Source organism: Xiphophorus hellerii, chromosome 12, assembly GCF_003331165.1.
Source record: "Xiphophorus hellerii strain 12219 chromosome 12, Xiphophorus_hellerii-4.1, whole genome shotgun sequence".
NCBI lineage: Eukaryota > Metazoa > Chordata > Actinopteri > Cyprinodontiformes > Poeciliidae > Xiphophorus > Xiphophorus hellerii.
Genome location: NC_045683.1, coordinates 25367569 through 25616522, shown reverse-complemented (window position 1 = coordinate 25616522; position 248954 = coordinate 25367569). Strand labels below are relative to the sequence as shown.

At 40.6% G+C, this 248954-nt stretch overlaps 5 protein-coding genes and 2 long non-coding RNA genes across 12 annotated transcripts; 5 read left to right on the top strand and 2 right to left on the bottom strand.

Moving 5' to 3' along the window:
- The first annotated feature begins 16833 nt into the window (after nucleotides 1–16833).
- On the top strand, nucleotides 16834–24781 carry lgi3 (leucine-rich repeat LGI family, member 3). The gene is made up of 9 exons (XM_032578350.1): nucleotides 16834–17296; nucleotides 18670–18741; nucleotides 19552–19623; nucleotides 20975–21046; nucleotides 22035–22106; nucleotides 22307–22476; nucleotides 22566–22730; nucleotides 22823–22913; nucleotides 23472–24781. Exons 1-9 carry the CDS (start codon nucleotides 17091–17093, stop codon nucleotides 24199–24201), a joined length of 1650 nt encoding a protein of 549 aa, XP_032434241.1. The 5' UTR covers nucleotides 16834–17090; the 3' UTR covers nucleotides 24202–24781.
- Nucleotides 24782–26631: 1850 nt separating this feature from the next.
- On the top strand, nucleotides 26632–32861 carry chmp7 (charged multivesicular body protein 7). Of its 2 annotated transcripts, none has more exons than XM_032578351.1 (10): nucleotides 26632–27204; nucleotides 27275–27446; nucleotides 27871–28056; nucleotides 28516–28649; nucleotides 29368–29416; nucleotides 29493–29612; nucleotides 29705–29803; nucleotides 29897–29954; nucleotides 30718–30939; nucleotides 31022–32861. In XM_032578351.1, exons 1-10 carry the CDS (start codon nucleotides 26942–26944, stop codon nucleotides 31075–31077), a joined length of 1359 nt encoding a protein of 452 aa, XP_032434242.1. In that variant the 5' UTR covers nucleotides 26632–26941; the 3' UTR covers nucleotides 31078–32861. The 2 variants fall into 2 exon arrangements, with proteins under 2 accessions (XP_032434242.1, XP_032434243.1); XM_032578352.1 differs by having other exon boundaries at nucleotides 26636–27204; nucleotides 30721–30939.
- Nucleotides 32862–33330: 469 nt separating this feature from the next.
- On the bottom strand, nucleotides 33331–42925 carry ccdc92 (coiled-coil domain containing 92). 3 transcript variants are annotated; one of them, XM_032578354.1, is made up of 6 exons: nucleotides 42870–42925; nucleotides 42527–42691; nucleotides 40356–40410; nucleotides 38472–38643; nucleotides 38213–38254; nucleotides 33331–35252 (listed from the first exon to the last, which is right to left on the bottom strand). In XM_032578354.1, exons 4-6 carry the CDS (start codon nucleotides 38605–38607, stop codon nucleotides 34441–34443), a joined length of 990 nt encoding a protein of 329 aa, XP_032434245.1. In that variant the 5' UTR covers nucleotides 38608–38643; nucleotides 40356–40410; nucleotides 42527–42691; nucleotides 42870–42925; the 3' UTR covers nucleotides 33331–34440. The 3 variants fall into 3 exon arrangements, with proteins under 3 accessions (XP_032434245.1, XP_032434244.1, XP_032434246.1); XM_032578353.1 differs by having other exon boundaries at nucleotides 42527–42908; XM_032578355.1 differs by lacking the exon at nucleotides 40356–40410 and having other exon boundaries at nucleotides 42527–42908.
- An 11406-nt stretch (nucleotides 42926–54331) lies between these two features.
- On the top strand, nucleotides 54332–56841 carry LOC116729182 (uncharacterized). Its single transcript, XR_004341100.1, has 2 exons — nucleotides 54332–54577; nucleotides 54794–56841. It is a non-coding gene; the product is annotated as an uncharacterized LOC116729182 (long non-coding RNA).
- A 45440-nt stretch (nucleotides 56842–102281) lies between these two features.
- LOC116729684 (uncharacterized) lies at nucleotides 102282–112813 on the top strand. Its single transcript, XR_004341192.1, has 3 exons — nucleotides 102282–102371; nucleotides 105257–105396; nucleotides 111725–112813. It is a non-coding gene; the product is annotated as an uncharacterized LOC116729684 (long non-coding RNA).
- A 307-nt stretch (nucleotides 112814–113120) lies between these two features.
- Nucleotides 113121–125654, top strand: rflna (refilin A). Its single transcript, XM_032578360.1, has 4 exons — nucleotides 113121–113380; nucleotides 113462–113824; nucleotides 122299–122408; nucleotides 122489–125654. Exons 2-4 carry the CDS (start codon nucleotides 113606–113608, stop codon nucleotides 122820–122822), a joined length of 663 nt encoding a protein of 220 aa, XP_032434251.1. The 5' UTR covers nucleotides 113121–113380; nucleotides 113462–113605; the 3' UTR covers nucleotides 122823–125654.
- A 1674-nt stretch (nucleotides 125655–127328) lies between these two features.
- On the bottom strand, nucleotides 127329–236967 carry ncor2 (nuclear receptor corepressor 2). Of its 3 annotated transcripts, none has more exons than XM_032577653.1 (46): nucleotides 236722–236967; nucleotides 206878–207073; nucleotides 206042–206157; nucleotides 198939–199116; nucleotides 195507–195689; nucleotides 189373–189486; nucleotides 185346–185402; nucleotides 184969–185021; nucleotides 178953–179019; nucleotides 177500–177672; nucleotides 177297–177390; nucleotides 174898–175076; nucleotides 174317–174371; nucleotides 174133–174228; nucleotides 170433–170656; nucleotides 167846–168006; nucleotides 166659–166721; nucleotides 158876–159018; nucleotides 158642–158780; nucleotides 155711–156122; nucleotides 151519–151636; nucleotides 150818–151070; nucleotides 147865–148029; nucleotides 147652–147788; nucleotides 146951–147047; nucleotides 146728–146832; nucleotides 145907–145998; nucleotides 142875–143025; nucleotides 142625–142768; nucleotides 142113–142205; nucleotides 141811–142028; nucleotides 139931–140276; nucleotides 138824–139024; nucleotides 137715–137972; nucleotides 135885–136055; nucleotides 135560–135796; nucleotides 134464–134644; nucleotides 133998–134368; nucleotides 133050–133165; nucleotides 132794–132969; nucleotides 132575–132709; nucleotides 131725–131867; nucleotides 131587–131640; nucleotides 131251–131442; nucleotides 130739–130918; nucleotides 127329–129812 (listed from the first exon to the last, which is right to left on the bottom strand). In XM_032577653.1, exons 2-46 carry the CDS (start codon nucleotides 206980–206982, stop codon nucleotides 129622–129624), a joined length of 7137 nt encoding a protein of 2378 aa, XP_032433544.1. In that variant the 5' UTR covers nucleotides 206983–207073; nucleotides 236722–236967; the 3' UTR covers nucleotides 127329–129621. The 3 variants fall into 3 exon arrangements, with proteins under 3 accessions (XP_032433544.1, XP_032433543.1, XP_032433545.1); XM_032577652.1 differs by having other exon boundaries at nucleotides 146728–146835; nucleotides 236722–236966; XM_032577654.1 differs by having other exon boundaries at nucleotides 135903–136055; nucleotides 146728–146835; nucleotides 236722–236966.
- Nucleotides 236968–248954: the final 11987 nt, after the last annotated feature.

Below are 248954 nucleotides of genomic sequence, written 5' to 3'. Positions count from 1 at the left end.
AATACCAACAAGCATTAAAGCTTTTGAGATGTGTGAATAAAACTAGAGTACTGTGTTACTGCTCTCTAAGATTTGGCAAAAATAGTCATCATCAAATCTGAACTGCAAACTTGAATGCATTTTGTTGGGATATTAAGTGATACGCCGACGTGCATAATTGTAAAGTGAAAAAGAAAAAGGTGCAAATGAACAGAATCAAGTATTTCTGTGGTGCGTCGCTACTAGATTTGCACGTCGGGAGTTTTGACTTTTTCGCTTGAAGACCTTCCATGGATTTTAAATTGAATTTAGGAGTTTGGACTTTGATTAGGCCATTCTGGCACATGAACACCATTTTTAATCTAAACCATTCCTTTATAGTTCTAGAGATTTAAAGGGCTTCATCCTGCTCATCTACATGCTTTGCTTCTGTGTTTAGCGAATAGCTTGCAATGGATTTTATTTAGGTTGCTGCAAGTTAAAAAAAAAAAAAGATCAAACGCTTCAGATTTTTATTTGTAATAAAATATGAAAGTAACTTATTTGACATTAAGTCTCCCAAAAATACGCCGATATTTGTAGTTGTAACATGATCAAAATTAGGGTACGATTTCTTTTGTGCATATACATGAATTTTCATATACAGCCCCAAGATTCAAGTGTAGAAATGATCTCATTGTTTATAGAATAAATAACATCATCTCCTGGAGACGGGCGGTAATAAAGGGCGATCTGTGTGCTGTAGTTGAGGTGACGAAGGAGAGTCCTGCTTAAGAATAGAAGACCTCGCTTTACAGCCCGCTAATGGTGCCATTAGGGGAAGAGTGTTATCACTTTTGACAGATGGCACAGGAAGAGTTTGGTTGTCTGAGTTTTCATTGTCTGTTGCTCCAGTGTGGCAGCAGTTAAATTGCTCAAGCCGAGCCGAGAGTTGGTGATTTACGGAGTCGGTCTGAGGATTGGCTCGGCGTCTAATTGAGAAGCTCCTAATGGCGGCGTCAGGGGGGGAAACATGCTCTTTGTAAATGTGGAATCCACATTAATTTGGGAATACTGGCGTTTCGGCTATCCAAATATTAGCCAAACTCTTGCTGACATATATCAGCTCATCTTGTATCGCGGTTTTCCTTTCAGACGGTAAAACAGAAGTTTATATCGACATCGTTTTTAGGATTGCTCCTCTATTTACTTTTTTTCCCCCCCCAGATGTCTTGTGTTTATGGCTAATCAGTGCAGGAATTCAAAACACACTTAGCTCAGAGACTCCAGTAAACATCGCTGTGCTACGACCATTTGTTTGCTGTTCTGTTGTGCATATTTGCTGCATTAGAGCCGCTTCTCAGCTTCTGGCCAGTTTTACCCGCAGAAGACAACAGACCTTTTGTCTTGCCTTATTAAATATTTAGCAGGAGGCAAAATTATCACTTCTGTCCGTTAGTTAGAAATGGTTTTATGCTAGGCGAGGCGAAGGGAGCCTGTTGTTTCAAGAAACCAAAAACTGTTGCAGAAACCTAATTTCTGCTTTCAAATATAGGTAAACGGTGCTGCGCTAAGGTACTCTTACACTTGGACTTTTGCATATTTTACCTTACCGCCAAATGAATTTAATTGGTTGACTGACCCACACAAAGTAGTGGATAAATGTTGAGTTTAAGAAAAGGGATACATAGATTGTCTTTTATTTTATTTTTTTTTACAATAAGAATATCAAAAGTGTGACTCGTTTTTGAATTCAGCTTCCTTTAGTCAATGGCTCAACCTCGATCACTCGGGAGCCGTCAGTTGAACATCAATTTTTAATTCTTGCCCAGGATTATTGATTGGGTTAGAGCTTGGACTTTGACTACACCAGGGATCCTTAACCTACGTCTCCATAACTATATTTGGGGGTTTTGACCTTTGTAAAAGTTTGATGATTTATTCTCTTGTAAAATCTCTGAAAATAGAAATATCATATCTCTCTTTGAACTGAAAGGGATGCTGATCCCTGGACTAGACCATTCTGACGCCTGAATTGATCTAGACCTTTAAACCGTGCCTGCCTGTCTCTGTCTGGTAGATGGACGAGTCTGGGTTTGGCAGCTGCCGGGAGAACGGTACTTTTGTAATTGCTCTGTCAAGTGTAAAAGTCTGGTTCATTTGGGCTGAACTGTAGCAGCCAGGCTTTCTAGCCTACATCAAAAAACAGCTGGAAGTAAAAACATCATGTAAGCCCTCCTAAACTCTGTGGAAAGCCTTCTCCAAGAAGATGCTGCAACAAGTGAGCTAATACTGTAAGCTTCTGAACATATTTGCAAACAACCAAATATGTTTGGTAATATAGTTATTTTCTAATACTTATATTTATTCCTCGCAATTACATGCAACCGAATATTTTACGAAGCTGATATATCTTTCAGAATTTGTCGCTGACTTTCTGTCTCTCCACGTTGAAGAGAGTTTGTTTCTGTTTGTAAGTGAGCAAACTTAGAGAATCAGGAAAGGATCAGATATTTTCTCCTCCCACTGTATCTGTTTTTGTTCTAGTTCACTTCAAACTGCTTTGTTGCTAAAATGTGCTGCACATATAATCTTGATTGACTGAGAAAGAAAAAATTCAAAGGAAAATTAAACGTTTCCCAAGCAAACTTTAAAGATTCAGTGGATGTGCTTTCTTTAGGGCTAGTTGAGTGATTTTAATTTTTTTTTTTTTTTGTCTTGTTTACAAAAATCAGAGGTGGGTAGAGAACCCCAAAATTGTACTTGAGTAAGAGTAGCACTACTTCAACATATTTTTACTAAAGTAAAAGTAAAAAAGTAGCCATGCAAGAAATTAGTTAAGAGTGAAGTATTTGGTACAAAGTCTACTCAAGTATTGAGAAATGATTTCATATTTAGAAATTACATCATCAGATGGACCAAAACATATCTAAGCTAAGTGGAAATTTTGGTATTTTAAAATGACAATAATTCACATAAGTACCAAAAAATAGCAAAATCAGGCAGAAGAAAATTAGTTTCCTTCACTATATAACTTATAAAACTAACAAAAATTGCAGGTTTGTGTCTTTGTCGGGTGAAAATTTGGTTACATGTTTGTGAAATTGTACTCAAGTAAGAATAGCCATACTTCACAGTAAAATTACTCAAGTACGGCATGATAAAAATACTTCTAAAAGTACATTTAAAAAAACCCCGTTACTCAAGCAAATGTAATTTAGTAAACGTAATTAGTCACTACACAACTCGGACAAAGGTGCTTATTAGAAGGTGAACAGAGAAACCTGATTAATGTCCACCTTGTGTTCTCTGGCAGCAGCAGCAGATGACACGCTCTTTATCTCCGTCTCCTCTCTAAGAGGTGACGTGTCATCAATAATGGACCTCTTCTCGGCTTCATGCATACAGGAGAAAGGCTCCTGAGAGGACGATGCTTGTAGATGCGATTGCACTGTTTTTTGGGTTTTTTTTCTGCTTTCTTAAGCCCACAGGAAGTTAAGAACAGCAAATGTTGTGCAACGCCACACTCTCAACTGAAGTGATCATTTGACATACGCAGGAGAAAGAGAGAAAGACCTTGCAGCGGAGCAGTTCTTAAATTAATGGACGTCATTCTGGCCAGCCTCCATCTTCAAGGTGAAGGATGGCTCTCCACATTGCTTGGCACGGGGGGGAAAAACGCCCCTCGTGCCAAGCACAGGGGAAAAAAAAAAAAGAGCTCAGGCTGTTGAGACATTAAGTGTGTGGCTAACCGCAGCAGACAGTCTTAGCTCCAGCGCGCCACAGATCGGCAATTGCAGATCAGAGACGGAATTTTAATTTTCTGTTTGCTCTCTCCACCCTAGTTAACTATAGTTGGGAGGAAGCACAGCTGTTCTGGCTCTGAATGTGGCTGATGTGGCTGCAACTTTATTTAATACTCTCAAAGATTTTGAAAGTGTTTTTCCCATAAATGCCAAAGTGCTGGTTCCGGACCTCCTCTCGGCCTCTCGAAGCAGCTTTGACAGGCCTGCGGAGACGGTTGGCATCCCGGTGTCAGCTGCGCTCTTTGGTTGTTGATGAGTTTTAGTTGGTTTTTTTTTTTTTTTTTGTCTCCACAGAGGCCCTCTGGACCCTGTTTGTGGGACGGCTGTCGGTATGACAGGTCCCTGGTGCCCGAGTTGCTCCATGGGACAGACATGACAGAAGGGGTGAGCCACGGGGCATGCCCTGTCACTCACTGCTGCCTTTGCTTCCCACCACTAAAAACATAAACAAGCACACTCTTCCAGAAGTAGCTGATTGCCCAAACTGCAGTCTGTTGAAGCTACACCCTGCATTAATCGCAGTGTGACTTTATGCTTTAATCGTGGTAACCATGAAGACAATCGATGCTAACGTTACTACATAGCATAGAGGTAAAATTAAGCAAGATCTCGCGTTCCCGGTTCAGGGAGCAGTTAAAACTATTGCTCATGTGTGCTGCAACAATAAAAACGGGCAACTTACAACTGGGTTTCGTTGCACCTTTAAGTGTTTTCGTTAATACTGAATGATTTCATTGGCGCTTGGCAGGATGTTAGCCCTCTAGAGTTTGTCAGTTTTGACACAAATATGACTTTGCACTTGAGCACGCACTCGGAATTATGTACGAAAAGAGGAAATTCAAAAGGGTTGCTAGCCTCCCGAGGAGTGGATGACCAACAAAGATCACTCCAGGAGAAAAGGTCATAAGGCAACCTGGGGCAGCCTCAACGCAAATAAAGGTTATTGTTTTTGAGTTTGTCATCAGAAGAACGGTGAACAGTGAAAGGACTGCAGGGTAACACCATCAACACTTTACTTAAGAATACAAATTAAAGTCGGGGAGAAGAATCAATGAATGGAGACAATACTACACAACACCACAAAACACTATGCTATACTACTGTACTACTCTATGCTACACTATACCTTACTGCGCTATACTACACTATACTCTGCTATGCTGTACTACTGTACTACTCTAGACTAAACTGCTCTATACTGCACTATTCTATACTACACTATGCTATAGTTTACAATTCTATACTATACCATGCCACACTATGCTATACTGTGCTATACCATACTATTCTGTACTCCACTATCCCATACTTGGCAATGCTGCACCTCAAGAGCCCTCCCACAAAACACTTTTCCTTATAGAAATAGAAAAAAAATGGGTGGCCTGTCAATTACAACATTAATCATAGAAGTGTTTTTAAAATTATTTTTAGCAGTAAAAATTAAATGTTACCCCTCCCAGACCAAAAAGCAGACATCCATATTTGCACTGAACCCCCGACTCCCCCGGACCTGCTTGACTTTGACAGTGTTCAGCAGCAGTTAGAAGAAGACGTTAGAGACTGTGGCAGTTACTGTGCTTCCTAGAAAAATAATAGTCAGGTTTACAAAAGGAGAGAGAGAGTACGGAGCCCTCTAGGGGACATGGGGAAATTTTTTTCTTTTGCGTTCCCTCGCAGTTGATTGATACACGGACAGATGAGATTCCCCGAGTTAACCCAGTGCGGCCCTTTACCATCATTAGCTTGTCGTGTTTTTAATAATAAAACTTGTTTATTATTATTAACTGTTTGGTGCAAAACACTGATTGAAAATCGATTTTTTTTTTTACTGCATGTTTATGTCTGGTAAGGCTAAGATGGAGCGGCACTGAAAGCAGCTCTTTAAACCATTCAGACTACGAACACAACAGAGACACAATCAAAACTGTCAGATGACTTATTACCCGCGATTATAACTCAGAAATAGGCCAAATTAGGATGTATTTTTATTTCTTTCCTACTTACGGAAAGTTTCTGTTTATATCACAGGTTTGTGGCGCCTTTCTATCCTAAAGAAAGATATAAAACTTCAGATATGTCACAAAAAGACGCTAACATTCATGGAAAAACCTCACATAACCTTATATTAAAGCAGAAAGTATGGCGCCCACCGTAAGAAAGGCTTACAGAGAGAAAAAAGACAAGTGTCAATTTATAGCCCAGTTTTTCTCCAAGAAAGGTGGAGAGGTGACTGTGAGATTGTCAACCATTTAGCATAGTTAGCTTAGCTACAGACTGTTTGCCTCCATTTCACTAGCATTTAATGAATGAAGGAAAGAATTTAACAACCTATACTTGTCCCTGTACCTTTTACCACACTTAACAGATGAATCAGTCAGCAACAGCTCTAACCCCGATACTAGCATAACCTCTCCCCCCCGTCCCAGTGAAAAAGGTGAGCAACACTGTGTTCAATGGTTAGCATCATTCCAGTGAATCTATGTGGATTTTTCCTGTCTCTCTACTCTTTTTACAGTTATACAACAAAAACAATTTATTTATTACTCACAGAAATTCAAACAATCTTTATAAAATCTTCCATTAGCACACTTAGCAGTGAGGGAATGAGGTTGATTGACAGCGCTAAGACCCTCCTCCTGGTTCTGATTGGTTGTTTTTGGTCAGAACGGTGCATTACTTTAGACAGCAGTAGCAGCTCAGGGAGGAGGTGGAGGAGATTGATTGTTTTCACAGATTATCTGTCTCATAACAAACTGTCGTGACATGGTGACAGCTTTAATAAATATGGATGTTTTATTAAAGTTATGTACTGCAGCTTGAACAAAATGCAACAACACAGGATTTTTTTGAGAAGTCTGGATTGCTTCATGTATATTTTGCACGTTGTCTGTAACTGTTTCTGTTGGGGAGAGGCATTTCAGTAAGGTAAAAATAAAAAAAATTAAACCACCTATTTGCATACAGTATGTGGACTGTTGCATGTAAAATTAACTAGCAGTGAATATTGTGCTAGTATCAGGATTGGACCAAAAAAGCAAAGCAGTTGCAAGCCTTTAAAATTGTGACGCTTTTGACGGGTCAGATAGACTCAAGAAATTGTAATAGCAGCTGCAAAGGGGGGGCCCAAGATTCCTGGTGGCGCCCCTGGATGGACATATTAAACCTGGGCCAGGAGAAGGGCGGTGAGGGAGATGATGTGTTCACATACACCTCAGAAAGTATGTAGTTGCGCCCCTGGCTATGCCTATGCCTATACTATACTATACTATACTATACTATACTATACTATACTATACTATACTATACTATACTATACTATACTATACTATACTATACTATACTTTATTATACTTACCATAAAGTTGAGAAATGGTCTAGCTTCCTCTGTATGTGACTCTTCAGGTGCGCAAGTTTGCAATATTTAATAGAAGTGTCTTGATTTTCCTAAAGATTATTTACAGTGTCTGAAAGGGCGGGCATGGTTGGCTAAATAAGACGGATGAGGGTGTTTGTTTGCTGGGGAGCCAGCGGAGGGGTGGTGAGGGGTTAGCCGCGGCCGTGCTGTCTGCCTAGCGAGGTGTGTGTTGGCATTCACACAAAAACTGACGCCCGTGGGCATGGCCCCGCCCCTTTCCCACCAGATCGACTTTCTTCAGCAGAGGAATGAGACACGGACACCTCCTCCAGGCTGAGACATGTAATCTGGGCCTGTCAGGGCCTTTATCATGAAGGATCAACTGGTGTGCTGGGCCTTTCTCCACAGTCCCTACAGGCAGTAGGATACCTGCGCACGCATTCCTTCGACTCATCCCAGTCTCCCAGGAGGCGTATCGCTTGTCTTTTTATGGCAGCTCACCTTGTTGGTGGGAGTTGGTGGGGGTTGTGCAGACTGAAAACCATAAGACAGCAACAACATGACTGTTACCGCCTCGCGACTTTCCTTCTCGGGTTGTCTTTGCAAAGACAGTGACAGTATGATATGCTGATTGTGAGCAATTGCTCAATAAGCTGTTCATAGCCCCCCCGAGAGCCCTGCAGCCCAGCTCAGGGAGCCCTTTCCTGGGTTGGCTGTTTCAGCTTTCAGCCCCGGTGCTGTGAGTGCCCATCCGAGAGAGGGCATGAATCTAAAACAGCAATGTCGTTGTGCTCAGGACTCTAATTATATGATTTGTCCCTGAGCCATATGTCTTTGTACTCTCAGTAATTGAATTGAGCCGTGGGATGGGGTTGGCTGGCATGCCTTCTTCTGACTGAGCCGCACTTAAAGAGCGTGGCAAGGAACTAGAGTTTCCTTAAGCATAAAAAACTGAAAGTTACCCTGCTGCCTGACCGTACCTTGCAGATTCTACGCACATCCAGATCAAAGTGACTGCTGAGCTTACTTGCCACCCTAACGTTAGACTTATCAGAGATGATAGATGTGTTGAGACAAACACTTACCTTTATTGAATTCAACGTCACATGTGAGTGCATTCGATGCTCTTGACTCACCAGGTCTGACGTCAACCTGTGCTCAGATTTGGACACCTGGTTTATGAGCTTCTTTCTCGATTTGTGCTCCCGGAGATGCATGAAAATTACGTTTTGGATTTACAGCCTCAGGATCACCTGAGAATCTGAGCTTTATTTTTCTTATTTATTTTACCTCTGTTCAATACTGCAGTGAGGCTACAGATGTAAAATGTTACTGTTTTCAGCTGCGCTGCATCTAGAGTACAGATGTGCCATAATTTGTATGTACATGTCTTTAAAATCAATGCCAAGAATCTTCAGGGAATTTCCCTGAAAAGAGCAGAGGTAAAACTTTTTTTTTTCTCCTTCCGATTCTATTTTCCTGGATCCTGTGCTGCCCGAGGGCTAAACCATGAAAACCAAACACAAACGAAAACAGACTGACAAAGAAGACTTTTGAGGCCACTTGGCTTCTAATCCGAATGGGATGTGGGTTTGAAACTGAAGGGAGTTGCAGTTATATAAAGTTTAAAGGCATCCAAACAGAAACGACTCCCAATTAGGGCGGAGTGGTCTACGAGGAGGTAGGAATCTGTAAGATGAATGCCGTCTTTTTCATACTGCAGAGAATATGGGCACGACGAGAGGCAGACAGGAAATCATGTAATATTTGGCGGTTAATTTTGGCCAAGTTTTACACTGTCATATGTTCCTGCTGATGTCGAGCTTTGTATAGTAACTTGGCTGAACCTTCCACTTTATTTATTTATTTTTTCAAGGAATGCAATGGAAAAATGTACATTTAATGCATAAAAGTATTATGCATTTTCCAGGAACATGGTGCCATTTTATAGCACAATCAAGAAACCATGCTACCTTCAGTTGTTATAAAAATGCTATTTATTTCAAATATGACTTTAAAAACATTTACTTTATAATTTAACACCTTGAAATTGGGTCTCAGGAAGTCATTGCATCACTCCTCTGTTAACCTGTTAATAATGCTTTTACCAGCGATGCGCTGAAAAGTAGCTTGTATAATGAGCTCAGCATGTGCAGTTCCACCAGGTGTTTGCTAATTGCTTCTGGCTAGTCTGAAGGAGCTGATTAGTGGAGTCACAGGGAAGGACTTCTCTGTGAGGCGAAAGCTTGGAAATATGTACGCTGCAGCTCTCGAAGGCGGTGCTAGGTTCACCGAGGCATAATGCACAGCTGAATGGTTGCCTTGGGAGACTAAGACATTTCTCAAACATGCATAAAATAATCAAGACAACATTCCAGGTATGTTTTTGACAAGGGAATAACATTATAACATGATGTAAAGCTATAAAATTTACATTTTTTTATATGATACTTTCCCTTTGGAAGGTACAAATGAAGCCTGATTTCTTAAATGCTGATTATTCCTCATCTATTTAAAAAATTAGGCAACTTAGTGGTAATTTAAGAAAACTTGTAGATTTACACTAGTTGATGAAGACCTTTTGAACCATTTCTAAACAACTACAGATGCCAAGATCATCAGAATGTAAATACATACAAGTTATCGGATGTGTTTGTCAAGGTCTGGAAGAAGATCCAAATATAACCTCAAAACTGACGCCTTCATCTTGTAAGCTTATTTCACTGTCAGTGAAGAAGGAAGATGGCCTCCAAATTCTTCCAACTTGAGCTTCAGTTGAAGCACAAGATGGCTGAAACTTTGAAATAGGATCGATAATGGAAGTGGATAAAACAGGTTGACGTTGGAATTCAAAAATGATCTTCCCAGGACCAAGATCTTCAAAAACATTTCTAGACTTTGCTTAAAAGTTGGATCAATGCAAAGAAATCAACTAGTTCAAATAAACCACCCAGCCTGCCAAGAAGACAGTTATTCATCAGAAGCTTGCTGATGGGTTTGAAAAGCATACGGTGAAAGGGAAACTTGCTAAGGGGATATTTAGCAAAATGTTAATGTGGGTTTATGTTAACATTTGTGTCTGTGCTGATTGCAAAAAGTTCAAAGTGGCGTAAATCTGGTGAACAGATGACTAAGGTTGAGTTTTTCATAATCCCCTTTTCCACCAGAGACAAATAACTTTTCAAGTATAACATCAATAGCCTACCATTGTATTAAAGTGCATACTGAATATATTAAAAAAAAGGACAAATCTGTTACTATTTTGTTCTTTTCCCCTGCTCATTTACAGTGCTCAGCATAAATGAATACACCCCCTTTGAAAAGTAAGATTTTGCTCTAAACAAACATAAGAAAAATTTCCGAATTTTACCAAAAACACTGGAATCAACTTGGATCACAAAATATTCTGTTTTACTCAAATACGATAAAGGAAAAATGAAGGCACCACACAACAAAAACGACCACATTTAGTATTTTATGGCTACTGTGATTTTTAAGGACACCACCAACTCTTCTAGGCATGGAGTGAACAATTTGTCAACATATTGCAACATCCTTTTACATTCTTTGAGAACAACCTCTTCCAATATCCAGGCTTTAAAAAACCTGATAACTGATAATAATGATAATTTGATGACAATTTGACTCACCTGTGCTGGAATTCTTGTTAAGTGGAACTGTTTAGTCTTAAGTTGGGCTTTTCTCCTAAGATTTTAACTCTTGCCGTCATTTCTGCAACATGGGCTTTAATTAATTTATTAGGAAAATGCCTTTTTTGTGTGTGGAGATGAATAAATCTTGTTTGCAATCGATGGCCAACATTTGTGGAAGTATTTTACAGTTTGATGCTCTTTAGAAAATATTGATTCTGAAAGGAAACTAAAGGTTTTCTGCCAAATCTGGTGGCCTGTACTCATTTATGCACACTGTACATTTACTAAATCACATCAGTCACTGCTTCAAAAAAAAAAAAAAAGAAGCTCCAAGACCTTCTGCAAAGACACAGGCCTTCAAACAGGCAGCAGCAAAAAGGTCATGAGTTACTTATGGAGCTGCTGCAGAAGTAAAGGTGGACATAAATATGAGTCTAAATACGCTTTTATGTTCCCTGATAACTGCTTCACATAAATAATAATATGAAGCTGCCATAAAACATTGGCAAAATGTCAAAATCAGGTCGGAACATTCCTCTGATTCATTCTGGCGGGTTAATGTTAGAGAGGACTCAACAACGGGCAGACCGGAGGCAGACCTGGTGCAAAAAAATTTAAACATCCAAAATCAGAGACAAAAATTCAAGCAGTGGTGGCGATCCAACAGAAACAAGAGAGTGGGAACACAGAGGGATGACAACAGGATGAACCAGCAGAAAGAGAGTGAAACAAAAGAGAAAATGTACCAAGGAAAGGAGATCAGCACAACAAGGGCAGTTTTAGCGGAGTGTAACAGAGAGCAGATCTAAGGGTCCATAAATACTGCGCAGGAATAGAGAAATGTGTACTGCACTTTGGTTCTTGTGAAGTATGCAGTGTCCCTGCCTGACAGAACGTCTTGCAGAGTGTGTGTTAGACCTTAATGGAATGAAATGTAGAAGAGAAAGAAAACACACAGAAACCAGAAACAGAGCAAAGCAGAGCACAACTCATCATGAGAATGACTGAAATACAAAGACAAAAAGGAGGCAAAGACACAGAAAACAGGAAGTAGCAGACTTACCAAAATAAAACAGGAAACCTCAAATGAGAAACGCTGAAACTAAAACCTACAACTCTATATGCACATCACATAAATTCAAAGTCCACTATAATGTGACAAGATTTTACAATGTAAAAATAAATGAAAATCTGAAAGGTGTATCTGTAGTCAGTCATCCTAACTACAGTATATACCCTGTTGTTTTAATCACAGTTTGTCTCTTGGGGTATGTCTTCACCAGATTTGCCCATCTTTAAACTGAATAATTTGACCATTCTTGTTTTCGCAAAAAAAGTTCTAACTCAGTAAGATTGGCTAGATTTGTGAACAGAAATGTCTGACCACAGATTCTCAGTTTGATTTAGGTCTCAACCTTTGACCATGAGGTGATCTTTGAAACCTCTTACATGTTTTCTCATAGGATTACATTGTGTTTATCTCTCAGCGACTCGGACCAGTTTCCTTGTGTCTGATGAAGAAAAGTATGATGCTGCCACCACCATGTTTGGATCTGTGCAGCTCCTCCAGAGATACCATAGGCTTCATGGCTGCCTCTCTGATTAATACTCTGCTTGTCCAGCCTACTTTAATATTTTGAATGTTGGAGTTGTTGTGTTGTTTTTCCTAAACCAACTAGTTCTTACTATTATAACTATGCTTTGTTTCATTAATGTGAAGAGTTATCTGCTATGTATAACATAATGTCTACTCGTAACCTCTCATCAGAACCCCACTTAATAATTTGAACAGATTCCATATCGAGGAATTGGGGAAAAAGACAACAAAAAATCTGCACACGAAGGAGCTTTCCGAGACAATGCAATCATTCATATCTTAATGCCGCAAACTATTTATTTCACAACGCAAAGTCAACCCAAAACGGTATTTAACACTAAAGACTGTTATTTAGGAAACATGTCTGCACAGTGAAGATTTTGTGGTCTTATCTCAGCAGCATTTCAGATTCCTTCTGCTTCACACAGGGCAACGCTGTGCTTTCCAGCTGCTGCTTCATGCTCCTCTCTCTGTGCCATGCAATTATACTGGTTCCCACCGGAGGTTTGCTTGGGTGGAGCTTTGCAACGAGTAATCTCAAGCATTAACTGCTTCTCACTGAGCACAAGTCACAGAAATCCACCAATACAGTGAGCACAAAAGAAGCTGGGTACGTGTACGAGCACGCCGCACTGGAGGACAAAGAGAAAATGAACCATTAAAAGACAATGAAAACAGGAAACTGATGCATGAATGAGACACACAGGGATACCACCCACAACACAATAAGCGCATTCTCATTTAAATATGTAAAGGTGTTGATGTGAGAGGAAAAGCTTGTTTGAGGAAGGACAAAACTGTCTAGCAAGTTGGATTGACTGATAGCGAGCATTCTGTCTCTGTTAGTTTTTAGTAAACAAAGCCCAGTTGCTTTGGATCAGATGTTTCAGGACACATGTTGTTCCTATGAGAGCAGCAGAGACAGCACGTTGCAGGGTTCCTTTGCTGCTCACAACAGAGTCGTTGTGCAGGAACACTGGTAATGCCTGGCACCGCTCACTTGCTTTGTACAATAGAGTCGATTTCCTCGCTGACTTTATTTTAGAGACAACAGCGCCCTCTGGTGTCGGCATTCAGAACGCTTTATGCACCTGTCTTCTGTCGCCAGGACTTTTCATGCTTGACACTCGGGTGCTGCGGTAAATGCTGCGTTCCGGTTGTTCTCGGAACTGGGAAAGTCGGACTTCTCGGTCGTGAAGATCAACTGAAGCGCCCTTCAAAGTCGGTTGTCTCGCTGGGAAACTACGAGCGACTCTAACCCAGACACAAGGTGGGCTTCGGGTTTCAATATGGCCGCTACTCGCATCAACAGTAGTGACGTGACAGTGGAAACATTTATTCTACAAGACATTTATAAAAAAGCGCGTCTATAACCAAATGTTACATGTAGCGCCTGCAACTCTAAAGTGAAAAAATAAAATAAAATAAAATAAAAGTAGTGTTTGCTTACGGAAAGTAAGCTAAAAGTTATGTTTGTTTATGGGTGGCGCCATGTTGAAACTCCGACTTCTTAACCAGGATGCTGTTATCTTGCGTCTGACGTCAAACCCAGCTCCGTTCCCACTTACCAAGTAACTGGAAGTATAAGGAGAAAACACTCAGATCTAATGACATCACCAGAGCCGGCCCAAGTCATAGGCAAACTGTGCCTCTTCTTGGGACAACCAGACCAGCGGTGGAACCCAAAAAGTGTTGGAATTCTCCTACAGAGGATGCATTCATATCCACTTTATTAGGTACACCTGATCAAATGCTTGTTCACACAAATAGAGAATTATCCAGTCACATGGCAGCAATTGAAAGCCAGGTGGAGATGAACTGCTGAAGATCAAACTGAGGCTCAAAATGGCAAAGAAAGGGGCCTCATCAAGTATTTCAGGAACTGCTGAACAACTGGACAATGAACAACTGGACAATGAACTGTTTGGAAAAAAAAGAGAGAAAATATCCAGTTTACAGCAGCTGTGTGGATAAAAAAATGCCCTGTCCATGTCAGAGGTCAGATGAGAATGGCTAGATCAACAAAATACAAAAGCTCAAACAACTGCCTGTTACATGACAACCAACGAGTGAAGAAAATTGTGTCAACACATCACATCTTGAAACAGATGGGTAACAGCAGCAGAAGAAGACCACCCGGGGTTCCCCTCCTGTCAGCTAACAACAGGAAACAACTCGCATAAGTAAGACCATGACAGGCTGGAGAAACAGATTATTCTCATTATGAATATGCTGCTGACAAGGTGGACTTTATAAAATGGCTGCTGAGTCTGTGTTTGACACTTGAGGTCAGGTTAATCAAAAACTTTAAAATTACTTGAAATTTTTGAAAAGAAACTTTGAAATCAAAAGAATTTTCATATTACCATATTTAAAAGAATAGGAAATGTTGTTCCAATTATTATAGAAAGTAAAATATTCAGTATTTGATTGTCATAGATAATAATCCAGAACAAATTCTGCTTAGAGTCCCAAACAATTTTGGATTGTTTTTTTTCCCATTCAGTTTTAATAACAATTGAAACCATGCTATGAAAAAGTACTGAGTCCTCTATAAATAATTAATTTCTGTTTTTGTTTTTTTTATTAAGCAGACAAACTTCCTTGAAATCATATTTAACCACAAGTATGTGTAGAATGAGGAGATTGTGGTGCAGTGGAATGGCTCAGATCAAAACAAATTTATGTATGATAAAACTCTAGGTCTAAGAAACTGACAACCTTCGGTACGATTTTGAAACTGAAACCTATGGAAGCACATTGCTGTCACGGAGGGAAAAAAATGTTTCGAGCGCTATCACGTTATAACGTGATAGTTATCTTGTTTAAACATGATAATATGTTGTATAAACATGATAGTTATCTTGTACATGATCATTTCATGTCCAGGAGGTGGCGGTAGTGTGCTTTTCGTGCAGGCATAAAGAAGACTAGTACAATGGCTAACAGGAGTTGGTCAAGTTTTCCTTCATGCTTGGTCTAAAACATGGAGAGGTACTGATGCTGCTTTGCATTGTGGTGGAAACCATTAATAGTATACCCACCATGAGCAGGATCCTAAACAGAATCAGATTGCACAGAAGGAAATGTCTTTCATGCAGTGATAGCAATGTGCTTTTGTAAAAACCAACCTGATATTAATGTTCAGAGATGCTCAGTGCAGAAAAAGGAAGGAGCAATTTACATTAAAGATCAACTATGCCGGGTGAGCTCTGTGGAAGTGAACAAAAAGAAGAAAAAAAATTTGGATCTTGTATTCTAGGGGAGGAACAGGGAAACTGAGGAAAAATTACACAATGCAGTGCATGCTTTGGCTAGGAAAGAAAGCTTGACTACAGCACTTTAGTCAAGCACTTTAGGGAACGCAGCTGTTCTTTTATGAGGATAAAGACAGTCATTTGAGGAAATATTTTCCATTACAGTATTTTTAAATCTTTATGTCTTCTGCTTTTACTAACAGAAGATTGTGTTGAACCTACAAATGCTAGTTCTTGGCTGCATGTTTAGCCCTTCATCATCATGACATTTTAACCTCTACATTAATATGGTGTAGCTAAAACCTCACAACTGATGAAGTAGTAAAAACAAAATACAATGCAACCACAGCATGGCTCACTAATATGAAGTAATGTATCCTAATGAGTTGTTAAAGGAACATGCTGATGTAAGAATGCCGGTCAGAACTGGAGTAGCTGTAAACTGAGGGCTACTCTTCTGAATCAGTTAAAAAAGGTAATGCTACGACCACAAAATCAAGAAAAAAAAGAGTGAAGAAATTTATTGCAATAAAATTTATGTAAAAAAAAAAAAAAATCCACTGTTTTTAAGTCAAAACAGTACAGCTGCAGAGACGAAGACGCGCCTGAAATTTGGCTGCTCTGAAGCAAAATATCATCACCATACTAAAATAATGACCAGTCACTTTTTTTTTCTTTGCCAAAAAGATGATTTACAGAAAAAAAATAAAATACAATAAAATAAAATCACTTTTGGCAAAAATGACTTAGGCCATTATTTTGGGAAGGTAATGATATGAAAAAAAAGAGTGGTCTGACTCTTTTAATTTGTTTCCAAATTTGACCATTTGATGAATGTACACATTAATTATGGACAGTAAAATAACAATACTGTAGAATTTCATGATTTAAAAAAAATATTTATCCAGCTTCCTGTTAAAGGTACCTTAATTGATCATCAAGGTAAGAGCCTGGATCCTTTCAAATGGACCACAGTCAACATTTGAGAAAGTGCCAACACTCCCACACATTGAGCACCTGACATGCCACACATTTATTTCCTCTGCAACCTTAGATTTCAATCAAGATCTGCAGAGAGGTGCAGAATCTCTGGGGTTTGCACCCTCTTTCTGCATCTGTAAAAGTGAATAATTGATTACGTTCAGGTCCTGGTGAGGAGAGAGAGGGCAGCCTGGTTCGTCACCCTGTCAGAGTACACTGTGGCAGTGATGCAGAAGCAGAACCAGGGGAAGCTGCAGCGCACCCACACCCACCGAGGAGATACAGAAGTACCCTTCCTCTTCCTCTCCTCCTCCACCGCCTCCCCCTCTCCCTCTCCGTCTCTCTGCGCTCAGTTTTCACAGAACTGCACACAGACAGACAGGCAGGCAGACAGCTAGGCAGGCGCTGTGTGTGTGTGTGTGTGTCGCCTCTCCACCGACTTCAAGAAGCTCACGCACCCAGCCTCCTTTTCCCAGCGCCGGGATGCTGCCGGAGCTCGGCTCGAGATGGCTGAGGCTGATGTTCGTGTCGGTGGTGTGTCTGTGCCTCTGCCTGCCGGGGGAATCGTACACCAAGAAAGCCCCGAAGGTGCCTCGCTGCCCTGCGACCTGCTCCTGCACCAAAGACAGCGCCTTCTGCGTGGACACCAAGGCCATCCCCAAGAGCTTCCCCCCTGGAATCATCTCTCTGTGAGTCCACAATCCTACCAGAAAAGCATCCCTTGAACGACCAGCCTCGGCAGCATGTAGGCTGGTACAGAGGGCTACATCACTGATGTCACCCACGGTTATGTAATGATGCGTGGACGTCTCGACTGTGTTTTAATGACATTTAAAGTGCACAAAGCTGAGTTTCAAGCTGTAGAGTGTTTGCCAACAAAACTGTGATAATAACAATTGTCATAAAAATGCTTTTTTTTTTTTTAAAAAAAAAAGATGATTTTGTTCCTTTAATGTTCCAAATATAGATGAGGGAGAACGATCCAGAGAGGAATACTAACAATAGATTCCCACGCTCAACTGCAGGAGACTTATTTCCTCTGAGAGATCCAGTCTCAGAGAGCGCACAGAGATGCTTTCAGCGAATTAAAGCGCAAAATGATGAAGACACGGGGTTTTGCTGATAGGGATGTGGGGCATCTTAGCCTCAAACACCTGTGGATTGGATGGATTAGCGCAGACTTAGAATGTCCTGATTTAATAACAGGGGAGAAAGTGGTGATGGGAAAAGTGCGTCCTAGTTTGGAAAAGTTGTTTTGAAATTTACACTGGCAGGTTTTCAAAGTTTAGGCTGTAGGTCAGGGGTCTGTAACCTGCGACTCCGGAGACCTATGAGTGACACCATGGCTCCTAATAACTTTCTCAAAAAAAATGTAACTAATACTTTTAAATATAGATATACTAACAAGTGTTTTGCAGTTTATTTTTCAAGGAATTGAATTAAAATTCCACAAAAGACTGACTTTAAATGTACCAGCAGCACATTTTTAGAATAATTTTTCTCGTCATCTGGTTGGAAACTGTTTGTTTTTTTTCTTCATAATTTTCCACGACTACCAACAGTCTACAAATGCATCCATTTTCTTTTAGCAAAGGTTTTATGTTTTTCTTTATTTCAAAACGTAAAAATATAAACAAAATGGTGTTGTATGGAATAATGACAACTAATTTCCTATATTAAATATTTGCCAAAAGTCAAAATTTGACTTTGTTTGTGTTTTTTAAGTTCAGGTAACATTAGTGGCTCTAAATCAGTTTTATTTAAACAATCAATCAAGTTGACTCCTACAGCACATTCCAGCAACAATTCAGTTCAAAGTGCTTTACATCATGAAAACATAAAAACAGTCACTAATTGTGAAGCCAGTAACAAACATTACATTTTGTGAAGTTATTTAGAGGAACTGGGGGCAAAAATATAGACTCTTGCCTTAGATGGAATGAAAATGACTGGGCTGCCAGTGAGAGGAAGATGTTATATTATATACCTGCTGTGATGTTTTATCATTGCTCACCTAAAACCCATCTGGATGGGATCTGATGACGGTTTCCTGTCTGAACAGGACGATGGTGAACGCGGCCTTCACGACGATCCCAGAGGGAGCTTTCTCGCACCTACACCTGCTGCAGTTCCTGTGAGCCGCAGAACACGACACTGTTAACACAAACAGACACCACACAGTCAGTTTAACGAGGCCTGTTGTTCAAAAGCGCCTCCGTGTCACAGGTATGCATGGAGACAAGACACGATGTTGTTGAGCAGCAACAATGAGGCGACTTGAGCCACTCTACTCCAGATGAATGCTTATTGAAAGCAGTGGTGACATAGCAGTAATAAGGGTAAAGTGGCTCAGTATCAGTGTCTTTGCCAATGACTGACTCCCTTCAGTGCAGCTTTGCCACACAAAGGCAAGGCTTGTCTCCTCAGATGCAGTCAGGAGTGTGTGTTTATATGCGGCGGCATGCAGATCTGTGTGTTTATGGGAGATCCTGAATGTATCAAAACTTTTTCCACTTTGTGTCATTTTACAAGTTTTAAATGGACTCTATTAGGATTTTAAATAATAGACCAGCATGATTTGAAGTTAAGAAGAGTTTTAAGAATGATACATGATTTCCAGCTTTTTTTCAAAAAATTTTCTTTATTTTTTGTTTTTACAAATGAACTTGGAAAAATATCAGCATTATTGTTATTTTTACAAATATTTTTAGTGCAATAGAGACTCAGTTTGGTTTGCAGTCACTCACCATCTAATTTGATTAACCTTAATCTGTTTTCCACTTCACATTTAAACATATTTATACATTCATGCACTACTTTGTGTTGGTCTGTTACGTAAGATAGAATGTTTTGTAGTCAGATTGTGACAATGGTAAAAAGCTCAACGGTTACGAATACGTTTAAAAAGTGCAGCAAATTTTACTGGATGTTCTGCTTTCAACAGGCTCTTGAACTCCAACACCTTCACCATGATTGCCGACGATGCTTTTGCTGGTCTGTCCCACCTGCAGTATTTGTGAGTGTCGCTGAATCCACAGTGTTTTTCATCTTTAGCAAATGTCCAACTATCACTGCCTACTTTTAAATATGAAGCATTAATAGCAATATTACATTTTCTTTATACTTATATATGATAATATCTTTTATATTGACTATTTGGGCAATTTCCCAGGGTGGCATTAGAAATAGGGGCAGTTTACGAAGGTATGACTTCACCATCGGTTGTGGTGGCTTGACATGTTCTTTTTTGAATTGCTTCCAAATATGGAAGCTGGTACTCCATGTTTGCTGCTGAGCATAGACTGACTTATTTTTTATGGAACCACACTATATTCCATCCAGCTCCAAAACACTCAGCTAATTTACTGTATTGTAATTACTTGGGTGCTTGCCCAGAGTGCCATTTATGTGCAAACAACCGAGGATATATTCAGTGAATTCTCCTGGTTGACCTCGGCAACTTGCAGTATCTTGATCAAGCGTTATTACTGGCCGAAGTGGTCAAGCAAAGGCCGGGCATTCCTGAGCTAAAATGCAGAGTAATTTCAGTGTACGCCATTCTTGTGTTGTGTTTTAGTTAACAACTCTGCTCTATATTTAGACCATCTCTATACTGTGAAAGTTACATAAGGTTGCACAGACTGATCTTGTGTTACTGCCGTGGAGTCCCGCAGTGCTTTTATTTTCTGCAGAGTTCATCGCTGTATCTTTGCCACGGACGGTAAATTTAACATCCACAGTCAGATCTGAGCAGAGAAGCTCTGCAGTGCTAAAATACAGAGCCAGAAGTGAAATTAAAAATAAATCCTTCTCTGACAGCTAGCACTTAGCCTCTGCAGTGTAAAAAAAAAAAGAAGCTGAATATGCCATCCTGTGAATTGATGTGCTTTAGAAAGTCATTAGGTGATGGCTTGGAGTGGGCAGGCTGCTGGCTGAGTGGGCTTGACTGCAGACCAGCTTGCAGACCTGATCCTCACTGCGGCCTGCCTGCTAAGGATGCTGATAAAGTCATTGAGTTATTTCCAGACACCTCCAGAGAGTTTGGCCCTTAACTATGTATCGACAAAGCAAAGACAGAACAGGATCAAATGATGCTGACAATCCATTTGCAGAACTTGAATGACTTTGTGTGTCATTTTAGACTTGAAGTGAGATTCTCATCTGTCAAAAGTAGACTCCGTATTAATATTTGACTCTAAATCGGATTTTTAAGCAGAAGGAAACGTAGCTGAAATCTTTTACTTGTTTCTGACAGATTTTTGCTGTACTGAACACAGACATTGACCGAGCCAACAAGGGTGACTTTCTGCAATGCAGACAAGATAACAGAAGGTTATCTTAATGTGATTGATTTGTTCCCATCACAGATTCATTGAGAATAATGACATCCAGGACCTGTCCAAGTATACCTTCAGAGGACTCAAGTCTCTCACTCATCTGTGAGTATTTTAGGGTGTGGAGACGAATCTTTTACTTTGAAATGTCTAAACCTAAGCTATTTGCTTTAGAGATGCACTGATCAAATATTTGTGACCGATTTCTCATCATTGCTTCTTTGAAAGCTTTGAATGTTGCAAAGTTTTGTAATTCAGCTCTATTTAAGTAAGCTTTGCCTTGAACACAGCAGTACATGTGGTACAGTTGACGGTTTATGGATACATTTAAAAGACTGATATCAGAAATTTAACACAAAATGACTAATCATTTTGACCTCAATCTCAAGTTAAAGAACTTAAAACTTTCCATGTGCAAAACAGCCATCAGGCGAAAATCATTACAAGAAATTACTTAGCTAAGGCAATGTGCATAGTATGTAAAATATAAGTTTATTTCCTATAAGTGAGGAAAGCTGCACACCAAAAGAGAGACCGTGAATGGGTTTAGAATGAATATTCAGAAGGAGGGCAGTGAAAAATAATGCTCTTGTTTCATACAAGCACTTTCTGCATTTGCAGTGATATTTGTCTGGGCAGAGGGAGAGAGTGAAACTCTCTCCAGAAAGCATGAGAGTCAGCAACTAGAAAGGAGTTGCTCTGAAATAAGATTTTACTCATCTAATTTAAAGACATGATTTAGAGTTTACATTTGAACCATCTTTAGCATCTTTTGTTAGCATTTAGCAGAAATGCTAAATGTTAGCATGAAGGTTAGCATGATTAGCATTACTAAGAAACATCAGTGTACTTTCCCAACAAAAAATGTAGAACCAACTCATTCGTAGCCAATTCAGCACCTTCCTCCTTCAGTAACAGCATCCACACCTAAGACTATTGTCGTTTGTGCAACATGTTAGCATTTAGCTGAGAATCTTTTCAGATTCCTGTTGCCAGTTGATTTGTTTTTTGCATCTCTGATGTACATCTACGCATTTCGAACTGGACAGATGATCAGTATGGATCCATATTACGGACAACTCTCACTTTGCAGATCCCTCTCAAACAACAACCTGCAGCAGCTGCCCAGAGATCTCTTCAAACATCTAGACATCCTCACAGATTTGTAAGTTTGCAATATTATCCTGAACTCTTTAAGCAGAACAGTCAGTAGCTCAGTTTCTCTGAAGTTTAACATTTTATAGCTAGAGTGTATGAGGAACTGTTGAAGGATGATCACTGAAAAAAGGTTGTTCAGATGATTTGTGTGTGAGATCTAAAAAGATATATAGATATGTTTGTTTTTTTTTCATCTTTATGATTCAGAGACCTGCGTGGGAACTCGTTCCGCTGCGACTGTAAGATCAAGTGGCTGGTCGACTGGATGGAGAAGACCAACACTTCAGTTCCAGCCATCTACTGCGCCAGCCCCTTTGAGTTTCAGGGTCGCAGAATCCGAGATCTCACTCCACGAGATTTCAACTGCATCACAGCAGGTTTTTTTTGTTTTATTTTAGTCAATCTGTCTGCTGAAGGTCATGGTGTAGTTTCATTGGTGTTCTCACTCTGATTTCTCATCCAACAGACTTCGCTGTGTATGAAACCTTCCCTTTCCACTCAGTGTCAGCGGAGTCCTATGAGTTCAATGGAGATCAGTTTGTGGCCTTTGCTCAGCCCGATTCTGGATTCTGTACCCTGTACATATGGGATCATGTGGAGATGATCTTCAGAAGATTTCACAACATCACTTGTAAGTTTCTGGTTGTGATAATAAAAACCGATACATTGCACTCTGTAAATAATGAAAACTTTATTCCTTCGGCTTCCCTCTTTCTCCTGAAGCTCGCTCGGCTGTGTACTGCAAACCTGTTGTGATAAACAACACTCTTTACATGGTTGTGGCTCAACTTTTTGGTGGATCTCACATATACAAGTAAGGCCTGCAGTTCAGCTTCATATTTAGCTAGTGAGTGCAACTGAAAGTAACAGCTCAGTGGCAAATATTTAATGGTTTCCTTCTTTAAAAAATTTAAAATCACGTATACTTTTTTTAATCTACTTTGCACTAGTTTATTCCATTCAATTCCAATAATATAAATTGAAGTTTGTGGTTGTAACATGATTAAATTTGTCGAGAAGTTCAAGTTTAATTCTAACTCTTTGCTAGAAGTCAACTAGTTAATTGCCCTTAGGTTTGTGAGTGTGTGTATTGTTGTTTCTCCTGTTTGTCTCTGTGTTAGTGTGAGTTAGCTTAGCATACACACCTCTCACCCAATGACTGATGGAGATAGATCCCAGGCCAATGACCAGATAGGGATTTCGCAGCTATAGTAAATGGATGGGTTGAGGTCGAATTTGAAGAAAGGTCCTCTTGTAAAAACTGTTAAGTTGATATTTTTGGAAAGACAGTGGAGCAGATATTGTTTTTCCATTAGAGAAAACTGAACTCTGAACTCTGGGAAATCCCCTGACAGCCTCTGTGTGAACGCAGGTGGGAGGAGGGACCGCAGCGCTTTATAAAGATCCAAGACATCGACACCAACCGGGTGAGGAAACCAAACTTTGTGGACACCTTCCTGCTGGACGATGAGTGGTATTTTGTTGTGGCGGACAGCTCCAAGGCAGGCTCCACCAGTATCTATCGCTGGAACAGCAATGGGTTCTACTCCCATCAGTCCCTCCATCCTTGGCACCGGGACACTCACGTGGAGTTCATAGACGTTGGCGGGAAGCCTCACCTTATCCTGTCCAGCGCCTCCCAGCCTCCCGTGGTCTACCAGTGGAACCGGAACCAGAAGCAGTTCGCTTTCCATTCCATAATCACGGAGCTCGCAGACGTGCAGATGGTCAAGCACTTCTGGGTGAGGAAGGTCCTCTACCTCTGCCTCACGCGCTTCATTGGCGACTCCAAGATCCTGCGCTGGGAGGGGCAGCGCTTTGTGGAGATCCAGACTCTGCCCTCTCGGGGGTCGATGGCGGTGTATCCCTTCACGGTGGGGCCTCGCCAGTACCTCATCCTGGGCAGTGACTTCTCCTTCTCCAGAGTGTACCTGTGGGACGACCTCACCCAGCGCTTCCAGCCCTTCCAGGAGCTCAACATGAGGGCCCCGAGGGGCTTCAGCCTGGTGTCCGTCGACAACAAGGACATTCTACTGGCCGCCAGCTTCAAAGGCAACACCCTGGCCTACCAGCACCTGGTGGTGGATCTCAGTGCCAAATGAGCAGCAGGAGGTGTTCACCTACCTTCAGTTTAAAATGTGCCAATAAGACTGCAAAAATGTCGAAGCCATGTAACTGAAAGTGCTGTTTCCTCTGAGGTTTTGAGTAAGTCAACTAATTACATGATTGTTTATGATCTTTTGCACTATTGTTTAAAATCTAATTGAGATATGTCAACATTAGAGTTGTGGAACTGTTGAATCACTGTTCTATTTAAAAGAAATTATGGCTAGGCCATTGTTTTTATTCCTTGTGTTGTATTTAACTAATATCTAAATAACATGCATGTACATTTTCAGAATTGTTTGAAAGACCACACTGGAAGTTGAATTACTGAGAGGAAAACTATGTTTTGTACGGTATAGGGTGAACTGAAAACCCTTTTGCACGACACTGTGTATAAAACAAGCTAACCCTAAAACACTTAAAACACTTTGTTTCATACCCATATGTATATATATATCATCAACATAAATATGTTTCTGACTAAATGCTTGTTCAAATCAAATCAACATTTTGTCACCATTCATTGTAATGCCAATGCAATGTCCACAATAAAATGAGATTGGTGTAAGAATTTTAGCAAAGTGTAAAATCTTAGCAGCCATTCAGCATTTTAACAGTTTGTACTGCTGCCTTCAATGCTGCTGTTCCAAAATTTCATGCAGCGAGTGAGAGGAGCCCATAATGTAGCAGCTATGATTAAGATTTTGTGCAGAGGGTAAGGAGACAGTCTGTACTGTAGCTGGACTTGTTCTGCCATGATCAAGGATTAGTAAGATACAATAATGGCGACACAAATAAAAAAAAAATTAAGTTAAATAAATTTTATGTCTCTCGGTATAATCATAACATAATGTAGAGGTCAAAATATATTTTACATGTAATGGTAGAAAGTATTGTTTCTCCCTTTTCAGTCAGAAACTTCTTAAAATTCACTGTAATACAGACTTTTTACACAAAATCTTTCCTGCCATCACTATCTATGTAACTCTGAAGAATTTGAATTAGTATGAGTTACAACAGCATTTAATTTCCCTTTGGGATACATTTTTGAATTAAAATTATTTTTGAACTTATGAGTGGTATTCTTTTTGGCCCTATTAGTAAGATCAAATATTATCATTTAAATAAATACATAATCTTAGGTCTGTTGCTTATAACGCAACTGATTTCTAGAAAAGAAAGGTCAAATAAATGCATGGCAGTGCCTTTAGTCAGAGGCTTCTTTCAGCCTGCTCTGATACAGACTGCTACAGGAGATCGATCCTGCCCACGGCCATCAATATGCACAACTCATTGAAGAAAATTGTATAAGTTACAAGAACATTCAATTGCCTTCTGGTATTACTTTAGTATTTCTGAATATAACTGTATTTGATTAGTGAATATTTTTTATGGAACAGCAGCAAAAGGAAACAGTGCCATCTTGTGGTAGAATGGGGAAAATACCCAGAAATTGTACTCAAGTTATAAGGTCCCTGATTCAGTATAATATTACTCAAGGAAAAGTAAAAAGTAGCAGTTCAAGAAATTAAGGTTATTTGAGTATTGAGTAATTGATCAGAATATGTATTTTGATATTAAAAAATGTCACCAGGTAGATGAAAAAATGAAAAATATCATCTACCTGATGATATATGTGCAATTTCTGGTATTTAAAAGATTAATGTGCAAAATAAGAAAACATAAATACGATAATTGCCGGATAACAAAGTCAGGCAAGAAACACATATTTTCTTTTTCACTATAAAACATATGAAACAGATATCTGTAGTAGGTGATGTAGACCAGGGTAAAGTACTTCCAATTGAAATTAATATCTTCACTGTATCTTCTTGACCTCCAAACGGCACAATAGGTTCAAAAGATAGAAAACAATATTAGAACAATGAATCTTGGGTGCAAACAAGCTGCTTCATTTTAACATAAACTGATGTGTCTCTATGTCTGGTACGTTTTTGACTAAAAGATGTTTGTTCTTCATTCAGTGAAGTTACTCAGTTGATAAGAGTATCCAGAAATAAAGTAATAGTAGTGATAATTCATAATAACACTACGTAAGAAAAGATTAAACGTATGGTGTAGAAATTCAACTCCGCAACATCTTCCCCAAACAGTTTCTCGAGTGAATGCAACTAGTTACTACGCACCTCTTGTAAACTGTCACAAAAACAATATTATTATGTAACATAGCTCTATATTATTCCTTTGGTGGGGTGGTAGCTCTATGCTTCCACAGTTTTCAGGCCCTCATGTTTTTTTCCGAGAAAAAACACATGAGGACTTCTTGCGTACAAATGTTGCAACTGTGAAGTTCCTGAGCAAAATGCTGGGTGCGCTTTCTTTTCTCTACAGCGCATCTCTGGTGGGCGGTAACCTGGTGTTACCGCCCACCCAGAGCAGAGGGAAAGCCGCCGCTTCCCCGTCTTGGCGTGAATAATAAACACACACAATCATTTTTTTTTTGTTGATATATAAAAGCTAGCTCAGTGTTAGCATGAGTTTACAACACCGTGGCGAAGTGAAAGTCTCTGACAGTTGATTTTGATCACCGGAGCTGTAATTTTCTTCGACAAAAGATGTGTGAACCTACATGCTATCTAGCATTAGCTGCTAATACTAGCCTTCTCTCTCGAGTTCACTGTTGCCAGTGTTAACCCAGCGATCCTCGCAACCAAGTTACCGTGACGAGCTGGTTTAAGTGGCGAACCAGAACCTTTTCAGTGTGGGCTTTATAAAATGTCTGGCACGTCGGAAATGAGCCTGCCACCCGAGTGGAACGACGACGAGCGGATGAACTTTATGTTCTCCGAGTTCAAGGAGAACCGGGACGTGAACACCACGGACTGGGACAGTAAGATGGACTTCTGGACAGCTCTCATCATGCGGAGCTGCAGGCGGCGCGGCTCCGTGATTGTCAACCTACAGGACCTCAACAAAACCTTCCAAAGGAAAGAGAAAACACCGCTGGGCCTTTCGACTGTAATCCAGACCATGGCCAGGTAACCGTGGACGGGTCGGTGCTCGTCAGTATTATTGTCAAGTCATGTTAACTCTCTCTCTCTCTCTCAGGTGTGGGAAGATCCAAAGAGAGTCTGAGTTCGCCGCCAGCGTGGACTGTGGGTGGGTTTCCTGGAGTGTGGGGATGCTGCTGGTGAAGCCACTCAAGTGGACCTTCTCCACGCTTCTGGGCAGCAACAGAGTTCCTCTGGAGGAGTCTTTCGTTGTTATCGAGCAAGTAAAGGTTTGCCATGCTCTTGTTGTTCCCATAGGTTGAATTTCAGCTAGAAGATGCAGTCCTTTGCATAACGCTTTAACTTCTGCTTAATTTGACACATTACAACCACAAACTAGAAAAAAAAGAACTCTGAAAAGTGTGGCATGCATGTGTCCCCATCTCCCATTGGATTTTATTTGGGTTATCAGAGTAAATGTGCTGGATACAAATGCATGACATTTTTTTGTTGTGTGTTGATCTCTTGCATAAATTGCTAATAAAATTGAGTTGTTTTGGGGTTTTTTTTTTTCAAGAAAAGGGTTGGGAATACTTTCATAAGGGCACTGCATCTACTGCACAGTCAGATTTGTTTTAAGACGCAGCTGCGCTGGGTGGTTTCCTATTTCGGCGCGAGACGTGGTGATACAACTTCATTCTTCTTCTTTTTCAGGAGAAAGCCGCGGAACTGCTAAAGGTCTACCGAAGCAGTGACTTTTCAAGCTGCTCCATCATCTCATTTCAAGAGCTGTACACTCTCGCCTCCAACATCTGCGCTGATGAAAGCACCCTGTGCATGGCTCTGCTGCAGCTGCAGAAGGACAAGCTGGTCATAGTTTCCTTGCACGAGGGAGAGAAGGTAAAACAGAAAATAATCACTGTTGGGGCTGCATGATGTTAGGAAAACATGATTCAAGAATGTCACCACAGTGATGTGATTATTATCTTTCTGTTTTAGGTCGATAGCAGAACACAGATGGTCAATATTTCTGTCTGAACAAGGAAGTTTTATTGTAACTCTGCTAAACAAATTAGTTATAGTTTCTTAATGAACTATTTACTTAACTATTTACCCTCAGGAACTCTTTACAACAAGTGGCACCAGATATATGACAAAAATAAACAGTCTGAATGAGTAGCATTCAATTATTAGCTAACACGTACTGCAATCTAGGCAGTGCTTCATAATACGCGGTGACAGAATATTGTTTTTCATATGTTGTGCAGCTCTAATCAAAGGCAACTAAAAAGTTTTAAAATACAACACAAGTACTTTGTACGATTCATGAAGACGTACCTGATTTCTTCTGTTTTCCAGATTGTGAAGTTTTGTCAGCCAGGACAGGATCGTGTGTCTCCGGTTAGTGACGTAGACATCGGGATCTACCAGCTGCAGCGCAGCGAGAAACTTCTGGAAGAGCGTGTGCAGAAACTGAGCCTGGAGGCTGACAGGTTGATCTTAGACATGAACATTCCTGTTAGACGTCTAGTTCTTGTATACGAAGTGCGAATTACTTTAATTCAAGAGAGCCAAATGCAGAGGGTTAGATTTGGATGCTTGTTGTTTAGCATAATCTCACAATGAAAAATACTGAAAAAAACAACCTTTAAATTGCCCTGAGAAAACAAATTGAAGATATGTTTTTGTAATTCAGTAATTAAATAAAATATATTTGCACTTTAATGTGGCTTAAGGATAACATGCACTTTGCTGAGGCTTTTGCAAAGGAAAGTGTCCCACAGCATCGCAGGTCCACTATCAGACTTGACACTGAGCATAATTTGCTTTTCCACATGTTCATCCTTTGTTTTACAAGACTTACCAGAAGTGATTGTTGTGAAAAAGCTCAGTCTTTATTCCTGTACTTTTTTAGTGCCGCAACTAAAGATAATTTCAATAGTTGATTATTTTATTGATGATTCTGATGATTAAGCAATTAATTTTCAGGAAAAAAAATAAAGGTTGCTTTTTGGGGACAGAGGAGTTTTCAATGTTTTCACTGCAGGATTATGCTATCACAATAATAAATTCATAGCTTTGAAGTATTCCTGTGCGTCTTACAGGACGCACCAAACCTGTGCAAAGAGCCGCAGGTTTGGTGCATTAGTAATTTATCTCTACCTTTTTTTTTTTTTTTTACTAAATTGCACTCTTAAAAATGATTTCTAGGTGCAAAGAGGAAGCAAGAATTCTGCTGCGAGACGGGAAGAAAACACAGGTCATTATAAACAGAAACTTTGAGACTCGACCTTCGAAATCACAGCAGCCGTTTAAGTTGAATTTCTGTCTCCAAGGCGCTGAGGTGTTTGAGAGGCCGGAAGAGAGTGGAGAAGAGAGCAGACAGCTTGTTCGCCAAGCTGGAGACCATCAGGGGAATCCTGGAACGAATAGCGCAGTCGCAAACCGATAAGATGGTATGAAGGGCCTTAAATCTTAGACGTCCACATGTCTTCTGTAACGAAGTTTTCCTTCATTGGGTAAAGGGTGTGTTCTGGTGTGTGTGCAGGTTATGCAGGCCTACCAGGCTGGAGTGTCTGCTCTGAGGATGTCGCTTAAAGATGTGACTGTGGAGCGCGCCGAGAGCCTGGTGGATCAGATCCAGGAGGTACGCAGCCGTCGTTAAGACAGGAACTTATATATTTCGATTATTTATTAGATTTTTATCATTTTTTTATGGGCTCCTGTTCCATATTAACAGTTATGCGACACGCAAGATGAGGTGAATCAAACCATTTCCAGTGGTGTAACTGCTGCAGGTAAGTCGTTCTGTTCCTACTTGGTTTAATTTTCTTTTACGTTATTATTTATTTTATTCATTTTTAGCATAATGGGATCATGTCACATGTAAATGTAAACAAATGTTTCTCTCAAAAGTACATTTACTATAACATAAGGAATTAAGCACCAATCAACCACCAATAATGATCCCTGTTACAACACAACAGGGATCATTATTGGTGTTTTTGTGGTATTTTTTAATACATAAAACGGTGTATTAAAAAAGAAAAAATCTTCTTGCTCAGTAAAGTCAAGTGCTTTACTGTGCACTTGACTCAGTAAAGTGTTGTCTCAATGTGTCTCATTTTAGCATATTATATTTTAATATTTTCTTAAAAGTAAAAATGTATAGTCTTTGTAGTTTCTTTAGATGGATTGTTCCATTTGTTTAGTTCTGACTTTGTGTTTTTTTACTTCTGATCCTCCCCAATTATAAATGCCATCTTTATTATACATGTTTTTGTTGTTTATGTGTCGGTAACATACTGTTTGTATTTTTAAGCATAACTTGCAGAACATAGTAGTCCACCAAGTCGTGAAATTCCATGAATTTGAAGAACAATGGATTTGTTGGACCATTGTAGCGTTTTTTTGTGCTTATAATTCTAACGGCTGCTTTTTTGCAAAAAATAAAAATAGAACTTTCTTGTGCTTTGCAGTCATCCCCCCCCCCCCAACACTTCTACACGATAAGTCTAATAACGAGTGATCAGTTTATTGACGTATTATGCATTCTGTCAGTAGATGAAGACATGGACGAGTTGGAGAAGGAGCTGAAAGCGTTGCTGGATGAGTCAGAGCCAGATGTGAACACATCAGGTCTACCTGCAGTCCCAACGAACCGCCTGGGTCCCGCCGGTGAGCAGATCCTCAGTCCTCTGCCTGACGTACCCCGCGGCCACTTGCATGTTACCGCTGACGTGCTAGAGGAGGAACTGAATCGATTAACCTTATCAGAAACAGGTGCGCACCTCCAGATTCCTTCAGTTCTTTCCGTCTTTCAGCCGTTCCAGATGACATGTCGGTCAACTGTCTTTGTTTTCAGGATCTCCACAGAGGAAGGCAACGTCACCAGAGAGGAGAGCAGAGGCCGCTCAGTGATTTTCATCGACATCCAATTCAAAACAAAGCACTTTACTTCTTTCAATAAAGACAAGTACAGAGGAGGCATGCCAATCTGGACTTTCCAACAAATAGTGCCGGTCTACTTTTTAACTTGCTTGCTGTCGTAATTTGAATAACCCTTTGGCTCCAGTGGGAATGCTTTTAAACCGGTTAAGAGAACCGTACAAATGGTTTGTCCTGTGTTTATGGATTCTACGTGGATGCTCGTCATAGACCGTTGTGTAAAGTGTGTGACAGTGGCCTTCTGAGGTGTAAAGACGAAGCTGTGTAATGCCAAATGATTTATCATAACCAAGTTTATTGTTGAGATGTACCTGGAAGGATGGAAAAGAATGCCTAAAGTGAGTTTAACCAAATATGTTTGTCAAAAAATAAAATTTATTTTAATCACTTGTCTTGAGGTTTATTTGCGTTAAATCAATAAAAGATAAAAAGCCCTGTTGGTCTGCACTCATCCTAGCAACACTGACCTATTGGACAACATTGTGAATCCTCTTCTCATTTGATTGTTTCAAAATGTCTGACGATGTCCGACAAAATAGTTTTAAGGTGACTCCTCTGCGCCATGGCAACTTCTGTCCTTTTCAAGTTAAAATCCACTGTCTTGGGTAATTTCTCCTTTTGATTAGTAAGTTTGGTAATCTAATAATCATCTAACTGTAATAGTGTGACAAGATGTCAATTTATATTCTTGCTGAAGCACAAATGGTGGCCCCGAGTTCAAAATGGCAAGTCATCAGATGTGTCACTATCCATGATAAAAAATTAAAAAATACTGAATATTTTTGTGACAGTTCCCCCGTACCTCATCCTAGGGGCACCGCTGTTGACAAACAAACCTGGCCCAGTAAAGTGACCTTTCCTCCAGCTTTTCTGACACTCATTCGAACCAAGTAACCAAACCAAAAGCATGGCAGTAAAACAATCATTTGTATTCTTTAATGACAAGTGATTTTATTGTGAAAAGCAGGCTATTAAGAGATTTAATTACCATTATTGTGGTGGTGTGATAGGTACAGAGTGCATCAGGATTGTTGCTTTTCTTTTTTTGTCTTCTTTTTTCCCGCTGGGTCATTAATAAACAATAAATTAAAAAAACAACTCATTACAAATTGACAGCCTTTTAAAAAGTACAGTTGGTAATATCACAATGTCCAGCAGTGTTTTAAAAATGCCCTTGTACGACAAAAAGCATTAATGAATATTGTTCAAACCTAAACGAAATCCTCCGTCATCTTTCCTCAGACACGCCCGCGCTCTCCTCCTCGCTCACACACGCAGAAACACTCCCTACTTCCATATATATATATATATAAATATCCATATTGCATTAAAATATGTCCAGCGCTGCTTCCTTCTACGAAGCAAAGGAAAAGCTTCGACTCGATAACCGGCACATTTCAGTTACACACATCGCAGCTTCTACCTACGGTCACGTGAGTATACAGATACCAAATAAAAAAAGACATTTACGGAGCAGCAGTGTTATTACGTCACCTCTATCCTACGAAGCTGCTGCTGACGTCTTGCTATATAGACTGCTGCTACCTCCTCTGTACTCCAGATATGTAACGGTGACTTCTAGCCATGACTACGTTTCACAGCTTGAGCACGACTAGGCCGGTTAAGCAGGCACTGACGCAGATATTTGGCTGAGAATTGGTTGTTTGCACCACATAAAACAGATCCGACAGGTCGAAGCAAAAAGGTCAAGATGTGAAAAGTACAAAAAAAAAAAAAAACACAACTCATTGGGAGATTAATAAAACTCATTTGGCGTGCTTTACAGTAGTCCATTTCTACCGTAGAAGAAGAAAACGTAAAGGTCCTCATGGAGTACCACAAAATGACGCTTTTGTTGATACTGCTGCGTTGTGTAAAAAGCAGGCTGCACAGTGGTTCAGGCTCTTCGCTGTTCTTGCAGTGTAAGTAAGTGTGTATACGCTAGGGTCAGATGCATAAATAGTGCAAAAAACCAAACACAATGCATGTACCCTTCTCTACACATTGGATTTGTTTGTATGTCTCAATGTGTGAGAGATATTAAACTAAAACCACAAAAACAGAATTTGAGGTCAAATGAAACAAGCAGGCTCATCTGGAGGAGTTGGAAGACCTTGGTAAGACTTTAATAGAACCATTATTTTTGCTGCTTTAGCTTCTTGCAGAGGACGATATGTAGGCTAGTGTGCTTTAAAGCCCCACATGTGCAATACTGTTTCTATTTTCCTTCCGTCGAGGTCCGTTGCTTTGAACTTAGAAAGTGGAGTTGCATATGTAACGGATTTTAATTCAGGCTTTGTTGTGCTCATGGGCTCACAGCCGAGACTAAACACATTTCCTCCATACTATAAGCCAGAAATGGGGTTAAAGTATGAAGGAAGTGCATGAGTGTAAAATTTCAAAATGATTCAGATGTACTGATAGAAGCACATTCCGCAGTGTCTGATAAAGGTATTCATATGCCTTGAACTTTTTCTCTTTTTTTTTGACATTTTACATTAAAATCCCAAACTTCAGTGTATTTTATTGAATTTTATGCAATAGGTCAACAGAAATTTCTGCCCCATTGTGCGGGGGAAGGAAAATGATAGTCGGTTTCTAAAATGTTACAAACAACAAAAACGTTACATGCATATGTATTCGGCTCTCTATACTCGGACACCTTTAAATCAAATCCAGACCAAGCAGAGTTCCCTGTGTGCAAATTAATCTCATTACAAATATTCAATATTCATTCATTTTGTCGCAGGAAGGCAACAAAACAGACCAAAACCGAACTTTCGACATGCAAAAACACTGATGTATTGTAGAAAACCAGCACAACCTGAACACACCACTTCAAGGGTAAAACATGGTGGTGGCAGTATCATGCTGTGGTGGGTGATAAGGAATTGATCCTGTTAAAGGCTGCAAAGACTTAAAAATGAAGCGTATGGTTGAGCAAAGTATGAGAGCATGTGAATAGTACAAAAAGAAAAAAAACTCATTGGGAGTTTTTTTGGGAATAGTGTGGTTAATACTATTAACCACACTATTCAGATTGTTTATAAAACAATCTGAATATGGCTTTTTAAAACACTTTTAAAAAGACATGTATCATTTTCCTTCCCTTTTTAAAGTTATGCACTGAAGTTAGCGGTGATGACGTGATCAAATCTGAAAAAGTTCAAGCAGTATGAATACCTCTGCAAGGCACTCTTTATAAATCTGGCAAACAGAATGCATAAACACATTTTTGCCTTTGTGGTCACGCTCCTTTTAGTCATAAAACCAGAGTTTTATGCATCTGGCCCTAGATGTGCATCTGTGTTAATGCGCAGGTGCAGCATTGCAGTGTTAAACTGTCCTATCGGCTTCCGAGCGCTTCTGCAGAACCTTGTCCTCGTTGACCTGGTCCACTGCCAGCGTCTCCAGCTCGGCCTGCGGCGGGGCGAGGGGAGGGGTGCCGTGCGGGATGCGGTGCGCCACGCCCACGTGGGCCCTGTGCTGGCGCTCCCGAGCCGGGCTGTGTCGGGGGCTGGCCGCGGCGCCCAGGGGAGGGATGGGGGAGCGGTCGGAGGCGATCGGAGGGATGACTGAGGGGCGCTCACGCACTACCTGCTGCGCGTCGGGAGACTCCCGGGCTGCCTGCAAGAACGGCGTCGGGTCGGGCATGGCGTCGACCGGCTCTCGCAGGACAACCCGCCTGCCGTCCGGGCCCAGGCGGTACACCTCCGTTAGCTCCGGGTGAAGAGGCTGGGAGAGGCTCTTCTTCATCCGGCGACGCGGGGTTTCAGGCTGCCTGTCCTTGGCGGGGGGAGGTGTCGGCTTGTAGGAGCTGATGGGACTGACGTTGGGACTCGCCTCGGAGGAACTTCCGGCCAAAAGCTTCTTCTTAGTGGCGTGAAGCTGCGAGGTGAGGTAAGCGATGGTACTTGCCCTCTGCTCCAGCTCCCCAGACAACACGGCCAGCTTGTGGCTCTTCATCTTAAGCTCCTCCAGGTACTTCTTCTCCCGCTCTTTGATGGTGTTTTCCAGGACCGAAATCATGGCGTTCTTTTGCTCCAGGTCCCGGAGCAGCTCGGTGTTCTCCTCCTCCTTCTTTTTAAGTTGGGCCTCCAGCTCCTCACACCTCCTTTGCAGCTCCCTGCATCGTTCCTCGCTGCTGTCTGCACACACAGTAATGAGCAACATCACAGCTGTTAAATGTGTGATATAAATAAGACATAGACAAGAAGAAGAAGAAAAAAACACACATTCGACTAAACGCTCAGGCATTAAGTTAAGACAGTCTGTCAGCACAGAGAGAGACAGCAGGATCCTTTGGAGAGTCGTTTGCAGTGGTCAGAGAGCTCTGGTCTCACATTACGGCTTTTATTGGCTCTCATCTCCATCACTGCAGCTCCTACCTGACTCTGCAACACCTCACTGCAGCCGACTGTCTGTGCTGTACTGTGTGTGCAGAAAATTACAGTCAACTTCTAATGCAAATTCAGTCATCATTCGCAAATTTTGTGCTTGGCTTATTCCAAGTCTATTTTGCGTAGACTTGGAATTTGTTTTACAAATTATCATAACGTTTCCGCAAAATCTGACCAATCACCTTAAAGTTTTTTTTATTACATTTTTTTTCTGAAAAAAATTATCACTGCAACTCGGTTGAATTTTTACAAATCCCTTCCACCCCCTTCTAACTTAACCCCTTGATTCACAACTTGTAAGATAAAAGCTGTGACGCAAAAGGGCAAACATTCGCCTTTTTTTTGTTTGTTGCAGAAACCATTTTGTATAAGATTTCTTATACTGTGTATACAGTCATGGGTAACGCGTGGGACATGTCTCCCGCTTTTCTTGTATTTGTGCCTCTGCACATATGCAAGAAAAGTCCCCCGCACTTCGTTACCACTGTTCAATCGGTTGTTATGACAATGTGATTTTTGTAACCGTCTGTAAATGCATCGTGAGCATGGCATGATGACACCGGTCACACCTGTGGATCTCATCACCGAGGGAAGATCAACGCTGACCTACACGGTTGGTGTCATCTCCAGCAACTAGCCAGACCCAAAAGGCAAAAAAACTTTCCAGTTTTCATCCAAACAAACCGAGCAAGTTGAGTAATGATGCTGCATGCAGATGCTGCTAGCTAAATGATGATTAATAAAAGCCAGTATGTCATATGAAGCTTGTTTACAAGAATATTAATGTCATTGTTTCCTGTTTTACATCCTTGCTTGTTAGTTAATGCCAGGAATAAACCCAAGCCTCTTTAATTTCTGTTCTCAAGTTGTGCTCATTGTTTCCATATGCTTAAAGGAAATCTTTATTGTCACAATAGAAAGCAAACAGCCAGAGAGGAGACATTAGAGCAGAGGCCAGCAGCAGGACGATGATGCAGGGTTTTCTCAGGTAAGGAGAGATTACTTGATAAAAAAAAAAGAGAAGAAATGGAAGGTATGCGCAACAATTTCAACTTTTTTGTCAGACTATGTTATAGCAAAAATAAAACTTAAAAAAATTGCAACATTGCCCATAACTTTTTGAAAAAGATGCCAAAAATTCAGTGATTTTTAGGGAACAACCACACAAAAAAACATCATAACGTTCTGGAGGGGCTGAAATTACCGTTATTTTATATTCAAATGTTTAGATACTTTCACCTCACTTTTCATTTCCTGATCTGAGTCTCGCATTTAAAAAATTGAGTGGTTGGAAACAAGAGTATCGTATTCCCTTCATGGGGGGCTGGGTGCTTGTCAAGTCCAGTTGGCGCAGCTGCAGTGAGCAGGTTGGACGCTGTGCATTAGTGCTGCAACAGATAATCTCATTTCCTGCACTCCAATCTAAGAGATATCCCATACTAACATGATGGCGAGTCAGACTGGAGGCTTTAGCATTTTGAGCCAACACAGCTCTGTCAAAAAGCCTACATCGTCACACCGTGATCTCCCATGGCACCCTTCATATTAAAGACACCTTCACCAGCAGAGCGTGAATCAGACGAGGATGTGACTTCATCGCATCATGGTTCAGAGGGAAGCGGCAGCTGGGGGAGCTGTAATCAACAGCAGTGAGTCAGACAGACAGAGCAGTGCTTCCTGGGTAAGACTTTGTTACCAGGGAAGAGAGCTGGCAGAGAAAGCTATTTCAGCAGGTGACATTCATTTACAGCTCTCTGTGGTGCAGAGTTTGCTCTGTAGCTGCTGTTGGAAAGTGGAGCACTCCCTTAGATGCCATCACAACATTTTGAAATCGCACGTGAATTTATCTGACTTTTTTTTTTTTTTTACATGAAAGTGACTACTGAATTAATTTGAAATAGAATGTTGTTAATAGCAACTGACATTTTGCTTCAGATTTCACAATCTCCAGGTTTTCAAAAAGCTTTGATCCACTGATGACCATCTTAGCCAGTCACACTTTCTCTTGGACTATAAGCAGGGATAAGAACAACATGCAAACTTTTTCTTTTCTGGTCTTCCTAATATGTATGATTATAAATTGTTCAGAGTTGGAGCAGAGGCAATTAAAATCTCTTTGACATCTTAAATTAGTCATTAGCACAGATGAGTATACAGTAGCTAGCATGACTACACTATTCCTTATAAAATGCTAAGTCCTTAGCTAAATTTGACTCTTCCAATATGTGGAATGTCTGGTTTTGGATGCTGTGCACTTAGAAGGATTTTTGTTTTTACTTGTCTTGTTTTTTACTTTCAGACAAGTTGTGAATGTGTGTAACCGTGGCAATGGGATATTGTTTTTACAACTGGGAGTGGCAGATCAGCATTTTAAATTAGCACCTCAAATAATGCCTGAACTACAACCCCACACCCTAAAGATGCAGAGCAGGACAAAAGAGCAGAGAATTTCAGACACAGATTTGAAAAGGGGAGGCAATAGCAAATGAAGTGGGTTAGGATGGAATTGTCAGTTGATGGATGTTTATTGACAGGAGCTAAAATATAATCCATGATTAAGAATGATTTCATTTCAGCTAGTAAAGACATGCATGCTTTTCTTTACAAAATTAACTAAAATTTTAATAATAAAAAAAAATCCTTCCAGTGTTCTAATTCCATGTTTTGTTTTAGTAATAACTGCATAATGCAGGGCAATAGTAGCTTACCTGATGGATCGGAGCTTCTCACGGTGAGCTCATATGTCAAATCTGTGAAAAAGAAAGATGAGGTTGAGTCATGGAACAAAGTATCTGTCTAACAAATTGCTCCCCACAAACTAAGCTTTGAGGATTGAGAACGTTGTGCTTTGTTTTGGTCATTAAATAATTTTTTGCCGCCATGATAATTCAGCTTTTCTGCATTTGAAATTCTCTGAAATATACTGACTTACCAGAGAACCAAGAAGCTGATAATGCATGCGCTCACCTGTGCATTGCTGCTGTAATCGGCGGATCTCTGCGTGTAGCCCCTTTAGTGTGTTAGCGTGGTCCTGCTGCAGAAAAAGCAGGTTTTTCTGAGCACTGTGCAGCTGATTCTCCAGAGTTACGTTTGCTGAGGCCATGGCGATATCTGTTTGGATCCCCACCACCCCTGGAACCTTAAACCCACAAAGACAGAAAGTGTCAAGCCATCCACCACACCCAATTTTGTCACAGTTCAGCCTACAAACCACGAGGGCGTCAAGAAGCTCCACAGCATTTTTTCCCCCCAGGAGGTACTTCTCCACTTAGTCATCCTTTTGTTTTATGCTAGTAAAACAGTGCGACATCGTGCTACCACAATAAAAATTACATTTATTTTAGAATGTTCATGTACATCTTTATAAAACTGGAAGAAACTAGAATCTGTGCGATATACTTAAAAGTTTTATCCTAATATTTTGAGGCAATATCGTAATTATGATAAAATGACAAGAACTTTCAAAGAAATGTATCATGATAAACGATACGCTAAATGCTCACCCCTAAGAATTTGTCAGATGAGAGCATCTACTGCAGTGAGACTCCATCCAGCAGGCTGAATATCATATCGGCATGCAAAGTGTGAATTTACAACAATATGTTAGCCAACAAATTCTGCATTCCAAGCAGTCTTTTGCGATTTATTTGGATGATGGTCTATTTAAGATCCATTGTGCAGCCCTATTTGGGAGAGTTTTTTTTAACAAACTGAGATTCATGCTCAGCATTAGATGAAATATACCCTCCAGTATCCATACCATGACTACCAAAGACACCGAAGCTTCATACACTGATGCATACGATGCTCCCACTGGGTGCGGCAGGTCGGCTTGAAGAAAAAAAAAAACTCATCTTCTTTCCTTGTCATGCCCCACCCTTCAGGCCACAAAGAGACATAATCACTCAATCTAACAATCTCCACCCTCTGAGAGACACCAACATCAGACTAAGAGATAACAGCACACTGATCCCTGTATGCCCCCCCACACCCTCTCTCTGCATACAGGAAAGAGCTTCAATTCAATATCCCAGAGCTTTTCACTCTTACATGACCATCTCACCAACATGAATAATTCATCCTAAGACACCTGACTGAGCGGGCTCCCTCGACTCAGCGGATGCGCAAATGTTTTCATTTTCATGGGGAAAAGTAAGAGGCGGTGCCAGCACCAAAAACCCAGACTGTTTAGAACAAACACAGCCAGCGGTGTGTCATAAAGGCTGAGGGGATAATCTATTATTGATGAGTAATGTGAAGTCCTTCCGGTAAACCCTGTGCTGCAAGCATATCTCTCATCCCAGCTCTTTCCTAGAATAGCTCAGAAAGCTTTCCGCTCGCAAAGACATGACCTCAGACAACTTCACTATCAACACAGCTCATGCAACATACTGCAGCATGGCGGATATAAAAAGAGGATTAAGATTAACTTAATCCTTTCAATAAAGTTAATCAAACGTCATGTTTGGGTCGCCCTTGATTTTTGTTTTTTATGCACAAATACTCCCATCTGTATTTTTTTCAAACTGAGATGAAGAATGATGAATTATACATGAGCTGCAGCAGCATCAGACATTAGGAAGAAGATACTATCCTAAGCCAACACAAGTCTCCTACTGTAACATTCTCAAATCAAATGCACTGTCTGCACATAAATACAAAGCATAACAAAATCTAAGTGCTGAACATTTAGCGTTAGTTTGGCTTTTACACAGATATTTGCAAAAATATTGAATAAACACTGGCTAAACTTTGAAGCAATACTAGTAAAGGGTGTTGTTTCTTTAGACTTCCCACCGTTACTATGTCTATTTGTGATCATAAATATTTCCAAACAGCTAACGGTTTTACCTGTGAACGGTTTTACTTGTTGTAGACTTCTTTCAGCCAGCTGACCAGCAGCACACTGTAACAAATTCAAGTTCAAAAATACTTTACTGAGCCCAACTAGGGAAATTAAATGTTGTTGTTGTAACTCATATTTATTCAAATTCACTTTTCTCAAAAAATGACTTCCAAAAGCATGAACAATATGCAGGAAAACATTTGCGGTTTTGAAACAGTAACTTTGTAACACCTTGTTTTAATTTAATACCTGCAGCTGGTGCTGCCTGTGTTGATCAATATTTTCCCAAAAAGAGAATATAAATAATAAACGATACATGAATCACAGCAGCATGAAACATTAGGAAGTGGCTAAGCCAATACAAGTTCTTAGTAGCAATTTCTTGTAATCAAGCTCAAGTTTTTGCACAACAATATTCAAAATATATTCTAGCAGATTTCACTGGGAAATATACGGCCTCTCCTGTTCTGTTGTAATGAGCTGTATCTGTAATGAGCTTTGTATTTTTGGAAAACCTACAAAGGTTTCTGCTCAAATCTGGTCCAAGGCATGAGCAAACTATTGCCTTGTTCCCACTGCAAGATTTTTATGCCAATCAGACAGCAAGGTAATAAAAACATGGCGGGGAACCGTCTTTTTGTTTTATTTTCTGTTTAAAAACATTTCAGAAACCATCATGTTGTCCTAGATGGCCATCTTTGTTAGGTCTGAACTCAAGTTTGATCTCGAGGAGTTTTGTCAAACATCTGAATGTTCATGAGTGAAATGTGTTCCTGTGTGGTGTGTCGCTCCTGCCGTGTGGCTGGACATCACACACTGTAGGACCAAACCTGCTATACCACAGATTTTTTTTTTTTTTATAGCCACGTGTGAGGTGTCTTCTGTTTTTAAAATCGGCCAACAATTTTAAGTCTTGCCGTGTGAACCGGTAAGAAAAAGCTCATTACAACTTCCAGGCCAGCAGGGGAACCTCAAGAGTGTTTCACTTCTTACGTAGTACATAGATCTCAACACATCAAATTTATAGAAAATTTAAAATGAAATTTAATACAAATACATTTGCATTATTAAAATTATGTTAACAATCCAATTTTTATTTGGTCAGTGTGTGCATTGGTGTTAAATTTCATATAGAATCAACCTGCAACCTAGTTCTATCTACATTCAACCAATCCATCCATCTGTCCATCTATTCTTCCTTCCTTCCTTCCTGGATTTGGGGTCACAAATCAAATTCTGATTTGGGCCCCATTGAATTTAGGGCCGGCCCTGCTCATGTTCCTAACACCAGAGCATTACAACAGCAACAAAATAATTTTACAAGAGGAGAGAGTGCGTCTCCTAACGATTACTGCTTGTATCTCCATGATGGCACACATATCTGGGAGGAGGTCGGCAGGCATCCCTGATACTTTACATTTCAGCACCTGCATTGCGGACAGCACCCTGAATACAATACCTCCGCTGCTCCTGACAGCGGTAGCCAGGGGATCGTTGCTTCCCTCCAGCAGTGTCGTAAACTTTCAATAAGCAACAGTCAAGCTGTGACATTCACTCTTGTTATCAAATAATGCATCAGAGCTCGACAAAAACCTAGCCGCGCTGCTTCGTAACAATACAAAGATGTCATCACCGCATTTGGTGGGGGTCATCACAAAGGCTGTCCTTGCAGCCAGTGTTGTGTTGTGCTGCGACTCAGGGAGGAGCTGTCCGGTGTAAGGAGCCGCAAACAGGCTAGTTACAAGCCAGAAGCAACAAATCTTCCCTTGCAACAATTGCTGTACTCAAAAACGAAGGTGCCGATCATGAAAAACGCTTACTGGCTTTCTGGATGTTTCTGAAAATGCGACACCACCCACAAAATAGGGCACAACCCATGGTATTTATTGATGCCTTGCACCACTGCGCATGAATGAACTGACTGAGACAAGAATATTTAAAATACTTCAAACACACATTACTGCATAAAACTAAGTCTGAAGCATAAAATGCGCAAAGCGAGCTCACACTGGCAGCATTTTGCAGTTCAGTCGTCACGTTTTAATTACTGCAATAATTTCTCTGTTGGAGCAGGTGAATTAAGCTACTACGCCTTTATTGATGTAGCCTAGCTAGAAAGCTAAGGACGCCGAAACCGGCAGCCCGACGTTAACTGCAAATATGTATGTCGGCTTACCTTTCAGCTGAAAATACGTGGCCGTCAAGAAGCTGCTAAAGCGCAATAAATAGCGGTCGAACGGGCTAGCTGCAGCGGCTAAGCGCACTCCACCTTGCAGGTCATGTTGGTGATGCTGCCAGCGGCTCGCCTCGGTCGGCTGTGTTCCTGTCAGATCTCCCTGAGCTACTAGACAAAATAAAGCGATGCACCATGGGAAGCCGGAGGAAACACTGACAACACGCTCAACATTTACGCTCCATTTATATCTTCCAGTTTGTAATATTCATTACAAATACATTTATGAATTTTCAAAGACGTATATTAGGAAAGGGGACGGGGGCGGAGGACGGCGGTTACTAACCTTAAATATAAACTGCGCAAGTAGCGGATGCCCTTAGTATGCGACCGTTTTGCGTTGATAAGCGTCATCACCATGGCAACGGAATCCGTTCAATGTTCTTTACAGATATATTTACGCCACCTAGCGATGCTGTTGTAACGTTGCAATGCAGTGCGGTACGTTTTTATTGAGATAAACATCCTGCCGGCGTCAGGTGAATACAGAATGGTAAATACTGGTAAAAAGATGTGAAAGGATGTAAGGCTCGTAGACAGCTGGTGGACAGCAGAGGGCGGTATTACTCTTCAAGGAACAGTTTTTATTTTCTTCGCTCCTATTTATCTTTCTCCACATCCACGCTGCATACTCTTCTGAGAGGAACGAAAAGTAGGTGGTTCTAGAGTTCTGAAAATTGCACTATGAACAGCCTTGCTTAAAACAAATTTTAATGTTTAGAAAACAAAACAACAAATCCATCATTTATTTGCCAAAGAACAAGAAAGTGAGATCATGATAGTCATTATTATTCAAAAACATATTCACGTATACTTTATTTATGCTTATTTTGAATCTGATTCCACTTGAAGCTGAGACAAACTGCAAAAAAAAAAAAAAATCCTTATGAATGATTCCACATCTACTATTGGCTGGAATCCAATGGGTTACACAAGTAAAGTGAGTGGTAGATAATTTAGTAAGGGTAAAAGAAAGCTCACATCAAAATACTAGGGATTACATTACACTGCAATGCTAAGAGTCAAAATTTGAGAAATGAATGAATGTGAAAAATGACACAGAGACATACCAAAACTCTGTCTTATCTTTTAAATCATCTCAGCACCTTTCACTCCAAGCTTCACTGAGTTCCTGAGTCTGGGGTATGTAAAGGGGGAAAAACAGAGGCCCTTTCATCGCTGCCCCAGAATATCACTATAAATTATTTCTGGCCATACAAAATCCATGGGAAGTGGCTACTGTGTAAAATGATACAAACCAAAAACAAAAAGATCACATTTCACGTCCAACCTCAGAGTGAACCTCAAATCTCCAAATATAAACAATCTAAGTAAGTGAAATTATTGTCCCCATCCAGAAATGTTATTTTTCTAAACAGACTTTAATCTTTCTGTCTTTGTCCTGTTTGCAGTAGGGATTAAATTCTCCCGATTACTCTACTTTTAGCATTTCTGGCACACTTCCCAGCTTCCACTGAGTTAGGAAGTAAGAAAGTTACCCTCACACAAGAAGAAATCCCCAACAGAAAGTCTTTTCCTCTAAATGATTTTTTTAAATACAGCCAGTTCCCTCCATTTATCACAACATGCAGTGAAATAGCACATTGAGAGGAACCAAACAAATAAAAAATGAGCTCTTGTGAGTCTATGGTTTTATAGCCACTGTTGACCTGTGCCTAAAGGAGATCAGATCAGGTTAAAATGAAGACGAGGAATCTCCAGATTACATCCACCAACCAAAACTTCTCTTCCAGCAGAGGTTTGCTGTAACCTTGGCATTACCAATAAGTATGTCCTAGTTTGAAATTCATCTTTTATGCAGAAACCAAAGAAATAATTCCTCTCAAACACAGGCATGAACTCAGAAATACGTGATGCCATGCAGATGGCGGCGAGGGCTTTGGACATGAGCCTAAAATGTCTCTCTGATGGAAAACCAATAAGAGTGAGCAGTTAGGGTTTCTTTTTATTTTTTGCAACTTCTTGGCAATCGTCACACTCACTGAGATCAAAAGTGAATTTATGTCATTTTTTAAAATGCGTCTCATCGGTATAGTTACTGGATTTCACACAGAACTTTTTACAGAGGCAGAAATGAAATGTGGGCACATCATAACCTGTCCCATAGGGCACTTCTTTTTTTTTTTTAACTCAGTTGATCTGCCAGCACAAACACTTCTCAGGTTGTAACAATTTTACAGTTTTTATACTGAGATTGGCAAAGCCAGTGCCTCAACAACTCTGAATACCCAATTTAATTTTCCAACACCCTTAATTTTATTAGTGTCTGCCTACAGAAATACAGTCATCAATGTATCATTGACAGTAACATAGAGTTCAGGTTTCTGCTGCTGTGAAATGATTGAGGTTGTATGGTATAAACCTGAATATGTAACGTGGCCTTAGTGTGTATCAGTTGTGGATATTGAGATACGTTTAGAATATTGTCCTGCTGTGAAGGTGAGCCTCTCTTTTAGCTTTTTCCATGAAATTTTCAAAATGCGTTTTAAAGTGCATTTATTCTTTAAATGCTTGCCAGCTTCAGCATAGAAAAGCTCCCAGAGTCTCCACGTTGTAAATCCACCTCCAGGCAAAATAGCATCAGAGATGCTCCTGTTGCCAAATTCTGGATACATTTCTCACTTGACACAGCTTAAAAATCTGCAAAAAATTTTCATTAAGCCATTTAATGTACAAAATTATTAAGCAACAGAAGATATCACATAAAATCCAGGCCAATCTTGGAAGAAAACCTGTTGGAGGCTGTGGGAGAGTAAATATCCATTCAGGGGTAAAATGTAATGGTTTAGATCAAAGCATAATCATTTAGTAAAATGGTCCAGTTAAAAACCCACATCTGGCAAGACTTGAAAAGTGTTGTTCACATCCCGTCTTCATCCATTCTGACTGAGCTTGAGGTGTTTATGCCAAAAGAAGGAAAAACAAAAGAACTGGGAAACGTTTCAGTCTCCACAAAGTCAAATCTGACGTAAACTTACCATTCAACACTTTTCAGCTTTAACTGCAGCGAAAGGTACTGTAGTTTATAAAACATGAAGATAAATGTATTCAAGTAAAGATGTTTTATATATATATATATATATATATATATATATATATATATATATATATATATATATATATATAGAGTACATACCAAAAGTTTGGACACACCTTTTAATTCAATGAGTTTCCTTTATTTTCATGACTGTTGACATTGTAGATTCACACTGAAGGCATCAAAACTATGAATAACACATGTGGAAATATGCACTAAACAAAAATGTGTAAAACAACTGAAAATACCCCTTATATTCTAGTTTCTTCAAAGTAACAACCTTTTGCTGTGATTACTGCTTTGCACACACTCTGCATTTTCTTGATGAGCTTCAAGAGGTAGTCACCTGAAATGGTTTTCACTTCATAGGTGCCCTGTCAGGTTAATAAGTGGGATTTCTTGCCTTATAAATAGTCATGAAAATAAAGAAAACCCATTGAATTAGAAAGGTGTGTCCAAACTTTTGGTCTGTACTGTATATATTACTTCATTTAATGCAATGAGTTGTTGACCGGTCATAAAAAAATCCCAATAAAATACACAGAACTATACGACTGTAACAAGATAACATACGGAAACATTTACCTAATGCTTACAAATACTTATTATTATGAATAGCTTTGCAGGATATTGATTGATGGCTTATTAAATTTTAAATAATTAATTCTTACATATAAGCTGCTTCTAGCAGGACTTTAAACCACATAAATCAGGTGAAAAATAAAATGATAAAATTAGTGGGGTGGGGGGAAAGGCACTTCGATTAAATAGCAATACATTTCTCGGACACAACTTCATGCCAGCTATATAAACTATAGGAAATTTACAAGCTGAGAAAGCAAAGGGAGGAAATTAGAGCCAGCATGTTACATGTTGGGATCCTGATGGACAGCCCTGCTGTGGTGTAATTGCATGCCTGCTGCCAAAATGTCTCTGCCTTTATTCTGCTAATGAGGCCAGGCAGCAGGAACACAGGATTTTCTACACAGCTTTTTTGACAGCCCATGGAGAGCAATGGATTTATTACAGCTTAAAATTGACACATTAATTACAAAGTGCTAATGAAGCACTAATATCAGACTTTGATGTGGGTATAACCCAAGGTGCCACCTTCTGCCAAGAATTTTCACCAGCGGGATTAAATGAAATCACGAGGCTTTACAGCACAAAGTCAAAACGGTTTAAGAAAGTTGAAGTCTGTCCCAGGTTTCACCATGGTGGAGACAGGATGCACACTACACCTGGAATTTTCTGAGCAATTAATGCTTATTTACTGTAGATGACGCTCTTCGTGTAATTTAGTGAAAACAGAATCTTCTGGTTAGTGAAAGCTGGAGCCTTACAAATTCAGTATTCGTTTATTCATCAATTTGTGACACCAAATTGTGTCCATTTTATTTTTGATGTGTTTATGTTTTTTGCATTTTTATTTTGCTTCTGTTCGAAATTCAAGACTTTCACAAAGATCTGGAGTTTAAAAAAAAAAAACACACGGTGACGGCGTGACCTCGTGACAAAGGGTCACAAGGTCACGAGAGTAGCTGTAAATAAGTAGGATGTACATATAGAGGCAGATTTTAAGGCAGTTTTCCGTCTGTGCTAAATGACCAGCCGTGGACGGGTTCCACAGAGGATTCTGAAGCACTTTGATCCAGATGGACTTTATTCCTCAGAGGATTATTTTCAAGATGTGAATGTAATGTTGTTCTTTTTACACCAAATTATTTTTGACAATATTAAAAAGAAAAAAAACTTCAATTCAAAATAATAACAATAATAATAATAATAAAAAGATCAACTGGAAAAGTACTATGGATTTTCTAGAATTGTACTAAACTGGTTCAGATATTGTTTGACAGACAAGAATGAGTTTGTGCTATTTAGTTACAGAATTGGTAGAAAATAAAGACAAAGATCACATCTGGTGCTCCTCAATATTTTTTTTCTCGGGCCACATTTATTCAACATGTACATGATCTCTGGAGCTCAGATTATTGAGTACTACAACATATCATACTATATCTGAACCTTTGACATACAACTGTTTAAAAACTGGCACTTAACCAGACCTGAAGAATCAAAAGACTCCCATGCATCCCAAAAAAAATCTAGATGTGATTATAGACATTTTAGCAAAGTCACATGGAAAATCAGCTTATTACACACAAAAAATGCAAGAACTAATAGTTTCCTGTCAAAACAGGACCCAGAAAACGGGCACATTATACCAATGGTGTCTAAAATGAACTAGGTAACTGAAACAGATTAATGCTGCTGCCACAGTCCTGACCAACATTAGGAATATGAATCACATTATGCCAATGCCAATAATGTGATTCATTATCGATATAATGAATCACATTATGTGGTGTGACTCCTTATTTGTAAAATGGATACAATTTAAATTCTAGTAGAGGATCCGCAAGGCATCAAATGATTGTGGGCCTAAATGTATTTTAAAGTTGCTGATCCGGTACGAACAACGTCATAGACCCTTCAATTCATCTGAGACCAACTCGATTAGTCTCCAGAGGACGAGAACCAGGACGAGGCAGGAGTTAGTCTCTATGCTCCACAGCTCTGGAATAAATTCCCTGAAAACTTGAGCTCTGCAGAAGTATTTGTTTCCTTTGAATCCAAACTGTAAACATTACTGCTTTCACAAACATTTCCACAAAGATTAAAAGATAGTGTTATGGGTTCGTTTTTATCATCACTTAGCTATGCATTTCCTTCTATTTTGAATTGATCTCTTCTTTTTTCCTTTTTAAATTTTGCTTAAATTTTACATTTTTTAAAATTGTATTTCTCATTTTTAATGCAATTCTGTATATATGAAAAGTACAATATAGCATAGGTTTGCTTAAATCGATGCAGGAGGAGTTCCGAAGTTCCTATTGTGAAAATAAAAGAAAAAGGGCAATTAGTGGGGATATCGGCCTTCACCTCGCATAATTAATTTAACGTTTCAGAGTGTGAAGCTCTGAGCACGAGGTTCCTGCTGCAGGGGTTAAACTCTAGCTGCCGTTCATGCATCCTCCACATGGATTCCAGCGCCTGCGTGATCTCCTGTAGCCTTGGGCCCACTCCAGTCAAGCTGGCCTACTCATCCTTTAGAGGTGGACTCCAAATAAAACAGCGCAGCTCGGCCAAGCAAAACCCACTACAGAGCTATTTTCCACCGTCTGTGTGGCCAGGCAAAACACGAGGAGACCGTTTCACCCCGCTCCTTCCCCAGATCAAGAAACACTAGATCAGTGAGACTGATGAAAAGGTCCAATCAACACACTGTCAGGGCCTTTCCTGAAGCCTCCCACTTCCTCAGTGGCTGTAGGTGAGGAGTTTTACCCAGTCCTGCTCCTCTCTGAGCGGGATCGCCACTTCAGGGGCTCGGCGCAGACACGGTGTGTCGGAGTGAGCCGCCCGAACTGAAAACATTTGCTTTTCAGCACGTGTATTTCATTTCTTCCCACCGTCTCAGTCGGACACATTTCCTCCATATTGACAACATCCTGTCACATGGTGTCAAGACGTTCCGAGAGACTTGCCAGACGTTCTCCTTCGCTCTGGCGCTGCACTGACCTTTTGCCAATATCGCACAGGGGCCTCCGCTGCTCATCCAGGCTGACTTTTTAAACGAGGACATCTCCCTCCAGGATGGCTGCAGTAGCGGGGTCCTCGGGGCCTCATGGAGGGCCTCTACTTGACTATCTTCTTTCAGAGAGGACTGAAGGAGACGGCGGATGACCCTCGCCCAGCTGCTGGGACTGGAAACCCCAAACCAGCTGGCTACTGTGAGAGTACAGGAAAGCCGTGGATTAAAACACCGGCAGTGCAGAGTTCTCTGTGACTTTCAGGCCACCTATGCTGAAAGAAAAACTCCTCTGCAAAAAAGTAACATAATAATGAACATTATTTAATATAAAGAACATACTGTATTTAAAACCCCTCGGTCACCCATAAACAATACAACCAGAAATATAAATATATCCAGTATAACATAGTGGATTATTATGTGAAAGAAAAAATATAACATGGTTTATTTAAGCTTATGTGGGGCATAACAAGTAGGAAAATTATTCAGATTTACCTCAAAATCACAATTACATTTTTCATTACACTTTATATTAAAACATTGGAGCAGGCTCAGTTCACTAAAATAAAAGCTGCAGTATGTAACTTTTATAAAACAAAATGTTTTTTCTTACATATTTTTGAAACTATCACTATGTTGTGACTGTATGAGTCAGATGGTCTGGGGACAAAAATCAAGCTCCTTTCCCTACAGTCCTGCTGTCATCTGGACAAATACACTGCTCTGTCAGAAACAACTAATCAGAGCCAGGAAGAGGATCTTATCGCTATCAATCATCCTTGTGTATGTGCTGCTCACGCCCTCCCCTTTGCTCTTTGATACCCTCCTAGCTGGTCCACTACAATGGAACTTGTCATGAATGCTCAGGCAAGTTAGCATGGCTGCCGATGACGGTGGATAAATGCTAAGTTATTTCTTCGCCATCAGCACATTGAGCAGTGGCTACATGAGCTGATTGACAGCGCTAAGACCCTCCTCCTGGCTCTGGTTGGTTGTTTTTGACCGGGAGGGATGCATATCTGCAGACGGCAATAGTAGCTCATGGAGGATGTAGAGGAGCTTGATTGTTTGGGGGGGTTTTTTGCCACAAGTTATGTCTCATATTATACTGTCAGGGACATGGTGACTTTTTAACAAATATGTAAAAAAAAAACAACAACATATTTTTGTAAAAATTGCATGCTAAATTAAATACTATTTCTCGAAGGCAAACTTAACAAAAATAGCTTGCTCATCATCTTCTGGACCTACTTTAAAAGTCAGATTTAGACTTGTAAACAGAAAACTTGAGCGCCTTGTTTTAGAGCAAAGCATATTCATGTGTCAAAATGGCCCAGTCAAAGTTCAGACTTAAATCCAATTGAGAATCTGAGGCGAGTTTTGAAAATGTTCACAGTTGCTCAGAATTTAATCTAAATTACCTTGAGCTATTCTGGAAAGAGGAACGGAAAACACCTTCAGCCTGGATGCGCCCAGCCGGTTGAGACACGCCTTTAAAGACTTGAAGCTGTAGTGAACGGCAATACGCAACATATCTCCAGTTGTTTTTAATAGTTCTAAAAGTTGTCCCTACTCCTTGCAATATTCCACAACTGTAGTGTTTATTAATCCCATAAAATCCCGATTAAAATGCATGCTGTTTAATAAATCGTTGACTTGCATTGTGCTTGGGCATGTGGACTCAGACTTTCATTCTTTGCTTAGATTTCAAAACAGCCACACAACCCCAAGACTTAGCAGAGGAGTCTTTTAGAGCACATTCTGCTGTCGAGTGGCAAATGTTATTCAGAGTTTCATTCTGGAAATTCTTTCCATGCTATATTTTCATTCAGGCATGGCGGGTACGGCTCTGCCTTAAAAACCCATGCAAGCCCCACTGCACTGCCCCAGTTTGTGCAATGAAAAGAGTCTTTATGTATCACTGATGCTGACTCATTCTCCAGAATGTCAGCAACACCCAAACAAACAATTTTAAATGTGTGTGCACATTATGCACCACAAAAGTTGCCTTTTTTCTTTCTTTTGTTTTGGTTTTCCATCTTTCTGTCACTCTGGTGGAGCGTGCAGCAGATTCCACAGAGGCAGTAATTTGTTTTGGAGATTCCGTTTAATTTTCCTCACTAATAAACACACCTTGAACATAAATCACTTCTCTGCTTTTCTTCCTGAAGGAACGGAGCTCTTAATGAATCAAGGGCCTGGCAACATCTCTGGGGTTTGATAGCGGTACGGTGAAATGACGCATTGTTCTGACTTGCACCTCGAAATGCCCGACAGTCATTTATTAATCCAAATGCATGAACTTTGAGGTGTTCAGGGGGGACATTAAAGCAGGAGTTGGCACACGGTGCAACCGCAGCAGGGTGCATAATTTGGTTGCAAAGCGAGTCCAGCTACGGAGTGAAATAGTACAAATCGCACCACAAAGTGCAGAACTGTGACTCTCTGTGACCGCACATCTGCTAGCTGAGGTGTTTGATGAGGGAAATTACGCTGACAAACGTGGCATGCATGAAATATACTGCAAACAGTTGATGGGGGAGAAACTGGAGTAGGGGGGGGGGGGCTGTGTAAACTAAACTGGTGTTGGCTCTGCAGTTAGCGTGAGGGTGACAAGCCTTCAGAGGGAATAGTAAGGGGCAAAAATAACAATATATACTGACACAGCTTCCACTGCAAGAACAGAATCTAGAGAAGGAGCATAAGTCTGAGTCGACGTTTAACAACACTACAAAAACTATTCAGATATAATTATTCCTCAGAAATTGGCATGATGAAAGGATATCAAAAGTGACAATGCTTGAGATGTTTTAATCATTTAACATATTTGTTTCTTTTCAAATGCGTATTTTAAAGGGGAAGAATCGTGTATTTTCATGGCACATAGTGCCATTTTAAAGCACAATCAAGCAGCTGTGTTATTGTCAGTTGTTATAAAGATGCGCTATATATCAAATATTATGTAAAAGAAATTTGACTTCATAATTTAACACTTGGAAATTTGGCATCTGTTTCTTTAAGAAAGTCTGGCTATTTCTGACGTTCCACCTCCAGGAAGACATCACATCACGGCTCCTCTATTAACCCTTTAACATTTTAACCAGCATTTCCCTGAGAAGTAGCTCCTAAAATGAGCTCAGCAGTTATGCAGTTCCACCAGGTGTTTGCTAATTACTGCTGGCTAGTCTGAAGGAGCTGAGTGGGGGAGTCAGCTCCCCCACTCAGCTATGGCTATGGGGTATGGCTGCTCTGTGAGGTGGACGCTTGGAATCTGCAGCTCCCAGGAGGAGCTGTGCCTTGAAGGCGGAGCTAGATCCAACCAGACGTTTTGCACAGCTGAATGGTTACCGTGGAGATAAAAAAAAATTCTCTAACATGAATGAAAGAATCAAGGCAACACTCCAGGTATGTTTTTGATGAGGGAATAACATTATAACATGATGTAAAGCTAAAAAAATTAAAAAAAAGTCAACTTTGTGTTTTGCAAAGTTGACACAAAGAAATTAACTTGTTAATTTCTCCTTAACAAGTTAAGGAGAAACTTTAAAGAGAAATTTTGCCATTGGTTGCGGTAATTTTTGCCCTAAATGTTGTTGGAAGTTTTCAGAAAAAAACAATTTATGGCACAGATTTTACACGGAGTTACCCATACTATATCTTTGAATTGCAATCTCCAGATTTTTCAAGACTCAGGATGTCTCGAGCTCAGACACAAACAGTGGAAATTAGTAGAAACAATAAATTATGACTGCTGAAATAAATAACTAACAATATTGTTTTGTGCAAATCTTTGTTCTCTTGTTCTTGTTTATCTTGTCACTTCATTGAATTGTACAAACCACAGGTCAACATCTGATGGTTTTGTGTATATGAATGCATTGACATTGACGAATGAAATTCACAAATTGGTAAGAAAAAAAAATAATTTAAAAAAAAAATAAAATTTGTCCTTTATGGGAATTTAAAAGTTGACTGTAAGGTCGCTCCCTCATCTTCCCTCTCATTTTCCACTCTACCTTTTGTGTGAACCTGCCTCAGTTAACGCATAAAAAAAAAAGGAATTAGCTGAGAAAATGAATCACATGCAGTAGTGAAAGTAACATTTGTTTCTCATTTCATAATATATCTCAAACTAGAAGTTGGGTTGTTTTTGCACACTGCGCCAGAAACGTCTGTGAGCATCTGCTTTGTGGATGTTATGGACCGGAGCTGACAGACTGATTCCTTGTCTTTCCACTCTATATGCCAAATTGTGCAAACCAAAAGCTTGATTCAGCAAACAGATTTTACAGTGTAGCTCTCTTCAAATAAATCTCAGGATAATTTAATTATATGTATCCTTGCCAGTGTCTATCACCACCTATTTGGGACTTGGAGTCAAAAATCTTAGCCTAAAAGTAACATAGGGCATTAAGAATATTTGACCCTTCTTTCTAATGCACTTGTTAGATGAGATGCGTTTATTGTCTTGGATTTCTCTCCTTCTCCCTCCCCGTCCAAATATTTTTTTGATGCCACCAAAAGCATTTGTCAATGTTTGTAAAAGCAGTGGAGCGCTCGTACTCAATGAGCAGGATCTCTATTTTCTCCCTCCGGCCGATACGTCACGCTCAGTCGATCATTTCCCTGCTCCTACTCCTACCAGTAATCACCATGAACTCTGGGAGATTCACTGGTGGTGGTTTAATGTTACGCATGCCTCGCTGGACAGCACGAAGGCACAAGAAGCATAAAGCAAGTAGTAAGCATAAAGACATATAAATGACGTTGCTAATTTAAAACCGCTCCATGATTAACTACTTTGAGAAACAGGAGTTTAGTGTAATTTAGTGTTCTGCGTTCACCTGCTGATGGGCCTGAATTTTCAAACAGAAACAGAATTCATTCAGACTGGGCAGCAAAGGTGTGAAGTGTATAATCTCAGAGTCGTAAAAAGCCCACACAGAAGTTCGATATGCTTCTTAATTCAAACTTGAAGTGGAAGACGTACGGTTTCTAAATGAGAGAAGTAACCGGAGAAAGGCAACCACGGGGCATGATGCCGTCATCGCCGTGCTGGTCTTTTGAAAATGTTCGGTGTTGCTTTTGTGCAGCGGCGTAGGAAGCGGGGGGGACGGGGGGGACATGTCCCCCCCAATATTGAAGCCAGGTGGATATGTCCCCCCCAAAAAATTGTACCGCAAAATATTGGATTTTGACATTTTTTTAACTAGCGTGCTTTTATTTTGAAGGCGCAGCATCGCGTTACGTCACGGTACTCCCCCTCCCCTCTCTGAACTGCTGAGTGAGCACTCAGAAGGGAGGGAAACAGCGACACAGAAGTCAGAAACTTGCGAATGAGGTAAAATGGTCTGTCGGGAATGCTGCTATGAATATTGCTTATTTATAACGTCTTGTTGTCAGTTCACTTTCATATATAGGAACTGAATCTTTTTGGTTTAATCATCTTAGTTTTGGGATGATCACTCATCCAATATTTAACTGCTAACTTTCTCTAGACGTTTGCTACGCTAGCCAAAATGTCTTTTTTTATATATATATATATATCTCATTTCAGTACAATGCCACCACCAACTAAAAGGCTGAAACAGCAGCAGGACTTACTCAGCTTTTTTAAAAAGAGTAACGTCAGTGTGAGTAACAGTCACACAACACAAGGGCAACACCTGTGTTGCCCTTGTGTTGAAATTAGCCCGGTCTGGGCGTGCGTTTTACGAGGATTTTTTATTTTTTGCGTGGTTTTGCTTCGCCGAAATGGACAGATATTATACCTGCCGCGCTCCTGATCGTTAGTTAAAACCACAGGGAGAGTTAATTTTAATTCTTAGCAGCGGCTAACCAACAAATTAACTTCTGCACCTTTATTTCCTCAAATAAACTGCTGGCTCCTCTTTTTAGACTATAAATAGATTAACACAACATTGACAACTCTGTAGTTTTCTCTGTTCTGTACTGCAAACTGGAATTAAAGGCGCCATTTCTACCAAAGGTCTGGACAGACTGGCGACCTGTCTAGGGTGTACCCCACACCAGAACCTCCCGACCCCACTAAGGGACAAGGGTGTACAGAAAATGGAAGGATAGATGGATTTCTACCAAAGGTTTAGAATGCGTTTTTGAACCAGATGCTTCAAAGCGCCCTGTCCATAATTCTTCAACACACTGTCAGCTCCCTGTCAGAAAGACTTTAGTTCAGAGTCCATAAGATAATACTCTGAAAGGATTTTAATGGATTTATTTTATTTGCCTCTGCGATTAACTCTGCGCGTAAAGTCTGTAATGTGACAAATAAAATGTTTTGTTTGATTTAAAATTGGCCATGTTAGGCTCAAGAGCTGTACCTCATTTCTGAAACCATCTCATATGTTTAGGAGCAACAATGCAGGGACAGCACAAAGGAGACAGGAAAAGGAGAGGATAGTGCAACCGGGCTAGAGGCAGGAAGTCAGAGTGAGGGAGAGACAGGAGTGGAGCAACAGGTAAGATAGAGTAACTCATACGAGTAGATACTTCATGAGAGTCCACAAAAAAAGTTGAAAATTTTAATCTTTTGCTTGTAGTAAGTGTAGTTCAGGGGCATTGAGTGACATTGTAACTTTTCCTTCTAGGGAGTTCAGACTAGGGACACACAGCTGAGAGACTCTGAAGTCAGTGGACAGAGAACAGAGCCAAATCAGCCACATCCAAAATTCATAGACCCTCAAGCTCTAGCCAACAGAACTTTACATTTCCAAGGAAAGTGGTACAAGGAATTTCCCTGGCTACATTATGATGCAGTGAAAAATGGCATTTTGTGTTTTTATTGCATGGCAATTTACCAGGACAAACTCACACCATTTGGTGCAAAATCCGAACCCGCCTTTATCACTTCTGGATTTAAAAATTGGAAATTTGTACATAAAGATAAACTTGATTTACTGGACAAGAAGTCAGTTTGCAGGCAATTTGTGGCTGCAAATGAAAGGCGGAAAAAACATTTTGGCTCTTTTGCCTAAGCCAGTGTTTACCATCCTTTTATGTTTCCGGCACATTTTTGGCGAATTATAAATGCATGGCTGTAAAGTGCAATTGTTCAGAAGCACAGAGGTGTTGATCTCTACCTAGGGTTATGTGGCCTATAATCTCTGTGCTAACTGCTTTTCCAACAGTTAAAGCACACTGTAGTCAGTGAGTTAAAAAGCTTGTCTATTAAATGTGTATTTATTGTTGGTAAATATTTCTTCATTTTTGATTTGGTTTAATTAGTCATACAGTTCGACAAACTGAATAAGCATATTTTGATTGATTTTCTTTTCTTCTTTTACTTAATGTTAAAAGTGTGAATAATTTGTTCACTACATTGTCTGTGAGGGCTCTTTCATCTCAGAATTTTGTTTAATCAAAGAGATGGTTCTATGGTCAGTCAACCTATATAAATTCATTTTTGACCATTATTGCAAGTTTGACAAAATAAAACATATCAAACTTTGCACTTGTGTGGCCTACTGAATTGTTTTTAATCCAACTGAAATATTTGATTTTCTAGTGTGTATGCGGACACTAAATATGCCAAGGGCTGAAGCCCTTGAAAGACATCTCCCTTTGCTTAATAAAAGACTCCAGTCATTTTGTTTGGTGATATGCTCACATCTTATGAACAAATGCATTATGTAAATTTTAAATGCATTATTTTTGCAAGACACAATTTATAAAGGAATAAAGTAAAAGATTAAATAGCCTTTTTTTTAAGTAGCGTACTTAAGATATATTTCTGTTGAATATTTACGAATCTCAGATTTCCGACATGTGTCCCCCCCAATTGTAAACTTATTCCTACGCCCCTGCTTTTGTGTGTGACTTTCCCCAAAGGATCAAGCTTTGGTTTCGTCAGACGAAAACACATTCTCTCATTAAGGTTTCAAAGATTTTAGCAAAGCCTAAATGTTTCGCTCGGAAGAAAAGCGTTTTGTCTCGTAAACCTTACTCCGTGGAGAGTAAACACGAATGTCAAGTTAAAATGCAACCAGCATTTTACTGAAATGGCCAGAAATTCCTGCAGCCTTTTCAGTGTTACTCTCAACCTCTTGGCAACCTCATTGACTGTCTTTATTATGCCATACAGTTTACAGTCATGTGAAAAACTTTGAATACTCCAAACATTCAGTGGCCTCAAAAGAAATGCTCACACATCATCGTCTAATCTTTATTTATCCTTGGCGAGGGGAAAAAAACCAGATTTTTTTGTAGATAAACACAAAAACATAACCTGGATTTTTCTTTATTAAGCAAAAGATACCAACAAAATTTTTTATTTTTAACTGACACTTTACTCTTGCTCGGTTGAAACAACTTCAGAAAGTTGCTACTTGTAGCCATGAACCAGTTTCTTGGTCAGTCTGAGGAAAGTTGGTCCCAGTCTCTGACTCGGCCCAGGAATTTCCTTTTTTTGTTTCTTTTTTTTTAATGCTTGTCCATTCGTGGATTTCTTTCTGTCCATTTCTTCTTCAGCTTAATTTTTTTTTTACAGCTGCTCTCACATTTTCATCAAGCTCCCTCTGATATGCTTGAAGAAGGGCCAGCTCTTTGTTGCAGGAAAAAAAAAAATCCCCAAACCATGACGCTTCCACCTCAATGATTCACTGTTGTTATGAAGTTCCTTCCCAGAATGCTGTAGTCGTCTTCTGTTTTTGGCTCCAAATACTTCAGTTTTACACCGATCTGTCAAAAAAAAAAACCATTCAAAACGTCCTGGTCTTTGGGTACATTTTCTGTCTACATTCTTTCTGTCAACCTTTTAGTTGAGCCTGTGATGTCCTGTGGCTTCTCGGAGAAAGAGGAGCAAAAGATAACTAAAAATATATAAATGATTATTGATAGGTAAACAAAGATATTGTTTAAGCGACTGAAAGTAGTTTCACTGTTCTGTATTTGATTCATATGCTTTTAGTCAGGTTGCACTCTGTCATCTCTGCTTCAACAATCATTGTTTGCTTTGCTTGACTTTCTTTAGCACTTTTCTACTTGTAAAATTGGATTGTTTGTTAATTCCTCTCAGATGCAGTTCAGATATTTCCATTTTTTCCCCACACTAAGTCAGTCTCTGAACCAGCGGAGACAGAACGGACACATCTGCAGCAGACATGCAGATGCAGAACTGATGATTACTGCAGGTAAAATCACTTATTACTGTGCTGAAAATGAGCAGCTGCAGCCGGCAGCGGGGACAACAGTATTTTACCAGGACTTGGTTTTTTTTTCTTCTTCTTTTTCTTTTTTTTCCCTGTGACTGGAACGGTCCAAACATTTCTCCAGGTCAGCATATTGATTGTCCTTTATGCAAGAAAAATAAGTGTGACAGTACACAACTGGCACTTTTTGTCTAAGTCTGCAAATTTAACAAGTTTCACTTTTCGGTGTACTGCTTTTTGACCAAAAGAAGAAAAAAAAAGGTGTCTGTCCTAGAGAGTTTCAAACTAAGCCAACCTCTTTAAATGAGGTATTTACCTTTCACTCTAAAAACGGGGGGAAAAAGACTGAAAGAAAAAAGCCCAAACCCGCCTGTTTGCTCTGCAGCTGTTTAGTCAGGTGAATAAGCTCTAATTAGGTCTTTTTCTGCTTAGTCTGTGTGTTATTTGTACTATAATAGAGCTATAAACTTTTTAAAGCTGTAAGAATGTCACACTGCCTGTGCTCCCAACAAGAAAAAGATGTGACTTAAATTGGATGCCAACTAATTTGCAAAGCTGACTGGTGGTCTGACAGATGAAAAGATGCAGAGTCAGAATCTTCACTTGATGGCAAACAATTAAAGCTCCCTAATCAACTGGTTGCCATAAAGACTTTTAATGAACCACTTTACAGTAATCTCGCTTTACAAGTTTGCCTCAATGAGCTGAGATGTCGAGACAGGCCTACCCATCCGGTCACGGGAAAAAAATCCCACAGAAATAAAGGCACGTTTTATGAGAACAAGCTGAGTCCTAACAGGCAAGCGTTTCCCACCCAGCACACGAAGGAAAACTCACAATGAGCATCGCGACAGCTGGTAAAGGTTTTGGAGGCCGGCAGCAACTTATTCATATGTTAAAAGACAGAACATTCGACTGGAGAGCAGAAGGGGGAAATGCTCTCAGTGCAGAGGGCAGACGTGGGGGAGAGACAGTCGGGAAGCCATCTTTTCATACCCGAAGTCCCTGCGGAATAGAGAAGCAGTGCCAACTTGTAAAAAAAAAAAAAAACATTTTATGTGCTGGTGCAAAAGTTGTTAAAAATCCCAACAAATTCCTGCCAATCAAGACTGGGATACGGTCTTACCCTCGCTGAGAGTGATTCAGCCGGGTTTTTGTACTGAAAAGCACCATTAGTTCATTGACAAATCCCTTGCTGAGAGAAAAATGAAGCCAGCACTGAGACGGCCTGAGTCACAGCAAACGGACTGGTTTACGGCCACTCTCTGGCTCCAGGACTGATGTTCAGAGAGATGCTGCGTTCAGAGATGCTGCTGCGGACTGATCCCAGACACGAACACAACCTTCTCTCTCTCTCATTTGATCTTTTCCAGACTCACAGACTTGACAGTAACGCCCGTGCGTTTCTTGTGGGGGTCTGGAAGCCATCAAGAGCAGTTCTGTTTGGGTTACCTTCTGCTTTTCTTGTGATGGTGTACAAAGCCACGGGAAATGAAAAGTTCAATCTAATTCTGTAACAAAACCGCCCTAGGCCCCGCGCAGTCTAAACCAGGACAAAATTGTGCACAGACAGAAAACATGTAATCTTATTTGTCTGTCAAGTCCCTTGCAAAAGTCTTAATGGCTCTTGAATTATTTCACCACAAACTTCAATGTATTTCAATTGGATCTTATGTGACAGACTAATACAAAGGAATGATTAACTGTGAAGTGGAAAAGAAAAATGTTTTTTAAGTTTGTGCTTCTGTAATCAATCCCTTGCACTCTTGATTCCCCTACATAAAATCCACTGCAACCAACTGACCTTATTAAAGACACGTAATTAGATCGAAGTGCCATTTAGGACACAGCTGGACTAACCTAACAGATGTTTCCTACTGGTCACAAATGTCTGCTCAAGAAGATGTCCGACTGGGGTCAGAGTTCAACTTTCTACGGGAACAACAACTCTTAACATCCAACCAGAGCTTCAAAAGTGTTTTATTTTTTCTTTTCAACAAATGATGGACAAGATGTAAATTTGTAGATGCTCAAAAGCCATGGAGCTGAAGTTGCAATGAAAAGTGTTTTTTTTTTTTTTTGTTTGTTTTGCTTTTTTCCATTTTGCATTGATAAAGCCACCACAACATAAAGCTTTTGATCATAATGAAACGGAGGATTTTAAAAAGTACAAGGGCCGTGGATATGTTTGGGAGGTATTGTACTGTTTGCATTGAAACTCTTCTTTTCATCAACTATGATGTGAGATAATTTAGCTAATTTAGCACCAGCCTCCACATTATGCAGAAACAAAGCATTCCAGGGCTTAGCTCCAGCCTTACAGGGGTTTTCTGCTGCGTCTGTCAGGTCGTAATTTCGTTTTACCCGCTTTACTCTGGAAGAACACACTTCTAAGCAAGTCGATTCTTGTTGGTTGAGCAAAAAAACACTTTCCTTTATTTTCAGAATTATTTTTCCTTTGTGCCCTGCCAAGCAGGCCTAATGAGTCACTCAGGAAACAACACCTGCCATTTGGCCGCGGCTTGCTTCCCTTTCATCTGAACGAGTCCCCAAATGGCTGATTCACACAAACGCTTTAATGAACCTTCAAAAGTAATGGCTGGACCTATGAGCAGTTCGACACAAAGAGGCCAATAAAATATCTTGCTGCAGCGTTGGCTTTAATGCAGGCAAGAGAGAGTCCTTGTTCAGACTCAGGCAATAGCGAACACGGACAGCTGTGTGAAATATAAACAGAAATGTAATAATTATATAGATTTTTTTTTACAGCTTTCATGGTATGAATTGTGTGGAGGTTTTTTGTGTGCCAAATGAAAGTTGCTCAGTTGGTCATATGGGAGTTTTATTCTTAAATAGGTGCTTATATATTTTTTTGTTTGTTTTGAGTGTGATTGGGAAGGTGTTGCCTTTACTGCTCTCTGCAGTTTTCTCTCTCCCCCGTATGTTTGTCCAGGTGCACACGAGGTGTACGCGTTAAAGCCACTTTTATGACTGAGCGCTCAACCAGTTTTGGTTCTTGGCACACCAGCGCTGCCGCCTCTGTGCTGAAAAAGGAAAAAGGCAGAAAAGGTTTGGGACAGAAAGCTTAAAAAAAAGGGATCTGAGCAGCGAACTGAGTCAGTGAGAAACTCAAACGATGGTTTTCAGCTCGACCGGAGTAATTCACAACGTCTGAAGTGTTACTAAGTAACTGTGCCATGTGTTGCAATATCGAAACATGAGTTCACTTAGAGCTTATAATTGAATTTGCAGCAGATGCTTTGCTGTTTTAATTTGTGGCTTGAACTATTTGATAACAAGAATAACTAATACTCACTGTATATTTTTGCAACATTACTCAAGCGCAGACTTTACTGTACTTTTGTGGGATCTTAAGGGATGTAACAGCTCGAAGTCTGTCAGAAGAGATGGAGTGCATTTGTGAACAGCTGGTTTTAAGTCTTGACCCAGGTTGAGCTGAACTTTGACTGGGCCATTCTAATTATGACCATACATTGATCTACACCATTTCACCCCCAACAACATGGTGCTTCTACTACCATGTTTCACTGTGGAGAAAAAAAGAAGAATTTATATACTTTTTGCCACACATAGATCTCTGGATGACGGCCAGAAAGTTCAGCTTTGGTTTCATCAGACCAGATCGTCATCTTTCACAGGGCTCCTGTCTCTAAATGGCTCTTGGCAAACTACAAACCGAGCTACATGTGGCTTTCTTTTTGGCACCATGCAGGCTAGATTTGTAAAGTGCAAGACTAACGTCTCAGCAACAGATTCTCTCACGTGGGTTGTAGATATTTGTTGCCCTTGACAAAGTTATGAGCATCCTGTCTGTTTCTCAGAATATTTGTCAGACAATCTTTGCCGTTTAAGGCGAGTAAAGTGTTCAATCCTTGGGATATTGTGTGTTTCTTGGTTGGTTCATTATTGTTCTCTGCCAAACACAGTTATACGGTTTGGGTTTGCTGTTGGATCAAAGTGCAGACAGAAACTTGGAATTATCACTGAACACATCTTTAATAGAAATGAGGAACTTGGAGCTGCAGCAAACAGGCCAAATGATGGAGGGAAATCACAGAGTAGATCACAGAATACCATGGAGAATAATCCAAACGGAAGAGCTTACATAGTGTGGGAGAGGTTGAAGTGACAAAGGAACCAGAAAAGCTGACTATAGGTGAGTAGCTGCAGCTGGGGAAGATTACAGGCAAAGTGAAATTAGGAGATAAAAAGTAGATAAGAAAGCAGGCTGACTGGGGAAGATAAATAGAACAGAGTAATGAGAGTAATGAGCATAAAAGATCTGAAACTAACATAAACTATAACTAGACAGAACAGCAATAAAAGGAACTTAAAGGAACTTAAAATAAGAATATACCAAGACTCAAACAGAGGAAAGAATTGATCTAAGAGGATAAACAGAAATCCTGAAACTTTAGCATTATAGCACTCAATGCTTCATAGAAAAAAAATTGATCAAATTTCTTCCACCTTTTAATCCAGCTGGTTGTACTGTATATTTCATTTTAAGGTGTCTCTGTTAAGCGGGTTGATTGGAAATGCATATCATACTTTTCGGATTTATCGATAACACGCATTGATAATTTTCACTTGTGACGTGACAAAAAAAAAAAAACACAACCTGAAAAGATTTGTGTGTTTGGTCAAAACGCAAGAAATGCTGACAGAAACCATCAGGTCGGTAACTGTCTGCGTGAACGGGTCTGGTGAGAAGGTGAACAGAGGCGGCCTCTGAGGAGCGTAATAAAACCTGACCTGTGGGGCCCGCTGGGGAACGTCTGTGCCAATCCAAACATATTCATTTCTAGAAGTGTGTCAGCAGGTTTGTAGTACACCTTCGCTACGCCGCATTCCTGTTGTAAACGAGCATAAAGCTGAGGATGTCGACTTATCTTATAAATTTTAAGTATAATATTGTCAGCAGGTAATGATTTTATTTTAATTGTTTATATTTCAGTAGAGTTGTAGGTTGGGGATATTCGATCATGCCAACCAAAACACCAACCAGCGGAGCTCCTGTTTTAGCAAAGGTCTACTGGAGAAAGCAGAACATGGTGTCAAGAATAAACATAATTAAACCTGAAACCTCCAGGACTACGAGGACAGGAGGCGAGAAACGAGGGAGAGAAACTTACACCGACTCATAGAGGTCAGAGCAACGTGCAGTAGGTGCACACATCTTTTGCAAGTTTTATTGATTTAATTGCTTTGGTCTGTGGTGACTGGAGTTTAAGAGATGAATCGAAACTGGCCACTAGATGTCTCCTGTCACTGCTGACTTCCACAGAAAGAAATGCTTGATAATTCTGCAAGATTTAAAGTGCCCCAAAGTGCAGTTTGACAGACGAATGAGAGACAGAGATGAATGCAAAACTTAGAAAGGCTTGAGAAGAGGCAAAAAGAAAAAAGAACTTATCCTAAAATTCTGAAGTAAATTCTTTTAAATTTGTGGGGAAAATAAAACTTCTGCTTTTCTTAAATTAGCAAAACAGCCACGGTCTTCGAAAGACTTTCCAAATCTCTTTGTGCAGTTGTTTCCAAACTGCTGTGTGGTTTGAACTGTTATGTGCAGCACCACATTCATCCTTCATCTAATTACATTTTGATAGTCACATAAAATATGAAACATGGCAGAAAAACCAAAGAGGCTACAGCAAATAAAAATGCTTTTTTTCTTCTTTTTTTTTTTTTTTACTATTCTTCTGTGCAGTATTAAGCTGAGAATTTTTTGTCCATATGTTAGTCAAAGGAGTGTTTTTGTATGACTGCATGAGTTTATATTTAAAAAATCATTTGTTGTAGGCGTATGCTGCTGATACTGACAGACGTGACCAAATGTAGGAGAAAAGTACAAAAACAGTTTTGTTTGACAAGTTCAAACAAAACTGAACTTGTCTGACAGACAACTGAACTTGGTAGGTTGGATAGCACTTCTCTATCCAACCCTAACAGGTCTCTTATTGACAGTTTTTAAATCAGGATTGTGCTTCATGTGACTATCTAAATTATGATTTACCCGTCTTTCTCATGTCCTCTTGTCCTGTTCTTTCTTTTAGTGCTGCTCTGCACAGCCACGTCTAGCAAAAAGCCGTCTTTTTCACTGCAGCCAATCCTTCTGCTCATTCCACTGCCAGGTCTTAAACAAAGTTAAGGAAATACCAAAACCTCCGGCTCTGCCAGTCGGGATTCTGTTTCATGCCTATTCAGTTGTTCCTGAATACATTTCTGTGCAAATGTCACTGGCAAATACAAATTCACAGGAGTCGGTTCATATTTTTGATGTCTGACCCACTCAGACACAAGCCAGGTGAGGTGACTTTCAGAAATGAATCCGGGCCGAGATCCACCTCCCCCCTCCTTTTGGACGGAAAACGTCAGGGCGTGGTGTGAGAACCTGTCGCCCTGCCAGCCTGCAGCCGCTTTGCACCGCTCCTGCATCTTAATGGCCTAAATTACAGCTGCGCTCTTCATGCCTGCTTTGGCAGATGAGGGCAGGGTGGCCTCAGACACTTGAAGGAGGCTGATTACTCCCGGCGGCAGTTAAACCACGGCTGCTGGGTAGAGAAACAATCCTTCTACTTTCGGGGGACTGGTTTGTTCATGGATACCAGCACCGCTGTCATCTCTGGAACCAGGCCAAGCATTTAGGGTGTGGACTTGTTTTCATGGCACTAAATAGCTTTATTCTGACAATCTGGCATGTCTACCCTAAACAAAGATGGCGATGAGCTCATGAAATGGCTGGTGAGGGGTGGTGGGGGGGTGCTAGGTTTTTAGTTACCTCCCTTTAGGCAATGAGTAAAGTCTAGATCAGGGTGGCACTGGGTGGTGAGTAGAGGTGGCTTTTGCATTAGTGGTGCTGTGGGCAAACCGCTTGTTCTCCAACACCCCACACAGAAGCCCCACCCTCTACCGACCCACGCATAACCAAACACACACACACACACACACTCCATTGACAAAGTGTGCTTTGAAATAAAAACAGTGGCTCGCATTTATGAGTAACTCACCAGGGACGTTAAGAGACTAGACAGAGAGACAGGCCGACTCACTCAATTAGTGAATCAATCAACCTGGTCATACCTCGGCCTCAGTCGGTGCTTGTCCAGTCTAAGAATTAGTGATTTTGAAACAGAGGTAATTAAAAATACTCCAAATTATTTTAGAAGAGTAATCACCCCCTGTTTAAGTGGATCAGATCCTAACTTCATTATCAGCCATTGTGCAGAGCCAAACAAAGTGCTAAATGCACACACATGGGATTGACATCCACTCCCTATTGACTGAATATGCAAACAAACAATAGAAAACTCATGAACAGCACAACTTGAAAATGACTTTTTTTTTTTTTCAGAGCACTCTTGGTCCCCCACCATGCTGTGCCGCCCTGGGTGAAGAGCCATATGACGCACCAAAAGCCACCAATTTTGTTAATACATTTTGTATATGAGTCAACACATTTGGGTCACATCAAGATCACGAATGTAGTCAAAGGGCTGCCTTGAGACACAATGCATTGACAAAACTACCCATTAAGAACCTGTTAAATTATGAATAAAAAGCCGTCTCTGCATTTGGTGAGTACTTCTTGAAACTAGATATTTAACATCTTTTCATATTGAAGTATTATTGGCAGCATATAGGGAAAAAAATCCCTCTTTGATTTATTTATTTAAGTTTATTTGATCGGGAGAGACACACCTCGACATAGACAAACTGAACAGAACAGCAGCTCCATGTTTGGTCATAGTGCTAATAGCAACAGCTAATTGTCCCTAGACAGGCTTTTAAACTGACTGATAAAACAATATTTAAGCGCACAGATGTTATCTTGTTATGTGTTCCTCTAGAGTCTAGAGGGCCACATAAAAAGCTATGATGGGCCGGATTTGGCCCTCGGGCCTTGAGTTTGACACATCATTTAATGGGTTGGTGGAACAGATTTCTTTTTTACAATTATTTTTAGAGTAAGTGGTACTGCTTCAACTTTTAACAAAACCTCTTCATGAATGGATCAAATCAAAGAAGTGCATATTTCTCATGCCTGGTTGTATTTTACTGACCTCGTTCAGCATCGTCGACCATTCCCCACAAACGGGATGAAAACACTTGGAAAAGACGACACTGCACAAGAGGACGTGGATAAAAAGAGGGTTGAAAAGTTTTTAGGGCCCAGACTACATGTATGTTTAGGCTAAATCTGGACAGGACACATGTATTGCTCTCATATCTCATCATCACCCCAGACTTCTGGTTTAGCATTTATACGAGTTCAGTCTGGTAGACTGGTAACCAAATTCTTTGCCTAAATTAGGTTTTTCATGTCGCGACAGCTACTCCTTCTGTAGTCCTGCAGCAGATGGCTGTCTGCACTGTCCTCACTGAACCACATGCAAGACGCCCAGGAAAATTGGTGGCAGCTGTTCAGGTCCTCACCGATCTGGAGCGGATCTCAAACTGACTGGGGTTTTTTTGCTTTGTTTTTTGGTGATTGAGCAGTTGTTGCTCAATGTGTCTTTAAATACGATCTGTCTCTTTGTCACTGCGTCAGTTTGGAGAGGAATACGGACGACTGGTGTGGCTTAAAGATTGCATGTTGGACCACAAGCAGGCCTTCTTCCTGTCTCTTACAGGATGTTGGGCATCCTGTGTGGAAGCAGCTGAGAAGGGTGCTGGGCTTCAAAGGCAGCGGGAAGTTGCGAGGGGATGGACAGAAGTCAGCAGGACAGGAGGGAGGGGGCTCACCAGACTCTGGAACGAAAGGCCTTCTGACATATCAAACCCTGTAAAACCCATAGATGCTAATAAATCATTTTTCACAGATCTCTGCAGACAGAAGTAAAAAAAAACAAAAAACGTTTGTAATTTCAGAAATTCATTGGACACACACAATGTGCAATTCTTTACTCTTCTGAATGTCGAGTGGGTTCAGTTTCCTCCCTACAGAGCCTTGTTCTGTTCACAAGGGTGGGAGCTGTCTGAGAGACACTTGCAAATCTTGACTTGAGAAGTATGTGCAGTTGGTTGTGGGAGACGTCCCCTGTTCCACTGGCATCTGAGTCACGGCATAGTGAGCAGCAAATGTGTCGAGAGGCATGCATGCAGCACACACGCGCTCGCGCAACTAGCACCCGGACAAAGAAGCCAAACAGATAGAGCCAAATAGACGGAGAGATCAAACAGCTCAAAGTCCAGCATGCGTCTGGGTGAAAGTAAAAGAAAAGTTCAGAGAGGAGAAACCAGGTAATTATCACTTCAGAAGAAGAGACATCTTTGCATGTAGTGCAGGAAAGGCCTTTTCTGTCATCCACATGTGTTTGACATTAGCCACCCTGTTGCCAACGTTGGTGGAGACTTTCAGAGACCACTTTGGGGGCCTTGTTGAAAGAAGCCCGAGGCACAAGAAAGTCTATTTATAGACCCTGGATCACAGCAGGCTGCTGCTTGTTAGTTGGGTTCATTATGAGAGGGATAACATGAGAGGAGGACACGGTGCTCTACAGTAAAACCACCCACACTTTCTGTTCATGTGAAGGGTTCCAGTCTAACATAGATACTCTTATGATCCACTGTTTTTTAAAAAGTAACTGCATGGGACACAGCAACCTGGTTAAAAATGATTTTATTAATTAGGTAGATTTTGTTTTAACATGTTACTCTTGCTTTCTAGCCATAAACAATTGAAGTTACAGTCAATTTTGGTGGTGTAAAGTTTGTTGCTAAGTTTTGCTTGACTCTTGGCGTGTTAGATCACGGTCCTCATGGAGACATTTTTAAATTATCGGTATTGTCTCTGACTAAACTTCTCGATTCCTGCTGTTTGCGATTTTGCCGTACACACGGCAAACTGTGCAGCTGCAATTTGCAATGCAAATATTGCCTGCCTTCTGTCACCACCACGGCTTGCAAAATTGTATTGTAGTTGGTACAAAGAGTTTTGTTCAACTAACAGGTCTTCTTGTGAGAGAAAAACACAGCAGATGTGGTTTTTAGAATAATTTAGAGTTTTGAATCCTGAAAATATGTCCTGAGAGTGGACCTGAACAGAAATATTCTATCCTGGAAACGAGAGCAGCTCATGCTCTTTGGATAACATAGAACATACACTATACCGAGATCTGATGTGATTAAACTTGTGTGAACCCTTGACTGTTTCAGTATTTTTCAACTGTGCTGTTCAACTGCGCGAGAGGTTTCCATAAAAAAAAAAAATCCTGAACAGCTGAAAATGGTCTTGTGTCTGTATGTTCTTTAAGACTTCATGAGTAACATTGAACCAACAATCTGAATTTTTTTTGTTAGTATTTTAGAAGGTTGCTGTGAATAAATCAACTTAATCTTTAAAGTCGCCAAGCTCCAAAAAGCTCAAAAGCAGAGCAAGCTTTAAGTAGCAAAAAAAATATTTATTTGCACGTAATCAACTGGAATTGCAGAGAAATATATTACAAGCTGAATTATCAACAGGTCATATCAAAACAGTGTATACTAGAAAATGTCTTGCATTTCAATTAATTGTTCCTCTTTAAGAATGTAAGACTGTCCTCAAGAAGCTTATTTAGGACAAAATGTCTCACTCTGTCAAGCAAACAGACACTGCAGAATGTGGACTGTGGGTTTCCAAGCAAATACATGATTTAATGTAGTATTATGCTTAGACTCTGAAACTGTAAATACTCCTAAAGTACTTCAATGTCAGTATTTGGGACAAATTATTGTTCAGAAAATCCTCATTTAAAAGTGAAACTCTGTGAACTTCAGAAATATAAAATATTAATTTATCTCCCAGATAACATGAGAAATCACCCAGCAACATTTTGGTATAAAAATACCATCTGTAATTCAATGCCTTTCAGATAATACTTGATAATAGTACTTTACATGTATATTCAAAAAGTTGAGTAAATAAATGACTTGTGTAAGTGACTATAATTTGCATGAATGCATTACAGTACAGATGCATTATCACAGCATACAGAATTTTCTAAATTAACCTGAACTACTGTATATGATCATAGTAATAGCTAAAAGATACATTTCAAACATTTATTGCTCTAACAAAGCTAAACAGGCTACATCAGCCATGACATGTTATCAGCTTACAGCTGCGTCAGCTATAAATTGATATTTAACCCTCCTGTTATGTTCCGGGTCAAATTGACCCGTTTTAAAATTTACAAATTTAAAAAAAAAAATAGAAGCATTTTTTTTGCATGAAACGTTTTCTATTTGTCTTAATAGGTGCACTCTAGACATAAGTTGAAAATTTATTCATTTTACACATTTGTACCAAACCCTAGGTCTACTTTTTACATCGATACTGTTCGGGTCAATTTGACCCGGCAGTCAGGTTAAAGTGCAAAAAAAGATTTTAAAATGTCCAATTCTATATGTTTCCTTGCAGTTATGAACCATATTTCACCACACACACACTCACACACCAACACACGCAACCACACACACACAAGCCCACTTTCTCACTATTCTCTTTACTTCACTAGGAAACTGCGAGAAAGCAGGTGTTCACACAACCTTTGACGGGAATCTTTTCTGTTCCTGTGGACAAACTCCACCCACACTGAGTGGACACTCAGCAGAAGTGGATGAAAACATAAATACTCTCTGCATGACTCATTTATCTTGATTTTAATCAGCGGGTCAATTTGACCCAGAACAGTATGTGTGTCTCAAGTTCAATTATAAAGATCACCCTTTGGTAAAAAAAAAAAGTATAATATAAAATAATTTACCAAAGGTCAACTTCAAGGAAATTATTGTTTTTTTGTGTCTAGGTTTTTTTCAGTGGACATTAAAAATCTAAATTCCATTTTTTATGTCCAAATGAGTAAATGAGCAGGTTGTCGTCATTGATCCTTAATTTCTGAGAAATAATAAAACATCATTGCACAAATATTGATTGAAATGGTTAGTATTGGAGTTAATAATCAGATACAAAAATGTTTTGGAGGAATTTTTTGGTTTCTGACACTATTGCATGATTAAACACTCCCTGGGTCAAATTGACCCACGAACATTTTTGCTGTACCCTAGAAACGAACATAACAGGAGGGTTAAAATAAGCTAAAGAAAAATGTTTTGCGAGGATTAAGGTGCTAAATAGTTTGCCATGAATCGGTCTGCACAATGCCAGATTAAAATATGCAGTAATAACATGTAATACATTCAGATTGAAACATTTACTGCTGTGATGTGGTGCAGCTGAAATATCTGTCTGAACTATAATTTGTCTGTGGCTCCAACATGGAGGAATACTCTCTCCAGCAAAAAACCAAAGAATAACAAAAATGCTCCTGGTGTCAGAATCTCCTCGAAATCTAGATCCTTCCAGGGTGTCAATATGGCTCGCAAAAATGTGCTGAGCTCCTCTCTGGCCAATTAAAGTGGAGGGAGGAGGGTGGATGTGTCTATGTGTGGTTAAACGTTTTCTGTGTGAACACGTTTCCATCTGTGGGAATCTGTATCTGTGTCACAGTGGGGGCTTAGGATGAGTCAGTGAGACCAGAATGTGAAGAAAGGTTGGAGACAAAACAGGAAGAGCTCAGTCAGAGAAGGCTTTCCCCAGGAAGCATTTAAGTCTGTTATATTTTCATTCAGAACTGTAGGATTTATCTGCCTACTCATGTAGCAAAATGAGACCATTTTAAGCCGTTCTATTTGCTATGCTTTGCACAGGTCATCCATCAGTCCGCCTTAGGGTTAGGGTTGGGGTGACTGTGTAATATTTCCTTTGGATTAAGATAAATGCATTTATTTGCATTATGTAAATCACTTCTGAGTCCTATTCCTTAGATCTGGGAGTGGAGATTAATGACCTCAATTTTGTTTCACAGGTTTTACTCAGAGCAGCAGCTGTTCCTGCCCAAGGTTTCTCCAAAACCAGAAATGTACCAAAACAAACAAGGTACAACAAATGAACAAACCCCCACAGACCCCATTAGTGAACACGCCATACCTAGGTACAGCTAAGTTGCCATTACTGAGGAAGTCTCAAAGTAAGCTGTAAGTAGCTGCTTAAATATTTTCAATGACGTGTCAAAACGTGATTGCAATTCATCCAGCCTCTAAGAGAGTGAGAGAGAATCTGACCTTCAGAGGATAACAGAAAGGCTAATAGTGTTACTGCGGAGCTATCATAGAGATCCTGTATTTAAGAATATTGGCAGAATTTTAATTAGAAAATGGCCTTTTCTTGAAAAGCCCTCTATCAAGTCCAGAGGACTCCAAAGTACTTCACCCATTCACACACATATTCACACTCCAGCAGTTTTATAGCTAACTGCAATAATCGCTAACATCAAAAACCGTCTGACATTTCAACTCTGTAAACATTTTGCCCTTTTTCTTACGTAAGTAAAATCCTATTTTACGTTGTGACGTTGCTTCTGCTTCTAAAGATTATTTGAATTGCTAGAGCAACATTTTACATGCTGTTCTTAAAAAACAATCAAGGTCCTCTGCCTCCTCATTATGGACCTGCTCTGCCAGAAACAACCAATCAGAGCCAGGAGGAGAGTCTTGGCGCTGTCAATCATCCTTGTGTACATGCTGATCACACTCTTCCTCTTGCACTCTGCTATGCTATAGTTAGATCTACACAATGGAGTCTGTCATGACTGCTCAGGCTAGCTAGCATGGGCAGCGATGACGGAGGAAAGCAGTTTTCCTGAAATGGTAAGTTGTTTTGTTGTTGCTGAAAGGTTCTATACAAATTAACTTTGATTGATTCTCTGCCATTAGCACATTTTGCAGCACATACACGATGTTGATTGACAACTGCTAAGACCCTCCTCCTGGCTCTGATTGGTTGTTTCTGACCAGGAGGTGCATTTCTTCAGTCAGTAATAGTAGTACAGGAAGGAGGAGCTCGACCTTTTCACAGTTTATCTCTCATATTATAATGTCACAACATGGTGACAGTTTAAACAAATATGTAAAACATATTTTTCTAAAAGTTACATTCTGCAGCTTTAAAATTAAAGAGGAATCTGCTGTGATGCTTCAAAACAGACACGGATCTCAACCAAAAACCACATCAGTACACACCAGTGCCTTGGTAAACTCTACAGCCACAACGCCTCATCACAACGAAAACAGGAAAACGTTGACTTTTTCAGTAAGAGAAAAAACTTGTTTGTGTGTAACTCTAACGCTCACCGATGCGCATAGCATGTCCACCTCATTAAATGTCAAGGAGCTTTCACTCACGCGGAAATACGAGACAAGGTCAGTTTTTGTCTCAAGAGGAAAATAACAGCAACTGCAATCAGGGATGCTGCTGAAAGACACAAAGACGGATTCACGGGGCGAACGGGAACATGTGCTCAACACATGGCGGAGCTTGAACAAAGTGAGAGCCACGGGCTGGAGAGGCCCACTGAGACTTGGCTACAAATAACCACCACACATCACTTGCATACAAGCACACCAGGTTCCTTGTATTCTCGCCCCAACCCTTCGAAGATTCACACTATAATTTTTTACAGGTGCTCCTCGGTGCGCGCCCCTGATTGAGTGCATGTGCCTGATGTGGTGATAAGGTATATCCGGCGCCTGCGTGTGAAAGTGCCTGCAGAACACCCAGAGAGCTCAGAGGACCTATTATAGCTAATTGCCTAAGTAGAGCTCAAACAACAGGAACTGCATAGCTGTCATTCAAAGACAGCAAACACGGAAACGACTCTTTCTGCGCGGCAGCCTCGCTCCGCTCCCTCTTTGCACCTCATCCTTTGTTCCTCTCTGATCGCTCAAATGTTTTAAAGGCTGGCTCTGGATCTCTGGGCTCCTTGTAAGATGACAGAGAGACTGTTGGAGTTGATTTAAGCTGGCCTGAACTCAGACTGCTGAGGCTGCTCTTTTCAGCTCCAGGGTTCCCCCTCCACCCTGTCTCTTGCTGTGGTATTGATGGAATCTTAAAGATGCTTAGAGCCAGATGTCTCAAACACAGAGGGAAACAAAGCAGAGAGGAAAAGGCAGACTGAAGGCCCACACAGGCCCTTTAACATGCTTCAGCTCTCTTCAGGCTCGCAAAGCTGGGAAGCATGTGTCCCTCTTATCAGGGACCTGAAGCTGAGCTCAGGTCCATCCAGGCAAGAAAGAAAATCTGGATGTTGTAGAACCTAAATCTGGCATTTTTCAGTTTGGGATACAGTGATTTAGTTAACGCACACACACACACACACTTTTGCATGGCTATCTTTGTGGGGACTTTCCATTGACTTCCATTCATTTCTACAGCCTAAACCTGACCCTTATCCTAACCAAAACTCAATTCACACCTTAGTCCTAAATCTGACCCCTGACCCTAAAACAGCGTTTCCCCTTGTGGGGAGCGACACAAGGAGCAGTTGGTCCTCACAACATAGTATATGTCAGAAAAATGGTCCCCACAAGGTATTAGAAACAAACGCGCACACACACACACAAAAATCTGTGTTTGTTTTGTTTACTTGGAGGGCTTGCAAAGGCATCCCATAAGGTACCATAAGGCTTTTAATGTTTTCATTGGAGTTTGAATGTAGGAAATCAACTTAAACTAGTTTGTATCTGTGAAGTGAAAGTGAAGTGGGACTTGGTTTTGATCCCCCCCCCCAAAAAAAAAAAAAAATTAACAAAGTGTGGTATGTAATTATTACCCGCCTGTTACTCTGATACCCCTAAATAAAATCCAGAGCAACCAACTCCCTTTACATATCACATAGCTAACAAATGGAGTCCATCTGTGTGTAATAGAACATCACAGGACAAACGCATCATGAAAACAGAGGAACACAGCGGATACGTCAGGAATGAAGTTGAGGAGTTGCTAGGCTGTGAAAAGAATATCCAAAATTAGTATTCAATTTATAATCTGAAAATGGAAAATTAATGGCATTACTGCAAAACTATCGAAAACGTGGCCTTCCTCCTACACTGACAGGACTGGCAAGGGAAGAGTTTGTCTGAGAAGAAGCTGAAAGAAAATCATATTAATCAACTTGCAGTGAAAGGCGACTCTACGAAATACAGACTGAACACACATATACACCAAACAAAACTTTAAAATCCATTTCAGTTTCCATCCACATTAAAAATATGCACTACTTTGTGTTTGTCTGCCACATAAAGTCCTATTATAATACATTTTGCACTTGCAGTTCATTTCAAGTAGAAGTATCATCTTCCTGCTCACCCAAATCTTTCCCAGTATCTGAAAATGTTCAGAACACAATCTGGATATTTTAAGGTTTTAAGGGAGCAAAACCACACAGTACAAGTTAAACACAAGATTTCTCTGTTGTCTTCTGAGACTACACCTTCTGAGTCTCCTGATCTTTTCCTCCCTGCCACAGCTTTGATTGTACAGGAAGTGCAGCTTTCTTCGGATTGGCCTAACATTAAGGTGTTTATTGTCCTAACCTCAAAAGAATCAGCAGTGTAGACACTGAGGAGGACAAAGTCCAGGGCGTCGGACCTAGAGGACATGGGAAGCAAAACAGAACCGGAGTGGATTGTATATTTGTTTAGTGTGGGATGTAAGGCTGCAGAACGAGACGATCAGACGGGCTGAAGGGAAGGAGACTGATTCCAGTGGACCGATGGTCCTCCACTTATGCCTGGGCACCTCATCGTGCTTCTCCCATCACTAGACGTCCTTCCCTAATTTAGGAAGTATCTGGCTGAGGTTTTGCGCAGGCATTCCAATGGCTTTCACACACAATGCAACATAAAATCTGCTCAGTGCTAAATTCTCCGAATTGCTTCGCCATATGTGTAAAATTAGTTGGCACGCAGAATGAAAAGAGCCCGCACATGGCACCTTCCTTGCCTTCGTACTGGAGCAATAAAAAGGAAAGTTAACAGCAAGTAGTGTGTGTTCCTCTTTTGTAAAATATCCTGCAGGGCCGTTAAAGTTCTTCACTTCTCCTCCACGGCAGTGAGAAGGCGAGGGCTGCAGGAATGTGGTCTGTGCACACACAGGCACAGAAAGGAAAACTCAGACGCACACAAAAATATAATAAAAAAGCTCAATATTTTAATTACATTTTTGTGCACAGACAACATATTTGTACATTTATGTTCTCAGAAATGAGAGTGCACCTGCCAAGATACACTGTGCTGCTTTTGACCACAGTTTAGAATAGCAGTGTACATGCAGACTGAGATAGAGTTTATATTATCTCTGTAAAACTTGCACTTTCTTGGGCTTTTTGAGCAATAAATCTAAATTCATAAAATCAAATTTGTAGTGCCATTAATTTTATACTAAACGCTCTTATTTCTTACATCTCGGCTTTCAATAATTATAAATAACCCACAAAAAGAGCCCTGCAAATAAAAACAATGAATTTCACATTTTTGCATGCCAGCGAAAGTGCAATTAAAGGTATGCAATCACAGCTTGCATAAACATCTACATATCATTGTATAATGTTATATTTTGAGTGCATCATATGACTCGGGTTGTGCTGTTTACGCTTGCTTTGTTAAAGTTGCATGAAGTCAGATGTGCTGCATAGAAAGAGCGGATAAGTGGATGATGTTGAATGAGGTGAAGTTGAGGGGAAGTGTGGTGTTGGGTGACGGAGACTCTGCGGACGTCTCACGTTACTCAGAGCGCTTTGATGCAGAGTAATATTTGGTCTGTAAGGAATTTGCTTATTTGTCTTTCGTTACTGTTTTAATCGCTGTGTCTCAGAGGCTTTTTGCAGCATATAACAGGACAGTGTAACGTCCGTCTGCAGGCTTTCTTACAGCAACAGGAGACAGTCAATTGGCCATGGAAACAGAGATTTGGAAACCATAACAACAAACTTGACTGATCGGCCCTTTTTACTGACATGATAAGGCTTATGATAGCATGGTTCCTGTGCGAATAAAGCAAAAACTTGTCAGGATCGCACTTGTCTCAGACAGAACTAGTGTGTGAGGGCTGGTGACGTCGGATCTAGTTTTCTAAGGTGTTCCACAAGGTTCTGTTCTTGAGTCACTAATATATTAAACGCTTATTTCCATTTTTATGCTGATGGCACTTCATGTACTCCATTATATCTACACATAGTCATGCACTTTGTCAGATCTAATAATCTTTTAACAATGTTTAAAGCCTTGAACGTTTAAACGTTATTGAGATAACCACTCTATTGTTTTCCAACTCAAAATGAAAGTCTTTGCGTCTCCCAACTGTAATGTTTGTCGACGACACAATAAAATACACACTTTTCTTTTAACTGTGTATATTTTTGTCTTGTATTTGTTGAGGCCTCTTGGGTAGGACTCCTTTGAATCTCAATGGGTTTTCATCCTGTTAAAATAAAGGGTGAAAAAGGAATATTGAGCATGTGATTGATTTTTTACAAAATGGCCCAATGATAACAAAGACGCATTATTTACCTAATGGTGTTGAACTCTTGAAACTGAAAGGGAAACTCATGGCTTCACTTGCTTTCTTAAAAATACAGCTGATAATTCACTTAAAGGCTCTCATAGAATATTAAAATTTAATTAGAAGATAATTCACCAAATTTACAGAGTGGATCTTTTCATACAAAGTAAATAAATCACCGATGCCACAAAGCAGAACTTTGTGACCTTGTGCATGCACTGCTCAGGATGAAAGTCCATCAGACGTGATGCACACACTCCAAAGACGGGACAAACGTTGATGTTCTGAAATAATAGACCTTCCATTCTCCACATAAAAGTTGTTTTTCAAAACGCCGGCATCCATAGTAGTTTGGAAAGATGCACAGTTGTACAATTGCACATCTGTTTTGCATAAAAGTGACACAGGCAACTCATTCTGAAATCAGCTCAACATAGCCAGAACTGAGCAGGTGAAATCTCATTATCTGAGAAAGATTTTGTGCAACAAAAAAAAAGTAATAAAGGTGTTTTGCATAGGCCACAGACCAATCCTTACTTGTTTTTTAAAAAAAAAGCATAGTAGGGTCCCCTTTAATTAAAATAAATGAAATTCAAAACCACTCTGTAAATAAAAGCGCTGTGCTGAGTCGCTGCAGGTGGAATTAATTGTAATTATTTTGAGACCACATTCAGCCTGAGCCAAGGAATGATCTGTCTCATTAAGCGCATAAAGGCCTCACTTAGTGACCGAGTACAGTAATGACTTGGAAAAAAAAAAAAAAAACTCAACGGGCCGAGCTCCTGTGCTGCTCTCCTGCTTTTCTCTAAAATGAAAGCCATTTGTCTTCCTGAAGAGAACCAGAGTACGATTGACGGAGCCTAGCGTTGGAACAACAGCCGTGCCCAGATTTGTTTCGCAGGCCGCGGCCAAAAAGAGAGTTAGACTTTTAATGGGAAAATTCTCCCTGTTAAATTGAAGTGGATTACAAGTGAAGCCAATGGGATAACGACTCTTTAATATATTTATCGTCCATGTCCAGAATAAGATGGAAAAGGGGAACATAAATAAATGGATTTATGAGGTGAATTAAAAAGTCTCAACAGTGCTCTGCTGTGAACATGTGTTTCGGTCAGCGTCGAAGGAAATAGGGCACATAAATTCCCCCGGGCTGCTGTCCAACTCAGATATAAACCGACGATTCATGCGTTTGCCTCCAAAGTTGCGCTAAACACAAGCAGGGCTACAAAACACGAGTGCAATCGAACTTCAGGAAGAGAAAGCTCGCTGTGTGGCACCGACGGAGACTTGCTGCTCGAAGATTAGAGCCGTGGCCGCTGATGAGGAGCCCAGCAAGGGGAGCCATGCATGACGAATCCTGAAAGCAAAGAAGACGGACAACCAAGAGGATTTAGCTGCTCTGGAGCAAAACAGTCTAAGAGGAAAGGGGTTGGGAGGAAGGGGACTTTAAAATCCACTCACTTCTGTTACATTAATCAGGAAGATCTTGAATTTCAGAACTTGAGCTCAAGCCACGGCCTTTCTGATGAGGTAAGCCAAGGTGAGGCCTTAATTAGACCTGGGACTGACAGTAGAAATGACAGACTTCTCCAGATAAAGGAGCTGACTGTTGTAAACCTTTTACTCCCACTATCTGATCAATCAGTTGATGTTGCTTCATGAGCTTGCGTGAGTTTCCAGCTTTTAACCCAGCTGCCCCACCGCTCTCAAATCTCCGTTGAATTTCGGGCTCCGGATTGGGCTGACGTTTCTCGACGCTTTCATGTCGGAGCTTGGAGACCGGAGTGGAAGTATTAAAGCTATTCAAAACATGACCCCAATTTATTATAAGTCATCTGTTTCCTATAAGAGCGAGGTAATTAATGGCTGTAGCTGGGGGAAATGAGAGGCTGAGCAGATGAGAGGCAGAGAGAAAATGGGAAAGCGGAGAAGCATTAGTGTGGCTTAGTCAATTAGAGGCTGGAAGGGAAGGAATACCTACTGGGACTTGTTTCACATCGGATTACTGCTCAAATCAGATAAGGCAGCTGCCTTCAAAAATCATTTGCACTTTCGCAAAGTTTTGGATTTAGATCAATTTGTGGTATTTGTTTGGTGACGGGGAGCGCGGGACGAACGCAGAAAGAGAGGGTGAGTTCCCTCTGTGTTTACTTCAACCTGGGAAGAAGAGCATATGTCTGTGTGCCTCTTATGATGGTAATTTTCCCCAATCCCTGCGAGATGCATGGAAATGATTAAAGGAAAACTGGCCTCTGAGGTAGCAATCAGCAGGAGGAGGGCTCAGCTTTCTTCGCCTGACATTTTTCTTGCACCTGGTGCATTTTGGGAGCAATTTTAGACAACAAAGATATGCAGCGAGGGATGTGTGCAGTACTCTGTCTGTAGTCGTATATTTTGTACACACACGTTTAAGCCAAAGATGAAGACAAAGAGGAACTACAGTGACTTCGAAGGTACTTCTTGAGTTTCTAATTAGAGATGGAAGATTTCTGAAAAGTGTGGCATGGTCAGATAGGGTTTATAGCAACCACTGCAGCTCTAAATGATTTCATTGTAGCTTTGACTGTATGTTTGCGGTCCATCCATCTTCCTTGCTGTAAAAAAAGCATTCCCACACATGACGCCGCCACCACCATGTTTCACCAGGCAGATAGTGTTTTCAGGGTGACAGCCTATTTCTTTTTTAGTTAATTATTTGTTTGTAAAATAGTAGTTTGCTTTGTTTTCTTTTTTTTTTTCCTGTAAGGTTGTCAATTTACTAAAATATAATTAATCTGATGGACGAAGGTTTTCTGTCAGAGTTTCACCTGCAGGCCAATAACTTCAATTTTGGTCTCATCTTGTTACTAAAGGTTAGTTTAATTGCGACCAAGATGTTTTGTGACTTCTTGGTTTTAGAAAGTTAAATATAAATGCCTGCCACGCTGTTCAGATTTTTAATGGGAAACATTTCTAAAAACAATAAATAGTTTTCCTTCCAATTCGCTGCTTTTTATTACGTTGTGTTACTATTTCACGTAAAAATCTAAGTAGCGAACCGTAAGGTTTGCACTTCTAATCATGAAGAAGCTCAAGGGCTATTGAGACATTTGCAAATCACAAGAGCTGGATGCCGTTCTGCAAGGAAAAGTCTGTCATACCTGGAGATTTTGGTTCGGCGAACCATCCGCCAGTTCTCTGGAGGAAGTCTTTGTTCTCTAACGATTTGTTCACCAGCTACAGTTCAGAGGCGCTCATAATCGGTAGAGTAGAGAGTGTTAGGCAGCAAAAAGAAAAGTATTTAATCTTGGTCCACATTTCCCTCAACAGACCTTTAAAAACCCACAAGCTGCACAACGTTTCACAGCTGCAGCTTTGTCTTTGAACGCTGCCTTCCAGGTACCGCGGCCAGCCTTTGCTTGTGGCGAACAAGGGGGCCGAGATTCCAGATGACGACTGATTTACTGACCGACCGGCCAAACATCCATTTTTACAGCTGGATCGGACAGTGGTGGAAAACTACAATAAATTTGGATGTTTGGTGAAACTGTTTATTAAAGACGTCTGAGGGCGTTCTTGCTAAAATAACATTAAAGTTCTTTTAAGTTTTGATGATTTCTTACATCCCCCAGCAAATGATTTATTATTCCTGATGTCAGACTTAGTAAATTTCCACTGAAGAACTGAAAGTTACTGCTGCTGCCTTGATGCATCATGTGGCAACATATCTGAAAGTCAGTGCACTTATCGAGAGGTATAATTTCACATTTTCAATTTGTCGTCAATTCTTTACTTTCTGGACACTATTTGAAATATAGCTGCGTTTTAAAAAAATTTATCCTCATTTGAAAAACATGCTCTGTAATCTGATAGTCTGGGCATTTTAATGGCAGTTCGCTATGAATGTAAATATTGTGCACTGCAAAAGCATTTAAACCCCTCAAATTTGACACAAACTATGCAGGAGACTTTGCAACTTGTGGAAGACGGTACTCTGGTCAGATCTGCCCAAAAACATAACTCTTATGGCATAGATGCAAAACACTATGTGTGGTGATGGGAAACCAACAACAAAAATCACCCACAGTGAAACATGTTGGTGGAAAAAAAACACAGGATTTGGGAATGTTTACGGGACGTTTTGGCCAGTCTTCCAGAAGCACGTTTGTGAGGTCAAACACGATGTTGGATGAGAAGACCTGGCTCACAGTCTCTGCTGTAATTTATCTCAAAAACTGTTCTGTTTGGATAACAGTCAACCCAACCAAGCTATTTCTCTGCAAAGTCTCTCATCCATGCTTCTTGCACCATTGTGCAGTAATTTTATGTCAAGGTTTGAATGCTGCTGCTCTGTCATGGAAAGCCATTCCACACTGGACAGGAAACAGGAAGTTTTGTTTGAGAGATCTGTGTCCTTTCAGGAAGAAACATTGAAATGTAAGGATTTCTTACAATTTCTGTCAGGAGCGATTAGCCTCACCGAACACAGGACGTCTTATATCCGGGTTGTTGCTTTCAGTGCAACCACAGAAAACTTGAGTGTGACATATCAAATGTTTAAATGCACTTAATATTTCATATGTCAGTTCCAATTCTTTTTTTTAATACTTACAAATATTTTGGACTCATCAAAAATACAAAAACGATCACTTTGTTATCAATTGTCTTCACTAAAAATCAAAAACAGCCATATATAAGTGAAGCTGAAGCTGTCAGGGTTGGGTTCGTTTGTTTATTTTGTCACACACAGATTCAAGGTCACAGTGAGATTAGGTTTCTCTGACATTGTTGATAAGAAATCTGGGAAATGCAAACAGAGTTTCACTCCTACCCTCACCTTTTAGTCACATATACATATAAACCCTCACACAGCAGCAGCAGCACTACCACCACAACCGCCATTATAGGTTTGCACTGTTTCTACAAGTCAGATGAGCTGTGAAATTGTTATGAGGTCTGATTTATCGTCTGTGTAAATGGCGGATTCCCATGTTTGCTCGGAGCTCCCTCACAGGGTCTCTTATCGCAGAACGGAGGCTGTTACTTTCCGCACACATCAGTACCCACCCAAAACACAAAGTCACGCTCATAGCAACCCGCCACGCAACTCCTCTCACACTGATTGTGTAAAGTATTTTCGGTGAGAGCCTTGGGTCTTACAGTCGATGCACATGCAGGATATTTTTTGCACAGGTTCCCTGTCGGGATTTTTGTTTTGAGCCTCTGGCACCAGCGTGTGCCAGTCAGTCTCTGGCTCTTTGGTGTCTGTTGCTTTTGGTTTGGCTGCACCCACTGACAGCCACATGGGTGTGGTAATAAAAGTCCAAAATTCACGGCAGACTGGGCGTTAATTTTAGCTCTCTTGAGTTGGCAACCAGTAGGGAGGCCCAGCAACAAACATATAGAGGGAAATGAATGTTACAAAGCAAGCCAGCAGTTGTCTCCTGTGTGATAGACACTGTGTTTACAATTCCTCACAAAAGCATTTATCCATCTTTAACATGTTCACATTTTGATCCATTTCAACTATTTCATGTAATTGAACAAAACAAAGTGGTCCTTGATTGTGAAGTGGGAAAAGAAAAAGGAGATACAATTTTTGAACGTTTTTTTTACAAATCAAAAGCTAAAAAGTGTTTTCAGACCCCTTTAAAGTGAATCTCCTAAATACATAGCACATTGATTTGCTTTTAAATGTCACCTAATTTGTAAGTAAAGTGCACCTGCAAGTATAAAGTTAGCTTTTCTTCAGATTTTTTGCAACACTGATCTACAAACTCTGGAGAAATCAACCAGGAAAGCTATTAATCATGGCTTCACAGATCTGGCCTTTATGGAGGAAAGCAGAAAGTTTTTAGAAGCTACGTTTACCATTCGCCAAGGAGGCGCTTCAGAAAACGCAACAAAAAGATGCTCTGAGACCATGTAGAGTTGAACTCTACATGCAAAAGATTATGTTGGGTGAAAAGTTAGTTTTCCTCATCCTGAGCACATCCAGGGGGAAACATAGTGGTGGTAGCATCATGCTATGGGGCCTGCTGTTCCTCAGCAGGAACAGGGAACCTGGTCAGAGTTGATCTGAAGATGGATCGAGCTAAAAACAAGTGAATACTGGAAGATGTTTTTTCCAGTGTGACTCAAAATGTGTGGCCAAAGCTACATTATATGCAGTAGGTTTAAATTTAAGTATATGTATGTGTTTGTATGTCCTAGTTAAAGTCCACACTTAAATTCAACCATTTATCTGCGGCAAGACAGATAAAAAATTGGATTTATCTGTCTTGTCTGAGTGTCCATTCGCAGTCAGACATTATGCATCCAATGTGACAGAGCTTGAGATATCTTGTAGAATTTTTTATTTTATTTTTTTAAAGGTTTCCACTTCTAACTGCAGAAAAATGGGGTTTTTTGCAAAATTATTGACTCAGAGGCTGAAAACAAATGCACACACCACATTTCAGATTTTACTTGTTAAAAACGCTGAAAACTGTGCAATATTTTCTTTCCACATCGTGTGTTACTGTAAGTTGTTCGAGCTCATAAAATCTCAAATTCATCAGGAAGAGACATGTTACAACATACTCCAAAAAATTTCCAGCTTTATTTACAGCAAAGTGTAGTTGCGATAAAGTTGCTCCTCAAAGTATTGACTTTATTTTGCGCAGCACTGTGTTATCATCAAAAATGTTGCATCGCATATGGGTCTGATGGTATCACAGCACATACCATCAACAAAATGCTGAAAGTGTTAATTTTACTGCACAAAATGCACAATAGAGATGAATATTAGTCTGTTTGAGTTCAACGTCTGTTGTTTTCTTTTACCAGGGTGGCGTCACGTTTTGGTTTCTGTCTCTGTGTTAGACTGCTGCAGTCAATCTCCTAACTGTGATCTAGAATTGGACAGCCCACTGTCTGTTGACTGCCATGTTGATCCCATTTCGTCTCAATGGGAGTTGCTTTAGCGATTTTAGCGGTGACTAAACGTTCACTGACTTACATTTAGCACCCCTCTTCTGGTATTTTGACACCAGATAACACGGATCGGTCTGAATAAACTTTGTACTCCTTAACATCTTTTGATAATCTGTTGCAGGTTTACAGCTTTCAGCGTATCTGTCCGTCTTCCATTAACACGTCAGTCGTTTGATCAAAGAAACTCGCACTGAAAGTGTAGCAATTTCTTCACGTGTATAAGTGGCAGAGGCTCATTTCTGGTGGCTTATAGGCGCCAGTCCTACAGCCACGTGCAAACCGTTAAGATTTTCTCCCCCTGCAGCAGCCTAGCCCAAGCTCGTGCGGTGAAAAAGCCGAGAGCCAATATTTAATAACAAGTTATGTACCGAGATGGAATAAATACAATTTTGGGATTTAGCGCCAGAAACCATCATGGTCCCAAAATGAAGCATTCCTCTCACTGTTTTGGTTTGTGGGCTGTCAGTGGCGGTGGGGATCGGAGCTCTCTGGTGAAGCCCACTGATTCCCATGATGCATAGCAGCGGTGAGAATGTTTACAAAGCTGGTGTTTCTCTTTCCTTACCCCTTTTCTTTTCAATACCTCTGTGTCACACTCTTTCACTTTCTTCCTATCCTCCACCCCCTCCCTCCCTCCATTTCTCTATCGTTGAGCTGACAGAATGCAAAGTCTCTGCCTCTGACTTTGCGGTTCTGCTCTGAAACCCAACACTGGCACCAGGTGTCACTTTCCACATGGCTCCAATGCCCACCAACATCTCTGAGCCATGCAGTCACGGGGCCGGGGTGAGTCGGGAGGTCAGGGTTTGATGGCAGGGCTGTAGCTGGGGGCCATGAGGTGGACCCCCCCATTCGTGATGCTTACATAACTTAAGAGATTGTAAGTACATACTGGAAGGGGGGGGTTGACGTATCCCAGCAGGGCAGGCGATCAAAAGGCGTCTCAGTCTGTTTGATCAGGGATTGGTCTGTCAGGTGAACCCTATCGTGAACCGACGTGACCTCCTTCGAGCCCCGTTCTCCAACTCCCCACTGCAAGGATTCGATTTCAGAGAAGCCCCTGGTGTCGATTCTTGTTAAACACACAGGGGCCCATTAGAGAAGCAGTGGGGGGGCCCAGTGAGGGAGAGGGGGCAATGGCAGCAACGAAGGACTGCATGAGTGAGAGTAAAACGATGTCAATCAGGGGACGAATTGAGTGTGAAGATGCCATTCAGTCAGCGTGCTGCTCCTTGTTGGCGCTGCAGACCATAAAAAGTGATATTCTGATAGTTAATATGTTGAAGACTGATCTTGCAACAAGATACAGATCCATATAAGGTAATGCCTAATGCCTTCACCTGTTAAAGATATGCCCTTATGATAGAGCCAAGCTGTAGGTGGTTAAATAAGCAGTTCCCCCCAAAACAATTTTATTATAAATTTAATCTTCTTATTACCATCATAGATACAATTCATGACATGATGTTAAAATAACTTCATAAAATACACAAAAAACTGTGAGTACTTCAACAGCGGTTTTCTGTTGTGATTCTAGCCATTTTTACACTGTTTTTTAGTGTAACAAAAAAGTTACTCTACCAGCAGAATTGGCTCAATCGAACATGGAAATGTGAGCTAAACAATCACATTAGTTTCACCAAGCTGAACCAGAAAGGTTTTCGCAACTGTAGCTCAGATAAAAGTTGTTTTGCAGACAGAAAGGTTTGGTTCCAGCTTCCTCCTGTCACATGTTGATGTGCCTACGGGCAAGGTAATTCACCCCAAGTCGCCTATCTATCTCTGGTAGTTCTGCAAACACTGACTTAAGGGGACTAAACATGCACATTGCAGAACATTTTTGTAAAAAAGAAAAAAGAAAACCTCTAACTTCAATGGAAGGAAAGTCAATCGCCTTTGTGACACATTCAATGGAGTTTATTCTTTTGAGAGAAAAAAATTTATGGAAAGCCTTCAGAAGGCCTTCATTGTTCAAAGAGCCTGTTGAAGTCCAGATAGTGACGTTGTTAAAAGAGAGGTGAGGTGGAGTGATATTGGTGAGATTTTAGTCAAATGGCAAAACGTTGAAAGTGGGTGAAGAAAAGTGTCTTTTTATTTAAGAGGTGTGAGTCCTCTTTAATTACTTATTATATGTTCAGTTTATTCAGCAGTGAAAAAATGTAGTAATTATTTTGTGGTTTTTGAAATGTTTTGGGCCTTTGAGTACTTTTGACTTGACAATGTTGGCCCACATAACAAAAAGTTTGAACACCACTGCAGGTAACAGTGAAAGTATGCATCATCACGATCATCCAGTGAACAGACTGCAAGGATTGACATTACTCAACAGGGTTGCACAATTGTTAACACGGCCCAGGGGAAGAATACAAAGAGCGTCAACGGCCTGCTCGGCGTTTACTTCACAAGAATTGTTTTTGTTGGGAACAGTAATGATTAAATGATCCAATGCTACTGCAGCAGTTCATCAAACCCGACAGGTTTTGATGACACATGAGAAGAAAGAGAGGCCTCTTTTTCTTCAAAAGAGAAGAATGACAATGTATTTCAAAAAGAAAGATAGGGATCTGATGTGTTGTCTGCTGAGCTTCCAGTCTGGCGATTACAGAACAGAACAGTCGGTTCAACCAGTAATATGTTTTATCTTGCTTTTCTCAGATCAAAGGAGATATTTTACTTTTTCCTGTGGGTTCAAAAAAGTTATCAAAATAAATTTAATGACTTAAGAACTTTATCTGATCTGAGTTTTTTGTCCTTAATGTGGATCAGAGTGACTTAAGACAAGACATTTGCAGATAAAAGTCTTGTTTCCCAATGTCGAAAAATGTCAAAACGGCAGTTTCATGTTTGTGTACATCTGAGCCACGTATTTTGTGAAACACAGACATCGTTGCGCCATCTCTCTCTGTAACTTGCATGGGCCTCACTGTCTCAAATAACAAACACGGCACCATTCTGTGTTGTTTGTGGGCGGGTTTGCGTCGTTCTGCAGTTAGGCAGAGTTACAGCGCCACCAACTGGCCCAGCTTATCTTCCTGCATCCTGTTGCGTTGATGCGCATTTTTTTCTAAATCGATTACGAAAATGTACCAAGTCTGTCTCTGTGTGGGGAGGGCTTCAGTGTCTCACCTGTTAACGCAGCTGTCCACCATTCCTGTAATCAAGCTCCCCTGCATAAATACTACTTTTCCTCAGTCAGTGTCAGAGTAGCTGATAACTCATGCTCCTCTCATGATTTCTTGTTCTAAAAACTATAGTTTTTAGCAAGTTTTTGGTTTTCGTCTTTTCAGGGAAAACTGCCCCTTTTTCTTGGATGATCACAGATTAAAGACGACTATGATTCTAACAGCGCGGCACATTTATGCGTTGTGTTGAAGTGTTTTTACTGACCGATAGACATTTTTCCCTTTTTAGTCTCAAGCAACTGAAGGCCACAGGCTGTTTTTTTCCCTCAACATAATACCCAGACTTGAATCTGGAGAAATATCATGTCCAATGGTTCATTTGAGGCAAAGTGGCAAGACAACTGCAGCATATGACATGTACTATTAAACCTATGGCTTGGATCCAAATTTTCTGAATAACTATGTTTCAGAAAGGTGATAACAGTTGGGCCCCTCCGGCCCCAGGAGTGACATCCCCCCCCCCCCCCCCACACACTCAGCAGTGCTAGTTGTGTCGGCAAAGTTCACCTCCCCTCAACTCCAAACACAGCAGCCACATCAAAGCAGCCGGGCCGGGCCGCTGCGGCCCCGTGTGCTGGTTTGTTATTCTCCTCCTAAGGTTAATTACAGCTGGGACTCAGGGGCTGCCCGACCATCTGCAGGGAGTTTGAAAGCTGAAGTTTAAAATTCCTGCCAGGCAAAATGAAAAAATAAACAGACCAATCAATCAGCGGGCTGCTAAATTACACATCCCTGTGGTGTGGTTTGCAGAGGCCAAAGGTGAGTTAATGTCTTCCCCAGAAACTAGCAAGGAGAGCCTCCGACGCACCTCCAGCATCCAACCTGTCCACGCTTTTCTTTTTTTTTGTTTAACGCCATAAGGTTATGCAAGGCCAATTTTACTGTATGTGTGATACACCATAAAGTGGGAGAATTTAATTATCACTTGGTGATAGTCCAGAAAATCTGTTTAAGAAAATATACGCCACCACACAGAAATTAATAGTATCGCAACTAATTACATATATGGGTTTTTAAAAAAAAAACAAAAAAAAAGGGGTAACGAAGGTTCGGGCAACGTCTCACCAGGAGACCGGAATTGAGGAGCCCCGCCCCTCGCTCTTCAGACAGAGTTTGGGGAAGAAGACGGCGGTTGTCCTTTCTTTCTCTCACTGACTGTTCGTCATTACAGGTTAGTAGTGTGAAGCTGGTGAGGGCTGCCCCCCCTTTAAAAATGTGGAGTAACAATGTATATTTGGATATGATTTGTAATTTGATTGATAGATGTGCTGAAACATTGAAAATAAATAAAGAAAAAAAGGATTTGTTAGGATCGCAGTTAGCTACATTTTAGCTACAACGGTCGCATAACGGCCGTTCTGAAGATCGCTACATGTATCTTTTTTTAGCTCCGTTCCACTCCCCGATTAAACATTGGTACCCTGAGATACATTGTGTTGTTTTATCTGTTAAAAAGGAGTTATTATTATTATTATTATGATTATTGTTATTATTATTATTATTACTATAGACTTTACTTTTTCTCCCTCGCTATGTAATCAATTAAACTGTAGTTTATTCAGTCGGACAGTAGTTATTGAAAACACATTAGAGCGAGCTTAAGGTTTTGTCCATTATTACATCTCCCTCTTGCAGTATTCAACATAATTAATCCTCTTATTTGAGAAATGGTTTTTTTAATGTATATCGCTGCACTCTGGATTGATTGGTGAGAGTTGATACCTTTTTACACAGGTGAAGGCTGTGTGTGGTTTTTTGTAGCAGAAGAAAGGACACAGGAATGTGATTGTTCTAGGAAATGTTAATAATTTCATAATTTCAATAATTTGTAATAAAGACAGAGTTTGGGGAAGAAGACGGCGGTTGTCCTTTCTTTCTCTCACTGACTGTTCGTCATTACAGGCTCTCCAAGATCAAGGGAAAGCAGAAAGTCTTCAGAAGAAGAAAAAAAAACGGAAAAACAAAACAAAACATCATTTGTTATATTTGTCACTATAAGTAGAGACGAGTAACAAACTGTGGGGGCTCGTCCGGGATCTCCTCATCAAAAATATTGGGAGAAGATCCAGAGATACCAGAACCACGTGACCAAGGTGACACAGCTGAAGGCCAGGAGTCAACCCGTGGGTGTCCAAAGTGGAAGATCAGAGTGGGAAGGCACCGCGATCCTCCACCGGAACTGCACTGTTGATCCTGAGTTCAACGTAAGCTGATCGCCGAGGAGCCACATCGCCGATTCAGAAGACAGCGCACTCGAGCTGCAGCTGAGCCACGTTGCTGATCCAGTGGACAACGTACTCTAGTTGAAGCTGAGCCAAGTTGCTGATCCAGAGGACAACGTACGCTATCTTCAGAGGAGTCAACTCATTGATTTGGAGGACAACGTGTAATTTATCAGAGGACTGAACTGGAGGACCGATCTGTAGTAGAACCAGACACCATGGCAGAGGTTCGCAAAGAGTTAATATGGAACATTAAGAAACAACTTTTCAAACTCCCAAGCAACAGTGTTTATCAGGTGGCAAAAGACATTGCTACTAATAGCCAGTATGGAGGTGAACTGGACCCAAACGATGAAGAAAGCTGCATGGACTTTGCCATCTCCTTTTTGCAGTCTGATGCCTTACTCGAGAGGGAAGACAAAGGTATGGGTTGGTTGCTGGATTTGAATGATTTGATATATAAGCTAACGAATGCTGATGCTACTGATAATTCTGGAGAAAGTGTGTTAGATGATGTTTGTGCACGCATTAAACCTAGTCACACTCAGTCTATAACAATCAAACACTCCACATTACAACCCCATGCTCACTTTAACAGTACAGTCATGCAGTCCCAGCCTGACTCTATTACCCAACCCAACACAAAAATGGGGTCGGTAGAAGGTCTGAGACAGCTGTATGAAGAACTGGGCGAGAAACTCAGGCAGTATGAATCTAGTGTGACCACACCAATTCCAGTTTCTCTCCACCAAGTTGAGTCAGAGTTATATAACAGGCCACAAATGACCCCGGATCAACCTGTGTGTCTGAAGGACCTCTCCTACCTGCAGCGCAAAGATTTCAAAGTACACGGTGGTCAGGTTGGAGATCAGAACTCTGATTTAAGCTACAACAACATCAGTAAACAAATCGATGAGGGAGTAAAAGAGGGTTTCACAGAGACTGAAGTGGTCAGGGGGGTGTTGAGGATTATAAAACCAGGAGCCTTTAAAGACATGCTCGTAAACAAAGACTCAATCACTGTATCTGAGCTCAAAGGCTTCCTCAGGTCCCACCTCGGTGAGAAAGCATCGACTGAGATGTTCCAGGAATTGATGTGTGCCAGGCAATCAGACCAAGAACCACCTCAACAGTTCCTGTACCGCATGATTGGGCTAAAACAGAAACTTCTTTTTCAAACTCGGCACACCAGTACAGACATCACATATGACCCCAAGACCATCCAAAAAGTCTTTCTCCACACCATATACCAGGGTTTAGGAACGAAACATGCATACCTCCGACAGAGACTGAGGCCCCTGATTGCAAACAGCCAAGTTACAGATGAGGAAATCCTCAGCCAAGTCATGAAAATCATGAGTGATGAGAATGAGCACCAACGCAGGCTGGGCCAACTCCCTAGACAAAAGACAACACAAGCACACAGTACCAAAGCTGAAACAGGAGGTGATTACAACAAGTCACAAGATGCAGCAGCAGACAGTAAGAATCTCCAGACAATAGGACAGCTCAGTGCTCAAGTTGAAGCCTTGACTCAGATGGTGGCTTCATTGATGGACCTGCATACAGCTAACCCACAAGTGTCTCTGCCTCTAACTAGGTCAGCCCACATGCAGCCACACCCTCCCTACCAACCATCCTCAAGCAGCTGGCCACAACCTCTGTTGAGGCAACCCGCAGCTCAGATGAGGGGCAGGATGGCTCGTTGCCCTGTGTGTACTGAGCAGAACTCACAGGTGTGTAACCACTGCTTTACATGTGGAGAAGCAGGGCACAGGGCGATTGGGTGCTTGAAGCGAGGCCAGCCACAGGGAAACGGGACTCGGTCTCTGATGAGGGACACCCAGAGACCGGTGAGCAATTCCAGTCCCGAACAGTAGGTCAAGCTTCAAGTCAAATAGCCAGACACCTCCAACGAAGACAACGTCAGGAGCCTCATACACCTCTCAGCCAGAGAACAGTCACCTGTAAAGCACCCCTCGTTGGAAAGAAAAGCCTCCTGAAATGCCTGCTTGGTGGCTACCCAATTACAGCCCTATTTGATTCAGGGTCACAAGTGAGTATAATTGACCAAGAATGGGCTGCCACTCACATCTCAAATTGTACAGTGAGACCCCTTTCTGAGCTATTAGAGGAGGAACTCAGTGTCTATGCAGTTACAGGTCATTCAGTGCCGTACAGCGGATGGGTGGAGCTCACTGTCAACTTAGCAGGAAACGATGACCCCAACCTGACCATACAGGCTCCATTTCTTGTCAGTCAGCTGCCCCTGCCCCAGCCCCTTCTTGGAGCCAATGTACTGGAAGAGATCATTAAAAGGAAGGAGTCCTCGGGTGAGGCGGTTACCACAGTGGTCAGTCTCCTCCGTGATGCATTTGGGATAGAGGAGGAACAGGTGGAGGCCATTGTGAGTTTCATCCAGGTGCCTCCCAGAGCCTATGATGATCCAGTCACAATAAGGGTGGGTAGAGACCACACTATTATCCCCCCTGGGAGAACAGTTCATGTGTGGTGCAGGGTACCCCCAAATTTTAACATCATTGACCCTTTTGTCCTATATGAGCCTGCAGAGGGGAGCACTGCTTTAGGACACTTGGGTGTGGGGGAGGGCCTCTTAAAAGTCAATGAGGCCAGGCGACCATATGTTAAAGTGCCCATCTCCAATCACTCAAAACATGAGGTCACCCTACCCAAAAGAACCCCCCTGGGAACCATCCAACATGTCACAAAGGTCCTGGAGACCAGCACTCCAGGGTCCCACCAAAAAGAAATGGCTGCAGTTAGGGTCAATGGAGTTGCATCCTCCAGCAGCTCTCCAACTGACTCCTGGCTCCCTCCTGTCGAGGTCAGTCACCTAAGCCTCGAACAACAAGAGGTGGTGAAGAAAGTGCTCTGTGAGGAGTGTGGAGCCTTCTCCCGTGACGGTGATGACATTGGATGCATCCCTTCTCTGCAGATGGAAATTAGGACTAAGGATGATATCCCAGTCCAAAGAGCCTATGCATCCATTCCAAAGCCACTCTACAAAGAAGTGAAGGAGTACATCCAGGAACTTCTGGTTAAAGGTTGGATTGTGAAATCTCAGTCACCATATGCAGCCCCTGTCATATGTGTCAGGAAGAAAGATGGGTCCTTACGACTCTGCGTCGACTACCGGCTCCTCAACAACAAAACCGTACCTGACCGCCACCCCATCCCTAGAATCCAAGACCTCACCGACTCCCTAGGAGGATATGCTTGGTTCTCAATTCTGGACCAAGGGAAGGCCTACCATCAAGGCTTCATTGCTGAAGGGTCAAGGTACCTGACTGCGTTCATAACCCCATGGGGCCTGTACGAGTGGGTCCGAATACCGTTTGGGTTGTCAAACGCACCAGCAGCTTTTCAAAGGAGCATGGAGGGGATGCTTGACGAGCTGAGAGATGAGTGCTGCATCCCTTACCTCGATGATGTTTTGTGCTTCTCCAGATCGTTTGAAGAGCATGTGCAGGTGTTACGCAGAGTCCTCCAAGCCTTACAGCGTCATGGTGTAAAGTTGAAACCAGAGAAATGCGAGCTCTTTCGCAAGGAGGTCAGGTACGTTGGGCGATTGGTGTCGGCAGATGGAGTAAGGATGGACCCCAAAGATTTTGAAGCAGTACAAACACTGAAACACAAGACACCACAAACAGTTGGGGACATCAGGCAAATGCTCGGGTTCCTGAGCTATTACAGAACATATGTGCAGGATTTTTCACGTATAGCCAAGCCCCTGTATGACCTGCTTCAGTCAAAGGCCGACACTTCTCAGCTTAAATCGCCACAGGGAAAAACAAAAGGCCACCAGCAGTCCTCTCGAACCCCAATAGAGTGGACCAAAGAACATCAACAGGTCCTTGAGCAGCTCATTGACCGACTGACCAAACCCCCAGTGCTGGCATACCCCGACTTCGACCGCCCTTTCACACTTCATACTGATGCCTCGCAAAAGGGTCTGGGTGCGGTTCTCTACCAAGTTCAGGATGGAAAAATGAGGGTGATTGGATATGGTTCACGCACACTGACACCAGCGGAACAGAATTATCACCTACACAGTGGCAAACTTGAATTCCTGGCATTGAAGTGGGCGATATGTGACAAGTTCCGTGATTATCTGTTCTATGCCCCACATTTTACAGTCTTCACGGACAACAACCCACTCACATACATCCTGAGCACTGCCAAGCTTAATGCAGTGGGTCACCGGTGGGTGGGGCAGTTGGCTGACTTCCACTTTGACATCAAATACCGACCAGGTAAAACTGCCATTGATGCTGACACCTTGTCACGATGGCCCCTAGATATAGACACTTTTATGGCTGAATGCTCTGAAGAACTATCAGAGGACACAGTCTGTGCTGCATGGGAAGGAAGCCGGAGAGCTCAACAGAGAGATGTGGCCTGGGTGGCAGCCCTCAACTTGTCACACCCTAGCCAAACCCAGTTCGAGGGTCTGCAGACAGTCAGTCATGATGAGCTGGTGAGGGAACAAAGGAAAGACCCCGCCATTGGGAAAGTTGTGGAGTTGAAACAACAAGACAAACCACTAACAGAGGAAGAAAGAAATAAAGTTGATGGACACACGAGGAGGCTGCTGCGAGAGTGGGGCAAATTATACCTGGAGAATGACCTGCTCTACAGAAAAACTGTGAGTCGACAACAATTGGTTCTGCCCGCCACATATAAACAAACAGTTCTGACTCACCTCCACAACAACCTGAATCATGTTGGCGTTGAAAAAGTGCTGAGCTTGGCAAGGGAGCGATTCTACTGGCCTTTCATGAAAAGTGATATAGAGAACTACATCACCAGGAAATGCTCATGCATCAAACAGAAGAAACCAGTCACAAATGAAAGAGCTCCAATGGGAAGTATTACATCGACTTCTCCTCTCGAGCTGCTATGCATCGATTTCCTTCACTTGGAAGCCAGCAGGGGTGGGTACGAGTACATCCTGGTTGTGATTGACCACTTTACCAGGTTTGCCCAAGCCTATCCCACCAAGAACAAGGCTGGTAAGACAGCAGCCGACCGGCTTTTCAATGATTTCATCCCGAGATTTGGGTACCCTGCCAAACTCCATCATGACCAGGGTCGGGAGTTTGAGAATGAGCTCTTTAAGAATCTCAGACGATTAGCTGGTGTGGCCCATTCAAGAACCTCCCCATATCACCCCCAGGGCAATCCGGCCGAACGACTAAATCGTACCTTACTGCAGATGCTCCGGACTCTGGGGGAGAAAGAGAAAGAGAACTGGAAGGATCACCTACCTCATGTGCTCCATGCCTACAACTGTACAAAGCATGAGGCCACAGGGTTCTCCCCGTACTATCTGTTGTATGGTCGACATCCTCGCCTCCCTGTTGACATCCTCTTTGGTCTCATAACAGACCAGGAGGCCGAACTTAAAGAGCCAAATGGATATGCCGAGAGGTGGGCTCGAAAAATGACTGAGGCATATCAGATAGCCAATGCAAACAGCCAACAATCCAGCATAAAGGGAAAAACATACTATGACAAGAAGAGCAGAGGTGTCGTCCTTCAGCCTGGAGACAGAGTACTGGTACGCAATCTCGGTGAACGTGGGGGCCCTGGAAAGCTGAGAAACTACTGGGAGCAACAGATCTTCATCGTCAGAGAGCAGGTGGGTGACAATCCTGTCTATAAAGTCAGCCCTGAGCGAGGAGGTCAGCCAGTTCGCACTCTACACCGAAACCTACTGTTACAGGTAAACGACTTACCTATAGAACCAGTCCAGAACCTGACCACAAGTACAGCAGAGTCACAAAGGAAAGCCAAAAAGAGTTCAAACAACCTTCAGGCCAGACATGCTGTACTGTACTCAAACACAGATGACTCTGATGAAGAGGAGGATGAGGGAACACCTCATTACTGGCTTCGAATACCTGTGGAGAGACCCAGACCAAACGGTCACCCACCTGATCAAAATACTACCGATGCTTTCCAAGAGATAGCTGAAGAGAATGAAACCAGTTTGATGGAAGCAATCCCAACCGAACCTGGACAGGAAGGAGAATGTGTCAGAAGTGGAAGGCAGGGGTCAAGCAGTGGAGATGGACAGTATGTTGAGGAGCTCCAGTCCACATTCATGGAGGACATACATTCTGCCCCTCAAGAGGATAATACCCCAACACCTGACATGGAACACCCAGTCCCCCTGAGACGGTCTACAAGAGAAAGACGACCAAGACATATGTTCACTTACACGACTCTGGGTCAACCAGTGTACCAGCCGCACCCCATGGTGAATGCAGTTGGAACCCAACCAATGCAGTGTATGCACCAGTGTTTCCCCTCACCGTACTTCCATCCTATCCAACCCCCACCCATTAGCTCTTACCCTTACCTACCTGTTATGTGTCCAATACACTGTAGATAGAACACTTGGGAAAGATAGTTACATACCTGAACCACACATACACCATACATTACATATCCATCTACTGTAAAATATACATCATACACTGTATACTCACCTTGAGCGACCTGCAACACAAAACACTACATATTTTTGTTTTGCAATGTTTTGAAAAAAATGTATGTTCAGTCAAGTTATTTTGGAGACTTAAGTGTCAGGAGCCACCTTTGTTTGTTGGGGAGTGTGTGATACACCATAAAGTGGGAGAATTTAATTATCACTTGGTGATAGTCCAGAAAATCTGTTTAAGAAAATATACGCCACCACACAGAAATTAATAGTATCGCAACTAATTACATATATGGGTTTTTTTAAAAAAAACAAAAAAAAAGGGGTAACGAAGGTTCGGGCAACGTCTCACCAGGAGACCGGAATTGAGGAGCCCCGCCCCTCGCTCTTCAGACAGAGTTTGGGGAAGAAGACGGCGGTTGTCCTTTCTTTCTCTCACTGACTGTTCGTCATTACAGGTTAGTAGTGTGAAGCTGGTGAGGGCTGCCCCCCCTTTAAAAATGTGGAGTAACAATGTATATTTGGATATGATTTGTAATTTGATTGATAGATGTGCTGAAACATTGAAAATAAATAAAGAAAAAAAGGATTTGTTAGGATCGCAGTTAGCTACATTTTAGCTACAACGGTCGCATAACGGCCGTTCTGAAGATCGCTACATGTATCTTTTTTTAGCTCCGTTCCACTCCCCGATTAAACATTGGTACCCTGAGATACATTGTGTTGTTTTATCTGTTAAAAAGGAGTTATTATTATTATTATTATGATTATTGTTATTATTATTATTATTACTATAGACTTTACTTTTTCTCCCTCGCTATGTAATCAATTAAACTGTAGTTTATTCAGTCGGACAGTAGTTATTGAAAACACATTAGAGCGAGCTTAAGGTTTTGTCCATTATTACATCTCCCTCTTGCAGTATTCAACATAATTAATCCTCTTATTTGAGAAATGGTTTTTTTAATGTATATCGCTGCACTCTGGATTGATTGGTGAGAGTTGATACCTTTTTACACAGGTGAAGGCTGTGTGTGGTTTTTTGTAGCAGAAGAAAGGACACAGGAATGTGATTGTTCTAGGAAATGTTAATAATTTCATAATTTCAATAATTTGTAATAAAGACAGAGTTTGGGGAAGAAGACGGCGGTTGTCCTTTCTTTCTCTCACTGACTGTTCGTCATTACAGGCTCTCCAAGATCAAGGGAAAGCAGAAAGTCTTCAGAAGAAGAAGAAAAAAAACGGAAAAACAAAACAAAACATCATTTGTTATATTTGTCACTATAAGTAGAGACGAGTAACATATGCATGGAGAAATACCACAACATATATCTTCGTCACCTATTATTTTGACTTTGCAGATCTGATGGATGGTGCAGAGATTTCCTTTACAGGGTGGAGAAAAGCAGGGAGAAGAAAAGGAGTGAGCCGTTTAGTAAAAAGATCTTAAAAAGCACTCAATGAGAAGGTGTGACAAAGAAGGAAAAGACAGAGAGTGGAGGGGGTACGGAGGAATGCGCTTCACGTCCCAAGCTTGCTTTCTATACGCTGAGCCGTGTCATTAGTCTGCAAGTGGCGACAGCGCTAGGTTTGGTGTCTGTGGAGGCTCTCACTGGGCTAAGAATAGACTGCTATTTGTGTTAGAGTAACTGAACTGCAGACTTTTTCTTTTTTTTTTTTTTACCATGGATGGGACTTATGGTGAGAGCAAAATGAATACCATAAGTACATAATATTCGCTGCCACTGCTAGGTTGAGTTATTTCATCAAACATGTCTTTGTCCGCTCTTCCCTTTAAATGCTCTGTTAAACAAAATGCAGCATTTCGTCGTTCTGGTGTCCCATACATACATTACCTTCACCATCTAAAATCTCCAATGTTTGCCACACTAATGTCCTCTCCCGGTTTGGCGCTCTCGTACTGTATAAAACTCAAGCTGTTTTGGAGTTAAACCAACCACAAGAAGTGTGGGCGTGTGTGTGTGCGTGTGAATCACTCTGAAGCTTGTGGATCTGTGTGCCACTCTTCAACTTTCCCAAACCACCTCTGTTTATTCTAATAAGGCACAGTGAACCAAAAGAGAAGCATTAACAGGGTACAGCGCTGAAGTACCCCTCAGTCTGTATTTATCGTTCCAATATGGAGAACAGGCGTGTCTAATTGCTTGAGCAGCTATGTGTGTGTGCGTGTGGGGTGGGGTGTGTGTGTGTGTGTGTGTGTGTGTATGTTCCTGCCTTGGGTCTGTGAGTACACTGGCTGAATTGAGAAGCGAGTCCCTTGCAGAGCACCAAAACCAGCCTCACATGGTTTTAATGCTTCCTGCTTGTTGTTTTATGTGTCTGCAATAAATGGAGCCACATGCTATCACTAGACCTGTATGCATGTGAAGAAAGTATTTGTCCCCCCGATCAAGCTGGATTCATTTGGATTGACTCAAGACCAGAAAGACCAGTTAATGAATCAGTGGAAACAGAGGCATCATCCCTGCAGCCGTTTGACCTCCTGGGAGCCTCGTTGGACCAAAAGGTCTCTCGGCGCCTTCAGGAGTTTGGGACCAGGATTCACTTCGAGTCTTGACGTCAGAAACGGAGTGTTTTTTGTTTTTTTCTGACGCAAAACGGGGTGTGCCTCAGTGACACTGGCTGCTGCAGGTGTCACGGTAGCGTCGTGAGTCACAGTCTGCATCCTTTTCCAGGTAGACTCCCTAAACCCCGAGGCCCAGCTGGGCCGTGTTTGTGTGTCGAGCTCCCGTCAAGAGGCATCAGGCTCGCTGAGTTGCCAAACTCCCTCTGTTCTTGTGCAGACATGTTTAATTTTGCACACTAAGAGTGCATTCACACCAGCCCCGATTAGTCCGCTTTAATCGAACACTGGTATCGTTTGTTTGGGGTGGTGTGAATGCGTGATCAAACTCTCGTACGCCTACAAATCTAGGTCTTGGTTTGATTAGAGTGAACTCTGGCTTGCGGTTCAAATGCATATGTGGATGCAAGCAGACCGGAGACAAAAAGCAGGACTCTGGTACGAGGCATTCTGGGTAAATATGAACTAAACAAATGAGTGAGTCTATAGCTAGCAGGAGAAACGACTCATGGTCTCTTACCAACGACAAAAGAGAAATCCTACAATCGCGAAAATGTATCTCAACTCGAACAAAAATATTTTTATGTTGCTTCTTTCAGTGGTTCTCAGTGCAGCGCCACACCAGGCGAGGGGGGAAACAGGTTTTCAAAAAGCACCAGCTGAAACTGTAACAAATCTCGCAACTTTGGTCCCCAATCGAACCAAGTCTACCGGACTACTTGGTGTTAAAACTCTCTAAAGTACCATCAAATACCTGCACAGACAAACCATCCAACTGTAGCGCCAACAGTAAAAGAAATCATAAATAACTGGAAGAAACACATTTAGAGAATAGATGTGTAACTGCCTAAAACCGAAGGGATGGACTTACATTGGCTGAAGTGAATCAGATATATTTTCAAGTTTTAACTGTAAAATATTGAGAACAACAAGAAGTGGTTTGCTTTCATCAAGACTTCAAGTTATTTGAAATGTTCCATCACTAATTTATACTTGACAAAAATGATTGAATAAAGTTTCCTGTTTTAAAAACAAAGTGTAAAACTTATTTTTTTAAATCTGAAGTCGTAGCTGTCGTGTGAAAGCTGAAAAAGCCGGCCATTTGTAATTTTAGAATGGATGAAGTAGCACAAAGAATTATTTTATTTTGTTTTTCAGAGTGCAAGACAGCTGCTTCAATGGGCCTTTGGTTGACTTCTCTTACAAAAGTCAGAGCTTTTCAAAAAAAAAAAGAACTCTTGTTCTAAAAATGATTTGTCCTGACAAGTTTATTATGGTTTGACACTTTTGCTAAATGCTTTTGGGGCCAGTCGTTTCATGCATGTAAGTGCTTCGCAGTGTGGCATTCCACTGATTGCACGAGTTGTGCACCAAGAACGATAAGATAAATCTGTGGCAGACAGTTGTTCTGCTCTCTGTGGACCCTTCGTCAATCATCACGTTGTGGGCTCAGTTCAGATGAATCACCACACACGCACACACACACGCACACACGCGACATCCGACTCACTCAGCTGCACCCCAAGGAAGAGACTCCAGTGTCTTGGCAACAGAAGAGTGATGGCTTTAAATATATCCATCAGTAGCATCAGTAGTAAATTCTCACCATGTTTATTGCCTCTGCGTGTCGAAGGAGCAGACGGCTAAGAATGCGTCTTTCGAAACTCCTTGACTCATCAGTTTCCCACCATGTTGCTCTCCTGCTCTGCCTCAGTCATCCAAAAACTAATAAAAGTTGAAGTAAAATAAACCACAGACCTGTGTCACCTGAAGGCTTGGGAGCCGCTCTTCTTGTGGCTGTTTTATGTGACGATGAATTACGGCGCTTTTCAGTATTTAAAGGCCTTGAAATTTATCACATTTCAAACTGATTGTATTTTATTGAGATTTTGCATGACAAGGACTGCGAAGTGGGAAGTAGATGGCGGCCAACACATTTTACAAACAAGAATCTGAAAGGTGTGGCATGTGCTTACTTTTAGCCCCATTTTCTCTGACACTCCCAAATATGACCTTGTGCAGCAGTGTGTTTATGAAATGTTACGTCATGACATATATTTTTATGTTTGTCTCAAATTTATAAAAAATCAATCTGAAGAATGATTTTATTATTTGTAATTCTTTTAAAATCCCTTAAGTCCTAATTAGATTTAGAATCAAAATGGGAAGCAAAACTATATGCAGAAGAATGAGCAAAATAAATGTTCCAAGGACCTTATGAATACTGACACTACATTTAAAACTTAATTTATTTATTTCAAATAACATATTTCAATGATAAACGATGTAACAAAACAATAACACAAAAAAACCCCAAACATAAAACTTAAGGCTAAATTGTAAAGGGAATATAATGAATTTTCAGTAATAGCTGATTCTGGTTGCTTTCTTTGAACCAGCTTAAGTTCCTGCTTCATGTTCTGCCATTTGTCTCTCATGACAATGTATATATATATATATATATATATATATATATATATATATATGTGTGTGTGTGGGGGGGGGGGGGATGCATTTGTATGTATGAGATCACTTTTCTAACAGTCACTGAATGTAAGAATAGTTCATGACACATGAATTGTTAAGAAGAACTAAAAGCATTTAAGCCTTAATTGAATTATTAGGACTTTGTGTACCAGTTCCTATTAAATTAAGCTCAGGTGCACCGTCTTCCCGTTTTTAATCTTTTTACAATCGTGAGGTACCTGGACCTAAATGGGACCACCAGTGGAGATAAGTGGTACCATCTCCTTTACTTCCCTCCACAAAAGCATGTATATAAACCTCAAATTACACGCAGGTTACAAACGAAGCATAAAATGTAGAAAAAGCCGGCCTCTTCTAGTCTACTGTAGCCTAGAAGAGGCCGGCTTTTTCTACATTTTATGATGCTATACCTATAAATGATGCACGAATGTAAAGGAAACCCAAGATGAGGGGAAAAAAATAATAATAAAAAGTGTTGACCTTTGACTTGCTGGTGTCTGTCTCACGTTTCTGCCTCCAAGTGTTGCCCCATAAAGTGCGTTCCACTGGAACTCAGTGCCTCGTAGATAATTTCTTTACACCCCAAAGAAAAATTCCTCTGAAAGTTCCTGAGCAGTCGCAGGGAGGCAGAGTTAAGCAACAAAATGTCCGCATATATCTCTCATCTCAAAGGCCCCGCGCTCTGACACGATAGCTCTCAATCTGTCAGCGGTCGGCCCGCGGCTCCGGCGGCTTCAGGTTACCCGCTGAAATGCAGGATTTCACCAGCAGCGCAACAGCCGTAAATTGATGCAGATGGGAGGCAGACGAGAGAAACTAAAAATCATAATAAGATGCCCACATGACAAAACAACCCACACTCCCTCAGCAGCTATAAGTCACTTTACTTTCTAATCAGCCATAGGGGAAGGGGGGAGGTGGGGTTGAGCGTCCTACGCCAAAAGCTGCACATTAAATTAATTAGCTGAGCTCTTTGAGCATTTCAGTGCATTCGGAGTGTATTTAAAAAGTCATTTCTCATTGAGTCGAACATAAAACTTGAGGGCTGTTGTTTGAACTCCGCCCCATCCCCATTTTCCCTGCGGTATTTGGGCTTTGTGGAGGATAAAAGCGCCCTGTGAAAACGGATTGAGGAAAATGGACCACTTGGCTCGCAGCTCAGAGCAGCGAATAGCAACGCATCCCTCAGAATGCCTCCTCTCCAACTCAAACAGAGCTCCCGGTCGAGCGGCAGAGCTTCGCTTGCCAGAACATGCAGGGTTCTTTTATAGCTTACATATGCAAAATACTCACCACAAATTCCATGTCTGGATGCTCAAGGGCTAACCTGAAAATATTAGCATTTGCTGAGCGAAAAAGGCCCTTCGAGTGGCCTCTTCTCTCTCTGCCTGCGCCGCTGTACCTGTCCGGCCACTCCAAGTCGGCTGAAGGAGGGACAATATGTTTGCTCTGCGTGTTGAAGTTTCCCCACATGTCACGAGGGGTCAAAGTGGGCCGGTGGGACAATGGTCAGAGACCAACCTCAGATCCAGGCCCACCCAGCTGAACAAACCTGCCGCACAAACCCAAGCTGAAGTTTCAGTTTGGGTTCTGTTCAGCGTCTCCTTTAATCGCAGCTGGAAGGATTCTAGGAAACAAAAGTGCAGCAGCTTGCCTGCACAGAACTCCACTAGGTAAACAGTATTTTTGGCTTTTCGCATCGAGTACGGCTGAAGGGCGTGCTACTGTGTGCAAAATGTGTTATACTTTAAAGGGATAGTTTGACATTTCTAAGGGAAGTTTTGTTAAAACCTCATGAGAGAGAATTACCTCGTAGGAAATGGTTCTCCTAGCATGTCCTCTCAGTGTAAATTCAGATTTGTAGGCCCTGATAGCTCAATCTACAGCTAGATTTAAAGGGGGTGGTAATCCCAATCCATAAACCAAAGCAAACCTTTGCCACTCTAAAACAACTCTAATATCAAAAACTTAATTTTTCTACTTTCTGCTATCACCATATTTGATTCGGGCAAAAATATAAAAAGAAACTAATTATGGTTTACATGAAAAATGGTTGTAGGAGGTAGAGGTTCACTTAAACTTTATGGAGATATATATATATATATACTGTATATATATATATATATATATATATATATATATATATATAGACACCACTTTACTGTTAAATATACAATGGAGTATTAGAGCTTGGCTAAGAAAATTTCAAAAAAATTAATTATGAGAATAATGTCATGAAATTACAAGAACAAAGTCATTGCATTACGATAATAAAGTTGTAAGAGAATAAAGTCAAAATAATACAAGAATAAAGTAATAAAATAAGGATTTTATTTTCATAATAAGATTTTATTCTCTATGACTTTATTCTCATACTACTACAACTTTATCCTAATATTATTTCAACTTTATTATTGTAATTTTGTGACTTCATTCTCAAAATGAAATGGGTAATTCAGATGTTTTGAAGGGAAGTTCCATTAAGTTACTAGACGTATCTGTCAGAAGACTGAGCCACAGTGAAGACATTTATTATCTACTAATATCAGCATCTTATCCCAGGTTAATTTGCAAGTTTGGAACAAAAATTGGGCAGGGTTTTAGACTTCCATCATCCTGAGGATTTATCCACCTTCCTACACACTAACTGCTAGATGACATGTTTCACTGCGGTTAAAGGAACTTTACTTATAGTAACTTACTTATAAGCTCACTTCAGAGTATTTGAACTGCCCTGATAGGTAGCAGAATGTCATTTTCAAGATACTCGTCTGGTAAAACAAGTACTTGCTTTCTGCCCAAAACAAATCAAAGTTAGGAACCGGATCATTTCTTCAGTCAGAGTGAGTCAGAGGACTCTATCACAAATGTAGTGGCTGCACAGGTTGACCTGGTTTTTTTTTTGTAAATGCCTTCCTGGAACGTAATGTGTTTGTGGAATAAGTTTCACCAGATTATTGTCTTCCATCCTGAAAATCCTCAGCTATCATTAATTGCCACCAGAGGCACCTGTTTGTCTGCTGCTGGCAGAATAAAATCAAACTGTAGTAAACAAAATAATTCCAGTCAAAGTAGTGTGCAAACATTAAAGGTGTTACACATTAGTGCTTAATTGAGCTGTGTGTAATCATTTGGGGACTGCACAGTTGCCTTGCAGCGAGAAGGTCCATGTCCAGCACGCACCCACCTCTTTTAAAACACATCTGTTGGAAAGACTGAAATAAAAAAAAATTTCTTGCAATCTGATTCACCATCATGAAACTGAACTCAAGCTGAAAATCTCTTTGCGATTTCAGTTTCAGCATCCAGCTCACTCATTGAACTGCACTGCTATCCAGTTCCTGCTCGTCTTTCCTCGTCGTTTTTCTTTTATGCAAAACAGCAAATGAACGTGTTAACTTTCCTTACTTGCACACAAACACACTTACATGACTAAGCTGAAAGCTACAGAGGTGCCTTCATGTTGTTACACTGAATGGGAGTGCAACAGAGCGATTTCACTCAATAGAACAAGTCGGGGCAAGAGGGCTTTTTTGTTTTTTTCCGGTGTGGCACTGCTAATACACCCATTCCACACATCCCGGTTTGTTTCTTTGCTGCAAGTGTGTCCCTGTGTGTGTACAGGTTGAGACACGGGGATCTAAACACAGCCTGTTTATCCACAGCTGTGTTGAGCAACAGCTCAAAGACGCATGGCTCTGAAGGCCTGAGGCCAGACACCAGCTGCACAAAACAACAGCGTGTGTCACTGCAGACGTGTCTGACTAACAAGCCTCCGTCAACGGGAGCCCGAAAGCTCTGTCAGCACTCTTAGATTCTCGAATCATTTTTACAGTCAGTGTCCTGACTTATTGCAGGCACTCATTCCAAAATGAAGTGCTGTCGAATGGGATGGTAGGATGAATACCAACCCCTTGAGGTAAACAAATGTCTGAAATGTGTTTTTGTGGATTTTACTGGCCAGGTTTCTTGCATATGTCTGTGCAGCAGTAAAATCCAATGCTGCTCCGCTGCTTGGTGGAACGTTAATTAGCTTAACGGGAACTGGAGCCCGCTGGTGGACAACTAACAAGACCGTCTCCTGAAAGCCAAATCCTTCTCTTTCAGTTTAGTACTAAATAAAAGCTTCCACTTGTTAAGTAGAAGTTAGCTGCATGGCTGACTTTGAAATGAAGACAAAAATCCATCTCTTATCTTTAAAATCCAACAGGGCTTTCATTCAAAGGTATTAGATAAACACAGTTTGGTGACGCACTCTCTGTTGCTTAAAACTGTCCCTGCACTTGACCCTGTTATGCAGACTCCATTATTGCTCTGAGTTTTTCATAGACAAATGTTCAAGTTTCTAAGAAATTCACCTAGTAAATAAGTAATTGTGTGCCTGTCCAAAGATCTGCTTTGACATGATGACTTAAAAGCTGTTTACATGCAGAAACAAGAAACAGAATTCCAAGCATTTATCTGTTTCTGTTTTGGTGTGTCAGCTGCTGTTTCACATTTCTTAAAATCTAGCTTTGCATATTATGAGAATCTCTTTTTTTTTTTTTTTTACGAAAAGGTAAAACGCACGGCCATCATGGGTTCGAGTACCGGCTTTAACCCGCTTTCCTGTCTGACAACTCTTAAATGAAGCCCACTAATGCTGACAAAAACAGGTTGGAATGTCTTGCAGCTGGGGCCACTTCAAACACTCGGGAGGTGAGTGATTCTTCATCGGTGTGAACAGCGCGTCTGCATAGAGAGGCAGTTGATTTAGTGGTTTTAATATCCCGAGGAAAATGCTGTGACGTTTCTGTTTATTTGAATGAATTTTTTAAAACAGTGCTGTCAGTTAAGAAGCTAAGTGTAAAAAAAAAAAGAAGAACTGCTTTAAATCAGATTTTGTAAGTTGCAGCATCACATGCCAAGAAAGGCAATGATGGCACATTATTTACGTAAATCCAACTCTCGCTGAAATGCAAATTAGATGCATAACGGTGTGAAAACAAAAATCTATGTTGATTTATTGTTTAAAGAAGAAGTGAATGCATTCAAAAGATCAAACCATCCATCTATTTAAGGTGACGAAGCTGCAGCGACGCAGGACGGAGTCTAGTACAAGTTCTGTCACCAGAGTGCATCTGTCAGCTTTCTCTCTGCGGTTCTTCTGTTTCCTGGGCAATGATTAGTTTATGAATAACTGTCCACATAAACTTTACAACCACAGGCTCAACCAGGATCTGCTGTACTCTGTTTTTTTATTATTATTTGACATTTTAGAGAAAAGGGGAACTGCAAAAATGCTGATTGCTCATGAAGGATGGCAGATCTTCGATACAGCGTCTAACGCTGCACTCAGTCAGTGAAGAGAATACAGCAAGACTTTGTCTTCATGCTCAGATCATACTTGCACAGTTAATCCACAACAAGTAGGGGAATTCCTCCTTAAGCAAAAAATCCAATCAGGTAAGTGATGGTTAAATAAATTAAGCAGCAGAGCTGACTCACTCAGGCAGACCTTTCAGAAGATTAAGTCGAAGGAGTAAAAAGCCTGCGGCTTTTTCCAACATCTCTTGAATAAATATTTGTTTAAGGTAAGGCAAAAAAAATGGAGTCAATTATCACTTATTAGGTTGTCAACCTTTCAGAATTTGGCTCATCACGCTGGCAAGCATGCATTTGTAAGCAATAGCTTATGATTTTACACACACACATATTGAAGCTGGAGAGAGGTTTTTCTCTCTTTTTTCCATCACCGTTGAGGGCAAAAGCAGACATGGGTGGTCCACACTTGTCATTCCATCCCCAAAAGGCAAAAAGGCAGACACAATGCACTATGGGAAATATAACCCTTGCTGATGGCAGAGCACATGGGGTGCTGTCTGCTTGGCAGGAGCACAAATCACTTTGGATGTGGGAGTTTGAAGTGTTTCCCAAGCAAGAGAAAAGATACTGCTGGGAATAAATCCCCGTGTCACTCAAGAGGAAATCCCGGTTTGCTTGATATCCCTGTAACCGGGCCCCAATCACAGCGGTCCAAACCCAGGGTAATAAATATTGCGTCTCTGTGGTGAGCTGCTGTCATGTTTACATTCATCTCAGATTTGTTGGATCAGATTTGATGCCCTTAGCTACCTGCGCAGAGCTAACACTCACAGCCTGAGCAAACACATAGAGAGCAAACAGGCCGGGCTGCTCCCAGGAATAGAGTGCGGTGCTTGTTTACACCACAGAAGCACAAAGAGCACGGTGAAAAGGCAGCGTGTGGAGATGAGAGCATCTGCAGGAAGACGAATGGGAGAGAAACATAAACAGCCGGTGTCTCTCTGTCCTCTGCCCCCGCTGTGACCTTTCCCCCGCTCTGTGTTTGTCCGTCCGGCTTGTCAGCGTGACCACCGCGCACCTCGACAGGTCAATAAATAACACAGAGGATCAACACTCTTGCACAAAGCACAGATTACATCTCTGTCCCCGTTTCTGTTTTATGGTTTGGATACCAGCGACACTCCCTGCACACTGGTATTTGTTTGACAGGACGGTGATCATGTGCACCAGGCGTATCTCAAAGCGGAGACAGACTATTGACTGTCTCTCCCAGAGTTTCCCCGCAGAGTATGGATTGGCATGTGAAACTGTATCGCTTCGTCAATCGCATATCTCACTGTTATGCATTAAGCGGAGCAGGTGTTGTGTGTACCTATCGACCGTTTCGCAGAAAGTTGCATGTGAGCGCAAATGTCAGAGGAAGTGGCACACAGGTGAATCACTCTGATTACAGCTGAGAGTCAATGAGCTGCTAGCATGCAAAGCCAGCAGCTGTGGAGCCGGAGGGGTGGCTGCTGTTAGGAGGTCACCGTGTGAGCACTGATACACATGCGAACTGATCCCCTCAGAAAACCGAAAGGATGCAGCTCTGGAAAATGTTTCTCACTGAAAACAAACCAAATTTCAAAGCTCAGCAAAGCTGGGGGATGATCAATAAAACCCGTTGTTTTTCCTGAATGATGACATTTTTCTTCCACATGTCACGGTAAATGTGGTAGGCGTCCACACATCACTGGATCAGTAGTCTGTGAACACCTTGGGAAGATTTGGACAGTCCAATCAATGCAAACAATGGCAAAAAGAAAAAAAAGAAAGCTCCTTGCCACATATTAAGAGTTTATAAGGGCGTTCCACCAGGTCTGATACTTGGACAAGTACTCTTTGTTTTATATGTACATTGACTAACACTGGATAAATTTATAGTGCTCTGTTGATTATGTTTCATCATGAATCCAAAAAGACTTCAATATCTAATCAAGTCATCAAACTTCAAGCCCTCAAATCTTGAATAAAGTTTGTTTTTGGAGTTAGACACTTTAGGAACGCATTTTCAATGACCCAGTTACCCTAAATGGGATTTCTAAATTACATTTTACTAAAGTTTTTTATGAAAATTGAACTCCCAACATCAACGTCTATTTCAGCGACTTACATTCCAACTTATATAATATTGCCAGATCAAGAAAACTCCTGCTCTGACTACTGTGGAGCAACATTGCTGAGAAATCTTATACATGAAGCACAAAATATTTCTAACTCCCAAAATATGATTTAATTCCATCCATCCATCCATCCATCCATTTTCTGTTCACCCTTGTCCCTAATGGGGTCGGGAGGGTTGCTGGTGCCGATCTCCAGCTACGTTCCGGGCGAGAGGCGGGGTCACCCTGGACAGGTCGCCAGTCTGTCGCAGGGAAACACAGAGACATACAGGACAAACAACCATTCACACACCTAGGGAGAATTTAGATAGACCAATTAACCTGACAGTCATGTTTTTGGACTGTGGGAGGAAGCCGGAGAACCCGGAGAGAACCCACGCATGCACAGGGAGAACATGCAAACTCCATGCAGAAAGACCCCGGGCCGGGAATCGAACCCAGGACCTTCTTGCTGCAAGGCAACAGTGCTACCAACTGCGCGATTCACGGGTGCTGGTGTCATGTTTTGCGGTTGTGGGAGGTATAGACCCAGTGGACCCAGGTAGTAGAGAAAATGATGGTTTAATGGCAAATAATGCACAATATCCAGGCAGCACAGGTGAGCAGAAGGCAAGGAGCTCAGAACTGGTAGCAACTAGAAAATACTGCAATGACGAGACAATGACATTTGACAACTGGATAGACAAGAACCTGACAAGGAACAAGAGACACAGGTGGGATCAATCAAGGGGTAGATGGAACTGGCACAGAAACCAAAATAAACACACAAAAAACTAAAATCCTCACAGTTCGAGACCACAACAAAACCTTAAGAAACTGAAATACCTGAATATCCAAGACCCCCTCTAAAAATGCTTATAACTGCCTATTTTAGTAGTTCAAACACCAGGTATAGCTTAAGATGCATTAAAACGCACAGTAGAAACAGTCCTAGCTAATATCCGCAGTCTTCCTTATTTCTGCTCATGGGGGGTCAGCCAATCAGCCAATCAGTGCCACGGAAGATGAGCTGGCGTTCCTGGATTGCCAGCCAATAGCATGTCAAGTTGCATTGCACCAAGGCATTTCCACTTCCTAATCTTTTGAATTTTCTTTTTAATGCTCTAGATATCTTCTACAAAATAAAATCTGTGAATAGTCAAAGTTTCTGCAAATAATTCGGAGTCACGTTCCGCAGAAAAGTCACAGGTAAATTCACACTGAGCCGTGAATAAGCAGAGGCCCACTGAATATCGACTAGAGCTGATTATGAAAGGAGCTGCATTAGGCTAACTGATTTGGATTGAACTGAACAGCGCCGCTGAAAATGTTTTTAATGATCCTAATGACTTGTGACTTTGTGATGGCTCTACCTTTAGATTAGAACCGACTACGACTCAAGGAGAGAAACCTTGACGGTTACTGAGAAAGTAACATGGTGCGGACTGTCTTCTCCATTTGGGGAGCATCTCCAAACATTAAAACCAGATGTTACCAAAACCCCTGATGTGAGGATTCAAGGCTGAGATCTAGATGGCATATTTGAAATTTGCCACCCCCGACCATCACGCAGCTAAAGGTCTCTCTTCTACTGAACGAGCAGAGTAACAGGAGTGCAGCTTGTTTTTATGATTACATTGTGTGAAAACAGCATGGAGAACGGACACCTACGTGAGACGGGGAGGACTCACGGCTTAGAGAGCGAGTGTGTGTGGAAACCACAGTGACGTTCCCCGCCAGATCAAAACAACTGTCCTGCCAGGACGGGCCTCTTTCTGGTTTGTTTACAATAAGAACTTTTCCAGACAGCAGGTGCGCACGCCTACGTGCACCGAGAGCAACACGCCTCCAGAAAGAATGTGGACTGCGTTTTGAAAATGCGGACGTGAAAAACTGAGGACCAATTCCAGAGCACGTCCGTCTTTCAGCTGTGGCAAGCCAGTAGGCCTGGCACAGCTGTGACCTGCCACCCAGCCCCAGCAGCGTCGCAGCAGAACAGGAACCCCGAGCCAGGCGTTTTTATGTCAGTTTAATTTGTATGACACCTTTTAAAAAGCGAAACGTCTATAAGATCAAAAAATAGGACGTTTGTTTTGCGTCCGTCCTGGTTCTGCCTGTGTGTGTGCAAGAATGACGGGATCTGAGGCAGGACAGCTCTGAGACGGGAAAGGACGATGGAGCACCGCAAAATGATTCATCAGCAGACAACTTGGCTGTCCTCCCCTCGACTCTGTCTCCGTCCCGATCTCTCCTGGGATCTCAAACCCTCCACTGAAGAAGTCTGATTGCAAAGCTCCTCAATCATCTCCCGCAAAAACGTTAAAAGGTGTCTGCTCAAAAATGCAGTGGGTTTGGCAGCCGCGGCGGAAAGGTCACGGGTCGGAGGAACTTTTAACTGGAGGAATGAGAAGTACAAAACAGATATCCAGGCTGTTATCCTGAAAAATGATTGATCGCGGCCTTTCAAAGAGTAATCCAGATGCCTGATGAATGAAGGCACATGGAGAAAACATTGAGCAGGCTCTGTCGCAGAAAATACCGTTTTTTTCTTGCCTGCAACCCGTTAAGGTGACTCCTTCTTGGTGTAACATTCAATAAGCAAACGCATCAAAAGTTTCGTTTTTACAAGTCGCCTCATTATAGTGAGGTCTTGAAGCAAAAGTAAATTTTAAAAATACAGTCACTCTTCGTAACGTTTCAGCTTAGGGGGCACAAGATGACTTTTTTTTTAAATGTTGGTGAATAAAGGCTTTAGTTTGTATATATAAAAGCTTTGGTATATGTTAAGTTCCAACTTTAGACCTAAATGGAGCAATACCATAATTTGTTCTTGGTTCATTGTTCTCCAGCACTTTTCCAGTACGTTAGTTTGTTATTATTCATTTTGGAAAGATTAACAACATGTTTCCATGAGGTAGTTCTTGAGAACTGGTTCTCTAGTTGAGAACCGTAGCTTTGCCTACATCCATCCACAGCAGGATGAAGAGACTAATGTTCATGTAACACCGAATCCAAGCCCAGCAGAATCACTGCAGCCTCTTCCTGGGGTTTCCCGACTTCTTCATCTGCAGCCGAGCAACTCTCCGCTTCGATGTGCTCACAAACACGCTTTCTCCCACAAAAAGCACGCTCGTCGTCTGGGTCCGAGTGTGCTGAGGCTAATCTGTACCAGATCGCCGCGCTTATCCTCCAAATGCCTGAGGACCGACATGATGACCTGTTTAAGATGGAGACGATGACACAAACACACACCTGACTTGCAGGAACGGCAGTAAAACCTCGCTCTGCCGCTTCCTGCTGAGGGCTCCCAGTCGCCGGCGCAGAGGAATCAAAACAGTTCCCTCCAAACATGATTGCAGCTGCACATGCCTATAAAAGATGCCATTAAGCATACGCACAATCCAGACAACACACGGACAAACAAAGGGCTCGTAGTTTATATAAGACACTGGAGGAAGCATCACACATGATCTCCCTGAACAGTCGTGGTAATCGCCATGGAGACCTGGTAGACCATCAAAAAGCTCAATCAGCTGCTTCTCTGCATTTCTATGCTGCCTTTCATTTTTGTTCTGCTTTAGAGCGACGGCGGGCGCAGCAGCACCGAGGAAGAGCACCAGCAGGTACAAGTGGGAGCAAACCAGCCACAAAAAGTTGAGATCTGTGTCCCATAGCAACCCTGATGACTTCTGTCTGCTCAGCTGTTTTCGCCGCCCTGCCTGCCGGTGTGTGTGTGGGTGTGTGTGTGTGTGTGTGTGTGTGATTTTCTGTGAGTGGTGTGCAGCACAACCTATTCGGTTACTGGTGGATGAAGGTTCCCACCCATCTCCACCCAATCCTGAAATACACCAGTCTGCATAGTCAGACACACACACACACACACACCCGCACATACACACAGACAGAGAGAGAGGAACTTCTTAACCTTCCTCTTATTGACTTAATACAGAGAAGATAAAATAAATGTCCAGCAATAATCGGCACTCATGTTTTTGTACGGCCTTTTTGAAGGAGCTGCGATTCGATTGGATTATAAGCTAATAAGAAAGCTTTCCATGTCAGATGTTCTGAATGTGTCCACATTTTAATTCTTTGATAACGCTACAGTGAGTTTTCCAGTCCAGGCTTGGATAGAAATGAGTTTGAGCGCTAAAGAACGCCAGTCTCATGTTAATCCATTTGCAGAGGATCCAGTTTTGCACAGGTGCATCTTCATAAAACAGAGAATACTTGGAAAGTTCCTTTGTATACATTTAAATTAGAATGACACATTTCTATGTGATATAGATGCACTGAACAGAGTGACATGTTTCATGCATTTATCCAGTTCATTTTTGATTTCCTGGAAGAGAATTTATTTTGTAGGAACACACACATACGGTTTTTCATACAGTGCTATCGGGCTTATATAAACACAAAGTGCTGACTTGACGGTTGTCCGACACAGAGACCCTCGTGAAGCTGCTGTGTTCACAGAAAACTGCATCCAGGCACATAAGGGGAAAGTTGAGTGGAAGGAAAAGTCTAGTAGAAGAAGTCATACAATGAATGGTAATCTCATTCACAGTAAGGAGCTCTGTAGCTCTGTGTATTAGACCTTTTATTTTGACACGTTTATCAAAGTTTTTTCTTAAATTCTGTCTGACTAGATCTACTGATATACATAGCTGATAGTTATGATAATTTGTAGATAGATAGATAGATAGATAGATAGATAGATAGATAGATAGATAGATAGATAGATCTATTAAAATACTTCATGAATTAAAAATGTAGGCTAATAACCTATTATTTAATATGAAACCTATAAAGGTTGGGTAGCTAATCAACAGCCACCTGGCTCATTTGTTTACAGCCTCCAACCTGCACAGCGGGAGACGCGAGACGCGCTCCCCCCTGTCGGTGGTGCGTGGAACTGATCCAGATCATGAGGGGCTGGACTGGATCCAGGTACAAGCAAGAGAGAGAGAGAGAGAGACTCAAGCTGGCAGGATGATCAAGAGGGAGCTCTCCTCCTGAGAGCACACGCAGTCCGCAGAAACACTGAAACAGCGCGGAGCGAAGGAGAGGAGCTCATCCAGATCGATGCCAGACGCACGCTTGGATTTTTTTTTTCTTCTAGAGTTTCTTTCTTCTTTTTTTTTTTTATAAAGAAAAGCGACATTAAAATTGCGTCTCGTGGTTTATTTTCCCCGGAATATTGCTCTGGATTAAATACGCGCATTCTCGACGCGCAGGTAGGCACTGTGATTCGATGAGAAATAAATGCAATTTAATAAGTGGTTGAATCTCCTCTGAATCTCACTTTCTTCATGCAGAAACCTTATTCAGAAGTTAAAAGGGATTATTTCTTCTCAGCGCGCTAGTTTGGGGGTGATTTTCACAATAAAAGAAGAAGAAGAAGAAGAAGCCTGCCCGGTCGACTTTGGCTAAGAGCTTTTTCCAACTCTGCTGTCCCAGAAATGGTGGGGCACCTACATTTACAAGCGATGGACGAGAGCCTCAAAGGAAAGAACCGTGAAGGGCTGCTCGACAGTCCGGACTCGGGCTTGCCCCCCAGTCCCAGTCCGCCCTTCTGCTCGCTGTCTCCGGCTCTGATCGAGTCGCGCTCCGGCGGCTGCGCGACGCCCGTCGACAGCAATCAGGGATGTTACAGAAAGGAGAGCAGGGAGGGCAAGCTGGTAAGAAACCACTCCACTGCCTCATCTGTGAGCTGGTTATTTTTATTTTTACAGACATCTTAGTGCAATTTTACTGTGATTTACTTCATGATAGTCATAATAATGACGGGGCTGACGGGGGACAAAGTGAAAATGTGAGGATTTTAGCTTTTGAGCAGAAACAGACTTGAGATCAGTTCCCTCTTGCACATCTGGAAGCTCTCTCTCTCTCTCTCTTTCTCTCTCTCTGTCTCTGTATTCCTCAGTTGCAAACCTCTGATCTGGCTCTCCCGGTGGAGATGCCACTGGCCCCTCATTAGGAGGCATCAGGGACACGGGGTCCGGGGCCTCCAAGGTGTCCCCTCCAGATGAGACTTTCATGGCTTTTTATTATTATTATTATTTTATTTGGGGGGTTTTTCGCAGAATGACATAAAGCTCCAGTTAAAGCTGAACAGAAAGTGAATTTAACACTAACCAGTGATTACTAGAGATTTTTGCTTGGGTTTTTCTGACGAATCAAATGTAATCAGCGGGCCGTGCGCTCTCCCGCATCTGTACACAAACCCCTCAGGAGATTTCTGTTGAAACCTGTTCCTACAGGCTAATTGCTTGTAAAACAGATCTGGACCTCCCCAACCTGTTTGAAGAGAAGCAGCTGTGCACCTCCTTTAACATTTCCAGGGTTATTCTGACTGATCCGTTCAACCAGAAATGATTTGTTCCTCCTCTGTGACTTCATTAAGTAGAATAATAATAATATATATATATATATTTTAAATAGTTGTAGGAAATTACAGCTTCCAATTTTTCAACATATCCTTCCTAATGTTTATGGTTCTTTTAACGAGAGACCAGAGAACTTGAGAGAACCCCTCCCCTACCTGTTGCTGACCACTGCTGCTCAGCTGGCTCAGGGAAATCTGTTACAGAGAGAAATGTTGCTATTTGAAAAACAAATTTGGTTGCAAAAACAAAAATTAATAACATGCATGTCAAGGAATCCACTCCTCAATATGGCAACACTGTTACACAACAACAAGTGGCAACGTCTTAGAGGTATGCTGCATATTTTGGTATCGAAACAATAATAGAGCCAGTTTTGCCGATACCGATACATATTCCGATACTGATACTTTTAAGTTTGATATATCATCAAACTTCTGACATTTAGGTGTTTTTGTGGTTTTCTCTTTCAATTACTTTGTTCTAACCGAGGACAGAATTTGAACAAAGTTTGTAGGTGTCTACAAAATGCTTTAGTAACGTTTGAACAAGATAAACAGAAACAATAGAACAACAGAACTGATTTGTGTGCGTCTTTTCCTCAATAAACAAAGTGGAAAAATAAATGATCTTTTGAGAGAAAATCAAAAAAATCTTCTTTTTTTTGGAGGTGGAGTTGAGAAACTGAACCGCAATGTCTGAAACTAAAGTATCGATGTTACCACGCTATTATCAATCCGATACCGATACTGACTTGGTATTGATATTATCAATATTTTTTGACAATTTATGTCAAACATCATTTCCTTAGTTAAGCTATGATAATGACTTTGCAGTTGTTGCAAAATAAGTTGACTTTCTGTTAAGTGAATAGCAGGAATTTGGGTCATGATGTAGATTTATGCCTTGCAGAAATATTATGAAGAAATTATATTTTTGATTAGTGTAATCATCAGAATCCCATGACTGCTCTGTCTGTGTTTAAAGAAGCACAGGTATCAGCAAAATCAAAGTTACCAAACATGCTCTAATCATCTGATATCTGATATTATTATGCTCCAGACACGCCTTATTTGGGAGTAAACAACTTCTACTCATTTGGCTCTGCGATCAGCCAGCAATGCTCCAGACAAGCAAAAAGACGCTGCATTTGGTTTTTACTTCTAATCCTCCGAATGTTGCTGACGCTCTCTGCACCAGCAGACATTCACGTGCACAAATCGACGTTATTCTTCCAGAGATGTTTGCTATCAATTAACCACAGAGTCGGCGCATGTTGAAGCACTTATTCAGCTGAGGACAGTCGCCCTTCTCCACCCCTGCCTTCCCCCACCAAAAAGAAACGACAGGGTTTGATTAATGGCAACCGCAAACGTTTTCTCGTCTTCCAAAGTGAACAAGAATGAATTTTAACGAGGCATCCCGCGGTGACCTGTGTGTCACAACCATCACGAGGGAAAGTCTAATGCAGGTCACTCCCGGTTCCCGAAGCCTCCCGAAACATGCCTGCGCAGGTCGAGGTGACGGCTGAAGTGTGTGAAGGAGGGAACGGAAAAGCAGAGTTTCTGCAGCCGAGCGTCCGTCTGCTGGAGCCTGACAGAAAACTCTGAATCCTCTCGGATCAGTCCGGCTCTTCCAAACGTCAGCCTCTACTGGACTTGGCTCCCTTTTTGTGTATGTGTGCGCGCTTTTCACGTTTTACACATTTCCTGGTGTGTTTTTGTGTTGTTTTCACATGCCGCAGAAAAACAATCCCCTTTTCTCCCCCACCAGCTCTATTTTGGGGTGCAGGGGGTTTGTCAGAGCAGCAGCAGGCTGTGGCATAAGTGTTTGATGACCTCCAGCTTCTAAACACGGATGAATGTTCAGACAGCCTGTCTGTTCACTAACCTGGCTGAGGTTCAAGATGTGTAGATACCAAACAGCTTTCTGTTTTTCAACACAAAGACGTTCTTAAGATATACTTCAGATGTATAGACAATGTGTGATGATCTGGTCATCTTTAAGCCAGGATGCCAACACACTTTACTGCACAGATTCCAGATATTTCTAGAGTTCTCAGTCTGTTATGTTGATTTTACATAAAACATAATAAAGTTCACTATGAATATATGCAAGATATTTCTATAGTAGGCAGGAAGGAAGGAAAGAAGGTAGGACACAAAGAAGACAGTAAGAAAGGAAGGAAGTGAGAAAGGCAGAAAGGAAAGTCACAAGGATGGAATGAAGGAAGAAAACAAAGAAGGAAGGAAGCACAGAACAAGAAGGCCTTAGGAAAGAAAAAGGAAAGACAAGGAAGATGCATAGGAAAGGAAGGAAGGGTACAAAGAAAGAAGGAAGGAATGAAAGTAAGACAAAGCTTGAGGGAAGAATGAAGAAAGAAGGAATGTCTAAGAAAGACTAAGGAAAACTTTAAAAAACAAAAGAAATAAAGGATGGAAGGGCTCAAGGAAGGAATGATGCAAAGATGGGCAGAATTAAGGGAAGAAGAGAAGAAGAAAAGCATGGAAGTAGGAGAAAGGTTGGAGGAAGAACACAGGGAAGGAGAAATACACATGCAAGGGAAGAGGTAAAGGCACAAAGAAAGAACAAATGACACGAGAAAGGAAGGAGAGAACATTTAGAGAGGAGGATCAGGAACAAAACCTGGAAATACAAACAATTTTCCAAATTCCTGCTTCCCTTTTCCATTCTTGTCTGAAAACTGCTGAAATCAAACTGTAGCCTTTCCCAGACAGCGTGGAAGCAGCACTGCTCTGAGTTTTGCTCCAGGCCAAAGGAGAGCCCTGAGTTAGCGTCGAGTTTCAATACTGCTCCTAAATAGTTTCACGCACTTCCATCAAATTCAGAGCAAACACAGGATGTAAAGTCAGAGGCCTTTGCCGTAAAGAACAGCCGGCAGCTGGAAATCTGTGTTTTGCTTGGCGCCGCTCCGCCCTCAGCGGCCGGCTCTGCATTGTGCATTGTGTGAACTGTAGACTGCTCAGCTGCAGACCATTTCTTCTGGGCTTCCAGGCGGGGTTTCTGCTTTGTCGATGTGACACGCTGCCTTTAGAGGTGACTGCCCTCCTTTCACCAGTGTTTGCTTTGCCAGAACTCTCTGCGGAGAAACGGCCAGACCGGAAGGCCCCTCTGCTCGTGCGTGTTGCAGGCAGCGGCAGAGGGAAAGCCGATCACACACACTAGTACAGCGTGTTCAGGTCACAGCAGAAAACGAGCCGCCTGTCGACTCGCTTCGTTAAGGCCTCGGCGGCGAGTCCAGCAGCTGCGCCGCAGCTCAGAGAGGGAGCGCTGCCGCCCTTGGCCCGCTGTTGCTCGTCTCTTCTGCTGGCCGGGCCACGGCATGTGACTGCCTCCTCTGTGTGTAACCCGAGAGCTGCAGAGAAGCGGATCTCCACCAACCAGAGCATTTGTACCCACGCGACAATGTGGGACAATGTTGGACAATGTTGGGGAAAAACTTGACTCATACATCGGCTTGTCGCAATACACCGATTAATCGCACGATAAATGAAAATGAGCTTAATAATTTCCTTTTCCATGATTTATCTTTTTTTTTCTCTTTACTCTCCTTCTACCAAAAAGTGGATGATAAAAGTCATCCACTTTTATCATTCTGATGCTTTGGTCTCAACTAGCCCCTTGTTTTTGACGGACAATTTTGTTTACAGAGACTTTATAGTTCGTTTTGTTTGTTGTTTCTGTATCTTGTTTATTTATTTTAGATATTTAAAATGTCTTCCAGTTCAAGTCTTGAATCTTCATTAGAATTTAAAGATTATTGATCTTTAACAATGTGTTCTTGCACTAATATACCATTACCATTAAATCACTTGAAAGTGATCTCCAAACAACAATATTTATCGTTTATCGCAATAACTTCTGGGACAATTTATCGTCCAGCAAAAACTAGTTGTTGTGACTTCGCCTGCAGTCTTACGGTAGCTCGCAAAATTTTCCATTCCCCTTGAACCTCTTCACGTTCCCCCAATTACAAACGCAATGATTAAGGTATTCTGTTGAGATTAGTATTCACCTCCCGTTACAGTGCTACCCCTAAATAAAATCCAGTGTAGCCAGTCGCCTTTAGGAGTCTCCTCGGTAGTAAACAGGGTGCTCCTCCTTTGTGTGATTTAATCTCAGCATAAGTGGAGCTGTTCTGACGGTTCAAACGGCGTCACAAAGCAGACAGGTCAAGAGAGAAAAGCTGAGGAGAAATTTATGACAGGGTCAGGTTATAAAACAATATACCCAGCTTTGGTGTGGAACGCTGTTCGATCCATCACCTCAAAAATAGCAAAAGAATGGTACGGCTGCAAAACGTTCCCGTTCACCTGAAGGGACAAGCTGGGCAGGGAGAGCATTCATCTCGGGAGCAAAAGGTCATTTTTGACTGTGGTGGAGCTGCAGAGATATAAAGCTCGGGTGGGAGAACCTACTGAAAAAGACAATATATGTTTTGTCATTTACCGTGGAGAATTTCTCATAATAATTTTGATTTGTTGTCGTCCTGAAAAATTTCAGTTGTTGATGGTAAATATCATGGTAATATCCATGAAAGCATCAATGAATATCAGTCAATTTGGAAAAAATGGTTAAATGCAGTTACTGTGTGCAGTTTAGAGATATAAATCACACTTTTTAAAGTAGATTGCATTGAAGAAGCATATTGTAAATATGCATATTTTTCAACATTATTTCTGTTTGTGGTGCTGTGAATGCTGTGCCATGCAGTCACAGCCAAACTGTTACTTAGAAAATAAGTAATAAACAGGGATTTTACCACAATCTTTATCATTATCACAATAGTACCACAAAATGTCACTCTAAAATCCTAAATCCATGTCGCCCACCTTTAGTCCAGTCAAAGCCCAGACCTAAATCCAGTTGAGAGTAGGGCTGCAGGACATCAGAAAAAAATTGCAATGGCAATAATATTTTTTAAATATTGCCATGGCGATATCAGGTGTGATACATGCCTGTTTTATTCTTTCGTCTCTTTCTAATCTGTGCTGCCTACTTTATGTGACCTTTAGCATTTTTAGCAATGTCATCTGTGTCCTATAGTAGACTCCAAGTAGTCCTTTGCGATGTGAATATTGCAGACACAGATTCTGCGATACTCGCAATATATTGTGCAACTTTTAACTGAAAGTCTGTGCAAAGACAAGAGAATTGATGCACACAGACACTTTCCTCTCAGTCTGACTGTGATTGAGCTATTTTGCAAAGAAGAATGGTCCAATATTTTTGACCTCTGGAGCAAAAGCAAAATCAGAATAAAATACGATCAAGTTCTGTATCTGGTTCAAAATGTGTGAACATGTTTGGATTTGTGTTCTGATCTGATGAAGTCTTGATGACAAGAATTGGTTCTTGTCCACAGTTTGGTCAAATCTGCTGCTACCTTTATCTGCCTGGTAGCGATGCAGCTAGCACTCGTCTTGTTTCCTGTCTGCCTGTTAGCCCTACATGAAATTCTGGAGAAATCCACACAGTTTACATTGTGATTTTGTGGTTTCTTCCAATGTTCCCCACTGGGCGTGACTAGGAGCAAAGAGGGTGACAGGTTAAGCCGCACACTGAGCTGCATGTGGAGTTTGACTGACATTAAACGCAACCCTTCTAACAGAAGCCTTCCCTGCTTTCTTTGCACCAAGTGGATTGAAAATAAATCTTAAATAGAGTGTCTGTTCTCAGGTTGTTGAATCTGAAATGAAAAAACAAAACAAAACTGGAACTTCCTCATTTTTTTCAGTCTGTGTGTTTTTGTGTGTGTTTTTTTTTTACTCAATGATCCAGTAAATACATCCTCAATACTTTACTCCAGCTTAAACTTAAGTTCTGGTTGTATTTAACTATTTACAGCTAATAAGATATGTAAAGGCGGTCATTTTGATTTACTTTTTGAAGTCACGTCCGATCAGTCTGTCATTAAAATCATTAGAGGCAGCCAGAGCAGCCATTAAAGGAAGGCCAGGTTAAGAAAACAGAAAAATAATCTCTTAGCGAATGAGCAAAGTGAGACGGAGCTGCGCGGTTGTTGTTGTTTTAAACTTTAGCGTTGACCTTCCCTGCTGATCTTTGCTGTGTCACTTCTCTATCACCTCATTACCCGTTTCCTTCACTCCACTGGGCTCCAAGCAGCACCACAGACTTTTCTTACTTTTCTTGCCATTTTTTCCTCTAATTTTATATTAGGCAAAGGCTAGTTTGAAATTCTCAAAAGTGTTACCTTAAGTAATACCAACCGGGTTTCATGATGGTAAGAAATATCGATGTCAAATACCAATCGCTTGTGTTTCAAACAGAAAAGCAGCAATTATTCCTTCTGCTGGTAATATGAAATATCGTAATAATTATTACAGTTACAGTCATGCTATGTACATTTGTGGAGGAATCCATATATTTGCATACACTGTAATAAGAAACATAACATTTTGTTTTCTCTCTGTCTCATATTAAAGTAGAGTAAACTTTATCTGATTTAGGTCAGGTAAAATTACCAATATTATCACAATTTACTATATCAGAAGGTTGACAGATGGATCATTTTTACTATTTAATTACTTTCTTCAAAGTCAGAAGTTTACAGACAAAAAGATTACTGTGCCTTTAAACAAACAGGGAGAGCCCAGATGATGATGATGCTTTGCAAGCCTCTCTCCTTTAACACTTGAGTTAAATGTTTAAGCAAATATATAAACATGGACTGAAATGTCATTCAGAGAGGAAGAGGCTATTGCTCCAATAGTCTCATAAAAAGTCAGATTAAAGTTTGCAAATCCATCCAGGGACAGATATGAAGATTTTTGTCCCAGTCTTGGTGCTGGATGGATTGGTACTTTCAAAATAGCATATATGCCATGCATGTATGTTAGAGATTAAATTTGAGGTTCAAATTTGCTATTTTAAACATTAAAGTGCAATTAAAGGAAAACTGGGAAAATACAAATACAAATCAATGAACAAACACCCAGAATATAATCACTTTACAAAAATAATGGCCAAAGTAAATTTTTGCCAAAATTTGTGTGTGTGTGCGTGTGTGTGTGTGTGTGCGTGTGTGGGTGGGTGTTTGTGTGTGTGTGTATGTGTGGGTGTGTGTGTGTGTGGGTGTGGGTGTGAGGAAGGGGGGGAGATCACTTAGACCATTGTTTAAGGAAGATGATGATATGCAGTAAATACATCCTATAATTCAAAGAACTCATGCTGATTTAAAAGAAAGGAATCGTGAACAAGTTTGAAGTTGCAACCAACTGAATTCGCCTTTCTTAAAAGCATAGAAAAAAACACACCGGGCTTCCTTCCAGCAACAGGTGGGGGATGGGCAGTACTTTGGGTAACCCAACAATTGTCTCTGGGATCACGTTGAAAGTCTTTAAAATGTAGGAGTACAACAGAAAATTTGATTTGTTTGGAGGCTGCTAACGCTACTGCCTCCTGCTGGCAGAATAAAAAAAGTTTTGTGGCTTTTACAAGGAAGAAATATTAGCTTGAAAATATAAGACAATAAGGGCAAAGTTGCTGGATGAGTGCTATGACAGTTCTCACCTGGGAGTGTCTGCAGAGTGAGGGTGGGCTCAACGGGGTTGTTAATCTGGGTAGTTTACTCTGTTGAAACCCATCAACAAGGTTGCATTTCTCTTCTTTCTTTCCTTTTTTTTTTACAAGAATTTCTTGAAAGGCTACATCAAAAGTAGTTCAACAGGTCTTACATGGGGCTGTGAGAAAGTGAGTCATAAATTCCCCCTCCCCTCTTCCCACAGCTGCCCTACCTGCTGCTGAACTGTGCAGGAACAGACCCGAAGTCGCGCATGCACCCGGTGTTCTACGGAGAGAGCATCGAGGTCAACACCAAACCGGAGCAGGAAATCAAGTTAGTCATCATGCAGTCGGTTCTCTCTCGCTCATGTAACCACCGACACGTTCCTAAACGGGCCCCTCTCTCCCTTTCAGGTGCACGTCTGCAGTCAAGTACGACTCCGACAAGCACTACCGAGACCGGGTGGTGTGCGCCCCGGTTCCCATGCCCACTTCCTTCAGCGAGACGGTGGTGGCGGTGCAGAACTCCACTTGGAGAAGCTACAAGACGCAGGTGTACCTGGAGCCGCGGCAGAAGCCCGTCAGCTACCAGAGCACCACCATCATCTACCCAAAACACGCCAAGAACACTTACCGCACCACCCTCAACTACAACCCCACAGGCGCCCGTCGCTGGTTCGTGTCCACGGTGCAGCTGGAGTCCAGCGAGGACACGAGCCCCTGCGTCATCTACACAGAGGACCTGTAGGGCTACATGGCGTCATCAAGAGACTTCATTTGAACTTTTACCTTTTTTTTTTTAAATTTAAAAATAGTGTGTTTTTCTCACCATAAGGAATTTGGACAGATCCACACTGAAAGAGAAGTGCCTGGAGTTTTAAACCCCCGCTCTTAATCATCAGAGTCAGAGTATTTTTGATTTTCTGCTGTGGCGGTCTTGAATGGGGCCTTTGGTGCTCTGCAGCTGCCCTGCAGTGGCTAATGTCTTATTTAGCACGAGAGCTAACAAGCTCAGGGCCTGTGCTCCCCCTTCTGGTGGGACTGGAGCCTTGCTGACAGTAACCTTCAGATTCCTGGTGTCTGTATATAGAGGAAAGGGAAAAAATGAAAATAAAAATTATCGACACGTGCTGTGGATTTTACCCAGTCACACCGATGCAAAGTGTTCTGAATATGGCTCTATTGCACTTGTTTTCTACATGTCGCAGTTCCCTCAGAGGACCTGGCGTAGTGGTGGGGAATTTCTGTGCTGCCTCTGAAAAGTGGACCAAAAATAGTTTATTTCCTTTGAGTAACTCCATACGCTGGAGACCAAAAACTCCAGAAGCGACTCTGGGCAGCATCTCTTCTCATCAGCCGAGGTTAGACTGAGGACACGAGCACACAGTGATCTGAAAACCACGCCAGATAATCACCAACTCAGCTTACTATTTTGAACTTGGTAGATGGGATCCTATCTCGTTGGCGCTGAAGGGCTGCGATAAAAACGGTGGTCACAGAAATAAGGCTGACTTAGTTTTATTTATTGAAATGTAGAAAGTAGAATTGCTTGGGACTGTGTGGCTGTAAGACTACATTGTCTGAACTTAAGGGAAAAGTGGAGGGAAGGGCCATTTAGGAAAGATGAGCTTATTTCACACAGGAAATAAAACCTAAAGACAAGGGAGCAAATTTATTTAGTATGAATCCAGAACAGTTGGGCACAGAGGCTAGCAGCTAGTTTGAGAGGAGCTGAGACCAAAGTCAATTTCTTCCATTTTAAAACAAATTTGACAACAGATCATAGCGGCTAATGCAAAAGCTAATTTACAAACTAGTTAATCATGTCACGTTTGAGTCGGGCGCTTATTTACATCAATGATTGTTCGGTCGGTGGAAGTGCAACACCGATAAGCTTCCTGTGGAAAACAGATCTGAATGGAACATGACTCATCTTTAGTAATAATAGCACTAAACTTACACCAACTTAAACGCTAATTTAGTGATCTTGACTTTGCTTTATTTTTGTGCCGTACAGTTATTCTGACTTGAACATGTTCTCTGCTCAGTACTTGTTTCATACAGGAAGATCACTGGTAACGGACCGCCTCCAACGGGCCTCGTCATGTAAATAACCACCCAACGCAGTCGGGACGATGTTGCTGTTAGCTTCGGCCTTCAGGACCAACTAGTCTGAGAGTATACTAAATAAAGGCACCAAGAGAGTTGAATAAATTTAAGACAATCATATAAATGATTGTCTTAAAAGATTTATATATATATATAAGCTCCCTGATGTAATATGTAAAATAAATGTCAAATTGAGGTTTTTGAAACCAGAAAAAACTTAATTGGATGTTAAATCTGATATTAATTGCAAATCTTATTTTAAATTCCATGGAATTACCGTGTGAAGCCGTTTCTGATCCGATGTGTATAATTTTTGTTTGTCTCCACATCTAGTGTGTCCAAAGCAGAGCCGTGAAACCGCATGAGATCTCCCTGGTGAAGAAATCAGGGGTTTTTCTGTTCCTTACGTGTGTCTCAAATGTATGAAAAAAAATATATTTCAGGTTGCTGAATAAGACAACTAATCAGACTTTACCTCAAATTTCCCGTGGTATTTTATTACAAATATGTATTCCTTTTTTCAGGTGAGGTTTGGAGTTTGTCTTTTTTTTTGTTTTTGTAGGATTATTATTATCTGAAGTAGGCATGGGCCGGTAAACAGAAAAAATAAAAATACTTTACGGTTTTACAACTTCAAAGATTTTATATCGATGCTCCCTTTATGAGATGCCAGAGAAAGTGCTGTAGCTACCAGAAGGTGCTGCACACTGCCACACAGCTGCCTGAAAGAAGGCCACTACATTTTCCCTGACTTGCAAAAAAACAAAAACAAAAAACAAAAAAAAACAGTTTGGCTGCTTGGAAACTTGGGTGTGGAAACAAAGGAGTGGCACAAATCAGTCGTGTTCACATAACAACATTTGGCAAACTAAAAGCAATCTAAAAAAGATAATGAGATCATTAGCATATAAATCTGGGTGTTATCGCCGTGTTAGCATCGCATTTTAACTCGAGGCTACCATCCTGGCCCATGCCGAGTTTGAGGGAACCTCCGGGTCAGAGTGGAGGCGGACTGACAGGAGGACGTAACGCTGAGGCAGTGCAGTGAGACGGGTGACACTGAGGGGAGAACAGTAAGTGTAGATAGAAAGAGCTCAGAAAGAAGGAATATTTGCAAAGAACGAATATGTAAGAAAAGGGAAATAGTTCTCTCTGAGGTTTTTGTTTTTTTCGTACCAAGCTAGAAGTTCCTGGGAGGTTTGAGTTAGCCTTGTGTTGACGGTCTGTGAGACGTTTGGTTCTGATGGAAGAAAGCAGACAGATGTTATATTTAATACCTTGGTGGTTTTATGTGTGATAATTGTTTTGTTTTTTTGGTCTTTAACACTTGACATAACATTTGATACTGTAAAATATTGTCCTATTGTATATGTGGCATCGAGGCACTTCATAATTCTCTTTATATTTTTGTACGTCAATCATTGTTCCAGTTCCTATGAGAGGTATTATTTAAGAAGATGTATAACCTTAATGAATAATAATAAAAAAAAAACAATTCCCAAACGGTTCCAGCTGTTTTGAGTATTTGTTTTTGAAACTTGGAGTTCTTGCTTCTTATTTTCAGCTTTTAAGCAAGACTTTCAAAGAACTGAGAAGTATGAGCTCCTAACCTATCAATTTCAACCAAAATAAATAACTTATGTCAGTTCAGCAAGTTAATTCAGAATAGTAAAATATTTTAAGTGCAAGTAATATTTTGTCGATTCATGTTGATTGTCCACAATCATGGGGTTCTCCACACTTCAGAAGTGTGGACCCAGTGTCTGTAAATCGGGGTGTCAGTGGTGCTGAGTGCACAGGCATTAATATCAGACTGTAACTAAAATAACAGCAGCTCCTGCAGCAGAGCAGAGTTTTGGACCAGCGCCTCGGGTCTCTCTCCACAGACGCTCACATCATTTCGCCAGTTAAACAGGACTGGGGCGCCCCCTGGTGGAGTGGCGAGGAACATCCCAAAACATGATTCTCTATTCAGGAAGTCGTTGCTCTTTGACGGTTTGGGTTTCAAACAAAAACAGTTCAAATTTCCTAAAGAATGAGTCAACATATATATACAAATCTACTCAATAAATTATGACAATTGTATTTGTTGTTTTGGTTTAAGTGTATATTTAGCATTTGTTCACCTTCTTAGTTTCTGATGTACCAGATGCTTTTCTTGCCTTATAATTATTTGTAGGCCCTCAAATATGGACTTATGGACTACGATAGCTGGAGGAAAACAGAGGAAGCTTGGAAGCCTTAGACTGTCGTCTTAACTGGGAACTTTGTGAGCAGCAAAGTGGAAATAATGGCAACATCTTAACACATCAGCTAGCATGCTAAAGTGTGGGAGAAAATGGCGCTATGGAAATGACTGCGACAGTTAGGATAAAGCTAACATAGTTACAAAGTTGCTTTAAAAAGACTATAATTTAAATTTGCTGTGCCTATCACAAAATAATATTGAGTTGAAAAGCTGCGTATGAGCGAGGCGGCCAACAAACCTGGCTCAGTTGTAGTTGTACCAGTTGTGGAAACACTTAAAGACACGTGACCCAAGTCTTAAAGTTTTTTAAGTCTTTTTAAAAAATATACGACTTTGAAGTAAAAATAAAAACATATTTTAGCATTTCTAACCAACCTAAAATAGTTAAAGTTTAGTCTGATTTAATGACAATCAATGAGGGGAAAAACAGGTTGTATTTTTATACAGAGTTTGTAAACATCTGGTTTCAGCTTCACCGTTCAGGCTCTTCTGCACCCTGATGATAATGAGAACTGCTGTATTTTGGTGCCATGTGATGCTTTTTTAAAAGATCAGCGTAACCTACCCGTAGATATTTACATTTTAACCTACCATTTATGTTGTATGTTTTTTCAATATGCAAAATGTTGCAACATTTATAACACGACTAGAATACAGATGGATCATAATTTCCACACTTTGTAAACAGTTTCCTTATACGAGCTCGGGAGTTTCACCTGCTTCACTAAAAGAGGATCCCGCTTTAGAAATATGAGCTGACTGAAAGATTTGCTTGCACCACCCCCTGCTGGCGCATAGCCGTCATTACTCCAGACCTTCCCTGTTGAGCCAAACTCAACCAAACCAAGGGATGAGAGAACAATGAACCTAAATCCACGTAATGCAGCTCTGACACCATGAATGGCAATAAGCTTTTTATTTAAACATTAAGGCAGTGTCTTTTTTTGTGTGTTTTTCATTTTTACACTGCTATCCACAAAGCTTGCTGGTGGGCATGTAGAATTTAACCATGTGAATATTTCTTTTCATAATACCACCCTTGAAGCAAGCCACATAAATATTTACATCTCTTCAATTCTATATACAATCCTTGATATTATACAGTGGGTTATAATAAAAAAAAAAAAAATGCACAAACAAAATGGTTGAACAATGTACTGTTTGTCAATCATCACCCCGCCCCCTTTCTCCTACGATTGGACAGTCCAGATTTCGTCCTTTTAGGTTTTCAATGATTCATTTCATTTCTGCGACCACAGGTGTGCAATGAAAAAAAAAAAAAGAAGAATAAACAATATAAATGGATGCATGTTAAAAAAAGTCATTTCAGTGTACTTTTAAAAACAACACGTTAGTCGTCGCTTTAGGGAACAGCTGGATATGGCTTCGTCTGGTTTTAGCGTCACATTCCAACGTTTCAGCAGTGGCAACGATGAGAACACACACACACACAGAGAGAGGGAGCGACGACATGTTTCTGCCTCTACTGGCCTCAGTAGGAGGAGCTAAAGCACGGCTTAGAGGACGGTCGAGGAAGAGGAGGCGATCCTATAACAGTCGGGTCTGCGCTGAGATGAGATTAAAAACAAAAAAACAAACAAAAGAGAAAAAAAAAAGACGCCGGAGAATCTTCTTGAACGTCTCGCGCAGAAATACTGCCTTTAAAAGGTGAGACTAATTTAGAAGAACCGCCTTCTCCTCCGCTTCCTCCGACGCATACAGAGAAGGGAGGTGCAATGAAGTACACTTAAAATAGTTTACAGGTTTAAAAGTGAAGAAAAACTTCGGGTGGAGGTCCATGTAAGCAGTGCAGGATGACTGAGTAAAACCATTGAAGCTAAGGCAGTGGGGAGACAAAAAAAAAGCGAATACATTAAGAATTATAGCAGGACGTCTGATTTAAATCCATTTGAACCCTTGCGAAGCAGTCGGCGAGGCGGGGTAAAAGAAAACTTGTGCGTCACTTAATGAACTTCAGCACTAGAATTTGTAAAATAAATGGCACTTAACACTAAGAATATCTCTTAACTGTACAAAATCTGCCCGGATGTGGAGATGTATCCACGCACCCCCACGAGGCAGTAAAAGCTCCGAGACGGGACTCCAGCGGGCCAGCTGAGGCCAGCGTGGGGATGTGGGGGAGAGTCACAGAAAGATGGCTTTGTTTTTCTTTTTTTAAATCACCTCTTTAATGCAAGGGAACTCCAAATTCAGAGCTTTAAAACTTGTACTCCACTCCGACGTGATTTGTTTTTTTGTTTTTTCTTACTGCGAGTGGAGCAAGAAGCGGCGAGACGCCTCCGCAGTGGGATTTCTGCGCCGCCTCTTTAAAAAAAGAAAAAACAAAAAATGCCATCGTGATCACCTCGACAACTAAGTGCTTTATATGCAAAGAACTGTTCTGACAAACACAGACATGGTTAATATAAAACAAAACAGCAAGAAAGTGTCACTTGCCTCAGTGACATCCATCTGGCAGCTCCTCCCAGTTCCCCCAACACACAGATTCATGACATCAGCAATGAAACGCTTAGTTTACCCTGTAAACCTCTGATATGATCCCACCCCACCTGCCTCAAACCCAACACCCCCCCAATACATCTTTGCAGATAACAGACCACAAATGACACCACCAAAAAATGTACTAAAAAAGTCGCAGCTCACAAAACACAGGACTGGACTGACAGTTCCAGAGAGAGAAACGAAAAGAACCAAAACCGAGGAAAAAAATTTTAAAAAAAGAAACCAAAATGCTGATTCTCCTCCTGTGTCCTTTTTGCTTGTGTTCTTGTAGTGGTAGCGGACCGACGGCACACAGAGCTCGCTGAGAACTAAACAAGAGGGTCCCCCCGCTGTGAGAGTCGGGTCCAACATGGCGTCGTTACAGCAGTCTGTGGAGGCGTGAGCGCGGAACGGCGGCACACGCCGAGCGCACGGCTTGATGCGTCTGTGTTGATAAGGCCAGTGAGGAATAGTAGTAAAAAAAAAAGAAGAAGAAGTGATTTGTCCTTCAGAGTAGTACTGGAGTGAATGCATAACACATAAGTGCGAACGAACACACAGAGCCACAAAGATTCGTCCTCATCGTCCAGAGAGGAGGACCGCTTTACGACGGTGGAGGGGGGGGAGACGAGGCGCAGGCCTGTCCTCTGAGTGTGTTTCTGTGTGTGTGAAGCAGTGTGTTTTCTGGTCACTCGCTGTCAGACAGGGTTTCATACTGAGAAACAAGCAGAGGCTTGGTCTCCTCCTCCCAGGGGCGGCCCTGGCCGGGTCCGGGCCCCGGGCCGCCCTGCTGGCCAGACGAAGGGGAATGGGCTGAAACTGTCCCGCTGGGGAAACGCATGATGAGCGGGCTGTATGGAAATGGGGTCGGTGTTGAACCTGGATGAGAAGGGACAAAATAAATTTTAAAAATGGCTTGAAGGTGACATCATTGTGAGTACCACTGTAAAACAGAAATTTAATTGTATTTTTACAACAAATTAACAGCCATTAGCATGGCATTAGCAGTAGTCTTAATTAGCATAATTAAGACTACTGTCTTTGTGGTTTCCCTACAGAATATAAAGTAAACCATTCATTTTATCTTGAGATTTTCAGAATAGCTGATAACATTTTCAATAACATTGATTCTAATGGAAAACAAAAGGCTAAAAATGATAAAACAGAGCAAAGCTGCTGTTCTCCGGTCAGCCTTCCTGTTACCTGCTGAAAATCAAACTCACTCTCTCTCTCACAGACATGTCTCAAGATATGTAGCAGTTTCCTTTTAAATAGGCTTTACAAGTGAACTCAAAGAGATAAAAAAAAAAAAAAAGCCAACGTCTTCTTAGCTCAGTATCTACCTACACCACGGGTCAGCAACTTTTCCCGTTTAAAGAGCCACTTTTGTCCCCGTTGGTACAAAATACCCAGAGCCGCAAAAGTGATTTTCTAAATATGTACTAATTAAAATGTTTTATTAGGAAAGCTAACAAAAGTAAAATAAGATTTATTTATATTTTCAGATTTATTACCAATGAAAAAAACTGTTTTGTGTGAGTGAGATGAGCCTTTTCTAGAAATATAAAAAATAAAGATAAGTAACATCGTTTGAAGCTAGTCACTTTTAAAAGCCTGTTGTAGATGTTAAAAACAGAATTTTGTATGAAGACATAAAGGAAAAACCATAAAATGGCCATAATAAAAAAACAACAACATTTTGATTAAAACTGTATGATATAATTGTGTCAGTAAAACCTCCAAGTTTGAATGAAGATTAACCATTAACGTTCCCGACACCCATCTGGAAGCGGCGTGCATCGTACCTGCAGACAGAGGCCGGTCTTCCCACACCCGGTTGGTGAGGGGCGTCCGCCGGTTGCAGTCTCCCTCCGAGTGGACAGACGACACGGACGAGGGACGCTCACTGCCGGACAGACCCGGGCCCGGGGACTTGGCCTTGCGTCCGTTAGAACGTCCGCTGCCCTTTGAGGACTTGGAGCCGCCTGCAAACAGAGGAGGAGAAACTCTGATGCTCTTTGGATGAGTTAAAATCTCTTCTGTCAGGCAAAAATTTGAGTCGCACTCACGACACATTCATTGTGACTCAAGATGGTTGAGGCTACTGCTAACTAGCTGCTAACATACACTTGCTAGCTAGCAAGCTTGATTTTTTTTCATCCATCATTGGTAAGTGTTGCGATACAGGTCTTAAATTCCACTCATAATGGTCTTAAAAATTCATACACTGGAGTTGGTGAAACCCGCAGAAGCCCTGGTTTAAAAACAGCGGCCCAATGCTTGAAGCGTCGACTATAAAACAAGTGAAGAGTGGCACCTTGTGAGAAGGAGTCTTCAGCCCGTCCGTCTGCAGACATGGCAGAACCTGCCGGGTTAGCAGCGCTGGACGGGGAGCGCTCCTCCGATGAGTCATCGTACTTTCCCATCAAGGCCTTTCTGATTATGGCCTCCAGGCCGATGGAGTTGCCAGATGCTTCTGGAGCTGGGTGGCTGCGCACACTGACAGGCCCTGGACGGGAACGCAGGCGCGGGTTTTTAAAGTGAAGAATCAGTTTTTAACTAAAACCAAACCGAGCTCGCCTCATTTCCGTCAGAACACAGCAGAGTCTGAAAGCACTTTAATGTGAGTCAGTCGTCCTATTACACAGCGTACCTGCAGTAGTGGAGGCTGGCATATTAAAGATTTCCGTTCCTGGCTGACCGGCATCTGGAATCACAGAGAAATCAGAGGTTAAGATCGACTGGTTCTGGTTTTTAATGGTTTTCATCCGTGCGGTGAGGCGAGGCTCACTGAATTCAGCGTCGTTTCCATCGCCCGTCCTCTTCTTGATCATCTCCTGCTTCTTGGACTTCACGATAGCCGACGTGTTCTCCGTCAGCTTGCTGAAGAAAGCTGGAGGCTGGGAGGTATTGGGTGGAGAGCGGGAGCCGAGCCTGGTGGTGGAAAACCAGCAGGAAATTCAGACACACTTAGAATCACTTGGTTTAATTCCCCTCTCTGTTTTTCTATGCACAAAAAAACAGCTGAAAGGCAGACTGGAAGCTCAGAACTCAAATCTTTTTCCTGTTTAGTGTAGGCACCATACTAAGTGTTTTTACACAAAATACTGCAAATCTATTGTTTTCACATTATGACAGCATGAAATATGCAACGTGATTCTGACTGAAGCAGCCTCAAAATGACTCATTTTCAATATCAGTGATGTGTTGTAACATGTATTCAGGGAAAAGCAGATCTACAGAAGAAGCCATTTAAGAGGAAATAGAATTTTCTAAGACAGACAAGACTTTCAGCAGATAAAAGCAATTAAGGAAAAGCTGCTCCATTTTCTTCTGTTGAATTTTCAACAATTTCTTTATAATGGAAGATGTCGCAAATGTCTGTAAATAGAAGGGACAAAAAAAAAAAAAAGACTTTTCAAAACCGTTTGTTTTGAAAAGTCTCTCACACACTCGCCTTATACATCCGACTGGTCTGAAAATAAAACTATTTGAACACAAAAACCAACAAACCCAATTTCAATAACCTTATTTAACATATAAAAAAATCAGACAACCTTTATTTCAATTACACATATCAAAAACTGTGTAATTGAACACACCTAAAGGAAAATTCAAGCCTTTTCAAGGATGTCCCTTACCCTTGTTCCCCCAGCTCATTGGGGTAGGAAGCCCCTCCCTGGACATCGGGCTCAGAGCTGGATGCGGGAGGAGACACTGGCTCAATGCAGTCATTGGAAACGTTGACAGGGGATGACTTCTGCTGCTGCGGAGATCTACAAACAACATGATTATTACAGTAATGCCGTGTTGTTTTATTTTTTTTTTTTTATTTTCAAAGTCCGGCCCACGTTTCCTACCTGTCTCGGTTACATTCCCCACTAAAACCCTGTGAGTAGCGGGACGTCTGAGCGGACTCCTGTGACGTGGGCGGGGCCTGGGAGGCACTGGATGGACGGGTCAGGTCCAGAACCGGAGAGCCATGGTAGCTCTGCTGCTGCTGCTGGCTGTCTCTGTAGTCTTTAACTATCACCTCCTGGACAGAAAGATTAACACGGAAGACATTAACATGTTTTTATTTTATCTCCTGGTTACGGTTCTTCGCCGCGGCCTTACGCTGATGTGCTGCGCCAAAGTGACCACTCTCTGGCTGCCTTTGACACATGGGGATGGGGGCTGTTGGCCTGGAGACAGTCTCTCCTCTGACGGGGGTCGATAGAGTCCTTGTGGTGCTGGTGAGGAACAAATCCACACACGTCAAGAACCCCCACACACATCTGAACCTTTCAAAGTTAGCTCAGACTTTCCTTTTAAAGCAATAAGCGAATCATTTTAATAACAACATGCGCGCTTTGAAAAGTCTTCACAGTTTCAGCGGGTTTCACTAACGGGTGACGAGCCACAGTTTTCTCTTCTCGTGTTTTTTTCACTGAAAGCTTTGCATAAACAGCCAGTAAGCAGAACTTTTGTCCAGAAGTGACACTAAAATTAATTGGTTTTGCATCAGTGACTCATACAAGTAGAGTGTGCACAAAAAAGAAAAAATTTACATCGACAAATATACAAAAAAACACAAACGGGTTGAGCTAGAGTGTCTGTGAAGAGGAGGATTCAAAAGTAATTCACTGATGTAATGAAAACAAACCTGAGATTCTGTCAGAATTTATTTATTCCTGCTTGGCCAAGTGGAAACAATGGTCGAAAACTACCAAGTGTAAAGGAGAGTATGTGAGAGCTTGAGATGTGTGTTCAATAAAACAGGAAGAAGCTGCCAAAAAAAGCCTAAAAAGAGGAAAAATCAAACCATTTAGTAAAAAATGCTCATGAATTTAGTCTATTTGATTTTAGTTGTGTTTCAATTCACCATATAATTTATGTTAGTTTTATACTGATAAAGTTTTGCGCACATTTGAAACAAAGCTAATGATCAAATCACCACTGCATGAGTGGGACTCCTTCGTATCTCCAGCAACACCAAACTGGTTTCAGGCATTCCCATTAAACAAGAAACCTGAAGCAAAACGATCTCGTTAACGAAGCCGGCTGCAGCCGTGGCGGTCTTACCGAGCGTTCGGATGTCTTGTTCCTGAACAGACATCGGTTTGTTTTGAGTCTTTTCCCTACTCGGTGTGCCGCTGTCCTCGCGGCCGGACGGGTTGTCCGACTGGGAGGGCAGCAGACGGCCTGCGGGCGGGGGGTAGGAGCCGGGGAAAATTCCTCCTGGGCTGGGACTGCAAAGCTTGGGGTCAGATTTGCTGGAGGTGCCGTGCTGCTCCTGCAGGTGTTTGGGCAGACCGCCCCTGGATTTGCCTCCATCGCGATTCTGCTCTTTGACTGCGTTTGAGTCCATGGCAGATTGGTAGGCGTCAGGCGGCACACCTGATTTTTGGAAGGAGCCATGGAAACCTTGGTAGCGGGATGCTGAGGGCATGGTCCTGGTAGGAAAAAGAAAAACAAAACAAAACATATTTTTTTGCATTTCATTGGAGAAAATGTTATTATAGTTTTAGGAAGCACAACTCTGGCTTACCGTAACACCGACGAGTGTTCACTGACGGAAAGACTTTTGCCTCCGGTGTTGTGCAGCACGCTTGGCCTCTGCTGCACGTTCTCCTGGGTTCGGGGAGACACCGGGGAATGCTGGTGGCTGTAGGGTTGGGATGCAGGTCTGCCGCCGCCGCTGCTACTGCTGGACAGGCTGTGTTCTGTACCTGAGAAACACACACTCATGTTACTGTACAAACATCTTCCCTCAAGATTCAACCATCAACACCCCTTTTACTTATTCACATTTTGTCATGTTACAATCACCCAACTTCAGTGTTTCTTACTGGGAATTTATCTGATGGATGTAAATATTGCGTAAGTGTGAAGTGTGGAAGGAAACAGGCATTTGTTTTTCTATTTTTTCCTCTTACAGATAAATCTGAACCGTCTGCAATTTCAATTCACTTTTACATTATATCATTTAATACTGTTACTAATAATGTCTTGTGATGGTTCTTGGCATTCTACAGCAAGGACAAGTTAAACTAAAATATAACAACATTTTGTTTCATAAAGTCATTTTGGTAATTTTAACTGACCTGACAAGAGAAGCTTAGTCTGATTCAACTTCAGACAGTGAGAAAAAAATATGTCAATGGGTTTGTGAAAATATCTGGTTTCAGCTGTAAGTAACGTTTTCCAAATTTACGCTTTGGATCAAATATTAGATTGTAATTTAATACAAAACTGTGCAGTTTGAATATCAAACATTTTCAAGGACTTTATGCAGAAGTCAAGCATTTTCCAAACCGTGAAAACACTTTGAATTGAAATTCAAGAATTTTCAAGGTTTTCAAGCCAGTATGATCCCTGATTCTGTATTCAGCCATCTTTCTTCTGATACTCAGAGAAGCAGTTGTGGTGATGAGACAAACATTTTACTGCCCAACACTGAACATAATCCCCAAAGGAAATCCCAGTAATTTTTCCTTTATTTCACAATTATGTGCGTCTGTGGTCTGATCCGCCACAAAATCTGTTTAACCTCCGTTAAACAGATTTTGTGTTTGGAACGTGAGCAAACACAAACTACGTTTTTAAACACAGACTAAGGCAGAAAAATTGAATCGTTTAGGTACCTGGTCGCCAGATGGGGGCATGCTCCACATTTCCCAAAGACCCTCCTCTGTCTCTGTCTCTCTCTCTGTCTCTTTCCCTGTCCCGATCTCGGTCCCGTTCCCGATCTCTCTCTCGTTCCCGCTCCCGGTTTTCCCGTTCTCGCTCTCTGTCTCGCTCTCGGTCCCTGTCCCGTTCGCGGTCTCTTTCCCGCTCCGACGACGACGCGCTCTGCATTTTGCTCATGTGTGAGTGGCCGACTGGAACGACAAAAAGAAAAAAAGAGGGGGGGAAAGTCATCTTAAACAGATAAAAAACATGGTATTATTTTGTAAGGGAGATGCTCACAATAAAATGGATGCGTACCGGGGGAGATGGATGAGCTGGTGTAATTCCTGGGAGGGAATGCGGCGTTTGTCCCAGGGATGTAGGTGATGCGATCCATCGGGGAGCCGGCCGTCCCTGCAGACGGAGGGACCAGGACGGGTAAGTGTGGCACCTGAGAAAGATCAATGATCCCTGAGGAGAGGAAGGAGAGGAGAGCCAAATCAAGATGCAGTTTAATGAACAACAGACATACAAAGTCTTAACAAACTTCATTTAGTGATAGTCCAGCAGGCTGATTTCTTTATTATAAAATTTTGTAATGAAAGAAGAGTAAAACAGAGGTTTTATTTTTTTGTTTTTAGTTCTAACCAGAGCTACACTAGGGGGTCTGAGGTGGCTCTTTGGACCTTCTACAGTGATTCTTAATAATAAAAAAAAGAAGTTAAGAACCAAATGTTGTTCATGTAATAATTGCATTGAATTTCCACAATAAAAAGCCACAAAGTACCAGTAATATAGTTTTAGATATTTTTTCTTCCCATTAATATGGAAACCATACGCTTTTTTAAAACTTATTTTTACATGATTTCCACAAATAACGTCCCGTAGACTAAAATGCATTCATAGTGTTGTAGCAAAAGTTTTAGCAGCAACACAACAATTGTTACAGAACCACTCAGACAGTTTAAATACTGCCGTTCAAAATACAAATAAACAAAAGCTAAATTAAATGTACTCATATCTTTTCCTTTACTGAGGAAAATGATTCCTTGTTGCCAAAATACTAATAATTAGGCGAGTCTCCTTTAGTTGTAAGTTGTAGCTGAATAATCACATCATCGTTTTAGATTTATCAGTGAAGTTGCAAAATGAATATGAATATTCCCCAATCCAGGCATAAGTGGACATTATTGTAATAACATCTTATTTACCAATGCATGTTACATCACAAGCTCTAACGAGGTTTATTTAAGGCGCTGAGTGCAGTAACGATTGATGATAAGTGGCACTACTAGACGGCTAATTTTTACAGTAAAGAGACTCAGCTCTGCTTCAGACTGGAGGTGCAACACGCCACTGTAACACAAATAAATAAACTAAAAAAGATCTGTTGGAAGATGAGTTTTCCATAAGTGATATCAACAAGAGAGTTCTGCAAACTCTCTCCTATGCAAAGATTCTCAGTAATAGTGATGAAATGTGAAAATTTTAAATTCATATCCCTGCATTGGGCTGTCCTTTCATTTTCCCTCTCTCCCTTGCGTGATTTCATGACATCAGAAGCCAATAAATGTTTAAGTGAGCATAATAAACATAAAACAAAGGCAGACAAATTCAAAGGGTAGTTAACCTTGGGGTCAATATCCGCATTACATCAGCAGCTCTGCTCTCTTTGTAATTATTAACCACTCAAGTGGTCATATTTGTCGATCATTTGCCAGTGCAAAGGAATCAGCTATTTAAACAATGAGAAAGTAAAACGATTTACTTATGCAACCGTGCAGCTGACAGATGGAGGCTGCTGTCAGGTTTCATGTAAAACAATCCTGTTTGGGTCTGATTTCTACGATTTGTTCTCTTGTCGGGCAGCAGTTCGTATTCCCCTACAACAACAAAGGTCGCCTCGTCTCTTTTGGTCAAGCAGGGGGATGAGCGCCAGCTTGTTTGCATCCCCGTCAATCCCTGTTATCAGATCAAACCCAGGCTGAACGGATATCGGCATTGTTCAGTAAAAGGTAACCCTAACCGGACTGTAAGCGTAGAACGCCAGATTTGGGTTTCAATTTGCCAAACAACCTAAAAATAGTCCAAGTGTGAGTCGGATGGGACTGGAAGCAGCGTTAGCCTTACCGCGTTGGGCACCAGCAGAGTAGGACAGAGGAAGCGTCTGGTCTCGAGGAGCGAGGCCTCTGAGCAGGTCTGAGCGCTGCGCGGCCATGGCGGCGGCCGCGGGCCACTGGTGCATCTGCTGCGAGGTGATGTAGTCGTTTATCAGGGTCTGACGGTTCTCCAGGGCCGTCGTGTCAGGGAAGCTGCGGATGAGGTAGGGGTACGGGTGAGGGTACGCCGGATTGGGAGCCAAGTGGGAGCGAGGCAAGTAGTAAGCTCCTGCGAATAAAGAATAGGAAATGGTGAAAATCATTCATAGTCATTGAAGGACAGAGATAAAATAAAACTTATCGTTTTCTCAGGTTGCATTCAAGTGCTTCTGCAGATTTCACCAAGTCAAATTTAAGGCTTTGTAAGCTCATCATGGATTCAATTAAAGACCTGCATCGCGACAGAAATGTACAAAAGAATATTCGATATTTTATGTTGGAGTAGCGTCAAGCTTTTTTGCACAGAATGTGCGTAGCATCGTGTGGGTCACAATGTTAGGAGCCAGTGGCGAAAACGAATGTTGTCCAGCCAACTGGTGATACATTTACACTTACATATGATGGACGAAAAAAAAACTGGATACCTAGCAAGGGTATATCAGCAGCTAGTTTAGCGGTAGCATCAACCCAATGAACATCGTCATTCCTGTAGCTGCGTGACTCAAACATTTGCATGACAGAAAAGTCCTGCCAGAAAAATAAACTACACAGAATATACAAGATTAAATAGTCATGCCACAACAGAATTTAAGACCAATGATTAGGTTATTTAAGACCACCTTACATTTTTTGATTAATTTATCTTAAGGTCTTCATTTTAGATGAAACACTTGTTAAGGATATGCAGACACCCTGCATCCACTTCAGTGTGTTTTATTGAGATTTTATATATGAAACCAACAAAAAATCAGATCATCAACAAGCGAGTTTTTTTTATTGTTTAAAAGATAAAAACGTTTAAAAAAATGTAAAAACTTTGATGACCTCATCATGAAAACAGATTATAATCCCGTCGCAACAACTGAAAACAGACTGAGTGGGTGTCTTGGAAGAGGACCAGGTTAACATGTTGTGATTTACCTGGGTCGATGGCGATTCCACGAGGCAGCGCCGCAGGCTCAAAGGACAAGGGGATGCGGTACATCTCTGAAGCTCCCAGGCCGGGCAGCAGCCGTTCGTAGGCCTGCTGATCTGCAACGCCAGTGAGCGGCGACTTGGTGGCCCTCATCTCTCTGGGAGTCGGTGTGGCTTTACGCTCCTGGGAAGAATTCTTTCCAGACCCTGAATCAACAGGAAAAAGAAGAAGAAAAAAAAGTTTGGAATCTGAATTTTATTAACTATAAAATGTGACATATTCGACTGCAATGTGGTCTCATTCACTGCCTGTTAAAAAACAAAACCAACGGCAAAAACAAATAAAGCCACTGTTCCGTCTGTGTGTCGGATATGCAGAGTCCACACACTTTTCTCACAGGAAAATTCAAACATTTTCAACACAAGTTTTCCAGCAGCACATTTTGTCAGAAAAAGACAATACAAATGGTCTAAAAAAGACAGTTTCAATTTACTATTATCTGATGTCAATTATTACTGTTTGCAGTGTCTTGTGATAGTTTTCAATAACCTACAGACAAGAAAAACTATAACAAAATGTTATATATCTCCTACACACCCTACATACTCGAATGCTCCAAGAATAAAATCCCTTCAATTTCATTAACGTTGTTTAACGTGTACAGTCTAAGCCAACCTTTACTTAAAAATACAGATAGATAAGTCATTGAGGAATTAGGAATGATAAATATTCATTGCACAAAAACAATCCAAACAAATTGTGTTAGGGCAAATGACCTCCTTGCTCAGATCAAATGTTTGAAAACAACACACAAAGAAAGTTACAACAAAAATGTTCATGCTACGTTCTTTGGCATTTAGCAAATAGAAGTAATTTTGTTGATTCCAACTAACCTAAAACAAGAAAAGTTCAGTCTTATTTAACTTCAGACAGTGAAAAAATGTCTGTTCTCTTTATTAGTTGTATGAAAATATCTGGCTTCAACTGTAAGCAACGTTTTCCAAATCGAAGCTTTTAATCAGACATTAGATTGAACTTTATTGCAAAACTGTGCAGTTTGAATATCAAGCACTTTGAAAACACCAAATTGCATGAACCCTGGATGTTCCCACCTTCATGTTGCCTCTGACTGGCTTCTCTGGGCAGTGGGGATCCACGATGTGACGGTCCAGGGTAGGGGGTCCGTATAGCACCTTTTTCCTCATACCCCATGGGGCTGTGGTGGGCTTTGCCTCCCTGCTCAGAGCCCAGGGTGAGCGGAGAAGAGCGCGGTATGGGGCTGGCCGTGCTGACCACCGCACTGGGTCGACCCTTAGGCCCCTCCTCATACCGACTTCTGTCAGGACGCATCTCCAGGTGGGAGGCTGCGCCGTGGTAGGAGCGCGGCGAGCTGGCGATGATGGAGCGGACATCGTGGCGTTTCCCAGAGCCAGCAGCGTCCGGCTTTCCAGCTGCGCCCTGCAGGAAATGAACCAGCTTAGAAACACGTGCATCTTTACTGGTCTATTGTAATTTCAGACAACAAAAAAAAAAAACAACTGAGAAATACATTTCAAATTTCTAGTCAAAACTCATCTCTGGCCAACACCAACTTCAGTTTTGCTGCAATACATAAATTTTTTATGTTCTGCATAATATTTGGGAGCAAGAAAATAGTTAAGATTGTTTAATCATTAATTTACTCTGTGTTAAATAAGGACAGACAAATACCAGTTTGATAGTCATTCAATAAAACTATATGATTGCACATCACCTCATATTTGTTCCCGGGGTTCAAATTACAGGTCTCATAAAGTTAGTTTGACCTACATGTGTCAGAAGCATTCCAGCAGCCGTTGAGAGTGCAGCAGATACTCGGGCCATTAAAATTCAGCTGAAGGCGTATTTTAACTACGGGTTCCTGAAAGTTGTTCTCCAGAACCTGACTTCCTGGAACCTTTCATCTATGCATGCTGTTCTTTTTTTTTTAATGTGCGTTTCTATTGTAGAGTCTAAAACTGGGACCGTTTATGAAGATTAGGCCTTCCTGGCACAGAGCAGGAGCAGCGCTGCGGTCCGACGGAACGGCAACATCAGAGTTCAGAACCTGATTGAAACTACCAACATTGAACTAATACAGCATTACATCTGAGATTGTTTCATAGTGGTCGTTCTTTAAATCCTGCGTATTGCCACATCAAACTGTGTGAAAATGTAGATTTTAAATAAACAATGTTGATTTTATAGTAAGAAACGATGGACTTTACAGGTTAAATCCCAGACTAAAGGCTTTGATGAGAGCGTAACTCTCCATTCTTGTGGAGATTCTGAACGAATGTAGAAGTCTGCACTTCGTTTAAATAAAAATCGCCACACTTAGTGAAAATATTTAATTAGACGTAAACCCTGTAAAGCCCTAATATTCAGCATGAGCATCTGGGTTTAAATGTAAATAGAGTAGTTATTTATTAATACCTCAGTGGGAAAAATTCACATTTTACAGCAGCAAAACAAACAAAATATACCCTATTGCATATAAAAAATATCTAACAACATAAACAGCTGTATATTAATAAAGTATCTACAGATAAAATCAAATTAAATTTATTAGACGCCTGGAAATCAGAGATTTCTAAGTACAGAATATGACTTGTATATATTATAAAATATGACCAGCTGAGGAGGAGATTATTGCGATTAAAGGCAGGATATTTTGAGCCAGTGAGAACGGTTCCCTCTATTCTATTTTTAAACAGTTCAACATGATAAACAGATCATTTTAAGCCTTCTTGCCTTAGTAAGAGTTAGCCACGATTTGGTCGTAACCCAGTGGGTGTGGGTGGATTTTTCAGCACTCAGTAATGGTGTGTTCATAGCCTAAAGAATCCAACGGATGTTTGGTTGGGCTGGTCGTTGATAAAGCCGAGCCAGCTGACGAATCAGCCCCCAAAAAGAACAACTAGCACGCTCCTAACTAACTGTGGAATGATGCGTTTCACCATCAAGCGCATACCTGTGATATGATGCCCTCCTTGGATGATTGTCTGCCCTCGTCTCTTGGAATGAGGTGGATGGAGCGTCCAGGCTCCTTCACCGTGGGCACGATGCCCTCTCTGCCCTTCATCGGGTCAGAAAGGGACCCGGCGCCACGGGGCGGGGACGCCTCTCGCCTGATCTGCTTGGCTTCCCTCCTCATGTAAGCATCTTGTGCGTCGAGATGGCGGGGTATACCTGAAATCGGAAGGTTGTGTTCAACCCATTTCTCATGTGAAAACAACAGGCAGTATGCTTGGAATGCATTTTAAAGCATCCTACCTTGAGAGATGGAGCCTCGGATATGATGAGCATCCTTGTAAGACGCGTGGTGAGGGCTGTCTCTGTCGAAAGGCATGGCACGACCGATGAGACCTGAGGTAAAGGTGGAACAAAGCACAGCAGCAAAAGACTTAGACGCCGTTTTTCACTGTACTGTTAAAAGACTTTTTAATAAGACTCAAGAGAAAGATTTTTCCAGCTGTCTGGATCGCAGAGAACGTTGCAGTGGAAGAAAACGTTTTTGAAACAAATCCCGTGTGTGTGTGACACTTTTAGAAGAGATGCAGCGAACATATTCATTTATATAGGCTAAGAGTGTATGAGTCTCAAATGTGTTTATCAGCAGTATGAATGTTTTAAGTAGAAATATTTCAGTCATGTCTGATATTTTTCTTTTTTTTGTATGGACACAATGATAAACTCATACTGGCTTGTTAATATATCTCATTGCTGAATGCTACATCAGTCAGAATAAATGTCAAGTGAGGCGTTTAAGCTCGCTCCTGTCTTACCTTCACAATTGGTAGCAGACAGAGCGTCTCTCATTGGCAGCCCTCTGCCTCCTTCCATGACATCATAAGTTCGCTTCAGACCCAGGATTTCTCCAGACAGACCTGAACCTCGACCGTCTTCCTTGAGAGTCTGAGACTGCGGCCCTATGACGTTCATTCACACGGATCCAGTGTTTTATATAAACAGTTGAACACCTAGTGTACGACCTGGCAGGCCAGCAATCTTGTTACTTAAAGCTCATGTACTCACGGTCATATGAGAGGATCTGCCCGCTGATGCCCTCGTACAGGATCTGTCCTTTAGATGGCGCCTCGTCCCGTTCCCTGTCAGCTCGGCTGGAACTGTCCTCCGAGATCAGACGTGATATGGTTTCTCTATACAGCACATCTGCTGGTGTCCCCTGGGGTAAAGAGACAAAAAAAATGAGGCATAAACTGTGCCGTCTCTGCAAAAAGCAGCAGCCGCAGTCTACCTATGACTTTCATTAGGGTTAGTTGTTATGCCGGTGCAGAAGGAACCACCGAACAACAAGCGACCATGAATAGTTAGGTTTATTACTCCCCAACTTGTTTCTTTGTATGGTACCAATCTTTAATGACAAAGTCTTATTAAAAAAAAAAAAAAAATCAATTATTTATTTAGTGACGTTTTATTCATACACAAAAATCAATTCCAATTTTGGTCAAAATCGGAATTGGTAGGTCAAGCATTTTAAAGCTCGGCGATCGGTCAGAAAACTGCAATTGGTGCAACCCTAATAAAACCCGTTTGGTTATAATATTTACATTTGGCCATGCAGGAATAAAGGAGTGCTAAAATAATCTCATGTTTGTTTTCATTACATTAGTAAATTCTTTTGGATCCTCCTGTTGACCAGTACACAAGCTGAATCCATTTGTGGTTTTGTGATTTGGAAGAACTACCAACATTTTTGGAAATCTTACAGATAAGGATTTACATACTCTAACAAAATCCTGCATCGTAGTGTTTAAGCAATGCTAGCTGCGCTAATTCCAAACACAGCTTATAAAAGATAATAAAGACTATTTAAAATATCAGCTCCATAATGATTTTGTCAGTTACATGGTGACGACTCTTCATCTAATAAAAATCATTTATCTTAAGGGAAAAATCAGAGATCAGAAATGCTTCCAGATTTTCTCTGGCGCTGAAGGAAAATAGCTGTGTTTGCAAAACGCAGGCAGGATACAGGAAGGAACTCACCATCAGAGTCATTGACTTGAAGAAGCCAAACAATCTGATAAAGAAGCCTGGCACTCCACTGAGGTCTGCTCTGGACAACATAGAGCTGTCTTCAGAAACGTTGCTAAACATAGTAGTCTATATTACACACATCTATGAGAAATGTATCACGTTTAAGCAGTTTTAGGCTTCTACAGCTCTGCTGCTACAACAATCAGTATAGGAGGTTCATTTCTGCCTGCAGCAAATATCTTACACATCGTTTTAACCAGACAATGTGTTCAATCAAAACACAAAAATAAACAAGAATCTCTGAAGCAAATCTTCAGAGCTTCTAAACGAAGGAAAGGTGAAGCGGCTTGAAAGCTGAACACAACATTCATGGTCAAACTAAACCTTGAATAACATCACTTGTGCTCGGCATGAGTCATATTTCTCCACGCACTGATTGGCCAAGAGATGATTGCATGAGTGGATGGTGAAAAGGAGAGACAGCAGTTACTGGGAGAGGCCTTGTAATCTGCTGGCTGCAGCTTTTCCAAGAAGTGTTTACCAAAAGAGGGGGGAGAGGGGATGGATGTCTGTTTACAAGGTAGTAATGACAGAAGCAGTCCTCACCTGCTCTCCAAGAAAACCTCAAACACACACACACGCACATCCACCTATTAATCCGTCAAGAGTTGCGCTAAACATGAGGACGAATTTTCATTTTCACTTTTTTTTCCACCCTTAACGTTAGCGGATGACGGCCGCCTCTGCGCTTGTTTGCTCTCCAGTGCCAGTTGGACGCAACACCAGAGTGGGCCTATCAGTGACCAGGTTTAGCCAGCATCTAAAGTACACAGATAAATAAAAGAGGGAACAGATGCGGCACAGCGTGTACCCGTTGCCACGGCTACGGATCCATTCAGAGCTGCGGTTATGTCACAGTGCGGCGGAAATCCAGCAGCAGCCACCGCCGCACATGGTTTGCCGTTTGACCTCTCACCAACTCTCGTCTGTTCCTCTTGCATCACAGGAGCAAACGTTGAAAACGCGCAGAAGCCGCTTCATGTGTGTACAGAGGGCAAAAGCTGCAATGGATTTTTTTTGTGTGTGTGTTTTTTTAAGCAGTAGCGTAAACGATCAGAGGATGTGGGTGGAGTACAAGCTTGTCTGTGGCGTGAACCTTAGCACGGTTTTACAGTGTTGGTTTCAATTGGCGTCGGCTGTAGGTCTCGGGTAAATCACATTAACCTCAGCAAGGCTCTCTGAACTGCAGAGTCAAAGAACAAACAGGATAAAGTGTGGCGCGCAACAGGTGCTCTCATTTTTAAACGCTCTTTCACATTATGTTGGGAGGTTTTCAAAAAGAGGAAGAGGACAGTCGGCCACAGGACAAAAAAGAAACTCAAACTTGTACTGAGTCAGCACAATATTTATAATGTGCAACCGTCAGACTGGTTGCTTTAGAAATGGCATCAATAATCCTTTAGACCTAAAGAGACATTTTTGCTCTCATGCCAGCCAAATCAAACTTTTTAAGAGTCGCAAATGTCACACGACTTTTTGAAGGAAGAAAAAAACAAAAGACAACTTGTCATATATATTTTAGGAATTAAAATAAAGATAATCAAAGTCTAGCAAAAAAGGATGTTTCGTTTCTTTTTCTGTGGGACAGAAAGCTGTACATAAAGAAGCGCATACCTTCCAACTTAAGAACAAGAAAATCTGCTCTAAAAACATATTACCAGTGCTTTTTTTTGTCATTCTTTTTAAAAATTCAAATGAAATGTGTCAGGAATAAAATTAAGAACCGCTGAAAGCCTTCATTTGTTGTTATACCTAGCTTTAAAAATATTAACTGGTTCTTTTTCATTTTTTTGCCAAACTTTGTAAGAGCCACTGTAGAAATACCAAAGTGTCACTTGTGGCTCTGGAGGTTGCAGGCCCCTTATTCAGACAGTTTCTGTGAGGCCTAAAACACCGTGGTGTCCTTACAATATACTACGACTACTGCAGGATTATATATGCTATACATTACTCCTCTCTTTCATATGAATAGTTTTAAATAGTCTGGCTTGCTGGTCTGAGCTCACCTGTGTGATGGAGCCGCCTCGGTAGGAAACCGCAGACTCCGGGTGTATTCTGGTCCCAGGAAGACCTTTGGTGATGCTGCCTCCTTGGACGCCTGGAGAAGAGAAAGATTTTATAACAGCTGAAGGCATGTTTTTTTACTCTCTAGAAAAAAATATAAATTGAAAAGCTTAATGAAATGTTTACTGTGAAAGTACAGTTAGAACCTCCTCGAATAGGACCTTGTATACTAAGGCATTTATACAGGCAAACCTTCAGTTGTTATTAAATGCTGTATATATCAATTTGACAGCTTGAAATTGGCCTCTGTCTCTTTAAGAAGTTCCTGCTCTCTACATTGTGCCATTTACAACCGTTCTTAAGAACGTTGCACTGAGAAGGAATTTGGATAATGAGCTCGGCAGATGTGCGTTTAGTCCAGGTGTTTGTTAATTGCTGCAGCCGCTAGTCTGGAGGAGCTGAGTAGGAAAGGCGGGGGAGGGGTGCTCTGTGAGGCTTAAGCTTTGCTGGTGACTGCAGCTCTGAGGAGAGTTAGCTGGTTAGCTAAACTAAGTGCACCACTATCACATGTCTATCTGTTCTAATATCGGCTCAGTTTCACTTATTGAATCGATTCTGATACGCTATAAAATGACAAACACTGGCCGATTCTGATGCTAGCGTTGATGTATTGTGCATTCCTAGCAAAAACATGCATTTTTCTGCAATTTCCGGATGTTATTCCAGATGTTATTCCTACAAAACCACAAGTATAAAAGCACAGCTCCAGGACCAATCAGTTGTCTACAAATACATAATAAAGGGAGGAAGCACTTGCACCCACCACGAGCAGAGGAATTGTCATGTGGCGGCCCTGGGTTTGATAAGTTATCAGGCTGGGAGGAGCTGTGAGGAGACAACTGCTCCTGCTTCACCACTGGGAAAGGACCTGCTGCGTAATGATGAGAAAATTCAGATCACAATGTCAAAAAAATAGAAAAATTTGTGACACTATTTAAAAAGAAAAAAAAATTAACACAATTGAATTCGGTTTTTGTTTTACTCACCAACTTTCTTCTCCATCCAAGACAACCCCATTGGTGCGGGAGGCATCTTTGAGTGATCCAGCCCATGGGCCGCTCCATGCAACTGCACCGGCGTACCCTGAACACACACACACAAACACACATTAGGTCACATTAGGTAAAATATACCAATTACTAGACCTGTCAGGGTAACAAATTTAATTGGATGATAAATTGTCCCAAAAGTTATTGCGATAAACGATAATATTGTTGTTTTGGGACCATTTTCAAGTGATATAATGGGAATGGCATAATAAAACAAGAAAACATTCTCAAAGATCAATAACCTTTCAATTCTAATAAACATTTAACAGTGGAGCTGGAAGATATTTAAAATACCCAAGATAAATAGAAACAACTAAAATGAATTATAAAATCTCTGGAGGAATAAAAGGACTAGTTGAGACCAAAGCATCAGACTGAAGACTTTTGTCATACAAGTTTTTGGTAGAAAGAGAGAGACAAGAAAAACGAAAAATCATGCAAACGGAAATTATTGAGCTTGTTTTATTTTATTGCTTGTTGCGACAGGCCTATCAATTACATCATCACTGCTCTTGCTTTTAAAGAATGTTAACCAATATTTCAAAAAAATAATTGCTTCAAACATCAAAATTGAATATACACCGTATTTGTTTCTGCAAATCGACTATAAAACTGCTTAGTTCATCGTGGTGACATACCTGCGTGATGGAGCCTCCAGGCTTGTTAGAGGAAATGAGCGGTGGCGGGTCGGGCATGGAGAGGGGTCTCACTGCCGCTAACCGCACACTATCCTGTGGCAGACCAGCGAGCGAGGGGAGGCCTACCTGTGGGAACGCTGGAAGACAAAAAGATAAAAGTTATCCTCTACTAGTGAAGCAGAGCAGCAGAAGCAGACGGAGAAGATTCCTCACGGTTGAAGTGGAGCAGGTGTTGGTCGTGACTGATCTTGGCCATGTCCCGCGGGGCCATGGGATACGGCGAGAGAACCGGGCGACCCAGGTTCGAGGTCCTGAGGTCGTCCGGACCCAGCGCCTGCTTCTTGGCGTCGCCGTGTGGAGAGAAGGCTCTGGACTTTTCTAAAACATCATCACATGGAGGGAGTCAGCACCAAAATAAAACAGGAAGCTGAACTACATCCAGTCTAAGAGGCCCTCTATGCTGCTAAACTGTCACACTGCACATGTGAACTACTGCTGCTGCTCTGAGAAGTTTCTTTTGTTTATATAATGAACTGAAATCTTTGCCACTGATAAAGGTAACAACCCTTGATGCCACTTCATTCCCACAATGCCTCACCTCTCAATTAGCAGACGTGCACGCAGAAAAAATTAATAAATAAAAACGCTACAACCAAAACCTTGATCTAAAAAGTTTTAGAAAAAACACATCCAGGTGTCATGACAGGCACAGTGGGTGGATCTGACCGGCTAAAAAGCCTTCGAAGGGAAAGTGCAGCACTGCAACTTCTTTGCATTTTTCTGTTGCATGCAAATATATCTGCACAAACTGCATTCACCACATAATGTTTAGGCATGAGCTAGTATGAGATTCATGTGACATGAGTTAAAATCAGACAATTTCACAGAATTGTGTCATTAAAACCTCAAAACAAAATGTACAACATGGTCTAATTGATGTTATTTACAGCTGAACAGCAGATGGAGCTTGCAGTCATACGGTCTTAAAAATGTTGCAGATTGGGTGTGTTCGAGTTGCAAATTTTAAAGGATTTGAAATATATGCAGGCTGACAGCTACATATTTCTCTTCATTTTATAAGTTAAAAACACACAGAAATGCTGTTTGAAATATATTTACAGAATTAAAATGAAACCTGAAGAGCTAATAAATCCACTAAAACTTTTTCCAGTCAAAATCAGACTTCAGAAAACATTTGTGTCGTTGCTGACAACCTTAGAGAGCACACTATTAGCTACCAAGCAGATGTGTTGCTCCTAAATAATTGACTGTATTTTTTTTTTAAAGCAGTATTAGTAATGAGTGGCATTTATTTAGTTTCCACACAATAACTGTGCTTTTCTTTCAACCAGAAATATTAACAGGAAACCAAATTTATTATGCCTGAAAGCAAAAAAGAAAAAAGAAAAAAAAAGGTGCAGGATCCGTCTTTTCAGCCAGTTGACTGTCAGGTTGGAAAATGGCTGTGTTCCCCTATAATTCAATTAGCTGGAGAAATCCCAGTCACTCCAGCATTTTCTCTGGAATTTTATGAAAATGACTTGAAACTGCAAGAGAAGGATGATAGAAAACATTAAAGGTATGAATGGCTGAACTTTCCAAACCTTGGTACCGATTACTGCCCATGTCTAGTACTAACCACTATTTAAATGTGAATGGAGCAACACTTCACCATCTAACTCTGTGTGTGAAATTAGAAGCTTTGTTGCCATTTTCTGTCCTGAGATTCCAAAAAAAAGAAAACAAGCAATAACTTTGAGTCAACATTTGAACAGTTGGGTAGAAAATGCCTTCATTTATCTGAACTAATCTTCCACAGAATCACATACAAGCCTTACTGTAAGCTTGCTGAACTATATTCCCTTCTGGGTCAGTAGCAGCACCAGATCGTTCATCAGACCCCCTGTCCAGGAGTGTCCCAGAAACAGTTAAAGACCCTAAACAGTGGAGAACAGACTCAAGGTCAGAGCCTCTAGAACAGACCTACTTAATAAAAGTAGATCAAATGCTACTAGAGCTGCATGTCGAGCAGGATTTTAATGTGCCCAGTTTTTTTCTTTTATTCAGCATATTTATAAATGTGTACCTCTATAAATAAATGTATGAATACCTGAGTGTAGCAGGTCATGCAGACTAGGCTTTGAGCATTTAGCTGTAAGGAGGAACACTAAGGTCTTAAAGTTACCAATATCAACAATGTGGAAATTGTCTGTCATACTTTTTCAACTTGATAAGGCTCCTACACATTCCCAACAAAAACACTAAACATAAAAAATAATAAATAAAAGAATAAATGATTATGGCCAGGACTGTAACACATTAATTTTGATATATTATATATATTGTAAAGCATTAGAATGTTTTATGCAAACGATCAGGGCTTCCTAAAACGCATGAAAACCAAACGGGTATAAGCATTTGGCACCAGTCTGAACAGGTCATAATAAAAACAAATGTCTTTGTTGTTGAGCTCGTATGTCTATTTAGTCAATAATTTAGCAACAAATGGGGATTCTGAATTGAAAATGTTGCTTATTTTGTCGATGTATAGAAAATGAAATTAATTAATCACATACAATGCAATTAACCCAAGTTAAACATTTTAATGGCGTCTCATCACTGCAAATGCCATTTACAAATCCCAATGGTCATGGCATGGAAACCCAGAGAGTCCAAACCGTCACCTTCATCAAGGTAAGAGCTAGCAAGTTGAGAACAGCAGGCTAGCTATGGGAGCAGATAGCCCAACTAACTGATCAGCTAAAATCAGCTTGGCCTCTTTTGTCCCAGAATGGAAAAAAGAAATATAAATCCATTAACAAATAAATGTATTCAAACGTTCTTTATTATGTCAACATTAAGAGAAGGATAAATAAATATGAATAACATTGTTATAAGCTCATTATTTTAGCAGCCTCGGGAATAAGTGATGCTTTTCTGGTTGAAATAGGCATAATTAGATTGTGTGACGTATTTTGGTTTTCTTGACTTTTATGATCCTATGGTGTTGTTTTCACTCAAACTTGCCATGCTATAAAAATCCCATACCAGTCCATGACTAATACAGAGAGAAATCAGGGAAAAATCCTAACAAATATGTTTGTGGGCTCGTGCAAGTGAGCCTACATTTCACTCAGAGCGAAAACAAACGTTCCGAGGTGCATACCGTCTTTTTCGCTGGTGGAGGGGCTTCGAGGGCGAACTCGGGGGCTGCTGGTGAGAAGACCCTCTCGCTCTCTGTCTGCCTGAGGGGCGTAAGGCTGTGGTTTGCCTGCTTGGCCAGAAGGCTGCTGCTGTTTGACTTCCTGAGAGGACTCTCCGTGAGCCATGGTGATCTGCTCCTGGTACAGAGCCAAGGCGTGGGGGGGCTGCACTGCTTTCCCACTCCGCGGAGTGCCCTGCACAGAGGCCTCTGGCATCTTCACACGAGAGAACACAGAAATAAGACGGTTACATACAAGCGCCAGCTCCTCCCAAGTACCGACATATGGCTGGGCTGCTTACAGTATCTGATCAACGTGATAGCAAAAACTCATCTCTTATTTCTTGGCGAGCTAAAGTTTCACTAATCCCTGGCATCTCGTTTCTGCCCCACAAAGCAATCTATCCCATCATCGTCCATCTGGCTGCCTTATCTTAAACAAATATGACTTCACCATTTCACCTGCTGTACCACTTGATTCTGCAAGTTGAGAAATGGGGACAGCGCAGATATGGCTGCAGAGATAAACGGAGCCGTTTTTAGGTACAGGACACAATCTGCATCTAAGACTTTATTAGTCGTAAAGTCTGAGATTTTCTACAGTTATTAACCTATTAATTGAAGAAGAAAAAAATACGAGTACAAGACCCTGCAGAACAACTCACAATAGGTGGTATAGCTGCAGCCCTCTGTTTGAGCTGCTTCAGGTCCATGGGCTTCTGCAGAGATGATATGACCCCGTCGTGGGAGAAGTTCAGCAGGCTGGGGCGTGGAGACGTCATCCTGTAAAACACACAGACAGAAAGTATTAAGAGGCCGACGGGGGATGCAACATTTCCTGTTTACTGCGCTTGCAAACAGATGACGAGCGCCATCATTTACAAATAAGTGCCTAGTTCTGCTCGTTTTAAATATCTGCAACTGAATTAAGAGTATAGAGTTCGACCAATTTAAGAGCTTCTGAAGCTCAAAGACCAATAAAGTCTAAAGATACACTGAAGTAGGCCGGTATTAAATGGATTTAACTCAGAGGTCAAAACTTGTTTCTTGGAAGACTGTTAACTTAGCAAGTTAGATAACCTGGAGGATGTGTTGACGCTTGTGTCCGCGAAACATCCCGACTACTCTCATTTATACAAGCTGAGAACACAACAGTGTGGAATGGTTATTAGACCCGGCACAATAATATGTCGGCAACTGAGGAACGCACAGACATGAAAAGGAAATAATAGCAACACACCAATTAATTAGCCAGCGATAGAAATGGGACAATTTTCCTTTCATTGGCATTCAGCAAGCAAAATGCTTAAAAAATAAAATAAAATCTGACTGTTCAATAAATACATAAAAATTGAAGCACATCCACTGACAACATGTTCTTGAATGTGCTTGTTTTGAGCTGAGCAAAAAAAAGAAAAAAAATTAAATAAAGGTTAGAGATGTTTAACCCTGTGTGTTCACAGTGGGCAAATCCCGAGCTTTTCACAAAAAAATAAAATAAAATAAAAATCACATTTAGTTCAATACGAAGAACCAAATCAAATATGTGTCCAATAGTTTTAAAAGTATCTGCAGTCTGACTTTGTTTGTCATAGACGCAACATGCATTATTATTCTACACCAGAAGAAGTCAGATGAGGTAAATCCAAATGTAAACAATGGCTGCAGTGAGCAGTGTCAACTTAGCTTTCTTTTTTCTTAGCTTCCTAGCGTCTTGTTTTGATCTCGTCACAAAACCGTCGGCTCCCCTTGCTAAAAAAAGTAAAATAGATCCATAGACGGTGGCCTCCATTATTACTTCCGTAAACAGTGCGCTGCTGTGTGACCTCTACGTTCCTCTTCAGTGCATGCGTGTCGCTAAGAGGTTGTAAAGAGTTCACACAGAAGTCTGATTGCGGTCGCATTTAATTCATATGATCAACCATGCAAAAAATAAAGTAAATAAAAAAAAAATCGGATTCCAGCAAAAATAAAAATTGAAATTGGGCATCAAGAGCAGCCATGTGTCAGTCATTGGTTGAGGTTTCGCTGCGATTAACTGTATGCGCTCTCTCTCGTCCTGAAAACTGACTCGGATCTCATCTGCTTGTCTGTGTTTCTAAAGGAGAGCCTATTGCCCTTAACTTTTTATTTTCCTCCAACATAGAAAGAACTGTTGGATCAGTGCTTCCGTTTCTTCTTTTGTTTGTAGTGTTTGCTCCGTCTTCTCAAATTCGAGTCGATCCTTCTTCCTGCTAAACGGGAGTTTTTCTTTCCGCTGTCGCTACATGCAAGTTCATTTTGAGGGATTGCTACAAAGATAACGACTCATTGCAATCGAATGTCCGCTGTCGCTAGATGCTCATCTACGAGTAGTGAGTGATGCAAGTCATTGACTCAATGCAATCAGCCGAGTTTTAGAAACGTTTTCTTAAATCTGAAGAAATCAATCGGAATGTATTTACTTGATTCTGAAACAGTATGATTCAGTTTAATTGACTTTTTTTTGTAAAAACGACATACGTTGTGAATTGGTGCTACATGTTGGTCAGATTTGCCTGATTACTTAAAGCTTAAACATACAAGCAAAGCTCGATATGGGAGTTTGCTGTTCAAGCCGTCAGGATGTTCATCATGGCCTTCTTTGAGAGATATTTTAGCGCTGAGGGAGAAAATACAATTGCACTATTTGTTATTTATTTTTGAACCAACATAAATGGTGGTGAAAATTGTCGGATTGTTGCAGTAATGAGTATTTAGGAGAAAACTCCAGGCAACAACACTTGGTGTAATGTTTACTGGTGTACTCAGTAAACACTAGAAAGGGTAAATCGATTAAACAAAGCTGCTGGGTTTTATGAGCTCTTAACCATTATGCTTCATGAAAACGTGGGATTTAGAAATACTGGAAAAGTTTGACCCGAGCTAGAAAATATTTACAATCTTGGACCTTTTACAAAAAGCGGTCACATGCAACCATGCTAGCCGTGCTGCTCACACTAACTGATAAAAAAATATTAGAAACAGTCAAAAAATATGCAACGTCAATCCGATTTTGACTCATCATTTTGCATTGAGCCGTTAAATTTACACATGGTGTGACATGGCCTCTGCCTATAAATGATGAATGACCATTCACAGTAGAGACTGGTAAATTTGCAGAGCTGGCAATCATTTCTACTGTCTGCAAGAACCTATCAAAGTATTTTACCATAATTTTCCTCAACAAAACCACAAAGTCAACAGCAGAAACTTATCTTAAAACCACCATTACAATCTGAAACCCCAAGCCTCCAAAAGGCACAAGTTGTAGCAGAATAGCAGACAGTGACTGTGCAGTTTATTCATATTACCTCTGACAACACAATGGCTTAAAACGACACTAAGGGTATTTTCAAACCACATTGTCCGATAAACTCAGTTCGATTGGGGACAAAAATTGCAACATTTGTTACACTTTCAGCTGGTGTAGTTTGCACTTTGTCAAACAAACCAAATCTTTACAAAAACCTGTTACCCTCTCGCCTGTAGAGGCGCCACACCGAGAACAACTTCCTTCTTCAATGCGAACAAAATTGGAGTAGTGGTTGTAGGATTTCTCTCATCTTTGGTAAAAGACCACGAGTCATTTCTCCCACTAGCGCTGAACAATCGTATTTGTTTTGGTTGAATTTACCAAGAATGCCCTGCGCTGCAGTTCGCTTCCTGCTTTTCCAGGTAAATGAACTAGAGTTTGACTAAAGCGGACTAAACAGGGCTGGTGTGAATGCTCCCTTAATGTTCAAGTGAAGGATTTATGGATCAAAAACCAGCAGACATCTGAATTCAGAAAATTGGGATTGGACAAAGACCCAATGAGCATGGAAGCATCTCGAAAATTGAGATGAGCAAAATCAAGAAGAAACCTCAAAGAAAACTGCACTCCATACTCTGCCAGAAAAACACAGATCCTTGAATGTGTGGGGAAATAAATGGATTATTACTGCTATTTCTCAACCAAAAGGCAAGCTTATTCCATTTCACCGAAGCCAGAAGAGAAATTCTGACTTCCAAGCGATTTTTCTGAGTGTGCAAATGAATACAGAGATTACTGGGAAGCCAGCTACGATTTGGTGCACATCAATAAACTGATCATAGCAGCTTTTTGCATTGTAAGCGTTTTTTATATAGTAAAACTCTACTGAGCCTTTCTTAAGCAGCGATATTATAGATCTTATCGCACCAGCAGTAAGCAACGTATGGTAAAGATCTAAAGTGTATGACACATCCACAAACATCTGAACACAACAAACTGATTTAATGACACACTTTTAAGCACACAGCACAAGATTACTAAGGCAAATACACACACACACACACACCAACACATTCCCTCCCTCCTATTGTTTGCTTTGGCAGAGAGGGCAACATTTCCCTCAGCTCTGCCAGTACACGCAGTCTGCTGTCATGGAAAAAAAAAATTGAACAAACACTGCGCTGACAGGACTAATCATTCCTCCCACGAACTTTGACACCCATTTGTTCTGGCCTCATTCACAGACTCACTCACACACACACCATATATTCATAGTGTGTATATATATATATATATATTTTTACATTCATTCAAAGTGGAAATAAAATCCGCGGTTGATAGGAAGGAGCAACCTGTGGCACACACACAAGTGGCTGGACAAATATGGTTCCCCTGCCGTACAGTGTAGCTAGGCAACTAATACCACTTCAAAACCCTCACTGCTTTGTTTTCTAGTGTTTGCTGTGGTAGACCGGAGATGTAGGACACCCAGGAAGATACTTCAAAATCAGACGCCCTTTGATTAAAATAATAAACGAGGAAAGAATTTAAAAGGTTGTATAATCAAGCTTTCTAAATCTCACCTTTTCTTATCTGTATTATCCGTCTCCTCCACCTCATCAGCGCTACAAGTGGCACTAGAGTCACTGTCCCCATGCAGACCTGCTTTGGTCAGGTGCTCCTTCTTGGAGCTCTTGGAGGTTTTGACTTCCTCCTTCTCGACTCTTGGAGGTTTTTTATCCGTGGCATCGTTGGGCAGTACGGGCTGTGGCTGTTCCTTGTTGGGATCCCCTGTTTCAGTCTTTATCTCCTGCTTGATGGTTGACTCTGCCTCCTCCTTGACAGGAGGCTTCTCGTCGCCTGCCTGGTCATTCTTCCTGTCCTCGGTGTTGGAATTGCCCCTCAGCCTGCTGGTCCCTTCCTCTTTAGCCTTGCTGTCCTCCGAGGAGTGCGGCGAGGGCAGGCTCTCTGTGTCCGAGCTGTTGTTTGCTCCACCTGGGAGAGAGTGGACAAAAAGATGAACAGATTAGGATTTATACTGTAAATCATTTTATGTCCCTCTAACCCTTTTCTCTTCCATTCTCCCCCCCATCTCCATCTGCTAGACCAGATTCTTCACAATGCCAGTCTTCTGACTAATCAGGTTTCAGGGTACAATAAGGGGGGAACATAAAACCAATTGTGGCGATGGATGCAATCTCCTGAGGATTCACCACTTTGCTGTGGAAATACAGCACATCCAGCATGTTTCTAGAAACAACTGGATTTGCTTTCTACTGTTGTAGCTGCTGAAACTGATTAGTCACACATTGGTGCTCATTAAGTTTAGCAGGTAAGTTCTACACAGTTAACAATTCACACGCCTCTGATGTCATGAACACGTTTAGCTTAAAGTTTTTCTGCAATTTTGCTGATTTTATTTCCACAGAAATACAGATTATAAGCCAACACCTGACAGTTTATAAAACTACTGTTCATGCTAACTGATGTACCATTGTTGGGCATCGGTAACTAAAATGTTAGTTGCGCTAACCCTGAAGCGCTCATCATAAACAATAGCTCTGCTAACGCTAAAGTGCTACATCCAAATGAAATTTAACGGAAGCTAATGCTGAAGCACCAACTTTAACTCAATTTATAGCTACCCTTGAAAGATCACAATCCTTAAATACCATTTTAACTTGACATTATATGTTTGATTATATGAATTTCATGCTCTATAAAGCCCTTAGATATTGTATTTACGTTTATATCTTGTTTTCCAAAGTCCATATGTTATTTTGTTACAGTATGTATGAATAAAGTTATTGGGGGGGAAAAAAGAGAAACTAACTGTGGGGAGAAGAAACCGAACTGCTAACCCTTCACCTCCTTCAAAATAAAATGATTAACATCTAACTACTTGAAGAAACCATAACAGTCGATAACCAAAACTTCAACACAACTGTCGAACTTTACTCAACAAAACCTTTGCAACACAGTCAACTAAATTAGAGCTTTAGAATTTATATGTAAAAATTAATTTAGGGGAAACTAAGTGCACTAAATGTTTTCAAAGTTAGCTAAAAGCACTAAATAAAAAAATTAGCTGTGGCATTGGCGCATTATCGGAAGAGTGCCCACAAAGACCGAAATCATTCATGTCAATGACACCATTTATTCTGAAATACCCCTGGCAATTGTCACTGGCTTTGTAAAAAATACAAAACAAATCTCCTGTGCAAAATATAAGGGCAAAAATTGATGACTAAGCTGAATTCTGCCTATTCCTTTTTGTGCTGCAAGGATGTCTGTTTTGACTGAGGGTCTTTAATTTATGGTAACATTTTAGGTTTTGTTAAAATAGCAACAAAAAAATTTAATTCTTGAAAAATACTAATTTACATCAAAAAGAAACCATATGCAATTCTCCTTAGTCAACAAGCTAACAGCATTGTTCGGTTAAACTTCCCCTATGAGACCAACGGAAAGGGAAAAAGAAAAGGCTGAAGGATGCCACATGCTAGCTAACACTACGACACAAATGTTGAGAGCAACATAAAAAGGTCAGCGAAACTCCTGTATCTGCAACCGTGAAGTAGTAAACCTTCAACACTGAAGTAGTAAACCTTCTGGAGGACATAAGCTAAAGCTAACCATTTAAATATTAGCTGCACGGACACAGACAACCCAATGATTGTGTTCTGTCAAGATGCGTCTCCCAGTGTCAAAGTTCTGAACCACGCCACTCTCCGTTCTACTGCGGTACAAATTAACACAGGAAAGCAGGCGGCTCAGTCCGCTACTAAATACTGTATCAACAAAACAAACCAGTGTGCCCCTGTCCATTACTCCTCCATTTAGTTGTAAAGGCATTGGAGGCTAATGTGGCTAATAATAACACAGGTTATGTTTGAGCCAGACTGAAGCTGACAATTAGAGCAGAAAAAAGTAGAAACCCGTAGCAACCAAACCTGCTGCAGCACTTAATCACTGTAGAAAATATTCTGAAAAATTACCAGAAAGACAAGGATTGCACAGCGCCTACTGCTGAACAGATTCGCATGGACCAAATTCTTGCTTACACTATAAACAAAAATATGATTTGCATGCACCAGATCCATGTTTGTTTTGAACACAATTTGTTTTAGCGTAGAGTGATCCTTTTTGTGAAATTTATTCGCATCAACAGCAAATTGACAGGCATATGGAAGCACAGAGCAGAACACTACTAAGACAAAATAAAAGTATGATTGAATCAAAGGCACATAGGATATAAAGAATTATACTGTTATCTCATCTACCACTTTGCAAAACTCAGAGAAATTTATGTTTGTTTAAATGAGGACTGAATTGTCCCCTACTGTTGAAACTTAAAATACTGACATATTGTAATTAATCACATTATTGAGTATTAAACTTTAGTCTTTTGACAACTCAACTATGCTTATTCATACTCCCAATCAAAAGAAAGTTTTGGGAGGGATCTTGAATGTTTTTTCCCCAATTGCATGATGTTTCTAGGAATGATGTACCTTCTCCATCTTCAGGCGCTTCCTCTTCGTTGCAGCTGGCTCCTGAACCCTCGATCTCCTCCTCCTCTGCAGGATACGTAGCACTCGCCTCTTCGTTCTGCGAGGCTTTCCCCCTCCGACGGGCCTTTCGCTCCTTCTCCTGGGTTGAAACAAGAACACGCTTCACATGCAACCCCAGAGACACAGTCAAAGTACAAACATCAGCACTATGTGAAGCAGGTATGGCTTCCTTACCGATTTCATTTTATGCTGCTGCAGAATCTCATCCAGTTTCTGCCTCTTCTTGTAATTGAAGTAGAAGTTTTTGCACTGCGACACGGTTTTCGATCCCACCATCTTGGAGATGGCGGACCAATTCCTACCATACTGGAGAAGGCCTGGAACCAACAAGTGGACAGATGACGAGATTAGAGAAGGGACTTTGTAGTTAGCATTACCAGCTAAAAATCTGCAACAGTAGACAAGGGAAAGGCGATTCTCTCTATGAGGAGGCAAAACCATCCCTGTAAGAAGCACAAATGCATCACACAGTAGGCTAGTTTTGGGTCTGATCTATCATCAGTTTTAAGTCCAGATGGCTTAAACTTTCTAAACATAGTAGTCTGCATCCACAAAGACTAAACGATTAGGGCGTAATGTGGTAGGTGGACCATCAGCCACACCAGCAACTCTCCCCACTGGGGTCACTTTGTGTCATATTTCTAGCTGACTTTGATGTGACCCAATTCCAAGAAACCCAAGTCCTTTACCCAGTCAAGCACATGATTGTGTCTTACACAAGAGTCAACAGGCACCCGCTGGGCTTGAGCTGTGATGGATCAACCTGTCAGGAAACACACAAGCTCCCTTACGCGCACACGTAAACAATCAGAGAGTATACATGCTAAAAAGGAGCTACAGCAAGCAGTCACAGGGTGTAAGTCCCAGTGAGAAAGACCGTGTAGAATTTGCTCCAGTGGCCCTCCCTTTTAGAGTCTGCAGTTAGCCAAAGGCAGCTCATTAACTGTGTGTGTTGTAAGAGGCTTAGTTTACACCACCCACTTGCTTCCTGTGCCAGCCTGACAGGTCTTGGCAACAGGACAGGATTCTTGAAAGGTTGTTGGGGGCGGTGTGAGGGAGGAGGCGGCGGTGGCGGTGGGGGGGTGTTATTAACAGGCACGCAGCCAGCACATCTTGGGATAACCTTGGACATGGGTTCAGAGGTCTCTGCATCTCATCGCTTAATGGAGCCGGTAAGGCTAGAGGAAGCTGCAGGAGAGGGAAGGACAGCTGTTTACAGCCCTGTCACTTCACTTCGTCAATCTGTCACAGACGCTGAAGCTCCCTCAAACTAATCAGCACTAAGATTATTACTAACAGCTGGCTTAAGAGTTGGACTATTGTTTGCTTAGAATTTCCGCAAAGAACGTTGTTGGTAAATCCAAAGTGTATCTACAACTAGAGATGCACTGAAAAATCGGTTGCCGATCAGTTTAGCAATTCACCGGCCAGCCAAAAACTCGATAACATTTAAACTCAGGCTATTTAGGGTTGACAACCAAGGCTTAAAAGTAGCTTTCTATATTCTGAAAGTTAATGCTTATGCCATTCCAATAAATAATTTCCAATAGCAGGAGGTCATGTAAACCTATTTTGGAGTCCCAATCTAAGTCAAATCTGATGAGTAAACTGGTTCAGACACGGTTCAGAGCCAAAGAAAATAGGAACAAAGTAAAACAAACTGAATTAGGGATGCACAGATATGACAATTTGGACCCATTTTGATATCCGATATTAATACTGCTGTTATGGCCAATAACCAATTTTGACCAATGTTATATATATTTCCCCTACACCTTCAACACTGTGAAAGTGTTTTCTGCTTCATATAAAATCTCCCACAATCCTGCACTGCGTCACTATCACGAGTGAACAAATCAGCCAATACCAATGTTGATGCTGATATATTGCACAGCCATAAATTGAACTGCGAGAATTTTGTATCTTTACCACCATTTACTTCAAGAGTTGAAAATACTTTCCTACAAAAGTAAAATAATCGTATAAGTGATGACTTAATAATTTGAGCACGAATGAGTTTACTACTATTGTGAAATGGTATTATGTAGGTACAAAATGGATACGCAAATTAGCAAAGGGATGAAATAACCTGAAGTCTAACCAAGCTCTTACAGGTTGCACTGACTGTAAAGCTCTTCAGTGTCGACACCATTACTGAGTGAAGAAGAATCGAAGCAGGATCTTTTTAGTGCCAAGTTCACAAATTAAATCAGAGGAATGTAGAAAACAAATCTGTATTTTATACATTTAAAAGATAACAGGAAGTCATTCTATTGCAAGGTAGCTAGTTTCAATACTTTTGCAAGCATTGAAACTTTGCCATGGAGCCCCTCTAGATTCAAAAAAGTTGGCTACCATTTGGATGTCTCAGAGTTAAAACAAGGATCTACATTATCAACTCCAGCTCTTAAGAGGTACCGTCTTGCAACATTTATATGCATCAATGCTCGAACACACCTTAAATCAATAGCTTTTCAGTATCTCGCCAAGATCTGTAGAGGCTATTCAGGTGTGTTGGATCAGGGATGCATCTAAAAGTTGGAGGACAGGCCCTCTCAAGATCAGTTTTAAATATCAACTCTTATTATTTTGTGTTTTAATTAAGAACAACCCTATTTAAGAGCCACTGCTCCCAATGCAAATAATTACATAAATAAAAGAAACTACTTATGTCAGGGAGTCTAGAACACAATATTTTGAATGATGTTCATGTATCATATTACGATATACTTTTTAAGTAGAGTGTCAAGCAACATAGGTATCACAAAAGCTAGAGATCGGAAAGCGGCTGCTGGATTCTTATCGGTGCATCTCCACACAAAACTGAATTTTTTTTCTATTCTGTCTGCAGGGGCATTAGATATCATCTGAGTGTTTACTGTTAATTTTCCTATAAAGGTTAATTAAAAAAAATAAAAAATCAACAACCACGTGCAATGTTCCAGTTTGAAGTAGAAAAGCCTTTCTAGCAAAGAAGAGAAGTCAAACCAGTTGCTCGAACTCTCTCAATGGGGACCAAGACATGTGACAAACACACATTAACCTTTTACAGCCGTCCCACAATATATATATATATATATATATATATATATATATATATATATATATTAATATACTGTATATATATATATAGCAGGGGGATTCCTTTTCCCTAAAAGTACCTTGTTACCCAACATGCTCAAAGGCACCATTAGCCACCAAATATGCATATTTAAACAAGTGAGACAAACTCTTTGCAGAAGCATGAATTAAAGCTAAAACCGTAAGCAAAGTTCATTTACAGAAAGCAAAAGGTCACTTTGTCTCGACACCCTAGCAGCACACTGTTGATTTAATCATAAGCCAGCACACAATACAAATCAGCTCTGGTTGACTCAGAAACTTAGCTGCCACAGGAGCACACATGGCACAAACATCCAATAGGCGGCAGCCATGCTGAAACAGGTGGTGACTTCACACCCAATCACAACACTCGACTTCCAGTAGCTCCTCCCTGAAAAAGTCCAATCAACACCTGGTGCGGCCAGAAAGTTGTTGTTCCTGTCTGTCACATGCCCTGTCCCTTGCCTCAATTGTGGATTTTGCGGCCCAGCGGCGGAGCAGCTCTGTCGGACGCTGTGGTCTCTCTAGAGCCCCGGCTGAGAGGCTCTTCTGGGGCTGGGCCTTCCGATCCAGAGCAGAGGAGATGAAAACAGGTCGGTAGCTGCGCTCTTCCTGCCAGCTGGCTGGAAACTTGAGCCGGTGTCAAGTTGACATGCTCCGAAATGGCACATGCTCTTCTCTCTCTCTCTCACTCTCCTTTTTCCTCCCGCTAATGTCGTCCCAGCGCTCCGGTGAGTGCTGCTCTGCTGTGCTGCGTCTCTTCCCCCAATGGCGGTCGTCTGAGAAGACTTCCACAGGAAAGTGGGACTGTGGGGCGGCGCTCTATGCTCAGCCTTTCTCTCCCTCATCTGATCTCTCCTATCTTTTTTTTTTCTCTCCCTCCCTCTTTCCGTCGGTCTGTCCCGCCCCCTGCCTTGCTCTGCCAGCAGGCGCGCCGGCACGCACGCACACACTAGAACAGACAAACGCATGAGTGAGTACAAACTCGCTAGAACTCCCCCGCTACCGCCACCCCCGCCCTCCCTCCGTCTCTCTTGTTAATACTCTTGCACACAGACACAAACACACATTCAGGCAGTCTAAGAGTAAACAGAGAGCAGCGAGGGAGAGGAAAGAGATAGAGAGGGAGCCCAGCCACGGAGCCAGAGAGACAATGGAGAAAGGGAAAGGATACAGAAGTGGAGAGTAAGAGGGGCACACAGGAAGGAGAGAGAGAGAGAAAGAGAGAGAGGGGGGAGTTGATGTTGATACCATGAGAAAGCATAAAGGCTTTCACATTTTTCCTGACTGACCTGCTTTTCATCTTGAATGTGACCTCTTCAGTTTATAACAACAGAGAGTGAGGGGGAGAGGGAGGAAGGGAGACTGGGGGGCGGAGGAGAAAAAGAAAAGAGGTGTTTGCCAAATCTTCCACAGCTCTTGCCAATCTGGGCCGCTGCCATCTTCTGACCCAGAGACAGGAGCGAGAGACGAGAGCGACGGCGGCGCAATAAAGAGAGGAGAGATAGTGTGGCCTTCCCTGCCTGCTGCTCCTTTAAATGGGTTTCTCCTGCACCAGATTAGTGCACCTACATAAACCCCCGACCAAGAAGGCTGCACATGAGGCCGAGGGAATGCAGACGCAACAGTTGCCAAGGGTTTATGGTGACCAGAAATCGGAATAGGCCAGTTTTCCCCTTAATCGGCAGGTAAATTACTGGACAACTCAGAACTCCCTCCATCTGCATTACATAATAACTAACTACATGTATTTCGACGTGCTTTCTTGAGTTTAACAAAAACGACTGAAGGTCAGGGAGACATATTTTAATTAGGGGTGTCCTGATGCAACTCTTTCACTTCTGATAAAAATATTTCAGCTTTGAATATTCGCCAATACCGATAATTACACGATTAGATATCAACACGAATCATACATACTTTTGTAATTTATATTGTAGTGGGAAATGTTAGAAAAGGCTTCATCAAGTGATATCAGTGTAACAGAGCACAATAGTCGACAACAATAGGAATGATGACTGATTCATTCATTATTAACCAGTTGGTCTGCATGCTTGTATCCAAGATTGTAGATGCAGGACAATATATTCCAAAACTCGGTTTGGCTGATAACGGATTTTGATATCAATATCGGCTCGGGACACCTCTAGTTTTAATAGTTCTATCATAGAACAACCTGCACATTTTGGACTATTATTTGCACTTTTCCTATAGAAAATAAAAGCCAAAATCTGAATAAACAGCCCTTAACGAAAATCTGAAACTGGTATCGGCCAGAAAAAAATCTGATCAGTGCAAACCATCCAAGCAGTGTGGCAGAGTCGTTGCTTAAGGTTAAACTGGCTGGCAACGACACGCCGGAGTGCTGATGTTCTGCCAAGAACAATAATGCCATTATTCAGATCTGGTTAGCTCAAGGGGATAAATACAATAGCATCAGGACACCTAAGCCTCTTTAAAACATATACATATCAAGCACATGACTTGGAAGACATCCCGAGCAAGCTTAATTCAACACAGTGCAGAAATGGGCCGAGGAAGGTAGCAACGTTCAGCGTCTCGGAGCGACGCGATCCCCGTGGGCAGGTTAGAGGATGGTTGGTAGAACTGATGAAAAACATTAAGAGCAGCTCCTCCTCTCGGGCTTACTGAACTGTAGCTGGAGTCCTGTGTTTGTGGTTACATAAGCCCTTCATAGAAGCTCTGCTTCGACTGAGCTGCCAGGCTAATCCTCTGGGATGGAGTGCCCCACTAATCCCACGGCAGGAGAATGGAACTGAAGACATTAACCAGGATTACTACACAGGACCGTGTTCAAGCAAGGCCAACGGCAGTTATCACTAAATAACCTCGTAACTCACAGAAAGAAAAAACAGACACACTTAGTAGGAGACACTACCTAAAGCTGAGCAGATTTGAAGTCAGTTTTGGTTGATTTAAAATGGAGGACAAGGACTAGTAATAAGAAGCAGAAAGGGGTCACATCAGACAACCTCTGGGTATCTGCAAGTCAAATTTCAGACTTTTTAATGCCACCTTGGAATGAAATGCATGACTAATAGACTATAAATATAAAAGTTGATTGGAGGATCCTGCTGTATTACAACCAAGCATTACAAAAGCCTCTGTAGCGCCAAGCTTAAAACTTTTTTTTTTTTTGCATTGTATTGGTTGGCAACAGAAGTAAGCCAGTGGTGAAAATTAATGTTGTCCAGCCAACTAGTGATAAAGTTGCACTTACCCATGACAGACACAGGAAAGCTAGCCAGCTAGCAAGGGTACATTAGCGGCTAATTATCGGTAGCCTCAACCACCTCAAACCACAGAATGCAATGAAGATGTCTGCATGAGACTCAAACTTTTACCAGACAGAACAGCCTGGTAAAATTTAAGATTATCATATAAAAGGACAACTTACAATTTATAAAACAAATTTAAGACATTTTAAGGCCTTAACTTTAGATGAACGAATTTAAAACTTTTTAAGGATGCACAGACACCCTGAGTCTAACCAACTGCATGTGAACGGCACCAAAATAGCTGCCTGCTCAGGAAATGCTGACAGATGTTAAAATTTAGAACATTCAAATTCTGACATAAAAAACAAGAGATGACCGACCCATCGCAAACTTTAAAATGGCTAAAAAAAAATTAAAAAAACTTTCCCCGCTAAGTGCTAACAAGTAGAGCTAATCCCAATTCTTCAGTGCATACAAATTTAGATTTTCCCCTGAAAACAAAACTATGTTGGCCAACTTCTGCATCAATAACATATTTTAAGAAAAAACCTTGATAGATGTAAGAAGCAATTTAAAATTAAACTGTATCTGCAGCAGTGGCTCCTAATGTTGATCCTCAGAATCCACTTTTCTTTATGATTTAAATGTGTAGCAAATGTTAATGGAGTACAGCAAAATTATGATACTTGGTACCATGTTACCAAAAACCTTTTGGATGCTTAAGACAGCGAAAAATGTCAACTTAGTAATAATTTTGTCCTCGTTTAAAAAAAAAAAAAAAAATCAAGAACATATAAATAAAAAATGATTGGTGACTTGTATATTGTTCAATTCTTCATATAATTCTTGAAGAAAAAGTGGACTCAGCTATAGTTTATGTAACAAAAACCAGATAGCCGAGATGAAATAGAAATATTCTAACTGGGGGATCTCTAGATTAAAAAGGATATTTATTCCACGTAGAATGTCGAAAACTTACTAATGCAAAAAGTCCAAATTAAATAAAATGTTTAAATTCAACATGATAATTAAACATATTTGAGGGAAATCATCACTGAAGATCAAAGAATCCCACATAGATAAGCTGTATGCAGAAGAGCTCACTGAATCTGAGAAGCTCAATCAATCAGTAACTGAGGTTCAACCAATATACAAATCAAATACTCTGGGAAACACTCACACACACAGAGCTAGTGCCGAGCAAAAACGGGCAGGATGGCAGTGACCTCTGCAAATCAGCCATAGGCTTTTGGGTAATCTTCAGTCAGGGACAATAAACAGCCCGAGTTAATGACTGCTGCATTCGCAGGGCTTGCTGATAAGGGACAGACTTTACAGCCTCCCTGATAAAAGCCAAACTGCCTTGACCCAGAGAGAAAGGGAAACGGCTCCAAAGAGCAACAAACGCCTTTTCAGGCAGACTGAGAAGCACACGCACAGACACAACCTCGCAGCACGTGGCAGCTGCCGCCTCTCCAACAGGAAGTCACACCCGTGTCGCTCGGCGATGCTTTCAAACGTCGCTCGGGCGGCTAACGTTCATTGATCCGACGACAGCGTTACAACACACAGCGAGGCTGCCGGAGCGAGAAGACGAAAAGTTTAATCTGCATTACCTTTTTTGGCTGTTTCCATCTCTTCTTCAGTCCAGCGAGAGCTCTCATTCATTTCCAGATTGGCTGTCAAAAAAAAAAAAAAAAAAAAAAAATAGAGAAGCAGCGAGTTAGAGAAGGCGGGAGGAGGCGGGGGAGCGGGCAGTTGTCATGAAGTCAGTTAGGGAGTGACTGACATTAGGAAAGGAAGAAGAGAAATGAATTGAAGAGGGAAAAAAACAATCAAAGGGTGGGGGGGAGGGCAGCTTGCACTGAAGCACTGCAGCTTTGGTTGCTAAGGACTATTTGTTTTAGATGGAGGAAGCAGGAAATCCAAGGAGAGAACTCAGTTAATGATTATAGACATAACAACTGGCTGCTTTCCCTGCATAGGCTGTGAGCCAGGCTGTCAGGAGGGCTGGAGCTTGCACTTATACGTCCTAGAATGGACTCGTGAAGGGCACAGTGGGCCGGTTGGCAACGCTAACCAGCAGAAGACCAAACAGTGGCAAGGGTGGGGTTGCTTCCTGCCAGCCGCCCCCTCTCCTCCACCCTTTTGTCACCTGGGGAATCCCTGTGACTGAACCTGTGACTGAACGACTGCGGCATGCACACACAACTGCTGAAACATCACAAATCCTATACTAGCCCGGAGCTAAAGCGTTACATGACTGAATTACTATCTGAAGGGGTGTGGGGCGGGGGTATCTAAGCAGGAAAACACTGCGTAGCACGACTATTTGTTCTCAAGTAATAGTTCTGTTTTTGAGGCAGGAAAACTTCAGACAGATTTCATTTGAGTTACGCCAATTATGCGTGTCCCTTTTGCTAAAGAGTTTGCAAAAGAAAACAATGAGAACAGAAGAACAACAGTACACTCTGGTGGCTCAGAACATGAGGCTACAAGTAGATCAAAGGTCACCCTGTCTGTCTAATATCACTGATGTTAGAACTTCTGCGTAATTTTATTTCATAATTAAAAAATACAAACTTTTATTTTTTGCCATTTATTCTTAATGATTAGCCTCTAGCTAAAGACTTCACAAATTGTTCTGTGATGAAAGATTATCATTGATTTGTCCTACACTTTCAGGATTTCATGTTTTTCTGAAGCAACTTTTCAAATTGCAATCTCCCTCAACATTCATGACTTTTAGTAAAGATAAAAAAAAAAAAGAAAAGAAAATGAGAGTAGGCTCATTTGTGCTAACCTAGCTCGTTGCTGAGCGGCGGAGTGGTGGTCTCCTCTCCTTCGCTGTTCATGGAGCGGGTATCACGGCCTTTGCGGCGGCCCTGGCTGTTCGCTGTTCGTCTTCCCTTGAAAGCCACAGTGGGCTCCTTGTCTTCGGCATCTTCTCCAGAAGTGTCATCCCTGCATTTTAGAGACGACGACAGAGTCAGAAATGCTACAAATTAATAAATTAATAAAAGCAGGGTGTGGTTGGGATCCTTGTCCTGTCACAACACCCAGTCACCATCAGTCAGAATCAGAAGGTCAGGCTTTTGAAAGATCTGTGTTCGACCAGAAAACTGCAATTAGTGCAAAATTGTTTTAAAATGGACAACATTTGAGGCTTTAACAGTACAATGGTGCCAGACACATCAAAATTGTTGTTTGAGGGGGTAAAAAAGGCCAGGCTAACCACCTGGAACGGCTAAGACTTTAACCTTACTTATGGACAATCCCTAAAAGGCAGGTCCTCTGCCAGAAATGCAAATAATTAAAAATAAATCACACAATTCAGTTCTTTAAGTTATCTAATTGAAGTTAAAATACACATATTTCTGGGCAATTTGAAAAGACAATGGAATCTTGCTTAGTAAGAGACGTTGGGGAGCAAATTATGATTATGTACGATATGCCTACACTGCTCTTTCATTCTTTTTTACTCTCAGGATAATTTATCGCGTGTCGCCACAATGGCATGGAGGAGATGGCAACAAAGCTTCAACCTCCTGCTCCTCCATTCATCTTCCTCCTACTCCATTAATCTTGCCAAAGGGAGCTAGTAGCGCTCTAAATATAGGCGAGCCAGCTGTGCCAGGGGTGACACGCAGGCAGCAGGGTGTGCAAAGAGCCACAGAGTCCCCAGGCCTTTCCTCAGAACAGGGAAGCAATGGCCACTGGTTCATCAACATCACCATCATCATCATCTTCTTCTTCTTTTTCATGCTTATAAATATGGGCTGGCATTGCTTGAAACAACTGCAGGATACAACCTCAGCTGACAGCATAATAAACAACCTAACTGCAGACACAGAGATTTTAGTTCTCAGGCAACAGAAAGCCGTGATGTTCCATCTGTTGTTTTTCATCCTCTGCAGGAACCCAGCCAGAAAACATTCGCTCGTTGATCACTGCATCCACCTGTCCACCCACCCAGTGCCACACACACCCACGCACACCCACCCCCACGCAACATGCAACACACAGTGTGTCAAAGTGACACCTGGTTTAATTACAGAGATTATTTTTCACAAAAAAAAAAAACAATCCAGGATTAAAAAATAAAACAACAACAAAAAAGAGACATAAGCTTCAAACTTGTGGGAGAAAGAAGATCGGGCATCACGTTAAGAAGCGGGAAAAGAAGCAGAAAGAAAACAGCAGCCGGAAAAGAATAACCTGGCTGTAGGTTTTGAAATAAATAGATTTTAAAATCCACTCTAGCTTTCCAAAACGCATACGTTCAGGGCTTCACCATATCTGAAAAATATGTGGCATGCGATTACATTATTTGGGAATGTATGGGTTAAGCTAAATAAAACCGACTCAAAAAATTACATTTTAACAACTGACATGATACCAAGATATGAAGTTATTTATTTCACCTGCCAGTGGTCATAATGTTATGCCTAGTTAGTGTACAGCGTTATTGTCCTTCTGCTTTCACACACAATCCCCAGACAGTGAGTTGTGTAGGGCTGCCACTAACTATTTAGCAATCAATTATTCTGACAATTAATCGGATTTAAAAAAGAAATTCTACAATTTTTTTTTCATTTAACCTCTAGAGCCATTTTTTAATACAATATTAGAAATACATTTTGAAAGATGCAAATTAATAATTCAATTTCTTTCTAAAGAAAATAAGCATCTTACTGCCTAAAATCCAATAATATAGCTTTCCTTTGGTGAACTTCAAGCGTGTGAAACTAAAATTATGAAATTTGAGAAGATCTTGGTAGAACATATTTAGAGATTAAAAGTTTTCTTTTTCATCTTAAATGCACATATTTTTGCACAGTTTTGGCAAAATTACTCCTCTGAATATGTTGCTTTTTCAGCAAATGGCCTTTTCGTAAACTCCAGTTAACAATCAATTACAAAATTAGCTGACGATTATTTCAATAATCGATTAATCGTCTCAGCACTAAAGTTGTATATGTAAATACTGTTCAGTACTACAATTCATTCTGCCCACTTCAACAATATGAACTATTAAAAACTATGCATCAGGCTACAGATGATCTATTGGTAACAACAGCGTATGCAAACCAAGAGTGACTTTAGAAAATGACTCAAATGTCACCAGGAAACATTTTCTGGTGACGACAGTAAAAAAAAAAAGATAAAAAACAGAAACAGACAGCCACGGAGAGCAACTACCTAATACATACTGCTATCCAAGCAGTTAGTGGTAGATTTTTGATTCATTATACAGCTCTGACTCGAACTTTAGTTTTGGACTAAGTGCATGTCAGGAAATGAAAAAATTTCATAACTTTAACACGGTTTTTGGGTGCCGAACAGCCTTCATTTCAGGCAAGATTCAGAACAATTCAAAAGCGGCTCACTTCATTCCATCCTCCTTGTCTTCAGCTTCATTTTTCTCTTCGTCTCTCTCCCCCTCCTTCTCTTTTTCCTCCTTCTCCTTGTCGTCCTGACTGTTCCGGTTCACTTGTTGCTGCTGTTGCTGCTGATGTTGCTGCTGCTGCTGCTGCTGCTGTTGTTGTTGCTGCTGCTGCTGCTGCTGCTGCTGCTGTTGTTGGTGCTGTTGTTGCTGCTGCTGCTGGCCGTGCTGCAATTAAAGGACAAACATCAGAATGCTCCGGTAAATTTCACATCTCCAAAACATTTCACGGTTGAGAGATAGTGGATTTTGGCTGTGAATACTGTAAAAAGCTTCTGGTCATAAATATCCAACGTGCCGGTCGGCTGAAGGGGAAAAAAAATAATGCGTCTCGTTTAACATCTTGGACCACCTTCAGCTCGACTCATTTACAGTAAACTTGTTTCATAAGCGAAGAGAAAAACATTTGTTTTGATGGATAAACACTTTAGACCCTCAGATCACAACACCGCGTCGAAACAATTATACCCTTAAGTCTTTTAAATAATGATTGCATCCATTTCCACCGCTGCTTTGGCCCTGATGAGCCCATCACTCTGAAACAGAATTAATCTGGACTAATCAGGCTGCATGACCTTTTCTAGATCGCTGCTTAGACTCATACTTGTGCTCTCTAATAAACTGAAGCCTCTTTTTTTTTGATTAGCCTCGCTGGTAAGGGGGTTTTCCTAAGGCTACAGAGAGATTTATCACCTTGAATTATATTCCTATTAGCTAAACTTATGCTCATGATTAATCATTACAAGATCTCTGCTTGATTTATACATTTAATATCTAAACCGGCATTTTTTCCACCCCAACCACATTTTTCAAAATCTATTCATGAGCAAACTTCAAGTCACATCATAAGTTAAGGTACAACATCGCCATTCTCTGGAGCTCTTACCCACAAATATTTTTCAAAAGTTCGATCCTTCAAAGATGCAATGTTTAATACTTTACCTCCACACGTCACAAGCTCCGGTCGACTGGCACTTAGACGAAATAACTTCCCCAAAGTAAGTTTTTGAATAACACTGGAACAAGAAAAACAGCCTTTTCTCTCTCTCGCTTATATGCAGAATCTTGGTTTCGATTCAGTTCAGCTACAAAACACCCGCTAACCTTCAAGTCAAATCTACAAATTGTCATAAGGTGTAAAACAAAACAGGAAATAAGAGTTCCGAAATTATAGCAGAGCATTTCTGCTGTATAACTGCACCCAGAACCACTTCCTCACCAGCTTCCTGCCTGTCTGGGCTTTCGGGGTTAGAGTTCAGACTACTACAGCCACGCACTCAGAACAGAGAACCTTCAATGCTGCATTATCTTATTATATTCACAAATGGTCTCTGCTAATAGCCATCTTTGCATTAGCTGCTTCATCCAGGGAAAAACAAGCTGCTACCATCTACCGGCACCAACACATAGACTGACTCATAGATATTTTATGGTAAGTGAACATTAAGTGGAACAAAAGATGTGTCAAAAGTCTCTCTCTTCCTGTATATCATCACTGAAACCCCATGAAATAATCTCCCCAGGGCTGATCTACTGACCGCCCATAGAGAGGGACGGAGCACTTTGACTCAGTCTCTCTCCGGCTCATACAATGTACAGCAATGCACTTTCACTTCCTCCTCTTAGCACCCATTTTCCGTCACTGTGAGCTCATTACATGTAACACAGAACATATGGAGCGAACGTCAAAGTGCAGACTTCATCAGGAAGGCCAGGAGACGTCACGATACGCACAGAACAAAAAGGTCGCGAGCAAATTAAAGTGCCGTTTCTGTAGCCGTTCCCACTGCGTCTGATGAATAGCTTCAGATGAACAGGCACAACATGTGGACGGTTTAAGAAAAAATAAGTGTAGAAATTTAATTAGCAAAACTAAATGAGCTTTAACAGACTTTAACCACTTGACTTTTTGAATAACTCAAAATCTCCAGAGACAAAATAAGCAATGCTAATGTCAGAGTAATTACAGAAGTAATGTGTCGAAAATGTATTTATTAATGTTTTCAAAATCAAAAGTTTACATAAATGTTCTCACTGGTATGCTTTTTCAGATCTGCCCACAAATTCTCTAGAGGACTGATAAGAGTTTTGTGATGGCCACAACAAAACATTGACTTCGTTGACCTTAAGCCACTTTGTAACCACTATGGCTATACGCTGAGATCAATTTCCTGTTTGCGTCTCCACCTTAACTTCCAGGCTGATGTGTGTAGATGTTACTTCAACATTTTCACCATATGTTCTTTCTTCACAATGCTATCTATTTTATGACGTGTACCAGTTCCTCCTGCTGCAAAATAATCCAACAAAAATGGCGCTGGCACTCTGATACTTCACCGCTGAGATGGTGTTCTCAGGCTTACCAGCATCCCTCCTTTTTCTTACAAATGTAACAATGGTCCTTATGCCCGAACAGTTGCACTTTAGTTTCATCAGACCACAGGACATGTGTCCAAAAATTAAGATCTTTGTTGCAATCTGCAATCTGGGCTTTTTGTGTTTCTTCTGGGTCAATGGCTTCCTCCTGGATGAGTGACCTTTCAGCCCATGTCGGGTCACTGTGAATAGGGACACTGTCTTACCAGCCTCTTCACCAGGTCTTTGGCTTTTGGTCTGGGGTCAATTTCCACATTTTGGACCAAAACACATTAATCTCTGTGACACAGTACTCGTCTTCTTCCTTATATGGCGGTTAGTTAGTCCCATCATGTCTTGACTATAACGAATAAGTGTTTGAACAGATGAACGCGGCACCTTCAAGCATCTGGAAAAGTATGAACTAGACTGGTCCAATCCCCTTCCTGATATCTTGGCTGATTTCTTTTGACTTTCCCATTGTGTCAAACATGAAGGCAGCATGTTGAGGTGAGGCTTTAGAATACGTCCACAGGTGTGACTCCAAGGAACTAAGATGTGTCAGCTTCTAAAGCCATGACACCATCAGCTGGGCTTTCCCTCGTTGGTTAAAGAGGCCGTTATCATTCTTGAAGACATTCATAAATACATCTGTGATATTCTTTCCCTCATTATCTTTGGTATTTAGTAAATGGGGATTATTTTTGGTGGCTCTAACTGACCTTCCAGTTTACAGTTTTGCCATACATCGCATCGGTCTGTCACATAGAGTCCAGTAAAGTCCACTGAATTCTGTGATTGTGGCATGACAATATGTGAAAAAGCTCGAAGAACATAGTTCATATTTCAAAATCCTGTAGCTCAATATATTACAACACACACAAAAAAGGTGTGTGTGTTCACAAATGTTTAAGAAGGTTGTCAATGATTTGTCTAATATATGTTTAGGCCTGAAATCCGAAACTGATCGAACATCTTCAAGAAAATGATGTCAGAGCGACATTTTCCGTTCTGTTCCTCTGCATAAGAGCACAGTCAAGCTTTCTGATGATAAAAAAAAAAAAAATCATCAAAAAATATGTTGCTAATCTTTGCCAAGTGTGTTTAAGAACAGGGAATAACATGACTTTCAGAGTAGTAAGTTACATAGTAAATAAGCTTCATATCTATCAGCTAATGACCAGCAACAGCAGTATATGCCTTAATTTTCAGCCTCAGGAAACCTGTATACAATATTAACATAATGCTTCCCAGTTGAATGAAAAGGTGATTTTAAGAGGTGACAGTACCAGAGATCTCCCTCGGCGTCGGTTCCTCCGCACTATATTCTTGTAGTTTTCATTCTTTTTGGTCAGGTAGTAAAAGAGCACACACTCTGCCACCGTCTGAAATGCAAATGTAAAGGTTTTCACTTCCTCTGAACACAAAATCACTCCAAAAATAGCAAAAAGAAAAAAAAAAAGCATTTCATACCTTTCTCTCTAGAAAAGAAGCAATCAGGCCAAAGTTTTTAGGATGCTGGATGAACCTTTAAGAGGAGAACAAGGCTGATCAGATTTAAATCGTCTGAGCTTCCAGAGTAAGGCTACAAAAATCACAACATAAAAAAAAAAAAACATGGCCTGTAAAAGAGAAATATAACGGTTCATTTAAATCATCTTAGATGTGGAAAGAAACATCCCAGATGACAGTTACTGGTGAAGGCAGCAAGTGTTTGGTTTTGGTGAGTGTGACCCAAAGAGGAAACTAGAGCTCTTTGTATGTGGGTAACTTAAAAGTCACCAGTTTTACTGTGTGTTTTTGATTTGATTTGGTAGCTCCAAGCCTGCTCTCAGTTCTCACGAAAGGGGAAGATTCACTTCCTTAGCAAAAACAAAACAAAAAAACCCCTCACTGACCCGTTATCGGTTACGCAAATTTTATAGGGAGTAAGGCACGTTAAAACTTGTGGCGTAAGACCTGCCAAGAACTTTGTGTATGGAGCTAAAGTCGACTCATTTTACCGGCAACAATTACAGTAATTGGGGGGGAAAAAAGAAAAAAAAATTTCTCACTTCTCTCGGAAAGTGTCCCTCTCCTGCTCGCTCCACATGTTCATGACCTGCCGGTCCTTGTAAACCTTCATGGGGTCGTCCATCAGTCCGTTCATGTTGATGAACTTGATGCGTTGCTGCTCGGCGTCGAACAGCATAGGGGGGATGACGGCCAGCTGCCGCATTTGCTTCTCCGTGTTCTGCACGTGCCACATAGACAGGAAAAAAAAAGCAAAGAGAGAGAGAAAAATCCAGGAGTAAACAGACTGCTGCTAAAAGAGAAATCACTTCTGGTTGACATGGCCCTTTTTAAAACTAATGAATTAATAGAAGATAAGCCATTGATTTATTTTCTGTTTATAATTTAGTCATCACTATAGGAGTGGAGATGCTTTTTTTCTTTAAAATAAGCTTTTTTAGATGTATTTTTCTTCAAACCTGAGCTTAATAAATGCAGAAAGTAAGAATGTTCACATATTTATTTGCACAGTTGTGTTTTCTAGTGTCAAGTAGAAAAATCAAAGTTTCTAAAAAATTTTTTTGATATTTTCAGTTAAACACCATTATATACTGTAGAGTTAATAAAATAAAATAAAAATAACCACTAAGTTCCCATTATCACCAGTCAGCTCTACTGCTGACTAAGCAGGTTGCGAAATGCACTGTGATCAATATCGGGGCTCGAAAAGGACAATGAAATGATGCTACACTACAGTGTAAGCAGTTTGATAAATTTAAGCAATAAAAAATCTTTAACATGAGGCTGGATCTTAGATGGTAAATGAGAGTGAAGATATGGTGGTGTTAAAATGGGAAGACATTCAGCTTTACAATTCCATCCCAAATGTTAGAAAACGAATGTAAATCAACTTGAAACCTCAAGAAATGTTTGATTTATTGCCATTAATGTTGTGTTGTGGTTGCAAAAACTCTTTCCTTTTGAAAACTCCACAGTTTCCCCAGTCAGATTTTCTCAAATCATATTTTTTACAAAAGAACAGTTAGCTGTAAATAAACTCTTAAATTCTTTTGATTAATTGCAATTCTTTAGAGCTCTTAGAGGGAACGAATGATTAGGGTGATGGCAATGAGACCTTCCAACCTTAAACACGTGGAGCTCAAAAACAAAGATAAAGCCATCAAAAACCCAAGTGGGTACAAAGAAAAAAGCCGGTCAGTGATAAGAATATAAGGAAGATTTAATTGCTGCAATGCCGACAAAGTTTTTTTTCTAATGACCGATTGATTATTGAATCTTAAACAAGCCATTATTAGTACATTGTAAAGAAAGCCTCGCTTTTGTCTCACAAAATTGAGAGCAAGTCTATGTTTCTTACATTTAATTCATTAATATTTACCTAAAAGTTAAATGACTTCATTTGTGTAAGCATTGTGAAACAATGAGTCAGCGTGAGTGAGTTTAAACTGAAATGAGTTATGTCAAAATGCTGGAAATGTTTGGCAGCCTGCCATCAGAAATCTCCATCATTGCTTCCTGCTGCATTAGTAAGAACTATTTGTTTACAAGGCTGTTTCCTAAGGAAGAGTTCTGCCTTGCTAATTTAATCTTCCTGCAGTAAAAATGAGAAATATTCTCATCCCTTGATTTGTTTTATCAATTATTTTTACAAAATTACTCTTTTACAAAATAATTCTTGCAAAACCGTGGTTCTATTTAGACTCTTAGCAACAAAGTGGTTCAAACTATATTACAATAATTAAATAAATAGTGTTTTAACTCAAGTTGCTGCCAGTTGGGGTTGGGCAATTTGGCTTAAAAATAAAATCCCAGATTTTTTACACACCAAATTAAATTTTATATTTCAGTAAAAAAAATCTGCTTCACTGCTGAAAAAGATATTACAAATGACATAAAATATTTTCACTCTTCCAGATAAATAGAAGCTGTCAAACAGGCTTGTTTGACAAGATGGCGGGCCTTGAATCCTGATAGCATGAACTATGGAATCCCAAAATATCCAGATTTTCCTAAAATTAAATTTTCAAAAACAAAAAATTTGATTAATCAATAAAATCAATTTCTTGCCCGGTTCCTCTGTCAGTTTAACAAACTTGAGGTTTAGATCACATTTCAAGGAGAACTCTACCAACAACAAGAACTTTGAAGCACAACATGGAGACTAGAGAGAAACTGATTGTTCTGGGTGAGGAAATGTATAAATGGTTTAAAGCTACACAATCTGTGGCCTCCATGAATTGTTAAAAAAAAAGAAAGAAAATTAAAAACAGGATGTCTGAAAACTTCAAAAATAAGTTAAAAGTTTGTAGCTGAGTGTAAAGAATCCAAAACTTCAACTGCCTATGGATTAGGCAAAGTGAGAAGTCGCATTTGAAACCCAACAGTTGCCGAAGGGCAATTTCAGGTGGGGGTCAAACCAATTTTAACAGAAAGAGCTTACCTCATGCTCTGATATTCCATCAATGATTTCGGAGACTTCATGTTCACTGCGGGCTGCGGCTGAGGTGAGGCCACCTCCTCGCTGCCCAACACGGCTGCAGACACACAAATACAGAACTCCTGTTGGTGATTCTTCAAAACGGCGGCCATAACAGAGCACCGGAGGCGATCGCGCTCTGCTACGCGTCTTTAGTGAAATCCCACCTCTGCATTCGTTCCTGCATCTCTCTCTGCTTGCGGATCTCTGGGAACTGCTTTTCGTAGTACTCCCGCACCTTGCTCTCCTTGGCCCTGCGCCGCGGGTTGTTTTCAATGCGCTCCACTTTCTTCTCCCAGGCCTCCATTAGCTGGTCATACCGCTGGCAGAACTTCTGCTCCTGCAAGATTGGATCGAGAAAATAACTCAGAGGAAGCAGGGTGACACGCTGAATGTTCTAGGCCTCAAACGATTAATCAAATTCATTTATCTAATCGTGATGAATAAATTTAATTTAATTGTGATTAATTGTTTATTGAAATAATCGTCAACTAATCTGGTTACTGATTAATCATTAACCGAAGTATCCAGATTTTTTTTAAAAGGCCATTTTGTTAAAGAACGTACTGGGAGCAGTAATTAAGCTAAAACGATACAAAAAATGTTTAATTTAAGACAAAAACTCTGGAAATACGGTCTATTAAAAAATCCTTGAGTGGCATAGTTTCAGCTAAAGTCAATTTAAATTCTGTTAAAAAACACTCCTAAGGACCTTTTACTATCCAATTTTCAGTAAAAAAAATAAAAACAAATAAAAAACAGCTTAGTAAACAGTATTTCTTTAGCTGTAGATACATTCTTTGTGACAAAAGATCAATAGTACACTAATGGAATGCTCTTTAATTTTATTTTTTAAGTAACTGAATTATTTGCCTATTTGCACCACTTAATGTATTAAAAAAGGTGTAAAAAAGGCTCAAGTGGTTAAATGAAAAATCTGTAGAATGTGCCAAATGTTTTTATCCGACTAATCGTCAGAATAAGCAACAGGATAATTGATCACTGAAATAATCATTAGTTTGCAGCCCTAAAATGTTTTATGTAGAGTCGGGATTTGGAGCAGAGGTCTGGCAGACAGACGGTGCAGTTTTTCTGCCTCCATCACAGACAACCTATTAACCCTGGTGGAGACATGACCCTCAGAGGGTCCATAAACTACACGGCGATATCTCTGCACATACAGCTGCCTCCCCCACAACATGAGAGGAGACACTAACCCGTGGCTCAGACTTCCATTCTGTCTTGCATCAAACACGTTTAAAAGAGAGTAAAAGCATCAATCTTGTGGACATTTGACAGCTGATTCACAAAAATCCTTAATTTTTACAGCCATGCTTTTAGGATTTCATTTACAGACACCGCCAATCAAAAAACAGCAACGTTTCAAAAAGTTCTCTGTCGTGTTTGGCTGAAAATTAATTCAAAAGACATAGAGAAATCTTTTTCTATTTGTTTTCTGCTTTCCCAGGGACCTGAACAGAGAGTTTTATCTTTTTTTTCCCCACTCTTCGGCAGGTCTAAAATGGCCACTCACTTCGAGGAGCAGCTGGCCCGGTTTCACACCAGTCACCTGTCATTGGCTGAGTCCCAGCTGAGTCACAAACGGAGTTTTCTACTTACCCACTGCTTACGAGCGTGGTTTCTCCTTTTGAAATACAAGATGAGCTTCTTCCTCATGGCGTGGTTTCTGCATGGATAAAAGAGGAAAGTTAGGAATAAACCACATGACACTGAAACATAAAGAGTCTACATGTCAACGGTTGGACTTTACATTCATCACATCTTTTCAAGTATTTGGTATACAATATACAGTGTCTCCGTGTCTATTGAACGTTTTCCCAATTGATTTTATTAAGAGATTTCATGTGACAAACCAACACAATTAGATTTGTTGGTAGATGATAGATGATTTTCAAGGTTTTGCAAATAAAATCTGAAAGGTGTGGAAATTAGCGAGCTTCAATTTATCATGATATTAATAGATTTATTGCGACAAGCTTAACTACAATATCCCCAAATAAAACAAAAAAGCAGGCAGTATGTTTTGTTTTAGTAAAAAATCTCAGTGATTTTTGTTCCACTACTCAGTTACGCAGAACTTTAACTTTATCTAGCTCATACAAAACCCCAATAAAAAAAAAATTAGATTTCATTGCTGCTTCCAGATATAGGGTGAAACACTTTGACTGCGATGAGGCAGTGTGTTTGCACTTTTCAACCTCAATTCTTTACAGCGTGAATGGTAAATAAAAAAAAACAATTTTACATTACACTTTCACATAAACAGAAACAACGCCGATCCTTGAGTGCAGCCGCTTGATAAACTCAATCTCGCTTCTGGGTGGAAGGGACAGCGAGGGGAGCCAAACTTATAAAACTTGTCTGTGTTTGGAACGGCCTGACTAGTAGCTTCAAATAAAGGTCAAGGCCAGTAATCTCCTTAGGCAGCTGCTCGGTTTGTCTCTTTCTTCGCTGCAAGACAAGAGTTTTATTCCTGACACTTAATCTGTCACTTGTAAGGTCATGCTCTCCACTGATTAATGTAATCTTAGTCTATGTTAGACACTTCGGCTGAGCTGCTGGTTCCCGCTGGACCGAGGCAAGGACACACGACTAACAAAACAACAACAACAAAAAAAAGGTGCCATCCATTGGTGCGTGAGGTAATCTCAACATAATATGGCTTTTATGAAGGGGAGCAAACATGCAAAGACTTGCCTCGTCTAAAAAAAAAAACCATGATTTCTAGAAATAATTACATATGCTGAGCCATGACTTTGCAGCAAGAAAAATGACTGTAAATCCAGCTGCATAGAGGTGATATACCCATGTTGTGTATAACAAGTGAGAACCTATCTGGTGAAGCGCACAAACACACACACACACCAAGAAAAAAAAAAATTTAATCCAACCCTGATAAAGTAGATCTTCTCAAAAGACAGAGATGGTATTGTCCTCTGCACACCAGATGGCAAAAGACGAGATTAGTAGCCCCGTAACCCTGCAAAAAGGTTCCCTTTGTCCCGCTCTAAGCCCGGGTGCTTTCTAAGATATTGGAGAACGCCGTAATTTGGCATAATACTTTAAAAAACACGAAAGTCGAAAGATTCATTATATGCAGACTTGCGACAGATGTTTTGCAGTTGATTTTGCTCGGGCTTGCTAGCTGGGCAAAAAAATGGCCTGAACTTCAAAGTTTTGTCCTCGGTGTGTGCAGTTACGCAGGGATGTCGGCCTACTTTTCATCAGCTGACTGGGTGTGTGTGGGGGGGTGTGCGTGCGTGGGTGTGTGTGTGTGTGTGTGTGTGTGTGTGTGAACGTGCTTGTGTGTGTGCGGGATGCGAACCAGGAGGAGGGGATTGTGCTCGCAGAGATCCACAGAGATATCGGTGGCCATCGCTGCCGGCGGGGATCAATGCCAAACTTATCAAACCGGTTAACAAAACAAAGAAGCTAATTGTGCTCGGTCAAACTGACACACTGGGATTTAATAACGTGCGCACAAAGACGGAGTGAAAGCGGTTTTCAGTTAATTGCTTTGAGGCAATAATACTGATCAAACGGCGCGGGGATCAAAAGGAGTGAAGACGGCAGCGAGCGGTTAATAGTTCAGGATTGTCTTGTGGTACGCCACTGTGCCTGAGCTACACTGTCAGTGGTGGAAGAAAAACCCCATGACAACCTTCAGATGTGTCTCCATGAGTTAAAATCTTCTTTAAAAAAACTTTACATGGATGAAACTTTCAGTCACTGACACTGCTGAAAAAAAAGCATCCTGCTTTTAAAATAAAATTTTTTGGTCACCCGATGAAAATTAAATACGACATCGTTCATCAAATTATTTTTTTTTATGTTGTTTTTTTTTAGAATTTATGATTCTGTAACACAAAAAAGAACATCCATGTCTGCAGTCTCATGTAAGAATAGAGATTAGGAGAACTCCAAGGCTTCGTTCACAGCAGGTGTTGATGCTCAATTCCGATTTTTGGCTGAAATCCTTTTTTGTTGTCATTGATTCCACTAATTAAACTCCACAGCAATAGACGCCACACAGCAGCGTACTGTTTACAGAAGTAGCAATGGATGGATCCATTTATGGAACAATTTTAAAGTTTATTCAGCAATGGGAGCCAACCGCATGGTCACAAGGTCATAAGGCCAGGGAAGCTAATAAAAAGACAGCAAAACTAATAGCAATGTCCTTTTGTGGAGCAATAACTGCAACTTCTGTAGAAAAGTGTGTTTGGATGTGTCGTCAGAGCCAAGAGTTGTGGGGTTGTGACGTGATGTGCTTCACTGGCAGACTTCCTTCATAAGTTCATAATTTTTGTTTTCAGCTATTGTTTACATCTGGATTTACAGTGTGTGACTTCTTCTGGTGAAGAATTATGATGCATGTCTCACAATAATGACAATCAAAACGCGACATGATCGTTCAGACTGCAGGTCAGATACGCATCCGAATTAGTACCACATATGGAAATGGCACAGATTCGATTTTTTATGGGTGAATAGATCAAAATTAGGTCGTTCAGAGTGCCATGAAAAATTCTGATTTGGGCAAAAAAAAGTGAATTTGGCTCACATTTACCTACTGTGAGAACGTAGGCTAAGTCACTTCAGAGTAAGATAGGCCTGTCACACATTTTGCTGGATAATAAACTGTCCCAGAAGTTATTGCGATAAATGATAATATTGTTGTTTGAGACTATTTCTAAGGAATAGAAATATGCCATAATGTAATGGCATAATAATGCAAGAGCATATTTTCAAAGATCAATAAATTTTACACTCTTATGAACATTTAACACTGGAACTGGAAGACCTTTTAAATATCCGATATAAACAAAACAACACAAGCAACAAGTGAATGATGAAGTCTGTCAATAAAATTGCCCTCCAAAAAAAAAAATTGAGATCAAAGCATCAGAATGAAGAGTTTTGTCATTCAGTTTTTGGTAGAAAGAGGGTAGAACGGTAAATCATGCAAATTGAAATAATTGAGCTTGTTTTAATTTATCATGCAATTAATTGATTTACTGCTTATTGCAACAGGCCTAAGATGACTTTAAACAGTCGACTAGGTAGAAATCTGACAGAGCAATCAATGACTAAAATAATCATTAGTTACAGCCCAAGTCACGCCTATACCTAATCCTGACTGATGCTTTATATTAGTAATCATGGCCACAAACACAGGAACTGCTCGAGTTATTCTGACATGCTGTAGTTGATTATCTGGACATCAGAATATGACGGTTGTCCCTAATTTTGATATTTCTTAAACAGTCCAGCTGTTTCCTCCCTCAGTCACATGTCGTCATGTTAAACAGTCTCATGTGGTCCGTTCCCTGCTGCTGCTCATCTCTTTTCCAGAGATCACCTCCATGTTGTTTTCTGAAATCTATCCCAATCTCAGAGAGTCAGCGGTAAACACATGCAGATGCTGGCCATGGTATGACAAATTTATTTGTTTTACTTAATTTAACATCCAAGAGTAAATTAAATAAGTGTTAGTCTGGCCCATAACTGTAAATAAATGACTGAAAAATGTGCCTCGTTATTTAAGCTGCAGCTCTAAGTGGTAATCATAATCACAAGCCAACAAAATAAGCACTGTGGTCAAAACAGGGAAAGTTTCTGCAGCCTTAAGTTACATTTTAAAGGTCATCAAAACATGAGAGCGAGCCCTTCTTCGCATCACATGATCATACTTTAAACCCCGGCTAAAACAAGGGTAGACCACAGAGTACATTTGTTTCAATAAATCCTTCCTCATACTAAATCAACATGTAATTGTGTAAAACTCTAAATATGAACATCCAACATTTTTGTAGAACACGTAAAAGGCACCAGGAGACAAGAGTTCAATAGCCCACCCAGTTTTTATTATAAAGCCCAGTTATATAGCCCTACAGACCTAATTACATCACAGCTGTGTTGTCTGAGTGAACAAGATGTTGCACACTTGACACTAAAGGGCGGAGTGGGACACACAGGCATGATTGGACATTAAACATGCAGCTGAAATATGATTATTGCCACAAGTTTTATAGTACAACATGGGCAAGTCCTACATGATGGGCTCCAAATGTCAGAGACAGAGTAACTAAGCAACAAAGAATAATTTTTCAGCAATGCCGAGTGAGCGTCTTCATGGGAAAGCTTTTCTCTGTCCTTGAAGTGAACATCTGAAATTGGCCAATGTCTTACCCAAGGACACAGTGACACAGGGCGACAAGATGCACAGCAGGCACCGAGGCAACCAAACAGGCATCAAGAGTTGTTAAAAACAACAAAAACAAACTTTAAAAAGCACTATTGTTAACTTATTGTGGATTTTAAATTATTAGGGATGCATGACACCCCAATAATAAAATCACTAGCATCAATCAATGTTAGTAATTTTTGACATATTGATATTAATGTGATTTCTAAAACTGGGCTAATATTAATAACAGATATCTACTTCCATCTTATTGCCATTTGTGTATGTATTTTGGGAGGGGCTGGGGTTTGGTCATGTGGGATTTGTTTGAGCATATGAAAGTGATAGTGATGCAGCACAAGATTGTGGGGTTTTTAAGCAGAAGCAGAGAATCAATGTCAGCAGCGAAGTTGTTTTTCTTAAAACCGAGTCAAAGGGCAATAAAATATTTATAATATTCATAAACATTGGCCAAAACAGCAACATTAACTTTCAGATATCAATTAAAATTTTTATATCTGGGTTGATATCAGATATAAATCCAGGAATCTTTATGCATTCCATGCATTACAGCAGATATGTATTTACATCCCTGCTGTCATTTGCAGTTTTTCTCATTTAAAATAAAATTTCTGCAGATATTTGCACATTTCTGTTTGTAGTATTTTCACTTCTTCCAATAGTTTAAGCACAAATACACATGCACATTTTGTAATGTTTCTTTAAATTACCCTACTCAGCTGCACAGAGTCTACAGTTTTTATAACTACACTCGTAAATTTCCAACAAGTCCTTACTGTACAGTAAGTTGTTCTTAATTCAGTTTTTTTTTTTTAAATATACAGTACAGACCAAAGTTTGGACACAACTGTGTGTCCAAACTTTTGGTCTGTACTGTATATACAAGTGTTCCTAAAAATATTGCTACATTTAGCAAAAATTTAACAAAATACCACGTTGTTTTGCTGTTCTGTTCTGTAAAATGTAACAATGACAAACAAACGGATAGAAGCTAGTCAGTCAAGCTATCTGCTCAGGTAGCCAGTCCGTAGTCAGCTGCTTAACAAACATGCTGCCAGCAGCTCCTAAACTATCATCTTCAAACAGTATTACCTTCATAAGAGGGTTAGGTGGCGCTCTACTGCCTATATCTGATCAACAACATGCAACAAGTGAAGGGAAAACACCAACCACAGCACTTTCCCTAATATCTCTTCTAAAAAAAACCCTTCAAAATATATGAAGAGTATGCTAAAATTGTTAGTGTTCTTGAAATCATTACTTGCCATAGTTGCACTACAACACAGCTAGTCGGCTAATTTCAGATGTCTTCAATATATACAGTAGTTTACTGTTGAGGATGCAATTCTTTTTAAATGAACCAAAAATTAAATACTGTAAATATGACATATGTGGAGTAAGACTTACATCTTGATGTTCTCATGGTATTGTTTGGTATCAGATGGTTGATTGTACAAAGGCTGCAACAACAGGACAAAAAATAAATAAACCAATTAAAAAGGTTACAAAATGGCAAAAAGACCTAAATTAGTTTCCACAGTAATTTTTAAAAAATAATTAAACATGTCATCAGTTAGAGAAGTAATGCAAAACCTTGGAACTAATGAAAAGAGGTCAAATAATTAGATCCATTTTTAAGCTGAAGTTTCATAGAATGAACGCCCCCTGAGGCAGAGCTGAGCTCTGCAGGAGCCGATTCGCTGCTCTATGTTTCAAAATTTAAGGACAGAAGAGCACACAAAGACGAGAAGAAAAGTCTACGCAAAGTAAAAGTCGCTACTCACCAGTTCCACTCTGGGTCCCAGCCCCTCCAGTATCCTATGAGCCTCTTCTGCTTTTTTCTGATGAGAAAAGACAAACCGAAGTAGCACATTAGCCAGCTGCCATCACCACGGCAACGCGGGGAACACGCTCACTAGATCACCAAGGCAAAAAAACACCGCTTGCTATAAGGGGTGAACGGGGCTGGATGCATGGGTAGATGGAGAGCTGGACCCGCTGCCTATTATTAGAGCTTTTAACTCAAGCTGGGCCACAGCTCCTTGCCTCAGCTCTCTCTCTCTCTCTCTATTGCTCTCTCTTTCTCTCTATCTTCTCCAGCAAGAAAAAAAGAGAAAGATTACTCACCTACCCTGAACAGAGAAAGGTTAGAGAGAAAGAGCAGGCAGGCATGAAAGCAAGTGGGAGTAGACTAAAAAAGTGGGAGAGAAAGAGGGTGGAAAAAAAGAGTGGAGCTGGAGGAGTGGAGGGGGGCACTTCAGAGCTGGAGAACAGAGATGTTTGACCATTAAGGAAAAAGTCAATCTAAAACGGGTCTTCTCTGCTCATCCTTACATAAACATTTAGCTCCACCAGACAAATGTGTATACATCTTTCCAAACTCCAAAACAATATTCTCACTGTACTCTTCTCCTTCATTTGCCATGTACAGATGCCCTTGGTGCATGTAGTGACATTTTACAGCTGATGACAGTGACAGAGCGGGCCAGGCCACTTTTCAGTGACAGCTTTTATTTCTTTATATTAGGTTAGGATATTTAACCTAATGCTGCTTAAATATCCTCAGCAGACTGAAAACAAGTTGAACTCTAAAAGTTAGACAACCATCATGTTCAGAGAACAAACTATAACCTTGCTTTCATGTAGCAGGGACAAAAACCTTCATAGTTTTAAATGACTATGTTGTAAACTTTTGTATGAAAATGCTAATATTGATGCTAAAATTTTCCGCAACAAGACATTTCTGCATTACTGCCATTGCTTGATGTCTAGAATCGGCAGCAGAAATCGGTGCGCATTTATCGTATCGTTTATCATTTATTGTGAAAAACTTCTTAGAGGAATTTTGATTTATCGTTGTCTTGATAAATTTGAATCAATGATATTAAATAAAAAAACTGTATTATTGGAAATGTTATTTTAAACAATCTTTTCACTGCTTCATGACAGCCTCAAAAAATATCAGTAAGTTCGAAAATACTGTGTGCAGTTTAGTCTTATAAATCTTCCTTGTTAAGTAAGTGGAGTCCCGGAGAAGCCTATTTTAAATTGGAATGTTATCTAAAATAGAAGCAGTATTTTTTTTAAATCAGAATTTTTATTGTTATCACAATAGTATCGCAAAATATCACAATAAAATTCTAAGTCAATACCGTAACTGTGCTAATAAAAGGAAAACACCCTGTGTGCATCTTAGCATTTCCATTTTAAAGATATTAATTTAGCAGCATCTTATCTTAAAGACCTCACAACAAATTTGACACTGGAATGTGTTTTTAAGTTTCTTGGATTGTGATCAAGGGCCACAGAAAATCATTCCAAGAGCCACAAATGGTCCACGAGCCGCACAGTGAACACCCCTGGCCTACATCCTCAGCTATGTGTTTTTAACAGACATGCTTCACTGCAGGGAAATGGTGATAAAATCATGACTATATCAACTCCACATCATGAGTGAACACAAACTTACAACTGGGTCAAAAGTGAGGCGAAGCTTTTTGAATAAAAGCCTTGTGCATCCACAGAACAAGGAAAGAAAAGAACCACAGCCTTACACAATGCACATGTTGTACATATCAATTAAATGCAAATGTTGCTTCCTCATCATCAGTGAGTAGGTGTAACAGGCTGCAGAGTATTGCCTCAGAGAGCACGCTCACAGCAGCAGCACTTAATGAGCAGCAATTATTAAAAGGAGACTTTCATCCTCCAAGAGTGGAGGGAGGGGGGTGTGGGATTTCTCTTCATTTCCGAACTGTGATACTTTCAGCTAATTTGAAAACAAAGCTGTGAGATACTGAAGTAGCTTCAGAAGAAGGGGAGAAAAAAACAAGAAAAAACAAACAATATCTATGGAACTAAAGTGGAGAGGGGAAATGTGAGGCAAAACATTCTGGTTTTCAGTAAGAGTGTAATTAATTAAAGTGCTGGTGCTTTGTTAACATCATTCATGTTTGTAAGCAGACAGAAGTGAAGAGGCTGAATTTAGCATTTCAATCATGCCCCCCGGTGGTGGCACACAGATTCACCACAGCGGCGCTCGCATTATCGCTGCTCGTAAAGCTAGGAGCCAACGGAACATTTTCTGCAGGTCACATGATCCGACTCCAACAAACGTGAAACCAGATTTCTGGGATTGATTCTGCGGCTTCCCTGAGTGATTATAATCCTACACCCCCACCAAAGGGAATCCTGGGAACAAAAACAAGAAAAAGGGATAAATGCAGGGGGAAAAAAAACACAAAAAAACCTGCAAAGCTAGTTTTACATCGAAAAGACATAAACGCAATGCAGTCACAGGAGGTCCATGTCTTTTCTCATCCCCATGTCTGAGATGTCTGTGTTCCAAATGCAGGGAGGATGAACATGAACTGAGCCGGTCCTTGGGGGTCTGATGATGGGGCTGAAAGAGCCTGTGACTGTGAGCCCCAAAGGGACAGATGACAGTGTGGAGACGGGGAGAGCTGAGGCTGAAGTAATTCCAGCCACGTGTGTAAACACCACGGGCAACCATTTCTATTTACAACACAATATGCAGTCCTCCCTTGAAGACGACTCAAATTTAGCATATCGAATCGCGACAATTAAACAGCGGCGCGAGTGCAGTTGTAAATACCAGAAATGCAGAAGCGATGAGTAAAGCAGAAGCGTGTGACTTAGAATAGAAGCAGCTCGAGCCTGGTTTGACTGCCACAATGAGGCTGGATGGCAGCAGGCCAGAGTGCATCATGTAAGTCAGAGGGAAGTGTTACAGAGGTTAGACTGCACGCTCGAGTCACTTTCTAACTTGCGCCATCTGCCGTGTTCTCCTGTTCCAAGGAAGGGCTGCGTTTTAGCTGACCATGGAAACAATCAAAGTCGCACGCTGTGCATCTTCCTAAAGGGTTTCTGAGGCCTTTCAGCGGTTATCCGCCGTTTCTCTGAGACACACAGCAATGCAAAGTATGTTTTATTACACACAGAGAATGCCAAAGTTTGGGCTGAACTATAATTGTCCATTTTGAGTGAATTTTCTGCACACTGCACTGCTGCCCAGGCTAGATGTACATAATTACCCAGCTTAAAATATATGCTGGATATTTAAAAAAAAAAAAAAAAACACAAGAGGCTCTACAGAGTTTAATTTTTGAACTCTCAGTTCCTACAAAAATGAAACTTCAGCTTTTATCCACAAGGGGGACTGAGAGCACTGAGAATCACTGCAATGCTCCGTGGTTCATCTTCTGCACACACCTCAACTTCCTGCGGTGAACATTTCCTGCTAGCTTTTACGAAGCACTGCTCCATAAGGAGGCTGATTAATCCGAAATATTTTAGAGCAAAGATCAAGGGTTGTGTCAGTGCAAACGTGAGTCACCTTCTACTGTGTGTGCGCCTCTTGGAGTCAACACATCTGATTCATTAGGTTTGCCATGTTGACCTTTAGTAGCATATTCTTTCAGGCAACATTCCTACCTTGCACGGCAGTAACAAGTAAGAGGGGTTAGGTATGACATGAATACATTTCGACAAGCTTTGAGTTTTGTTTTGCTTTTCTTTTTTTTTTAAGATCTCACAGAAGAATATTTTAAAAAGTATGACAGACTGCTGCTTTTCTGGGGAGGCAGAATGTACAGACAGTATTTACTGTGCGAACTGTCACGCCGCAGCCGTGAAAAACAATATCATGGCCCCACCTCTCCGCTGTTTCAACATAATGAATACTCTGCGAATGTGATCGAGTGTGGCCATATTGAAATACCAAGGAATATGGGTCAAAGGGGTAAGGCAGCAGATTAAGCACGCCTGTTTGAGTGTTTATCTTCCACTTACTCGGTTCTCATCGTAGATGATCTGCACCAGGCTGCGGTGCTTGGCCTCACTGGGTGGCGGTGAGATGGGCCTCTCGGGTTCGTGGGGCTTAGCGGCTTCCTCCTCCAGCTGTTGCTGCGGCGCACACAAAAAAGATCAGATAACTTTTCCATTATATGTAACGGGGAAAATATTGACAGCCGACGGTTTTTGTTTACAGATACTCCTGTCACAATAACAACTGGATGACAAATTGTCCCAGAAACCAATGCGATAAACGATTGTATTGCCATCTTGAGACAATTTTCAACTAAGATAATAATACTTTCTTTAATTTCTAAAGAACATTTAGCACCGAAACTGGAAAATACCTAAAAGATCCAAAATAAATCAAAACAGCCGAAACAGGCAAAAGTGGCAGGAAGTGCAAACTAACTACTTCATACAGGGTGTCAAATGTTGGCGACGCTCCTCAAAATGCTGATGCGAGCATCTCTAATGATTGTTGTCCACGTGGAGATTTTTGATCTCATTTTAATTTATTATGCGATTAATTGATTTATTGCTTATTGTGACATACATGAAAAAGTGACGCTTATAGAATGTAGGTCATGGCTACATATGTAGAGCCAAGACTACGCTTTCAAATAACTAAAGCAACAACACAACATTACAGCTTTGGAGATAAATCTTTCATAGGATGGTTCAACTTGATGGCAGACATGTTTCACCAGTGCCGCTATTCGCGTGGCGCTGCACTCTGCCACTTAAGATTATGTGTGATCAAGGAAGGGGGAAAAAAACTGAAGAACTAGACCAAACATGCCACACTTAAGGAGCTACATCAAACAATGAGTTAATATACTCTGCAGCAAAACTGAATTTGATTAGCACAACAAGACTGCACAAACAGAAGGCAGACGTATTCCTGATTCAAATGGCTTTTCGAGCAAATAAAATCGATGTTTACAGTGGGAGCATAGGACAAGTGGCACTGCATGTGCATAAACAAAAAGGTACAGAGGGAGAAAAATATCAAACGGGGAACGGTGATGATGGAAAAAGCAGATGAAACAACAAGGTGGCTCTGAATGTGCATTTTGGCTTTGGATTAAAAAACACACAATACATAGAAATAAAACAAAATACTTAATTGATCTTTGTCACATTCACATCAAAATATGAAGGCCTGGTTATGGGTCGAAACAAGACTATAATAATTAAAATAATAATTAACTGAATGAAAATGATTAAATACTAATAAAATATTCAATAGTTACAGCCATATGTGTATTAAAGAACATATTCATTCATTGTGCCAGTGATCAGTTTGTATTGCTGTGAGCCACAAAGTAATGACTTTAAAACCCGGGGGGTTGAAAGACATTTACAGCATCTAAACGAGCCCATAAAGTCGTCTCCTTATGCAAGCATTATTATGTTTACCCAGAGCGCCATTACAGCTACAAACTCAGAAGATTTACGTCAAATCATTTCCATTACCTCCAACAGATAAGGTCTGGCAGTTGTATTGGTGTAAGAGAATGACGTACTGCAACCAGGAACGTTTTAAAAGTGATTTGAGAAAATTAGGTTAGGTGGTTATTTTTGACTGGACAACCAATGTGGCGTTAGAGGGCATTTTTACCCTAGCGAGGTTAAGAACCGCAAATCCAGTTTAACTTGAAGTTAAAGTTCCCTAAAAACAAAAAAGGCAGCAAGTTCTTTCACTTACTGGCTAAATTATGAGTTTAGCCAGCAAGTGAAAGAACTATAGGTGCACCAATTGCAGTTTTCTGGCCGATCACAGATCTTTAAAAAGCCCAACCTGCTGATTCCAATTTTGACAGATGCCAAATGTTTTTATAACTGACCCTGTTAGGTGCTATAAGATCACACAGATCAATACACTTTCAATGTTCCAACCTTATTTTACTGAAAAACACTAAACAAAACCACCAAAACAACTACATGCAGTTTGTTAATTTATATTTTTCTCAAGATAAATGAAAAGTTTATACATATGGGCGAGTCTGTCTGTCAGCCCTCAGAGAAAAAGTAGACAGTGGCTGATGTTCAGACATTTGTAAAGGTAGATAAGTTTGGTGGATATGATAGACATCGGTCTATCACCAGTCACAAAAAATTATGGAAATTGGAGCTGACCCATTCGTGAACACCACAAAACACAAATTAATTACTGCTAAAAATATTGCAATCCAGGCGTGGTGCAGCGAGTTTTAAATCCAATACTGAATTGCAATCATCGCAATATTAATAAGTGCAATATCAAAACTGCAAAGGATTGCATAGATGTAATATTTGGTAGTCCGAAACATTACAGCTGACATGCATTCAAACTCTGGAAAACTGGAAAAGTAAGCAAGCAGTGGAGAGGATCTAGGTTAACTACCTTTGAAAAATGTCAGAATAATATTGCAATGTCATGTTTTCCCTCATACTGTGCGGCCGTACTCATGAAAAATCCAGTCCTATTAATTCACAGAGTTCTGAAAACACCAACCAAAAAATTTGAAATGATATCTACACAAGAATCGTTTGACAAAAGCTTTAATGCCAGTGAATCAGGCTTCCACTGTACTCTGTGTGCAATCATTAAAATGAAGAACTGTCTTAATATTTTAACTTTTATGTACCCCAAAAAAACAATTTTTTTCCACTACAACATGGAAACCTTCAGAACATACATTTAATCGAACATACTGTAATGGTGTAAAATAAAAAGGATTTGCTTAACTAAACGTTGAATGAAAAGTGACCTTCAGAAATACTCACAGAAAATATTTGGATGCATTTACTGTAAGCTGTGGGTTGGGGGGAAAAAAGCAGCAGAGTGTATGTAATCAGCTGTGACCAGTTATGTGGAGGCTGAGTTTGGGTGTCAAATGCCTCGTTTCCACTGAGCGGTACGCCATTTTATCAGTTTCCATTGTAAAAACGGCGCACACCGTTTCTGGGTTCCCTTCAGTTGTAGGAACGGTGTGGTTAGGGCGAAGCCACTGGCCTCACACAACACTTTTCATTGATTGGCGGACATAAAAACGAGACATACTAGAGCGTCACAGTCACTGTCGTGTTAGTGTGACGCCATGTTAGTCGTTTAGGTTTAACCACGTCTGAAAGTTCAATTGGTGGCGGAAATGCTCTTCGGAATACGCTGTACCGAACCGACCCGACCAGTGGAAATGAGGCAAAAGGGCGCTGTAAAAACAGCTAACCTACACTAGCCTTCAGAGGAGGGTGGAGTAATGGTGGCCTCAAGATGGTCCACACATAAGCACAGTAGGTTGGCTCATCTTGTGCCATGATTTCCCTAGTTAAGCATCTGGTCAAGCAAATTCAGACACCCCCCATTCCCTTTCCAAACCCACCTCAGAATAAAATAAAATAAACCAACCGTCATGAGTTTGGCTGACACACTGGCTGTAACCTAACCTCTGCCTCCTGCCCGTTCACTTAATCTGCCAGAACTCTTTAAAAAAATAGTTTATCATGCCACTTAATTAGTGCAGATGTTTTAACGCTCAGCCCGAGCTGGACTGTAATAATATCCGGAAAAACATTCTCCATTACGGGAACCTGAGAGGGGGATGCAGATTTGTTCTGAGAGCAGCTTTTAATCATTCAAAGCTTTCAGAATCAAGACGTTTCTTCTATTCACCAAAGAGAAAACGATTCCTCGTTTCATCTTTTTGGTTAAAGCGTAAATATTCTTGAACGACCTGATATATTCCTGTTGGTATGTTTCTAAAGTCCATTCTTGATAGAAGGACTCAACATTAACTTTGAAATTAGCAGTTCTATAAGAGAAAAACAGTGCCATCCCAGGCAGAGACATGGCTTCCAACAGCGACCCAGGCAGAATGTCCGAGGTCAAGTTTGGCCCTCTACAGTGGGGGCCCCGCGGCTTTCAAGTGTCTGAAGAGTTCCTCCTGGCTTAGTCCAAGTTCTGCCTGGCTTCTGCTCTCCTCCACCAAGCTTTGATGAACCTCTCCACAGGGCTTACTTGCTTTTCCTTCTCAGGTGTTCCTCTCTGTGCTCGGAATAATTAGATGTGAAACCAGACTTCAAAACGGGTCGGTCGGCATACAGCGTACGTGCCGTTTAACTTGGTAACGTTGTGAAAATGTAGGTGGCGCCCTTGAATGTGAGCTAAACCCAATAACCACAGCAGATAGATTTTTCTTGTGAAATCTTTGGAACGCAACACTTCGAATAGGTGTAATCACATCTATATCTGTCATTCCTCAAGAGTGCCAAAGCTGCATTTGAAGGATTAACTGGATTTTTTTTTCCCTAATGAGTGCATTAAGCAGTTTCCCCCCCCATACATAAATTTTTAAAATTATTTTTACATATATTTTCTTTTAAATATTGACTTGTATTTTCTTATTTATTTTGCGCCTTTTATTGTTATGTATTTATTGTTACATATTTGTTAGTATTTCTACATTTAATTTTAATTTCTTTTATTTTACAGATTTATTCTTATTTTTACAGATAATTTTATTTTTACGTATTTACTTACAGGTTTTTTAAATTCGATATTTATGTTTACTTGTATTTTTCCATATTTGATTTTATGTTTATATATTTGTATTTTACAGATTTATTTTTATATTTACCTATCTGCATTTATACACAATTTTTTTAATTCTATTTTTACATATATAATTATGTATTTAATTTTCACGAATTTATTCTATTTTTATGAATTTAGTTATTTGTATTTTGACATATTTTTATTGCTGTATTTATTTCACTTTTATGCATTTATTTTTATCTCTTTATTTTTTAGAAAGTAGTAGTCTGATGTAACAGCATATTTGATGGATCCGTAAGTTGCATGGATGAAAGCCGGCTTATTCATACAGCTTCTTTATAAAAACCCCACGCAGCCCACTGGGAGTCAGCGTGGCAGGTCTGGCGGGGATATGAGCGGCTTCACAGTAACAAAATGTTCACCATGCTTCGGCTCCCTGAAGGAAGCCGTTATTTATAGCTTCATATATATTTAACTGATTTTTCTCCGTAACAAAAGAAAAAAAGCAAAAGGAAGAGAGGGAAGAAAAGCAGATGCCGAAAATTGTTCAGCATAAACAAAGTACAGCGAGCAACAAACCACAGAAGCTTGAATGCAGAAATTCACTCTGCAGTTCTTTGCAAAAGTAATCACACCCTTTAAACTTTTCCACATTTTGTCATAAAGTCCAATCTAGATCCTACAATCACACCTACAGAGTGACATTTTTGTCTATTCCTCTTTCCAAAATCACTCAAACTGAGTGAAACTAGATGAAGTGCGCAAGTTGAACAACATATAAAGCCCCTGACTTTGACTGAGCCACTCTTTTTATCTAAGCCATAACATTGTGCTGGAGTTAGGTGACCTTCTTGCCCTGGTTTCAAGTCTTTTGCAGCCTTTAACTAGATTGCTTCCTTGATTTTCCACCTATCTTCCCATCAAGACTGACCAGCTTAAATGTCCCTACTGAGGGGAAAAAAAGCATTTCCACAGTGTTACCCTGTCAATTCTAATAGGTTGTTCAGGTTGTTGAGTTTTCCGTCATAAATAGTGCTTAGGATAAACTGCAGCATAATTTAGGTTGATCAAAAACATAAAATCATTATGGATCAAAATGGCGGTTAATGACTGAAAGGGCAATCACACTGGAAAAAGATTTCACTTTAAAAAAAAAAGTCAAGACAAAGAGTTCACAAGACATGGAAAATAAATACTTCTATTCCTCTCCAAACCCAGCTCAGAAATAGGCAAATGGTGTAAAAAAAAAAATCTACTCAATTCACAGGCTATTCACCAAATTAGAAATAATATCACATTTTAAAATACGACTATCTTATGATTTAGGAACTCCTGCCAAGGCCATAATTATAAAAAATGAATAACTGTTTAATGAAAATAGATCAGAAAGACAACAGATTTCAACAAATTTTCTGCTTTCAAGTTGCTAAAAAAAACAATCACTAAAATAAATCTTATTGCTGAATATTAAAACTAGACGAAAGGATGAAGAAAAATCTCTGTGGCACTAAAACTGCCACAGAGATGAAATTGAGTTGGGTGAGGTAGTTGGATGATCTCCAACTACCGCCAGATCGCACGGAGCACGGACCTGCTTTTTGCGAAGCTTGCAGATCTGCTGCTCCACCATGGTGATCTCCCTGTCCACACGTTCCATGTTCTGAATCAACTCCTCCTTGGAGAATCGAGCCGGAACCAGATCCAAGTCGGTGTCCATGTGAACTGGGCTCACCGGCGAGATGGGCTCCAGCTTCCCAATGGCACTTCCACGCTCCTGTGAACCCCAACATAGCAAAGATAAACATTACATCGGGCTCAAAAGAGATTTTCACAAATAGAGAAACGGTCTCAAAAACAGGAAGATATGTTTTAAAGAATCTGTAGTCTGTGTTGAATAATTGAGTCAAGGTTTGGAAAAGAAGTTCTCACATTTGTTTGTAAATCAATAACGCAAAGGCTTTCTAATCGGGCTGAAACGATTAATCGGATAAATTGTGATGAATCGATAATTGATAAAAATCGTCAACTAATTTAGTTATTGAATAATCGTTAACTGGTGAATACAAACTCAGACAAAGACCATTTACTGAAAGACCATACGCAAAGCAGTAATTAAATTACAAAAATGTTTACATTTTGCATTTAAGAAACATTTGTTTCGATCTACCCAAAACTCCTTAAGTGGCATTTTTAGCTTCATCTGGTTCAGATTCTGGAAAAGAAAATCTCCTATTAATCATCTTTTGCTTTCCACTTATTAAACACCTTTTGAAAAAGGTAATCAAAAGAACAACCTCCACTGTACAGAGGCTAAGTTAAGCAGAAATGTTACAAGTATTTGTTTTTTTAGATACAGATGCATCCTTTGCTACACCTGACCAAGCGAAACTGAAGGAATGCTATGTTATTGCATTTTAGGTGATTAAAAAAGAAATTTGTATATTTCTATTGCTTAATGTATTTCCAATATTAAATTTAAAATTGCTTAAGTAGCTGAATTCAAAATCTGCAGAATGTGCCATTTTTTACCGAATAATCATCAGAATAATCGATTACTAAAACAAATCGTTAGTTGCAGCCCTACTCTCAAATTGTGTTACAAAGATTTAATTAAGATGTGTGTACATGTGACAAAGCATTAATTCATGAAAGATGACAACAATATTAGTTAGTGAATGGACAAAATGCAAAACAATGTAATGGGCACGCTTGTGCGGGAGGGGAAGAATTAATTTGTTCCTGATGAACGACTGTGTTCGTGTTTGTTCTGATGTTATAAATATATGAGGCCATGATGGAGCCGTTCCTCCATACGAGTGTCTGTGTGTGCGTGTAGGAGTGAGAGCCATCCAGCTTGGCTTTTGTTCTGCGTTATTTTTAAATATCTGAAATGAAGGTTATGTAAGTGGGCTAATCTGGACTAGGCAGGCAGCATTACAGCCTTGTAGACCTGCTGTGATTGAAAATGTCAGAGCCAGAGGATGTTGAGCGGCTGTCCTAGATTAAGAAGCCCACAGTTGCCAAAGCCAGTGAGTCAGAAACAAACAAACACACGCAAAAAAGAACAAAAAACAGTCAAACTGGGAAAAAGCACTCGCGGGATGTTTTGACTTTGTCTAATCTGACAACCCTGAGTGTGAATCAAGGCACCGTTCTCATAACCCGTGTTAAAACTCAGCGTCCCGGAAAACATCTGAGGACGTATTAGAAATCCTAAAACGTTTCACTTCTGCTTATAGTTCCAGCCTTGACTAGTTTTCTGAAAACTCAACTAAATGTAATTAAGGAGGTTAAAATGTATTTAAGGATAAACAATAAAAGTTATCCATTTTTTGTTGACTGGTATTTTCAACCAAAGAGGGAGCAACATGTTTACCTGTGCATCTGAGCCATGTTCTGAATTCAAAGTGCAACGACTTAATGTGAAGCAGTCAGCAGGGAGTCCAGTCAACATCTCTACCTCATCCTCACCTTTTTTCTCAGTTGAGATTATTTGAAAAGTATTAATAATAGTTTTTTTTAAAAAAACATTTGAAACTGAAGTGCAAATAGCAGCAGACTGTCTCTGCCTGTAGATTCTGGCGTACAGCAACAGAGCTGTTGCTTCTGGCCGCCTGTTTCCCATTCTATATGAGTCATGCTCCAGGCATCAGCTTTGTCAGATACTACTGGCTCACTCCCTCTTTTCCTCAGTCTCCAAGTCCTCCCTTTCCCCTTCCCCCATTATCTATGCCTCTCTACGCTTGCCCTTTGCCATTTCTTTACGTTGCTTCCTGCATTCTATCAAGCTATTGTATTGCGCGCTTGTTCCAAGCAGTGATTGCATCTGACTCCACTTATGTAACAGGTTTACAGCTCTTGCTGCTTTAAGGGAAAGCACAAGGATTCCTGAATACTCTCCCCTCCCCCTCCTTCGTTATTACTGTATCTATTTACCGTTCTCTGGCGGTCTGCCTCTCCTGGCAGTTTGAGCCACTCTGTCATGTCAGGGAGGCCTCACAATCAAGCAGCTCCACACGGCAAGCAAGTCGTTCTGATCTGCTGCTCGCAGTTTCATCCCCTTCAGTCTTTTGAAATCTAGGTCAGCTCTATTATTTATTAATTGCCGTTTCACAACTCCCTTGGTTTTTCCTGCTGCTCCAAAGATCCATCTCTGATTTAGAGCAGAATCCTCTTCTGCATCCCCTGCTGTGACAAGTCTAATGAAATCCTTTAGGTTTCTTAAAGAGTCTAGTCGGATTTTCCAAGTAAGTTAAATCTTAAACAGATACGGTATTATATTTCAGGGGGAAAAAAGAAGAGGCAGAATCTAAACTTTGTATTATCACTTCTAAGGATCATCTTGTAGGGTGTTTTCAGACCTGATAGTCTGGTAGACGCAGTTCAACTGGCAGCCAAAATTGCAATCTTTGTTACGTGGTGCAGTTCATTTTCGCACTGCACTGTGTCAAGTGATCCAAACCCCTTTGAGAAACCTGTTCCTATCCTCGCCTGTGGTGGCGCTGTACCAAGAACCGCTGAAGGAAACAACACAAAAACCTCAGAAGACACGAGCGCGACTTCTTTCTTCGCAAAATGTAATAGCATCAGATTTTAGCGGGTGTAGGATTCCTCTTTTGTTCTGGTAAAAGACCACAAGCCATTTGTCCCGCTAGCGCTAGACTCTCGTGATTGTTTTGTTGTTATTACCCAGAATGCCCTTTTTGGCGCGGTTTCAAGTCCGCTTGGGGTCTAAATATGCGCCAGAGTTCACTTCAATCAAAACGACCAAGGTTTGTAGGCAAACCAGAGTTTGCATTTTTGGAGTTTGATTAGATATTCACAACTCCCAAAACAAACCAGACTTTCTAGGCAAATGAACTAGAGTTTGATTAAAACAAACTAAACAGGGCTGTTGTGAATGCATCCTTAAGTCTCAAATCCTCCAAATTAATGTAATTTGGTTAATATCAGTTCTTACTGGTAAATTCAGTATGATACACTAAATTGATACTGCCTACCACACGTTATACACGTCACTCACCTTCGTCATGTCCTCAGCCCCTCCGAGAGGTAACGGCTGCCGGTGGGACAAAGGCCTCATCAGAGAGTCCGATCCCATCTCCAAACGAGGACGTTTGATCTCTGCATAATCCACCTCTGATTGGCCGGGGGCCTCTGGCAGGTAGATGTGCTCGTAACGGATGTGCTGCTCTTGTCCTCTGAAAGGAAGATAAGACAGTTGTAGCAAAAAGGTTTTTATGCTTGGTTATTGCTTTTTAATAATTAACAACTAATAGGCGCTGGACACAAGCTGCGCAGAACGTTAGCGTTGCCATAGAGATGCGGTTATATTTGTGGATGAGTATTCTTTCTGAATACAGTCAGAAGTGTTTTGCAGCTTAAACTACGATTAAAATAAAAACACCACATAAGTGAGCTGGATGGCATTTCATAATAGACCTATGTTAAAAAAATAAAATAAAATCACGGCCCACTGTACCGAACTGATGTGTCGTTTGTGAAAAAAGGGAACAAATGGTGAGCTAGTCTGATGTAACCAGTGTTTGTTTCTGTTACTGTTCATCCAAGACTGGCTTCTCAGGAGAAGAGTTATTTTGTTGTGTTCTACAGCAGAAAGATCATAAATCCAACTTGTCTTTTTGCAACTTTTCTTGTCATGAAATGACAGAAGAGGCATGGCAGGGAGCTTTTGTTGCCAGTCGTTCTCAACGTCAACTTAGCATGTTGAGCAGGGATGTAGCAGAGTGTATTCAATTATATTTTCAAATGACTTAAGAGTTAGAACACCCCTGGTTTAAAACCAAGCATATACTTAGTGTTTATTTGAATGATTTAACAGACCAGGACTCTGCATCAGCAAATGCCTTCTCTTAGACAAAACCCTTGTAATGTAGTCATGACTCCCAGTGAGACACCTACTTCAGTTAAATTACAGTCACGGCACAATCAACAGGAACCAGGTGAAAAATAACCAAAAGTAAATTAAGGTAAGCAATGAAAAGGAGTTCTACGCCGATGTTAAAATTCACTTGATGAATAGACGGTGAAACTTTCATTAAGCCACTTGTTAAACGGCGTTTTGTTCCCCACAACCCCACCCAGGAGACAGAAGCTATAAGGTCAAAGCCCTTGCTGTCGGTGTCAAATTGGAGGCGGCTTGTAAAAAGAAGAGAATGAACACAACCATCATTGCTGGTTCAGGCACAAAGTGGTCTGGTCTGTGGTTTTGTTCTGTGTGTGGAACCCATTTCTGTGGAGTTCAGTTATTGATGGGAATGTGTAATAATCAATAACCCCTAAAAAAAACTGGGAGACATTTACAAAGAACGTGCAACCAAAGGGACTGTGAAAGTGTTCACTGTGTGTATTAATCTAATGCACAATTTGAGTAAAGCATCAGTGCGTCACTTTAGTAAAAAATTAAATATGTTTTTTTGTTTCTGTTTTTTGGGAAGAAGAAAAAAAAAAAGAGCTCCCCTGACTTCTCCCAGTGCAAACTAGAAACAACCAATCAGAGCCAGGAGGAGGGTCTTAGCGCTGTCAATCATGGCCATGTGCATGCTGCTCGCTCCCTCCCCCTGTATCCTCTTTGCTATCTGCTATCCGTCATGAATGCTAAGGCTAGTTAGCATGGCCACCAGTGAGGTTCTCCTGTAACAGTAAGTTGTTTGTCATTAGCACATTTAGCAGCGTGTACACAAGTTTGATTGACAGTGCCAAAACCCTCCTCCTGGCTCTGATTGGTCTGATTGTTTTTGGTCAGGAGCGGTCCATTTCTTCAGACAACACTAGCTCAGGGAGGAAGTGGAGGAGATCAATTTTTTCACAGATTACATGGTGACAATTTTAATATATATGTAAAAAGCTTTTTTCTTTTTTTTTTTAAATAAAAGCTACATTCTGGCACTTTAAACCCAAAGATAAAATCTTAAAAAGATCTGGCCCATGTCCTTTACCAACATGGTACACATGGTAGTTGCCTCCCCGCTTTTGACAGTAATTTCTCACTCATTTGCTGGAACACTTCTGCATCTCCATATGAGGTTTGGCACTTACATAATCACATCACCCAACTCCAGCTCCCCCGATCTATCTCCCTCTACCTCCTGTGAGCATGCAGAATAATCTCGCCCCGGGGAGGATTTGTCTGGAGGACGAGACAAAGATGTGTGTGGAAGCTGGGGGCAAATCTTGAGAAGGGAGCGCGGGGGGCTCATCACAACTTCCCTCAACAGTTCCATTACTTTCCTACTGGTTCGGGCCCCGCTGTGGCAAGAGTAGAGACGGTTTGTGTAGACAGCAGCCTGTTGTTGTGAGAGCCTTATAGTGTTTGTGTGGAGGCTGATCCCTTCACTGCTCCCCAGAGGAGTAGCTCTGCAGCTGTGTGTAAACCCAGGGATGGTTAACAGAGCGAGAGATGCCTGGCTGAGGTAGCCACAGCTGGAATGAATGAAACCTTACAAAGAAAGTACAGGAAAGTACCAAATGGCCCAATAGCCTACTACCAGAGGACAATAATGGTTTCAGGTTCTGTGTGGTAATAAAAACTAAATAAAGAAATAAATTATGTATGTTTTTGTGGAAATCAATCTGATTTTGGGATGCTTTGTGGTTTATGGGCAGAGATGGAGAAAGGAAATGGAGCCTCGATGGATCATTAGGATTGGACCGGTTACCGATCTCGAGGTATCCTGAGGTTTCAGCGAGTTACTGCTTCAAAAAGCTCTCAGGTTTTCCATCATGTTGCTTCGCCGACTTAAAGTCTACTTATTGATGCGACAGAGGCATTTGCTCCAGTAATATGGAGAACAAAGTCACAGCATGTACCTTCCCCAACTGCTGCCGGCCAGCTGGCTACAAAAAAAAAAAAAAAGGTTTCTAAACATTTCCCACACTTATAAAGAAATTAAATCAGGCTGTTTGGAAATACTTCTAGTTGCAAAAAAATGGATGCAGCCGACAGGCGTATTATAGAAGCTCAAAGAGCCACTCCCATTACTCTTATAAAGATAGCCACATCTGCTGAGTAATGCACGTCTGCTCAGCAACTGACTGCAGGTTATTAGTCAGCAGACAATCTGACTAATGAACCATGCTAATATCAGTTTCTAATACTAGCAGTGTTGATCTTTAAACCAGCAAAAAAGACATATTATGTGCAATAGATGCTTCAGCAGGTGTTTTAACCATGTTTTTTAAAAACATTTTAACATATTTAAAATGAATAGTCAAAATACTGTATCAATTTTGCAGCAGCATAAATAAGTGTTTTAAGTCATAACTATAACTGTAAAACTGCGATAAAATTACTGTTAATGCTGCATGATATGTCGCAAATATGCATCTTCATCCAGATATTAATATCATTAGATATTAGTCACTTCAATTAGAAAATGCCTGGATACAATAATTGTATGCTAATGTATTTCAAGTGTTATGCTAAAGTAACTTTTAGTCAATGGTCACAGAGGGATTGAAGCACAGAAGAAGAAAATAAGAATATATATTCTCATAGATACCATTGTGGCAATATCTACAAAAATCGGCATGAAAAATTTTCAAATATCATTCAGAACGAGTTATCGTACCGTAAAAATATTATTTGGGCAAATACCTAGTGTATAATATTTTAGATATTTTCCACACAGCTTTAGAAACCTTAGAAACTGATAATGGTGATGGATTTCGCACACAATTGTGAAACAAAATGTTATTGATAAATGTTTGATTAAACAGGATTTCCCCAAGAAATCTAGCTAAGCCCAGCGGTAGGAGTACATATATATACCTAGCTTAACTTGTCTTTGCCATCACTGTCATTGGTGTATAGAAAAATAAATAAATAAATAAATAAAATCAACACTTAGTCTAGGGGTAGGGGCAAGTAAAGCTTGGTGGCCCGCCAGGCTTATAATACACTGGTGAGAAACCTTGTTTCATTAATGTCAATCTAAACAAGAAAGAAAAATGTGATTTTTAAAGATAAAAAACAGTGTTGTAGGAAAGAACTACATAGGGACTGATGTTGGAGAGCAGAAAGAGAAGGAGGAAGTTCAAGCCATCTTTCCCATTGATCATAATGGCAAAGGATCATATTCCCAACTCAGAACAACTCTCAGGTTGGCTTTGTAGTCATACTGCAATTTAAAGAAGTGTAGCAAAAGCAAATGAGGGGGATTAGCAGAGCTGTCTGTGGAATGTCTTGTTTGTTGCCCGGAAATTGTGCCGTCATACAGCAATAGTCTTTTAAGCCACATTGCACAGGTCTATTGTGTACGTATGTAAGCTGTGAAATATGTGGACACACCCAACTGAAAAAGTCAAGTGCACCACTGCGAGTCTGAACCTGGAATCATACTACAATTTAGAAGATTTTAGTTGTGGTAACTTAGCATTTAAACGAAAACAGAAATAAAAAGGTTCAGCAAAACAACAAACTAAATTAGTTACAAACAATGTCACAAGTTTCAGGATTCATTAAAAAGTGGCATCTCTTTGGTTTAAGAAGGAAATTTGTTTACAATATCCCTAGTTACTTCAAGAGTACCAGCAAAAAAAAAAAAAAAAGGCTAGCCTTCTCTTCAGGAGGCATGGATGATATTCATTGGATATGAAGAGGTTGTCATGAAAGTTGACTGGAGTGAGGATAAAGATGAAACATACCAAGGAGCACTACAGAGATTATTCTGTTGTGGGTTTCTGGCCTATAATTAGCTTACATTTCAAACATTAGCAAAGTAGCACATTGCTGTTTTGCATTCTGCGCATGACGGGCAGGGAGGAGGTGAAAATCCTCGCAGAGAAACCCAGACCAAGATCTTTGAAAGTTCTATGTGAACAACAATCAGAGTAGTTCAAGTAAAGAGAGAGAGAGAGAGAGAGAGAGAGTTACTGAGATGTATAAAAAAAGACAAGCACACATCTAAGCAAAGCAAAGTCTAAAGGATTGCCAAGGCCAGAATTACAGCAGAATTCAGAGTCTGAATGAAAACACAGAATGTGGCCTTCAGTTTGGATACTAAGCTTTCTGAAGGAATGGTGAAAGCCTAAGACATTCTTCTGAAAGACTGCCCACCCCCTGACGCCTGCCAGCATATAACTGGGGCTCTTTTTCATAGTTTCTACAAAGAAATGTGGACTAGAGGTATGCACTCATATATACAGTATCTATATATACGTATATATAGATATATCTATATATAGATATATATATATAGATATATCTATAGATATAGATATATATATCTATATATATATATAGATATATAGATGATGGTTTTCTTTCATCTACAAAAAAAAGCTAATTCCGTGCTTCACTGAAGAAGTTACAGGAAGACATCTGTAGTGCAGAAACATGGACCGAGTCATTTCTGGGAGGCTGCCAAAGCACAAGGGACTGAATGAAGTGTGTCTGTGAATCAGAAGCTCTTGGGTAGCAATTGAAGTATGGTGTGTGTTTTCTCTCTGTGGGGGCTGAGACCCAGCATTAACATGCTGACGGGCTAGGCTAATAGCCATTAAGTATCACTGGTGTACAGATTTGTGTATTAAAATTCAGACCATAATCCTGTCTGGTGCTTAAAGACATCAACACAACAGCCCTACGTTGCTACAGAGTCACTCTACCATCTGCTGCTACAACTGCCATCAATCCTGGAGGACTCGCTCCTGAAAAGCAGCCACTGCTCCAACACCTGGATGTGAAAACAATACTCGGAGCTCATCGCTTGCTGAACACCTAGCGTCTTTTGATGCATGCAAGAAAATATTGAGGGGGAAAGAAAAACTGATCCGAGGAGACATTTTCTTGTGACGTGTTCTCTGCGAGTCATGCAAAATTCACATCCTGCACATGAATCATTCATAGGTGCTCATCAAGTCTCGCCCTCAAAAACCCATCTCTATTTAAACGGCGCAGAACATTGCCAGGTACAAGCCCCGGGTATGCAGAAACAAAGTACTATTCATTCGCGATTTACAGTTGGTTTACTGAAGATGGAAAATCTCTTCAGGCCCCCATTGCCCTGCAGAAGCGTTTGACACAACATTATGAAAGGAGAACAGCTCGCGGCTACCAATTACATAAGGATTACTCTGGGGAAGGCGGAGGGTTAACGGGCAGAGGCTTTGGTAGAACAATGCTGCAGAAAAATGCAGATGGGATGAGGCTCTTCGTTCAGCAGGCAAACCTAAATATGAACTGATTTGCTAGAAATAAATCAAAGCAAATCGCAAAATTTTAGCTTGCTATTTTAGCAAGTTGATTTCTGACCAGCTGCATCGACGTTGTGTAATAAAACATTCATTTCTCTTCAGAACAATTATTGATGGATAAAAAAAAAAAAACTCGGTGGGAACAGAAATAAACACCACATACACCGTGAATTAATGGATATTTGAAACAGTGAAGATGCAGTTGGTTTCATAAATTACATTACAAATATGGATCAATCAGTAAAGTACTTTTAGAGGCTTGCCCTCCCTATGGAGAGTGTCAATGACTGTCTTCTGGACACGTGTCCAGTTTTCCCCAGATTATTTAGAGGTGCAGGAAAACTTTGCAGGCGTTCTCAGTTAACTAGTTGACACCACAAGTTTCAAATTCAACTTTTTTTTTAACAAAATTCTTATTTTCTGAATGTTTTTATTTTCTCTATGCCATAATCATCAAAATTTCAAGAATTAAATGACTTGAAATATTTCACCCGACGCGTGATGAATCTGTATAATATACAAGTTTCACTTTCTGAAATAATTGACAATAAATTTATCATGACATTAAAACTTTTCGACACGTATCTGTAATCACAGCCATTGTACTTTACCACTTGTTGGTATACAACAAATGTAAACTTCTTACTAAAACTTCAACTGATGTACACAAACAGAATTGTGATATGGCAGCCATCATGCACAATTTTCTAAAATAAAACGTTTCACTGCAATTACAGCTGAAAGTCTTTTGGGGAACGTCTCTAACAAATGAATATGCATTGATCTAAGCAAGCAAGAGGTGCCCAACTCTAGTCTGGATTCTACCTGCTAACACATAGAAATTTGTGGTTGTAAAATACAAGGAGTATTAATACATTTCAATGAACTTAATGAGTAAACCGTTTCTACCTTTCATTCCCAGGCTGGAACTCTGAAAGTAAGGAAGGCCGGCGGCGATGTGGCTGAGCCAGGTGAGAGCTGTAGTCCCTGGCGTGATGGGAGTGGTAGTCAACCAGTCCCACTTCCTGGAACACATGAAGAATTAATACAGTTTATAACTTTATGAAAATCATTCCAGTTACATATATTTATTTCTGTAAGCTCTTTACATGTTTTATGACATATATTCTCAAGCCAGAGACATTTCTCACTCAAGGTTTAGCTATTTCCAATTTTCTTTTATCCACTGGCTTCTTGAATAAGTGGGGTGAAACATGCAGCTACTGTAAACCTGTGCCTTTGCCATTCCTGGGCTGCAGGACACAGCCCATCAACCCGCATCTGGTTGTGAATGTGATGACAAGTGGGAGCGGTGGGATTAGCAACAGGTGTAACTGTAGGAATCCTGGGGGATAACGATTTGTCATGCAAAAACAAAGCAAGTCTCGGCAACACTGGAGCTCATGAATGCATTCACAGCTCAACAAGAGGCGTGATCTTTTGAAGCTGGTCTGCACATAATCCTGATAATTAGGATTGTGAAAACATAGAGAAAGGCCTTTACGCGACTTCACAACATGAACTTTAAACCCAAAACATTTAATGAGGGGAAACCGTTCCGGTGTGCCGCCTTCTAAACTTAGCAATGCTTCTGTTGGACTGAGGCCCTCTCTGATTTAGAGAACCACTTTGCTCTCTAGATTTTCAATGGAGGTGAGGAGGAGAGAGAGAGAGACCCCGCCACCCACTCCTTCTCTGCTCTACAAATGTTTCCAACTGCTGGAGGTGGGTGAAAAGCCCCTTACCGTGTGTGGCCGCTGCAGCTGCAGGGATAGCGTGGCAGGGTTGTGGAGGTGCCGTGAGTCCACAGTTCTCCGTCCTGGCGGCACAGATTGGGGATGAGAGGACATGCTGGCACCGCCGCTTCCTCTACAAGCAGGGAGAGGATGTGGCTGTCAAGAAAGTGCCATGCATTATGGGCCGTATCTTTTAGCCTGCAACCTGTGGTAAGAAAAAAACAAAAAACAGAATTGAGAAACCAGTTCGGATAAAGCATTGTGGACAATGACATGAAAGGCATAAAGCTATTAAGCCTTCTGTTAAAGTTGAGCAAGATCTTAGTGCGACCTGGCAAGTACCAGCTGACCACCTCGAGGTTTAAGTGTGCGTGACTATCTACACCAAATATCGGAGAATCATCGTCTTCCTACCACAGCTGCTTCCCCCTTCCACCGCTTCGAAGATAGAGGACTAAATCCCTGCACCTGCTACGCTCAACCCCTCCGCTACTGCCTGATGAATGGCCCACTATCCTGAAACTGCAGACTTGCATGCAAAGATCACTTGGGTCACGCAGATATCAAGCAAAAATACAGACAGAAATCAGAGCAAATAAAAAATAAAAAATAAAACTCCTGGCCAGAGTTTCCTCCTGGCCATTTTTTTTTACTACACATTATCTAAACCACTGAACCAAGCACTCAGCTTGGTTCAGTGGTTCATCAAGCAGTGAGCAAGATAAACATCCAGGCTCTGACCTTTAACCCATTCAGAACTACATGTTTAAGAAAAGGTGCACTAGTGAGAAGGATGTCAGTGGCAAAACTTAAAAAGACTAAAACTTCTGATTTTACTGTGTCAAGCACAAAACGTAGGTGATTGCACCTACGTGATTCCACCGAGATGCAGAAAAAGGTCCTTACAAAGTTTGCAGACTTAAAACAGAGAGAGCTACTGTTTAACAAAAATGTACAGATTATGTAAAAACACCAAGGCTATCTTAGTAAATTTGGAAAAAAACAAACAAAAAAAATCAACTAAATTGTCAATGGGAGAAATTCTTTTAGAATTTTGATTCATCGCCAGCACAATAAATGTAAATTATTGATGTTTAAATCACCCTCCAAAACTGTCTGTATTGTTGGGACAGTTAGTTTTACTATTTTCTCCACTCTTTCTTTATTGCGGATATCAATAAATATAAATACATTTTACAGTATTATTAAATGCAGTGAGCAGTTTTGTAATACAAATCACAGTTTATGACATTGGTGTTCTAAAGAAGCGCATTACAAACCGGTATGTTTTTCAAGAGCAGTTCTGTGTTTGTGGTGCTATGATTGGAATGACAATATGCAGTCACCGTCATATAATTGCCTAGAAAAGCAGTAATAAATATCTCTTATTGTCACTTTTATTGTTGTCACAATAGTACCACAGAATGTATAATAAGTCCATATCGCCCACCTCTAATTGGCAGCCATTCAAAAATGTCAAAGATAATAACATTACACAGGCTGTTCACATAGACTGTTTAAGTAATGCTAACTATGCTAATCCCTCTTGCTAGTAAAAATGTCACCTCCAAATATATTTTCACTGTTTTAAAGTACAATATTAGTCAAACATGCTGCACTAAAGTCAGCTGCTTCCACTTCAAATATTACTTTGGACACAACCATTTTGAACAGTGTTCTTAAATCCTCTCATATTTCCTAAAGAGAAACTAACATAGTGCAAAAAAAAAATTATGTCAGGTCAAAGCCTTAGAAAAAAATGAAAATCAGGAACAACATTCTGTTTGGTATGTCTCTGTAGGTAAATCAGGTCAGATAGTATGATTTTAATGTGTACAACATTATATCATCCCCATTATCTCAAAATGGAGTTGCATAGTCATGGTGGTACAGTGAATATTTAAAGAAAAAATATTTTAAAAATTTTCAGGCTTAAGAAAATACAGAAGAATTTAAAATAAGAGCCATTGTGCAACAGAGCGCACAAAAAGATTTAATTCATAGCTAGCTTTTGAAAGAAAATTTTAAAAAAAGAACCTATAAAAAAATTTCGAAATATGTAAAGAACTGAATTGAGCTGCTGAACTGAAATTCAGCGATGTGAATGTGAATCAACATTTTAGAGAGAATAAACCAGATATTGATTCCCATTTGTCCTTCATGCAACAGCCATTGTTTTTGCTAGCATAAGTAAAACGTTTGTCCCTGCTCTACAGTTTCAAATTACCATCCATATTCTGTAATATTACGAATTTCAAACCATTATTAACCTAAATGCACAATGGATTTCAATATAGAATTGCATCTATACCCAATTTCAGAGCAGGAGACCGGACTCCTTTCTACCACGTAGTCCCACCGTACTTCCTGAAAATCACTGATACATCCTGCTACTGAACATTTCACACTTTAAGAAATCTTCATGCTTTGCTTTTGCATCTTCCCCGAATAGAAACAATATGTGCTCAATAATAAGTATGAGATACCCTGAGTAATGTTTTTAAAAACTTCAATAAACTGAAGATCATTTCAACTCTAGGCAACCTTTAAAACAAATGTTCATTGGGTTCAATTTCACTAACAGGACAATTTTCGGAGTCGTCCAGCTTGTGGCCGTGACACTCTCAAGCAGACATGCATGCATGTATGTAATAGTACTACCAGGCTGACTAAGGCTTGTGACGTGTCCCTGCTGCTCTTGCCAACAAAGAAATATGGACTCCTGCCATTTCTTTCAGCCTCTGACAAGCGAAGCCTCGCTCCCTCTTCAGGTTTTGTTGCCATGCGAGGCGCACAACAGGAGGCAGAATGACAGAAATATGGGCCAAAAGACTAACTCCCTGAAGTCTTGACAGCACAATCAAGTGTTTTAAGTGGACTGCAATTTTGCCCAGTGACAGAAAAGCTGCCACTCCCAATTCAGCCTTCACTGTCTTGCTAGATGACAATTTTAACCCAGGACACTATAAAACAGATATTATCATACGCAGACTAAAAGCCAAAAAGTATTCTCACCCCTGTATTTTTCAAATCATGAAACCAAAGGTGTCGCTGCCACTCTATGCTCCACATGGCTTCTACAACCAGCTTTGACATTGCACAGAGAAATCAAGAAGGTTCTGACTTTTCTGGTTGCTGCAGAAGCTTCCTACAAAACAATCAACACCCAGATAGAGGTGTTTCAGCTCGATTTCAGCTTTTTCACAATAGCACACAAACAACTACTGGCCTCTCTTTGACCTACTTGACAATTTGCCCCTTAGCCACGAGAAATCCAATCTTTTTGCAACTTGTTAATGCACCGTAGTGTCATGAGGTAACACCAAAACTCCTCAGTGTGGAAGTTGTTGCTGAGAGAAGAGGATTCAATGCAACTCATCGTCAGTTCCGTACAAAAGCAAATCAAAGGATGAGTGCTAGAAATTTATTTTGAGAGAAACTGTATTTCTGAAGAGATGTTGCAACTTTATCTGTGATTCAATCAGGATGCAGGAGAGTGAGACCATAAAGGAAATAACAGGAAGGCTAAACGGAATGCAGCAAATCTGCCAATTTAGACCCTGTGGTATTCTTCCACTTCAGGGTACGACGACGACTTGCTCCAGGCAAAAGCATGTCAGACAAAACCCGTTTAATCTGTCAGCTATGTGAAAAAGCAGTTGCTGAGACACACTGAGTCACTATGAAACATTTTCACCTTCTAAACAATGTTGTTGTTTGCAGACATTCTACTTTCTAGGCAGGCACACAAGGGAGATAGCTGTTGGGCTCAAAAGAGCGCCAGCCTGGCCGCTATGAGAGGAATACATCATTCTTCTCCATGGCAACAGACAAATGTAGCATAATGGAGGCCTGTCACGACAACTTTTGATGGACGACATAATTATTGCAAGAAACGGTAATATTATTAAGACCCTTTTAAAGTGATATGTTGATAATGGCATAATAATGCAAGTTCACCCACAAAAAAAATAAATTGTAAAGAACACTCCAAACTGAAACTGGAAGACATTTTCAATAGCCTAAATAAAATATAACCCAATACAATAAGTAAAATGAAAATAAAGTATTTTCAGCCACAACCATCAACAAAATTGATTATGATGTCTCTAAACAAAATTGCCTTTCAAAAGCTCATTTTAATTTATCATGAGATTAATTCATTGCTTAATGCGACAGGCTTAGAATAACGTGACCCACAAATATGTGACATTACTCCCATTTTAGGCCACAAGTTTTGCATTTTGCAGCAGACGAATTCAAATATTCTTTGCTAGAATAATTTTCATATTTGAATTTTCAAGAATCTCAGAGGATTCCCCCTCCCCATGATTCTGCATGAGACATCCTTCATGTTGATTAGGATGGGTGAGAAACCTCAAACCCAATCAGCACTGTGTGCTTTGGCTGCTGATTTGCTGCTTCTGCTGATGTGATGTGGACTTTGTGGGGATCCTGGACTTGGATAGGAAAATGCCCTCTTCAGAACCATTTGATAATTCGAAACTGAGAGGGAAAACCCTCCATTTGGGTTTGTCCAGTTTTCTTCATTCCTGTCATTCTGAAGAAAAGGGTTGTTTTCCATTCCACTTTGAACAAGATTATGCCAAACATTCTCTCCCTGTTGCTGATGGACCGTGTCAGCCTACACACGGCTCACAGCGCCAGCACTTGCATTGAAGAGTATCCAGTATCAATGCTGGGTTAATACTGGCACACGCTGCCAGCGGGTGACCCCTGGACACCGCTGGCAGCCAACTGACTGAAAATTCAAATATCCGGGCGTTTCAATTACTGAATACAGAGAGAATCAAGGCCACTGATATTATTGAATGGACTCCCTGCTTTCTACTATTCCCCATGCTCTGAGAGCTAAATAGATCATCAGAAAAGACGAGAACTTTTCCACAGGAGGTTGAGAAAAGAAAAAATTGAAAACTCTTAGAGCTGTTGGAGCCTGAACTAGTTGATTAAGTAGCTGATGGTTCGTTCATTTTTCTTGCCAAAGCTTTTTTAAACAATGAAAGCAAATTATACATTTTTGTGGCTTTTTATTCTGGGTCTGGGTTGTTATTTATGGAACTCAGCAGTAAATACGTGTTAATATGAATTAATTTCATATTAATAAATGGATTAATAAGCAGCAAATTTGAGTGGTTTCTCCTTACAAAAGAGAAACCACTCATTGCAGGCAGCTTCCAGCCTGCAATGTGTTCTTATCTCTGAAAGATTGAATTGTAGAGAAATAGATCAACTCATTGCTTTACATGTAGAATAATTTGTCAGGAAAGGAAAAGAATTTAAGTCAGATTGACAATGAGATTGTTTATATACAAGTGAACTAAATTATATTGTAGTGCAGTATTATTTAAAATAGCACAGTGACCTAAAGGTTGCCAATGCACTACGGATTAACATCCATCGGTTGGTACATTCCTATCAGTTAGTATCAATAATCATAATCGGCTAAAACTGGTGTTTGTATGTGAAACTTGCCTAATCCAATATAATAGCAGTCCATATTCAAAGTACGTAAACTGTAATAATGAAGGAGTATTTATTAGTGGATTGCTCAATTCAACGATCTGTTTAACAGTACCTTAAATTTTAAAAACAAATCTCCAGAACAATGCTGGTCTTTTCTTACTTATTTTTATGTACTAATGCAAGGTCAGCATCTTCGACAGTAGGTCAGAGTCCCTCACAGTGATTTCTTTCAAAGTTTCCCAACCGAGACACATTGAATAATACCCTCTACAAGATGTTTTTATAGTGTAAGATCAGATAAGATGCAAAGGTTAGGGTGCAAATGTGCAAGTTGCCACTGTCTCAGTCTAGCTTACAGTTTTTTGAAGCACAAAGAGGGGCTCTATATGCCCTTCCTTCCTGCTCAACTGTCACAGACACAAAGTGTCACTTGATTGCCGTTATGCAAAGAGATCCATTACGAAAGGCTGAACAGGGTTCTGGCTTTAAGACACAGAGGAGCTCTGTAAACATGGGCTCGTAGAGGCCGCGAAACGGGAGAAACACTACTCAAAGTCTCACACAGACTAAAGAAAGAGAACATCCTTTGTGCTTAGTCTAAACTCGGCTTCAAATATTTTGGGAAACGCTTACACTTCTTTAAAGCCTCTCAGAGCTGAGAAAGTAAAACAAAACAGTAGATTATGCTGATGCAAAAAGCATCATTTCTAGAGGAAAAAACAAAATAAAGAAAAATTGAGGGCTAAAAGAAAAGAAAAAGAAAATCTTTGTTGAAAGCTGCGCTTTGATGACAATCCAGTCCAGAGAAGTTCCCTAAAGGAAGAAAACAAGCTTAATGCAGTCACAAGATCTACACAAGACCGAAGAACGGAAAACTGAGAGCGCCGACACAATGAGAGAAATTTGACATCCACTTTGAGGTGGAATGGGACCTTCCAGACAAGAGGCTAAACACATGCACTGGCACTGCTACAGACACCCACAGGCAAGTCGATGGCTCCCAGCCAGCGCGGCGAATGAACCCAGTCACCTCACTCCGCTGCTGTGCTCTCTTCTCTTCCACATAGCGGAGGGCCTCAGCCTTCAGCGGTGCGAGCCAATATTTCATCCGCTTACCCCCACCACCCCCTCTCTACACCCCGCCACCCTCCCGCTCCATTTTAGGAATGGCTGTGGAAATACTAGCACGGAGCGCACAGACAGCTTCCAGCCTGCCAAGAAGAGCAGCAGGCAGACTTCAAACAACAGTTTAATTCCACTGACATAGACACTAAATCAAATCTCTGTCTAGAGTGACCTGGTAGCTTCGCAGCCCAGCTCTAAAAGCTACACCTCTGAAAACGTTCGGGTTTTTAAAAATAAAAAAAAAAAACAAACAAAAAAGTCCAACATCTAGAAATATGATCGTGTTATACATAAATAACCTTCAAAACGGGTATCGACGCTTTGGGGTTTTCAGTTCGCCTGCTACGATAGCTCCAGTTCAAGTTGAATCGTCAATAAAGTGTCAGTCACGAAGGACTGCTTTAAAGCAAACAAGTTAGCCTGGTGATTATGTGATTTTCCTTTTTACCACTAAAGTGATGGATGGTATATGAGACATTTATGCGGTGGTCGTGAACACTGGCATAAAAAGTTGGAACTGCAAGACACGGCCCGGCAGTATTAGTCATACCTCTGTGTGAGTTAAGTAATAGTATTATTTCAGAAAAACCTGATGACTTTAATCTGCACTTGCATAACTGGCCTAAATCCATAGACTGCAGAAGACTATAGGCTGCATTCTTTGGATTTTGTCATTCATTTCACACCTTTTTATTTAAAAAAAAAAAAAATCTGCGTTGTTCCATTTTTGCCAAACATTTTCCATGTATTGTTCTTGCCTTTTACAGTCCTGCAAATGATATGCCAGAAAAGGTTTTCTCTACCTGTATGAGTGATGCGTCACTCCACTTTTCCCATCTTTCCTTCGTTTACAAGAAAATTAACTTTGGTTTGGAAACATTTCCTATGACAAAAAAAAAATTGCTTTGCTTGTACGTTATGTAAAGCAACAGTACTGCCCCTCCCCCACTTGTTTCAGCACGCTGGAGAAAAACACATTAAGGAGTTTAGAAATACTTCTGCTGCCACTAACAGTTTTGAAGGGGGAGAATTAAGCAGAGTGAAAACTCTTCAGAGCGACTAACGGAGTGTTTTGTCTTATTGCACAAATTAAAATCCAGCTCCTTGTATTCCTACTTGTCATTTCCCCTCACTTGCATCGCAAATGTCGCTGTCGCCATCACCAAGTGTATTAAACATTTGTTCGTCCGTGTTGCTGACTACAGATGAAAAGTCGCTGACAGATGCAGGCGTGCCAACGGAGGCTAATACAGCAGTTGTAGGTCTGAGGTTGTCGGCTGTGCGCTCTTTAGCCTTAAGAAAAATTGTGTGCTCAACCAGGTTCTTTCTCAAGCTAGATGCGCTTCATCCGCCTGCATTGAACTTCACCTTGCAAATATTGCAACGGGCATAATCTGCATCGCCTTTTGAAAAGTGGAGCCATAACTTTGAGCGTTTTCTATCGGCCATGCTTACTTTGTTTACTGAACTAGTGCCTGCTGATGTCATTACGCTCTTGCGCATGCTATGCTGCATTCAGGACAAGCATGGAAAATCCCCCGCTCTTCCTGCATACTGTCACAATGATGTACTTCTATAAGTACCAACTGAATTCGGTACCCACCCCTAGCTACAAGCTAGATCCCCGTTAACTGCAGGCTGGTCTACTTGAGCAGACAGCCTGACTAATTAATCAAGTAATATCAGTTTGTTATAATCATATTACTCTATATAAAGTTGAATAAAAAATGTGTAATCTTAACCTCAGCTTGGCACCTCTTGCTAAATTTAGAGAGCTGTATGCATATAACTTAAGTATTAAAAAAAACAAACATAAAGGACAAGGTGATTACTGTAATAAAAATGCCATTTTAGCTACAGAATAAACAATTGCTTTTCTGTCCCAAAAGCCATTAGATCATGCTAAACATTTGTATTCTTTTGCATAAGTGCTTTTACCCCCCGAAACGGTTTTAACTTTCTCAAGATTATTACACGCCAAGTCTTGCGGTTGTTCATGCTTCCCATTGTGTGCGTAAAGCCAAACTGTTTTACGCACACAATGATCTGTCAGATTTTTCTTACAGCAAAAATTTTTTCCCACATTACTTTCTCACTCATTGAAGATGGATATTACAACCCTGGCAGAAATAGACGAAGTCAAAACTCTGACAATGCGCAGCCAGTTTTTTTTTTTACTTTGTTGCAAAACGAGAGGGAAAAAAGAGAAAAAGAAACAGATGTGACAATGAATCACCATGCATGGAATCAGCCTGTAATTTGCATTTCTAAAACATCTGCATGTAGATGTCAAATTATGAAGACGAATGAAGACATCAAGGTCTCAGGACTGAAATCTGAATGCAATATGGAGAACAAAAGAAATGAAAGACATTGGGCAGAAAAAGGGAAAGAAATTACTTTGAGAAAAATTAGGGTGGAGGCAAGACTTACAGACCAACATTTACAAAAAGTCAAACATCCAACATCATCAAAAACCTAAACATAAAAAGTTATAGTGCTAACAGACAGTTATAGATGGTAAATGCCTGGAAGAAAGGAATTTTCAAAAATCAATCTTGAATATGAATTGAATATTTAAAAAAAAAAAAAGACATAAATCGCCACAGTTATTGATTATCTGAAGCCAATACCTCAGATCAGCACAGAAAGCTGAAAAAGTATACACCTGTCATTCTTTCGGGTCAAAGTTTTATAATAAGGTCTCAGAGTGATGATGAAATTTTCCAGAGAGTAGTACAACTTTTAATAATTAAAAAAATATTTACCACTTCCAGGCAAATGCATGACTCACTTCGAATCACAGCAGACAGATGCCAAACACAGCTCTTTAAAAAAACATATTTAAAATGTTAAAGTTACCTAAAACTTGTGATTTCTACCAGTAAGCTGGCCACAGTAGCTGCGTTTAATCATATATCCGATTCTGTTCATTTCTGTTGATGCTCTCATGTTGCTAAAAGTAACAATCCTGACACTAAAGTTTTGGGGGTTTCCAGTAATCTTGAGAGAATTTTCTAGTTACCACCATAACAAAATGTTTTTGATAAATTCCCCTTACAACATCTGGCCAACAGCTGGAGCTAAATTCAACTGAAACTTTATGGTACAGATTAAAAAGATAGTTTTTAATCTGTATCTTCTATATCTTCCAACCTGATCCATCAATCGCTGCACCAGGATGTTAGAAGCTGATTGGTGAATACTGTGTTGCTCATAATCCAAAAACAATTTCTTCAATAGAATTTCTTTTTTTTATATTATTAAATCTTCACATTACATCCATCCACATGTGCAGGTTAATCTGGTTTGAGCAGCACAGAATCTAAGACGTATAATCCATAACGACTGTTGCGTTATACATGAAACAGACTCCCAGAACACTGGAAATCCTTCCCTATTTTAAACTGTCAAAGTCAGGATCTATTTTTTCTTTACTTCTCAGTCAAACTGTCACATTGATCTCTGTTACGAGTTGTACCCCCAAAGATTAGATTTAATATCCCTGATGAACATTTGATGTGAAAAGGGGAAGAATTATGAAGTGATTGAAGCGAAATGGGCAAAAAGATTCAGGGGGATAAAAAAAAAAAAAAAAAAGATTTGAGGAAAAACATTTGAAGTTCATAAAGCGGTGCCCTAGAGAGCAGAGCTCATGAGTGGAGGGGGCTTCCAGGAATCAGCCTAGGAATGTGGCACCCTGTCAGGTCTCGTAAGGATTTATCTCCCTGGAGCCTCATTACAGAAGGGCCCTGGCAAAGGAGGCTCACGCTTGCTTAGCCTTTTCTTTTACTCAGCCCAGAGCTCAGCAGTTAAACGCTCACAGACATTAAACATGCATAACCACTTATTGACGGACTTGATTTTTAATACTTTCAGGAAAAACCCTTGAGTTTTTTTCCTTTAACCGTAAAAAGGTAAGGGTCCCGTTTTCCATTACATTGAAAAACCAAACACTCGTCTGCTCTCACCCAAAGATCTTATCAAGATAGGAAGGAAGGAAAAAAGAACAGATTCATATTTTACAGCTTGTACAGCTTCAGCAAATTGATTAACACTAGAGGTGCACCGATTGCAGTCTTCTGGCTGATTGCCGATTACTGATCTTTTAAAAAGCTTACCTGCCGACTCCGATTTTGGCTAATACCAATTTCTTTTGTCTGAAATGTTGCTCAATATAGCAAGACAGTTGTTTAGTTGGCGACAGTGGGTCACTATTTTTAAGTGTAAATGTGCAGACATAACTTGGTGGGCTGGTCTGTCAGTCAAACCTTTCTCACCGGAGAGCAAAAGAGGTCTAAGGTTGATTCTTAGACCTTTGCCAAGCTAGATAAGATCAGTGGATGAGATTAACTTCATATGTAAAATAATTTATTTTTTTTCTAACCAGCCAGTCACCGATCTCCCAAAATTAAGGAAATCGGCACCCCTAATTAATACACATGATTCAGATTAATTTAAAGTATGAATACTTCAAAAACCAAAACAAAAGAAAACAATACGGGGGAATGTGCCTTGAGGACCAGGGTTGGAAAACAGGAGATGCATCTCTGTATTTTTTTTTCTTTAGAACAATGGGAAATATCTGATTTGGTTGGTAAAACTAGCCATTAGTGACAACGGACATGCAATCCACTCTTATTTTACACAATTAGAATTTTTGCGGGGCGTAATGATACGAGAAGACACTAAATTAGAAAATTAGAATCACAGGAACAAGATGAGAATTCAGCAATATTTCAGGAAAACTAATAATCCACATTTATTTGTTTTAAAAACAGCAAATCTAGTAAAGAATCTGTCATCTAGTGTTTGGATCTTTTCCTTCTGTATTTACACAAACCAAAAAAAAAAATTTTTTTTAAATCACTAAAACGTTTTAAGTTTACTGAAATAGTCCTTTAGTTCAGCACCGATAGAGCAGATGCCAATTTCAGCTTTGTTCTGTCTCTTACCGTCTCCGTGTCTGATTACTAAATGTCAAGAGAAACCATAAAGTGTTGGGGACTTTTTCACCAGCACATAGTTCGGACGGTCTGATGAGCAGCAGAGCACAAACAACAACGTGGCGAATCAAAAGGTACTCCCTTTCTTTTTACAAATTATTCAATTAGGCATAATCAATTTACTGGTACCAAACTGACTGAAGGGGGGGGGGGGAAACCCATTTCCTTTATACAGTCGTACTGTTTTTAAATGCTTTTGATAAGATAGAGGGAGTTGAGTGCCCAGAGATTTTACTGCCTTTATAGAGCACATTTCACAACCCCTGTCCCAAACTCCTAACATCTATTGCTGCACACCACCAGTCAGCTGGCTGAAAGAAAAATTCTACAAGTTTCCTTTGTTCAGAAAAAAAGGAAAAAACATCTGGTTGGATATATTTCTATTCGAGAAAAACACAGTCATGGCTTACGAACTAAAAGAGCGCCTGCCATCATTCTTGTTGGCGCAACGTTGTTTTAAAAGCTTATGTTGGTCTATAGAGACCAGAATAAAATATGCTATTCTGCAAAATGAGTGTTTGAAAGCTAGTTTCAAAATGAGTGGGCGATTAGTCTACCTTGTGCGGTACAATAAAAATAACTTCAATAACTCATTAAGAAACAGAAAATATTGATAACATAAAAGGCGGAACTAAAAATTCAAAAAGGCAGGGGACAGAGAAATTGTAAAAATTGTGTGAAATTTTTTCTAGTTGTATTTAAATACATTTACACTCATAAATTGTAAAAATTGTGTGAATTTTTTTCTAGTTGTATTTAAATACATTTACACTCATAAATTGTACTATAATTAGGGTATGTACATCAGTTTAAAAACAGGGAGCATCAATAGTGTCAAGAGTGTCCATAAACCATTAAGTTCTGTAAATCATATGGGTATTCAACATCTAGCTAATATTAATCTCTGGAGGAGGGCAGAAAAAAAATCAAACATTGAGCCCGCTCTTATTTTACAATTCATGCCAAATGCGGTTTCCAAACACAGAATAAGGTTATCAAGGTTTAAAGTTTATACCATCATACATGGCCTCATAAAAACACAGCATGGTGTTAGGAGACAAGCAGTTCAGTATCAGGTCAGTGGCTTTGAACATTATCAAATTGCAATAAATATCATTATACATGTCACCCAACCCCAGTTATGTTTTTCCTCAAGAAGCAGCTGCTATCATATGGCACCGTTGACCCAGTTTCAAATTTAAGATTTATGTGACATGACATCGTTTTGAGATAAATCATGGTGTGATGAACTCATATTAAACATTTAGCTCTATTTACAGCAGCAGAAGCTAAACTACATGAAACACAATGAAAAAAGAGGAAGTTTGAGTACAACAGCCGGTGAAATTGGGAAGGTAGCACAGTTCATTTGCAAGCAGAAGGAAGTAACATCCACTGCTTTCTGGTAAAACCTACAAATACTGACGGCACAGAATGTTTGTTTCCTACACATGATGGTTACCAAAGGGAAGGGTGTGTATTCAGGTTCCAAGAACACAAAAACCTACTTAAAATCAAATCCATTCAAATCACGATTTAAAGTAAAGTAGGCTTCCGCCCCCACCCACATGAAGTGCAAAATTAGGTGACGGAGAGTCTATAAAAACACATCAGGTGACATAATTATTGGCTGTGTCAGCTTGATATATAGCGCAGCTGCAAGCATGCAGGTGGCGGGCGCATTACCATTAGGGCCAAACATTTGGCAGAACATCATCACACCTCTAGGCTGATCTAGCTTTTACCCCTGCTCAACTTTCACAAAGGAAACCTGTGGTCACAACAAACAAATTGGCAACTCAAGACCTGTTGTGGGAAGAGTGAACAGTCACAGTTAACTCTGACACGGACAGAACCCGTCTGTTAGACAGAGGCACGGTCGACGCTTTAAAAGCCGCAACCCGTCTCACCGTTTGTAGTTCAATGTGTTCCAACGCAACTTCCTCTGCACAAACATCACAGGCATTGGCAGTGAGGACGCCGAGCATTTCTAGACATGATTCTGAAACCGATACTTCAACGACGAGTAGTGGTTTGACAGTTAGGTTTGGAAAGACGTGTAGAACAACTGGTGTCAACTTCAAAAATGGGGCATTTCGATTGCGCAATATATGTATGTGTAAGCCTGTCGCAATAAGCAATAAAAATCAATCACATGATGAAAAGCAATAACATCCATTTCCATGATTGATTGTTTTATTTGTGTCTTTCTCTCTTCCAACTAAAGGCTGGATGACAAAAGGTTTCAGTCAGAAGTCTTCGTCTAAAGCCCCTTTTTTGAAGGGAAATTTTGTTTACAAGAACTTAGGTACTCATTTTATTTCTTATTTCGTTATTTATTAGAAGTTAAATGTTTTATAGTTTCAGGGTTAAATGTTTGTTAGAAATTAAAATGCATTGATCTGAGAAAGGGTTATTATGCCGTTACCATTATGGACTCAAAAACAAAAAATTTATTGTTTATCGCAATAATTTCTGGGACATTTTATCGTCCGGCATAATTTATGGTGACAGAAAAATGTGTGGTAAAACATGGTTTAATGGTTTAATAAGACAAGTTTCTTTGTCTAATGAGATTTTACGATGAAATAGGTGAAAGGTAACTGTAGGTAGGTCACATAATTTGTTTTAAATAGATTAGATAAGTAGCACATTAAATATTACACAATAGTCCTAAGATAGTGCTTTAAATGTCCAACTATCAGAAAAGAAAAGAATGAAAGTTTATTAAAGTTTGTGTTATAGATTTACAGTTTTTTCTATCAATAAAAAAAAAGTAATGCAATAAGTTAGATTCTATCTATTCAAAAAAATGCAATCGTGAAAGAACCCTTGAGACATGTGACCATATGCTTTCATCAAGTTGACACAACAGATTTATGGCGGTGTGTTGAGGGTGCAGCGGTTTGTAAATGAAAACTCCATTTGCATGCCTCAGAGCTTTACACCAAACGAAAAGCAAGAAAAGGGAAACGCATAAAGAGGATTTGGTTTTATGGAGCAAAAACATTTAGGTTTTTAGTAGATGGGGGTTTAAACTGCGCGTGTATTTTTCTGTTGTGTGTGTGTGGTTTTTTTTAATTTATTAAGATGTGTTGGATTAGTGAGCCATATAGGATTAAGCTTAGAGCTGCACAACATTAGAAAAGGATAAATACTTGACTAAATACTGTTATTGTCTTCCTGCATTGGATTAATTGCAGATATAGACCCTGGATAGTGAGCAGTCCATCCTGCTTCTGGGAAAATAATCAAATTCATTGCTTTCATTTCAACAGCAGTGCTTTATAGAATCAGCTGCAGCCAGCTGCATCTGCTGACTTGGCAAAGAAACAAAGTAATTGTAGTTTCTGAATGACTTTATTAAAACATCACGAAAAATATTACCGCCTCAATTACAGCATTTCCATAAACAGCCAACATTTATTGCAGTCCACGCAGTTCTTGGCTATTCTGATTTTGGGTCTGGAGAACGTTAAAGGAAGGAACTTTTTAAACAAGTTACCACGATCACACCAAGGTTTTAAAAAGTTGTGGTCTCAAAATTGCTAAATAAATTACCATCCAATAAAATGTCTTTTAATGAGATTCGAAGGCAAGGTGAGTTTATTTTTATAGCATCATTCATACACTGGGCAGTCCAAAGTGTATTACACTAAATCAAAGGAGAGGCATAAAAATAAGAAGAAATATAAAACACTTTGAAAAACATTGGATAAAAGGAAACAAACATTAAAATGTCTTTAAGTGTTGAATCTCACGCTTCAATCATTCAGTGATTGTGCAAACAGTTCATTAGAGAGACTATTTGATCAAAAGCTGCAGTAAACGATGTTTACAGTCCTTATTTAAAAAGGAACCAACAGTTCCTTCACAATTAATTCAATTGAAAAATACTGTATTTAATCCCAAATGGGGGACTAAATGTCATCATGAAAGTATCTTCAAAGAATCAATGTCTATGGCGATGCTGACGGCAGGAAGAAAATCCAGCAGATGATATTCCACCGTAACATGCCCTGGATGACACCATACGTATTTGGCAAGCACTGCTAACTGGAGACGCTAAGCTGCCAGTGTCTCGCAATTTGAGTCGATTCCGATTTTTAGAGTCATTATCAAATTCATTAGCGGTTTTCGATCAACAAACAATTTTTAATTCAGAAACCTGTTTTTCCATTCAAACAGTCTAGAGATTCTGCTTAAGTTATGACGGACAAGACTGTTTATTTAAATCAGTTTCATCATATTGCACATGTTAGTAAATTCCATAGGATTATATTTAAACAAAAATAGGTTCGTGCATAGAATTCTGTAACATAAACTAGCAGCATTAGGTTAGCTTAAAAAAAAAAAAATCAAAGAATTGCTCGGAATATATGGCTGAGTGGACGGGAAATGCAGAATGCAGTATACTCACAAATATGGGCAGCAAAGACGTACAACTTAAAGCATTTCCAAATTGAGTTTTGAGCATTTTGATTCGATTCAGAGTTCCCAGGACTAAGAATTGCGATTCTCTGTAGAATAAATTTTTTTTCTGCACCTCTACTGCCAAATCAGCTCATTTGTTATTGCTGCTTCTCTTTAATGTGTGATAGTGCTACCCGGGTTTAATTTTTCTGATTAACAAAACCAAAATTTCAAAATAAACACATTTTAGTATCAAAGTGAAGATGGGAAAAAAAACAACTAGAAATTTCTTTTAAAAAAATACCAAAGTTGTCAACAATGTTAGCTAATTAAAATATCCAGAAAAAAGAATCATAATGTAAACACCACTCCCAATTGAAAACACGCCAGCAGAGTTTCTGTTTACAATACCAACTAGCTCACCACTCGCTGTATCTCACACTGGGTGTCTGGGTGTTCCCAGTACATTGAAGAGACACCAGCTGGAAGTCACTGAAGCATGTCTGTGACCACCACAACACTCATCGCCCTCAGTGCAAAGAGAATGTATGTTGTGGGAATTCCTCCCGGGAAAGTGAAAGCTTGTGGGATCAAGATTTTGTGAATACCACAAGAAAAAAAAACTGTGGAATGTTTTTCCTTTTTAAATACTGTATAAATCTCACTACAGCTTGCTTCAGCACAAACCCAAAGTGCAAAGAATTTTTTTTTCTTTTGGGACTAATGAACAGGGACATTGGCGGTCTGGCTGTACAGTACCTACTGCAGCTCTGTGATGTACACCAGACCCCAAACTGTGTTTCCTGCAAGCCCTACATTCCCTTCCCACCTCAACAACACTGAGTGATGGCACATAAAGTAAAAAATAATGTCTTATTGCAAGATTTAAGCCAGCGTCTAAAACGAATAGCATGTGTTCTGAATGTAACCATTTATTAGAAGCTATTAGCACTAAATTATGACTTATACAACATTTTGAACAAACTTTTAGTTTTAATTACTGTAACTTATGCAACAAAAAGAAAGTTATGCTGTGCTTCTCATGGAATAAGTAAAAATACAGCGATATTTAAAACCAAAAACATATAAAGACAATGTTTATATAAGAGTTATTCCTACTACTACAAGGGGGGAAAAAAATTTTCACAGTCATGTTAACTACAGTATTGTAATCAGGAGTTCAACACAAACTTAATCCAGACACAGAACAAATAATCCCATAATTCGGTTGTAATTTTCAAGTGATTATTGTGGAGAATACTCTGCCATTTTGGCTCCTTAGAAAGCAACAAAAGCACAAGAGGCTAATATTAGTCTGATTAATTCATTAAACCATTTGCTCCCGTAATCAGCCTGCAGCTTAACAGACATGCAATTTCTAGTTTGCCAGCAATAGTTTTAAAATAGTGTTGCCTTTAAAATAAATACAACTTCTTTAGTTTGCAAACCAAAACTTCCACATAACTGATTTTTCTACTCGTGTAGGCAAGAAAAAGCCATACAAAGCAATAGGTGGAGGAGGGGCAATGCTGCCGTACCTTCTCTGACATCTCAAAAATATAATGTAGTCACAATAACAAGCAATTTGGGACAATAATTTTGTTTGTATGAAGTGATACTAGCACTGAGTCAATGCGTGACTCAGTGCCTTCGCTTCCCATAATCATGAGGGAGCAGAACCAAAACACCTTCTGTTCACACCAACAGCAGGAAAACATTATGACCCTGCAGGGTTACTGCAGGCACCACCAACTCAACTTTAAGACTTTTTTTAAGATCATTATGAATGGAAATTAAGACCAATATCTGCACGGAAATGTACAAACTTTGTCTTGCAAAAAGGTGACATAGTTACACTTACTCAGCATAGATGCAAAAAAGCTAGCTAGCGAAAAAGGTTATCTTAGCAGCTAGTTAGCAGTAGCCTCAACAGTCTCGAGTCACAGAACGCATTGAAGATGTTTGAGTGCAACTCAAACTTTCGTCTGACAGAAAAGTCCAGCGAGAGAAAAAAATAAATAGCATACACAAGATTAGTCCTGTCAAGACAAAATTTAAGACATGTGATAAAGGCCAAATTAGTTGTTTTTTTTAACTTAAGGCATTTAAGACTATTTCTCATTTCAAATAATTGTCAGCTGATAAGATTATGTTTACTGTGAACCTGTTCCATGACTTCTGTAGCTAAAACTAGCTCTGGCTGTCTGTCCTTAAAGCATGTTTTGCAGTGAGGCGATACCCTCGACATGAAGCGCCGATGTCCTCATTACATCCTGGGCATGGGCTTCGCAGGTGGTAAGCACCCTTTAGGAGGACTGGGGATTCTGCCCCAATATTACCAGTGGGCCACAATGTCAAAACTAAGGTGTTAAGTGCATAGGTTTTGTTTTTTCTTTAAAAATAAAATAAAACAAAAAACATGTTGTGTAACCTCTAATTAATTGCAATGAATACATTGAATTTCCAAGCCCAATGTTTTACTTCAAATTTTAAAGGGTGGCCATGTGACCAGGCATAATTCTGAACACATCTAATGTCGAGTTCAAAGTATTTTTATTTTTTAAGCATTTCACAATAGAGGTGTGCAGACACATTCATCCCTCTTCCTCTTAACACATTGACGGAAAACTTATCTACGAGCCTGTCCTCTCAGTCCTAACATTAAATCAAAGCATAATCACTTCCTGGGTAATTGACTTTTCCCCTTGCCGAGTGAGCAAGGGGAAACGCGACTTACTTGATTTGTAAGCCACTTAAAGCGCTTACTTCTCACAAAGAGCCCCGAATAATAAATGGAGCAACTTTCTGAATGTCGCACATTTATTCCTAAATCGAACTGTACGTTCTACGCAGATATTCTGGCATAATCCCTGCAATAAACATCGAGCAGAGTCTGTGTGCTGAAACAAACTGTGCGATAGCCATTGAAAGCAGATCTCTATAGATCACCCAACAACATTCTCATCATACTACCTTCAACACACAAATCCTCAAACTGACATGCAAAACTAACTATGCAAAACAAGCAGACAAGTTTCAACATCAGTCAAACTCAGAGTCTTTGAATGATATCCTTGCGTAGACACAAAAAAATTATGCCCCATACACACACACCATTAAATAGACACGCACACCTAGGCCTGTCGCGATAAACGGTAAATCAATTAATCGTATGATAAATTAAAACTATCGACGTCATTTTAATTATCGGCATTATCGTCTCTTCCGGCCTTTTTCTCTTTCTGTTGATGACACCGAATGAAAAAAGGCTCAACTCCGGTGCTCTCCACTGACCCCCCCTTCCTCATTTCCTTAATGTAATGCCCAGCGCACAAGACACGATCTTACAGCTGCCAGCCGATTGTCGGCCCATTTTCAAAACCTGACAGACCACACATTACCCGACAGAAATCCTAGGTATAATGGTTCGATCGGGTTCGTTCCTGCCGTGTGGTGTCCAACAATGGGCACAAAATAATGGCTACTAGTCCAGTTAACTAATTATAAAACCAGGCATTAATCAATGCTTTACTACAATCTACCTGCAATGCATGTTTCTAGTGTCAGCGTAAAGTCCTGACTGAATGAAATCATTATAACCTATTTACGAAGTTAACGAAGAACAGCTGAAAAGTTACCGGGTTTATCATCTGCGGTAGCAATTTCGCTCCAACTCCTCCCCTTATCATTTCTATATTCTTTGCATGTTGAATAAACATTAATGTTGTTTCCAGTATCATCTCCGATGTCCGCTGGACTTCGGGTTGCGCCGTGTCAGCTGTTTGGGATTCACCGACGTAATTTCCCCTCAGAAAGCACGGAGGAGAATCCGCGCTTTCTGATTGGCTGCCTGTCACATTCAACAGGCTGCATTAAGCTCCCAGTCGGGGAAAACCACTGATTTAGATCGGAGCGGCAACGACGATCTACCGTAACACACCACATAATCTTAGAAAGACCAACGGTCTAAGATTGTCGTAAGGGGAAAAATAGGAGCAAAAATTCATGTAGTGTGAAATATTGCATCAGGTAGTCGATGTGCCCATCTTCTCTATTTAAATCTAATTATTACTGAAGGGCAACATAATATACAGACTTCATAATCTGCACTCTTTTGGTTGAATGCAGTATTTATTTCCACTTTGACTTTATGTTGTTTAGGTTTTTTTTTCAAGTGAGTTTTTTGTTAATGGAGACTGAGAATCCATTTTATTTTTGTTTTTGGTTGTTTTGTTTATCAGTTCCAGTGTTAAGTGTTCTTTTGAAAATAAAGTGTGTCTATCTTTGGCAGGAAATCGCATGCATTATTACGTCATTTCCATTAAATCAGTGTAAAAAGGTCTTCAAACAATATTATCGTTTATCGCAATAATTTTTGAGACAATTAATCTTTGAGCAAAATTTGCTATCGTGACAGGCCTACGCACACCCTTTTACTCTCATTGTTCATGTTACCATTGGTTGGAGGACAAAAAAATTAAAGGAATAATTAGCTTATCAAGTCAGAACCTCCAGACTTCTGCACACCTTCAGAAAGTCTTCAGAAAGATGGTGAAAGTTTGCATTACAAGCATGAGGAAAGAAAACAAAGGATATAGGAAACAAGGTTGTATTGAAAAGGTGCTTGCTATTATACTGAAAGGGAAATGAGTTGCACTGATCAAGTTATTGTGGTAAATTATTGAGCTAACAGCTTAAGGAAACTCATCCATCAATCCCTCTAAAAAAAAAAAAAAGGTTTAAAAAAAAGTGAGAAATACCACTGAGTGGTCACACAACCTTAATCTTTAAAAGAGAAAGCAGACCAATACAAATATTGCTAAAACAAATTTATGCGGACAACAGGACCATTTTGACAGCCCATTTGTTTAGCTGAAAGTGATGGAAGCAACAGTGTGAACTATTGGGTCCAGGGGAAAAGTTACGACCTCCTGTAATGATAAGAAACTTGCATAGCAACATCCAGTGGACAGCAATTAAAGAAAAAAGCTGAACTGACTGGTTATTAAGGGGATTTTGTAGTTGATGGAAATGACCAAAAAAACCCCCACAATGCTCGCTTTCAATATGTTAAAAACAAACTCTGAAGTTGCTCCTCAGACCTGAGACCTAAGTGGTCCTCATCAGCTAATTTTATGAACTTTTCTTGTTTGCATTAATCTATAAATGTGATATTAGGGGAGCAAAAGGCAAGTTTGTGGCCTACTTTAATATAAGAAAGCAGCATTAACATCATTAGAAAGCTTTTGTTTGTCCTACAAGTATATATGAAAATACATATACGTCTATTATTTTGAAGTTTACCACCTAATCATGTTAGGACTGAAATGATACAGCCAGATTCCAATGCAGATTTCAGCTGTATTTTACAGGATCTCTTATTGTTTACACAGAGTTGGTGTAAAAATACTCCCAATCCATGTTTGACGACCTCTTTAAAGAACAAAAACACTTAAAATATCAATTTGCTGTTAAAATAAAAGTTTCCTGAACTTCAAAATGGGTTTTAAAGACTGAGGATAAAATTATCTCTATTCACTTTAATCTATCAAAGTAGCTTATAAAACTCAGCCCAGACTCACTAAAAGCTGTAAAATGGTTTCACAAGATGTTGTACCACAAGGTCTTGTTACAGTCCCAGTGTCAGTATGGAGGGTGATATCATTACCGTCACAAATGGCAGTAAACATTAGTTACAATTTTTGTATTTTAATTTCATTCTGGTTGTATTTTTTGTTCTTTCTGAAACCTTTTAATGGTTTGAAACACATGATAGAACAGGCAAAAGAACAAGCTAGAATCTTAGCTTCACACCATGACGCGCCAGCTGCAAAATAGAAATTAGATTTTTTTTTTTTTAAAGTTGTAGCATGGAAAATGGGAGTGTCCTCCAGGGCTGAGGGAGCGGTAGTCACAACCTTAGCAGGTGTGTACTTCAGCAACTCCTGTGGTATTGAGAAACCAACTTTATCGCAGCCCCATGAGTTTTGACTTGTGGGATCCTCAATACTTCCAAGTGTTGCTGGAGTTTTCACCAGCTCAGATTTCTGTCGCTCTCCATTCACCTTAAAACCAGGTGAAATCGCTTTAGAAACACGTGGCATAGGAGTTGCCAACACAAGCCACAGAGCCATAGATAAAGACGGCATAATTATGATAGAAACCCAATCAAAAGTTGACTGATATTATGCCACTGTCCAAAGATATTTCTGGAAATAACCATTAAGGCTCCGATGTACGCCTCCTATTATCTGCTGACCATCTTGTCGATGTAGTCCCGACATTCAGCTCTCCATTCTTAGCACCAAGAAATAAAACTTAAGAGTGTACTAGTCTACTGTGGTGACCTACTTCCTCTGCACTGCTGCTTAATTATTCAAGAGCTTTGAAATGTTCTTCTGTATGGCAGCATGCAACCTGAGTGCCTCTGTTTGTCGCCCATGAAAGCGGCAGCACAGATCTTTCCATTTATGCATGAGAGGATGCAAGGGAGCGTGTACATTGTGACTATGTGCGTAATCAAGCATTATTTCCCGGATACCTACAAGTATTGCTGCTGGTTCGATTTGATTCAGAAAGTTAAATGATGAATTCTGGTTGAATTATTGACAAAATGGCTCAAAGAGGCAGACATTATGAAATTTGGGCCAGGTTTGATGCCAACAGGATGCAGAGAACTAATCCAAAACGTCACTGATTAAATCTGCATGTCAATACATGTTACACCTCCCAACAAAAGCACACAAGTCTGTAATTAAACCTTGACATATTTCATTGCCATCCATATTTTCTCTGCAAGCACAGCAGCCCTGAGGTGCATGCCCTTGGCTGCCAATACTAGCACAGTTTAATGTGAAAAGAAATTCACGCGTTCTTAATAAAAACCTCAAATAAGAGACAGAAATGCACTAATCACAAACAAGAGTAATGTCCTATGGCATGCTGTCATCTGCATTGCGTAACAGAGTCGAGTAAATCACTTACCACAGAGCCATTTCTAATCTCTGCTAAGCTGGTATTTGGCGCTCATTTACACGGTTCGAATATGGGTGACTGGTTTTAATAGCAACTTCTCTTCATCGCAAAAGAACTCAAAGACAGAACAGCCTTGTGTGCAAAATAAGACTTGCTTCAAATGATACAACTAAGGTCACACTGCATTACTTGAACAGGAGAAATTTAAAAATTGTCAGCAAAGTTTCTAATCTGGCTTTATGAAGCAAAATCTTACAGTCAGCCAGAGGGAATTATCTAATGGTTTTATAACTTTAAAAAGGTGAAACCAAGAGCCTGATTGAACTGAACTTCAAGTAAGCACTTCTGCAATCTGTATCCCACATAGAGACAGCACTTTCTCTAGCACAACTTCTGATGGATCCTTTTCTGGTCCAGCAGGTCTATGAGTACTACCTTCCCAGCACACAACTCTTGACACAGGACAACTACAATTAAAAAACATACAAAAAAAACAGAAGTTATTCCAAATATCTGAATTTGCCTTGATGTATGAGTACAAGCCTTCCCTAATGCTGCAGTACGGAACCTTTATAAAAATTAGATTTTTTACAGAGTTGAAACCATCACTATATCAATGCATTTTTTCACAGACAAATCTGTTAAAAATTGTCCTCCTTTGACTAAACTAACTTTTTCACAGGTTGTCTCATGTTATATTGCGATGACATGGTGACCGCTACAAATATGTTTAAAAAACTAGTGTTGTTTATAAGAGTTACATACTGCAACTTTAAACCAGCTGACCAGAAGAGCAGCAAACGGAGAAAGCATTTTATCTAAACTCCCTATTAAAATGAGAGAAAACCTCTGCTGTTTTAAAACTGTACTGTCTTTTTTGTTGTTGTTTTTTTTACAACTTTGCTACCAGCAAATAATTATTTAGAGAAAAATAATGAGTACGGGGGAAAATTTGACCATGGTAGAGCTTCATGTTCTTTGAAAGTTTGGTCTGATTTACTACAAATGTGTTGACTTGAGTTTTCTGGAGGAACAGATAAATTATTGGCTGCTTTTGAGATAAACACCATAACAGATGTAAAAACAGTCTGATCTCCAGACCCCATCAACCCGACATGCCCTGCCCCTTTGAGGGCTCCATCCTAGCTATAAGAACAGTCTTGAGGCTCTAGGCTGGCCGACCCACACTGAGGGTGACGTGGTTCATGCATTAACCAGTATAAAAGATGATTAGTTAGCTGGTCAGAACCACAGCCTTTCCATTTTGCCACAACACAAAATGATACACCTGCTCATCTTCAGCCCACTTGTTACCACCAGAGCTAATCTAGCGTTGTGTGCATTTCAATAGCCCTTTGACTATGAGTAATATGAGATGCAGCAACAGCCCTGTTTGATCATAATGTGCTACCACATTGAGTCACACACACAACATTCCTCAGAAACAAAACCTCCCAGGTGCATCCCACTAATGAGCAAGATCCACGCTCAATTCATAACTGAAATGTGGATTTCACACACATGCAGTTACAGGAGGTCAGCCTGCTTTGTGACAGTGGGAAAGACACTTCATCTATAGATACATTAGGATTATGACAGATGGCATGTAACTGAAGCAGACTACAAATATAAGAAGATTAATGCCTCTAATTAAAAGCAAGATTGAGATTGGAAAAACAGTTGTAAAACATTTGCTGAACTAAAGAAAAGAAATGGAATTGTGCTTTGGTTCCACATCCGTTTTAATTAGAAAATAAAGTGATCGAACAGTTCAGTTAATGACGGCCTATTCACATTTGTTAAATGAAAAAAAGGGGGCAGTCTCACAGAAAGCATGAAGCACAATAACTCTTATCCCTCTTCATCTCAAACACTCACGCACATAGTTTACACTTGCCTACATACACCAGGTGAACCTGAACCTTTCTAAAAATAGAAACTGATGCCAGTTTATCCTTCACCAGGGATATAGTCTTAATAACTAGTAAGAACTTAACAGCTTCAAATGTAGAAGGAAAAAACAGGTTCAAGAAACCATAAGAAAATAAAGAATATTTCCTTTGGAAGATGAGCTGTACACACAAGTCTTCAATACACAACATTTTCATGCAGTTTTTGTCCCCTTTGAATTTCAACAGCCTGGGTCAACTCACCCATGTGGGAAAAGCATCGACTGTAAATTGATAAAGGAAGATTTGGTATAATATTAAAACAAAATCTAGCTATTTGGTATAAATATTAGGACCAGAAACAATCCTCATAAGCAATCATATTACATCATTTTTTTTCCACAGTTAAGTCTTTTAATGAATAGCGGAGTTAAATAATCATAAAATACACATCTCATACACAAGTCAATTCAATTGTATTCAACTACCATTGACTGTTTTGATTCACCACTTGAGCAAGTTGGCTCCCCTGATTAGACTAAACCTCCTAGTTATTGCAGTTCTATATGACATATCCATACACCCAACTATAAGTATTTAGAAAGATAGCAAATTACTTAAAATTGTCAGATACCAAAATACATTTTAGTTTTTACAAATAGCTCATTTCTAACTATTTTGAGTAAACACAGTCTGCGACTTGCCGAAGACATCATACTGTGAAAAATAGTTGCCGACTTAAGTCAAGCAAGTCTGTGACCTAAAAGAAGGTGAAGACAGTAAATACATGACGCACACGAGCGTGATCTCATTTTGTGGTTCCTCCTTTCCCATCACAGCTGCTGGGCTGTCGTCATCTTCATTACAGCGGCGCAGATGGAACGACCCAGAAAAGCCAACGTGGTTAAATGAGGTGAGGAGACTTCTTGATAACTCTCTATGCCTCAAAATAACTGCTTATCATGTCGATTTTGCACACAAAACTTCTGTTCTCCAATAGTGTGGGAAAAGCATCGACTGTAATATCGAAAGGAACGATTCACTAAACAAAATCTAGCAATTTGGTATAAATATTAGGGACATAAACAGGCGCTGTCATTTCTCAAACAGTGCACCTGGTTCATGTTTCAGGCCCGTTTATGCAGGAGCCAAAAACATGTGTGGCTATAATGATTTCGTTTGTAGGTTTCTTCGTCGAATGTTTAAAAAGAAAATCTAAATGATAGATTTCGTTATTCCTTTGTGTGAGGATTTGTTGCTCGGAAAGGGAAACAAAATCCGCTTTGCGTCACATTTTGGCTCAGAAAACAACTCGTGTGTGTGACTGATCGTGTGTTTCTGGTTACGGTGGGGTAAAAAAAAAAAATTCTATATAAATTATTGGCCAATAATTGCAGAACCAAAATAATTCAGTTGTTAGGCAACAACAGGAAGTGCTACAATTGAGCAGTTTTGCTGTCAGTGTTTAAAGCATTACTTGATGCAATGACATTTACCCCACAACTAGACACCAGCTGTTTATTGGTATCAGTGGACCCCCTTTAAAAAACTGTAAGAACAAACTGTTCTTACAGTTTGTTACTCTTTTTAAACTCTTTTTAATGATGTTCCAGAGAAAGTGTTGGAGTGAACAGACTTCTCTTTAGCTGTATGGAGCACAGAGTAAAGCAGCAACGCTACTCCCCCACTTGCACATTTAAGCTGCAAATACATTGAAACGAAAGAGCACCACACATTACTCTTATTAAGATGACACTTGACTACGAGTGGCTTCAACCGTCAGCAGATAGCCCAACTAATTAATCGGCTAACGACAGCTTGGTAAGCTTTAATCGAAACAAAACAGAAACTTAATATTACGGTTTGCACATTTCCTTGAAACTTATTGCTGGATTATATTTTCTGGCTTCTTATTCTACGTCTTCCCAAGTCAAAATATTAAAATAAATGTCACAGCATACTAATAATCGACATGTTAAATTGCGGTATCCATTTTCGTCGGTCAATACTATGAGACATCAGTATTTTTACTCCGGTCATCAAACAGAAGAGTCTCTTTCCGCCTCATGCTTCCCAAAACATAACTCAGTTATCCCCACTGTTCTGGCTCTATTTGTCTCATTAGTTGCTAAGAAAAGTGCTTTTTGTGTGGAGTATTTATTTTCCCTTTAACAAACAGCAACAACTGGTCTAAACTGTTCCAGTTCAGCCATTTTTGTTTTTGTTTGGTGATTAGTGGCTTGAACTATGAATGGATGTTATAAATGTCACAGACAAAAAGCGCACTGATCAAATCGGACATCCCAAGCTGCCGTGAATAAACGTTACGTCAATAAAATTTTAAAAACTTACTGTCTAGTGTCTCCAAACATGGGATTTAGTCAAAGTTCTGATTTTTACAGAACAGACATGTTGGTTAGCAGCTCTCACAAGCTGCTGCCACGCTCACTGTAGCACTGTCACACAACACACTGTGTGCATTGACAGGCTTGCTAAAACGACGTGCTACAATGTATTACAACCAGTCAGAACCAATGGAATAAACTGCAGAAACCAGTCAACATTAACATTTTCAGCAGACAAGTGAATTTGGTACGTCAGGAAGGTTCGGCTGCAGTCAATGGTGAACTCCATAGGAGCTGTACTTTTGAAATAAGAACAGCGGATAAAGTGTTTTATTTGTGACAAATTCCACAAATTGGAATAGGGTTTTAAAAAATTCAACGTTTTAAACTGAGTGGATGTTCATTTCTCAATGAACAGCCTTTAAACACAGAAAAACTTTAACAATGCATAAATTTGAACAAAATTCCTAAATCACACTAAATTTATAGTGTGATTTAGCACCATAATTGTGGTGCTTTTTTTTCCCTTTGTAGCTGCAGCCATGATTTAAATTCTCATTTTTATGTCTTATATTTTCAACTTACAACATGCTGAATAGCCTTTTATATACATAAGGACTTCTTTTGATTTATTTATGTCATGTTCGCAAAACAGAGCTCTAAGTTAATTCATACTTTGAGCCACTTTAAATCTTTTTATACACCTTTTAATTTTGTGACATGCAAGAAACGCCTAGATTTGTCAGTACAAAAGAAATTCCCCAAAATACACTTATTTTTGATTTTTGGATTTAACAAAAAAAAAAAATTAGACATAATATTAAGGAGAAAAGTATGATGATTTATGACAGCTCTATAATTAGGTGTTTTGCTAGGAGCAAATCTGCAGCTGCTGTTTACACTCCGCTGCAGTGATTACGCTACTGATTGCTCCATGCCCTCAAAAAGATTTTTTGATTTGCGACCGCAGGTTGCATTCTCAAGAGTTTCCAGTGGCAACATAAAGTAAGTAAGTATAACCAGAATACCATTGATTATCTTCTGCTTTTTATCCCCCCCCCATTCCTGTTAGCAACACAGCTAGGGATTACCGTTGAAGTCTTACTCTGATAGCACCATGATAGTTTTTCCAGAAGATCTGCTAAATTATTTAAACTCAAGAAAATGCAAGCTAGTTGAAAATCTATTGATTTAATATGTGAGAACAAGCTTAGAAAATTGGAAGTAGTATTCAATCTATAATTTAGAGTATATTCGTAATGTTTATCTTGGATGGGGGAGGGGGATTTTTTGGATCAAAATACTATTTACAACTGAAGAAACTGAAACAAGATCTTTTGACTTAAAAAGGGCTATTAAACTGACATCTTAAATCACAAAAGAGGCAGAACATTCATGATAAAATGTGCCTTGATCAGACGTTTAACATTTTTGCTGTAAATCAGATTGCCTCAGAATTTCAGTTCTTTAAAACGCTGTAGCCATCATAACTGTTACAAATATAAATCCTGGTGTCATGTAAAAAAAAGTCTCCTGGTTTTTCCAAGTGAAATCGTTTGTTTTGACATGAAGGTCTTTCTGAAAACTGTTGTAGCACACACACTGAGCCGTATTACGTAACCGGTGTCCGGCAAGTGCAATAATGAATGTTGCTTTAATGAGAGCCAGGATGTTGACAACAGTGCCCATGCAGCTAAATCAAAACATGTTATTTTTCCACATTTTACTCCAAGCAATACAGAATAGCATCTCTCGGTGTGATTTCTATTGCGGTTCGACGTTAGCATCGAATGTCGGCATGAAATCGGTTTTAAAAACCACAGCACATTTCCGACAGCCATCCAGTGTTCGCGTTCAGGCATCAAATCTGAGATAACCACTCATCGACGCTAACTGATACCTACTTCTATCTTACGTCACTATATTCACAATTTACTACAGCCATGAATTCAAACTTATTGTGTATTAAGTAAATTTAAAAAAATAAAATAAACAGAATTTGCCTTCGACCACACACGAAAGACAAAGTTCATTGGGTGAACTCGCGTGGATTCTTTGTTTACAAACTCTCACTGAACGTTATTTTGTACAGGCTAGACAGCAAGCTAAGCTATTCAACCAAACACAAATACAAACTGGCGCACGTTGGAAAGTTGACAACACGTTTTTGCGGTGAATATTAGAATTGTTGTTTGCGGGGTGGCGTTTTTAGATAAACAAACGCAGCTGTTTAATTATTTCTTTTCGAGAACAGAGGCGCTAGCTCCTCGGCTGCTCTGACAGCTAGCCTGCCTGGCTAGTACTTTAGCTATTTGCTAGCTTAGCCTAGCCATGTAGCACGTGTTTGTGATTTATAAAATAATTAACGAGCTGACGGTGATCAGCTAAACGAGAAGACTGTTAGTGTCCGAGGACCCAGCTGATTGAGCACTTTGTAGACGCTTTAATTCCACTCGGTTTAACGCAAGGCGCGGTTATAGCGCAACGCATAGACTCAGAAAAAGGTCAATAATGCTATGTATGTTTGTTCTCCAAAGAATAGCCGGACCCCGTCATCCAACAACAGAACAGACCCCCAAACCAAAGGACAGCCAGCAATGGAAGCTAACTAACCTTAGCGGCGGGGCAGGAGACACCATTCGGTGGTAACGACGTTCAGTAGGTAACGTCCCAATCCTCGTCAATCGATCCAAAGTGGCTTAAAGGTACGCTTGCTTCGACTGAAAGTCTCGCCCCAGAATTAATCCACAAGAAAGTGTTGTTTTCGTTTTCATTTGCTCCGTTAGCGGATTTCTGCGGTGTCGAGCCAGTTCCTGCATAAGTAATGCTACTCCCTGAACCGCTGCTGCTCAGACCATTGCGGGGCTGAACCGCCTCTCTGGTTCTCAATAGGTCCACAGGCTCCATCGCTCCTCCTCCTCCTCCTCACAAGAGGACCACGGATTCCCATTCCGACAACAAATTCACCCATCATTCTGCGTGCAGTTAAAGCAAGTGATTTTTTTATTTTTTTTTACAAGAAAAATTCAAAATGCTTATTTCTCTGAACAACTCATTGTTTTGTGCATCTTAATTTTGGGGGGGTAGTCTTTTAATAAATAATAAATGTTGTATACGGTTTTAATTCAGGTGTGTGTGACGTGATTTGAGTAGATACACAATTGCATAACAATTGAACCAGAAATTAGGTTTTATGAGATGCTCACATTTTGGTAACCTGTAACCAAAAAATTCTAGGAAAACTTGATTGCATGATCTTTTACTTTAAACAGAAAAGCAAAAAATATTCCTATTTGATTAACAGATGTAGTATGGATATTATCATTTGTTGTTTAGAATACCATGCAAAACTATAGAATACATAATTCAAGCACATATTTTGCCACAGCCAAATCTTTTTTGAGAGAGAGAGAGACTTGTTTCACCCTGACAGGCAGTGCACAGCAACAGTAGGGTGAGGGTCAGAACTGGTGTTATCTACACTACAGCGCTGCTACTTTCTCTAGCATGTCATCTGACAAGAGTTTATGTGAAAAAAAATTATATTAATTATTAACATCATTTTAACTGTAGGGGACCTTTAACATACATAATATTTACTTTTACTACAAACTGTATGGTTCATCTTTACAATTAACATTCCCTTAAGAGGTGTTATTATCTCTTAATAAGATGTTAGCATTTCTAATTTTAAGATTGTGGTTCCTTGAAATAAAAAAAGGTCAGAGTCTTACAGATGACCTGAAGTGTTTTATCTCAGAATTCACAAATGGCTGGTAAAGGAATTACAAAGATCACCAAGGGTTAGGGAGCATCTTCTATAGCATTGTGACCACTGGAGTGTACGTTATTGGGAAGATTATGCCAAACGTTATGAATTCTCAGTGAAGAATGCCATCTCAGAATGAGGTAAAGTCATTCTAGAAGGACGGGGATGGGGCGTATGGTGGCGCAGTTAGTAGCACTGTGACCTTGAAGCAAGAAAGTGATGGATTTGGATCCTGGACTGGGTCTTTCTGCATCGACTTCTCCTTGTGCGTGCATGGGTTCTCCCCAGTTACTCTATCTTCCTCTCATTGCCCAACAGCATGAATGTTAGACCGATTGCTCTATCTAAATTTTGAGTATGAACACGATTGTTTGACACAAACTAAAATCTCTCCTTATTCCAACTTACATGAGCCAATTAAGGCAGTTCGGACTATTTTTGCCGCCATTCGTAGGTGATGGCCAGACTCCTCAGTCACCGCAAGATTCACTCTTTGAGGTAGTCGTCGTTTGACTGCAGCTCCTCTCATTAGGACTGAACAATGTGGCAAATAAATGCGTGGACGCCATATTAAACTAAATTTATTTTGTAAGACTGCCCCCACTATGACGCAAGAACAAGCCCCGCCTCTGCTCCAACGTGAACTCTGGGTCAACTCAAGCACAGACTCGCCAGGAACTCTACATCTGTGCGCCTCGACTCCCATGGAGAAGTACAAGCTGTGAATACACCAGCTTAACATTGAAGGATAGTTCTCCGGTGATCCCAGCATCTCCTACTGCGTACATGGTTGATGACTGTGCCGAAGCCAGTGGCCTGCAAATGATCTGAAACCTTTCAATCAGCTTCACGCGGCTACGATGGCTGCTAAAACCACCACCCATGCTGCAGCATTTGCCGTCACAGTCAATCTTTTGCATGAAGAAAAGAAATGGACGTCCGTGACAAAATGATTAAACAAAGAAATGCACAGTTGTGTAACATTCTGACATGTTTTGACAGACTGCAGCAATCAGCTTCAATTCATTTTGTGCTTTAAAATGTTTGATTTCAATTGGTATTTGGCACATAAGTAACTGGAACACTTCAGACACACTGTATCTTGAACTAAATCTGAGAAAAAACGTTTCCTATTATGTCAGATGGGATTGTTTTCCTTCCCTGTGGGTTTGGGAGCGCTCCCCCTCAAACCATCTGTAAAACCACCATCTCCTCACTCAACTATCAGAACAGGAAAGATAACTGTTTGTTTCAGCTGTGTTATCTGGACCTAGGCGGTTGCCTGAATAATACATCCGCCTATCTCTGCCCCGGTTTGCAGCTCAATGATAAAACACAAATGCTTCTCACTCGCCAGTTTTGATATTCACAGCTGTGGTCATCTGCAGCCAGATGAACAGAATAACCACCTCAAGATCTAGTAAGTATTTGGACACATTTTTACGATTGCTAAAAATGCATTTTGCAAACCCACTTCAGTGGAGAGAGAGACCTGAAATATTTCTTTCCACTAGTTTAACTGGAGTGGGTTGTTTTAACAGATCCAGGAGCCACATGAAAGGCAGCGCTGAGAGTGACTGCATCAATTAACAGACTTTGAAGATTTCAAAGGGCGTCAGCTGTAGGATGCGCTGCAGACAGAGGTTGTAGTTGTGAATTAAAAGATGAGCAAAATATCCTGAAGGAAAACTAATTATGGTGGAGCAAAACAGGCATTATAAAAGATACTGTAGGTTGGTGGTGCTAAGAGCTGTTCTTCAACACTGCTGGTGTGCGGAAAAGCATTTTATGGTGCTCTCAGCTATTCTTACTTGCCTTTGTAAAAATTTATAAAAAGCCTGAAAATATGTTTATTTTTTGTTGCTGTTGCATAAGCCCTCGCTGAAAACTGTTTATGCATTTCTGCCTACAGGTAATCGCAAAGTCCTTCTGCTGTCTTTGGCTAAATATTTTGGATCAATATTGACCTGAAAGACCCAAAAATGATTTATTTTCGAGCCTTTTTTGAAAAAGCTCAAACATGTCAAAGACTCCCTGAAAATGCTGACGCGAATACCTGTGGAACTAGTGATGTTTTTAAAATAAAGAGAATTGTTTAATATAGACTCAATAAATAGACTCAAACAAGGTTAGATTTAACTAGATCGTAAGAGTTAATTTTAGCTGCTAACTAAACATAGCTAGCAGCTAAACTAGCTGCTAAATAGTTTAGACAGTTAGCAGCTAGCTAAAGTAGTTAGCTGCTAATGAGCTAGCAGCTGGCCAGCAGTTTTTCTGTACAGGGGATGTCAATAATTGTGTGTCATTATAGGAGAGCTTTCTGTTTTGCTGTCATGGATGGTACGAGGATATTTTTTGATTCAAATACTCATAGATGGGACATATTTCCTCAAAAACAGTACATGTTTAATCTATAATTGCATTTTCAGATGAAAGAGATACTATGTGTCGCAATTTGTTACAGTCGTATAGAGAGATACCAGCTCTGCTATGCTGTATCATTTTTGCAGGGACCTAATCCATTTTGCCTCTGCTGGCATTTATTATTGGAAGAACAGGGTTGAGTCAGATGGCCCTGGGAAAATAATCTTTTGTTTTAAAGATTGTGTCAGAGGGGAAAGCGAGAAAGGAACCTGCTTGCTTTTCTTTCACAGTATGCAACATCAATGTCCTCATCGTATCAGTCATCAGCCCAGGTTTACATTTCACAGTCAAATATCAGATTCGAAGCCCACAGGACTTCACCTGACTGCCTCTTAACTCGCCACAACAAAGAGAGCGCTGCGAGCAGAAATGGCAGCACCTCACAGAAGAGTGCAGAGACTGCCTGCATTGTTGGAATTCCGGCTCGACTTCCTGAGTCTCGCCACACCTGGTCAACTGCCAACACGCGGTTTTCTCCCTCTTTTCCCTTCCTTCTCTCCTGCAAAGATCACATGTTGGCTAAATGTTGCTGTTAGGACATGAACCGCTCCAGCTTCACATTCTTCATCTATTAAATATGTTGCATCTCAGAGCTTACCATCTTCTTTTTTTTATCACAGAGAGTGAGTGATATTTAGTTTTAAAACTGAAAAGAAAAAAAAACAACCCCAAAGTGCAATCTGTTCTGGTGTGCTTTTAATTTGCCCTTCAGATGATTAGTATGAGTTGTCAATCTCTCTTGTGATGCTTATCCTTTAGTGATAGATTTAGATAATCATGTGCATGTCACGTCATTAACGACTATTAACAATTGTCGTTAATTGTTGCTTGAATTTCCTATTTTCTTTTGTTGTCCATGGCTGCTGGGAGCATGACAGACATATTCACACTTGTTCAATATCCAAGCGCACCCTGTAATGAAGCTGGCATCGGCACTGCCATTCTGGAGCTCAGTCAACCATCTGTTAGCCTGCATGGATTCACGCAGTGTTCAGCAAAGTGGACATTGTATGGATGCGTTCCAACACGAATGTCACGCAATCAGTGTTCACCAGGAAATGAGCAAAAAAAAAAAAAGAAATCAGTTCCATCTGTTTTTAATGGGAAACACCTTTAAGCAGACAACGCCTCACCACATTTAATATCAGATCCATGCTACATAGTGTACGGTACATTTCATGCACAGAAGAGTTACGTGGATTTTTGTGTGATAAACCAGCAAAAAGCACCTTATAATTGAAAATGGGAAAAAATGATACAGGTAAAATAAGAAGTGTTTTTTATTATTTTTTTGTAATCAGCTCCCTACCGATCTGTGTTGTAGATCCACCTTTTGGTGGAGTGAATATTTTGGGGCTTTCTATGTATGTCAACAATTTCATTTCTCCTCTTTCTTCTTTTTGCAAAAAGACTGTACACATACATTTTAAAGTTTTGGATTGGATTCAGGCCAGTACTTTCACTAGAACATTTTAAAACATTAATGTTCTTTGATCTGAGCCATTCGATTGGAACTCCAAGGCCTGCTGGAGTATGCAGCTCTGTCTAGCCTCACTTCTTTTGAATCTCTAACATATTTCATTCAAGAATTATGCTTTAGCTCCATTTATTATCATCTCATCTCTGACCTGTTTTTTCCTGCCCCTGCTGCACAAAACACCACCACAGAATGATACGGCCACTACCATATTTCACCAGGATGACAGTGTCTTCAGGATTGTGTGCAGTGATATTTTTCCTCCGCACACATCTTTTTTTAAAATGGTCAAAAAGTTTAATTTTGGTGGCATCTGACCAGAGCACATTCTTTCCTGTGTTTGCTATGGGTCTTCTAGCAGGCTACAAACAGAACCTCTTATAGCATTTTTCAATTATGAGTTTCTTCTTGCCATTCTCCAAAAAGGGCTAATTTGTATTTCCTGCCAATAGTTTCTCCCACTTAAACTTAGGATTTCTCTGCCTTTTAATGACTTGTCTAATTAATGCTCTGCTGGTCTGGACTGTAAGTTTAGGTGTCATGTCTTGGCACAGTTGTAGTTGTTCCATACTTTGGCCCTCAAGGAACAGTGGATTTACAAAAAGATTAAGTTATGCATAAGTCAAGTCAGGTGAAGTCGAGTTTATTTGCATGCCACGCTTTGGCAACAAGGCGGCTCAAAGTGCTTTACATGATAAAAACACAACACGATAACCAGTTATGTTGAGAACAGCAAACAAGCGACAAACATCCCGTTTTGCCAAATGTCATCATCAAAATCATCAAGCCTAATCAGCATCAAATATATCAACCAATGTTCCAGTTGCTGTTAATCAAAGGCAGCTCTAAACAACTGGGGTTTTAGCCTTGATTTAAATGAACTCAGAGTGTTCTGGAAGTTTGTTCCGGATAAGTACATGGAAATCTGGGATTGAACTAATGCATTCAACATTTTCATTTTGCCTTTTTGTACAAAAATGTGGGAAACTGTGTATCATTTTTCTACAAGTTGAATTTAACGCACTATTTTATGTGGATCTGTTCCATAAAATATATTGAAATCTGTGGTTTTAATGGAATTAAATGTGAATGTGAATTCTCTGGTGAGGCACAGTTACCCTAGATGTTTCACTGTATGCCAAAACATGATCAGACAGAACAAATAGTGAGAACACCGGTGCCTTTCTCAGACTAAAACAGGACAAAGTGTTGCAAACCTTCCCAGAAAGTCTACAGAGGCAAAATGAACCTTGACAGATGAGATATTAAAATGATATAAGAGCTACAAATCTGGTAAAAATTGAAAAGAATCTGCATATTGATGACCTAGAAACCATCTCCAAAAGCAGAAAAGCTGAGTATTGATGCTTTGTTGACGATACAAGTTCAAGCAACTGCAAATAAAGAATTCCTCCCAGTTTTCTCAAGGACAGATCCAGTTTTGGCCGCGACTTTCTCGCTGAGTGGCTAAGCTGTGAGCCCAGAGGTGAATTGTTGCTGATCAACCAGCTCAAACACGGCTCAGCAGGAAATGCTGAGCTGAATCAAATGTTAAAAGTCAGCCAGCGCTGAGTTCCCTTGCTGCTTCAGAGCACAGAGCTATCTCTGCAGCCCTTTGTCCATCTTAAGATAACAGGCACAGCCTCACATCCTGACCCTGACAAGGTTGAGTCGTCTAGAACTTGACAAGGTCCAGTCCCAGGGAAGTTACGTTGACAGTACACCTAATAATTTCCAGGGAAAAAGAAGGGAGTGAGGTGTATATGGGTTGCCATGGCATTTTAGAGCAAGGAGAAAGGGAAAAAAGCAGCATTTCCAGAGGGAGGACAAAAAGACGAGGGTTTGGAAGGGCAGAAACCCCCATAAATAAAGCTAATGAAATGGCAGTTGAGTCTGAAGAGAGGTGGAATGGCTGGTTGGTTCTTACCCACAGTCTGATTTATCCTCAGTGTCCATGTGAGCACAGTGGGGGGAACCCATTACCTCACCCCATCAATAACATCCCACGGACAGGGAAAAAGGTCTGCTTTCCACACCAACACCCACCCCAGGGACCTGATCGGTGGGCTCTCCTGGTGGGGGGGGGAAGGGGCATAATGTAGTCACACATATAGAGAAAAAATATCTCAGTTTGGAGGGGCGAGAGAGGTCCACCCAGGCAAGCAGCGCAGAGGCAGAGGGGTGGCTCAACATATTGCACAGAATGGACTCAGCACTTTGCCGCCGCTCATGATCACATGCGTGTATTTTATGGGCCGAGGAAACCGACGCATTCTGTCTTTCCCACGTGGACATGCTGTCTTTGTTCTCATGGCGTGGGCGGATAAATCCACATTCTGTGAGTCAGATGACACAGGCAGCCATCATCTGAGGGAATGGCAGCACACTTGTAACTGGTGGGCTAAGGTTCGCCTCATTCATAAGCAATGCCATGGATAAATTGGAGCGGTGCAGGTGTGTGCCTGCTCAGGACATTAATGTGCTATAAACAGTGGAGGAATTTTTAAAGAATCCCATTTAAAGGATGGGGGGGAACTAGACTTTTTTTTTATAGCTACATAGAGTAAGAGTAAGAAGATAGTAAAGCTTTAGAAGTATTTTACCAGAAATTGGGTGAAATGTCAATTGAGCTCACAGTCTAGCAAGAGCAAACATTGCAGTGATAAGAATAGAGCTCAGTAGTACTGAAGTAATCTCTGCAACTCATCTCCTCCCCCGCCCTCCACCCCGTGCGTGGGTGTATTTGAGAGTGATCTTTCATGTGCTTTTTTTTTCTCAGTGATATCACAAGACTCTGGCAGAGTGGGTTCCCAAAGGAGAGGCTTTTCAGCATCATGGCTCACAAGAGGAAGTCCCACTCTCACACTAAAATTCACATCAATCACTCCCCACCTTTCAATCTGCATTTTATGCCCCTGCTGCTCTTTCGCTTAGCGATATGCAAATGTTTGAGCTTGATCACAGATTTGAGAATTTCACTTCCTGAATTAAACCAAGATTTCAGATGAGCTCCTGGAAAAAAATTGTCGGCCTTTCAAGGCCTTAGAGTGTTTAACCTGAGAGAACATTGTGTTGAGTTTATAGAAAATAAAAGGTAGGTTGTTGAGTCTCTCTTTGAAGATGTACTTATCAAAGCATTTCTTCAAACACAGGTGAAAAGCGAAAGTAGTCACACCCCTTCAACTTCCCCATGTTGTTGCTACATTACGTCCTCAGACATTCACACTTTGTTCATACATTAGAACAGGGGTATGCATTATTATTATTTATTATAACAATTACAAGTATATGACAGGCAGCCAATAATTAACAGAATTATAAATAATATTGCATCTTATGAGCTTTAGTTTTTCTTATTGTGGGTTAATTTTGGAAAACAAAATATAAATCTGTAAAATGTTATGCATTCCTCACAAGCTGTCGTCATGTCACAACATACCAGACACACAGGGCGCCTTTGGCTGAGGAAAATGCAAAGTCAGGCAACACAATTACTCCTATGGCTTATGACCAACAAGGTGCAACTATTTTGTTGGCAGATGATTGTCCAAATGGGAAAGATAACACACACACAAAGGGTAGTACTTTTATTTGACGTATTACTAATGACCAACTGCTTAAAATAGAGTTTAATTAATTATTCGTGATCTAGTCCAGAGTTTAAAAATACTACAAATTGTTTACCTTTCACTGAGAGCTGTTTGACATGGACATCTTTATTTTTTTTTCCTTCAAAGCTCTCATTTATTACCAAGGCAATAATACCAATACATAAATCATTATTTTATTCCACAATCCAAAGAGATACTACACCAAGTATTATCATGCATGTGATAGACACAGATGGAAAATGAACAAATTAGCTTCTTAGAAAGTCAAGTTCTGCAGAGCTCTGAGAATTACTCATATATTCATATCAGGTGTTGAATCAGGGAAACATCTAAAGCCTCTACATGTGGAGGACTCGAGTTGGATAACTAGAATTATTTAGGTGAAAAAAACAATATCCAATATCCCAAAGCTTATTCAGTAGCCAACATCTTGTTACTGTTGTTTTATTTTCCCCAACCCCTTTTTACAGTAAAGGTAATTAGCAGATCTGTAAAATACACTGTACCATGTGTCAAGGTCATATGCCCTCCAGCTTTTGTGAACAACAAAAACCTGATAGCCAGTGTTGTATTTGTCTAATATGACACTGGCTATTGTTACATAGCGCAAGTTAGGGTTTGAATTACGGCATATGACTGAATAGGAGCTTTGTATCTCATGATCTAAGGTTTCGGGTTTTGCTCTTTCTTTCTTCTCATCTGGAGCCTTGAACCGGTTCACTTCTATCAAAATTGCCTGTTGCGAGTTGAGAGTTGGTACATTCGGTCCCTCCAGTCTAGCTTGCCATCGTCCTCACAAAGGAAAGCATGCCCCATCTAAGGCTTTGTTTCATTTTTGAGAGGGAATGCATGTATTCTGAATCTCAGCTATGGTCATGAAGTCTGACTTTGACTGGAAAAGAGGCGATTCTTTATGTAAGCGACTGAAATGACCTCACGCCATAGGGTGACCCTAAACTGAGGTGCTCCTCCATTAGGTGGAGGCTCTTTAGTCTTGATGCTCCTCTGCATCAAGACGAGTGAGCTGAAGTGACTCAAGTATCAGATCAAGATTATTCCTGGGAGTCTCCTTTTGAAAGGTCTCTGGACACTCTCCACTGGGAGGAGACCCAAGAGCTTACCCAGAACCCTCTAGAGCAGGGGTGGGCAATCCTGGTCCTCGAGGGCCGGTATCCTGCAACTCTTAGATGTCTCCCTGGTCCAACACACTTGAATCCAATAGCTGAATCACCTCCTAAGTGCAGTCAAGTTCTCCAGAGTCATGCTAATGACCTCATTATTTGACTCAGGTGTGTTGAAGTAGAGATGCATCTAAAAGTTGCAGGAGACCGGCCCTCGAGGCCTGGAGTTGCCCACCCCTGCTCTAGAGGAACTATTTTTCCCCTCCAGGGCGTGAGGGACTATTTATTCCTTTTAGGCCAGAAGGGATATGTCATCCCTCCAGAACCCACTAAAATGACCAAATATCCCTTCTGGCCTGTGAGAAACTTAATGTCTCCCAGAATGTTGTGTAGCAATGCTAACAACTGAGGGTTCCAAAGTTTGCATGTTCTCCCTGTTCACAGTTGTCCCCCCGCCACTACAGTCTAAATACATGACTGTGAGATTCATCTCTCTCTTGCCCTTTGGTGTGTGTTTGTGCATGGTTGTGTGTCTCTGTATTACCCTGTCATGGACCAGTGATCTGTAGGTTGTACTCTGTCTCTCACTCAATGACAGCTGGAGAACAGCCGCCCCTTGATCCTGCAAGGATAAACAGTCATAGATGAAGAGTGGGACGATTGAAATTCTTGCATTGCTTGTGTTTCGGACAGGAGTAGTGAACTATATTTTCACAAATATGCTACAACAATTTAAAATATATATAGTGCAGTTCTCATTGTGACCATGAAAACAGACTCCTGGATTTGCCTTTCAGTTGCTGTCCTTTTCAGTAAGAAAAAGAGCAAAGTCTGTGCTGCTGGTTGCTGCATGTCTCCTTGAGGAAGAGAGAGACATGCTATTCAGCAGGTTTAGACTGGCTGTGCTGACACCAAGGTCAAAATGTGCAAACCTCTGTTTGAGAAAGAGAGAAAATAGCCCATCAAACAAGCAGCGAAGCAAGTGCCTGCATCCTGGAAACCGTTGATGCAGGAATACAAGGTCCTCTGAGAATAAATGCTGCTCTGTAAGCACCTACAGCCTTCCCAGAGCATGTTCTTTTTTGTTTCCCTGACCTCAACTTCTGCTCAGTATCACAGAGCGAAATAAAAACCCTCAATATGTGCCTAAGAAATGTCTTTTTATTATTATTACTTCTTTGAGCCAAGCTGAATCTAAGCAGATTAGATAATCCACCTCGCATATCAAAGATTTACTCTAGGAAAAACTCAGTGCCAGAGCTGTCAGATGGAGTTCACGAAAGTGTAATCAAACCCTTATTTTGACAGTATGTAAATTCTTCTAAAACCATGTGGTCTCTAAGTACCACCTCGCAAATCAGAGGGTCGAAGTCCATTGCGGTTAACTGTAAGAGCTGCAGAAAAGAAAGGCGGTGGAAAAATTCATCATATGGGAGTAATAGATGAAGAATTTAGCATTCCACTACCAGAGCTGGTGAGTCACATCCGATCTGAGAGAGTCATGTCAGAAGTGGGAGAGTAGGAGGCGTGTGTGGGCTGCAGAAATATGATATAGAAGTGCAGATCCAGCCTGTGAGCGCTCTCTCTGGAACACGCAGAAATGAATCCGTCCACCTTGGAACGTCCTCAAGGATTTTCACATGAAGACCATAATGTGCTGGGAAGACACTTGCAAAGGGCCTTGTGTGACTGAGAGGAGACTGACTGACTGCATTCCTTGGTACACCAGGGCGCTTGTGTGAGATGCGCACTGAATGTTAATGCAGTGTTTGACTTGGACTTTAGGGCTCATTCACCATCATGGGACTCCCAACAACCATTATAAAGTATTACCATTACAACTGCAGGTGTGCTTTCATCACAGTCCTCATGCACTTTTTTACATCACCCTCCCCCTCATCCCTTAACCGTCCCCATTTTGATCCTCAGAGTGATCGGTGCCCAGTCAGGTGGCAAAAATGTGCTCATTCTACTGTGTTTCCTTCCAGAGGTCAGGGGTTCTGGGTGATTAACACACAGGATGTGACCTTTAATCCAATGGCAGCTCCTTTCACCATTAATCTCCCTCAGCCAGCATTCGGCTCTGATAATAGCATGTTAATTAATGACGCTCTTTTGAGGTGGCATGAGCCAGTGTTGGAAGTCTCTAGAGAGAGAGAGCCAGTTATCGTCTCGTACGTTTTCTCAAGGCATTTCTCGGGAGAACAGCCGACGCAGACACAACATCATTTCTTCATAAGACCTGTTTGACAAAGTGTGCCTCTGCCTTCTTTGGTGGCACATGAGAAAAGTTGCTGCAAGCCTTGTTCGACGTTCTGTGCCGGTTAATAAGGACGTTGACGCATGTGATCTAACGCATGTACCATGAAGGCATGTTCTTGTGAGCAAAATGTCAGCTGTTCTACCTCAGTTCTCTGCGTATCACTCGCTGCGGCTCATGCATG

What these genes read in the sequence shown, in the direction of transcription:
- lgi3 (XM_032578350.1), top strand. Translation starts at nt 17,091, where the DNA reads ATGCTGCCGGAGCTCGGCTCGAGATGGCTGAGGCTGATGTTCGTGTCG. An exon ending in CTAGACATCCTCACAGATTT is followed by an intron (nt 22,107 to 22,306) that starts GTAAGTTTGCAA and finishes TTTATGATTCAG; the next exon opens with AGACCTGCGTGGGAACTCGT. An exon ending in AAGATTTCACAACATCACTT is followed by an intron (nt 22,731 to 22,822) that starts GTAAGTTTCTGG and finishes TTTCTCCTGAAG; the next exon opens with CTCGCTCGGCTGTGTACTGC.
- chmp7 (XM_032578351.1), top strand. Translation starts at nt 26,942, where the DNA reads ATGTCTGGCACGTCGGAAATGAGCCTGCCACCCGAGTGGAACGACGAC. An exon ending in TTGTTATCGAGCAAGTAAAG is followed by an intron (nt 27,447 to 27,870) that starts GTTTGCCATGCT and finishes CTTCTTTTTCAG; the next exon opens with GAGAAAGCCGCGGAACTGCT. An exon ending in CAGTGGTGTAACTGCTGCAG is followed by an intron (nt 29,955 to 30,717) that starts GTAAGTCGTTCT and finishes GCATTCTGTCAG; the next exon opens with TAGATGAAGACATGGACGAG.
- ccdc92 (XM_032578354.1), bottom strand. Translation starts at nt 38,607, where the DNA reads ATGGCCTCAGCAAACGTAACTCTGGAGAATCAGCTGCACAGTGCTCAG. An exon ending in ATTACAGCAGCAATGCACAG is followed by an intron (nt 38,255 to 38,471) that starts GTGAGCGCATGC and finishes TCTTTTTCACAG; the next exon opens with ATTTGACATATGAGCTCACC. An exon ending in GAGAAGCTCCGATCCATCAG is followed by an intron (nt 35,253 to 38,212) that starts GTAAGCTACTAT and finishes CTGTGTGTGCAG; the next exon opens with ACAGCAGCGAGGAACGATGC.
- rflna (XM_032578360.1), top strand. Translation starts at nt 113,606, where the DNA reads ATGGTGGGGCACCTACATTTACAAGCGATGGACGAGAGCCTCAAAGGA. An exon ending in AGAGCAGGGAGGGCAAGCTG is followed by an intron (nt 113,825 to 122,298) that starts GTAAGAAACCAC and finishes CTCTTCCCACAG; the next exon opens with CTGCCCTACCTGCTGCTGAA. An exon ending in AAACCGGAGCAGGAAATCAA is followed by an intron (nt 122,409 to 122,488) that starts GTTAGTCATCAT and finishes TCTCCCTTTCAG; the next exon opens with GTGCACGTCTGCAGTCAAGT.
- ncor2 (XM_032577652.1), bottom strand. Translation starts at nt 206,982, where the DNA reads ATGTCCTCTCATCCCCAATCTGTGCCGCCAGGACGGAGAACTGTGGAC. An exon ending in ATGGAATATCAGAGCATGAG is followed by an intron (nt 175,077 to 177,296) that starts GTAAGCTCTTTC and finishes TGGCACGTGCAG; the next exon opens with AACACGGAGAAGCAAATGCG. An exon ending in AGACCGGCCTCTGTCTGCAG is followed by an intron (nt 129,813 to 130,738) that starts GTACGATGCACG and finishes CTTCTCATCCAG; the next exon opens with GTTCAACACCGACCCCATTT.